Source organism: Dromaius novaehollandiae, chromosome 1 (genome assembly GCF_036370855.1).
Source record: "Dromaius novaehollandiae isolate bDroNov1 chromosome 1, bDroNov1.hap1, whole genome shotgun sequence".
Classification (NCBI taxonomy): domain Eukaryota; kingdom Metazoa; phylum Chordata; class Aves; order Casuariiformes; family Dromaiidae; genus Dromaius; species Dromaius novaehollandiae.
Window position 1 is genome coordinate 210,496,589 of NC_088098.1, and position 234,123 is coordinate 210,730,711.

A 234,123-nucleotide genomic window follows, 5' to 3' on the forward strand; every position below is an offset into this window, starting at 1 on the left:
TGTTAGGAGGTGCTGGAGATGTTTTTTTGCTGATCATTTTAAACTCACTGTAATTTTTCTACTGCTTCTGCAAGCACATCTTCCTGCTTTCTGACACAGTCCAGATTTTGTCATCCTATTCACCTGAGAATGTTGTCGTTTCCATCATTCACAGACAACAAAGAGTACCATCCCAGTTGGCCACTCCTTAGTCTTCCCTACCTGATAAGATAAACTGCAAAGTAGCCTTTGCAATTTGAAATGCACTGTTTATTATTTTGTATGATAGCAATGCTCTATCGCACCAGAAATTGCCAGAAGTTCCAAAGTTATATTGACAGTATGGTATTTTGTTCATCCTCTCCCTAAAGGTTTGTTTGCCACAAAATAATTTTATTCATTGAAAGTTTGGTTTAACGATACTCACATGCCCTCTTCATCTTTGCGCTAGAGATTACATTTCAAAGATATTTAGGAACTTAAAAAGGCAGATAGGACACACAAACCTTCTTCTAAGGTGCTTTAAAAAAAAACCAAAAAAAAACCAAAAAAAAACCACCAGGCAGCTCCACATTTCTTTAGCCTTGCAGATACCTTGGAAAACCTAGTCTGAGCCTTTAGAGAGATAGGCTCATGGCAAGCTGAGCTGATTAAAGTGTACTGTTAGATATCTACTGTAATCCACAGAGGCCAGAAAGGACTGGTCTCAACCATCTACTGGCTGGAATGTCTAATAGATTGCTTTCAGGTGACAAAAATTTGGAGATTTTCCTGCTTCCTTTGGGAGCCTGAGTCTAAACTACTTCAGTGGAATTAATTGTTTTTTCCTGTAATTCATCCTAAAGTTTCCTTTGCGTAGCTTCATTATTACTCATAACCTTACCTCATGGTCTATCCTCCCTTTGAAATTTAAACTTATGTGTACTTGTATGGTAGCTACTTTCAAGGTCCCCTAGCACTGTCATCAAGTTATACTTGGCTAGATTTTCTAAAACTTTCTACATACTCATTGTTTCCAGGCATGTAATTGTCTTTTTACTCTAAATTTCTTACAGTTCATTAATGTCTTTCTGTTGCTCAATTGCCACCCACTATTGTACAGTGTATTAACTTGTACTGCACATTTGTTGCAACAACGCTACAATATAAACCCATACAGCCCTAAACAAACAGACATTTAATTAGTCTGATATTGTATTTAAGAGGGACAAACCAATGCATACCTCTTCCTAGTCTCCACTCGCCTTAGTCTTCTAGCAGGAGGTTATCTTTCCTTTTCCATGTCATTCCCTCCCTTCCCAGATGTATAAAATGTGCTCTTTAATGAGAAACAGAAGTGGAGTCTTCAACAAAGAAGAGTAAAGAGCCTCCTCAGTATTTTACATTCGCAAGGAAATGGAAAAATGGCAGAAGCCAGATCGAGGTGAGGCTGAGCGGCCTGTAGTTCCCTGGGTCCTCCTCCTTGCCCTTTTTGAAGACTAGAGTGACACTTGCTTTCTGTGAGTCCTCAGGCACCTCTGCTGATCACCATGACCTTTCAAAGATGATGGAGAGTGGCCTCGCAAGGTGTTTGAGAGTGGCCTTGCAAGTTACATTTGGCTTGTGCAAAACTTTACAAGTTTATCTGTGCATGTGGCTGGCACGCTTGATACCACAGAGCAGGCCTAATTCAGGTACTTCTGGAGCTCTTTTAAGCCATTAGACTCCCAAAGCTAGAGCACAGCATCTCCTCACTTTTTCATCTCAAAGTGTCTTGCCCAGCAGGTGACATCTCTGTAATGGCAGGAAGATGGAGACCACTGCTCCGTCTTTCCCTTCCTCAGGCTCCAAGTGTCTCCCCAGGATCACAGTCAGCATGAAACAACTTGCGCCGCTCATGCAGTGGGACGGCAATGTGGTACCAGTGCGTGCGCTGGAGGGGAGCTGTCACGGAGGTGGCTGCCTGCATGCTGTGGGACAAAGCCGCCACGTTGCCCACCTCACACGTGCAGCATTCTGGAGAATGCTTAAAAAATCATAAGAACCTTTTTTGCAGGTAAGCAGTTACATCTTTAAATTTGCCACCTGGTTTCTGCACCTTTCTCTGCTCTTACTTCGCATTTCCAAGCCATTTTGCACAAGCAGAAGCAGCAGCAGTTTACACCTAAAGCTGTGAAACTTGCCATGAAGTTCCAGAAGTGCCAACATCAGTGTGGAGAAGAGCAGCCTACAAACTGGCACAGCAGAACAGCCAGGAAAAGTGGTCTGTTGATTTTGGTAGTATAAATCTCAGGATTATAGCCAGTGTCAAGAGCCAAAGGCTGTGTTTGCCAACTGCCACCAGCTGGCTGTTAATTATTACTTTATTAATTCATTAGTCAAAAGTTCCCGTATAGTGTATCAGGCATTCAAAGCCCAGAGTGGGACAGAACATTTGTAACTGAGATTTTTCTGAGATTAAAAAAATCTCATTTCTGATTGGGGTTTTTTGCTAAATAGAAGAATATCTCTTATTAACTAAGGTTTTCTTTCATAAAAATACAAATATAAAGTCTATTAATTTTGAACTTACAAGATATTTGTCATACTACTGTCCTCATTTTTCATTTGGAGCTGGGTTGGGCATCTCAAAGAACTGATATCTCTAACCACTTGTCTCACCTCACATAGACTGTTACAAAAAACCTAATTAAAGCCCTCTGGTATTACGTACCCCTCGATGTTAGAGCAGAGCTGCAGTATCATCAGCGCTATATGGATCCAATTTATGCACCATATCTGGTACTTCAGCATAATAAAAATAACCAATCTGCCACCTAAGCTAGCAGCAAAACCTTTAAAGGGAAATAAAAAGAAATCGATGTGTATAGGAAAAGAAGAAATCTCCCTACAAACATCCACTTTCCAAACGAATTTCTAAGAGGCAAATGGAAGTGCTTTTTATGACAGTGAGCACTGATAATATTTAGGGTTGCTGTTTGTCCTAAGCCATTTTCTGGGTTAACTTTGCAGTTAAAACAGCAATAGTCTCTGTTCTGTGGTCCCTGGGGGGCTGTTAGCAGTGTTAGCGCTTGGGACTTTGGCGATGGCTCTCCTTTCAGGTGAGTACAGGCAGAGTTGTGTCTTGGTGCACAGATGCTCGTGGTGATGAGGTTTTGCCTGCCGGTCAGTGTTCTGACTGCTCTGCATGCTCGGGCGGTCGCGTTTCCTCTTGATCCGGGGTGAAGTCTTTGTCAGTGGCTTGGAGGAACGAGCACTGCTACCGATTTACAACACGGGATAACAATGGAGATGAGACATCAGGGGGAATTACCGTGTTTATTGGGGCCATTGGAAGCTGCATGCATTTTTTAATCAAAAACTTTCTGTTCCAGTGGACTGCAATGCTCGTTAATCAGGGAAAATAAGCCAACAGTAAACTTCTAAGGAACTGGCAACCACAAGGGACATCCCTAAGATAAAATTTCTCATTTTGAAATATGTTTTCTTATCTGTGTTTTTAATAACTTGGATGACTAAAACACAAAAAAATGTAAAGAGCCAAACTTATTTTGAAAGTTCATAATCCAGCCAATAAAATGCATTTATATGGTGGGAATCTCAGGAGATAAGTTTTATGAGGGACAGCAATCATTCTGAACAGCACTTATCTTGCAATATTAGATAATCTGTTATCATTTCTACACTTTTGCAGGACAAATGTACTGGATTCAGAGCACAGTCTTCTGATGATTTTGAATCTGACCCAGATCCAAAGCTCTAGGGGAGGTCTGAATCCTTGCATAAAACAAGATTTCACTCTAGGTCCAAGCCTCATAACACAGGCAAATTGAAGACAGAAGCAAGTCCTTAGAGAGTATGAGAAGGCAAGTCAGTATTAAATTCACACTCCAGTATGCTCATTTTAAGTCACGAGTATCTGATAAGGCAGGTATTTAAAATAAAGATGTAAAAAATGAAGCTTATCTGATACATAGCTAGCTTAACAGCTTGGACAGACAGTTCAGTAGGGTTTCTGCTCATATCAGAAACACAGGAAAACTATGCAAAAGGTGGCGAAATATCTGCTCTGCTCCAGAGTGGAGGATGCAACAGATGTGTAGCCTAGGACGGGGTCAGTAAATGTGGTTTCTCAGAAGACTGTAGTTTCAGATCAGGAAACACATCTCAATATTAAAGAGTTCCCTGAGCAGGTTAGAGAGGCTGGAAAAGGATATAGGACTCAGTGAAACAGGGACAAACTGCTACAGTGACCAAGAAATATTTCTGAACTTTTTTCTCTTTGCTTCTCTCCAGGCAAATTATTATTACAAACAAAACAAAAATAAAATTCTGGTAACCAACAAAAGCAATTGAAAGAGCCTTGATCTCTATCTTCTTTAAGTAGCAGGGGTAGTTGCTGCATCCTTTTTACTCACTGCAAGCTGATTCATTGCTGCTCCTCCTCTGTTTAGTACAAAGCAGCAAACAAAAAATTTTGTCCAAAGGTTACTCATGGTACAAATATATTTAATCAAGAATACAGGGCTGGATCTACTCAATGGCATCAATAATCAATTTTGGTATGTGGAGACACTAAAAATAAAAACAGATTTTGAAATATATTTAGCAGAAACATGGTTGAATACATAATTTTTAGATCCACAGTTTAATTAGGAATGCTTATCATCATGTACTGGACAGACGAGGTATATGCAATCAATCCAGCGCTGCCAGTCAGAACATGCAAGATAGTCTTTTCTCTTTGCCTCTTTCATGGTCATCCATGAATGATGTACTTCTGCATTCACTCTTTCATCGTCTGCTATTGCTTTGGTTAAATTTTTTTGAATTAAGAGCATGTCCTTTAACTCTCATACATTTACCAGATTGCAATTTCTCTTTTTATTGCCATTAAAAAACACTTTTAAACTCTTATATATCCATATTAATAAGGGTGGGATTAGTCTCATTTAACTTCAGATGTCTACTCTGTAGATGTCTACTTCTGAGCTAGTCATCTAGACTCACCTTGTAGCAGTTGCGTTTGCTCTGTTTTAAATGTCCATCTTAGGATAGGATGACTCCCACCCTGCAAGGCACATATTTCCCACTGCCTGCCACAGGGGTAACCTAGCTGACGCATTCAGATCTGTATCTGATGTTACGGAAGTCTAACCTGGGAGAGAAAGCCTGCCTCAGAAGTCTGTGCATTTTGTTGGTTTCTGTTGCTGTCTTAATAAAAGCTGGAAGTCCAAAGTCACTGATTTTCTCCAGCTAAATGAATTATGTGCAGTGCTGGAGGCTGAGGACACCTGCACCAGCTCTTTAGGAAGGCTGAGTTCCACATGAGCTCACCTCTATGCCCATTTCTTGTGCTTGCAAATGTCTCTGTGCTCACATTTCCCATCACGCATGATGGCTTCCTAATACCACAACAGCTCTTTGTCTGCGTTGTGCAGCGCAGTCTGCAGTTCATCAGCTGGATCAGGACGATGTGACCTTTTTACAGCAGGGAGGGCGACAAAAGGAATGCACATAGATCTACTTGTGTCCTCCTTGAGGACCGAGCACAGCCATCCCTCTGCCTAGCCATGACAGCTTGTATTCGCCTTTTCACAGTTCATTGGAGCACACAGGCAAGCCGCTGCACACCGCTGTGACCATTCTCTTTTCATAGCAAGAATTAGTGGAGCCTGCAACAGCATCCCCCCTTTTCATCATATTTGCATCCAACAGACTGGATGAAGAGACCCCACCCACATTTCACTGATGAATATTTCTACTGGAGTTCAAAAATATTTTTTGGTATTGAAACATTTTCATATGCCATAAGATTCTGCATTTAAAATGCTGTTTTCTTGGTCTTGACTCTCCATTGCCTTGTACCTTGTGTTATTATTTTCATTAACATATTTCTGATCTGATTTGATTTTAAAGCTTTCTTTATCATGAGTGTAAGTGATAGGACGGGATGCAAAGAGAAGCAAGTATTTCCCTTTCATACTCTTCAAAGAGCTGTGGGTTTTGGTAAAGCCATAAGAGTGCAGGAATGCTGAAAAGGAATATGTGGTCCAGGCTTCCTGATGTAGCAAGTATATCTCGGTCAGCTCTAAGGCTCTGGACCACAGCCCTGAAGCAGAGGGAGCTTGTAAGCCTGTAGATCTAGAAATATGAATTACATTTACAAATTTGGGGTGCACAACTCAATTGAGGGCTTAACTCTCCTAGGAGCCTAGGAGGCACTTGTAATGCCATTGCTAGGTAACCCTTTGATTTACCTTTTAAAAAACGGTCCTTAAGGGCCTTTAAAAAAAGTCCTTAAGTATTTCTCTCATCTGAATGTAGCCATCTAAAAATTATGTGCTAGTCTAAGCTGCTCAGGACAAGATGAATTGCCTTTCTGAGATGTAGAGCTCTTTTCACTAACTGCTGAGGGTACCTAGATGACTAGCACTCTTTTTAGTTGCTAAAATTAGGGAAATAAGTCAGTCCCACCCAGATGCTGTGGAGAATGCATTTCCCATGCACAGAAGCAGTGTATGAGACATGCTGAACAGAAGGTCACCTTTAGGGAAGCACAGTGTCCCCAGGACTGGGGGAGAGCAAGTTTGTGCACATCTCTTGTTGACCATGGCCAGCTAGCTGTTTCATAATGTTTGGACTATACCTACTCACCCATATGTTAACCTCAGTGTCCTGCAGCCTTGTGCTCAAGCTTAGAAATAAAAGGACTTTAGCTGCTCTCTGCTGCACCATGCGTGGTCTGGAGTAGGGTGGTCCCCACTTTCAGGAGAGATGCTGGGACACCACCAACTGCCAATATGTCATTTGCTCTTAGTCTGTGTGGGTCTGAGTTCACACACGGTGGGTCTGGCTTGGCTTACACTGAACTTAAAGGAGGCATTCTTGGTTTATATTACTGACAGGGAAAGGAAAAATGCAACACAAAGGGAATTTCTTGATTGCCGGTATTGGATGTTTCAGGATGTACATTTAACAAGCTCTCAGAATCGTAGATCAAAAAAATATGGAACTTTACAATGAACTACTTTCCACGCCAGGCTAAGCAGAACGATTATTATACAGACTGGATAATGGAAAAGGTTTGACAATTTAGAACTAGACTAAACAGCTGAACTGCACAATCTTAGGCTTCATGTCGTTATGCCATTGTGCTGTTGTATGTTAGATATGTCCTGGAGCACATAACATGGGGGCTACTGACATCTTTGTATTTCTGTGGTAGTAATGAAAGTCTAAGGACAGAAAAGTGTATCTTTGCTGTGTTGTTTTTAATTTCTCTTTCCTGGCAATTTTTGGAGAAAATAAAGGAATGCAAAGGCAGGCTTTAGGAAGGCATGCAGCTAGTGTTTGCTTTGCTCACGTTCTTTTTGCTTGACTTTTAATAAGAGAGGTGACTATACATCTTTTAACAGAAAACTCATATAACAATGATTGACTTTGTGAGTCCTTTCTTTCTTTCTTTCTTTCTTTTCTTAGGGGTGAAAAGAGCAGGACTCTAAGGAAATAACTTCTGTCAAGAACAGGCTGCAAAGTGCTGTTGTTCATTTAAATTCTGGGAACGTAGACTTCAGCATGAACCCAGTTCTGTCACCTCTGCTCAGATTAAATACTTACATGGAAATTAGTGTTATCTGCTCATTTTTCAGTACACAGTGTGTGGTTCTCTGAAAACAATAGTAATTCGTCAATAGCATCAGAAAAGAAACAAAGGCAAAGCTTGTAAAATAGCTATGGGAGGCTTATGCCATGCAAAAACTGGTTTTCAAAGCAATTCTTCATTTCTGGAAAAACGGGTCAAAACTGGACATCATGGTGTTAAAAGCAAAATAATGCCAATCCTGTTAATCTGTGGAATGCCTTCTGGTTATCATCCTCATTTGGCGAGCCCTACCATACATCAGCCTGCCACGTCTGTACATCTACTATAGATTGTATCATTTGACAGTTCATGAAGAAACGGGCAGATTGGCCCGTAGTACATAGACTGTACGTAGACACTGTACCTTTCTGCTGTAGGTGTGGCTAACTCCCCTGAGAAAAGTGCCCCATGGATAAGACACTGAAATGTATAAGGTGAAATTGCTTCTTTATACCACCTTTGGAAAAATATATATATTTGATTAATCAACATTGGTATTAACATGCTGAATTACAGCATGGACTGAATATTCAAAAAACATTATCACTAGAGATCTTAGCAATTTAAATGCTAGGATTTGAGCTGTTTAAATAACCTTACTTCAAAAAACGTAAACCTATCAGTATTTTCTGCTCACATGGCAGCTCACAAGAAACACATTTCTTGAGGCACTTTGTGTTTGTTTTGGTAGCAAAATATAAAAATGTAAGGCAAGAGTCAGAGAACGATAGCATTCAGATTTGCTCCAAGTATCTTGTGAAATACGGTACCTTTTTTGAGTCCCAGATGCTGGAATGGTATGACTACATGACAATCTGAGCTTTCTTGTTAAGAATATTTCGGGTCCTGGGGCTTGAGAAGAAAAGCTTGAAAATGTTGAATCTTCAGTTTTATGGACAAGTAAAAGTTAAATTAAAAAAAAACTTTAAATGTATTTTTTTGCTTTTAAAGCCTCAAAATATTTTGGTCTGAAGCCATGGATTTAGAACATTTCCAATTAGCAATGTTTTAATAATGCTTGAATCCAGTTGTCTGCACAGCTATGTAAGGAATAATATTTAGTGTTTAAATTGCACCGGCAGTTGACTACAAAGAAATGGTCTAACAATTCACTATTGTTTCTCACTTACGTAGTCATGTCTTTTGCTGTCCTCTTACCGCAGGAAGAAGTAAGGTGCTGCCAGAGTCTTGGATGTGGTTCTCCTCCATGCTGTTAGTCGTAGTGTCGGGGCATGAAAGCAGGAAAACTGGTTCTGACTCTTTCTCATTTCTGCAGGTTTCTGCTCACTGGCCCATGAGTGGCCCTGAGAACTTGCACCCCTCTCTAGTGCTGCTTGGTCTTTCGACCTACCTCTAGCCTACCCTGATACCTCTGAATGGTTACTCTACAATTGCAGACTGTCTGAGCCTCAGTAGTCCTATGACTATTTAAATATGGCCTTAAAACTGAAGCGGGAGCTGAATGACAAAAAGCAGCTGAATTGTACTCCTCGGAGACAACTGATCTGCTCCAACAACCTTTTACATCAAATTCGCATTAATTTATAGGAACTTGCGTCTCTTCTTGCATCCTTAGCCCACCACCTTGAGTAAACAAGATCAGGGACATTCCAACACAAGAACCAGATTTTCCTTTTTTTTATATCCAGTTCTTCCTGGGAAAGAGATTTCTCTGGCTTCAAAGAATGCAGATTCATTCCTTTGGTTAGTAATATGGAGTTTAAAGAGGTATTTCATCAAAGTCAGTGTTGCTTTGAAAAGACATCGAGCTATTTCCTCCAATTGCTGGCAGCCATCACTTATGGCAGGAAATGTATGGAGGTTAACTTAAAAGCATAGCCACCTCCTGAGACTTTCCACCTTTTCCTTGGTTCACATTTGAAAAATAAAATGTTAAGCTATATTTCTGAGTTTCTGAATGTCCTGGACTGGCTGCACAGGAATGAGAGCTATTGTAGAACAGGTGGCAGCACACGGAAGGGCAGGGAAATGGCTATTGTTGCCTGCTGTTTGTGCTGGCATCTTTGCTGTTTGGCTAGCAGTCATTAAAATGCAATGGTGCTTTTCAAGAGTATCAAGCTGTGGCAAACTATTTGGAATTCTGGTTAAACTCCACTAAGGATAAATACACAGAGGGCTTCTATTTTTCCTATTATTTCTTTAACAGCTGTGGAACATGATTCTTATACAATATTTTCTGCAAAGCAACATGGTATCAGACTCCAGCATAAAACACTTCCTAGCTCTTCCAAAACAATACAAGCACTAAGAGAAATAAGCCATTGGGCTTTTTAGCTTCTTTTTAACTTTAGCTTTTACTTTCTCAAGTAGAAGGCCAACCATTTGTAAAAGGCAAGCCAGGCTGAGGGGTCTGCATTTGCATTTCAGTGCTAATCAGAGTAATGAACCTGTCCCCTGTTTCTGCAGTAACATGCTTAGACACATGCCACTAAATGCAACATAGTGCAACAAAAACAGATTCCTTTGTATTTCCTTGCTATTAGCAGCATCAGCCTGAGGATACATGAGGCACATGAGTTTACATCTGTGCTATACATAAAGCTCTTGACACTTCTTATTCCTCAACCATCTCCAGACTTTTCTTTTCCCTTCCTTGTTTCCACTCTCACTGATGAAATCTCCTGCTCTCCGACTCACTATGTTCATTCCCCAAGATGATGCTGATCTACATCTGGGACAGAAACAGTTTCTGTCTTTGTTTCTGCGTAACACCTGGCACACAATGGAGACATATATAGACCCCTCTTCTGCTATCCAGATGAGATGAAGAAGTTTGGGTGATCTGCTACTGAACTTACTGGGTTTTGCCTCTCTAGCACCTCCTCACACATCAGAGACATTGTGAAATTATTATTAAAAATTGGAAGTGGAAGAGAGAGAGTGACTTGCTGAGGACAGTCGTCTCCAGAGGACAACTGTTGGTTTCACGCTGTGATGCAGGATTTGATGGACAGGTGGCTGAGTTTGGCTCCAAGTAGCTGCAGGTATATTATGGGGCTGAAGACAGAAAAGGACAGGTGGAGATCTTTCAGAACAGCTAGACACTTTTCTGCTAATCACCTCATCTAGTTGTGCTAATAGTGTTCTTGTCATGTGTCTTTGTGACAGAAGAAATTGCAGTGTCTTTACTGGCCAGAAATACCTGAGCATCAAATCCACCTTGTGCGAGGAGATGGCGTAATTGCAGTCCCTCTGGGTGGGAAAAGAATCAGAAGGCATGCAGAAATGTTTGCAAGGAAGGACCTCATTTCAGTATGCACTCTCCAGGGCCATATACTTTTGGTACATTCAAGGGGGAGACAATTCCTGGTCTTCACATCGTCACACCTGAACAAAGAACTTGTTGTAGCCTGTGTGTTTTCCCTTAGCACCAGAGGAATTTTGAAAGGACTTTGTGCATCCTTGAAAGTCACTGAAGCTAAGATCTCATATCGCTCTCCAAAACAAGCTGGTGAAAAAACCTTCACATCTAGTTCTTGATGGCACCACAAAATGAGAATTTTTTGAAAAATTATATAATTTGGGGTAAAATGTGGTTGTCAGTCTTCACTTGACAGACATCTCATTAGCTTGGGTGTGCAAGCCTGCTGGTTCAGTCCTGCTCTACAGCAAGATCTTCCACACATTCACCATCTCCCAGGACTTCCTTTCTTCTCACCCTCCCAGTTTCAGGAAGAGCAGAGAGTTACAAACCCCACCTCCTTGATTAGGAGGACAGATTAGAACACAGTTTACTGTTAATGGTAAGATTTGGGAAGGTGGAGGTCAAAGTCCAGAGACATCTGCCTGTGCTCAAAGACTGACCCTAGACCCTAGCACAATATGCACTTGGGTAACGTACATTAGTTGGCACCCATCCAGCTCCAGAGCTCCAGGACGTGCCACCATCATATGAGTATCAGCACGAGGAAGGGGTTGGCGTGAACAAGACTTCCGTTTTGGCATCTGCTGTGTAGACCTGCAGTCCCAAAGGAAAAAGAGGGTAGAGAGGAAGGGACCAACAATGAACACGACCTTAGCATGCAGCTGAAAGCCAGACTTCTTATGGGCTGAGACTTCTCATTGCCTTTAATTGTCTTTAATCTGAACAATTGTCAATAGTCTTTATTTCTATTTGTGCAGTGAAGTAGGACAGAAACAGAAAGATCTGTGCACAGAAAGGTTTCCAGACAAGAAAATATCCAACACATATCCTACATTTGTCCTCAAACAAAAAAAAGCTGGAAAGTCTACAGTCCTGGGCTAACCACTCAGAACAAAATATATACAAATACGGCAGTATATTTGTTCACATAGATTCAGCTAATCCAACTTCCTGAGTTGTCTCAAAATGTGAAATAATTCGTGTCTGAAAGAAAGACATACACCTCCAAAATGAGTCTGGTATGTTTTCCAGAACCATACTTTCTTAGTGTTTAGCCCCATTTCTGCTTGTCTTGCCTCCTTGCATCTTCACAATTTAAAGAACTATGGAAATTATTGAATGAGTGAAACTCTGAACTAATACAACTCACTGAATGATCTGACAAACTGTGGTAGGAACTTGCAAAGACGGAATCTACATCTCATTTTATCTAAAAAATAAGGGGCAGCTGGCATTTCTGCCACATAGGGCAGATACTGTATTTTACAATGCAGAATGAATTTACACAATCATCTTTTGCTGGCTTCCACCTCCTCTCCCCACTGTCTGGCCTCTACAGAGGGTGAAATTACCTGGAGTGATAAATTTCGGACCATGTGTTCTGCTCTTTATGATTACTGAATGTTATTTCATGCAAGCCCACCAATATTTTCTGTACCCCAGAGAAAGCATATGTTGATTGAGTCAGTGACTCAGAACTTAAGCAATGATTCACCACTAGTTTCTTTTTGAGACAACATCCCAAAGACTTTTCCCTCGTGCTGGGGTAGGAACTCTGAGTGCATTTGTCACCACTTGGCTATTTCACCAAGGTCCCCACTCTAAGATCCAGCAGTGGTTCTCACAAAACGGCACGCAGGCTTTCACTTCATGACAGGTTTGTGTTCAGGAAGCACCAAACATCAGGTCTCACTGATACTTAGGCTCCCAGAAAAGAGGTAAATCCTTAGGTTCCCAAATCCTTGGCATGCTCTCTAGCTTTGCTCCACAAACATGCCTGTGCTGGGGGAAGGCAGAATTAGTCTTTTCCACTCCGCTAAATGCAAAACTTCTCTGGACTCAGGTCATTCAGGAAAATTTGTCCTAACAGGAAGAGATATCTTTTTAGAGGACAATCATTTAACTTCAATCTGAGTTAGATTCCACTGTACCCAGATTTGGAAATGACATTTTGATCCCACTTACTGTGGATAGTACTCAAAAGGAAGGAAGGAGTTGTTAAAAATACCTTCAGATGCTGATCTGAACCTCTGTTCAAATCATCCTACATACTCAGAGTGAAGGTCACATTTTAGTCCATTTGCTTCTATAAAAGAAAAAAAAGAATGAAACATCCTTTAAGCAATTCTGCATAAATGTGATCTTCCATGACCAAAACCTTTATTTATATTTTGATAACATCTCAAATCTTTTAAGGCATTTTCATCTTGAAATTTTTTACAGCATAAAAAGGTAAACAGCAAAATTTGAGTAGAAAAGGAATAGACATTCAAAATGCACGTAATTCTACATACATGAACAGTCTTGTTTTCAATGGGCTGAGAGAGTTTTATTCAGCCATAGTGAAAGGTCTGGAAATCGGGACATTTATGGAATCTTTGCAGTATTTAATACTCAAAAAAAAAAAAAAAAAAAAAAAAAAAAAAAAAGACTGCCCTCCACCCCATCCAGGCTGTCCTGAATGATTTCTTGCAAAAGATATGGGAATTAGGTCTTCAAGAGGAATTTCAGAGGGAAAAAGTTAGTAACATTAAAGCTGAGTTCAGAATGAGATGTAAACTGTAAGCAGGATCATGGAAAACATAAACAAAAATGGGATAAAGTTGGTTTTCATAGCAGAGAGCCAGGAGCAATTTGATGAGGGACCAGAGCTGACTAGACAGAGTAGAGCTATGAAGGTCCTTGAGTGTGAGGGACAAGTAGTTTGAACTTGATGAAACAGAGAAGTGAAATCTGAGGTGCTGAGGTGTCACCCGCTGTATCTCACCACTCATCCCTGTCTGTAATGGTGAACCTGCCACTTGCTCTTCCTTGGTGCCTCAGCTGGCTGACAGAGAGCAGCAGGAGCAGCACCGTGGGTAGCCGAACTGGCAACCCCTCCACCACCAAACCTGGAGGTAGCGTAACTTAATAGGAAAAGCCAATACTGCAGAGAAAGAGCAAACCTGAACACCTCTGTGCTCTCCCTTTGCGGAGGGCCTGGCCCCGGCCACTTCTTGCATCTGTGCAGGGCGGGTTAGCATGCTATTAGCATATCATTTACTCAGTGAAAGCGAGGACTTGTATGCCAGCAGCAGCTCAGACGGACGTGATCCCAGGGCAGCTGCGTTCCCTCCCTCTGCTGCGTTGCTATGCATACGTTTCTACAGGCTCTGAGATGCAGCAGCAAACAGATGGGTTAGGTCAAAAGCAAACTCATACTTGGAGCAGCTGAAAACAGTACGAAGGAAAGCGAAGCCCTCTCTGTGGCTTTCGCAGATGCCACTCGCCCTTGTGTGATCGTCTGAATTCTTTGACGGGGCTTTGAATTTCACCTCAGCTTTGCTTTTTTGGTGCTTACAGACCCACCTTTTCTGAGGCAATGGGCACCCATTTAATGAGTCCTGGTGCCACAGAGTTTACAATGCAAGACAAAAGGCAGGAAAAAACAAAATAGGTGAAGAGGACAAAGCAACAATGAAATGATCATAAACTTAGCCAGTTACAACTGCACTAAATGCAGCAAGAATCAAGCCTGGCATTCTTGCAGCCTGGCTCTGCTGGGGAGTGTTTTGCCTGGCATCATAGCAGAGGTGAGCTTTTAATTAGAAAGATCTTGAAATCAGTGGGATATCAGCACAGTAGGAGCAGTGGCTGCACTTCAAGACCTCCCATTTAAAAATAGACTAAGTGTTGGAGAAAGAAACCTTTAAGGAGAAACACCAATAAAAGCCACAGTATATTGCAGACTTCTAAAAACTTTAATTGCAGTCATTGTTCTATTCACAAGATAAAGAACGGAAAAATCTGGCCTCTACTGAAGAAAAGTCCCTACATAAAATGGTGATTTTAATACAGTTTTCAAAGAAAAATCCTATTTAAAGCTTCTGTTTCCTCATTTTGATGGATTCCCCTGGGAAATGTACATAACAGATAACTTATCTTGAAAACACGGCATGCTACACTTCAAACTTGGATGAAATTCCACATTAAAAATAGGACAACTTAGTACTCCCTTTGCTAACAGAGTCAGCAGAGAGATCAGGTAGGCAGAAGGCAAACAGGTTTGCACAATACCAAAAAAAAAAAAGAATCGCCTGTGCCGAAGGAGGGGAAATAAGCTTGGGGTTAAAGAAGATAACCAGGAAAAAGGGACTGTGAGCTTTGTTTCTGCTCTCCATCTGGGAACAGGATTCTGCCCTGTCAGGTCTGCAGGATCATCCTACCTGTGCTAAGAGACTGTGCAAAAATGAGATGTATCGCCTGGTGTGCAGAGGGCTAAACACACTAAGTTAGGGATCGAATCATCAAGCATCAGCTCTCTCTGCGACAGTGACCAAATTTTTTAAAAATAGTATCAGTGGGAGATACTGTCTGTAAAGTAGGGGTGAGCTACACAGGGTTGCTGGTAAGTCAGGAATTGGGAAGGTAAAGACAAAATAGGCTTGGACAGAGGTTTTAGAGCAATTCTTAACCCAAGCACGGGATTTTATGATGACATATGTGCTTAACATGCTCACTACATTCCTGCCCTGGAGGTACCTGGCACTGATCTGGGCATCGAATAGCAGCTAGACAGCCAAGAGTGACATGGTCTGTGCTGGCAGACAGGTGCATCATTTTTGTAGCAGTATTTTGGAGAGAAACTCATATATTCATCAGCAAGAAAAAAAATGTAACTAAATAACACCACTTGCTGAACAGTGCTGGTCAATACCAAACCCCCAACCTGATCAGCTGTGGGCAGTGGATTTGGCACTGAACAGATGTTGGATGTCCTTAATTCTATATTGGATGTCCTTAATTCCATATTGGATGTCCTTAATTCTAGGGAGTTTTGCCTGCAGGTAGCAAATATCTAACCCCAGGTTAAAGGTAAAGGTCAGTGCTCAGGAGAGCCTAAATGAACTGATTAGGCCAAATCAAGGTCAAAATGTGTCAAACAACACTTTACCTCTCAATAACAGGAGTTAATACAAAAACATTTTCAGGGGCCTCATGGTTCAGGGGCTACTGCAGTCTGTCCACATATTTATGGCAGTGGTTTTGTTTTGTGCCACCCATAAGGATGTTTCCACTGAGCCAGGTTCAATAGCTGTTTTTTTAAATTTTCTTTTTCCAAGAATGAAAAACATCACGTGTGGGATTCATTTGACCAAATATAGCCATCTGTTTCCAAGCTCATCACCCTCTGACTTCCTTTAGGATCTCTGAGGAGGAGAAGTACTTTGAGGGAGAGGTTTGTCATATGTTAAAAACAGCTAAAATAAGGCAGATGATTAATTATGCCCTCAAAAAGCATCTTTTTGCCTTTCATTGTAAGGAAGCTGAGAGACTCTAGCTCAGACATACGCATGTACACTGCAAATGTCTATACTTGTGAGATGAGTACCAGGTTCCCTATTTTGCACTTTTTTTTCCTTTTTCAGTATCCCCAGGGTCACAGACTTTCGCACAGCTCTTAATGTGGTTTCTGATTTATGACTGCTCTGTCATTACTAGGTGGGAACACAGAGCTGCCGCCCTTCTCTGCAGCAGGAGGACATCACTCTGGTCTGGAGGACATGGTGCCACCGGCTCTTAGTGCCACAGTCATTGTCATTGTGACTGTTACCATATCTGGCAGCGCTTACTTGTGTTTCCCGAAATGCATCTGCTCTGGATGTTGCAAAGCTACCCAAGCAGTGCCAGCCAGAAGACTTGATCCTAGCAGCTCTGATGGACAAGTCTAATCTCACCTCACCATTTTATCAGCTTATTTTCTGGGCTGTGGCAAGAAGTATCTATACCTGGAAATAAGACGAAATACCAGAAGGCAGAGGAGACATGACATTCAGTGAATAATACCAACAAACAGACCCTTGCTTAATATCAGAGATTGGCCATGCTCTCCTCTTTGTTTCTTTGGTTGATTCCTCCTAGTGAAACTTCTTCAGAAATTTTCTGATAAAATGCTACTGCAGATCACCCATTTCCAGTACTGTTTGTCTCTCTTTGACAATGTCTTTCATCCTCCCTGATGACATCTGGTTTACTGAAGTTCACCTGTTGGCTTCTGTCCTGCACTTTTGGTGATACTTCTCTGTTTTCCTATTTGATAATGGATCCTGAGTTCCAGAGATCTGCCTTTGCTACCAGATAGTGTATTTCAGAGGGAGACGGAGAGAAGGAGAGAGGGGGAGAGAGAGAGCACAAGCACAGCGCTGGCTATCTTGGGAAGTGTCTGAATTTGCCATCTTTTGAAACTGTCAAGACAAACTGGATGCATTTCTGGAACACCAAAGACCACGCTTTGGTCTCCACGCACAGGTATGTGTGTGATACACTGCAGCTTGGACTATATTGTACGAGGGGTCAAATAGATGATCTAATGATCTTCCAGCCTGAAACTCTATGCCAACAAGTACTCATATTTCTATTAGTAGCAGACCTTTGAAGTCCATATGTTACTTTTTCTTTGCTGTTGAAATACTTTATATTTGCCATATAACCAAGCTGCTATCAGGAATCTGTTGGAACCAAAACTATATTGTTATTTTTGTAAAAGTCTCAGCCAGTAATGCTCTCTGGCCATGCAAGTGCTGTTCCCGCATTTACATGTCCTTCCCAATGAGTGAGACATGATGGAAGTGTGTTGGCTATGGAGAAAACATCTGGATAAAATAAAAACTGAATCTTTCTGATATTCAGCAGCTATTTTTTCCCTTTCCTGGGATTAGCTGAGAAGATGAAGTTCAGAAAAAAATGCCAGTGGAAAGGCACTTGTTGGGGCATTTTGGCTTATTAGAACACGGAAGTAATTAAAAGCTTTTTTTTGGTAGATCTAATTGTAGGGCTTTTTGTTCAGCTCCCAAAGCAAAAGAGGTATATAAAGATAAATAAATAAATGGCAGATAAGTATCCAGAGATGGCCTGTTTGAAGCCTATCTATATCAAGCCTTTCAAATGTGTGTTGGTTATGACTAGTGCTCATGTTCACTGAGGCAAACTACAGCCATATTTGCTCTCTAACAAAGGTACCTCTCCAGGAGACATTGATTTAATGTCAGCCTCTGCCCTTCCCCTTTAAAACAAACCTCAAGCATTTCTGACCATTTTTTGATACTAACATGCTTGAAAAGGTGATATTTGAAATGCCCATGCGAAAATTTTGAAAGAGAAACCAGCTCTTATTCTTAGAAATCTGATGCTGTGGGAAGAGCCAGTTCACATTTTTCTGAAGAGCTGGATTGACAGTACTGTGTGCCAGGCGGGTTTTGGACCAGATCTGTGTCCCCTGGGCATCCAGTTAAGATGAAGATGAAATGCAAGAGCCAGGCCCACTGTTATTTTGGGAGGAGACCAAGCAAAACTAAAATCATAAGCAATACAAATCTCAATTCAGACCTGCGTGTGGATAAAACCCATTATTTTTATTCGGATTTCAACTGCAGATCAGCAATATTTATATTCAGAACTGAAATGTTTATCTCGCCAAGTCAAAACTGAACACCGTGTTTTGCCTCTTAAATCTCCACATATCTCAGTAGCTCTGTGTATCTATGTGCCACCAACAAGCAAACTGAAGAACTGTTTTTTTTCAGATGAAAGACCGACCTTGAGATATCTACTTTACAGCTGTGCACATTAGCGAAGAAAACAAAATAAATCTTGGTTTCTTTTTCTTTGTATAAACTGATGCTCATATTTATATCTGCAAAAGCTTCCATGACTCTTCATTTTATACCAGAGAACTATTTGTGGATATCATCTAGCAAGTTGCCGCAGTCCAAACTAAGCCCATGAACACGGTTGACAGTTGTCAGTAGTTGCCAATATTTTGACAACTGTATTTACCACACAATATTTTGTGTTTTGACTGGGCTGTTTTCATTAAACCTTTTCTCACATCTTAACTGTTTCTGACTGATACCTGTAAATAAAGCCATCAGATGCATAACTGATTCTTCTTGATTATTAATGTGTTTGGGTTGGTTACTTCCTCCCTAGGTACCCGTGTGATCCTGTTTTTACGTAAACAAATTCAGGTTCATTTTGACATGCAGTCAGCCTGCTGCCAGGGCACTTCTGGTTGGGAAAGAAGATGCCCTCCTGCACAGGCTGCACTCACGATGCCTGGATTTCTGGCTCTTCCACAGCTTTTCTAGATGAATAGTGAGAAAACACATAGCCTTGAGCCTGAATGCTCTAGCAAGCGGACTGGAGTCACCTCTAGAGGATTTCTGCACATTTTGGCTAAATCTTGATGATCTTCCTGTATAACAGTTGAACCACCAAGACTCGGTCAGCTCAGTGTCACTGCAGCTTGGGGCCCCCACCCCAGTGCTTCCCACCTTACCCCTGACCACCAAGCCACAGGTCTGGCTGCAATTCCCTCCCATTCCTCCAGCTGAACCTGGTCCTCTGGGCAAGTAATTTAGTACAAATTAACCAAAGAAAAAACCTTAACAGCTTAGTGGTTAGGGTACTGCCCTGGGAGACAGGCGGTATGGGTACTGCTCCCTTTCCAGAGGTTTATTTCTCTATTTCCAGCATCAGAAAAGAATACATAACTAGTCCTGGGAGCAGACCAGAAACCACTGTTCTCCCAAGTCAGCTGTCAGCTGGGCCGGAAAGGTATAATCCTTTTTTGCAAGGTGGGACAACAAGGTTGGCCGTCACGAAGGTTAAACGAGACTGGGGGAAGCGAGCAGAAGAGATTTGGGGATCAGCTCTGACAAGTCTCTGTGCCTGGGGCTCGCAGGGGAAGCTAGCGCCTTAAATCTTCCTGTCTTAGGTCCATTTAGCAAAGTGCTACTCTTCCTCCTTTGCCATGCCCTTGCAGAAAAGCCTGAGCAAGGGGGCTACATCAACGAGAAATCACGGTGCTGTGGCCGCCAGAGGGAGTTGCACGAATGCAGCGGACGAGCTGGCGGTGGGCAGAAGCACAAGTGGTTAAAGCCCAGCCTGGGAAGAGCCGCCTGCGTGATCCTCCGGACACCGCGGACGGTGTTGCGCCTGCCAGGCAACCTTGCTACGCAGCCCGGGCCAAATTCAGCCAAGTACTTCCAAAATCTGCATAATCTCAAGTGAATACTCAGTGAACTCGAAGGAATTGCTCGGTGCATTACATTGAGCGAGTGTTTTATTAGAGAGCGGGGTCAAAATGCTCAGCGCTTTGCAAGAGCAGATGAGGAAAAGAAAGGGCCCTGTTTACGCCCCTGCTTTTATTTTTCCCTCACTGGTTCACTTGTTCGAAAGAAAGCTGGACAAGGGCTAGCCTCGTTTCGGGGGGCCCAGGGAGGAAGCCTTGGAAGGCAACCCGATTGCTTCCACTCAGGAAGAGCTTTTGACGAGGCTCCCTTCTGACATACAGTAGCAACCGCTGCAGAAACGGCTGTTCCCGTAGGATCCCAGGTCAATCGCACAAAGGCAAAAACAGTGAAATCACGACACCTGCCACAGGATGAAGTCTCCGTCCAGCATGAAGTCTTCCTCTGAAGCTCATGCGTTTTGAGCCAAAGCACCCTTTCTGTCCAACTCCTGCTGTTTTCAGCACACGGGAACAGTGAGTACTGTCCTTTACCAGAAAAACCAGCCAGCCCCTCCTGCTTTTCTCTCCCGCACAAAACAGGCAAAGGATCACGGTGCTAGCAAACCACGATGGGAATATCCCAAATTAAAAACACCGTATTAGCACTTGGGCTTTTTCTTTTTTTTTTTTTTTTTTTTTAAAGGAATCTCCTGGGTATCCCAGGGTCTTGAATAGGTACTAAAAGAAATTTAAGAAAAAGCATAAATGTTCTTACTCTGCCCTGCTGGAGATGTCAGTCCCAATAAAGGAACACAAGGAGTTAATCCCATTTATGGGCTTTGACGCAACTCCCGGCTCAAGGCTGGCAGAGCTGAGGCTGTGAGAAGATGTTAAATAAAGGTGATTCCTGCCTTGATGAGATTATTTTCTAATAAGAAAAAAGGCACCACGATATTAGAAAATGAGCAGACTGCTATTTCTGTGAGTGCAAGAACTGTCAGAGGGATGAAACGAGCTGCAGAGATGGTTTTGCATTAGGACATTCCTGAGTCTGAACTCCAGCCCCGAAACCAGCCAGCCCTGAGAGCCTGGGCATGGCCCCTTGTCACCTCTCCTCCTCTGTAAACCAGGCATCTCAATACTTTCCCCCTCCCGCCCCTTTCTGCAGGAATGCTAAATAAAATGCCTTGAAGATGAAGTGCCTATATAGTTGTCACACTGCCAGTTCTCCTGCTCTCTGGAGATTCATATGGTAACAGGAGCCAAGGTCAGGGAAGCATTAGTCAGCCTGAATTTAGCAAACAAGGGTGTCGGTGTCTGATATCCCTTGCTTGCAGATTAGATTAGTGTGAAATGCCCTGCCTGGGCTATCCTTGAGACCCACTTGAGCTACTGCAGAAGATGACTCTTCATTTCACTACAGTTGAGAGCAGGACTGTTCCTTTCAATATACCTTTGTTTCAGCAGTTCTGGCTTTCTGGGGTATTGGCATTGATTTAGGCCTATATCATTGAAATGTGAGTATCCCCAGACTCTTTTATTCGAGGTTACCAGTCTGTTCAGGTTTAAGCTAATGCTCCTTTTCCCTCTTCCAGGGCACAAGTTTTGTACAGGGCCATACTGCACGGAGACCGTGATTTAATACCCATCACCCTGCACATTCATGGGGTGCAGAGCAGCGCAGAATACTAGCTCAGCTTGGCAAAGCAGGGCTTCCACATCAGCGTAAGCTAATTTCTTAGCTAATAAGCCCTACCATAAGCTGTGCTGATGAGCTCATGTGCAATGCGCTGTGCCTGTTGCACTTCCAGTTTGGGGGCCGGCTAGCTGGGCACCGGCCGTCACGCACCATGTTCTGGTGCTCCGTGCGATGAGACAGCCGGCAAGCTCGGCCTTCTCTAGCAGACTGGAGAAAACATCTGGGATGATGGCAGGTGACTTTGCTCCTGTGACGGGGTCTCTGGCACTTGGTTTGGTCATATCAAGAATGTTCATGAGCCCCTTGCAAATCTAGCATATTTCTTTTTAAAATATTTTCTTGATAGAAAGGCAAACATTGGGAATGAAAAGGAGCATGCCAAGTGGGTTCTCAATGCACTGTTTGCCAGTCACCTCCAGCTGCTGTCTCTTACGGTCTAGGGGAATGGCAAGTCTTTTGAAGCACTGCTGATATTATTACAAGTCTAAATATTTGCACTGCCTCTCTGTGTCTCCATGAGTTTCATGTAAGACCCTAGCTTTTCTGTTAGTAACTGTGGAGATTAAAGCCCCAAGGCCAGCCAGGCTGTGCTTACCATGAGACTGGGACACGAAGAGGTGGGGAGTGAGTGGGGATCTAAGGCATCGCTCTCCTTTCCTCCCCTCTTGCATAAAATATTGCAGCTAAAAGGATACTCTGAGCTATGGTGGCTAAAACAGGGTCCACTCTGACTCTGGTTGGCAAAGAGAGATGCAGCTCTGTTGTCTTCATGTCTTTTCTGCCCTGTTCCCAATACACCCACCTACTCTCTTAAGCAAGTTTTCATCCCCTTTGCAAGAGTGGAAAAGCATAAAGCAAAATATCAAGCCCTGAGTCTGTGTCAGTATTAATAGTGCACTTGGGGCAAATACCAATAAACCTGGTCTAGAGCATTTCTCAATTAATTCTGTGGGACTCTGGCAATAAATGTATGTTCTTATCGGCATTCCTTCTCTTCTACATACACTGTCCCTCATTCAGCAAATTAAATATGGTGAAAGAGTGTGAAAGAACCATCCTGAAAAGGAGACATCTCCCAGCTCCCCAGTCACTCTGATGGAGGTCTGTTCTGCCTTATTCAAGCAAATCAGCTACCAAAAAGCAAAATGTTTTTGGAGGAACGATAGTAACAAAATCAAAATGCTTGTAAGGAAGATCCAAGGTCAGGCCAGGAAGGTATTCAGCGGTTAATAAACACTGCCTCCCCTTTATCCTCTCCTGCTCCTTTGCCCTCCTTTTCTCTTGCACAGGGAAAACATTCCTGATGAAAACACAAATGACACAGCGCATATTTAAATTTTGCAGTGAAACCAGAGTGACATAGCATCAGGCCAAATTAAACCCATGCTAGCTGGTAATAAAACCAAGCGGTTTCTTGTAGAAGCATCCCAGGACACTCATGACATAGCTGGAGACTGCTATGGAAGCAGGGCCAAGAGTCACATGCAGATGAGTCCTTGCAAAGAGTAATCTCTAATATCATCAAAGTCAAAATACAATCCAAAGTGAGATTGCTGTAAATAAAAGGAATCTTTATGAGTTCTAGATGGCACCATAACATGGCAATTCAGACAAATCAAAGCCAAAATGCTGAAGAAAAAAAACACCCCTTTTGGCCTGTCTTGCAGAATGAGCTTTTGGCATAATACAGCCTGCCTGGATATGGAGATGGATCTTCACACACACATTCCTTGCACAAAAGAAAAAAAAAAAGGACCTTATTCTCCCTGTTTCTGCTACAGCCTGGTGTCTGCAAATTTCACTGCATGAGACCGTGCAAATCTATTCCTTTTTTCTGCTTGATGATTTTTGATTGTTTCAAATCTGTGTGAGTCGCAAATCTCAGCCTGAAAAGTGAGTTGTACTGTGCACTGCTACTGGCAGGGAATAGAAGTCAGGGTTATCTGTGCCTTGATTATCTTTGAAGCAAGAGTGCCAAGTTGATGAGAAAATCAAGGGTGGCTCCACTGGACCCAGTGGCATAACTTCTGTCAGCTACAGGGAGGTCAGGACTTCACCCCAAGCATTTCCCCTGCAGTCTATAAACTAAACCTGAACCTAAAAGTCAGGTTTGGCTCTCTCTCACTTTTCCATCACCAATAATCTGTGTTTGGAGTTTAGTAAACAATTGTGTTTAGAATCCGTAAGCCAGAAATCCACTTTAATGCTGTGAGCTGTGTTGTCTTGGCAGTGCTCACAAGGCAAAAAAGCACTGCAAGATTTTTTTAGTCGATCAGGTCAGTTGGTAAGGTCCTGTGTATACGCAGGAATTCACTCTGCTGCATAAGCAAGGGCCAGACATGTTTATATGTTTCCATAATCACTTAATAGCCCCCACATAGAAAATCCCAAAGTTTTGCATGCTTCTGGCGATTCAGAATTTCACCAGTGGACTTCACCCTGCTCCTGCAAAGGCTTTCCTAGCCTTGGCTGACATTTCAACAGAACAGTGGGTACATTTAACTTGCCCAGATTTGCTTGATTCTGGCTGAAGAGTTTCTATTTTCTATTTTTACCTCCAATTCTCATACACATTGTAAGACAGTCCATTCGTATTTTCAAAGAAGTGGTGGGTTCCTGCTTGCCTTGCCTTGATCTGTGTGTGGCAAATTTCTGTTTATGCTCCACCACGTGGCTTTTTGCTGGCGCTTTTTTCTCTCTGTAGCTGAGACCACCGTGCTTCTTCCAGGACTGGAAAAAAAAGATCTTTTAAAACATCTTCAAAAACTGTACTGCTAGATGCAGCTTCTAGTGTTATTGATTCCTTTGCTACGTGTGGTAGCTGTTTACTTCTCCACAGAGAATGATATTGGTAAAACTGACTGAAAACGTGCAATACTTCACGAACACTTCAGGAAGCCCATGCTCAGCTCAGAAGATCTCTCTCCAGGCTCCACCTCAGCTTGTAATTTCTTAGACCTTAAAACCCAGAAATCACTAAACTCCAAAATGATGCCAGGTTTCCACAATCACCTTCGCTATGGGAGGAGCACAGGGACTGCTCTAATGGCACGGACGAGTGACCCTTGTACAGCCGCGGCCTCGCCAGGACTTGTCCTCGCTGATGGGGCTCTGCTGTCCGGACACCCCAGGGCACGACACCACAGCAGTGCCCTAGCAGGTAGCCCACCTCTGCAGTGTCTTCAGCCTCTTCTCCCCAGCACGGCAGGGACATCTAAAGTAGTGGTTTTCACCTAGTGTGTCAGGGAAATATTCGTGCTTGTTCCACATCTCCTGTGACGGTGTGACACCGGTGTCCGAGATTGTAAACCATAAATGCCACTCGGCTACTGCCTCCAGCATCACTGCGAGGCACCTCGTGGGTGACAATGTCTCAGATGACCCCGAGCAGGACCAAAGTGATGCTGGGGAGAACGGCAAAAGGCTTTAAAGAACTAGCTCAGGCGCTGACCTCCCGTCGCTCCATAGCACACATCTCCCCACCGTCCACGTGCTGAAGAAGTGTGGAGCCTTTTTCAGACCTCATTAAGTTTGGATTGGCCACAGGACAGCACTGTCTAAAAGCATCGTCTTTCATCTCTGTCCAGCTAAGAACTGCCCTTATTTCCTTCTGAATGAGGCCTTTGTGACCCATGCCTTCGTTACCTCCCGTCTGAACTGCTGTGATTCTCTGCTTGAATCTGAGCGTGAGGATGATATGAGTCCAACTCTTACAAATTGAAGCAGCTTACTTTCTCCATGCTTTACGTTTCCATGAATACAGGTCTCTCCGCTGGCTCCCAGATAGCTTCTGGTACCGGTGGGGAAGCCCATTTTAGTTTAGGAACCATTGTGCTGTCTTGGGAATAATGAAAACCTAAGATGAAACTCAAGGTAAAGCACAAAAGATTATTTTTTTTTCTCACTGGAATTTGGCTACTAGAGATCAGACAAATTCAGTCCCTGAGCATCTCTAGGAAATTAGGTAAACCCTTCCTGCCAGGACCAGCTCTGTCAAAGTGTTACTCAGTCTCTGTCACTGCAAGCAACTGTTGTTTTTGTCTCAGCTGCAAGGTCATTTCTGGATGAAAATATTTGCAGTTTACTTTTGATGAATATTCACTGTCTGAAGGCAAATGACAAGGGCATTTCGTTTTCCTCCAAAACACTTCATCATTTATACAGATCTAACCAGCCCTTCCTCTGGGACAGTGTGACTTACATAAAACTGGACTTCCTAAATAAAGCTAAAAGCAGCTACTAGGAACAAATTGAATTTCCATAACCATTGGGTGACTAGGGAAATGCCATTAAACACGAGCATGAAGGACATTGAAGTTATTATTTTTTCCAAAGCTTTCTCTTGTAATTGTCACTCTTATGATAGCACCTATATAGAGCAATTCAGGTAACAACCCACCGTGATAAACGTTGTGCAAAGTATGAGGCAATTGCCATAATAGGAAGGAGATTAATATTTAAGAAACTGCAGTATTTCATAACTGAATGTCCTGTCTGTAAAGCCGGATAATAAGCCTTCTTTTCATACACCATTTGCCTTTGATGAAGGAGGATGAATTAACCCGCACAGTGCACCACACTAATGACTTTCGGTATTTCAGCTAGATCATCAGATAAATCTACCCGGGAGACCACAGGCAGACGTGAACTCCCCTCCTGGCATTCAGAGCAGGTGGGATGTGCTGGGGGCAGCCAGCTTTGCCCCAAAGGCTGCGTGACCATGTTGGCGTGGTGTTGAGGTTGCCTCCCTCTGCCTTGCTGATGTAACCGAGGGCAGAAAGCAGAGAGTAAGGGGAAAAGGATTTTTCTGCAGATGGATAGAATTGAAAATAAGAGTGTTTAAGTGACTTTCCTAAGGTCACCCAGAGACTGTGAGGCAGTAGCTAGGATTACAACAGAGCAAACTAGTGCAGAGCAACAAGGCAAACCTCTCTGAACCATGACCAACACAGCATTGTCCTACCTGGGTTTGGAAAATATTTTGTGCAGACAAAGTATTAATCTCCTTATCTTTCTTTCTGTGCTTCTCATAACTTTACCAAGTTCATATTTTTCTTTGTGAATTTCTTTATGTTTTTCTGTATTTTAACACTGGAGCCCAAGGTGAAGTGTTAGATACCAATGGGGAAGTTGAGTGCACGTAGAAAGAACGTAAGTGTTGGAGGAAGCAAGGCTGCCAGAGCCTGTGACTGCTGCTGAAGCCTACGTTGGTGCTGACACACTGGGTTATTTCTGCTGTGATATTACCCAAGTGTCTAATTAAAGACAAGGTTAAAGAACACAACCTGAGATTTAAAGTCAGGAATACTTATGAGTGGAGATTTCAGATTTTGCTTTAGTGGTTAAAGGATCAGTAGCTTTATCATTCCTGCTAATCTCCACTGAGATGCATTGCGAACCACCCTCTCAGGTAGCACGGACAGCTATCTTAAGGACTCTGGGACAGCAGAGAGTATTCCTCTGCCGAGGCTAATGCAAGGCCCTCCAAAATCAGAAAAGGTTGCACTAATGAGAAAGTTACTCTGATTTGTTTGACTCAAAAAGGTTGGTAAATTATTGGGTTTTTTTAATATAGGGAACAACATTTTTATAGTGACAGTCAGTGTGCTGTGTAAAGTCAGTGTAATGCATAAAGTTAGGAGATAAATAATATTTTTCCATTACACTTTATTTGGAAATCAAAAGAAGTACAAAACCATATTTTAAATCTAGCTACTTATCCATGCCAAAGAGCATGAGTCATGGGTGATGGTATTCATGGAGAAGCCAGCAGAGCTTGGAGAAATAGTTTGGTGTTAGATTTCTGTTCCATATCCAGAACGAGACAAACTGAAATGTCTGGAGAGTGAAATCTGAGAATAACAACAGTGGTCAAAATTTTCAAACCCAGGTGCCTAAATGTAACTTGATAAAGCCATTTTTGGCAGTTTAATAAAAGATAATTGCTTGAGATTCCTCCTGCCTCCAATATCCAAAAAGTTAACAGGAACTGAAGGTGTACATGCCAAAAGAAACTGGGGTGGGATTTGGGTGCCTACTTGTAGGCATCTGCATGCAAATGAGGGTCTAAGCCCCTGTTACAGTAATTAGGATGTAGTCTTCAAAAAAATTATGGTCAACGGAGTCTGGAGACAACTCAGTTAGTCTCCCTACCAGGAGAATCCTTTAGGGTGAGCCAAATTACGGTAAAGGCTCCATGATCTATGTTGGCTAGATCTCCATTGACTATAATGGGAGCAGAGGCACTTAGCCCACATGTAGACACCTGCACTAATGTGTTCTAATGTCTGAGTCCCATACCAGATGTCTTAGTAGATGTTAAAATAAGGATATTTGTGAAATTGTAGTCAGGCTGTCTCAAGCTATGTCTAAACTGGTTGCGCGTCCCAGGCACATCCATGTAGAAGCTAATGCTTTGCATGCATAATTGTCTTCCCCATGCACATCTATTTTTCACAGCAAGGAAACTGGGGTTCATAGGTTAGAAATGAGCTCTGGAGTATGAAGTACCATGAACCAAACCCTAGAAGTGAACACCATGGTTCAAAGCAAAATGCTAGAATACTTTCTAGTTGTGTCCTCATGAACAGCACAACCCACTCTCAAATTCAAAGAATTACCTTATCATGCCTTGCATCTACAGATAAAAGTATCTCCTTGCTTAAAACCTAAGACTGGAGTTTGGGTCCTGGACATGGGGAAGCAGAGTCAGCACTAACACTGGAAGCCCTGGCTATCTATCTACTTTGCACTGCATCGACATGAGCAGTGTTGAGGTTTCTGACCAAAACCATATACTATCATGCTGTTTCCATGAAAGTCAGTCTTGGAAACGAAACATGCACAAATCCACTGTGCTACTAGCCCTTGTAACCTACCTGAACACATCTCAGAACTGACACAAGCTTCCAAATATTTTTAAGAGCTCTTCAGGTTTGTTTGGTTTTGTTTTTTTTTTTTTTTTTTTTTTGGTTTATCCATTTTCAAACCTTCTTTCCATAGGCAAATTGTAACAGAAGTCTGATCACAGGCTCTTGTTACATTGAGGAACAAAACTCTGGAGAGTGACACTGGAAATCAAGGGTTTGTCATGTTCATAAAGCTCCCTGCAATATCTGATGTATATAACAAAGGACAGGAAGGGAGGGAACATCAGCCCCAAAGTCCTGAGAGTTAAATGCCTAAAAGGGTGAGGAATGCTGGTGGAGGGGGAAGCATGTGCGTGCAGCCCAACGAGCTGAGATGCAACCAAGTTGTTCTGCCCACCAAAAACATCCAAGCACTGGACCTTACTCTCGCTGTAAAAAACATCAAAGAGAAGTATGTAGAAATGACAAGTGGGTTCAACAGAGAATACCCAGATAAAGTGATCAAAAGGGAAAGGAAGAAGGGGCTGGGCAAGTGACTGGCAGTCAGAGCTTCTTGGCTCTCTTTTTAGCTCTGCCATTGCTGGGAGCCAACTGAAGAGCCAGAGCTGGAGAACTGCTGAGCACCAGCTGAAGGGGACCCCGGGTGCAAACCCAGCTCATGTGCAAGGAGCCGCTGCTGCGGCAAGAGTAAATCTGTGTCATTCTACTGGCTTCATGGGATTAAGTCCATTTCCTAGACGATATGTGCCACATTATACAGCCACACAGAGCTTGCATGATCCCTGAGAGACGACACGCGAATGCACAGATTAAAGCTTGCCAATGTTTCCATCCATTTTTATAACCCTGCCCCCAGACCAAGATTAAGAAAACAAACAAACCAGCCACCAAGGGTTGCATTGCCAAGTAAGGCAATTGAAGCTAATGATATAAATACATTTTGAACAAGCCATCTTTATCAAGAGAGGAAGTATTAAGAGCTATAGTGACCAAGCAACACAGGAGAAAGGAGGATAAAGAGGGACTGAGATAAGGCTAATGAAGAATGACAAATAGAGCCAAGTGGCTTTTTCCTGTTAAAAAAATTCCTCCTGTCCTTATCTAACTTGAGGGCAGAGGGGAGTTTCCTCAGCCAAAGAAACTGCACTAAGTGGGCTCCAGCAGCGAGAGGGAATAGCAAGGAGGAAGAGAGTGGATCGGCGACACAGAAACCCAAACCTGCTCGCAGGGGAAGGTCTGGCCTGGCTGTGGGTCCGCGTGCTTTGGATGCACTGCAGAGGATAACCCCGGCCTGTCCACCCTGCACGCTCAGCCCAGGGTGTAGGCAGCGCACCGAGGGCACTGCTCCTTCTGCTCTCTTGAGGCCAGCAAACACCAAACACCATCAGATGCAGGTTCAGCCCCGAGAAAACACATTTCATGGGCCAGCGCTGCTGCTTTGTTATTGCAGGAAAGTTCCAAGGAGAATAATAAACTGAAAAGATTAATCAAAGAGCAAGAATTAATCCAAAACAGGATGGTATCTTCTGGCTAACATCCCCTATTACGCTTGCAGCAAGAATTGTCTTTTAATTTCTCAGTGGTGTGTTTTAAATTTCCAATAATTAAACTCACTACAGCCATTTGCTAGCAATATATCCCTGGCTGTCACCCGACCTGAACTTCTTCACAGATGACTGACTTTCTCATGGCTGGAAAACGTCGAACACTCAGCAGCACTGCTGGGATACCAGGAAGAGCCCGGCCCCCTAACTGGCTTGCTCAACAGAGCTGAAGCCAGTGGAAAGAATCCAAATTACTTTCGAGGACGCTGGCTCAGGACTTGTTGGGATTTCAAGCCACGAGGACAGGGCTAGAAGGCATAAGGACAGAGCAGGTGTGAGGGTCAGGGAAGGATTTATGTGATTGTACCCACCGCCTGTTGCAAAGTCATCCTGTGCAGTGGCACCTGCCTACCTCCCCGCTGGCTTGCAAACAAGTGAGCTTTCGCAAGGTGGTATCACTAATAGCCCATATTTGCCCTGACCAATATCACCACCCTGGACCCATGTTGGAAGTGGCCTTGTCTCCAGTCCTGTCCCAGCCCCATCTCCTGGCTGGGCTCCCTGGATGGACCTTGCCTTGTGCAGTGGCCACAACACCGTGGATGGGGCCAGTTGCTACCTGGTGCTGCGGGACTGCACCTTGCCAGGATGGCACTGCCTCCTGGCTCGTCCTCCCCTGTGGAGCTCCTGCTGCTCCTGGACAGGGAGCTAAATGCCATATTTTCCACCATATTTTCCATCAATCCAAATGTGGGACACCAGAGTAGCTAATGACACTCTTGCAAGCCTCCCAAGTGCTTTCCACGTACAGCTGCATCGAACCGCCCAGCTCTGGGCAGTGCTGCAGCCCTCCTGCGAGAGAAGCGGCCAGGGCACAGCTCTCCCTGCTGCCGCTCGAATCGAGACACCTGGCCTTCATGGGGACCTCGAAGGTATACGGTGTTCTCTAGATGAAGAGAGATTAAGTTTCTAGGCGAGCCAACTCAATACTTTGTGCAATGTGACATTTTGAAGAAAGTGGTTAAGTGAAAGCTTGACTTTGCATTTAGATAAGGTTAGTTTAAAGATCTAGTGGTATGTCATGGAAAGTTGTATGTAGTATGCAAACTTAAAAAAGAACCAAACAGCTGCAAATGCGCATATCGCTACACTCTCACGGCTTCCTCTAGCTCAGGTCTGAGGCAAAAGGACCTGGGCATTCTTATGATTCAGCCTTAAAATCAAATTTGGGAACTTTGGAAGTGCTATCTGTAGCCTAATTTATCCAGCCATAAGGTAAGATTGTAATAGCCCTTATTATTTCTCAGAATTGCTGTCAGTCTTAACAAATTAGTGTTTATAAAGTATGTGAACAACACAGACCGATGTTCTCTTTATACGACACACAGAAAGATCATCATCCAAAAAGCACAGCTGAATAGCAAAGCATTATTAATGATAACTACTGTATTTTGATAAGGCTGAAAAATGTTGTGAGAAAGAGATAGTGGCAGTTAAAATAATAGGTAAGAAACTCCTAGTAGCTGTTCTCCATGACTGAGAGATTTATAACCTTTCATAGAAAATGGAGAGGGATTTCCTAGCTCTTACCTTCAGGCAATGAAATGCATTGCGCTGAAAAGTGATAGTTGCTGAGAACTTCTGAAATGAAATATTCTACGTGGCATCTTTTGTGTTCCCACACAGAGCCTCTGTTGGCCTGTAAAAGCTAGTCCTTCTCATAGCTTTTACGGCATGCAGATACAAATGTTCACCACAACTTAATTTCATCAGCATATATGTGTGTGTGTGAGTTGACACAGTTTGAAAGCAGCCCATTCCTTACAAGCTACGATGGGCAGCGCAGGCAGGCCTGTGAACCACAACATCACTCGGGAAAACTGCTGATATTTTGTTCCAACAACTTTTTAAGTATTCTTTTTAACAGTAATTTAATTTTGTGCTTTAATAAAAAAGGCAGATGCAGACTGCTGTGGAACAATTCCCTGTATGAAATATACTCTGAACTCCAGACAAGCATCTTTTAATAGACTTTCCTCATGTATCATTTAAGAGGAAAATTTTCAGATGCACAGATGCTATCCCACTACCCCCACTCTACCGGCAGCTGCTTCACAGACCCTTTCTGCACTGAAAATAAACTATTAAAAATGACAGCACAAGAGAAATATGGCCAAAGTGATAGCATTCGGTAAAAATACCATCTGCTCATTTAAAAGCCACAAGCCCTTAATAACCTGTAGTAACTCCTGTTTTTCAAGCTTTTTACTATTCTGAAATATTTACAGGAGCCAAAGGTCCCAGAAGTCCCAGGCAAGATGAGCGAGCCAGTGCTGCAAAGGAGTCCAAGAACTAAGTGGCTGATGGACAAGATCAGCAAAGAAATGTCCCTCACTCCATCGTGTCACATGCGATCCTCATTCAGAGCTGCCCTCTTGCTCAGGACAGCCTTCCTACCCGTCCTCCACAGAGAGAAGAAGGGGAAGTAGCTTAAATTCCATGCAAAGAGTTTGGAAAATACTAACTCGCCTCACTCCGCGCTATGCGAGGTTTTCAACATAAAGACAGCGTAGGGACCCAACAGATCTGAATATGTGGAAGTGCTTCTTTGTAGATGTGAATGTTTTATGGAAGCTAAACCAAGCTTATTATTGAATTTCTTTTTGTATGCTGTAAATTACTAAAGAGAGGTCCCAGATTTGAAAATCTGGCCTGGATTTCAACCTCCCAGAGTGCTGGGCTGATTGATTTCATGGTTATAGTTCAACTGCTGTCAAGGAGCCAGTTGCAAAACTGGCATGTGGCTCCAGCTTCAGATTTTGATTATTTTTGGACCAAGATCTGGGTGTGTCTGGAGCTGGGATTTTACATTATGTCTCTATTAAGTAACAGTTTGCAAAAACTCAGCCCAGAAGGAGTTAGTACATTCCAAGGGACACAGACTGTTTTCAAACAAAATCGTTTTTTACATCTCAGGTTCCCGTCTTCTGCACGGCCAGGACCTAAGCAACACTGAGAGCTGCTTGCAGCAGGGTAGGAGGTGATGTTGCACACAACAGTGTGTTTACGAGGTGTGTTTACAACCTGAAAACCAAACCCAGCCCTTGCACAGTCAGTACAGCAAAGGGTAGTAGTGTCTGGATCCAGTACGAGAGTCCTGGAGCCCTGGGCATGGATGCTTGGCTTGGCTTGTGGTGGAGCAGTCACCGTGCTCACAAGGAGGTGACAGCTGCTGTTCCCATCCCTTCCAGTCTCCCTCCTGCCAGCAGCAAATCTAAACTGCATCCTATTCCCAACCCTTTCCCTACACATCCTGAATGGAAAGAAACATTAGCTCTTTTCCCGGCCTCTTCCCCCAGCTGTCCTCATCCAGCTGCGTGGAGGAGAGTTACTGTGTGGCTGGGTGACGGGAGAAGGCCAGCGGGGACATGCAGCATCTGCAGGCAGGCTGGGGGACAGGAAACAGCCCAGGCACACAGCTCCCCCCACCAGCTTTCCCAGCCCCTTAACGCCCCATTGATTTTTTGCAGTCCCTGGACCCCCTCCAAGCCCTCTTCTTCCCTGGCCACCTTGCAAAACCGGAGCCATCACCAGCAGTTTCAGCCTGGGCACCCCAAGAATGCGTATAGGCTTCTGGCTGTCCACTTCACATGCCTCTATCGGCAAGAAGGACTGTGGGATCATGAACCTCTCCATATAATCCTGCATAGCCTGGCAGGGATGTGAAAGAAGACTCGTTGCCTAATTCTTCCAATCTTGGTACAAATGTCCAAACATTGAAGCGCAAATGTGATTAAGAAAAAGCTACCTATCCCAGAGCCAGTAGAGAAATCTGCACAGATGCCCACACGTCCCGAGATGGCAACGATGCTCAGAGGCACGCAGCGACACTGGGGTAGCAGCTCAAATGGGGAGGGAGAACTCAGAAAGGACTGCAAAGCTGTCACTTCACTGGAGAAGTCTGGCTCCAAAAGCCATTGCTCCTTGCCTTAACATGGGATCTCCCACTTTAACACCTCAGCCAAACAAATCCATAGCTACGAGCTCTGATGGAGACTGGAACAGGGGATATGGGAAATCTGGTGGCCTTCCAGACTCAGTGCTTCTTCAGCTGAGCAACAGGTAGGTGAGGGGAATAACAGAACCACGGGCCTTAGCTGAGAAAGAAAACTGTTCTGTGATCAAAGCAATGAGAAACCCCCCACATGGCATTTATTTATCTGTAGGTTTATCTATCTTAAGGTTTTGTTAGAAGTGTTGCACTTGTGGTCATTCTTCTTGACTGGCCGTATGAGTTTCTGCCACTTCCCATATCCAGAGTTCTTGAAAATACATTCACTAAACGTGGACTAATCCTCACACTAGCCCAGTTAGTGAGTGTGGATGAGTACGCCGTAAAACAGCTCGTGACCACATTGAGGGTAATTGCTAGACACTACTCCAAGCACAGTGCAAGTGGCTGTTTTGTGCATTGTCTGAATATTCAATAAAATGAATATTTGGAGTTTGTCTATGTCCCTGTGGCTTCTTCATATCATGTGTGCCATTTAAAAAACGAAAGACACAAATTAGTAAATGGTAGTTCCCCAGAGAAGGGTCACAGAGGCACAGACTAGCCAGCAACTTCTCCCATCATAACTCAAGAGCAGAGATCTGAACCTCCTGTATTACAAAGCTATGTGTTAATCACCTGTCCCTGCACCCTCTTACCATTAATGAAGTCAGTGTGTCTAATCAAGCTTGATTTGAAAGAATTATGATGCATTTCTTACCCAAAGTGACTGTCAGAATTAAGTAGCCTTTCAGAAATGGAGTTCCTTGAAATACTAATACCTACAAATGTTACTCAATAAAGAGCACTCTTTTAAAATCATTAACGCTACTAATAACTATGATTTTCTTATCTTCCCCTCCTGGGTGCCAACAGAGCTATAGGAAAGTGAATTGCTTTTTAAGTCTGGATTGCAAACCATCAACACAGCTGCAAATTCATTTCCAGTTGCAGATTCTTTCTGGTTAATGAAGTTAGAGCCAGGAGAAATCTAGTCTGGCTTTGATGTTTTAAACAGTTTATGCGCTTCACTGTTGGAAGGGGAAAAAATAATCTTTTATTTGTACTTTGGGCAAATTAATTTTTGAAATGGCTGAAAGGCAGACAATGAGCCTTGCACTATCATGCTTGCAGAGCTGCTTTTGAGATTGAAGCTAAACATACAAAGCTTCTTGGATGGAAGCCTGAAGTGCTCCCCAGGGAATAATTGTGCAACAGCAGAGAGATGAACTAGATGATGAAATAAATCTTTTTTGCCATTACTGTCTGTGATTCTAAAGTTGTTAGAGTGCTGCTAAGGACATGATAGCAGAACAGACTTGTAAGAAAAAAAAAGCAAAAAAGCAGCTTAAACAGCCAAATCAACTGCCAGGCCTGCTGATATACTGTGCAGTTCAAGCAATATAATAATTCTGTGAATTTTTAGAATTCCCCCAAACCACTGGAAAAAGGACAGAACAACCAAATGACAGACCACAAAGAGAGAAAGGCCTTAGGCACTGTCATCAAGTGAATGTGAAGGTAGGAACCAGGAGCAACCGTGATGATGGAAACCAAATCTCCTGCCCAGAGGACAAAATCGTGTTTGTGAAGAACAGGACCTGTCTCGTTTGCTTGTTCCAGTTCGTGTGGTATTTCAGTGACCACACCAGGTGAACCCCTTCAAAGGGATGGAAGTTACCACTCCCCAGAAGGAAATGAGTATCTCCAAACCCAAGAGAAAGTGTCACAACTCAGTGCTGGGGTCCTGCAGCTCCTGCCGGGAAAACTGAGATAACTGAGAGGAGCAGGAGCAAAGCACCAGGCCTCAGAAAGGAGGGAAGGAAAACACTGATCACAGGGCTCTGTGCAGTTTCCTACAGCTCAGAAAGTCCCTGGATTAGCTGAAACCTTGCTTCCAGACCCAGAACCTTGCTTCTGCTGGGACCCAGAAGAGATGAAACGACTTTTTTTAACTGTCTGATGTTCATGCTCTAATAAAACTTTCATTCAAAGGCCCTTTTGGTGAACTTCTTGCAGGGAAACAGTTTTGGCTGGCTCTGAAGCCCAACACACTGGCTCTGGCTGCCTCAAAATCCTTCCCGCCTCAGCCTCCCACAACAGTACCCTGGTGTCATCTTCCTTCCTCATGATAGGCAAGGTAATCAGCAAGAGTGGTGACGTCTCAGTGAGATAAGGAGATAAGAAGAGGTGAATTCCAGGCAATAGTGGAGAATGAATGAGAAGGAAATTCTCAGCGATGAGAGTCATGGCAAAGGCAGATGCAGAGACAAGTGGAGAAAATTTGTGGAAGAGAAGGAGGGACCAAGAGAGCATGTGGAGGTTGTGCTCAGAGCTCAAGAGGAGAAAACCTATAGAAAGGAATGAAAAATAGGTAAGTCACCTTTGAGGGTCTTGAATGGGAAGGTGGCAACTGTGGAACTGAATAGCGTCATACTGCCCCAGTTCCTGGAAGAAGAGTTAGCCAGATCTTGCAGGCTTTCTCATGCTGAGAGCTGAAATAAAATTGCTCCATATTTCCCCCAACCCTATGAAGAACAACCATGAGCAACCTTGCACATGATTTGGGTTTTTTGAAGGTGTGTGGGGAAATTTTTCACTCACAATACAGCATCAAATCTTGCTCAGCTACTGTTCTACCCTGCAAAACATCCTCAATGTGGGGTCTTCAGAGCATTTTAAAACAGTATAGTTTGCATGTTTTCATGTCTGGAAGGTCTGTATGGCACTCTGACAACATGTGCACAAATTTTGTAAGGATGAGAAGAAACAGAGGGAAAACTCAAGCTGTGAGGTTCCCAGTCAAAGCAGAATATACTCTGGCTTTGAGATTTATGTTATAATGTCTTACATGGATTTGGAAAGATCACATACGAAGAGAGAAAACAGTAGCTAAATGCTGCAGAATGCAGCTGAGAGGAAGCAATTAGGCAGGAGTGACGGAGGCCTTTAATGCAAAGTTCCCAGGTATCTGGGATAGAGACACACACCTAAAAATCACACCAGAAAAACAGGAAATCCTCTTTGAAGGTCATAGCCATTTTCCTGTTCCTGAACCAATACAAAGAGATTTGGTGGAAATAGGTAGGCCTTCTGGTGAATATGGACATTTCTGTTTGATGTGGTCAAAACATCGGAGCAACACAAAATGTGGAATTAGATATGAAGCAGTTTTCCTAACTCCAAGGTGTTTTTCAGAGAGAAGGCAGGGGCGTGTGTCAGCCAGCACGAAGCAAACACTCCTTGCAGAGAGAGGAAGGGAAGGGTTTGAAAGTGGGAATGAAAAGTGAACTTACCAAATATAATGGAAAGACACAAAGCCCTGTAAATATCAGTCAGGGACAATTTCAATTTCAATTTTTTTTCAGTACTGCATTTAGCTATAGTTTCCTTAATGTATTGTGCCTGAGGCACATAAGTGGGTTAAGGAAGAGGAGTGACTGTCCTCGGACCCATCCCAGGGCTGTCTGGTAATTCGAAGAGTGTGCTGTGAGGGAAAGGCTGGCTTGCATTTTCCTTTGAGGACTTCCCAATCAAATGTCAATGGCTTTCATTGGATCCCAGAAAATAAGAAGAATTCACAAAGATGGGCAGGATCACTCAAGATGTGCCACAGAGCACACATCTGACTCAAATCCCTTTGAATTTTAAAAGGAAAGGATGTATGTTCCAGGCTGACCTTGCTAACCTCTCTATAGTACTTTGATGTCGCTGTAACAGTGTCTGAGTATCTTCCAGACTTAACAGTTTTAGCTGTTGGCTACCTTTCCAAGACAGGAAAGTTCTGTTCTCCTTTATTTCCACAGTGTAACTGGGCTCAGCTCCTTCTGGAGACAATAGAGAGAAACAAATATTATTGAGTGATTCATCTGACCTATTTTAAACACCGACATTTAGGGTAGCTTGAATATGACCTATAACGTGGCTTCTTCTCTCCATTGACAGTAAAGAAGTGTTTATCACGTCTTAGACATCTTCATTTACTCACTCAGAGAGACTAAAGCCCAGGGTCTAATTGCCTTTATTTTACTGGAGTAAATATTTAAACATCTTCCAAATCTGTGCATGGTTACATAGACCGGGGAAGTAAATCCAGGCCTAGCTTCCAGGCTAACCTCTGACTGCTGGATAACTCTTCCTTCTGGATCTAGTACAAAATCAGCAATGGTTTATTTTCAGCCTCCCCTTCAGTTACAACAAAATTCTCTGAGGAGGCCGATATGGTTTGAGATCTCTGTTCAGCAGAGCATAAACGTCACCAGAAATTCAAATCTCAATATTTCTTCCATGTTAAAATTCTTGCTCAGCATCAGATTGCTTGTTTCATCATTTGAAACTTAATCCTAACCCTAATTTGTCTCCAATTTGCACACCACACCAAGTCTATCTAAACTGACATCTTCCTGGATAACTTTGCTTCGGAGTATTTACATCTGAATCGTGGCAGCTCCTCTCATCATTGCTTTCCCTTTGAGCTGTTCTAGGGCTGTTGCCCTCTCCTGTTTCAGGTCCTCTGTTCCCTAATTCCCACCAGCCCTCAACTACAAGTCTCCGAACTCACTGATTCTTCCAGTTATTGAGGTTACCTGACACTTTGCTTTATAAAATCATGCCTGAAGGTCCTGAGATCTTTGCAAATACAAACCGCACAGCCTAACATTCACACTTCGGCTGACATGTTAGGGGAAACTTCACTCACAGTTGCCTGACTACTCCTGGGATGAACCAAGGAGAGTAAAAAATTGTTTCACAGGTTTCAAAAAAAAAAAATAGTGACATTTTGGGTAAAAAGGAGGTGCTCTAGTCCTATCATATTTGGAAGAGGAGCTTATCTTTTATCAGGCCAAGTGTTTTTGCAGCAGTTGTATTTCTCTTCTTGTTTTCTAAAAATCTGCTCAAATTTGACCAGTCTCTAAGATCTCAAAAAAAATGCTCTACAGAGACTTCTTCAGTGCAAACAGCTACAGTCTTTGAAGAGTCCATCCTTACTGCGCATGCTCACACCTTTCACTTTTTTCTTAGATGTGCTCGAACCATTCACACTCATGAGAGTGAGGCACTAACCAGGGCCTGGTACTAAGCAGACTGCAAAGGCATTGAATCCACCAGACAGTCGAGACTGCTCCAGCTGAAGATAATGGGACAAACACGGACTTTCGCACGGATGAGGAGCTGTGCCTGGTGCTGGGACCAGGGGTTGGCACTCTGTATCTTCTCTGCTCAGGGTGACCACTTCTTGCAGATGCTCCCAGGAGCACCAAGAAAGAAGCATTCTGATTTCGACATGGAAATGATTAAATAGGAATGGGCAGAGAGGAAGGATTAGGGGGCAACTAGAAATCTGGGATTAGGAAAGAGTGGAAGAAAAGACAGGGAAGTTGAGGAAGATGTAAAATTTTCTGTGACTCTGTAACTTGCAGGGCTTGGTTTGGGACAGGCAGTCAAAGATATTGACTTGGAATCAATCTGGAGGTGACATAGGCTGAAGACGGGAATCCATGGCTAGAATAAAGCCTCCTCTCCTCTTCTTCTGTCTCTGCGAGATAAGAAGGCAGCTCACACTGCCGGTGATAGGAACCAGCCAGTGGTGATGGGGCGAGGTTAAAAGGCGAGAGGAAAGCCAGAAAAGAGGTGATGAGCTGTGGAAGGAGTTGGGGACTGGGCCGAGAAGCCTGGTGGCTGAGATTGTAAGCAAAAAGGTTTTGTATTCATTGTGCTCTCAAAGGAACTTGGAGCTTGAATTAATTGCTTCACAAAGACGGGGGAGGAATATCTCCCACTGAAATAGAGCAGGCATGGAAAAGGGTTCCAGGGTAGCTTGGCTCATTCGCAGAAACTCTGTGTACCGTGACCTCATCATTTGCAGCTTTAATGCTGTCTTTTTCTGTCTGGATAGGCTTTTCACAGGTTTATAGGTCAGCCCCCACTATGGGAGCCAGGCATCTCCAGACAGAGGTCCACTCTTCCCATCCTCCTGGTCTAGGATTTTTATAGATACCTCTTGATTTAGACCTTCCTGGAAAAAGCTCTTGACGGCTGGACAGTCATAGGTCAAGGGAAAGGGCTGAATCTCACGCATCACTCTGTGGGTAGACATGGTCTTGCAGTTGGACCCCAGAAGACACAAATCCCATATAGTTTAAGAGACATGATTCGTGTTTTCAGCCTGCTGGTACCCAGACCTCACAGCAGCTGGTGGATATTGCCATTTTTGGTATAAAGGCAGTTGTTGGGCTTGACACTGTGTTTGACATGAAATTATGATTTTGTTTATGAAAAGATTGCTTCTTCATCACTTCCTTCTGCATGAGAATGGATTGAATCCAAACATATTCTTATCTTCCTTCCCTTCTCAGGCTGGGCTGGCTCATGCCCGTCTGTATTTGAAGAGTTGTTCAACACTCCAAAAGAAGTGGCGCCAGCTTTGTTTCCAAGCTCCCATTACTCATCTTCTTTATCGCTTAGCTAAAACTTTAACAGATCTGTTTTGCTAGACCATTTGAGGTTGGAGGCTATGAAGAACTTCAAAGGTTTTTAATAGCAGCTTTGCACTGATCTTTTAAAAGGACCATCTAGTTTGATTAAAAGTAAACCCCACTCACAATACTTCATGAAACTTTACTGATCTATTTTTAGTGCATCACAATTAGACTTGCGGAGAGGGGGAAATCCCACCGACTAAACAGGACGCAAGGGAAGGATGGAGCACGTCTCCATCCTGTATTACCTAGGTACTCATTAACTCTCTGATAACCAGTTTAGACAACACAAGGTGAAAAGTCTCCAGCACCAGATGGTACTGATGAGGAAGAAAGAGGAGTGGAGCAGACGAAAAACTTGGCAGGAAAATATGCAGAGGAATTTCTGCTCGCTAAGGCAGAGATTGGAATCTGAGAGCCCTAAGTTTAACCACTCCTTCATTGACAGGAAATTTCTGAGAAACATAAGGACAAAGATAACTTATCCCTGGTTAGAGTGCTGGCCCACCCTAAAAAACCCAGCTAACTAGCAATAACAGTTGCTGACTTAGCTCAAGTGATGGAGTGTCTGTGGTGTAAAACACAAGCGTGTTTTACACAATCCAAGTGTGCCGCTGACCTACGTGGGTACCAGCTGGGTCGCTGTAGAATAATTTAAGGTTGCAAAATTCAAACTATTCTGAAGATCAGAAATGTGAGTATTCTCTTTGCCCACACAGTTTTGATTCAAGATCAATATATGGAGAATAAAACTTCTTAATCACACAGTTGCATATACTTTCTTGAATGTGTCCCAAAGCATTACAACATAGCCTCATCCTTTGCCAAAAAGAATATTCCTCTTATAATTTTTTTAATAAACAAAAGTCAAAATAAGGCAGTGACAGTGTGAAAGGTTTTCTTTAGAAATGATCAGTTACTTCAGTGATATCTTTCCAGTTGCATGAAAGTGAGTCATCATGATGAGGACAGCATTTTTACAAGCTTAATGAAAAGTTTATCTCTGACTAATGGAGAAGAATTTTATTGATGAGGATCCTACATAGACTTTCATATACTCATTGTGTAGATAGACAGATATTTTTGGAATGCATCTCCTGATGAGTTATGAGGGCTCTTATTAATCCTGTCTGTCATTTTTATTGAAAGCCAAACAGATTGCGTATAGTACATAAAGATCTCCGATGGCAAGTAGCACAAGAATCCCAAAGAGCAAAGCAAGTCATGCTTTCTCTTTTATATGCATTATAACATACCATGTTCTGCCTTGGTGGGAACACTTAGCAGACACATATGCAACACCCAGATTTGCATCAAAAATATGTGCAGTGCCTGGATTTTGTAGCCCCTCTCAGGGGCAGTTTGCCAACACATTGCATAGGGATTGTTAACTATGCAAGTGCAGAGGACACGCTCAACCCTGTATGGGACACAGAGCTTGTAGCCAGAGAAGGAAAGCGTATGGACTGCAGTCCAGGAAACTTGCTGAACCCCTCGAGGGCACAACATGGTGAGCTGTGAAGGGGACACGTTTCCTACCTGACCACTGACAACAGAGAGATGTTGCTCTCTCTACCACTGAGCAGCTTAGCTAGAATTTTATACTGCTAAAATGTCACCCATCTCTAGGGAACCTGCTTATAACCACTCCGAAAAAATCCTGTTATGTCAACCATTTTCCCAGGCGTTCTCTGTCAGCGGTGCCACAGTGCCTTCCCTTCTCTCTGGAGACAGACAAGGTCCATCTGTCCGTCCCACCCCACCAGAACATCCTCTCAGAGTACTTCTGGATTGTCATCTTCACCGCAGCTACAGCAAGGGTAACGTTAATGGCACATTTCCCTTAGGACAACATTAATAGGATGTGATAGCTTAAAAATGACCCAGACAGCAAGAGCAGACATAAGTTAAGTGAATAACACTAGGTTGTGGCAGTTGAGAAGCACACAGAAGTTGCAGGCTTTAATTTAAAGGATATAGTAGCAATGGTACTTGGTCTCCCATGAAGTGCAGCCCTCAAATGTATTAAATATATTAAATTCAGAAAGATCGTAAGAGTCTTTTATAAGAGTTCATTAAATCTTGCAGCCTGTTCCCATTGCACTCTCAGCCTTCAGACCTGTCACAGAAACAAGTCCACATTGCTGGGCATGCAGGTCCCTGTGGCTTCCTCCTTCAGAGCCAGCATCAGGGTTTTTGGAAAAACAACGCAGTAGGAAGCAACCCACTACAGCGATGGAGCCAGCGTTTGGTACAAACATAAGGAAAAGTCTCGCTATGCCTCAGCACGGAGACTGCAGTGTTCCCTACATCACAACTCTCTACACGAGGGAAGATGTTACAGAAATTTGGGAGCAGTTCATGACAGAGATGAGCAAAACAAAACCCAAATGAGCCAGTGAAGAGATATGGCAGCACCTTAGTCAAATCTAAACTTAGCATTCCCCATGGGACTTGTTGCAGCAAGGATGCAGGGATGCTCCTGCTCTGGGCGGTGGGGAAGTGGAGACCCCGGCCGCCCCCACTTGCGCTGGCCATCTGCACGCGCAGGCGGTGGCCCATGCAGAAGGGACAAGGTGATGGGCCGGGCTTTGCTGTGTGCACTCGCAGCAGCCAGCCAGGTCCCTACCACTAAGGTGGATGTGCCATGGCCCTGGGAACACCAAGGCCATGGCAGAGAAGAGCAATTCGGAGGGCAGCACAGCTCATGTCGGCAGCATCTCCGAAAGAGCTGGGGAAGTAGGATGGTGTGACCCAGCGCCGGCATTTGCCACTTGGATTAGTGATTTCACTCATGTTCAAATATGCGAAATATTTCATATCCCAAACAGAGGATTTCTACTAAAGCCCTCCATAAACTGACTTCACAAACTGTTACTGTAATCTTTCCAGACTGCAAGAGCCAAAGCTGGGAGGAAAGAGAGGGCAACACTGCTTTTTATGGGGAAAAAGAAGAATTCTTGTATTTCCAGATGTCTCACAAACCTTTCAAATGTAGGGGAAGATGCTGTGACAGCAGATTTTATATTCCTTAGCTTCAGAATCACTTCAGAATTGTGTTTTATCTGAGATCAAAAGAATGAGCTGTTTTATCATCATGATGATGCTAAAGATCTTTTATCTGCTCAAATTAATAACAATGCAAATCAGGCAGCTACAGAGCACAAAAATCACTGTTCTGTCTTTAGGTTTTATCTGTGGTTTATTAGCTTCTAAGCTAGCAGCTATACGAAGGAACAGAACCCATACGGTGTTTATATTCTGGATTTCAGCTTAATAAAAATGAATGCGTACAACTTTTTGTTACGTTTGAACTCAAGATAATTTTGAGGTTTTGTCTCATAAGACTCAAAATTATTTTGGTAATATTACTCTAAAAACTCTGCCATAAAACTGAAATCTTAATTGGAGTATTTATTTCTCATGAACATTAAAATGAAGATGGAACTGAGAGTGAAGAAATAAGCCAACTATTTCGCACACAATTTATTGCAGATTCTTAGCATTGCTGAAGCAATGATTTCACTATTAATAATTGTTTTTGGCGAACCTCATCTAACTGGATTTCAGCAAAGCAATTGAGATGGTGCCATATAGCGAATTATTAGTAAAAGGGTCTGGCTGAAGCAGAGACAAAAGGTGCTGAAAGAGGAAGCATCAAGGTAGGAGGAGTTTATAAGTATAGTCCCTCAAGCATCATTCTTAGTCTTAATCAAATACATCTACCAGTAACATTTGCACAAGAAGAAGGAGCACATTAATAAAATTTGCTGATGACACAAAGCTGGGAGGCATCTTGGCTATGAAGGAGGAAGAGAATATCTTACAGGAAGAACGGAGGGAGCCAGCTACTGAAGAAAAACCTTAAAGATAGTTCATTATACAAACCACAGGATCATCTCCTTAAAAGGAGAGTGTATTTCCTGAGTGGGCTCTGGTGGAAAGGAGAGCCAGGAGATCTGTTGTTATGAGGAGGATTGGCAAATGTGAATTGCTGATGTGGGTGTCTGGCCAGGCCCTCCAGTGTCTCTGCAATACCTACAATGTTGGGTCCAGCTAAGGCATTTAAGTTCAATTTGCATAACCTTTATTTCAGGGAAAATATGTTCCAAAGCTATCCACATATCCGACACATTCCCACTGGCCCAAATGGCTATTTTTCCCCCACCCACACATTCTGGGAAAGTCGTCCCTGCCCTTTCACTGCCCACAGTGCTCCCTCCAAAGGGCTGGCTGGAGAAGTGCTCCCACGCGGCTGCTGACATTTCAACTGTGCGGCAGAGCCCTTTGCACACCCCAAAAACAATAGTGGGCTTGGTTGGGTGTAGGATTATGCCCAGCATGACATTTTCTTCCACCCCACGCCTTCTTTGCTGACTGAAGGTTTTATAACACCATGCAGGCCAGAGAGCCCCCGTCGTTCCACCTTCCTCTCGGAGGCATGCATCTGCTGGGTTTTGGTAACACCTTTTAGCAGAGAAGTCAGCAACCGGCATTTACAGAAAAACTGCAACTGGACTTGGAGAGCCATCCTCAGGACAGAGACCTCGTGCCTGTGTGTCTCTCTGGAAAGCATAAAAAATAGAAGCGTGCCGCTCACTTGCAGGAGCCATTGCAAAGGCAGCCCATGTGCTCCACTCAGAAAGAAAAAGACCACAGTAAAGTTGGACTCCCAGCAAGCCTCTGTAACTCAGACAAAATATGAGTTTATAAGCAAGAGAATTTTGTTGAACAGCATTTATGAGGTACACTATCAACTTCCAAGCAGGGCAAGCATCATGCTCACCGTGGGGACCAGAGCAATGCCACAGGAAAAATCAACTGAAGTGGGGGCTAGTCAGGAGTCCATTAAGAAATAGCCTTTTATAGTGATTCACAGAAATTGAAGCTTTGTTGAAACATCCTGATTTCAAGCAAGTTTTTATCAGAAAAGTTTCTTTCATCCAGGAGGAAATTTTTAGTCAAAACCAGAACAAGTGCCACCTGCCTGCCCCAGAATGATCAGAACAGCTAGTCGCTATTTCATGAACACACTCCTCGTACTGGAGTTGGCCAGACTTGTCAGAAGAATACTATCTCCCCATCAAATCAGCAAGAACAATGATTTCCAAAACTGAAATGAGTGAAAATGAGCAAAAACAAGCACATGTCAGTTAACATATATCAGATATTTTCATTATATGGACTATTTAAATGGAATACTTTATATCATGGCCATTTGCTTGGTGAAGTAATAAAAGCATCTAATTTCTTGTATATCTTTATTGACCTGTACTCATCTTTTAAATAGAATTTGTCCAAAAAAAAAAAAAAACCCACCATCCATAAAATGTTTATAGAAGAATACTGATCATCTCTCTTTGAGCCACGATCACTTGATTACAGTTAGAGATTGAGATAAAGATAAAGAACAGTATGACCCTGCTTCATGACTCAGCCAGTTCCTGTTTAGTTCAATGGCAAGTTATGCGGATACACAAAGCATCACTGATAGTTTTATCCTGGGAATAATCAGTGTAGATGATATTCGGGTATGCTGTTTCTATTCTAATTCAATCATTTACCTAAATGAGCCCACACTACCTTTAAGAGCAGACACAAAACACATGCAACTTAATAGTCATCACATGAGACAGGAAAAGATCATCTTCTGGATAAAACAAGCAATTTAGATGGAAAAGATCAGGTCCCTAATTCTCCTCTCTTTCACACCTACGATTTTCCTGTGTAGCTATAGACAAGTCACAATCTAAACTTTTCATATGCAGGTGCCTAAAACAGGCCTCAGAGCTGGCATTTAAGCCCTCATTTTAAGAGGCTTAATCTACTTCAGTTCATAACTTGTTCTTTTGTTCCTAGTGGAACAGGGAATGGCAATGAACAGTAGTATTCATAAGAACACTGCACACATGCATATCCATATATGTGCATACATACATAGCGACCAATTAGCTACTTAAAACCTTCCTTTTGCAGTACATCATATTGCTCTTCTTCGTTGCTCTGCTCTGTCCACCCTTCCTTTTCATTCCAGGAAAGCAGAAAAGTTTTTACCCACCCATCATACTTTAGCCATTCTTTGAAAGCTTCTTTTCTAAAGGACTTTGCGTATTGCATTGGCACTCTACCAAAACTGGCTAACAAATGGCAGATTAAGCGGCAACACGGAAAAGAATTTCAAGCATGTATTATACTTGCTTGGAGTTCAGCATGCAACTTTAAGATGAGAGCTGCTCTCTAAACGGCCAGGCCTGGGAATTCAATTGCAAAGCGATTACAGATGCAAGGAAAATACCTTTCCTCTGAGAAAGAGACTTGCTGATACTCTGCAGCCTTCAGTGAATTAAGTTCACTGTGTGTTCTGCAAGAGCTCACGATGTCTTGTGCTTTCTCGATACTTCAGCTTCCATTTCCAGTGCTGCACTCTGTAGCTATATCAGATTAACTAGGATTTATCTCATGTCAGCCTTTTAAAGATGCAGTAACAGAAGATTATTATCCATTTACAAGCAAAACAGTCTCTCTATATCCATCCTCTGCTCTGCATTAAGATACAAGAATAATGATGCGCTTGATTAAATTCTGCAGGTTATCAGGAGCCATGATCAGTTGGACAATGAAATTTCTAGCCTGTAAAGAATCTAGTTACTCATGTTTTCTTGAGGACCTCATTTTGCTGCGTGGCTCGCTCTCTCGTGCTTTAAAGGCCTGGTTTTAATAGAGCCATTTTTACAGCATCAAAACAAGCATACTCAGGAGAGTATAATTTCTAGAACTGCTCAGCAGTGGCCTAACCCTGCTCCCCATGAATACACCAGCAACATTCCCACCAACTTAGATGGGCACATGTGGAACGATGCTGAGCTTTAGCAAAAATCCTACCCAGGTTGTCTGAGATTTTCTTTTCTTTCTAATAACAGTCTGAAATGTTTGCATATTATAGATATATATATATAAGCAATATAATAGGAATATATATACACAATGTACTATATGTAGTATACATAATGTATATATATAGTATACAATATAGTATATAGCAGAAAAAGAGAGAGATTCTCTGATTCCATATTATTGTAAACTTCCTGCATAATTTTTTTTTAAACCAGCTCACATTATGCCAGCTCATTTGCCTTCTGCTCAACTCCACTCTGCCAGTCTTAACGGTCTCTCTCAATGTCATCTTGAGAGAAGGACAGAGCTCAGCCTATAGTCCGACTAAGTACTTGAACTTATATGCCAGCGGATGGGAAATACATCCAGCAAACCAGGACTGATGTTCTTAAGCCCACATGAAGTAGGGTGCACATCCTGAGATGAGGAAAGGTGTACAGGTAGCAATCCCCAAGTCAAAGAGTAGAACATTTCTGCACTCCAATGTCCCTCTGAAATCTCTGGCTCTCAATGTTGGCTTCAGAGGAACTGCATCAATTGAAAGAGAAGGAAGATGGACCTGATTATACTGACTGATTCAATCTCCTCCATAGTTTAGCCATCCTAAAGCTAACAACAGCAACAACAAAAAAAGGTCACTGAAGTCTAATAGGCTATTTTCAGCTTTAATCTGAGCCCATGACTGGTTTTGGAATGGCAACAATCATACAAAAGCTAAGAGTGATGACTACTGACCAAGGACACACAGTACAGACAAAAAGATTACCTATATAATGGATGAGGACACAAGAAAGAGGAAGCAAAATACATAGGGAAACAGTATTAAGAATGTTGATACATCTGTGCTGTATTTGAATGTCTTTACAAATAAGTAATTGTGAAATGCAATTAAAAGTACAACCCAAGTATAGCACAAATACAAGAATGTCTGCATTGGAATTCCATAACTTTTCTTTATTCACTGTGATACATTCAAACAAAAGTGCTCCAGATAACAGCCATAAAAGTAAAGGAAATCTAAAATAAAAAGGCAGAAGACGACCATCAGATACATACGGTGATTATTCATATTTCAAAGCATTAGTAACTGCTTGTATCCGAGTGCACCAAAAATCCACGTGGAAACCCACATGGAACATGGAAACATGGGCCCACACAGGGTCCATGTTTTTGTATGCTGCGCCTATAAAAATAATAATCATAGGCAGCTCTAGCAAAAATGCCCTTCAGAACTAGAGCTGAAGCCATCACAAAGATAAAGCACCATCAGGCATATGTTTACAAATGCCACAGTAATTAGTAAAGTGAAAGAAAGGCTTAACTGAACTAACATTTTCCTCATATAGCACAGGGCAACTGCCTAGCCTCATTCCTTCCCAGCTCTGCCATTTCACACGAGGGGCTTGTGTTTGCCCCACAACACCAGTGCCAGGTGCAATGTGGTGAGCTTCAGGAGACAGTGAGAGACAGAAGGAAGAGAAACTGGAACTGGAGCCAGTGTCTATCCTCCTATTCAAAAAGTGTCGTTGTGGCAGCATGTACTTAACCATGTTACTGCAATACAGTGGCAAAATCCACCTGAGAAACACTGTACAGACCACACTGACTTCCCAGTGCTCTTTGCTGAGCTACAAATATTTGGCTGGGCTGATTTTTTACTGTGGTTCTTGTTTTAAACTACAATTCTGCTACAGTAAAATAAGTCACTTGTGTTGATAAGAGACAGCAGGGCATCACTTCATCGCTAACTGGGAGTACATCCTACAATCTGGCTCTATTCCAGCTGCAGAATTACTGAACTGTGCATATGACAAGAACTGCTGGTGACTCGAAAATCTGATGGGGACAGGAGGAATCCTGCCCCAAACAACACAAGAAACAGAAGTGAAGATGCTGTAAAAATTATCTTTGAAAGGGACATGATGGAGAGACACTCATAAATCTAGAGTTACTCTGCCTTATGTATTTGTGGGTAGAACAGCACAGATCTTCAACAAAAAGGGAAAAAAAAAAAAAAAATCGATAAAACCTTTGTCCTCCTCTCCCCTTGACCTGCTTTTCAACCAGCAACTCAGATGGCGAGCAAGACCAGACAGGCCTCCCCTGCAAAGAGTCTGAGTTGCTGACAAGAGATTTTCCTTAAAAGATCACAGATCACAACAGAAGACAAGCCTCTGTCCCCACAGGCTTTCTATAATAGTATATTCATAGGGATGCTGCTAGGTGTAAGGCTATGCCCCAGCTGCTGTAAAGGATTTAAGTCAATGTATTTGTGTTTATCAAAGCAGGATGCAATAGCATTGTTCATATGACCAACATCACCTTCACAGTTAAGTCCTTGCAAGATCAAGGTCCGTTTGCTCAAAAAGCATTTTTCTTAACTATGTTACTAATAAAGTCTCAAATCACACAGGCTGAAAGAAGTTTAGAAATCTTATGTAGTTATTTACCCTTCACGCTATTTGTGTGGCATTTATCTCCCACAGTGCATGCCTTGCCCTTTTCACACTCCCCTTCTCATGCAGGAACACAAACCTGTAATGTTTGTGTTGCAAACACCATTAAATGCCCTTCTGCAGCGCCCAACAGCATAGAAATATTTTCTTTTAAAAGTTCAGATCAAAGCATTTCTACTAATCCTAGGATTTATTAAAACAAACATTGTAGGCATGAGATAGTCAACAGCGTCCCTTTTATAAGATTCTTTGGAGACGGTTCCGATTTTGTACTGTTTACTGACCCGCCCCTAATTAATCTTCAGTTGCTCAGCTGCAAAGTCAGCAAGTCCACCTGCTCCTTCCCCATCCTGAAGACGTTCCTCTCTCCCCAGTTTCTAGCTGTAATGGCTGCACCACACAACCACTGTCCTGAGAACAAGGTGGCTTGCTTGCAAAGCTATAGATCACATCCTGGTGTTGCAAAAATCGTATCACACACATTTGCAGCAGAAGTCTAGCCTTTCCTCAGAGGAGTAATTAAAACCAGTCACTAAGTGCTTTCAAGGAGTTTCATCGTCTTTATCCTTCCCTGCAGTCAAGGTAGTTGCCTTTGATCCAGTAACATATCTGTGCATATTTGAGGGGTGTGATGCGAACAGCTACATTGAAATCCTGTGGTGTGCCATTCATGTCCACCCACTGATGGCCTGAAAATATTCCAATAATTTTACGCTCCCATTTGTGATTCTGCCTCTTCCACATCCTCACATACACCCCCGATCCACTCGCACCTGGCTGGGCATCACACTGCTGGTACAACAGGTCGTATGTTTCATCTTTGACATCACAGAAACGGTAAACCAGGTTTCCCGGCCGATCATTGTCATAGCCAGAGAAGTGAATCCTCCCTCCAGGTAGGTGCCTTGCCGGTGGGCTCACACCTATCTTCATAAACTTTCTTTTATGAGGCTTCTTGAGCTCCAGCAGGGCATAGTCATAATCCATGCCAATATCATTGGCATTTCCTTTGATCCATCCTTTGGGAACATGGGTTCGTTTCACTCTGATCCACTGGAATTTCATTTTCTCAGGCATTGTCGAGCTGGTAATATTGGCCCCTCTGCTGCCATCTTTCAGTTTGGGCTTCAGGAACCCCACCCGCAGTTTCTGAGCTCCTTTGACATAACTTTTGCCATCATGGATACAGTGAGCAGCAGTAAGAACATGCTTTTCAGCCACTAGTGTCCCCGTGCAACCCGTAGACAGCTTCACTGATGTGGAGAATGGGTAATTCAACAAGAAGTCCTTCCCAAAAATGCTAAACCTGCTGTCATATCCATAGATCTGCCTCTTAGTTCGAGATTTGCCTTGAGACCCCTCACCACTGTTGCTCAGAATATATATGCCCACTTCAGTTTCAGTGAGGCTACCGTTAGCATACAAGGTTTCATAGGACAGGTAGTTCTTCACTTCTTCATACGTTGGCAGCGGGGAACTTTTGTGGCACGCTGGGCCACAAGGAGATACCACTTCCAGTTTGGTCTCTGCATCAAACCGTGGTTTGTCCAAGTTAAGGGTAGACTGTGGCAGGATGACTGGAACTCTGTAAGATGGCCAAGTTGGCTTCCAGTGGGAACTGGAGGGCAGCACATCTTTAGCAGCACACAGAAGGAGGATTAAAGTAGACAAGCCTGCCATTCTGAGTGCCAGTCTGCGGAAAGCAAAAGAAAGTTCAGTTACTCATCCAAATATGTTGCAAGATTACTCTAGACCGCTACGCAATAGTTTGCCAACCAAGCATAGTTTTTAGTATTGCTTTTAAGTGTCTTACTGAAATTAGAGACTGCAAAGTTTGGTGTCCATGGAAGGAGGAAACCTGTATAATGCATCATAATTACATAAAAACATGCTGGCCCTTGGAGATACTTACGTTATAGGTCTGTTATTAGGTTACATCACGGCGTTGGTTTCTTCTTTTTAGAAGACTTCACTCTATGAACTTACTTACATTGTATATTCAAGAGCTTCCAGGTTATGTGGCACATTGCATCACAAAACTGGTCCTGCTCTACAAGTCCCATAATAAGGGTCAAGCAATTTAAATGGAGTCAAATATTGTAAGTTCCTCAGGCTCCTCAACATTAAACTACTGCCTTAATCTGTATCTTGAAACAAGCATCCCAGATTAAGACTCGAAACACAGGGACATTTAACCCTTACTGTGTGAAGCACCAACTCCCTATTAACATAATGGGAAGTTATGGCATTTTCTTTATATAACATAAAGAAAATTTATTCTGTACATAAATTCCTGCATTCAGAAGCCATAACTCCTGCGAAAAATTAATGTCTTTTATTTTAGCTAGATTACAGCATTCCCTGGAAGCTCCCACTTACTTTCTGACTCCATTGAGTAAGATCTTCAAAAAAGGTCCTTAAATCACTTTACAGTTTGCCATCTTAGCCAGACACATCAAGCTGATGATAGGAACAGGCAGCTGGAAAAAGAAGGTAACCTGAACATGAACAGGTTTCTAAAACATTACTGCATGGGAGACTCACTTCCCCTTGCAGCTCATACCAGAGGGAGGTTTCTGTTCCATGTAACATTTGCTCTCCCCTAGGCTTACATGGGAAAGAGTGATATGATTGCACAAGAGCAGCTAATGAAATAAGTTTACAGTTCTTGAGGGAATTTTCAGTTAACATACTGACTTATTCCTTCATAAACTCAATTAATTAGAAATGCAAACCAACCCCCCTCTGAGCATGAGGAGGCAAATGGGACTGTAAATGTGTTTATGAACCGCAGGCAGAGTGCCTCAGTCTGCAGAGAACAGCGTGCACTAGTATGGTGTCAAGAAAATGTGTAACTTTAGTTTACTTGAAAATTAGCCATACAGCTGAATCGCTGCAGGAGGCATTGCGCTCTGGGCAAGAAGGCAGGATGCCTCATGCAAAGATTATTCAAACAAAACTTCACAATTATGTTGAGCTTACACATATTTAAACCCTGCTGAGGTTACATTGATCCCAACTGCAGGATCATTCCTGAAATACCTCAAACGAGTAAACGAAAGCAAATCACACAGGAGATGACCACAGCTATCTAAGAATAAAAAGAAAAATCCATTTTGTAGGAATGCTTCATCCCTAAGCTGCATTGAAAAAGACTTCAGAAGCTACAGCCTGCAAAGCCCAAAGATGTCCAACGCAAATATTAGGCCTGGATTCTTTCATAGTTGGTAGCATCATCTTTGGGAATGGATGCTATAACTAAAGCACACACAGCTCAATGTTCAAGATATCAACTGACTCACACAGGAAATCAAAATATTTTGATTCCAAAAAAACTGATGTAGATGAACAGAGTTGATGCTACTTATGCCCACAGAGGCAGGTACTAACTCCTCCAGAAGTCACCATATCAGTTGATAATGTTTTCATTATCAGACAGAATATCACCCTTAAAAGGGCTGTATTTTTTTCTAGAAGGGCTAAACGCTATAGAATGTGTTATTTTATACCTAACAGGCAAGTCATGCTGGAAAACACAGGCCATTCTAAACAGGAATCAGAATTGCATAATCTTGGATGTCACAAAACTGGAAAATAGTTGCTTATTCATTCAAGAGAAACTATCAGCTCCTCTGGCTCCTTCCTGAATAAGGGTATACTCAGAAAACTATGGCACAGATACTGGATGCTGTCTGGGTTTTGCAAGCAATCAAATTGCTGGTTGGTATCAGGATGGCCCAAGAAACACCTGCTGTATAAACAATGATTAGGAAAGTATAGAAAAAGAAGATAACAGGGATAAATGTTACCACTCTATCTCCACAGAGAAAACATACATTAGCATAAGTCCACTGATAACTGTCCTAATTGGTGACAGCGAGGACTGTACATGGTACACGTACAATGTTTACTGGTCTCATAGTTGGGAGCTGAGAACAGACTAAATCACAGTTATGCTGTCCATCACATAACATATCCCATTATTAAAGAGCACATATTTACATGCACAATCTGCTCCCTTCCAGGTCACAGTGAAGTTACTCCAAAAATGACATCTGAAGCTTTTTCGATAGCTGGAATCCCTATTGAAATCGTATCACTAGTGCCACTAGTTGGATGTAAAAATCATTCATGCTAATTGAGTCAATGCTGGCCCTTGGCTTGTTAATTTAGCTGGCAGGGGAAAACTGAAAGCATCTTGTCAGCTGTTATTTGCACGAACAGCCAGATTGCCCTGTGCTCGTCAGCGCAGCGACCTGAGGAAGGGACTGTGTGCCCAGCAGCTTCCCTGCATCCTCCGAGAGCATCAACAGGGCTGAGACGAGGGATTACCTGTCCCTGCAACCTGCCTCCCCTTTTCTCCTTACCATCACCATTACACCAACACCAACACTGGAAAAGCGGTTTTAGTCAGCAGAGGGCAGCCGCCCAATGAGGAGAACAAGACAGAAGCCCAAACTCCAGCTGGTCCCCAAAAGAGGCTTCAGAGGAGCACACCGTATCTCTGTTCTGTGCTCTGTTAAAGTCGCATTTACTCCGCTTCGTATCTCCGAGCACCCACATCCCCTGCCTCCTCTGTGCTATGATCACATTGCAGATGTATGGGATAAAAAAGGCTTTTCATCAGCTACAGAACTTTTCTGTTATCTCAGATGTTATTAGAACTAACCACCATAAAATACAATTGTGAGTCTATGTCTGACCATAGATGCTAAACAGTGCTCACAGACAAGGGCATTTAGTGAAGTCTTCATGATTAATTATGTCTCCAGATGATACATTATTATTGTCCCATTTGTAATAAACTAGCCCTGGGCTGCAGTAAACAGAATAAAGATATCTTATTTATAACAGGGTGCCAAATTATTGCATGATATCTCTTTCTATATAGATCTTTCCTCTTTAAAAAAAATGGCTATGCAGAAAAACAAAGGAATTTAAAAAATTCCATCTGAATTTAAAGAGACCTACCAGTTAACCCCTTCTTTCCCTTTTTCTTTACAGCAAAGAAAAAAAAACAGTTGAAAAAATCTATGTTAAAACACTCTATGTTCGACTACTTACGCGTGGGTGACCACGAAAGCTGTCCTCAAGCACAGCAAACCGGTAAGCAGCAGCGGGCTATCCCGACCGGCTATCACAAAACGGCAGCGAATGAATTACGACGCGCCGCTCCGCCGTAGCACGGTTCTTCTGTTCCTATTTAAACTGTGTCACAAACTCAATCCACCCTTTGACTCTGCACAAAGCCCTGCTCTGACACCCAGCACAGGAACCCCCTAGAAAGCGGTTTGTACACAATCACACTCGCTAAGGGAATTAAAATTGTTTCGAGAATGGACACAGTGACAGCCACCCCGGGGCTCACCGCACTGCCACGACGCTTTGCAGTCACGCTTCCCTGCCGGCGGCGGGCATTCGTGCCTCGGCGCAGATGCTGGCGAAAGGGCCGCCTTGTTTGAACGGGCATGGATCATTTTCTAATAAGCAAGCAATTTTTCTGGAAGAGCTCGCCACTTCGAGGGTGGTTCCTGTGATAGATGGCTAAGCGACGATAAGTCTGGAGCGTACCGCAGGAAAGCCTGCGAACGCAGCAGCCTCCGCCACGTCCAAAATGAAGAAAGTTTTTCCACAGTGCTGCAAGCCAGGACCATTAACACGGCAAAAAAAAGCTAGAGAAAGAGAGCGAGAGAAGGGGAGAGAGAAAAACCTGCCTCACACCGAGCTGTAGAGGTGAACCAAATTACTGCTACTGCTGTGCCAAAATACCTCAGCTGCTTTTCTTCGTCACAGAACTTGTTAAAACACAGCAGAAATAAGTGAGTCGTGCTGTAAGGATTGCAGAAGCCTTGCCCCCATTTAAATGGGACACACACGGCTCTGCCCGGGATGCCGAGGCGGGGGCTGAGGTTTCCCTGCCTCGCTGAGGGTTACGAGCTGCACCAGAAAACCCGAAAGCGACCCTGACGCCGGCAGGCCGAGGGCGGCTGCCAACGGGCTCGGCGGGTATTTTGACACGTGCATCAGAGCGGCGCAAAACGGGGAAAGGGATCGCGCCGCACGTTACCAGTTAGTCCAGGTTTTACGGGCAATTCCTCCGTCTCCTTCCACCGCTCCCCTCCTGCCCCTCACCTCTGCTCGCGGGCAGCGCGGCCCTGGCGTCGCGGGGCGCTGCGGAGCCCACGGGGCGACGGCTCGGCGGCTCTCCCGAAACCAAACCCTGGCGCTCGGGCGAGGAGCGGAGCGGAGCGGAGCGTGACGCCGCGGCTGCTCCTAACTCCTCCCGCGCATCCTCAAGTGCGAAAAGTGGCAAATACGGGGTTTGGCTTTTTTTTCTTCTTTTTTTTTTCTTTTTAACCAGCTGGGACGCTCCGCCGGGCCGAGAGGCGCAGCCTGCCCAGCGTCACCCCCCGGGAGGGCTGGGTCTTCCCCTCCCTCCTTCAGCGGTGATGGCTGCGGGTGGCCCCGGGCGAAGACAGGGGCGCCCGCTCCGCTCCGCTCCACCCTTTTGTCCGCCGGTCCCCGCCGGCTGCCCCCGCGCCGCGACGGCCCCGGCCGCCGGCAGGTGAGGCTGCCCCGCCGCCCGCCCGCCCGCTACCTACCCGCTGCCCGCGGCGGAGTGCCTCCGCGAGCGGCTGAGGCAGGTGGCGGGGCCGGTGCCACCCCTCCCGCCGCCTGCGCGGGGCCGGGGGCGCCTCCCCCTCCCGCGGGGCGGAGCGGCGCGGGGCGGAGCGGCGCCTCCCGCAGGTGCCTCCCCGCCGCCGCCACCGCCACCGCCGAGCCCCGCGCCGCAGCGCGCCCGCCGGCGCAGGCGCCCTCCGCGCCCGCGGGAGGCCGCGCTGTGCCCGCTGCGCCGGGCGAGGCCGCGCCCGGAGCCGCCGCCCCCCCCCCCCCCCCGGGGTGTCACCCCCCTTTTTGCGCTTTCACTCTCATTTTTGGTTTTTTTCCTGAGGAAAACACGCCTTTTTTTCTCCTCCCGCCCCTGTTTCTGCCGTCGCTCGCCCCCCACGTCCCGCCGCTGCCGGGACCCTCAGCCTCGCCCCCGGGGGTGACCGGGCAGCCGGGGCCTGGCGCGGGGGCTCCTCGGGGCCCTGCCGCGGCCTCCGGGGCGTCGCTCGCCGTCCCCAGCTTGGCGGGTCCCGGCGGCGGCCGCCTCTCGCCGGGTGCCGGGCGGCGATGCCCGGGGTCCCCCCGCCGCCACCGGGCAGCAGGGCCGGGGAGCAGAGGCTGGGGGAGCTCTGCGGTCTCTCCCATCTGTTGCCTCATCAGGCAGATATTTGACTTTAATTGTCAGGCACGTTCTTTGTGCGGGCTTTAATTACTCATCCGTCTTGAACCCTCGTAATGATATCTGGCAAGAAGAAGAGGGGGCCGGAGCCAAGAAGGCAAAAAATCCTGCAATGTGTTTTAACTCCCAGAGAAAAATCCACAAAGGGTTTTGCCAAAACTCCCAGCTGATCACTATTACCCCAGAAAGGAAATATAAATTTCGCAGGCATCGATTTATGTGCTGCCTTCCGCTGACCTCTCGGCTGCTACAAAGGAGCAGCAGAGCTGGGGGCGTGGAAGGGTCCACCCTGCTCATGGACCCTGTGTGAGGAGTTGAGGCGCTACAGGAACTTAAATTCATAGATGCGATTTTTAAACTTGCATTTATTTGGATCTAGCACCAACCCCGTTTCGGTCTGCAAAGGGATTGTGGCAGAAGGTTGGAAAAAGCGAGCAGTACAAAAAAATGTGAAAAACTAAGAAGTCCGTGCTGGCAGACAACCTTTTCTCAGCTAACATGGATGATTAGAGAAGAGTTGCAACATCGGGAGCGGTCCCCAGGGATACAGGCCAAACATTTCAGCAGAGATGGAGCTAGAGAAGGCAACTGGTGTTAGCGGGAAGCAGGGGCTGGTAATACCAGGTTAAGTCACCAGGAATGGATCATGAAACAGCGAGGAAGATAACTGGAAAATCAGTATTCAGCTAACAACTGGCCCCGAGCTAACAAGTAGCACTGCATCGGAGTGATATTAATAATATACTAAACCTTAATGATTATAATACTGCTATACTAAATGACACACTGATAGTATCCCTCCCTTGTGGAGCATCTCCTCTCTGCATCTGCTTGCCTCCTGATCAGAGATACGCAGCCCCGCTGCTCAGGATGCTTGGCCCTATATACTTTAGCAGTTTTGCATGGATAGAGGAGTTGGTCCACATCTTGTAGGGAGGGAGCTTCTCGAGATTTGATCACGTAGTGGAAGTCAGAGCTGCAGCAGTGGTCCAAGCAGGCTCTTGGTTTCCATGTGCATACAGCCGCTTCTGTCACAACTGCCAGGTTTCTTTCTGGACCTTCCTGACTTTCCTCTCACAGGTATTCCTGGCTGTAGTAGGTCACCACACTGAATCAGGCCTCTCGATCACTCTTCTGAAAAAGTGCAGATTGCCCAGTAATCACTTCTAGGTGACCCAAGACCTTCCACCGAAAGCTGTCTATATATCCCTCCTCAGTTTTAGCTCAGATGTATCCACCTTTCTTTATCACACAGTTTTTCAAGAGTCTTAGCAGGAAGAAGGAAAAAATATTAGCATAACTGTTTTGTGTGTTTTCCCCTAATTCTTATTTACAGTGACTGTGAATAATTTCTGACTACAGAACGATTTTAATCTCCAGACACAAATTCAAATAGACACCATCCTAGAAGATACAACACTGATAGAACTGTTTACAGCAGGCAGAGAGACAGAGAAAGAAGATACTGCTGACATGTATAGTGGGATCCAACCCTCATAACTGGAGGGCACTGGGATTTCCTGGGCTATCCATGATACAGTATAGACTGCAGACCTTCCCCTTCTGGAGCAGCAGCTCAAAGTCAGGCAGGATGCCCTAGGGCATCTCAAATGAGACTAGAAACCTGTGTTTAGGCAAATCACTCAAACCATAAACAGTTACATATAGAGGTCTACATCAGAGGTGTTCCCTTTGTGCTTCCTAATCGCCAGTAGAGAGAAAGAGGCACTGTAGGGTGTACTTTATCTGACCTATTTTAGACATATACAAAATGAAAAATGAAGGACTCCCCCCCTCCAAAAAATGTGTATGTAAATGTCCATATTTAGTCAGAAAAACCTCACCATACATTTCGTTGTTTCCCAGTGTGTCTCTGTCCTTGGGTGACTGCTGTCTCCTTACTTCTGATTAGGGGAAAAGGATCATCATCTTCTTGTATTGTGTTTGTACAGCACCTACCGAAACGGGGAGCTGGTCCATAGCTAGCAATCCACAGTATTTCAGTTACATAGATTATGAGACATGTACATCTATGTGCAAAGCAGACAGACGAATAAGAACCACAAGACTTGGTTTCTACAGGACTTCTGAGAATGAAACCTTAAAGAAAGTGTTGGGCAAAACTTTCACACCAAAAGCAGTGAAAAAAGCCTGTAGCTTTAAATGAAGTTATGAGTCAATTGATTACCTTAAATACTCCTAGATTTTTAATTATTTTTGAATCATAAGCTCAGAAAGGACAGATTATCTGGCCTATCTTAGTGCCTACCTTAAGAAAGAATAAACCACTACCCAGTTCTCTCCACCAGCTATAAGGATAGTCTAATGTGTTTAACTTTTAATAAAAAGGAGGGAAAAAAGCAATTACAGATTTTTTAATGTGTGTAATTCCTAAGAAACAAGAGACCTGGTGAAACTGGACTGTACAAGCATTTTTTAAAAAGAGTAAATTCCAAGATCTGTGTGTTACTGTGAGCCATTGTTAAGGCAAAGAGCAATAAGTGACAACATACGTAAGGGTGAGGAGGTATTAGCTGTTCTATATTGTCAAGTGATAACACACATGCTGACTTTTCACCACCTTGCGAGTAAGCTGAAAATGAAACAGTCTACAGGTGGGAGCCCTAATGAATGGCACTGTCAGGAGATAATTTCTTATGGTTGAAGAAATCTTTTATTCTGTGGGGAAGTGAAGTAACCTGGCATTATGGGCCAGAGCCAGATTCCGCCACAGACAATGGAGTGATTTCAGAGGCCACTGAGTCTGGAAGGAAGAATGACAACCCACAATTGGCTCAAATGAGTCCTCCCATTGCTCACTGCTGATGTAATGCAACAGAAAAGGTCTGGAGCTTCCCAATGCAATGGCACCTATCCAGCAGGCTCTTTTTTCATTGCATGGGTTAGAGACCCCTGTGCACAGATACCCTATTTCCCAAAACTGTTTCTAACTGCAGGAGGAAGAAGTTCAAGGAGAAGACACTGTCTGTATTCTTTTGAGAACAGCATATTTTGAAGGCAAGGATGATGCATTAATTAGGGCACGAGACCGGGATGTTAGAGAAGCCAGTCCTCTTCCCATCTCTGCCCCATCTCTGCTGCACGACTTCAGCAAGTCTCTCTGCTCTTCAGTACCTCAGTTCCTGGTCTGTGCAATGAGTGTGAGAGTATGCTTTATCTCACTGCAATGTTATGAGGATAAATAGGGTGGCAAGTGTTCCGTGATCTGGTGCTGTGCTGATGGAAAGGGGAAGGGCACAGATTTGCTTCAAATATGTTGCACTGTAAGATGATAATGAACTCTTTTTTTTTTTTTTTCAGTTTTCCAAGACTGTAGAGTCAGTGTAGTGGGAGAGGCACTTACTCTTCATTCACAGAACTAAGATGCTTTTTGTGTATCAGCTCTTAAGGAAAAATATGAGGATTGAGATTCTTAGTTGTTTGGTTTATGAAAAAGGTTGTTGAATGGGAGAATTCATAGGCTGAGTATTAAAACATCATATATACATATCTATCTATCTATCTCCTTCCTCTCATGATAAAAATCTTGTCATCAGCAAGTGTGATGCAATGGAGCAGGGTGAAGGACTCTGTAGCCACAAACAGGATTACTCTGCCCAAACAAAGACAACTAAAAGCTAGACATGATCACCGTAGCCTAGGCTCCCTTTGCAGGCCATGGCCTTCATGGGCTTCCTCACAGAGTGGTTCATTATCTCCTAAAATGACATTTAAGATATGCCAGACAGTCATCCTTTAAGGTGCCCATTTCCTTCCACTGTCTAGAAGGAGAGCTTAAATCTAACTTTGAGATGCTTACAGTTAGGTGAGATGCATCCCACCCAATGTGTCCATCTTCTTCCTGGGTGGATGAGAAAATCTGAGCATCTAAGTTGCAGTTTACACTAATATGGTAAAGTTTAGATTACACAATTTCATCTGCAAACATAACTGCAAATAAACATCTTTGCCTGCCAATTCAGGCTTTGCAGAAAGCTGCTAAAATTATTGGGAAAGTTAACCTACTACTACATAGGAAACACCTACTACACAGGTAACATTGGACTGAAAATACAGTGAAGGCCAGTCAGGGCATTTAGGAGTAATTTCACAGATTTTTTCCACAGCCTTCAGTTGAAAGGCTTATCATGATTATCTGTACCTGTCAGATAGGAAGTGGGATTCTCTAAATACTTGTTTGAAAGTTTGATCAAAATATGAGATACATAAAATAAACTAACTGAAAAAAATGAGGAACAATATTTTAATTCGGCTTGGTTCAAAAGTCGCAACAATATATATTTTATATATGCTGTAAACCGCAGAGATCTTGGGACTTACTGGTAATCATAGTACTGAAAGCATTTCTTACAACTGATATTTAAACTAACAGTGCCCCTTTAATTTTGTGATAGTGAAAACATGTTGAAATAAAACAGACACCTGGATTTGTTCCAGCAAGACTGAGATTCTTGCAAGACACTGCATCTTCACCATTTGGATAAACAGCATATCAATACAGTGAAGTAATCCCAAAATAACACCTTAAAAATAAAACATTCACTGCAACTGCACTCACTGAGAATACTCTGGGACTTTCCAGAAAAAGGGAACCTTCAATATTATGCAGAGCTGGTTCACTTTCATCACTACCATTTTTGTTTTCATGCTGGTCTGTGTCTACCTGCTTGGTTTAGATTCTGCTGTAGGTTTCAGCACTCTGTCTGGTGGTTATGAATCCACGATGCACTCATCTAACCATAGTGAACTATAACATTTTATAAGTGCTGTATGTGACAATGAAGTTACTGTATACTGAGAAACCAAAGGGCATTGAGGGGGTTACTAGACTGCCTTTGAGCTCCAGTTTGAGATCAAACTCACCTTGTGCCCAGCTTGTTTAAAGAGCAGCCTGTGTTCAGTGACCACAGGGAAGGAGAAGATTAGACCTTACGTTACCCCACCCATGCCTGTGGTGCAGATGAGCTAGGCCCAGCGTTTGGACCAAACCTTTCACCATGCGCCCATCAGCCTTTGCAGTGATGTCACATGGCTAATGCTGGGCAGGATCTCTCCTAGTCCTAGTCCTCTCCTAGTTGCAGCAAAAGTTGGTGGGGTTTATAAAATGCTTGAGCTGAGGCTTAGTTCAACGTCTGGTCACACTGCATCCGACACAAAGGCGTGCTGAAGCTAGCAGTGTGGATTGCAAGTGAGAGACCACATCACTTTTCAGACCATGTTCTAGCTTCAGTCTGTCAGGCAGCACAGACAGAGCCTATGTACTTAAAACTCCCCTCAGGGAGAGGAAGGGTTGTGGTTTTGTTCTTGGCAAGAACATCCTGTGGGGGATCTAGGCCCAATAGGGTTGCCTAAAGCAGGTGCATCTCCCTGACTTCCACAATGACAAGCAAAAGGAAAAAACAGGCAGGGACTGGGACTATTCTAATGAGCTGTTTTGTCTTCATTTCTCAGTCAAATTAGCCTTTGCTGATAGAAATACAGCGAGCACATATCCATGAATTGGTGCTCCCAAGGGGAATAGACCTACAGGCCCAGAGTGTAAAGGAAGCAGGTTCAGCCATCACAGCCAGCGTATGAGACTGTGTGGTAGAGGACTCTGCTCTGAGAGTTGGAAAGGAGTTGTATCAGCACCAGGAGAGATCAGTTAGGATTAGCTTGGGAAGAAGTAAACAAGATTAACCTCAGCTAATTTTAGCCACCTAAAAATTAGGCTAGTAGCCGCAGTGAGGCCATCTTCAAGTCAGTGGAGAAGAGGAATCTCTGGAGGGCAATCCATCCCACTCATGTTAAGTGCTGCACTTATTACTGAGTGAACCATACCCTGGAATGATTTTCTCTTGGATGTGAGCAGAGGCAGCCTTGAAAGCTCATGTGGAGAGAACCTTTGGCTTTTAAAGTTAGATGGCAATACAGCATTCATATTTAAGTCCTCCTCACCAGAGAATTGCTCTTGGGCAGCTCTTCTTCACATCTTGTCAAAATGAGCTTGGCTTGTTTTCCAAATCACATGTATCCAGCTATGAAAACAGCAAAGAAGATTTTTCTCCCGAACAGGCAACCTGTTTCACTAACCTTTGGTCCTTTTCCTTCCCCTGTGGCAGATGACATCTTGCATTTGCAAGGTAACAATTGCTATTTTATGCATCTCAGCTGTGACTGCAGCTGCAAATTCCATGTGAGGCATAGATAAACTGGAGGTAGTTAAGAAAAAATAAACAAAAGTGATTAAGGGTAAATACTTGTGTAGTTTAGCAAAGGAGGAATGTAACAGTCTATGCTTGCAGCGTACAGTATATAGGACCCTAAGGAGGAATTATTTTATATGGGACAAAAGAGTATAATGTCAAGAGTATAATGTGATGAAATAAGAAAAGACATATTTGGACTAAATGTCACCAGAAAAATTTCTGACTATGCAAGCTGGTTGTGAAATAGTTTTCCAGGGGAATTTTTTTTCCCAAGGATATATAAATTAGGTGAGGCAAAACATTAGGAAGGGGAACAGTCCTGAATTCCATGTAGCAGTTTAGATGATCCAACAGGTCTTTCCCAGCACTAATTACTGCAGTCTACAGTTCAAAGCCTAGAAGATAAGAAAATCATTTGATGATACGCCTTACAGAGACATCCCTCAAGCAATATTTATAGCTAGTCTGAATTTCTTATAACTTATTTCCTGCACAGAGGGTCTTGTAATGCATTTCAAAACTCAGAGATGAGTGTCTAAAAATAGCTCTGTGGTGTTCCATACTATTGACCATATATTTACTGGTGGTCTGTAAATATTTTCTCTCTCAAATGTACTCCGCAAAAAAGACTGTTTTCTAGGTGCCAAATCTACACTCAGTCTGCACTCAGTCTGCCCTCTTCCACTTAAGTTGGGTTCTCTTCTGTACCGAGGAGAGAGGTTTAAGTGGCCAAGTTTAATTTTTAATGATGTTTATACAGCCTCACAGAAGCTGAATCAGATAAAGACATGGATGTTACAGGCCTGAGTCTCGGGCTTCAGCACAAGGAGCTGGGTGATATATCAAACCTGTAGATATCATTTAGAATTTAACATAACTTTCTCATCCTCATCCTCATTGAAAACATGAACAAAGGACAAGCAGGGTATAGATATCTGCCTACATTTAGCAACAATAACTCTGAGAGGCATCCCATATAACTTATCGCACTGTTCCGCTGCCACCTTAGCAGAGGACTTCATGGGCAGGAAGGAACCCAACCCTGACATCCACACAGATACTCCCCAAATGGTAGTTCAGCCACACTTGGTAGAAGTAAATGTCCTGACACTGCCTTCATCCTAGCGTGTGAGTAAAAGAATCCCTTATAATTGCTGTTTGGAGTAGTGGACCTGGGCCATGGGGAAAGAACCCCTGAGGAACATTTGCTGCTCCTCAGGTGCCACAAAACATTATAGTCTATCTTCATTTTGTGGTTATGTTATCCGCAATAGGAGGGTTTTATAGCTACAGAGAACCACTGTGATCTAGCCTGACATCCTGCACAACCTGTTGGATTTCTTTTCCCCAGGTCACTAGCCGCACTTCAGCTACAAAAATATTTTAAAGAACAGTCAGTCTTGAGCTAAAAATTATTACAGGAGAGTGGTATATTACAGGCTTTGGTTCGTTATTGTCTGATGAAGAATTATCTCTATTTGTATCTCAGCTGTTTATCAAGATGTGTTATGGTCCAAGGTGTTCAAAGTCCAAGTATACTATATCAGTACCATTGCCGTTATTCTAAAACTCATAATTTCGTGGAAGGTAGTACTGTTTGACAAAATCTGTTTCCATAAATCTTAACTACATTACTTTAATCTTTTATTAAATATATCATCATTATTTAATCTAAGACTGGTATCAGGTAGACAAGCCCACAGTCATCTGGGTAATTCCATCTAGCCTATTCAAATATGCATATCACCTTAGTTTCTTCCAGACCTTTACAATTTTCCTTCCGTTTTAGGACTAATTTAAAATTGACAGTTATGATCCAGAGACCTTCTTGAATAGCTCTTTAAAATACTTGATTTTAAAATGTCTAATTTTAGTAACTGCTGTAAGCACTAGTATTTAACTCTTTGAATAATATCTCTATTAGCTAGCAAGTCTAATATATATTTTCAGTGTTGGTTTTCAATATAGGAAACTGTTGCATGTAAGTTTTAGAAAGTCCCACTGTCACCATGGGATATCCAGAATACATTGTTCAGACTAAGTCACCCAATAATAATTCATCACTTTCTCCATACATTGTGGAGAGGTGTTTTAAGAGATATTCATCTTGTGGTTCATAAACTTTTGAGATCATTGGCTTCCCTTATCAGTGACAGCAAGAGGCACTGCTATTTGTGACACACAATACCATTCTGCTATTTCATGGTAACTCTTTGCTGGCTTAGCTATAACAAGTGATTTCAACTGTCTGATCACAGAAATCCTCCCACTAAATTCAGTAATACCAGCTAGGTCAAATTTATTCATGAAAAAGGCAAATTTCTCTTGCTTATTATGCAGACTCTCAGTATTTGCCCAGAGAAAATGACATATTCTCTTCTTTGTAAGTCTTCCTTTGTTCATTTCTCTGCTGCTGTTTTAATTTTGTGCTAATAAGTGTGCTTTTGGTCTACCTTTTCACCCTGCTCTTGCTATCAGCTTAATGCCACAGCCCGATCCCAGAGAAGACTATGTATCCCTTTCTCCTGACTTGCAGGCCATCTAAACTGTCCCCTTTTCCTCAGAAAAGTGGGCCAACATTTCTCAAAGCTTGTAATTTGAACTATTTAGACCGCTCCTACCCAGCTTCTCTGCCTAGCGTTTACCAGTTCTTCCAGATTATCTGAACATTCTTCTTAGCTGTTCCTGGCTGAGAGCTTTGCTCTCAGTAGTACATGAGATATCCTCTCATTAGTATTCCTGTGGACCATCACTAATCATGAAGTCTATTTAGAGAATCATGGACTAATTTAGGTTGACTCTGCAGGTCATCTAGTCTAACCTCCTACTCAAAGCAGGGCCAACTCAAAAGTTCACCTTAGAGTTACTTCTTAGTGCCTGGTAAAGGCCCCCCCTCTTGCAGAGTATCCAGCAGGGATCACCTGCTGCCTTTGAACTGGTTGGCAGTTCTCTGTGGGGACACGTACAGCCTTGCAGGTTGAGACGTCCCTGGCTAGCTACCCCGTGTAGCCCACTATTCTTTCCTAAAGTTCTTGTGCGTATGTTGCTGAAGGAAACAACAAATAGCAAGCTTGGTGATTATGTACAAGGATGGCTTTGATTCTGTTCTCAAAGGCAAGTGAGAAACAATAAAAACAAGCAAGCAGTTTTTCTTGTTTTCCTCAAGTGTCTTATAACAAAATTATTTTTCTGTAAATTTTCATCTGTTATTTACCATGCAGATTGTTTCTTGTGTTGAAGCTGGGTTGGCGGACCTGTAGCATACAACATCTTCATTTCTTGAGAACTTAAGTCACTTAATCTAGCTAAAGACCTGGGTTTGATAAAGTAAAATATGATAAAACTTACAGGTTTGTGCTATACAAGAGATCAACTTGGATAATCCTGTGCATCTTCTACTGTATCAGTCTGAAATTATGAAATGAATGGATTAAAATGGACATGCCATCCTGACTCAAAAGGTACAAGATGTATGCATGACTCAAAGTATACTAACTTCACCAATTTGGAGGCTTACATCATTAACATATTTTAAAATAAATACTTAACAAGGAGCTGTTAAATATTTCCTGCATTGCCAGCATGAAGGAATAAGGGTACAATTCTCCATTGTACTGTAACAGGCATAGTTATAAATGGAAAGACAGTTCTAAAATAATAAATTACCTATTATGTTTCATTAAAAGCCAGCTGTTTTCAACTAGTAGTGAACACGGAATGATCAGTGACAGCAATGCTCCAAGTTATGCTTCATCGAAGTGTACATTGCTTATCAGTATTATGCTGGTAGCTGCTGACCTATTTCATTATATGACTTTCAAACAAACCCTTTTTTACCCTTGCTGTAAAGATAAGCACATTCTTTCAAAGTTCTTAGTAAATAATAGTCATATCTCCATTTACGAAAATAGACTGCAGCAGAAATTCCTAAATGAGCCTGTGTAGCTGGACATGGACAAACTATTATAAATGTTTAAATATTTGATTGGAAAAAAGCCAAGTTTTGAATGTCACAGACAGTGGCCAGTGCCAAGCATCTGATTCTTCCTCAGGATCTGCATGTTTGAGCTGGAGCTAATTGTTTACCCAGTCTGTCGGCCCAGGCAAACAAGTTCCTCAAAGCTCACTGCTGCGCGTCTGCCCGGATCCCCATTCCTTGGCCTTTATGCACTTATTAGGCTTACAATAAAGAACGGCACCGAAGCAAGCACAGATGTTAACAAAGCCAGGGAATGCCAGGCCTGGTCAGGATTAAATCAGTGCATCGTGAATGCTCTTGTTCTGAATGTGAATTTAGGGCTTCTGTTGTGAGGGTAGGCAAGTGGCAGGAGGAGGGTGAGGTAAAGTTGAGTCCCCTGTACTGAACTCAGCAGGAAAAGCTGACAGCTGACTGAATCTTAATTAAGGCCTGACAAACTGATCCTGTGGACAGTATTCTCAACGAAATAAGTGGGAGCTCTGCCTGACTGAGGACAGTATTGTATTATATTACTGCATATGCTGTTTGTATTGGTCCAGAGTCCACAAGCTCTTACTTGGTTTGGGACTGCACTGTGCTACGCATTATGAAAAAGAAATAAAAGATGGTTTCTTGCCCTACAGAGTTTGCAATCAAAGTAGAAAAAACAGAGTTTATCTGCCTATGTTTGCATACCATATTACTGGCACAACTTGGAAAAAAGCCAAGGTCCCTGAACCCCAGTCCAACACTACTGTAATTTAATTAGGTTTCCCAGCTACATCAGTTGGATGTAGATGTAGGTATCAGTTAGATATTTTAGTATGGCATTCCCCTTTGAGTTTTTTATTCCTTTTCTCTCTATATCAGCTTCAGGAGACTGCTAGACATCCCATAATAAAACCCCTTGTGGAATTCTGTGAAGAAGAAAACTTAGTTTGTCTCCAGTGTGCTTGAGGAGATAGCAATAAATTCGAAGAGCTGATTTCCTTTCCCCCAGGAAATGTTTGCAGGACAGAAAGCAAAAGAAATACGGAGTGGGAAAACAGTAGCTTTTGAGGATAGTTTGAGTCTCCTTTCAAAAGTTACCTGAGAAGGTGTTTGTTTTCTCACAGTGGTTAATTCATTTTACAACTTGACCAGAGACCATCCCAGATGATAAAACTTTATAGAAATAGAAAGATATTCTTAGTTTAAGTAACAAACACTGATTGCCTTCTAGGATTAGTGGTGTGCCTTAGGAGCAGAGGTACCTCACATGCACCAGCAACTGCTCCCTCAGTAAACTGAGTGTGCACCAGGATAAGGGGACCATCTGATCTCCATCACTCACTCAGTCTCTGCCCTTTCTGCTGAGACTGCTGATAAATATGTCAAAAAGTGGTGCTGTTGGAAAACTGGATTTAGATTACCAACCCGTGTCTCCCAGTTGCCTCCTGACAATGGCTTTGGTTGCTGCTGTCTTGGACCAGATTCGAATGCCTGGCAAAAAGGAAAACCTCCTTGTGTCACTATCAGTCCTCTCTCAAAACACTTCCCTAGCCACCTTTTCTAACCTGCTGGGAAAGGCTATACACTAGGTTCATCTGTGGATGGAGACCAAAGCCCGCAGCCTGGGGAAAGTAGGGGATACATGGTCAGCCGGCAGGAGACAGAGCGATGGGAGAGGTGCTTACACTCACCCTGAGGCAGCGGGGACCATGTGGAGTTCCTGCACACTAATACTCGCTGCATGGGAAACTAACAGGAGGATCCGGAGGTCATGCACCGCTGCAGAGCTATGCCCTCACTGGAATTACAGAGAAGTGGTGGGATGTTTGTATGGCCGGAGTGCTGCAATAGATACATACTAGCTTTTTAGAAAAGGCAGCGAAGATGGGGAGAAGGCTGTACTCACTGCAGAGAGATCTCCAATCTGTAGGGGATGGGACCAGATGATCTCAGAGGTCCCTTCCAAACTGAATTTCTCTATGATTCTCTACAGCACGTTTCCCATGGAGGATTATTGTTCAGTCTCACAGATCTCTGACCAGGAGGCCAGCTTACATTCTCCATTCTCCATTGTTAGAGTTTATTCCCTCTGCATTCTGCCAGATAAACTTTTCCCTCCTGGCCACTTGCCGAAATCAGTGATAAAACTGGAGTTACAAAGACACTGCCAAGAAGACAAGTTCCTGATGTCCTGTGTTGAAAAATCACTTGCATCTTGGAATATCAGAATACTTCTACCTGTTAAATATTTAGTTCTTGTTTTGGTAGACCCACATACAATTGCTTCTTGCAAGTACTGCATCTATAGAGGATAACAGGGCAACCTAACACTGTAATTAATTAAATGATAGTGTAGAAGCAGGGCAGGTTTTTCTGCACTGGAAGTAAACATTTTACTACTGCTGTGTACTAGGAGAAGCCAAAGAGCCTTTTAAGGAGCAGTCACAACAATAATTTAAAGCTGTAGATCCCATGAAGGGATGGGCTAGGAAACAAAGTCGTAAGCTAAAGGGATGGGGTAAATGGAGGGAATCCTGGGAAAAGATATTGTATGGAGAGAGTGTCCCCTATCCTGATGTCAGATCCAGTTTGGGGACAATGCAGGGTAGTTCCTGCAGCCTTACCACTCTTTGGATCCCGGTGCTGCTGGAGTCCATCAGAAATGGCCTTCTGGAGTTCGTAGCAAAAGACTATGGTGAGAAGTAGTTGCCACCTTAATTGTGTAGTCACTGTTTCCAGCAGTTTCAAAAAAGAGATCCTTTGAGCCTAAACTGGGAAAGACTGTGAATTGGCAAGGTCTTTTTCATTTAGGGGTCTCTCTGTGGCCAAGTAGATAGAAGTTTTGTCCAAAATAAGAGATTTTTCCAAATAGCTGAATGCAGCCAACTTTAAATACCCAATGGAATTGCAGAGTCAGGCAGTTCTCCTATCTGCCAGCAGAAGAAAGAGAATGGAAATCAGCAAATAATTAAACAAGATATATGTAGGTAAACATTCTGACCCTTTATTTCTGCCATCTTGGGGCTTCTCACCATAGGATCCAGACCTTCTTATGGAGAAAAGAGGCCATGAAAAATCAGAAGGATGCACAACAGTGCTGTAAAGGAATTAGGACCAAGACACCTACAGCTGAGAGATGCAATTTGACTGAGTTCATAGGAGTGCAGTGCAGTGCGGGGAGCAGCCAATATGCTGGGAGGCAAGAAAGGAGTTGCTGGGATACAGCAGGCAAATCAAAATCACAGGTGAACTTGAAGTGCTGTCTCAAGGACAAGGAGCCAGTGGCCAGGCATGGGCTTGTGCCAACTGTTTGAAAATGTCAGCATTTATCTTGCTCTGTGGCTAAGGGATATGTTATTTTTTCCTGGGTCAGGCAGAATGAAAATACCCCTCTAGTGAAGCAGGTGATTCAAAACCCAGCCAGTCAGCTGTTTGCTTGCCCTATATATACACCTCTGCAAACCTGCTACAACACAAGGCAAGGGTGGTGGTAGCTGCAACGCTAGCAGCTAGTGAGGAAGCAGATACACAGCTTGTCTCATCCAGAGGTGAGGGTGAGCTCTGGACAGTGCTGATGAGGAAGGCAACTGCCTCTATGGTCACCTCCAGGTAAATCCTTACTGGCAAAAGACAGTTTATTCCTCCATCTATAGATATTCATGCTGATATCTTCTAAAAGCTGGAGACTTTCCTGCTGAAAGTCTTAGCACACTGTTCCTGGAAATTTATTACTGTAGAAAGTTTCTATCCACCTATTTGCTGGATTGCACCAAGCACCTCTGGTATAAGTAGCTACATTCCTCGCCAAACTCTGTTGACCCTGCGTAAGATCAAACCAAAGGACATTCTGACTTAGTATCTGGATTTCACCAGAGACAAAGAGCCACACATTTATTTAATCTTTGCCAACCTATATGATAATGCAACTATAATTAAAGCCTCACTAACATCTACAACTGCCTGAAAATATTCGAACAGCATATTTTTCCTTTCTGCTTCATCTATTTTGAGAAGTCTCTCTATGACAGTGCTCACTTTGATGCTATTTTGGTTTGACTCTTTTAACTAATTCTTCATTTCACAATGGCTTGTTGTCTCCAAACATATTTTGTTCTATATTACATTATATTAATACTCCAAAAAGCTAAAGTCAGAATAGCATTCTTTGTTTTTACCATAATAGAACTGGAATTAAAATGTTGGCATTTCTTGTGGAATGGAAACTTGAGGTTTCAGCTAGATCTAATAGCATCTGTTTCACAGAAAGGGAGAAAAGTTTCCTTTATATCTATTCCCTTTATTATTTTAATATAGACTAAAACTTTTAAAGCATAAACACACCTGTTTTTTAGAATCCAGCTGTATTCTCGTAAAAGCAGGGAGACATGGTTGTTTCATAAAATGATCTTAACCTCCATAAAAAATTTGGTGGAAATCAGAAAATGTCCTTCCAGCCAAAATCAGTCAATAGAGATTCTGTCTCTCTGTTGCCACTCTGATTAATTTAAACTTCACATGTCATGGGAGGAAAATGGAATACATTATCATTGATGAGAGAGGTTGCCAAGCTATCTCAGTAAGTTGAATGGAGCCAGGAACAATGTGCACAGCTCTGCTTACCACCCCTTTGCTTCACTGAGCGAACTTCCTCCTCATCTTATTTTCTGACTGTGTTGGAGGAATGGTTCTGCTGATTCATTTTATTTATAGGCATGATAAAGCCAAAGTTTTTGAGTTTTTCTATCTAATAAGATACAAATCACAATAAGAAACGCAGGCCTTCAGCACCTTTTAGCAGATAATCACTTACACAGACTTTGCCAGTCGTGAGCTGGAAAGAGGAGACAGTTTTTCCATGCCAAATAAAGGTGAGAGGCCAGGAGTTTAGCTTGCATTGCATATCAATTTTCCACAGTCCCAAGCCAAGCCACTGCTATAGATTTCCCCACTCCCACCCATTGGACTTTCTAATGTGAGAAATATCTTCCCATGGAAAGCAGTGGTTACACTGTCACATGGGATCCTGCCTTACTCATACCACTGGCTTTTGGCTCTGCTTTGTGAAACCAAGAAGAGATGCCAGTTACCCTCAGGCTGTGATCTTCTCCACTAAGCAGCAACAGAGTAAGTCAGGAGGGAGAAGACAGGCCTCAGACAAAACCCCCAGTCATTGTAGAAAGTGCCTTTTGTTTGACTAATCAGCAGGCAAATAACCAGTTGTATATTAGGGCACATGCACTGCCCAGAAGAGCAGGGGATATAAAGCTGAAGATCAAACCATTCATGGTTCCTGAAGACCTTGTAATCTTTTTGCAAAACATAGCTGCTAAATTCTGAGTCTCAGAAAAATTCCAGTTTAAACACAATCTTCTTATCTGCACTGCCTTGACAACAGTAGTTGGATACATACCCTTCACTTCTGCCTTTAACAGTTCCAGTGCTGTGTGCATAGTTAGACCTCTGTCATGCAGCAGCCTGCATAAGAGTATTTCAATGCCAAGCAGTGTGTGCTTTAAGCATTAGATTTTATAAAATGCCTTGGGAATGTTACACTTACTTATACATTGAAAGCTTATTGATAAACATAAGCAGATCCACCCACAACCTGAACAGTGAGGAAGAGGGCTTTGTGCACATACACAGCCTCGGTTGCATCATGTTGCTGGCAGGTTGCATGCTCACTGGAGAGTGCCAGGAAAGGAAGCACCGCTCTGGGCCCTTTGACCTCCCTCTGCTTCAGCTGAACAAGGTGGACGTTAGGCACCTGCACCGTGTTTCTGCTCCAGAAGGTGGTGAGCAGCCTCAGCTGCCTATGACTTAAAATGCTTGATCTGCTCTGTATGCAGTATCTAAAATTATGCTATGGATGTGGATGGGCAGCCTGAGCAAACTCAATTGGGCCAGCTAGAAAGGTTTGGAAAGCCCCATGATAGCAAAGCTTTCTGCTAGGGCTGTAATGGGAGAGACAGAAATGCAAGATAATACCTCCAGACTAACAGCAGAGCAGGCAGGGGAGGTAGGAGCCCAGAGCCTGGTGACATAGCCACGTCCCAGTCCTGTAATGTGTGGAGCTCCTCTCCTCACGAGCTGCTTTGCTTTGCCTGTCCCTTGCTCAGCACAATGACATTTCCTTCACAAAGCGTCACACTGGAGACAGCAGGAGACTAAGTTGAAGCAATGTGAGTTGATGGCACCTCCACCTGCAGGAACAAAGGCAGGGGACAGTCAGGCTCAATATTTGTCCCATGATCTTAGTCATCTTCTTCTGCTGGGACTTTACACACAGTGTGAGTAGGAGAGTTTTAACATGGGACCTAAAACTACCAGACAGAAAGAAGACTGTTGACATTAGATTTTATTTGGTTGTTTGCTGATGGGTGTGTTTGTAGATAAAGATTAAATCAGAGTAATTCCTTCTCTAAAAGCCTTCTCCATAAAAAATATGGATGGGAGCATGTCTATAGCCACTTGAGGAGGCCTTAGTCCCTACTTCTGCTGTCCTGCCATGGCTCTAGACCTGCCTAAGGAGTAAGAGACAAGGAGAAGGCCAAAGTCCATGTAATTGGGCTACTAAACGTGCATGATGGAAGGTGGGAGTTAAGAGTCAGCATGCTCTGTAAGGTGTCCACAGACAATCTCTACAAAGAGGGACTAGAGAGATCGTGGAGAGCTTGTACCAGGTGGAGGATGGCAGTCTGAACCTTCTGGAGGTATGGAGGGGGCAGTCACAACTCAGTGTGGGTCTAAACTCTGTTGCCATTGAGGCTGGCAGAATTTTTAATCAATGTCCGTTGTCTGATAACTGCAACTATTTCCATTCTCAGTGATTAGGGAGAGCCACCAGGGCCTTGAAAAGATGCCTTTTGACAGGGCAAAGTATAAGACTCCATTATATATTAATATTCTGCATAGTGTGGTACAGACACAGGGAGGATAGGGGACAAAGAAGCATCAGAAAAGGAAAGTTGTGGGCCCATCTTATTCAGTATATTAAGCCTTTAGAAGCCCCTCTTTGAGATCTCAACAGCAACTTAGGGCAGTAAGGACAGCAGCAACTCTATCAGCATGTTCCCTGGAAAGTTTGCACAAAGTAGTTACCACCATGGAAGGTGAAGTTACTCTTTGTAGTACTAACTGTCCTGATAGATCTATATCTGTTTTGTTCTCCCATTCCCAATGACAGTATCAGCATTTAATGTCCAGACCATGATTCGTGAGTTGTAAAGCAGTGTATGACAACTGTTAAGAGACATTTTCCTTCCCCACAGATCCTCCAGATCCATCAGCAAGTCCCCAGCCCCTAACACACTCTGTGGAGACAGGATAGATCAGATATTCTGCGAAACAAATGAGTGTCAGGCTTCTGCCCCAACCGTTGGACTGCTCTGACTCACAGGAGGCCACAATATTGCCTACAGTACCACACTGGTTTTGTTTTCCGCTGCATTAAAGCAACAGTAATAACAGACTGTCATGAGACCAGCACCCAACAGGAGAAGAAATCCTGGCAAGTGAAGCTGTACTCATGTACGGCTCAAAACCAGCAAGGAAATGAACTGTCCAGAGACTAAAAGATTTCCCTGACAGACTTATGATTTAAAACTTGTTTAAGTTAAATATTAATATGGCTAAAGCAACTTTCAAAACAGCCAGTGCAGGGTTCATCCAAAAATCAATAGAACAAAAGAGTCTGGGAGCAAAAATTTGAGCCAGACCACTGAAGCTGATAATGTCTGGCAAGAAAATTCACCTCAGAGAAGAGCTTGAGGACAACAAAAATTCAGTAAAAAACATAATCAGACCTCACCCTTTGCTGACCGTCCCTCTGACTTTATTCTGGCCAGATGAAAAAGACTTGGAGGTCTTGGAGGCCAGAGATCTCTTTTATAACCAGGCTGCAGGATCAGGATTGCTTCTGCATTTGCAGATCCAACTTCCAGGCTCAGCTGCAGCTGACCCTGCTGGCTGGAGATACAAGGACAGAAACTTTTAAGTGACTCTGCTTGGCCCAAAGTGTATTTACTATGGACAGAGAGCTGATCTTGAGCTTGCCAGCTACTAATTGTACTTCAGCAAATTACAAAGACTTCCTGTCATCCATTCGGGTCTCCACTTTCCATTATTCTGGACTAACAGTCTGGAAAATGAAATGGCAAACAGAACTTCATTAAAATAAAGTCAGACACTTTCTCAGCTGGCAGGTTTGGAGAGTAGGAATTGAGCTCCTGGGGTTGCACTTCCAGCTTTGTCTCTGACTAACTATATGGGCAAAAGAAAAAAAAGTCCTTTGAGCTCTCTGTACCTCAGTTTACACATTCATCAAGCAGGGATGCTAATTCTCGGTTGCCTCTTGAGAACATTATAGAAATGATTTACATTTTGTAAAGCATGGATGAATGCAAGGTGTTAGATCCTTTCTCTAAAAACATCCAGATTAGCTGTCAAAACCTTTAATGTTCTTACAGTGACTGAGGACCCAGGACACAAGTATTAAAAACAATAACAATTATTTAATTAATTTCTCATCCTGTGGAGTGCAAGGAAAAGACATTCCTCCAGTCTAATCCCATACACTTTGGAGTTAGACCTACACCCATATATGTTTACTTGAAGAGGCCAGATTCATCTGACCTGACTTTAGGCCTGCAGCTGAGGCAGCTGTGTTGGAAGATAACACTTCGGTCTCCCTATAGAGTCAGTGGAGACAGACAGACATCCCCAGGAATGATTCAGATCCTGGGTGGGCTGACTCAGTCTCTTGAAGTGTCCTTATCTTTCTAGATCTTAGGCTTTGTCTGTATATTAGTAACCTAAGCATGTCCAAGCTCTGGCCCTGAGGCCAGATGGCACAATGCAGCCCCATCCCGGTGAGTAAATTTTGCTGCCCTCCAAAACAAGGTGTCTTTGTGCCGATGCCACCTGGGAGCAGTCCCAGCCTGTGTGGACTCCCAGGTCATGACCAAGAATTGTTTGGGACGGGCTAGTACCCTCAGCTAAACCAATGTCTGGGACCATTCTGACAGCAGAGCTGCTCAAGTCCCTGTGCCCAATAACATTCCTTGGCCTGTTTAATTTCTTAGTAGAGGCGTAGCCTTAGATGCCTGAGATAAGTGCTCAAAGTTAGTTGAGATGTGCTGTGTGAGAGTTAAGGTTAACTCTTTCCATCCTGTAGCCATGTGACAATTCTCCTCATCAGAAAGGAGGGACAGACCAAAATCTAAGTTGGTAAGGTAAATCTATAAGGTGTAAATGCTTCAAAGAAACTCAAGAGAACCTCCTTTTACTTCTCAGTGCTCTTGGAAAGCAGCTGTTTATTTATGCATTTAAGCCCAGTGATTAAGCCCATATTGTACTCGCAGCCCCATTCTCAGGAGCATATTCTCAGCAGTCACCAGTCACCTGGGTTGGGGTTCCTCATCATGCTCTTCTGGAATATTTGGCTAGTTCCTGGCTGTATCCACCCTGCCTGCCGGATCATGATATCTGTAGATTTGCTCAGTAAAATGTCTCCCCTTCATCACCCACATGCCAGCGTCTTTGCATTTAGAGTGCTTCTCACTGAAGCGTCTCACAACCTCTGTGTACAACTGGAGAGCGCTGTGTGTATCAAGAATACAGGTAATAGGAACCTGGCACAATAATAGAAATAATAGAAATCTAGCCTGCCAGTGAGTCAATGTGACAAACCCAGGAATGCGAGTCAGGATGTCTGACTCCCAGCCCCCAGTCTGAATCAGGAGACCACAGTGCCTCACAACTATAATCTGGGCTCTTCTGGTCCCACTACCACAATCACCTCCTAATCAGTACCAGATACATCCACCTCCACAAGGAGATGTGGTAAATGAGGAAGGATTACCCCCACAATGCTGTAGAGAAGAGTAGTTCTCGGAATATTTACCAAGCCACTGAACCAAAGCTTTGTTTTTACATTCCAGCTGACAGTTTTTCAGTGCTTTTCAGCTCTTTTTTTTACGTGACAGCCATTTTACAGCCCAGATACTTGAGTCTGTCACTAGAAACCCACTGTGCAAAGGCAACATGGCCAGCACATGTTGTCCTAGCATCCAAACTGCAGCTGCTATTCACGGCTGAGTAGAAGCAAAAGGAAACCTGTGTATGCAGTCCAAAGTGAAGACACATATAGTATTGTAAACAGACATGTACTAACATATAATAATGCTTCTATCATGAACCATATTTGATACAGCTATTACAGCTTCCAAGGATTAGGTACCATCTTGGGGGACGTGTGGTTACAGTTAATCAGAGCTCAGGTACATCATATAAAGTAGGAGGTGTGGGAGTATTTGCACATCTGAGTCTACTGTGCTTAATCCTCAGCATTGAGAATACTGCTTCTAACTTGCCTTAAAATATTAATTAAAGGAATAAAATTTTACATGCCAATTAATACAACTGTTCTTGATTTGGTTCTTGAAGTGCTTTCATTTGATTTGAATGTAACTATTTGGGTTGCATAGACAGCAAAAGACAAATGAATCAGAGGGGCAGCTTTTATTCCTTTAGGACAAGTAGCATCCCCTCAATGCAAAGGATTAAATCAAAAAGAAATTAAGAGACATACTACAGAGAAGGCTGGCTGTGTACTTTTGAATATAGACAAAGCAACCCTTCTCCCTACTGGTAAAAATTCACACTAGTGCAGAGACCCAGTACAAAGCCTAGACGCCACTTAAACTGCCTGCTGAGGGGCTTAAGTGTTGGCTAGGCTTTGTGCTAAGCCTCAGTAATGCGTAGAATATCATCCACAGGAAAGAACTTGAACAAACTGCATTCGGATTTTGCCTGGGTCTGATTCTATATTTCCACATCCCATTACTGTATTTGATGAGAACTTGGAGTCAGCATGAGATAGTGGTTGTGGCTTCTCGTTTCACTTTGTACGTGCAACCTGCCTGTGTAAAGGAAGAGATATATGGATATATTATCCATGATATTATTTCTTTGATGTAAATGCACACTGCACATAAAATATTCCCAGACCAATTACCACCCATCAAAGGTAGTGCCACTCATCTGAAGGAAATGGTGTGACATGAGTCATTTTGGCTTAAGTTCTCCCATAGAGATTTTACAATTCGTGTCTCCATTCCCACACTAAGATACTGAGATGCATTGTGTCTGTAGCGTACTGCAAGCTGGGGGCCTGACCATCCAAACAGACCTGCAGTCTGCCAGGATCCTGCTACAGACATCACGGGAACTCCATGTGAGAATAAGACTTTGTATGTAGATTGTTTCCTAAGGTTGGTCCTCACTCAAGCATCACTGTATTTTTTTCATATAATTGCTACATTTGTTTCCCAGGATTTGACCTCAGGAAAGAAGGTGCAGACATTGTTCATGCATATTCTAAACTTCCCATAATCTTTTGCCACTTCCAGCCAGGGGAGCTGTCTGGGCTGGCTGCTGACTGGGTCTGCTTTTCTGGCTGGGTCTGCACACAGTGCCATTTCTACACAGCTGTTGCCTGTACTTTCTTCTTTGGCTGCTCCTTTTCATAGGCTTTCACGAAAGGAGGCTCAAATAGCAGTTGTTAAAACTCTCCAACTCACCACACCACAGGCATGTTTGGAAAAAGATCCGGAGTTTTGTCCTGCTGATATGAGAAGGGACCCAGGAGACAAGACATGTTGTGTATGAGTGTGAGGGACAAAATGTCTTTGTTTATTTGGATTTAAATATGAAAACATAGGAAAAGGCCTGAGCTGTCTCATGGCCAGCTCTGAAGAATTCAGTTCAAAAATCATGACAGACACAACTTAGCAGTGTAGTCCCCACACGTGTAAAAAATGTCAAGCAGTAAAATTACATTACAAACCTAATCAACGGTTTTCCTGTCCCTCAGATTCTCCAAAGGCTCCTCATTCTCAGCCACACCAGCCCTTTCCAAAGGCATATGTAAAAAGCATAGTTCTACTGCACATTCAGGATAGTTCAGACCAAGGAAGGGAGTAGATTCCCAAGGGGTTGAATAGCGTTTCTTGATATTTGAACATACCACAAGTTGCCATGCAGGAAATTCCAACTAGATATTAGAAGAAACTTTGTCACTGTGAGAGTAGTCAAACACTGGAACCGGTTACCCAGAGAGGATGTGGAACCTCCATCCATGGAGAAACTCAAAACTCAACAAGTTCCTGGACGTGTTAGCCTTGCTTTGAGCAAGGGATAGGACTAGATGACCTCCAGAGGACCCTTCCAACCTGAATTATTCCACGTTTCTATGGTTCTTCCGTATTGTTTCAATAGCCATGTGGCACATGGAAGGAGAAAGTCACTCATATAAAAAGGCCTGCTCTTCCAGAGAGTATTGCCACCTTGCCAAACCCAAACCCATTCTTGGCAGCAGCCAGTTTTATTTTCCAGGCCTCCAACTTGGGAGCCCGCAGCCTGCTACTCCAGATATCTGTGCCAGTCTGGAGCAGATGCTGGACTACACTTTTCAGGCTGAACAAGACAGAATTACAAAGCCACAAACAGTGAGAATACTTGAGCCCACACCTTTAATGTATCTCCTATCTGCCTTGCTTCCACAGCATTTTGGCATGATGCTCTGAGGAAGAAGAGCTATGAGCTATAACTCCCTCTGGGGGTTGTCTCTAAGTAATAAATTAATCTAAGGAGAAAACTTTCTCTAGGAAACTTGAATGTGTCAGCTTCATCTCACCGCCCAAGAGGGACAGGTGGGTGTCAGAGAGGATGACGTCTTATGGGCAGTTGGGGAGATGCACACCACAGACTGGAGCATGAGGTGGACTCCCCAAAGACAAGTCTGGATGAAACAGTAAGTCTTCAGTGTGCAGTGCAGCACCATGCAGATGTACTAGCCCAGGTATGGAAGCAGTATAGCTTCACTGAGCAGCTCTGTGTTCAGTGCACCCAGGCCTGCTAATCTGCAGCTCTGGGCAAAAAACAGCTGTCAGCTTCCACCTCCAAGCTTTGCCCTCCTCAGGGGACAAGTGAGGAAATCTGAGGTCCTGAAAGGTGTCTTCACAATCTCTCCATACCTTTTACCCAAACTGTAACATTGCATGGCAGTTAACACCAGGACTACCATCATGGAGCAGGCAGAGGGCCATCAAGTCCAGCATCCTCTTCCTGAGAACCGTTGGTGCTGCTGGGGAGCGTACCATAAACGCTGCAAGAAGCATTTCTGTGTAATCTGTTCCCAGAGGAACCTGGCACTTATACCACTTCCAAAACTCTTGATCTGGTTTGGTTTTTCACTTTTGAAATATTTTTCCTCTTACTCTGGATATTCTTATTCATATAAATGCATTGTCCCTTTCAGAGTCCTGCTAAACTCTTGATACCAATCAAGATACTAATGGCTATGTCTAGACTAGTAAACTAAATAGGGCCATGACACTAGCTCTTGCTGGTGCATAAGCATCTATATTGTTTAATGGTCCCTTGCATGGTTTAGTATCAACTAGCAGACAATACCTGGGTATGATTTGGAGAACAGCATGTTCCTGGGACCATGCCCAATAGGCAGCATGGGTGTGGCCACCTTGCTTTTAGGGGGGAAAGAGTTTAGTCATGTGGATATGAGTCATAGCATGCCCTTGGCTTCCTGCCAGGCCATAGTCACTGGTCTGTTGCATTTAGTATTATAGAGGTAGTCTGGAACAAGCTCCATGGACCAATTAGGCAATCTGGGTATCTTTTGAGGAATGCTCATAATCATGCAGATAGTATCCTGACCCCCTTCAATGGAAGAACTGAACATTTCCACAAAGGACTTAGTGCTGTGTCAAAGCACAGGCTGTCACAAAGCCACACTTCCCAAACTGTATCATCAACCTGAGATTAAACATGTGCAAAGAAGCTTTAGCACTGTCCCTCCCAAATACCTTTCCGTGCCTGTGGGCACGTTCAAGGCTTGTTCAAGACAGGTTGGCTTGAACCTGATCCGTTGTTATCTTCAAGGTAAACACAAATATCTTCTTACCTGAGGCGCTCTTACATGAATAACCAAATGGAAGGATTTGGATTGCCTAGGTCAGCCACCACTCTAAATGGCTCTTTAGATTGACAGTTTATAGTTACTTCCACAGAGATAACGAATACCTCTCTGCTCCTTCGTGCAGCTTGTGTAAAGCGTTTGGATGCTGGAAAGGGTCGATCTGAGGATTCTGTTTCCTCCAGCATTCTTTATTCCCTCTTGTTTTGCCTGTTGGAGGCCACTGAACCAGGAAATCTGTGGTGCAGACTGGGCATATGGGCACCCAGGGTGGACAGGGGATTCATAGTAAAAGGCAAACCAACATCACTATTAAAAAAAAAATGTTGAGATAAAAACATGCCTGGCTAGTTTTAGTAGAAAAGTCATACTTAATACACAGGAAAACGAGTTCATAAACAGACAATTCTGTAATATTTCTGTTTTGTTTCAATATTGTATCTTTGCCATGTAAGTGTCAGTTATAGACAAGGGACAGACAGAAGTAGTACACAAGTACAAAGTACAAAGTATGGGCATGACCTTTCACAATGAGGAATTCTGGTCATGCTAAATCATTTGGGGAGGTGATGACTGGCAGAACGCTGACCAAGCCATCAATTCTTATGCCAGCCCATGCAGAGATTCTTAGTCTCTAGTTAATGAGTGGAGAAGGGGATCCTTGTTGGGGAAGGGTTAAAAAACACAGAAAAGCATCACAGTTCAGCTTCATGTGCAAGCTAGGAATATACAAAAAAATGTTTTCTGGACTACAGATGTTAAAGTCTAGGTTCATAATGGAATTTAAGCACCAAAATCCTTATTTAAGTCCAATATTGAAGTGCCACTGGCAGTCTTGGAGCCATGTCAGCTGCTGGCTAGCACCACAGGAAAAGTCCTCATTAATGCTTAAGAAGAAATATTTTGGTGGATGAATAAAGCCTCCTACATCCTGCAGCTGCCTTATCGCTAAAAGTCTTTAGTAAAGATGCAGTTCTGGTGGGATCCTCAAGATGAGCATTCCTCTCTTCTTCCCAGGGCGCAGAGCATATCTACCTGCTTCGTCTGGTACAAAACCAGCCAGGACAGGACACCAGGGAAGTGTCTCTGTTTCACGCATGTCCCCCTTACATCTAACACCTCAGTGTCACACACCCGGGGCAGGAAGGAAGACCTTATTTATACTCTTGCTTTGCCTGAATTCATCCAAATTCCAGGTGAATGATGTTCTCACCAGAAGCCACTTTCAATCACTCCAGCCCTTTCTAACTACTCTGTTTTGTACAAACTATGATACATATGTCAGAGTGGACACTCAAAGCTGGTACACATTTCTGTCTGAGCTAAAAAAAATATTTCTTTCTTTAATACAACATGGGAAGTAAGAGAGCTCAAGGAAGATCATTTTCATAATATCAAATAAGATGATGCATGGAGCAGTCACCAAAGGTGGTAGTGGCTAGAGAGCAAGTCCCTGCCCAGTTGGCCCCTGAGTACAGGCATCCTATGTGTCAAGGGCGTCCCCTAACCACAAGGCTGTGGAAACTCCCCGTTCAGCATACTACTTCCTTCCTTTTCACTCTCTCCAAATGCTCCCCATTCAGCAAATGGGAAGTCTGGATACCTATCTTTTGGCTACAGAGAGCATGAAGGGTAGATTCTTCAATGCAGAGCCATGTCTATATACTGGTTTGAATCTAATCTCACATTTTCACCTATCTATCTGAGGCCCATGGTTCTCCCCTAGTTTCTCCCCTTCATTCTCTGTCCCTTCCTCATATGAAAAGCCAAGAGGTTTTAAGGTACCATGGCGCTGGTCTTCCTTTTAGTGGTACTCAGTAAATGTGTTTTGGTGAGGGAGGGGTGACCTTGGTCATTCATTCCATAACTTCTTATGGACATATTTCTGCGTTCAGTCACTCTGGGTTATAGGTTAATACTCGTGACCTGATCCTGCAGTTCAATCTCAGCCCAGTTTGAAATGTCTGAATCCTAAGCACTCTTGCATGTACTTTTCTAAGAACAGGAGGAAATTGTTCACAAGAGACATTGGTCTCTGTTGACCTTTGTAACATAAATATGAAAATATTTGCAGTCAAGTTAAGTAGGAGAAAATGAATCCAAGCAGTATTGAGTAACTCTGCTTGAGCAGAAAAGCATCTATAGAGTCAGTGGGAATTGATACTGATGTCCCAAAGGACATGGGAATAAATCACCAAGGCAAGCCAAAAAAGGCATAAGTAAATATTTAACTGAAGACTGAAAGTACTTTCCCTTTTAGGTAAATCACTCTTCATATGTGAGTTCATTCCAAGGTGAAAAGGACAAAAGGCAGTTAAGTGGGCATCACCTGCGTAATTCCAGAAGCAAATAGCGTTGTTCCTGGGAAAATCATTAACAAAGAGTGAAACATAAACAGAAAAATAATTAGATAACTGATGACACTGTCTTATGTATAGATGAGAGCTTGATGTTCTGTTACCACGTCAGACCTGAAACAGTCTGCTCCTTCTGGCAGATCCCTCTGCAAGCAGTCTGCACAAGGAGGTGGAGATAGGTACATTTGGGGAAAAAAAGCCATAGGAGATGCATCCAAATCCCCTTCCTAGTGAGTTGAAAGTGAATTTTGCCTCCTGAAGTTAGGAGGTCTTAAATACCGGCATACATTTCCGTACATACATGCAATTCCACTGGATTCTCTGTTGTCCACACCGAGGCCCTCACAAAGTATTTGGATGCTCACAGGAGAAGAAATATGAAGTTGGATGTGTAGGTCCATGTCTTGTCATGATCTAGCAATGGTCAGAAGCAGGTGTGCTGTGTGTTGTGTGATCCTCATGAAAAATCAGTGCTTAGTTTCATATATTTATTAGGATAATACCGGAAAAAGCATGTCTAATTCTCTTATTAATTTACCTTCCAGGATATTTTGGTTGATGTACAGCACGTAGTCCTCCTCAAAACAGATACTGGTAGGATGCTACTAATTCAAGACTCCAGAGAGTCAAAAGGTGAAAAAATTAAAAGTCAAATCTCTGTGTAAAATCCAGGCACCACTGAAATAACCTGAAAGAATCCTGTTGCCTTTGATAGGAACAGGAGTTCACCTCCTAGAGACCTAGTTCCTTTTAAAGCATCACAGATGGCAAAAATCTTAATTCACTACTGCTCGTTTTAAAGCTTCACAAGTGACACTTTTATAAAGAGTTTTCTCCGCTACAATGAAAAACTGTTTTACTTCACTTTAATATTAAACATTGTGTAAACTCTTCTGGCTGAAAGGCTGCTTATTTTTTATGGTGGGTAATTCTTATGACAAACAACTAAAATATGCATCTTGAGCTCTTGGGCTTATGAGACTTAAATCATTAAAAATATTTTTATGAGAAAAAATTATGAGCACAAATAAAAAAACCCTGCAGTGTGCTCTAAGGGAAAGTTCATTCCAGGGTACAATATTCAGGGCACATAAAAACACTGTTTAAACATACATATGCCTCAGATGCACTATTTAAATATACATATGGCACACATTCTCTGTGTGTGAGTGTGTATATAAAATTTACTTGTATTCTGTTGTATTTGACCACTTGTGTATCCAACAGCCCGGTCTGAATCAGGGCCCACTGTTTTTTGCGTAGATATGGATCAAAGCTTCTTAAACCATAGTGTCTCAGAAAGAATGACAGAGCCTCTTTCACACCAGATGATGCGGTACAGACACAAGCCTCGATTCAGCCATGAGAAGGATGAGGAGTGGGGCAACTGGGTATCATGCATACTTCTGCAAAATAATCTGAACAAACATGTTTAAAAAGGCAATTTCAACTGGTTTTGAAAACAGCTGGACTGCCGACACCCAGGGCTCTGCAGGATAGTGTGGATACTGTGCCATGGCCAAGGTGTCTATCAGTGAAGCTTCCTCTGGCTGCAGAGCATGCCGAGAGGTACCTCTGCCTTTCCAGGACAGATAGGTGCTATCTAAGCACTGTTTGAATTCAGCATCGCTCTAATAGGAAAGGCCCCATACTTAAGGCATTAACATGTGTCTCCTGCTCCATTGCGTTTCCTTTTGACCAGTGGCTGTGCCTCGTTTTCCCACCTGTAAGGGAGAAATAGTAGCACCTTCCTGCCTCAAAGACATGCTGTGAAATGCAACTTAGAAAGACCGTGATGCTCTCAGATGCTATAGCAATGGTGGAGTGTGGCATAAAAGTATCACGGGGCAGAGTGGTAGGCAGTTTGGTAAAACTGGGGTGGAACACTGAGTCTAATAATCTTTCCAAGTGCGTGTCGAAAAGGGTTTGACACCCTCCGTGTTCATAGTCAAAATCTCTCTTGCTAGCTAACTGGCAAAGGGGTGCATTTTGAACAAAACCTCATCCAGACACAGGTAATGTAGAGACAGTCTCATAAAGGACTGTTCTGACTCACTGGGGCCCCACATGCTTCATCTAGCACCTTACGAACAGAGCAAGTGGTCTCACAGTACACCCAGTCTCCCAGTGGTCCCTTGCTTGGTCACGCTGGGATGGTCACGCACAGGGATGTGAATGCCAGGGGACATCCACTGGCATGGCTTAGCTGAACTCAAGTCTCTGCCTGAAGCGCAAAAGAGCGGGGACAATGTTTCTAAGCTACTCAGAGCACAAACCATAAAGGGAACAGTTAACAGTCCCTAACTCCTCCATTTAAGGGGCTTATGATTTATTTACATGGTGTGTTTTATAGTATGCAAGGGATTACTTGTGATCTGGGTTTGGTTTGAACAAAAAAGTGTAGCCATAGGTATGAAACTTAGCCCTTTCTCTTGCTCTCAAGGCAGTTTTATAATATTCATATTTCTTATTAATGCAGGTTCTGAAGAAGAAGGAATGAAAAATGACTTCGGGGAGTGACTGAACTTGTTCACTGTATGTTATGAGGAAAGTGCTCAGATCATTGAGTATATGGACAAATAGCTGACAACAGAATATCAGCGCCAATACCTGGACCTGTAACGGTTTACATAGGTATATGAATAAAAGCAACATGGTTGCTGTGACTTTGCCATCTGTCAGCTAAGATGGAGTAACCTTCTCAGGTTTGCTGTAAGCCTGTTTGAATAGCTGAGTAAAACACATTTGCTAAAACTCCCCTCACAGAGCCTTGGAAAGGATCCACCTTCATGTTAGGTGAGATTAACACATTTTGACTTGCAGGTGTGACAGGTTCAGCAGTCGCACATGGGCAGTTAGGAAGCTCAGCTGATGGGCAGTGATTCATTAAGCTGTAGTAACTCGGTCCATTTTTTGCATTCCTGCGCTCAGTGAGAGGCCTGAAATGGCAGCCCCCCTGCCAGCCCCCACAGCACAAAGCCGCAGTTCTGCTCTACAACACGAAACCACATACTTCAGCATCCAAGCACAGATGCCCACATGATGGAGGCCTTAGTAATACCATTAATCTTCATTTATCCTCCCCTTTCCCTGCCTTGTCCCTGGCATTAGGATGAAGGTACTCGATTTATCTCAACTGATTGGTCTTTGTGCAGCCACTTTTCTGTATCGAGTCTCTCCAACTCCTACTCTTCCCCCCTTTTAGGTGTTTGTACTGCATTCATCAGGGCAACACATAGAAACTTATTTTCTGTTTCCTCATCCCTCTCTCTTTTCTCTCCATGACTCCTTCCTGGCATCTTTCGCCTTCCCCTTGCTGTTGTATCCTTTCTCAATAGGAATCGCGAGCATTTCTCTAGGAAATAGGCTCAGAGTCAGTGTGCTTGTTGTTTCACAGTGCGCTCGGATAGTCCTGTGGGAGCCAGGAAACAGTGGGAAGGGGCAAGGCACAGAGAAAAGTAGAGGCAAGCAAAACAACCCATGACTTTCAATGGCTCTGCCAAAAGATAGTCTTTGCACTTAAAGATGAAAAAGGCACTTAAAAGACAGTCTCTGCACTTAGCTGTTTGCCTCTGCGTAAATCACATCTTAGGGTTTAAACCATGTAACATATAACTAAACCTTGTTACGTGTAACTAAGTGGCGTACTAACCCAGGAAACCAGCTGTTAAAATGCAATCTTAACACCTGCTTGTCCCTTAACTCTGAAATTTCTTAGAAGTTCACATCCTGGAACAGATGTTATTTTCCAGTTGTAGTTACTTAACGTTTCACACAGGAACAAGCATATGACTCAGAGCTCTTTTACAGAAAAAGAAGACATTTGAACTAAAGGAAATCTCTGATAGCTGTTAGCAGCATGGGATTTTATGACTCAGAGTTCAGAATCCATCTGGTAGAAATCGATGGCCTGGATATATGAATATAGGTACAAGAGATTAATTATGGGCCTGTTTTTACAGTGAGTTCTAGTGTTTGAAAGCAGTGGAGCAAGCACTGTTAGATTAGAGATTTTTTTTCTTCAGTAAGATAAAAAAGATCTTTTCTTAATTCTATTTATCTAACATAAGAAAAGCTTCATGGAAATAAAAAAGGAAGTCCACTTTTGACAAGTTATCTTACCAAGTTAAAAACTAAGCCATTTGTATGTGTATTTCATGTAATACAGCAGACTCTTCTACAGTCTCATATTCACCTGGAGAGGTAAAACTGATCCAGATAATATGATTCATCAGCCTCCTAGGACTATTCCTGCTGGGTATGTCAAGAACTGGATGGCTTTGTCCAGTCTAGTTTAAACTCTGACAAGCAATGGATTTTCCTCTGGTTCCTGTAGGTAACAATTTCACAGCCTAGTAGCGCTTCTTGCAAAAGTGTTGTTTGTTCTATTTTATATTCATATATTATGGAATTATTATTATTATTATTATTCATTATTCCTCTATTCATTCATCCCCATGCTGTTTTTTATCTTCCAGTAATACATTACGCAATGTATATAACATCTAGCATTTGGTATTTTTTCTTTCATCCTTCACCTATTGGCATAGGTGAACACACTGCAGTTTTCCTAAGGGGTGTTAGTGCTTTTTAGAAGTTTTGTCTGGTTGCATGATTTGGAGGAGCTGGAACTCAATGTACTCAGGATTTGGGGGTTAGTTTTGTTTTCTTTTAAATGTTCATGATATTGTGGATTTGTACGAGAGAAGTTTGCACTTCCTTTTATTTCATTACATGAGATAATGCCAGTTTAGTGTACTTGCCCTTCAGACATTTGTGGAATTCAGACTTTTTCCAGTTAATAAGAAACGCGTATCATCTGCAGCTAGTAAACAAGATCAGCTGGGGGTTAGACTACTGAGGCTCCAGTGACCCATCTGCAGAGTCCAGGTCTACTACAGCTTCCTACATGATCATGGGCTAATCACAGTGTAACACAGAGGAATGAACAGCATCCTTCTCCTGCCTACTGCCCATCTCACTATACCACACCAGCTTTCAGAGCTTACAGCCCCTTACTGCACTTCTTTATAGGACCAAGCCTGCACACCAGTCTGAGCTCAGGCATTTGAGTTAGGTTATCCTTAAAACAGAACAGTAGCAAGACTTTTTGGCAGCTGAGATTCACATCAACTCTTTCAAACTACTTGGTACTGCCTGCCCTCCTGTCAGCAGACATAGCCTCCGGTTATTGCTCCTGATCCACAGCACTTCTTCCTGCCTATGCCTTCCCAACCCTCCTCCCTTCCCTATCAGAGCCCCTGTTAAGAGGATGTGGCACTGCTTTAAGGAAATATTCCCATGTGAATTTTGTTTCAGAGTCTCGCAGGAATCTTACAACTCCCCAAATGACACACGCCCATATAACATGTTCTGGAGCAAAGTGTGTTGAGTACAAGCTGAGCTCACAGATGCAAAACTGGGTTACCTAAACTGCCACCACAGTTTTACTTCCAAATAGCTGAGATCAGAATCTGCCTCGATCACTAAGTGAACCAGACAAAAGGGTGGCGAGGACAGGACAGCACCCAGCTACTTGTCAAACAGCAGCATGAGGTGGATAAAAATGCCTTCCTCCATCTTGGTTGTTTCCCACTGTTGGTCTTTTTAAATGTATAAAAGGTGTAACCTATCTTGCTGTATCTCTGCCAAGATAGCAGGAAACACACAGCCACCATCCACTGTTGTCTTGCTGGATATAGTCCGTCAGAATGGAAGGAATGAGTCAGTGTCCTTCAGACTAAGAACAATATGATTAACACCTAGTTCATGTGTGTTCCTGTCTCCTTATTTTGCAGATTAGGGATTTGAATCATTGGGGTTTTCAGCACAAAAGCCTCCCAGGTGTCCTAAATGCTGTCTAATCAGTATATTAGTACTGATAGGATCAGTACATGCACACTCAGAGGTGCAGACTTGCCCATGTTTTAGGGCTATTAGGAAAGTTCTCCTTGTTGGCACCTCTTCAAAGGCTGCTTCTTCGAGCCAGCTTCAGAAGAATGCTAAAGCTGATCATCAGTCTAGGAGGGAGCCTTTAGCACAGCACCACTGTGCTTACAGGTTTGTTTTCAGCTCCCTGAACTGTTGTACCCTGCCAAGGTTGATAACCGGTGCTGGGAACGCATGTATGACCATGCCCAAGTGGTGACCATGCACTACAAACTGCTTCCTATAGGTGGAGCGATTTGTTTAATGCTTTGTGGCTGCTCTTCATAGCTGCCGGTTAATTTGGTATGTGCAGCAGCACTCATGGCAATCTGACAAATCCATTTCAAACCAGGTTTTTGAGGTAAGAAGAAGAACAAAAAAATCAGCTTCAGCATTCAGACAGTGGACAGAAAATTTCCTGTTAAAGGAAATAAGGAAGATGGTGGAAGACATGACTTATCACTAATTAATAGTGACTTAAAGAAATATTTCAGCTCTTTCTAATCAGTCATCCTCCCCCTACATATCCCAGGGACTCAGGATGGGGAGATTCTGTGCCATATCTTTCTTATTTAGAGAAAAATATACCACCACTTCAGGATTTCTGCACTCCAGGAATACACCCTTCTCTTCCATCAAAGCTCTCCTCAAAACTTCTCCCACCCACCGTTAATGTCCAAAATCTTTTGCTCAGGGCTATTGCGCAGTGTATCATTTCTTTAAACGGGTCTGTGAAGCCTGAAGAATCCTTCAAGAGCAGTTGCAGGCTACAGGGCAAACTCTGGTCTTTGCATGTCTGACTGAGCTTCAGTTTTCCACACCATGTAGTAGTAGCAGTCTCTGTCCAGTGCAAAAGGGTCCTTGTTATCCTGCTGCTGAAGTGTCTCTGGCCTAGGCACATGAACAAGTTGTGGAGGGATTAGTTAAGATATGCATTCACAGAGCATCAGCCACATCCTGGTAACCGCCTGAGTGCTCATACTCCATGGCAAATGCGAATTGATTTCAGATAGCTTGCTCCTCAGCCGCTGCGGATAGAGCATGCACAACAGCTGTTACCACAAAACAGCTGAAGTGTTGCAAGTTTGCTGTTAGCAAAACTCAGGTGTTGCAAGTTCACCATTTAGTGAAACTCCCAGTAAGTTGTTGATGTGACTATATCCTGTTATTATGCTCTTCAGCATAAATCTCAAATATTCAAACAAGACTTTTACCAGGCAAAGGAAAATAACTTCAAAGAACTGATAAAACAAAAATCCCAAAGCATTTAATCCTCTAGCATAAGCCTTAAAAGGGAATAAATAATCCATTGTAACCAAGACTGGATTTGGAAACTAACTTTTTACACAGAGAAACGACACTGATGTAATTGTTCTGTTCCTGGGTGTGGACATAAAATGCTGAATCTGGCTTTGGTCCCTCCAACCCATTGGGTGTCCACACTTCCCACACGGTGTCTTTTGTGATGTGTGATTCATGACAATCTAAAAAAATAGTTCATGTGCTGGTAATTGCAGATACTTATTGGCATAAGGAAAGAGTAGCCTAAAGGACTATTAAACTAAATCATAATAAACTATTCCTGCTGGTCAGGTCTTGTTAAATTTTTTATTAGTCTTGCTTGTGATTTTCTGTACGTAGGCTTTGCAGATGATCTTCAAGCTAAGCCAAAATATGTATTGTGAATTGTTCTGACCTTGCTCAGAGCAGTTTTATATGATTGCATGCATGCCTTTAAAAAATGCTTTTTCATAACCCATATCTGAACATTGCCAGATGCACTTGCCACATTGTAAAATGCAGAACGTCATTCACCTTGAGGGATTAAAGGCAACACTATTTAATGACAGGGACTGAATGCATTGCCCTTGCTCACAGTGGGCCATGGCCCAAGCAATCTGCTTAACGGATGTTCATACCGCCAACAGGGGCACTAGATTAATCCAGACAGAGCAGGCAACAAGAAAAGAAGATGCAACATTACAAGCTTTCACACAAACCAAAGTCTAAACCCTGTCCACAGCTGGGGACACACTTTCTTACTGCAATCCCTAAAGCAGTCTCTCTGCCAAGATAGCAGGAAACACACAGCCACCATCCACTGTACATTAGTTTAGAGTCAGCTTCCCGTTAATGCGTACAGCTTCCTCAGCTTTTTGTACAGTACCATGGCGATTATTTCTACTCAGATGTACTGCACTTGCCATCAGAAGCCCTATTATACCCACTGTTGTAACAGTCCATAACAGAAAAGATGATTTTCACCCAAGAACCTACAGAAAATCTAAATGGGAAAAATGGTCCTGGGTTTAGGGCACTAGGTTGGACGGGTGTAACTCCTCTGTTTTGACATGGACTTCCCATGTGATCCTAAAAAAGTCATTGCTTAGTTGCAATGCAGGCCCCTCCTGGAAAAAGCGTTGCACAGGGGACTGCAGCAAGAATTACTGGGTTGAAGACTGGGAAGTGTTTTGACACCAGGGTAAGAGCGGGCTCCTCAGAAGGAATACACAGCTATTGCAAGTAGGATCATTTCATGCTTCAAGTTGTTCAATTACAAACCCTGGAAGAGATACTATGAAAAAGGGCCAAATTCAATGCCTATTTATTATTTCACTGCTGTTTTCTTGGCAGCTGCTTTGGTGATCAATATACTGTAGAGCAGGATTGTCACTCCCCCTCAAAGTCATTAGAGTAATGCATGACTCTGCAGTCTTTCCAATATATTGTGTGCTGCTTAGCTTATCAGCAGTAACGTATATTCCTTACTGTTGCCCCTCCAGAGTTAAAGTTGGAATACTTCTTTGCCGTTTGAAGGTCAGGGAGCTAGCTTATATGCAAACTTAGACATTGCAGTCTGTGGGGGATTTCAGCAGTGTGTAGTGAGAAGTTTGGATTTATTTGTTTGGAGGCAAACAGACTGAAATACTAACACTCTTTTGTCTTAGTTATGTCATAAAGCAGAAAACACTGGTAGTTAATACCTGCATTGGAGGTGAGACCACGAGAGAAGCAGATGTGGCTGTGTATGGGATTGTCCTTGACCACTGAAATATGATCGTTGAACTTGCTGGAGAAAGCATACACAGATAGGGAATGGGAGATGGGTCTTAACCCCCTCCTTCCATGTTTCTCTCCACACTACCACAACGGTAGCCTACCCTGTTCGTCAGGTGGCTGGTACACGTGTACGTGTGAGACAAACACCTTTGCCCTCCTGAATCACTTCATAAAGTCAAGTGAAGTGGCACGCCAAGGTTTACACACCTTGTCTTTCATTTCATCCTCAAGTCAAGTTAGAATACAACAGCAAAAGTCCTTCCTCAATAGAAATTCTTACCGACTTGAGTGGAGTAGAGTCTGCGCTTCATTTTCCCCAAGGCCGCACATTCCCAGCCCAGGTTACTGACACTTGGCAACAAGGGTGTTTAGCCCTGGCAGTAGAGTTGTAAAGCCTAGCTAAAAAACAAGGTGGGTTTACCTGGTGGCTGAGGCAGCTGTAGTTAAGTTACAACTGCACCAAGGGATGTTTGGTGGTGAGGGCCAGGTAGAGTATGATCTATGTTACCCATATGGCTGTGCACCAGCGCACCCCTTATGACTACTTACATGGCCCACTTTCCCCCCGTGACCATCTGAGGGTCACTCAATGTACAAAAATGTTTTCTGTCCAAATTGGTTTATTTTTGCGAATTCCAGGACTCAGGACATCATTAGGATCTTAAAACCCCAGCTTCAGCTCTTCCACTGATCTGTTAGCTTTTCCCATACCTGCCACTACCTTTTATGCCATGCTATTCCATGGTGCTTACAAGGAAATGCTAACTGCTCACAGCTGGGCAGATGGTCAGCAGAGGCACCTCATCTCTCTTTGATTTTATGACTACTTCATATCATTTAATTTTTTTAATTATGTCTTGAAATGACTTGATTTTGCATTCATTAGAGCTGTGTAATCTTGTGTTTTGCTATAGGACATCCTTTTCTTCCCTCAGTTCCTTCTGATTGTTTGTTACACCCACCTTTCCATAAGTCAGATGGCAAGTCCGCAAGGGGGAAGGGATCAGTTCTGACTTGGCCCTTTATAGATCAGTCTGAGTATGCACAGGCTTAAGCCAAATTTGCCACCATGCAGAGTGGGATTGGGTAAGCCTCCCTGCCATGCTGCAAAGCATCTTAGCAGCTGTTCTACCAGAGCAAAATGAGCAAGCACAAAAAATATTGAGACTTTTGCACTCAGTTCTTTTTTCCCTAAAAATAAGATTTTCACCTGTGGTTTGGCTGCATGTCATAAACCTACAAGTTCTCACAGAGAAGGCTTGCTCTGAGCAGTGGTGTGGGAGATCGATGAGCAAGACCTAAATGCTGCAAAGGGTGCTGAAATGATATCAAGGACAGGGTTGAAGGGGTGATATTTGGGCACTGAAGACTCCATCACAACTTTTGCAAAACATCAGAGAGAGATGTGCATCCAGACTGTCTAATGGAAACATCCAAGCTGAACCCTGAATTTTACCCATCTATGAAGCAATCTTTCAGAAGCAGAACCCACATGGCCTGCGTGGTCAATGGAAAGAGGCAAGTGCCTTTGGAAACCTCCAGAGGGAGAGCCTGTCCACCTAAATTAGGTGTCTAAACAGTCAGACAGGCTTTCCTGCTGGAGGCCTTCAACAGCACCTAGCTCTCTCCATCGACTCTGCAGGAAACTCAGCCTATAACTGGGAAGATCTGTTTTCCTAGATAGCTAAAATTTAGCGTGCAAGTTAGGTGCCTAAATTAACCAGACTAAGTCCCATCCAGACTCTCAATAATCACAATACAGAGCGCAAATTCTGCCACAGGCAACTACAATTTACAGTTGCTCTTCCCATCTGCATTTTCTGTTTTAAACTCTGCTGCAGTGCAGGTGAAGTGCACCGTTAATATTTCATGCTTGCCACCCCTAAGACGGCTGCAAATCAGCAGTGGGTGACTCTCACCATTTCATTAATGAGGTTTTTTACATTCATTCAGGATGATTTTATACACCATGAGATCTTTTTTGTTGTTATCTCATATTATAAAGCTGCATCTAGCTACACAGTAAATTTCTAAGTTATATAATTTGTTTCAATTTTTTTTTCACCCTATGAAAAATAAAAAGAGCTATCTTTAAACAAGACATGGAAATAAGGATGGATTCAAATCATTAACAGAACTAATGAACAGAACTCTAGGTTTCTGATATTCTCTCTGTCATATCCCTGGGCAAAATGTGGTCGTGATATTTGATCCTGAATGCCTCAGTTACTCTTTGAAAAAATGCTTGTCTCTCTCATGACGTTGTGAATCTTAACTGACCAATTTTTTCAAAGCACTTTGAGCTGCTCAGATGAAAGACTGCCTAAATGCAAAGTACTATTACATGTTAAGTTCACGTCTGGAGCAATTTTTTAAAACAAACCATATGAAAAATAGAGTTAAGAGTGGAAATGCTGATCCAGCCATTAATTGCTTCACATCAGAGAGTGGGCAGAGGGTCTCCTTTTATGTTGTTTATTTCAAACAAACAACTCTGGGAATCTCCTGTGGAAATGAAATGCAAAAACCAGAGCCCTTTCATGGGTATTTTTGGTTTATCTCCACATGAATCTTAAGTTCATCATGTGGAGAGAATGTGGAACACATTTTTTTCCCTGTGTAATGCTCGCTTTCCCACAATGAATAAAATCCATTTTCTTACACAGTTTGTTCATTCACCCCAGGGTAACAAAATAACCCAGAAAGCAGGAACACCCTGTCCCTGAACACTGTCAAAATAAATAAAGAAAAGAAAAAAAGAATGAGGGTTCCCAGGAAAACCTGCCATATTTAACATAGTGTATACAGTGACCACCTACACATGAGCCCCAGAGCTCCTAATTCCTTAGCTATTGCTCAGTGGTGAGTAATGAACTCTGGCTTCATGACTCACACAGCTCCAAAATGCAGCTGAGCTTATGTCAGTAAGCGTCCAGGTTTTAGAAAATCTGAGTGGGAGGGAGAAGTCAATCTTCGTATCTGAGTGTCTGTGTTTGAACGGAGGAGACCTTTGGCAAGCTGTAAGAGTATTTGTACACTTTAGTTACAGCTGTTGGTATGCAGACCATCATACCAGAGTTTACCAGCACATTCAGTACTCCAAAGGAATTTCTCTCATATGTTTTGTCTCTTCTTCCATCCTCCTGCCAGCACAAGTATGTATACCTTGCCCCTTTCCAAATTTAATTCTTAGCTAAAAGATTTCACTACTAGAACTATAACATCTAAATGGGAGTTAGCTATCAACTGAAGCCTGAAACACTTCTCTTGCTGCATGAAAAACTTAACTTTTCACAAGGAATATTGATTTGAATATGCAGTGAAGGAAGCAAGCAGCTTCAAGAAGAGGTAATTAATTTTTGCTGTAACTCAGTTTCTAAACTATAATGAAAGAGGCGCTCACACCAGACTTGTCACAAGTGGTCTCAGAGGGCAGGATTAATCCTCATCAATTTTGCCTGCTGCAATATCAGACATCAGCTCTATGCCATGCCTTCAGGCTTTAGGATCACAGGAGCCAGGCCCCTCCAGCTGGCGATTTGTGGCCCCTTAAACTCCAAGTTTAGGCTGGGAGAAAGTGCCCTCTGGAGACATCTTCCTCTGTCAGCTCAAGAGGTTCTCTAGGTAAGTAGCTTAGACTAGTCATCCAGTTTTCAGTGGTTTAGCAACAGCTAATGTCTTAGGAACATTTTATGTGGTTCTTGGCCTCAAAAGATCATTCATTCATTTTCTGCAATTTTCATTACACTACTCTGGCCATTTGACATTTGAACAAGTGATAGTATGACTTGTGCTAAAGAGATGATACCACTACTATGAGCAAATATTCCACCCACATGTTGCTTTTAGATGCATGATTTATCCTGTGGAAACATTTTGATCTTAGCAGATCCCTAGATTTTAGATTTTAGAGATCATTACATATACACATCATTGTGTATATACTTTGAACTTTGCATGTCTCTCTTTCTTCCTAGCTCTTCCTTACAATGATGGTTGTAGTGATGCTGGGATACAGATATACAGTTTTGTATCTACTTTGACGTGAATTTTTGACATGAAGATATTTTGACATAAGGCTGCTTTTTAAGACTCTAAGGCAGTGTTTCCTTGCCAAAGAATGGCTTACCTCAGTCTTTGCTTTTTCCAGATTTCTCCGTACTGGTGATGAATTGCCTCCACTCACTCAGCACTGCAGACTGAGCTTATTCATCAGCACATGCCGATAGGTGTCCTTGGCATTTGTCTGAGCTTCCTAGTGATGGACCTTTGGCCTGCTGCATCTTCCCCTCTTATTTGTTAAGTAACACAAGTTCATCTTTTAAGATTCACAATAGCATAAGTCAGCTGTTTTGCACAGTTTGGCATTATAATGATCTATGGTTTCCCCAGACAGTAGGTGACAACTGATAAAAAGTTAACTTTGACATACTGACATTTTCCATGGGTTGAAAATGTTTTTGGAGCCCTCCTAGACTCCCGCATGGATCCCCTGGCCAGCAGCGGATGTGCTGGTAGCCTTTGCACATTACAGCCACAAGTAATAGCTGTTCTTATTTTGCCTGCTAATTTATTCATCCTCTTCGCAATGTCAAGATTCCCCACTGTGATCTAAACAACATCTGTTTGCCAAAAACACCCTCTTTTGTGTCTGGTACACTGCTATGATGGCTGTTTTCTCTCCATCCTTAAAAAACAAAAAAACCCACCTCTCTGTCATCTGACACACTGAGCTCTGGCAAATGTGCTGCAGAAGTCTATAACAGTACCAAACCCAGCTGTTCCCCCCTTTGCCAGAAGTTAAATTCCTAGAGCAGTCAGCAGGAGCAAACGTACGCCCATTCCCCAGCAGCTTCAGTGCAAAGTCTAGCTTCGGCTGGAACTTGTCAGGCCACTATTTCTAATGATAAGCAATACTTCTGATTATAAAACAAATGCATTGATTACGATTCCTTGACCCGAGTCCTACAGCTGGATCACGCATGCAGAGTCCATGACATATATATTATCTGCATTGTATTATTCGCATCCTCTCAGCACAACGTCAGAATAGCTGAGATATCTCTCAGCAGAATATCTAGATGAATTAGCTTTTATCAATATAAGCTTTCCTGCTTTTCTCATTAACAGCCTTTTTAAGTGTTAATTTCCTCTTTTCTTGTTCTGTTGTTTCTGTAATAAATATGAGTTTATAACTACAAGCACTCATGAAAAATGCTCTTTCGAATGAACTGATCATGTCAGCACTGTGGTTAGGTCTGTTTAGAAAAACTTCTGCTAATGTAAATAAGAGTAATACTGATGTCAATAGAGCAACAGTGATTTATATCAGTCGGAAATATAGGCCTACTGACTTCAAAAATGTTAGTTCAGATTTATTTTAATGGGCATAAGAGACTTAAAGTCTCCCAAAATCAGAACCAAAGGCTTTTTGGACGATTATCTTGGTTGTTATAGAACTGACTGAAGACTCAACTGATTAAATTTATGCGAATTTTTGTATTGCCGAAAGACAGTGCTTAATGAGAAAACCAGCAAATATTTCTGGTTTATTTACGTAAATAGTATGCTTTTATGCAGCATGATAAACAAAGCTTGTCACTTTTTCTTTCATCATTCCTTATGTCGCTGTAAAACATTTATGCTGACATTACACAGCTTTTAAATGGCAGAAACACGGCAGGGAGGTTGAGAGCTCTGCCCCAGGTACAACTGCATGCCAGCAGCTAAGTACCTCCGCACCTATTCAAGAGCCCAGCTGACCTTTCCAGCCACTTCTCACTTTCAGTCTGTTTGCTGTCGTTATCAGTTCTGTATCTTGTCAATACGCCTCTAAAGGGATCAGTAACATGTCGCTGGATGCAAAGTTAAATAGAAGGCTGCTGTCCTCTGTGTTATCTCTTGGAAATTTCTTGCAGTCATTTTTCCCTTGCAAAAGAGAGAAAAGCAAGCATGCTTTATGATACGATGCTAATGGTGTGATTTTATGAGCAGGTGGCGGGTGCAATTTCACTTGATAGATATTGATTGTTGATTATAGAGCTAAGATAATTATACAGAAATTAAATTAGTTAAAGTGGATTTCTAAAATAGCTGTTTACCATAATGATATCCGTTAATCTAAAAACCTGAGAAATCTAACCCCATGGGTTTTTTCCAGTCCTTATTCTTACTAAAGTTCATATTGGAGACTTGTCTGTAAAGGAAGACATTCTTTGAGATAGGGATAAGTATAATGAATAATACATAATTACAGCATTTGGAAAATGCCTCCCCTGACATCGAGAAGGCCTGTCTCCTAGGAATGAGTCATGATGAGAAGAGTGAAGAACTGCTTTCTGCACAGGTGTACAGTTTTCTTCATGATATTATTTTCTCCTTCATGGTGTTCAGTTTTACTTGGCTTTGCAGGTTTTTTTTCATAGTGTTCACTATGCAACCAGTATTTTTTTTCCTTTTGTTGTATTCAAATATAACAATTTTTAAAATTCACTTTCTTGCTCATATAACTAAAATCCTTTAAATCACTTTGGCCAAGAAGCCAATGAATAAAACTTCTTTGAAGTATAAATTTTCATCATCCCTCATTAAAAGTTTGTTAAGCTATTCTGGCCTTTCATCATACAGACTCTTGCTGTCCTAGAAGATTCAGGAACATTAGAACAAGACCTACAATAACTGAACTGATAAAGTCAAGTGCTAATTGCAACTTTGTACAATCAAAAAGGAGAGGACAAAAACATGTTATGTTTACTTGTGTGGCAGCAAGCCATTGTTAAAACCTCCTTTGGCCAAACTCTTCTAGAAATACTGGCATGAGGATAAACATTTCATGGTTTAAAACCAGAGGGGACTGTTAAAAAATTGGGTTACCGTGAATTATTAAACTTACTGCATCTCGGTTGATCCACAGTGGCTTGTGCATGTTCATGGTCCCGTGCCACGACAAACGTGAGGTATTTAGAAGTAGCTTAACCCAGCTGTCTGTCTGCGTACCTCAGTCAGGCACAAGGAAATACAGATCACTAATTTATTTTCATTTGTAATTAAGCTACCTCAGAGTGCTTCCACTGCAGGGAGTGCAAATGCATGTGTCCTTTCAATCACCTGCTTGACTCCTTTTATATCACAAGGCATTATCGGGACATCTTATAATTTTGTGGGTTGCAAAGTCTCACTCAGCATCATTTTAATTCATATGTTAATGCAATGTTTCAGTTGAGCAAAGTTTGCTAATAAAAATAAGGCTTCAGGCCAGATTTCTGGCACATTAATAGATGGAATCGATGGAATAGATGAGTTGTGCTTCTTCAAATAGCAAACTGACTGCTAAGACAAAAGATTATTCACCTGCTTTTAGTGTTCAAAGACTTCTGTTTAGAAATATATGGTGTTACTCAGGAAGTAGTATCATCATGCCAGATGTAAAGATGTACTCTTGCATTGTATGGAGAACTCTTTTCAAATAAAAAATAACTAAAATTTGTAGCTGGACTATGGACCCCGTACTATAGCCCTGTTGAAGGCAATTGTAAAACTTACGTCACCTTCTATAGGAGGAAGTTCAAAACCTAGGCCTATGAAAAAAATAATTTGATTTTAAAATAAATTAAAATTATCTGTTTATGTTTCATTATACATTGATTCTGTTTATTAGGAACTAAGACAATGTTAAATACTGTATTGTCTTTGCTATTCTGCCCATTTCTGTTCAGATATTTAGATACTTGTTTTTCCCAATACGAGGCACAAAAAGGGGCAGTTGCTCATTTTGTCTAACAAACTGATAGCTGGATCTCTCTGGATTGGGAAGGCATGAGCATTCAGATAACTAACAGCTTACATCGTGTAAGAGGGACCCAAGCAAACTATATGGGCTGAAACAAAAAGTATTGATCTTTTTATTAACACCTACCAGAGGTCAGCCTGAATGGCTGTTTCACTGGCCTGAATGAAAGCTTCAGCAGTACTACATAGTTCTGGTAAATTATGCAAATAAAGAATCTAAAGATATAAAAGGTATGAAAAGAAAAAACTAGAGATGCGTGAGAATATGTCACATATAAATAATGCTGAGGATCATCCAGATGCACCACGGGGTTAATGTACTGCTTAGGACATCTGTAATAAGATGGCAGGAAAACAGGAAAAAAAAATTATATGAAAGAAGACGGGAGAATTTATTAACTGAAGTGTATGTATCCCCATAGTTATTTTTCACTTTAAGAGGTGTAAGTGTAAACCATCATCATTATCATTTAAAATTTACCAAAGCCAGGAAAAAGTCTAAAGGTCTGATGAAGGCTCGGTTGCACAACTACAGATGGTTTTTCTCTGAATGATAGCAAAGTCTCCCACTGCCAAAAAATAACATCATGAGAGCATATGTCAGTGAAGCAAACTGTGACACAGGAAGCCTAGTGATGGATGACAATGTAAGCGAGGGAGTGACAGCAGGATGTGTGGATGTTGTCCCCAGCTCCATCGTGATCTGCGTATGTGACCAGGAACAAGTATCCTCCACAGGTCCCTACATCTGTAATGTGGACGTGACAATACAGAGTTATCCCAATGACATTTAGCATGTTTATATCCCCCCGCAAGAGACTTTGAGCTTCGCTGCATGGGACAGGCTGCAGCAATAAATTTTTTTAAGACTGGAGAGGATTGCTTTCCCATTGCAGGGATCTATTTTATTGTGGCATGCTATCACCTGTGGCTTTTTGTCTCTAACCTTAGGTCTTACATTTGTCAAAGGTGAGCAGAAGCCTTCGGTGGCTGCTGGCATGTACAGCAAACTTTTGTGAATGCTTGTGAATTAAACACGGAGTTCAATACAATTGCTTGCAAGTGTGAAAGGTCGGCCTGATGACCCCGTGGTGCCGACAGGTCCCATGTTCTGACCCAGTCTGATACCCTGTATATGCTGTATAAATTGAGCCCATAGCTTCTAGCTGAGCTAAAGTATATCTTTATATGAATATCTAAATTCTACTATATATACATAGACTCTGTAGATGTTCTCTCTCTCTCCATATGTATATGCATGTATAGATAGACACTTTATATATCAGTAGGACCAAGAAGCGCAGTCTAAACACTGCAGCAGATGAAGATATTACCACCTTTTATACAGGGACTTCACCGTAGCTACTTGTGATTCGGGTGACTCCAGACTGTTTTATTGCATTTATAGTTATTCTCACCACTGTTGGTTGTTCAGAGAGGCCTTGATCAAAATTCATAGCTCCAGTGTGTTAAGTCCTTTTGTGTTATGATGAACTTCTTAAATTATCAGTCTACATGAATAGATAGCATATAGTCTCTGTAAAATCTAATAAACCAGAAGACACACTGCTGCACAATGCCATGAATTCCCAGGGTATCTAGTTTGAAAAACACTACAGTGTAAGTTTATAATTGCAGCTTAATTCATTTCCTGAGAAGAAAGATAATGCTGTAGAAGAATAGATGCTATAACATACCCCTTTATATGTCAGAGATTCATTCTCTAGTAAGTCTGAGAGTATTTCACTGGCATAGTCTTAGATGCCACAACACAAAGAGGTTTGTTAAATTACTGGAGGAATAAATTAGCTCTTACAACATGCCCTGAAACTTCAGTTGCATTCTGTAGCAACCAGCAAATCCCCAAGTGTATACAATATCCTATTACAAAAGCCATTGCTTCCTTCCTGCTGCTGAAAAATATCTCCAATAAAAATCCTAAGAGTTCAATGCTGGATATATTGTCCATTTCATTGCTTTTATAGGGTTTTTTTGTAAATCTTTCTGTTTTTTAAACAAAAATTTAACCCTTACATCAGTGAAATTTGCTTTCTTTGGAGGCTTTGCATATTATCTAAAGCACATTCATGTGCATCTGACAGCAAGCATCTGTGGAGAATCTAAATCAGACTCAAACTTTATTTTGCAGTGCCAGGTAAATTTGGGAAATCCAAGATTTACAGTTTGTTTCTCTGGAAGATGCAAAAATCAGTTTGAAGGTTATTGTCAACCAGTAAGAGGTAAAAGGTGAGGCACTATTCAGTGTCTGAGACAATTCACAGCTGCGGAGAAAACCCTTATTTTTACTTTCATAAATACATAATACATCCCTGCTCCAAGCAACACAAGCTAGAATTTTAAAAAAGAGGAAACAAAAAAGTATGTGAGAGAGTCAACACAATAACAATAAAGTCAAAAGCATATATATGTATCTTTCCTGTGGCAGTAACCTTACAAAATGCTGCCTTTAGCCTTGAAGCTAGCAGAGGGAAGTCTTTTAACATTCCCATCCCTGGGACACAGTTTAGTGCTGTGAAGTGAATTAGCTAAAAATAACCCTTCAGAAAACCCTTTCCTATATGCTCAGTGGTCAAGAGCGGGAGGCCCTACATGCAGCCATTTCTGTAGCCCATTTTGAAACCAGGTACCGCACTTCCCTCACTCCCTGGGTCATGCCTTGGCCCTCTTGCACACGTAGCCCATCAACATCTTTGTGTGGGTACCGTGCAAGACCTCCAACATATCTCCAGGCACTCCTGATACTAAGATAATATTTCTTTCAATTCAGGACCAAGAAAAGAAAGCAGATGTCTTTTCTGACAGTTCACGCACAGCTTTATCGTTTTGTCATGACCTTAGATACAGCGCTGATGGGTAGCAGAAAGACATACAAAGTCAAGATCTATACGGCAGCGCTTTCCCAGGGATGTAGTAGAAGCTGTGCCCCTAGCCAGAGGCTGAACAAACTGCTCAGTGACGTTTCTTAAGTTCAGATTGCTGCTTCAAAGCCAGCTAGGAAGCCTCTCTATTTTGTTGTGCTTTGGAGCAGTACTAGGCAGGAGAAGCTGATTTATTTTTGAGAAAGCTGTGTGAAACCCTTCTGCTGATAATGAGCTAATTCAATTAACTCGCTGGGTGCTAGTTTATGGGTATTCCTGGCAAAAAAGGGGTTCTGCTTGTGTTCATGCAGGAAGGGGTTGCACTTCACTAATACCAAGACAGAGACAGCAAGAAGCAGAATAAAATGTCTCTAGTGACTGGAAAATTGGAGCGTAATCCTGAGAGCTGCCACATTTACCTTTACTCATTCAGGACCAATGTCAGGAAATGACAATTCCCTGCATCATTCAGGGACAGGCCAAAGCTGTCGGACTGGCCAGCAGTCCCATGATGTGGGAAAGGCCTTTTAAAGTTTAATTCCTCCTCCTACAGCTTCCTTGTCTTTTATCATGCAAGCGTGGAACATAAATTTGTTTTTTGCTTTGGTGTCTGTCTTCTGTGGTAGCTGTGCTGATGTCTGTGCTTTTGCATCTTGCCTTTAATGGTTCTTGGTTGTCTGATTCTCCTCCGCTGCAAAATTAAGCAAAGTCTGCAAGAAGGTTTAGAGAACTAGGAGGCTGCAGGCCACACAGTTTGCAGATATAGAAACCAAAAATGTCCTGCCCCTTTCCCAGACAGGGAAACATTTCCTACAGATGAGCAATTTAAGCAGTCAGTTCCGGAAAACATCCAATAAAAGTTGTTCCTGTTTGGTTTGATCATGACAGTAAAATATTTTCTGAAAATCAAATAAAAATTTAATCAAACTTGATTAGTTTGGGTTTCAACTTCTTCACTGAAAAACTGGAATACTTCATGTGTAAATGAAGATATTGGTTGATAACACTCATTTTGCTTAATAAAACATCTTTATTGTAAAAAAAGTGTTGTCAAAAATTTCCACCAAATCATATTCTCATTTAATATTTTACACTTTCATAGCCCTTTCTATTCAAGACATTAGACGATTTAGAAATTTAGTCCATTGCAGGTCTAACATCCTTTCCAATTATTTGCTCCACTTAGTTACAGTATGGGATTTTTTCCAGCCCTGTCATTCCTCTTCCCTCCCTCTTCAGCCTCTTGAGGCTTGTGTATGTGTTGAGGTGTCTGTCACTAGGCATAGAAAACACAATATTCAACATGCAATGAAGCCCCTTCTGCCTGCAGATACTGGGTTGAAAACATAAAAATAGCTTCTGAAAAACTTGCATTGAATATTTCTCAGATTGCAGTGCAGATTGTTTGCAAATCTGGTCTCTATATCATTCAGAATGAACTTTCTCATATATGAAAGAGGTGGTAATTAAGTCCAGGCATCATCTCCCCAGTATTTTCATGATGCCATTGTGCAGGATGATTTTGACTCCCAATAACCCCAGATGCAAAATTTACTAGTTAATGAAATGGTTCACACGAAACTAATTGGCACTCTTGCTGGCATTCATGGAGCTACTGGAGAGTCCAGCGTAGGGCTACGAAGATGATTAGGGGACTGGAGCATCTCCTCGATGAGGAAAGGCTGAGACAGCTGGGCCTGTTACGCCCGGAGAAGAGAAGACTGAGAGAGGATCTTATCAATGTATACAAATATCTTAAGGGAGGGTGCGAAGAGGATGGGGCCAGACTATTTTCAGTGGTGCCCCATGAGAGGACAAGAGGCAACAGGCACAAACTGAAATGCAGGAAGCTCCATCTGAATATGAGGAAAAACTCCTTTACTGTGAGGGTGACAGAGCACCGGAACAGGTTCCCCAGAGAGATTGTGGAGTCTCCTTCTCTGGAGATATTCAAAACCCGCCTGGATGCGATCCTGTGCAATGTGCTCTAGGTGACCTTGCTTAAGCAGGGAGGTTGGACTAGATGATCTCCTGAGGTCCCTTCCAAACGCAACCATTCTGCGATTCTGTGATATGTAGGCTTGTACCTGCTCGTCAGTAAAAACTTTAACTTAACTCTTAGACATACACAGTCAAATTATATCGAAACTAGGTTCTGTCCTTCTCTTAGAGCATATTCAACACAAAATTGTGAGCTGCTTTTTCCAGGAAGAAGCCACACAGCATTTTACACAACAGGCAGAGTGAACATTTTTTTTTTCTGAGTTTTGTTGGTGGTGAATTTTTCCCCTAGAGAGCACTAGATGGTGGACTTAGTCCCAGCAGGTAGGAAGATTTTGTCTAGATTCCCCAAGGCACAATTCATTTTCTCTGAGCCTGATGGGTAGGAAAGCTAGCACTACTGCCTGAGATAGGTCTGAACCATGCAAAGCAGCTTCACTGTTCAGGCTCTCAGTTTGGAACTTTTTCCTCTGTCACATAAATCTCTTAACTTAATGGTGCACTTTTGCACAGCAGTCAGGAGGTTGCCCCTCTTTTTTGTCTTTTCTCACTATGAGTGTCTCAAGAATCCAGAGATTTACTGTTATGGACTTCCCTACAAACAGCAGAGTCAAATGTCCTGTTTTCTACACACATGTCCAAACAAAGACATTGCAAAATTTACAGCTAATCTATAGTGGGATGGAGAACAACTCATTCAAAGTTAGGCTGGCTAAGACCAGTCTAGTGCTGGCTGGCGGAAATAGGAAAGTTTTGAAGAACCAGGCAGATACTGAATTAATTTTTATCAAGGTTGACTCTCACAATCCCAGATTCTCAAGGTAATGTAAAGTCTCATGATTATATCCAATTTATAGCTATGCAAAAAAGCAACAATACTGGCAAGCTCCTTTCTGTACTTTCCATGCACAAAGAGCCACAGTGATGCACCGCGGCCACTGTCTGGGTCTCTCCAGTATTGTGCCTCTATGGCTGATTTTTGATATTTGAAAGGAAGGGGGGAAAAAAACAAAGACTAGACAAACAATCTCACTCTCAGAATGTACCTGACTGATTGTGTATTGGAAAATGAGTAAGAAATGACCACCATGTCTATCAAATCAACATCTTTCATTTCACAGCTCATTCTTTTCTGCACAAGCTCTATCATTTCTTCCCCAAAACATATTTAAGCATATTAAAAAACGTGTCTGCACACAGTGACACAATTAGAGGAAGAAGCTGGAGAGTGTTTCCCACCCAAAGCAGGCCTGAGCTTCCTGAGTGGGGCACTGCTGTTGATTTGAAGCGGGAATTGAACCCGAATCTTCCACTCTCTCAGTGAGTGATCCAGCTACTGCGTTCTTATATAAAAAGTGGTAGTAGTGATGATGACATCACCGATTTGAAAGATAGCTTTTTTTGAAGAAATGGATGCAGACAGGTACCTGCCTTCCAGAGTGATCATAGATTCTAAGTACATTGAAATGCCTAACTGGTGCTCACGCTGCAGAAAGAGGCAAGATGTAAATGGCTTTTTCCAGTGTTTCCTACAGAAAAATGATAACTGTTCTGAGTAGCTTTACTCTCCTGCACACTGTCCAAAGCCCTATGCTTTTTCAAGGGGTGAGGGCATCAAAACCAAGTGCTGCAGCACCTACCTTGCCAGGGCCAAAGTCTTATGACAGCTAATTCCCTGCCAGGTAAATGAAACTAGAAGGACCCGACTACATCCCCAGAAGTGCAAGGAAAACTATATAAAGCTTTTAAGTGTGTAGACGCTGTTGCCATAAGGTTATATACAATCACACGTAGAGCCAGAAAGCCACGCTGCCTCACTGCTGCCCGTTAGCTAGTAGGATTCATTTTCATCACATAAGCTTTCTCTTTCCAGGTATTTTGATGCCTCTGCCACCATGATGGTGAGCTCCTAATGTGCTCCAGCCTGACAAGGCACTGTCATAATGCAGGTAAGTTTTTAATACCTCAGCTCCGGTGATAATACGAGGCTTAAAAGGGAGCTCGTTCCTCACGCCACGGGCCTAGCTTTTTCTTACCACGCGCTTTTTAAGACTAACGGGGAAAATAAAAATCCAAAAGCAAGGATAACTTCATGGTTATTTCAGCAAGGCCGAGCGGTCTGTGCCCAAACACCTCCGAGACCGCTGTTTTTACGGTTTCACCAATCTCCCAAGCAGAGGAGAAACGCCACAGCCGCTGACACCTGAGAGCGAGCTCCTGTTTTGTTTAATATCACATTACAATACCTGAGAGTAACTGCAAAAAATAACCCATGGGGGCTTAAGGCTCTACTTTCTTTCCATAGGCGGTTTTTATTTATTTATTTTTTGGCTTGGTTTGGGTTCCAGGCCGCAAATCGCGCCGGGGGCCCAGCCCGGGGGAGAGGGGCGCGCAAAGATGGCCGCCGCCGCGGGGCAAAGCTGGGGGCTGCGGCGGGGGGCAGCGGGCTCCTCCACAGCCGTCCTGCCGCCGTGCTGCGGCGGGGCAGAGGGCCCGCCCCGACCCGGCCGCGGGGCCGCCGCAGAGCCCCCCCCGGCCGCGGAGCACCAGGAGGAGGAGGAAGAGGAAGAGCCGCGGCGGGCGCGGCGCTGCCCCCCCGGCAGCGGCTGAGCCGCAGCAGGTAGCAGCGGCGCGGCGCAGGGGGGCGGATCTGCTTCCTGCGTCTCCCTTCGCTCCGGCGGGCGGAGCGGCGGCGGCGGGCGGCGCACGGGGCCAGGCCGGGCCCGCCCCGCCGCGCCCCGCGCACCTGCCCCCGCCGAGGCTGCTCGCTGCCGGCTCGGCGGCCGCGGGGCAAGATGGCGCCGCTGTGCGGCCGCCTGCTGCGGGCGGTGGGGTGCGGCCGGAGGCTGCTGCCGCTGCTGCTCGGCGCCGTCCGCGGCTGCCACGGCGGCGCGGCGCCCCTCGCCCGGGCGCTGGCCGTCAAGAAGCGGGGCTACGACATCACCAGGAACCCGCACCTCAACAAGGTGGGTGCCGCCGCGGCCCGGGCGCCAGGCCGGCGGCCCGGAGGTGAGAAGGCGCGGCGGCCTCCCGACGGGGCGGCCATCGCGTCTCGGTGCGCGCGGGGAAGCGGGGTCGGGGCTCGGCGGCGTTTCGGCCTGGCCGGGCCCGTTGGCGAGGCGCGAGGCGGGCTGGAGGAGCACGGCGCGGCGGGGTTGTGCCAACGCCGGGTGTTTTGGTTTGTCATTGCCTCCTTCACAGCTGGCCGCGCTGCTGCCCTGGCGTCGCGCTGCTGCGGTGGCGCCTGGAGATCCGGCGCGGGTCGCGAACGCCCTCGGCTGCAGTCAGGAGCTGCTCGTGTGGAAATCGTCATTGACGAAGGGGGCAGCAGAATGGGTGATCGCTCCTAAAAATCCAGTGCCAAAGCCTAGGATTTTTCAGTATACTTCCTATTGCTTGTTTAGCAGTGGAATCAATCACTTACATCTTCATATCAAAACAAGTATGTTTGATTGTTCTTAAGCTTCCTTTTTGTGGATCCGTAGCACTGTGCTTTCCACACCCAACCCCTGCATTTTATAGGGATGAGGAAGCCTTAATTCTCAGTACTGCTGAAATGTCAACATTAAAAAAAAAAAAAAAAAAAAAACTTAAGGAGAAAGAGGTTTTCAGCAAAGCCTGCAACGAGGTGTAAAATGAGGTCCCATAATTTAGCCCACCCATAGTCTAGCACTACATTTCCATGCTTTTCATACATTGGAGGAAAAAATAAAATCTAAATGCAAATTTTAGGATAACATAAATGTGTCAGGTTCAAGAATGTTGGGTTCCAATTTGTTGCATTTATATTGCTAGAAATAATAGCAAATATTTTAGATATAGTATTGATGGCTGATGGGGCTGTAACTACTTATCATCTACTCGTTATGTAGTTATCCAGTGTATCAGACTGCTATGTCTGTTCCTGGACTGTAGACTCTTTGGATGGTAACTTTTACCCGTGTAGTGCACAATATACCGGGTTTCCATCTCCTGGTGCTGCTTCAACTTCCGTAGAGATACACCCCTAAGAACGAAGGAATACGGTGACACAGGATATTACTGCATATGCAGGAGCTTTGTAAGCGATCTGTTTTGAATCATTGTACAGTGAATGTCTTTAAGACCGAAGACATGAGAGATTGCCGACTGTCTCCTAATGCTGATGAATTACTGTTGGTTATGTGGTTTGGGTAGATCATTCTTCTGTGTCCTGCTTGTTCTCTTGAGTGTTCAGTAATAGTTATAAAAAAAAGTAGCTAATGTTTCTAGGAACCTTACATATATCAGCTGTAACTGAAAAATGAGTACTTAGACCTTTGTTCAGTGTAATGCAATAGTAACTCATAACATGCTGAATCTACCACATTTCTTAAAATTTGATCTGACTACTGCAGAGGTAAACTTTTAATGTCCCATTTGGCAATTTTCAGAACTGAGGCTTTTCTCAAGTGTTTGGATTTTCTTCCCTTTCAGCAAATGAAAGTGTCTAAGTCTTAATGGAATTTGGGTGTATGTGGAGAAAAGGGAAGAAAACTTTTTATGTTAGTATGTTAGAGGTAAAATATGCTCCAGTATGCCGTGTTTAAATGGCCATTAAAAACCTCCCGACTGGTCTCCAGCCTGGATGTTTGCTGTTTATGTTATGTTCCTCCATCAGTACAGGCCTTACAGTCGTCAATACAGTCATCTTCAGAACATCCGAATGAGGAAAGAAATGGCTGGTTTCTGTGGTAAGAGGTAAAGACTGCCCATTTATGCAGCCAGATAATTAGTAATTAGTCATTAGTAAACTGTTCTGGCTTTCTTTGTAAGCTTTTCTAAAAAGACTTCTCTTTGGCTGTTCCTCTTAGTAGATCATTATAGTATCTAAGGAATAAACCATGTTCAGCTGAAATGGGATGTTTCAGACAGCTTCTGTATGGTCAAGGTATGCTTTCTGGCACTTCAGTCTGCCTTGCTGCAGCAGTATGAGTCAGAATTGGGGAGGTCAGTAGGTTTCCAGCTGTTGTAATCTCATCGCATAGCAACTACTCTTTGCCCCATTTATTTATTTATTTATTTATTTTGGTAGCTAATTATGGGCATGGGGTCACTGTCTTTTTCTGAAGTGGATCTTAATTTAAGCGCTCATCTGCTCAAAGGCTGCTCCAGTCTTTTCATCTCTACAGGAACCTCTGAAAAAGTGGAAATGAGGTTTTGGGCACCAAAAGTTTTGCTGCTTTATTCAATGCCCTGGCAGTTTTTTAGCTTTTGGGTGAAGTTTAAAGTATCAGTTTATAGCTATGAAGTCGGGTGATTTAGTCAGCAAGAAAGACTACTTCTGTCCAGCAGGATCACAGACAGATTTGTGGTCTGAGACTATTGATCTCAGTCTTTGCTTGCTTGCTTGGTGGAAGCCTCTCAAACTTGGAAATTCCTGCTGTCAGCTTCTCTATAATACCTAAGTATCAGTAAAGGCAGGCTATCTTCTGAGAAGCTCATCTGTTTTCCAGATCTGCCTGAGAAGAAAAAAAAGTAGTAAAACTAGTGGTGGACTTAAGAAATTTAAAGTGGCTTCGTTCCTTTGGTTGTTGTTTGCTACGTGAAGTTGGCTGGATTTTCTGAGGTAATAGGATTGAATTCCTAAATACTGATCAAGGGTGCCAACACTATTGTGTGTTCTCCAGTTCTCAAATTATTTGACCAGTCTATGAATTGTGTATAGAGCTTGCTTGACTATGACAATTTGGGGAAAATTTTGAGGAAAAGACTGTCTTACAGTGAAACCATTTTGTAGAGATTTGAGCGCAAGCTGGATTCCAAGAGGATTTATTAGAAGGTTGGACCATATGTGAGTAAGTGACCTGCTGAAAGGGCAGCAGCACTGCTGGACTTGCTGAGAGTCAAGTCTGTTCTTTTGTAGGATCTCAGCCTTGGAAAAGGTTGTTTAAACACTCAGATGCTGCAGAGGAAGGTGAGGTACATCTTACCCACTACCTTTGTTGCCTGAGTTGCCGCTGGGCATTGGTATGGTCAGGGCCATATTATGTCCTCTCTCTGGCAGTGTTTTCTGTCATTTCTTAAGATCTGTGCAATTCCCTTGATCTCAGATGTGTTCTGCGTGTGACTCCCCTGTTTTTCCAGGGACTCTGTCAGATCCATATGCTCTCTCCATGTTTTAACAGAAATGTGGAGCTGAGGTTTAAGCTCACCAGCCGGATAATTCCAAGTTTGACCACACACCTGTGGGGACTCAGAAATATCCTGTCCAGAATCAACTATAATTTTGTTCTTGACATCAAACTGCCTCTAATTCTGCATTGTTCAATTGGAAGGTTCGGGGCACTTCATCCATTTTACTGGAAGGCCTGGTTTTGAGACAAAGCATGTCTGTCTGGAGATCTGCCATCACAAACAGATGTAGATCTGGAGGTCACTGTTTGTTTTTAGAGTGGCAGGACATTGCCAGTATTGGAAAGGTTTATGAGTATAACAGATAATGTGCTGATTCTTTCCGTAAGCTGCAGTGCAGAGTTAAGAGTTTGGGACCTTGTGAAAACGTCTGAATAACACCCGGTGCTTTTTTGGTATGCATGCCTACAGTCCTTCTGTTTTCATGGAGGGTGTCACAAATGATTGTCAAAAAAGACAATGCAAAATTGCCAGTCTGGATCTATAAGAAAGAAACTCATTCGCCTCTGCAGCTGAAAAAGAGTGTTACAGTTTTGTACATGGCTGTACTGTGCTGAAACAGGCCTAAAATTAGCTGGATTAGTATAATGATTGTATTTAAGCACAATTAGCAATGAACACAGAAACAGAGCATCTGAAGTGGCAGTTGGTAAGATCAAATCAAGGTAGGATTCTGCTTTCACATTATTAAATCTCTTACCTAAACCCACGTGATTGTATTCTTATACCTAGAGTTTCCCGTTGGCTAGCTGTAGGTCCCTATGCACATTTAGCCGTTGGAATAGGCACAGGGCTCTAAGAGGAACTGTAGGCTGTGTGGCTCCCAAGCATTTGTTACCTTGACATCTGTTCAGGTTTTGCAGCCTAGGATTGGCAGAGTTTGGAGGCTGTGCTCTTACTTTTCAGGAGTCTCTAGCTATCTGAACAAGTTCTAGGAGAGACTGGACAAGTTCATTTAAAAAAAAAAACAAAAACCTGTGACATCCACTAAGGCTAACTAAATACATGAAACCACACCTGGTGCAGAAAAGGGGACCCAATGGAGGTAATTAGAGTATCATGGATACATTAGAGTATCAATAGAGTGCATCATGGAAAAGTATCATATTTATTTGCCCCAGCTCTTGGGCAAATTATACTCTAATTCTTCTCTGTTCTAGGATGGATATGTGAGTGGGCTGGAGCACCCGTCAGTGTGATGAGTCTTTGATTAAGTCCAAGGCAGAGAGGCTGTTTTCACATTTTTTTCCTTGCTCTTTAGTTCCACAGTCAAGTTCTTCTAGCTTTTTCACCATTGACTTCAACGGGAGTAAACCCCAGCAAGATGAGTTTGCCCCAGTGTTTTGTCAGCTCTGTTACTGTTCTGGAAATGTGATTGCTCAGTCGGTATTCGTTTTGGCCCTCATCTTGGGGTGTGGGGTTTTGTTTTGTTTGTTTGTTGTTCGTGTCAAGTGTATGTAGTGAGAAACTCTTTTTTTAAGTCCAAAGTGTCTTTTGGCAATGACATTTCATAATGTTTTGATACTAAAGAAAACTTATTATTGTGGCCTGGTCAACAAACTAGCACAAAGTAAGTCTATCTTGAAGGGCTTCCACAAACGGTTGTCTTGTAGACATGGATATCCCAGGATCTTACAGGGCTGTCAGTGCTGCTAGTGTTAGCAGCATCCAGCAAAAGTCCCTTTGCTTCCCCAGCTCTGTATCCAGCCCCTGTTCCAAGAGGTCATCTGCCTTCCTGACCTGGCGCACGGTCTCTTGCCGACCTCTCATTCTCCCCTCTGGGATACCATTAATGCTTTTTTGGGTAGAGTCATTATGGAAAATTTCGAATGCAGAAATCAGTGTTGCTGCCAAGGTGAGAGAGGCACTCACTGTCCTGGATGCAGATCCTGCCGCTGTCCGTGTTGTGCAAACCCTGTAATCAAATTGGTGCTTGTTTTCCTTTAGCCCTTGCATTGCGCATTGGTTGGGCAGCTTCTACAAGTGCCGAGTTTATGCTCACAGACACTCGTAAGATATTAATAAAAATAAATTTTAACTTGGGCCAAAATGTTTAGTGTTTCTGTTTTCTGAGCAGGTTATGTTATAAAAATACCTTTAAAATTGCATTTAAGTTATGGAAACTCATGAATTTGGCCGCTGCCTATGTTGCTTTCTTTGTATCACGTCCTTTATTTAAGGGAGGCCTTAATGCCTCCAACCAGGCTTGTTTTGGTGTACAGGTAGAGCCAAGACTTAACATAGCCCTTGTCTCGTAGTGTGGACCAATCTTTTTTGGTATTTTAATAGCATTGTGTTTAAATAACACAAGCTGTTTGATAAATATTATGAAAGTTGTTGCAGTTAAAATGGATCTAGGGCTGAATGTTACAGCTTCTTCAGCATCCCCATTTCTTATATCCAGTGAAAGGAGTGGCGAACAACCAGTTGATTACACTGGGAGCGCCCGGGACCTAAGGTGCTGGAGGGAAGACTGAGCACATTACACGTGGAGCTGGTCCTGTAGACACTCTGCTTTCCACTTCCACTGACCTCAGCAGGGTTCAAGCGTTGCCCCACACAAGTAACGTGACATATAATGTCATTGACTTTAGGAATTGTTTACTGCAATACATAGAGATGAATCATTGGTATTTGCTAGTGCTCGCCAGAATTAGTGATGGTCTAACTGCAGCTGCTGAAAGATGGTGCTAATTCACAACACAAAGTGAAGAGCAAAATTCTGTGGCTCGGTTTCCATTTCAGATGGATTTGCCATGCGCTGCGTTCCCTACAAGAGATTGGTCCCAGTGGCTTTGTAGTGCTTCGTGGCAGAGTTTGACGTCTCAATTTTTGCTTTTTGTGTGCTGTAGATCTGGCACTTATGGAGCAAAAAATTCAATTTGACTTGATTTTGGATAAAAGGGAACGTAAGCTGAATTTCTCTGCAGCTTCTGTGGCTGCCAGATGTAGAGTGACACTCTAATTGCTATTGCTGACATTAATTCAGAGCTGAGAAAGGAAAAATGGGTCTTTAAAAAAACAAAACTAGCAGTTTCTTGGGCAGAAGAGATGGAAAACCTGTTCAGTCATTCTCCTGATCTGTTTTAAAGTCTGATGGTATACGAAACTGAGTGCCGGGGATCCTGAGGGCTGGGCCCAGCATACATGATCCCTGTTTTAGGGGGAAATGCCACCCAGCTGATAGGACCTTGTGACTTCTATTCCTGAAGACCCATACACTAACACTAATTCTTTATTAGAGTTTTACTTTAATAGGAGTAACATTTCTTTTTTTAATTCCTCTATTGCAAGGTATTAAAGTTTTGTATAGAAAAATTGCTGCTTTGGCCCTTTTTTTTCTTTCTCCCCACATTTCAATTTTACTGGGATTGTTGAGTATCAGTGGTAGGTTTTGTTAGACTTGCAGTGGATTTAGATAAGCAAGATCATTTTATAAATTTTCAGGATGACTTCAGCTGTCTAGTCTGACTATTACTCTGGTATCTCTAATCACCATATACCCAGTTTCTGTTCTGCTTTTTTCATCTGCTGACAACAGTCAAATGAAGTATGCATATTTTTATAAATCAGCATAGTTTGCATATGTCATGGAACAGAACATAATAATTATAAACTGTATTGTATTTTTGAAATTTAGAGAGCAATAAATGGAATTCAACACAATAAAAGGGAATTTTTGAGTAGGAATCTTCTTCCCTTCTTCATACCCTCTTTCTCCCCTCACATCTCCCTCTCCTGCAGATAATTCTCAGTTCTCATGGCATCTGCAAAACACTGAAGATAGTTAATTTTTTTCATTTAATAAGAAAGCATAGGGGCAAATAAGTCATCTTTCTATTCACTGCAGCTCTAACGTGTTCTGCTGTTGGGTGTGCATCAGCCTGAGTCTGCAATTGTGGTTAAGGCGGACATGGATGTGCATTATGCTCAAAAAGAAAGAATCGGGCTCCTTGGATTTGTTTGTCTCGGAGATCCAGTCTGGTCCCCAATGGCTAGCTCCTCTGGGTTGCGGGAGAACCAGGATTTAGTCCGTGAGCTGTTAACAAACCATTGCACTCCGTTCAAGATTTTGGTGCTAAAGGGGAAAATTTTGACTAAATGTTCGTAACACTTAGGATCCTCCAGAGCTTTGGGGTAGGTTTTATCTTTTTCAGGCTTCCTGCAAGTGATGCTCACCTGCCTTCCTGAACCCTGGTGCGTTAGGACTTGCCTGGCTGATGGAAGGTACTGTGCAAACCTCTGCAGTTGGCACCTCTCCAGTGGTTTTAGTGTTTTGCTCATTCTTCAGTTCCAGGGGTACCACCTGCAGCATGTGCTCAAGCGCAGACAGCACATAGGCGTTTCCAGCACCAAGCCCTGTGCAGATTTGGTGCCCGGAGCTTGCTGTCGGAGGTGACAAGGCTTGTGCCTGGCTGAGTGCTGGGTCCTGCCCTGCCCAGGAGAGGCCTTGCCTGCCGATGTCCGGATGAAGAGATGTGCAGGAGTACAGGTTCTCCTGCTTTTGGTCAGTGTCATGGGAGGAGCGAGCTAAAAGACAGATGGATGCTTTAACTCTCCTGGGGTCTCCGGATCCTGGAATATGGTAATACAGCCAAAAGCTGGGAGATAAGTCAGGCTGAAAAAGCTTTTTTCTTTTGTCTTTTGTTTTCCCTCCAACTGCTACTTATTTGCCTGCCTTCTCATGACGCATTATCAGACCTGTTACCGAATCTTGAATGTCCTATTGCATCTTTTGCTCAAATAAATTATTTTAGGACAGACTTAACTTCAGAGCTGCTGTGAATAGGGCAGGCAGGCTTTGAGGCTTGGGGAGAATAAACACTGTCCCGTAATATTCTCTGTCTCTCCCTGTCTCTCAATAGAGGACTTAGTTAGCACAACAGCAGACTGGGCTACTTTCAGCTTATAATGTGCTCCAGTAGAGAAGATGAGCATGTTTTTCATTTTTCATGTCGTCTTTGGGGCCCAGGGGTGACACTTTCTATCTTTCTCTGTCTCCCCAAACAACGTGACATTTTGATAGATGGCTTATGCATTGTCAGCCTAATACAATATCTTCCTTTTAAAATTGTTTTAAATGGCAAAGCTTTTTATAGTTCTGCAGCTGCCAAACACAAAACTCAGACATAAACTAAGCAGACTATGGTTCTGACAAAGAAAATAAGCCAACACAAAAGTTTTGTGCGTATCAAAATTTTCTGCTTCACTTCAGTTTGCAGCTTTCTGTTTTACTTACATATTTTTTTTTCAACATGTGCCATGGAACCAAAACAGATTTTCAATAAATTTCTGTTTTGTATATAAAAGATCAGCTTCACATCTCAGCAATATTTTTTCTGTGTCTAGCTTATGAATTGACAAGTCTGTTTTGTAATGTGTCCATATGGATTAACTCTGCTCAGCCTCATAAAACATATACATAAGGCATCTTGGATTTTAACTCTTTGGCTTGGCTAAAGGATTTGTCACTTCCCCTAGTGATTAAACTCATTATGGAAACTATTAAGCTCTGTTTAATCTTCAGTTTAGGGTTTGATGTTGAACCCACAGGTAATTTAAGTGGTGATTGGTTGCAGATGAGAGAATGTATTATATGTGCTAAATCCTGTCATTTTTGGAAGTGTCAGGCTTATTAGAGTTCATGTTGTCAGGGCAGTTTAAGCATAGAAGCAAGGCAGGAAACCTCTCCCTGTAAGCTATTTCCTACCTTACAGGTAATTAGAAGTCTTCATGCAGTCATTTGTATCTATAGCTAATTGCTGGCACAAAACTACTCCTTCTGTAAATCAAATCCCCTGATTGCAGTTATTAAAAGGATAAGACCCTAGTCTCTCCTTATACTATGTAAAGGTTTCTAAATCTAGCCATAAAGTAAGCCAAAAACAACAAGAAAAAAGTCTTGAAGTGCTAAGTCTGATTACTGTGGAAAAACTAAATAAATAGCATGTAAAAATGAACCATATCTCCCATTAATTTGCATTTTTTTTAAACAGACCCTGTAAAAATACACAGCTGAGAGAGCAAACCATTTTTGCTAGTGCAATGTACACCAGATTGGACTTCCAGCAGACCGTCCTGTAGGGAAGACATGAGTTGTGAAATGGTTGTAGCAGCATGAAAGACATTCATGGTTGTACCGGAGAAAAAACAGTGGATGAGGGGGGACTGTGCAAGAAGATCTGAACGTGTTCGAAATGAGAAGGGTGTGTGGAAGAATAATTGAAGATTCTCCTCTCTTCCCCCTACCCCAGGACTAGCAGATGGCTTGGCTCGATAGGTGAAAGCAATGGAAACCAACTATAAATCAGATCACGTGCTCAGGGTTGGTGCGTCTGCAGAAAATTTTCCAAGCATAAATTCATGCTGATCCAGATGCAGAATGGCTTGCGTTCTGCAGCGTCTGCTACTTTCTACTCGCTAATGAATTTGCTCACTTTGGCGTCTTAAAAGCCTGTTAAGTAAATAATGTTCAAACACGAACTCAGTTGCTCAAAGGTTATAGAAGAATTTTTTTTTCCATTAGCATTTAGAGGACTTTCAGCACGCGTACCAGTGGGACTTGTTTCTCAGTGCACACATGCAACAGATTCCCCTTAGGTTTGGTGAATTGCCTAGCGTGTGATGTGCTATGATCCATTTGCAGCGGTATTTGTTAGAAGGAGACGTGTGTGACATGCCTTTCACTTCGTGTGCTGATGCCAGCAGCTTTTACTGGCTGATGTCTGGGGAAAAAAGTCACTTGCTACAGCACAGAGGTCTCCCTGAGCATTATTTTTTGGCTTCTAAAAGGCAGCACAGGCTTAAGCGACTGGGAGGCTTTCCACTGATTTCAATAGACTTTGAATCAGGCCTTATCTGAATCTGGGAACAACCGACTGCACCATTCAAGATAGGAGATTATTTGGTCACAAAAGGCTAAGGTTAAAAATAGTATAGTGTGAAATTTCACTGTCCTGCTCAGTCCATTAAAATGGAAACACGTGAAAATTTGTGCTCATTAATTTTTTATGCCAAAGTCTCAAAGCTAAAATGAAGTTTGTCATTATCATCAATTTTTACTCATATTGGATCATATGAAGGCTCCAGCCACTTCCATAGTTGAATGCCCCAAAAATCAAAAATACTGTGTGACACTATATCTTAACCTCATCTCTCCAAGCTCATTCGTCTTCCTTATGAACTTTGAGGCAACCAGCTTTAAGTGATGCCTTTTTCAATGCTGAAAGCAGTCCTCTGGCATGCAGGTAAGAAGAGCCGGACCTTTTCACAAGAGTCGCTGGAGGTAAAACCAGGGCACTGTGATACCACAGAGAGCTTGAGACTGCCCTGGAAAGTTCTTGGAGTAGCTTAATAGACCTTACAAAAGTGCCTTTGAATTAAGACCTTCCAAATGTCCACCCGTCAAGGGGGGCAACTAGGACTGTGAAACCAGAATGAATGCATGACTGATGCTTGCTGAAACTGGGCCGCTCTCCCTAAAGGCAAGTTGTTGTTGTGGATTTAACATGTTATCTCATAACTTCAAATACAGTTAATTAAATCATTTCTCAGATAAATAGAAGTGATGCAAAAGTGTTGGAAAGCAACAGTAAGACTGCAGCTGCTGCTTTAAAATACACTTGGTGTTAGCCACTTATTAAAAGTTAATTGCATTTTAAAGATAAGCTTTAATGGGTTTGGCAGTGAGAATGCAACCGTAACGAGATCTTGTTGTTTTGTACAAGTGCCTTTCAGGTTTCTGTGCAAGGTCAAACGTTCTGTTGACTGGCAGCTGGACGGCTTTGCTTGTAGGAATGTAACTGATACTCGGTGGAGTTGCAAAATGAGTTTCCCACTGAAGCCAAAAGTAAAAGTATATGGGAGTCCAGCAGTTCGACTTCCTGCAAAGCTGAAAACCCTTGTAGCATTTACTAGGATTTCCTGGAGGGGAGAAGGGATATTAATCTTGTTTGACTTAGAGAATCATAATATTTGCATTACAATTTGTAACATATAGCAAGAAGTTTTCAATTAGTATTTCCTGAGGAACAGCGAGTTCAGTTAAGTGGGTGCTTTTAATTTTTTATTTTTGTCAGGGGATTAATAAAGCAGTCGCAGGACTTGAAATGTTGCACAGTGTTGAAGCAGGGAAACAGAGGGCAGTGAATGTTGCTACAGCTCTGATAGAAGCAACAAACAGCTGAAGCCTTTTCTCATGTCTTTCTCAATGTCTTTGGCATCATCATAATTTAATTTGTGAACTGTAGTGCTGGATCAAATGAGATTGTGGAAGGCATATCTCAGTCTCGTTGATAAAACAGTCATTTGGTCAGTTCACTACTGGTTTTAATTTCCCTTAATGTTACAAAACTGTTCTCAAAGTCTGAGCTGATTGTAGTGAACCCTGATTGGGGACCCACAACAAGTCTCGCGGAAGTCCTGGGAGTCTCTCCACTCGATCAGCTTCTTAGTAATTGTGGGCAGTGCTTTATACCTCTTAAAGAGAGGCTTAAAACTGAATCTTGGGCAGCATAACTTTTTCATATTCAGGCAGGAGAACGTAGCTAGGAGAGGTGAGGCAGCTGGTTTGAGGGACGTTCTGTACACGAGAGTTTCCAGACTGCAGTGTGCATGTACGCCTGTGCCCACTGCGGTGGGGTCATCTGGACAAAGGTTGCGTTGTGCGTTGGAGATGCTCCTCACCTCCGATTTCAGAAAGATGACTCACCCTTCTATTCTGCGCCTATAAGGAGATCCCAGGGTGAGAAGTTCACACAGAGACATCTACACTGTAAATGTCTAAATTAGCTCGGATGAGGGGAGGAAGGCTTTGGTTAGCGTAGTTGGACTGAATTCCATTGCTTCACCCAATGTCTTACTCTGAAATTTAATCAATTTATCTCAGAGATTGAAGAATCATCCCTGCCCTGCACATTATATAAAGAAAGACAGAGACTTTAAGCGTCGTTATTCTTTTGCAGAGCATTAGTGTACAGAAAATCCTGGCAGCTTGTGGCTCTGCGCAGGAGATCTTGAGTCTAGCTTAGATACTGAGCCTTTCCAGCTGCTTCATATCTCCTGAGGTTTGGTCCAGCAAATAGTGAATATTTAATCTAAGTTGGTTTTAGGCCTGAACTAACTATTGTCCAAAGGTACAACAAAAATCCCTCTCACTGGCATTCTCTAAAATCTGAAAAGCCTGTTACAGCTCCCCTTTCTGTTGTGGTGTAAATATGTTTTGTTTTGTTTTTAAATAGACATTATAACTGTTAAAACGGGTTTTAAAGTCCTTGTTTACAAGTACATATTTGAAGTCCTGCATGTATTCCTCTATCTAATGTGTATTAAAGTCTCTGAATTTGTCAGCGTTCTGGCAGGTTGGGAATTTGGTATCAGTTTCAGGTAAATGAAAATTCTTTATGGTTTGGTGTCAAATGATGCTGTTGGTTGCCCCTGTTGAACTGAACTGATTTCATGTTTGCTAACTCATTACTCTATCACAGTGGTTGGGTGATAGAGGGAGATGGGGCGGAGGATCAGGGAACTAACCTGGGCCCTTTTGGGTTTTGAATGGAGCAAGCGTGTTTTCTGAAAACAGGATTTATGAATCTGAAACTGTTTCAGATTTCAGTTGAACCATTAATATGGGATGTGTAGGACAAATTGTACCTTCTAGAACTTTTGTCTTCCTGAATTTGCGAACATTTCAAAACCAGTGTTGCTAACAAATCCCTGAAAATAGGATCAGAGTGCAAAATGAGAAGAAATGTAGAAATAATTTATTAAAAAAGCTTGGCTTATAAAACAAGGGAGGGCGTGACAGAACAAATTCTGCTAGTTTGAAATGTAGGACATCAAGATAAGTATCTTCCTGTGTATGAATTTCACCTCTTCATATGTGATGGATGCTCATGTACCTTTGATAGCCTCGGTTACATACATCCAGCTGCTCTCATGGTCCCCAGTCTCTGACTGCTGATGAGCTACAGTCTGACTTATTAGAACAAACTGCCTCAAAAATTATTCTTCTCGTTTCGTTTTTTTGCCCATGCTCCCTCTTGCGTCTGAAGTTGTTGAGCTCAAGACCTACAGTCACTCAGGCTCCGTCTGTCACCACCAGTAGTTATTCTTACAGTAACTTACTTTTTTTACTACAGTGACAGTGAGAGTTTGTGCCTGAGAATATTGCTTAAATCTCTCTTCTTGCATTCATGCAGGTTACGTATGGAGAGCTTTATCACACTGAGAGGAAAAGACAGGACTCTAGTTCCTCAATGCAAGCCAGTCCTGGAAGAGCTGAAGAAAATGAAGAGTGATCTGTTGAAAAGCTATCAATACTGCTTTTTTTGTATAGCCTTTTCCTGAGGCAAGTGGGCTTCTTAGGTCAAAACTTATTTTTAGAATTCCACCAACTTAGTGACGCCACCTTGATGCAGACTGTATTAGCACTTAACAATGTACCGGACTTCATATTCAGAAGGGATTAAAAATGCCGTCTATTTGCATGGCATTAATTTCTCAGAGTGCCAGTGTGCATCCTAGTAGTAGATACTGTGCAAGCAGAAAAGAGAGACACCAGACACTTTTATAGGATACTTTTAACTTTACTGATTAAACCAGGAAACAAAGTGTATGCATAATTTAAGGTTTAAAAGTAGCATCTGGAAAGCTGTTACCTCTGAGAGAGCAGATAAATACTCCAGTAAAGTATTCTATAAGCCAAAAGCTTACATTCTCCTGTCAAGAATATATGTTTATTTGCAGGGTTCTTGCATTTGTAGCCAGGATTTTCCTGAGAAGAAGTACAAAGCACTTCCATGGTGGAACTGATGTGCCAAGGATATGCTGGGTTTACTGTACCTTTGCATATTTACACTTAATGCTGTTTCTGGGCAGTGCATTTCCATAGGTCTGACATATTCAGATCCTGAGACTAATTTGTGGCAGGGAACTATGAAGCTGATTCGCACTTACACTATGGTGATATGTCTGGGTGTTCTGGACATCCAGCCTCTGCTTTGCACATAATCTGTACATATCTAAAAGATGATCAGTTTTTTCCAGCATTTCTGTATGCGTTGAATTTACTGTGCACTTGCAGATTAACTTTATCACATAAGACTGTAGCTCTGACCAGCTTCTGGACTTTTGGAAATCTAGGGGAATGGCCAAAGTCCTCAGATTTTTCATGAATAAAATAGCCAAATGGAGAGCATACCTTGAGACACCACTGTGTGGGAGGTTAGATCCCAAAGTTCATTCTTTAGAGAGGAAACTTATAGATATATTTGGTAATTTACCTGACAAATACAAAGTGAAACAGAAATGATATTAGAAGTTTTAAAGATATTTATTTACTGCTTCACAAATTAAAACTAACACCTTCCTCATTTAGAGTGCACCACCTATGAGCTGAAGTAGAGAGGCAAAGTACTTGTACACTCCAGCGAGATTGTGGTTAGACACATCATCCCCTGGCTGTAGTTGCCAGATTGTGGCAAAATATAGGAACTATTGAGTTTGGATATGAAAACTAGGGGAAAAAAATGAAAGCAATGCGAATGGGAGAAATGCTTGTGGTATATTATTTCTAATTCCCAATTCTTGGAGTCATTCAGTGCATAATATGGCTTTCAAGGCATGTATCATTGAGCTTCTGTTTCTCTCTAATGCGATTCATTCAGGCATTAAATTTTAAGCTACTGAAGGCCTAGCAGATCAGCTGCGTTAAATATGCTGCTTTTTATCTCTGCTATGTTTCTTATCAAATAGTTATGAAGGGCAGTTTCTGAATTAGTCTGGTATGCATATGATAAAGCGATCGAGCAGCCATGGGCAGCATGCATCATGTTGGCATAAACCTTATATTTCACATTTTAGTTTTGGAGCACCCTTCTAACATGGGGATATGCAGTTATTCCCACTGAAGTGGGGAGCTCAGTTTAACTTGCCCAAGGCAACAAAGGAAGTTTGTGGCAGACCAAATAAATGAATACATGTCTCTCAGAATTAATTCCTTAATCACTCAGCCATCTTTCCTGTTTGTTCAGTTGTCTTAGCATAGTGTCTTTTATCTCTACCAGTAATGATTATGACTGCAGCCTGTTAGAAAGACATGCAGCGCATTAGCTACTGTTTTCCATACCTGCCATCAAATGCGCATCATTCTGTAAAGTGAAAAGCATTTTGTGAAATACTGCCCAAAAGTTACGTGCAAAGGAAGCAAGCACTGAAAAACAGCTGTTCTAGGAAGACTTTTTTGTTCTGATTACTACAACTTACTTCATTTTTTTTTCCATTAATATATTTAGTTAATCACTTAAAATTTCTGTCTTTATTCTGTCGTGGTGCCAAGCTTCCTGTCACACTGTGTATAGATTACAGATGCCCCTGTGTACAGATTACAGATTCTATAAACTTCAAGCAATTACCTTGTCTACGTTATTAAAGGAATAATTCAAAGTGAGAAGCAAAGTTAGGTAAAAGCTTACCTTTAAAGCTCACGGGACAGAGATCTGGGTGTGATTTGTGGTCTCCCCATTGCTGCTATTTAAGTATCTGATTAGCCAGGTGCTACAGCCAGTGGTTTCTTAAAAATCAAGAGATTGTTGGCCAGATTTTCCTCTCATTTTATTTAGTGACACCTTCCAGCAAACATCTAGGACTGGATCCAGAGCAGATTTAATCTGTTGGGAAACAAATGACTAATACAGCGCTTTGCAGTGAAGTATTCAAGGCTATGGCCTTATTGGCTTCATATCATTTAAACAAGTACTTTCTTGAATTGGGCCATAGGCCTTTGATTTACTATCCCACTGCTGTAAGACTATGTATTTGAGTGTCTTCCAGCCAAAGCCTAGCAGAGGAGTGGCTTTATAGGAGCACAGCTGGATTGTAAACATTTTGATGCACTGCTTTCAGAGGGAACAGATACAAAAATAAAAAAAAAAAAGTTGTGTATTATTGAGTAGCAAACAGAAGAAAAACAACGGCAAAACCAAAATGAACTTGCAGAATTAACTTCAGACAGCTTATAATGTCTGCAGTTGGCATTTGCTTTATTAAATAAATAAAAGGGAAAATAAGTCATGAGTGCCCTAAAAAGTGACACAATCACGTCAGGTGTTAAAACTTTTGAATGATATAAATTTTTCTCGGCTTCCCACTGTTAATTTGACACTTAAACCTTTTCTCCTCCTATAGGAGTGCAATAAGCCACAAATAGTTAGATGTTAAATTTTAATTTAGCTTTTTTTAGTGCAAAAGTTAATATTCAGTGGTAGAGAGATCTGTGAATAATGTGAATGTGGATGACTTGAACAGTGTAAAAATACTCAAAGGCATGGATTTTCGGTAAAGACAAAACAAACCCAGAACGTTTGCTTCATGCTGAGTCTTAGCAGTGCTGTTCCAAGACAAACGTAGTTTAAAAGTTGGTGGCTTTTGGAAAAAAAACTAATTTTTCAGGACTTTAAGATATTTTGTCCAAGTGACCTCAAGTGCTGCAGAACTGCTTTCTTTTGGTGGGAAAAAAAGCCTGGAGAAACATCAGGACAGCTTTTATGCAAGAATTTTGATTGAGGCCAGCATGATGAATAAATAGGGAGGTGCCTGATTCTATAATCTATTGTATAATAGAAAGCTAATTTAAGATATGTAACGCAGTGGCACTCCTGCACTTATGACATTTTAATCTGCTGTAAGTTTTTTGATAGGTACAAAATGTATGTCTCCAACAGCACAGGATTTGAGCAATTTTAGTATAATTTGGATAATCATCAAAGTAAAACTTTAAAAGAAACTTATCTGAAACTGGTTTCTTCCATAAGCAAGCACATACATGTGTCTAGACTATGATTTTTGACAGAATCTGGCCTCTTTATCCTGAGTCCTAATACAAACCCCTGCTGTTCCCTGAAATTGAAACCTTCTGATTCTGCTGCAGGAAGAGGCGTTACTACTGCCATCTGCAAAACATCAACATCTTTTATATGATGCTAAAATCACTGGGGCCTCTCAGTGTATGATGACCTTTAAAGAATGTTCAAAGACGTATCCTTATCTTTTGTTACACAGTGAAATTAAGAGGCTGAATATCTCTCTTCATAAACCAATTTGTTCAGCGGTGTTTCTGATCAGCCATTAATCTATGCATCAGTTCTTGTAATCTGGTGGGAAGATGACATGTTTATCTACTTTTTTGTTAACCCATTACTTTGTTCACCTCTGTATTTTGCAATTAAAAACATCTCTGTGAAGCTTTCAAATGCTGAATTTTGAATAGTATATTCTGGATGTGTTTTCACAGGCCATCTTTTTTATAGAGCTCTCCTTTTATTAATGTTGGATGTAGATCATCAGTGGAAAAGCTTGAGAAACGCATTTGTAGTTTCAGGCCTGCAGCTACTTTCTGTGGCTAATCCGCAGTGTTTTTGAGAAGTGTGAAACATTCCATGCTAGTATTATAACCTTATTTTGAATACAAGATGCCTGTCAAAAAGGGATTTCGAGACATCAGTAGGAGTTTGTTACCATCAGGACAATTCCAGAATCTCCATCACGTGGGAGATTTGATACAGGATGACTCTGGAGGGGATTGGGGTGGTAGTGAATTGGTGTTAAGAACTGAAATTTCAAATGAGAGCCTCATCTCTCTGAGATGCTGGCAATAATGGCTCTTATCAGGCTGTTCTTGCCCTTTGGTAGCTTAAAATGTGGAAAATTTACAGTCAAGTTTAAGATTTCCTAAATTTTCCGTTCATCTAACAACCAGTTCAGCTACCAAACGAAGAAGAAAGAAACCATTTTTTAATCCAAATATTCATCCACCCAAATTAACTTCCTTTAAGCAGTATGAATTAACCATTTGAATTACTCATAGCTTCCTGAACTTTCTGATGATTCATTTACAAAGGCTTGGAGAAAACTGCTGATTTGAATTGAGGATTTTCCCTTAGAAACACTTCTCTGTCTTCACTGTTGGTTCATCAGGCATTCAGTTTTGGTGGCATGATTGTATTAAAAGATCTGTTTGTAACCTTTTAAAAATCGTAAAGGGTAGACATTGTACCTAATAACATGCAAGCTCTTGGAGAAATGGTGGCCATAAGCTTTTTGAAGGCAGCTAGAGGTTTATGTGTGTGTGATATTCAGGAAGGTTGTAGTTTGGCCTTTAGAATCAAAATCAAATATGGTGTATTACTCATTTCAACATACAGTTAAGAACTGTTCAGATCTGAACTGTTTTGTGATCACCAGCAGCCCTCCTTGAAAATTAATTGACAAGTGCACCCTGACACTCATAAAAGCCACTGCTGATGAGCTGATTTGCTGTGTGAACGAGCCTCAATGACATAATTAAATGTTTGTATTAGAATCTAGTTACAGTCTCTTAATACAGGCTTTATAGCACAAGTTCATTCCTGTCCCGTGATAACACTTTAGTCAACACGCTGTGTTAATGGGGCTGCTTTGAATCTTGTATTGCACTGGATTCCTGCCTATGTAAAACGTCAAGAAACTCTAAAGGAAATGCATCAGACATGCAGGCAAGAATCTGGAGTAACAAATTAAATAAATCCAAGACCATTCTTTGCCACTGAGTGCAGCTGGCAGGGTCTGCATACGTATTACTAAACTCTTACCAAAATAGTGTGTCTGCTTACTGGGTATTGTCCGTGATCCATGGTAACTTCCAAATTGTGCCCAGGAATTGCCAAATAAATAAATAGGATTCACTTCTGCAGAATATTGATTGTTGCTCTTACTGGGAGAGATCATGGGCTTGTTGTTAAAATATTGCATTGGTAACTACAGCTTTTGATAATCAGCAGCTGTTCTGTATGTATTTAGTTATTTCCCTACTGTTTCCTTTAATATCAATTAGTAAGAAAACTGCAGTTTTACATGCATTATTAATAAAAGCGCAGTTCAGTTCTCATTAACAAAGTTTTCTATAAATCCCAAGATGCAGGCTAGATTTTTGGTTCTGCTACTAGTTTACTGCTTGCCTGTAGTCTTTCACTTTGCCTACTGTTTCCATTTTTCAGTGAGGAAACTTTTTATTCCCTTCATAAGGCTGTCTTAGATCCTTCTTTGTGCTCTGTATTTTTTAAGATTTTTTTAAGGTCCTTGGTTTTAGCCCCTTGACATTATTTGTGTCTGACACATGTTTACAGCCTGCCTTTTTTTGAACATGATGAATAATTTTATGAGAAACAATTGATTATGAGTTTGCAGAAACAGGGATTTCCCACCCTCATACTTTTAAGGAATTCTTTAAAGATTGTATTTCTTGTGGGCTACCTCAACATTGGTGAATCATGAGGAACTAAACCCACAGATTACAGCTTGGTTAAATGGTCTAAAGAAAACAAAAATTTCCAGTATTTGAAGAAGGATTTGTGTGCCTGAAAGCTTGTCCATTTTTTTTTTCTGGCTGTATCAATTGGCCTAGCACAGTTACTAGTTTTCTTTGCTATCTTCATCATTCAAAACTTGAAATGTGGTTTCTTTTTGGAAATTGACTTTGCCCCTAGGGAAGGATCAGTTTAAGCAAAAAAACAAGGTAACTAACCCTTGTAAACAGTGTGCCAGTTCAGGACTTTCAGTGGGATTGGGTGGTCATTGCTGCTCCCACTATTCTGATGGCCTTGCAAAGCCTGTGGGTAATGACTGAAGAAACACATTTTCAGGAAATACTCATGAGTCTTCTTTCTCGCCTGTGCATTTTATGCTTCCTGAGGAAACAGACTTCTAGAAGAAGTTACAGAGTAATGGTGTTCTTTAACTTGACTTCTAGAAAATTTCAGTCAGAATGACTGGCATGTATCAGGAGCTGTTATTTCGGATGCTGAGAACTGGCAACACAAGTGGTTAATCCAGAAATTGCGTTCTGCTGATCATTGCCACATGGAACGTTGTTCATCATCACAGAGTGATACTTCTCCTGTGGACTGGTCTTCCTCAATGCTTATTAGGATGAAAGCTAGGAAAGTAATTACAGATAACTTTATTCAATTATATTAATCTTTTTAGTTTTCAAATTTTATTACTTTATTTCATTCCCTAATTATGTCTTTTAATTCTTGGGCTCATAATTCATTTACTCTAACAAGTTACAGTTTACGGTACGTTGCTTGCTTCTGCTCATCTGAAGTGTGCAGCTCTTTCAGAAGGGAAAAAAGAGCTAAAGCCGATCAGCGAGGTCCCTTTTCTGCGGCAGAGTTGCTCAGAACTCCAGGACTTTTAGTGATTTATGATTGAAAGGTACCTGCAAAAGGTGTCCTCAGAGACCTGTGTGTGGAAGAGATCCCAGGTACAGGACTCGTAGTCTTGGTGGACCTCCGAAAAATACTGCTTTGTCAGCTCTGTAAGAAGTAATGACTTCATTAGTGATTTAATCATGTTGGTTTGCAGTCTGTGTGGACACTCTGGACTCTTGCTAACCTGCAGAGGCAATAAACTTTAGCAAGGCTGGAAGATCGGATTAGGCCATCAGGGACTGTAACATCTTAAATAACAGCAGCTAAACCCACCAGCATTTATCTTCAGGGCCTTGTGGCACACATTCTGCCCTAAAGCAAATGCTTACGCTTGAACATAAAACTTTACCACAGTGTCAGTTGACAGACTCTGACATGGCCCTTTTCTGAGTTGCGGTACAACCTCCTCTTTGTGGGTGTTTGCGTTTTGGAAGAGTTTGCTACGTCTCTGAAGGAGCTTGACTTTTGTCAGCTCTCCTTTCTACAAATACAGGATATGTCTGTGTACAGAAAGAGAAAATGTTTGCGGGTAGGGATTTCGTTTGTTTGTTTGTTTTGAGGCAGGTCTCCCATTCATTAGATCACCAAGAAAAGCCTGGTGCTTTATGCTCAGCAAGACCCAGTTGAGAAGCATCATTGGTGTTTGTGTAGCGTTGCTCACAGATCTGCCGTGGGGGTGGGTACCTAATTGCGTGATGCACACTTTAACACTTGTAACCGTATACAGCACTTGTACTGTGCTGTAATTTAACACCTCAGAAGGGCACTGGATTCTTCTTAGATGTATTAAGTGTTTTTCAAGAGGCACTGCATTTTAATTTCTAGCTTCCTGGGTTTATAAGACACCAGTTTTGTCTTGATGTTCACCTGAGGGAAACAGGTACGTAAATCCTCTTAAGTGTTGTTAGGTGGCTGCATGTAGATATGAGAGTAGAGTAGGGTGTTTGATGGGCTTTATGCTGTTTTTTAAAGCATGGACTCTATTGCCAATTTTGATTAAATGATGATTGCGTCTTGCTAGTCTTTTCAGTGACTTTTCAGACAGTCAGCCTCTTTTCTGTAAATCCTTCTGTGGCCACAGAGTTTCTCCACTAGCTGACGTTTGCAAGATGTCCTGATACATTTAGGTGTTTTCTGTGTGTTTGTGTGTGCTTATAGGATAAACCTGTGGAAGATGCAGATGCTTTCTAATCTTGCTTTCTATGCAGTAAAAGTTCTTTCTGATTATCTTTGCATTAACAGTGTTCTTGTATCCAGCAGTTCAAATTGCAAAACCACTCTTTCACGTATTACATTATGGCCTGTGCAGCTAAAGCCCATCATACACATCTCACTGTTAGTGGTGCTGTTTCCATAGCATTACCGGTACCATTTCAAAGCTTGTTTCAGCATTTTGCCTAGCTGTTGTGGCTGGAACTGCATCATCTCTCATTTACAGAACACGCTATAGTTAGCGTAGGGGTTTTCAGCCAAAACTCATGCTAAATGTCATTTGGCTCTTTCAGCAGGGTTTGGCTGGTCAAGCTGACTCTATTATGTCCTCCCTCCACCCACCCTCTGATTTGTTTTCCCGTGTTCCACAGCTTGGACAAGAAAAATCTGAAAGTGAAGAAATCTCAGAAATTCCACTACTTCGTTCCCAGTTCTCTGTCATTAGGAAATCCAATTCCCCCTGGATAATAACCACCTCAGCGCAAAGTTTATATTGTAGAGAAAGTGCAACGTGGTGTTGGTGTTAAAATCAAGTCCGTGATGTACAGCTGCTTGTCACATTCTGGATGCTATTTCAGTGCTTTATGAACTACTAGAACATACTTCTGCCTTTTTAGAGGATCTTGTTACAAGCCACTGCTTGGTAATTGGAGAATTGCCGTTTCTGTACAAGCTGTGTGGTAAGACCCCTGGCACATGTCCCAGGTCTGCAATGAATTGGCGGGGGAGAGTCTATGCAGAAGATGCCTGTGGAGAACCGCACAGCAAAACACAGTATGAAAAAGAAAAAAGGAGACATTCAAACTGATTTGGGGTGTGTTTATATTCTGCCAAACAAATGGCTCTTCATATTCTACCTTCTCTTGTCCCTCAGGTAGCTTGATAATTTTACTCCTTGGATATGTCTTCGTGGCTTGAATTAGACCAGACCTTTTATTCTACTATCGTAGTCTTACAGATGCTTATGTAGCAGATGCTATACCAGAGGCTTAGGGGGAAATGGGAATAGGCAAGCAAGCAATGGCACTTCCAAACAATGCTTCCTGCCTCCAGCGGTTTGTGGCTCAGGGACCTCCTAGCTTAAAGGTGGTATCACTGTATTTAATAGCCACTGAAAGATTTTTTTCCCCCCTTTGTTAAATGTTTTTTAACTCCATATTAATGAAGTAGCATACAAGGCAAGGAGTTCTTTAAGAAGATTGAATGTTATATAAAGAAAAATCTCTTTTTAGTTTGAACCTGCAGTTTGATGGTATTGTTTGATGCCTCCTGGTTCTTGTATTAGCAAAGACTGTGAATAACCACAGATTTCTCTGTCGCTCCAGGAGAAACAAGATTTCTAGCAATGGCTGAAAAGAGACTGTTAGAGAACCTCAGCACCTGGAACTGTTGGATAGGCCCTCAGGACTCTTATGGTGGTGGGATGAAGGCTCTGCGGTAGGACCAGGTGTGCTAACGTAATTTAGTTTCTCACACTTAGGAAACAATTATTAGGGCTAACTAGATAGGATGGAGATCCTTTATTATCAGGTTTTCTGCTTTCTGTAATGAGTGATGCTCATACGTTCACAAACATCTCAAAACTCAAGATGTTCCTGCATCTCAAAAAACATTTTTTCCAGTGTGTGATGCAAGAGAACAGGACTTAGATTCAGGAGATACGAATTCTCTTTCAAGCAGATTAGTTTTGAGTTATCCTGAGGTTAAAAAAAAAAAAGGGGGGGGGGTCGTGAGGGGTGATCACCAAAAATGGCTACACCTAAAATTAATGAATTTTAAAAGGAATTGGTTCTCATCTAGTTGCTTAAATTCTTGCAGGAAATTAGTGGAAAAGTTGGAAATAGGGAGAATGGAGACTTGATGGTGAAAAGCCTTGATGTGGTGGAGTAGAGCTAGAAAATGAATTTGAAAAGTGCAGTTATGTAAAGTCAATTTTCCTATTTCATAATAGAGTAGGAATTCAAAAGTAATGTCCTTAACACAACTCTGCAGTGAAAATTACATTATAGAAACTGAAGCCGTAATTCCAAGGGAATCATATAAGCACGTATTCTATAGCTTCCAAAGACACTTAGTAACAAATTGAAATGATTGAATTTCAATACAAATAGTTGTCTGTTTAGGAGAGTAAATAATACCATGGTAGCAAAGCTATAGAGATAAACCTTAAGGGTCTTTACAGCAGTTTTTATAGGTTTTTATTAAAAAAAAAGTGTAAAACACATTCTTTCCTAAAAAGAGAGTCCCTGTCTATTTTCTGTAATAATGTACTCTGAGCCTGGTTTTAATTTAAAATAAATAAATAGCTGTGCCACTTTGCCACTTTGGGCTTGAAGTTTGCACACATTTTGAAGTCATCTACTTCACAGCGAGCTCAGAGGATTCGTTATTAGCTGGTAAGGCAACGAATGCAAAACCAGCAGGTTCATCCCAGCAGCCTCGGCTGACGCTCCCCTCGGACGTTACACCTGCGGATCTGCAGGAGCAGACCCGAAAGCTCATTTATGCTCCCAGTCCACGTACTTTATCTTACTGGGCACTCCTTTCCTGCCTGTGTCGGTTCATTGAGCCCTGCTACATTGGGCACCAGCTTCAGTTCTGCAGAGCATGTGAAAGAAAATAAAACTGAAAATTAGAACTGAGGAAAAAATTCTGACATTCAGAGAAATATGGAGAAGGAAAGCCCTGATCCTTCAATCAAAAGGGGAGCTTTCTTGCACTCAAATGCTGGAATTTAAATATAGAGATGAGCTGAGGGCAGGAGGGGAGACTGGATGACTTTCAGTACTGTCCTGGCAGTGACACTGTGTCTATGAAGACACCTGTGAAGGAAGGTGTGACCAGCAGCACTCATCTGCTGCCCAAAGATGCAGCCCTGGTACTTTTGAATCTAAAATGCATTTCTGTCATGAATTCTTTGCTGCAGACTTTTACACCCCAGAGGCCTAAGCAGTCCTCCTGGAGCATGCTTCCAAGCCTCTTCCTCCAGGAAAACCTCTAGCTCCATGATGTTTCATCTGTCTTGGCTAGTTGCCACCAAGGTTGGCTTTTGTCTTATTTTGTCTTTCAGACTGTAATTATTGCCTGTGTTATAGTTGTCATTATTCACCACACTTGCACTTAGGGAATATGACCTGCAATTCTTTTTGTAGGTCTCTCTTGATTTGTGTCCAAGCGCGAGGAATTGAGTCGTTTTGTCCTGAAGCCTACTTTAAAGTTGGAAATACACTGAGAATTATTAGTCATCTTTTCTAGTAGGGTTGAAAGTGCTAGACAAGCAATCAACCCAGTGTCTTTGTGAACAGAAATAGCTAGAGATACCCAATCAGTTCTAAGCTGAGAATTTAATTTGGGGTTTCATTTATTTATTTACTTTTATTGTTTAAAATATTTTTCTTTACAAAAATCTCTTTCAGAAATTTTCAGTGGAACGCTTTTGTTCTAAGTTCAGCTTTTGGTTAAAGTGAGATATTCGACTTGTCTTGGTCTTATTTTACTTACTCTTTTTTTAAAAAAAGGTTTTGATTTTGGTCACTAAATACGATAAAAGGATACCTGCTGCTTTTTGCTCCTCTTCCCTTTGCCACATTTCAGGGTTTTTTTTAAGTTGCTCAGACTTAAGGTAGAATAATGAAAAGGGAGATTAAAATGTGGGAGGATGAGGGAACTGACAAATATATTTCTTTTCACAAAGGGGAATAGGAGAGGAGGGAATAAAGTTTAAATAAGAAATCCAACCTCCCGCAGGGGTCCTACAGGCAAAGATAAACTCACTGAACACAACCAGCTGGGTTTTTTTGTGTGTGTGATCTGTCTGAGGCAAAAGGAGAATATGGAAAAGGAGAATTTCTTAAAAATAAATGTACTTTGTAATTATATTATCTAGAGCTGTACTGCCTACATGACCTGGGGTCCCATGGTGCTAATTATTGTTAATTCATGTATTGGAAGACACCATGCCTACTTTCTACCACTGCCAGGGGAGAGAAGCAGGAGATAGGAAAGGGAAAGATGCAGATGATGGACCCAAGATCATGAGGTGCTTGGCCTTGGTTCCTTCAGGCAGAGGAACAACGACGCAGAGCCTCAGTCCATCAGCGTCGGTGCAGAACTTCAGCAGGATCGGAAAATCTGGCTTGCCTGGCTCAGGTCAGCTTGCACAGCCTGCCACATCTAGGCAACAACAGCTATTTTATTTGTGTATCTTCTTGGTCATTTTGTTATAAAAATCTTGGTTTGCTAGAGGTTTCTATAAAGTATGTTCACCTTACTTAGATAATTCATCCCTTTCATTCTGTAAAGTGAGCCTATCTAAATGATGAGATAACAGGTTGCATTTCAATCACGTTATTCTCTTTGCTCTGTCAAACCTGCCTGTCTTTCGTTAGCTGCTGAGAAGGCAGGGTCATGAGCAAGCTGACATAATTAGACCTGCTTTGAGCAGGGATTTGGACTAGATGAGCTCCGGAGGTCCGTTCCAAAACCTAAATTAGTCTATTATTCTATGACTTACTCATTTAACTGAAGGAGAATCTACTTCAGTAAACCGTATTGCAGTATTTGAGGTTTTACCTCCGCCTAGTAGAGCAGCTCTGTCCTTGTGCTTGAAGCCATGAGCTCAAGGGTCTAAAGACTGTTTTAAATCTGGCTATTAAAAACAAATTGGTTTGTTTCTTTTTATTTAGCTCAGCATTAGTTGATACTTTGTTGACACTTAAGGGATATAAAATTTAGGAATTTAACGTTCTGTAATGTTTATTTTTCAAGTGAGACCAAATTAAACTACAACTTTTGGCAGAAAGCATATTTTTTTTATCTGTGCCAAGCAGAACTGTTGTTTCATTTTTCCTTCCCTGTTCCAGCACAGGGCTCTCAAAATTAAAAAACTCTGAGTCTGCAGAGCATCTCTGAAGCCATGAGAAGCAAGGACATCACTCTTTTTGGCTAGGTCTTCACAGATAACTTAACCCATTCTTGGACTCCAAGAAATACTTTAACAGTTTGTTTTCACACACACAGGTCTCTGATTCATTTAAAACTTGAAGCCAGTGCTTAACCTGTTTTCCACTACAAATATTTGGGCCATTGCTTAAGATCAGAGTCTGTGTTCTTGATATAGCGCTATAGGGATGTAAAAAAATGAATTCCGAGAATAGCATCTCTTGAGAGTGCTTTGTTTATGTTAAAGCCAGGTGGACAGATAGCAGCTACCATTTCACTTCTCAGAGGTGCCGAGTTAAGATCCTTACAGATAGCACTTCTGCACCAAATTTCATCCGTTTTTTGCAACAATTTTTCAGACTCATTTTTTATTTTAAAATTATTTGTATGTAGGTGATTTCCTTGTTTCTCTAAAAGGCCATTAGGAAGGTCTCTCAGCATATTTTAGAGATAGGAGAGAGCAGAGCAACTGGGCTTCCAATATTTAGATATCACCTGCCATCTAGAAAGGCTTAATTCACAGTAAGGTGCAAGTCTGGACCTGAATTTGTGGTGCCTGAGCTGACTCAAACCTCCCCCCACTCAATAGCTTAGAGATCAGGTTAGGTAGCTGGAGTTGTGATGGACTCTGTACAATCTGGATTGGAATTTCAAGTCTAAATAGGAAGAATATAATACTGGGTCCTTAAAATTGGCGCCTCTACCAGGACAGTGACTCTGACTACATAAAATGAGATCAGAGGGGCAGAAAATACAATTGTACATGGAGAACCCAGTTACCACCATATTGGTTCTTTCGTGTCTTGTGAAACGTTTGCCTTCAGATGAAACTTGGATACTCCATCAGTGGTTGTTTCATTCAGCAGCTGACCAATGTGCTGCACAAATGAAAATGCAATCCTTGACTAGGTACTAAGTAACGGGGCAGATCTGACTGAAAACTTTGCAGTTTTAAGTTCCACTGAGTGACTACAAAGTATTTTAGATTCAGCAGCCTATACATATAGCAAAGGCCAAACATGCACCACAGTTGGGCTCAGCTTCTAAAAAGTTAACTATGTAAAAATGAGGAACTTGGATAAAAGTCAAAAGGGACTTTTAAGAGGATTAACTCCTTACAGGAGATATGGAGACTCTCAACACTACCTCACTAGAAGCACTGATATGTATCACCTTTCAGGAAAGGTTTGGAAAACAGTCAAAGGGAGCAGGTGTCAGTAAACAGCAAAGTAAATCAGGTCATTAAAAGCTGGGAAGGCAGTCTTCAAAAAGCTGAAATTGCATTCAGAAGATGAAAATGGGAAGAGTCCTAATCCTTGGTAGATGAAATATAAAATATAATTAATCAGATCAAAAAGCAGGAGCAACTAGCTGAAAGACTCAAAACTAAGTCTTTCAAATACATCAAGCCAGCCAGAGAGTCTGTAGGATCAGTTGATCATCACAGTTTAGAAAGAGCAGTCAGAGATTACAGGCACCTCATTGCAGAGAAGCCAAATTAATTATTTGCATTGGTAAGCACTGTGGAAGAAACTCGTGAGACTGCCAAAAAGCTTTTTGGGGTGAACTCAGGACAGAATCTGTCTAAAGTTGAAGTAACTGTGGAAAAGGTTATGATCCAGATAAACACAATAAATGTTCACGGACCAGTGACCTGATGGTGTGCACCTAAGAGCTCTAGGGGAACTCAGGGATGAAGTAGTTGTATTACAGCAGTACGTATCTCCACTTAAAGCTTTGTCAGTAGCTGAAGACTAGAAGATAGGCAATGGAGGCCAGCCTTAAGTTAAAGAAGATTCCAAGGGAATGTGAGGAACTACAGGCCTGCAACATCTGCACTGGCAAATTAGCAGAGACTATATAATCAAGGATGGAATGAGTAGATGTTTCGATAAATACAATCTGTTCAGGAAGAATCTGTGTGGGTTCTGTAAAAGCTTCCATAAACCCCTTGGTTTATTAATCTCTGAAGGGATCAGCAAATATGTGGGTAACGTGGTTTGGTTGGTATAGTCTGTTCAGATTTTGAAAAGCTTTTGATGCAGCCCTCCCCAAAGGGTTTTTAGGAAACAAAGCAGCAGTGATACAAGAGGGAAAATCCTGGCATGGGTATATCCTTAATTAAAATATAGGAAACAAAGAGTTGGAGTGAGTGGAGGAAAGTTGCCAGTGAAGTTCCAGAGAAGTCTGTTCTGAGATCCGTCCTGTTCAGCTTGTTCATAAGAGACCTGAAAAAAGGGATGCCCTGGAAAAGGTCCAGAGAAGGGCAGCAAGGATGATCAAAAGTGAAGAATCGCTTCCATATAAGGAATATTTGACCGTATTAGGACTCTTCAATTTCAAAAATCATTAGCGGCATAGAGAAGAAAGATGAAGATGACTTTTATTTTCCCAGACTTTATGAAATGTAGAATATCATTTTCCTGGATTATGTCCTGGAAAAAAAAAAGTAAAACAAGGAGATTGGTATGTCGCAAGTTTCCTCTTAAACTTGTTCATTCTTTATCAAATTCCTTATTACCTTAATTTTTAGGACCTGAACTTGAGATGTGATAGGTTTATTTGCTTGGTTTTGGTGTTTTTGTTTTCATTTTGTTGTTTAAGTCCTGGCCATCTGCAACTCCAGCTGAAGTCATGTTTGCTCCAAGTATCTGAAAATCAGACACAAAGCATTTAAAAATGAGCACTCAAAATTAGTGACAGTTTTCAAAATATTTGGTCTAAGTGTGTGGTAAGGAATTTGATGTCATAGCTAGCAAACTGAACTCAGACGTCCTGTGTACAGGATTGCTGCTCCAACAACAGGATGGCACACTGGAGTATATCAAAAGCCTGATGGAAGAGTTAAGGTATGTTCCCGAGCAGTGACAAAAGGCTTACCTGGTTGCTGCCACTGGTAATGTTCAGGAAGGCTTTGCTCTCCAGAGCTTCTGATTCAGTGCTTTCACCAAGTGAACATCTGGATATCAGTTCTTTTTACTCACATTGTATCTAAACAGGCAGGTCCAGGGGGACTTGAGCTTTCCCTCCTGTGCTAGAAAACTGGCGAGAAATAACGTAGCTCTGCTTTGGAAGTCTGAAGCCATATTAGTCACTTATTAAGTGACCCACTGCTTAGTTTCCAGAGCAGAGCAGACTTGGGTTCATGTAGCCTGGAACATGGGAGGAGCAGATTTGTGCTCTTTCAGGTAGACACACAGTACAGCCTACAGATCACTGATAGTCTTCAAAAGGATATACATAATAAATCTGCCAGAAGGAAATGCTTAAGTGAGGGAAGGCATTTTCAAGTTTATTTGTATTGGTGGAAAAAATAATATTTGAAGTGGTTTGCATTCAGTGGGTAAATAAGCGATCAAAAGATTAGAAGCAGCCAAAAATATTTCAATATGCACTCTCTTTCAAGTTTACACTGTTCCCCTCCTGCATTGTACATACTTGTTTTCTGTGAATGCACATGAGAGTTAGATCAGCGAGGCCAATGTGGATCTGATATAAAGATACAAAATCTTTAATGTGTCTGATCCTGAGTTCTTATTTTCACTTAGCCTTATTTTACCCTGTTGTTATGTTACTGATTTCAGTGGAGTTGCCCCAGGTATCACTGATAAGTGATACAAGAATGAGACCGGATAATGAGAACTAGGCCCTCTATCAAGGGAAGACTGTTCCCTTAACTGTTGCCAGAAGGAGAGCAGCACTCATTTCCAACCCAACCCAACTGTTGCTGACATTTATTTGCAAGGAGAGTTGTTGCAGAAATATTGGGGTTTATGCTGATCAAAGGGATTCCTGTAAGTCGTATGAGCCAAAGTATTGGGGCTGTTAACTTCTTCTCTGTGGATCATGTAAAGGACTTCATTAAAGGGGAGTGGGCATTAAATCACTGTCACAAACATAAAATCTTATTGTGTTCATGTGTGATAAAATTAAAGATTTCAGACATTCAAATAAGGATCAGCCCATACTCATGTGAATCACTGAACAGGAAATGCTGTTAGGCAAGATCCTGAACTTAACTAATGAATTTTGATATATATATTAAAATGTTGAGCTACATAGTGCTATGATTGCAAATGGTTGTGTTCAAGGACCATGAAAACTGTCTAAAAACAAAATTTTGCAACGAGCAGAATGTGAAGGTTGCTCATATTTGGCAAAAAAATGTTTGTCTTCACTTGGGGCAATGTGTTTGTAATTAAGACACAAGTAAAGACTCTTGGATAGACTTGGGTCTCCGAAGCACATACCATACTTTCAGACTGAATAATGCACTAACCCTGTTGCATGTGCAGTCGCAGGAAAGGATATTTTCACAAGATGCTCAGCAAATAGGTCAAAAACCAGCCCACAGTTCTGAATGCCCAAACCTTGTTAAAATCTGTCCTTTGAATGATTGACTTCTTCCCAGGACATTTAGTTAATTGATATTAATTTTTGAATGATGGAATGTGACAGTGTTTCCAGGGTCAGTGACTGGTTTACACTCCTGCTCTTTGCCTTCAGGCAATGGTTTATCATCAGCTAAAGAAACCTGAAGATGTTTGTCTGTTGTCCCATCAGTCCCCAAGCCAGGAAGGAAGGTTTGCAGGAAGCTATAAAGCTCCACTGCAACTTCAGAGAACTACTCAGCTTATGTTTGAGAATATTTGTCACCTCACTCTGGTTAATGAATTGCTCTTCCCAAAAGCTGCCCTGCAACTATCAAATCACTGGGAAATTGCTTTATTACCAGGCAAAATTTAAGGGTAAGAATTAGGTTTGGCCATTTTCTTGGTGGAATGAATTTATGATTGTAATGCTTCGAACACCAAAATAAGAAAATCATAAGAAAATGCAATTTAGACAGTATTTAACAAACATCCTTCTTTTTCTGCATCAGTGTCTTGGCTCACAGCAGCTGACTTCTCTGTCCAGCTCACCCAAGGCTGGTTTGCCAAAGAGTGGTCTCTCTTCTTTCTGTTGTCCGAGATAGCTGCTGTACCCCACAGTCTCTCTGAGTAACACTTTGCCTTCTTTAGATGGAGCAAGGTTTCCTCCTTTCTCTCTCCATCTTTTAGGCTTCTTGTTTTGGTTTGTTTTTTTTTTCAATATGATTTCTACCTTAGGATTTACATTAAATGCATCTCCAAAATATCTCTCTTTTGCTCCCTTTGCATCTAGGCTTTGGGCTCTAATTATACAAATCTGGGGCACCGTTCCTGCACACGGCTTCTAGACCGGGCTTCTCCCACCCTTGCTAACCTTTTGTAACTGACTGTGTTCCCCACTGTGTTCCCCACAGTTAACGTATCTTTTCTGGCTTTAAGCTGATTTTTCCTGTTTACAGCTTTCATAAGACCCAGGATGTTTAAATGCACACGGGTCTCTGGGTTTATCATCTGGAGGCTGCTGCAAACGTTTCATACTTTGCACACAGTGTAGTAACGTAGATGACAGATTTGGCATCGACTGCTTTCCTAAAATACTCTCCCCATCTACGTACCCTCTCTTCTTGTTTGTGGATTTAGCTATTACAGCAACCATGGATTGCTTTATTGCATCTGAGTGTGCTCTCCTTAAGGCATAAGAAGATTGTGTTCTACCAACTCCGCAGTGCTTTTTCCTTTGAGGATGAAAATAGAGAATTTCAATATGCAGTATGAATGTTATTTTTATATTACAGTGACACTCAAAATCTCTAGGAAGGCAGTGCTTCTAGGAACTTTAAAATCGAGCCATTTCACACTGTCACTAATATCTGTACTATGTCTCATTTGTGATTTATTGTCACTTTACTTTTCATCCACTCTGGCAATGTACATTTGATATGAAAATGTTGCTTTTTCCTAATGTATAGGAGAGAAGGGATTTCTTATGTTAAAACTTTCTTTTCCATTCACCACCATATCACACAGAAAATTTAAATCCCTTAACAACAAAAGATTTAAAGGCAGTGTATCTCTACAGTCTCTACATTGTGTTTGTCATCCAGAGCCTGGGTATGTGTCTTACTTAGATATCTGTTGCCATTGAATGAAAAATTGCTATTAGCTAGCCCCTTTTTCTAACTCTTTAATAGTTTCTCAGTTAAGGCATTTCCTACCTACAAGCATTTATTTTGCCAGCTGTTTCTGTGCCTGTATGCATTTATGGACGAAAAACTGCTTGCAAAAGTTAGAACCAGACTGAGAACTAAACTATATCCCCATGTCAGCATGATTTCAGCTCTATTGAAGTTAACGGGAAGTTAGTGCAGGCATTTACACAAAAGTTTTCTGACTTCTGGGCCATCCTGCAGATAAATAGTTATTGCGTCATCTGTGATCCTAATGTAACCAGGGAAACTGAACAGAGGGTTGTGGAAGAGAGGATAGAAAGAGAGCAGAAAAGGAATTGGTGCAGCATGTCATAAACATGGACAGTGCTGCCCAGAGATTTAAAATGTGTTTGTCATCTCCTTTCGTCAACTTTTCTCTGAGACTGTTTACTTAAGAGCTCCTCAGCTATTGCCAGGAATGCAGTTACACTATTTTAGGCTGTATGTACTGGATAAAGCCCAAAGCCATTCCCACAGTGGGTGAGGGAGGCTTTGGGCTAGTGTTTCGATGCTGCAGTGCTGTGGTCCACCAAACTCTGCAGGTATTTAGAAGGAAACCTCTTTGCTCTGAGGTGGTCTCTGAGATAATGAGCAAACATTTAAATGTAGCTTTGTTGTCTGGTCATGTTTCTCACTTGTATAAACTGCACCTCTTAAAAGAAAACCCCCACCAAATCAGATGTAAAGATGAGGAGAGAGGAGAAATTTTGAAGTAGAGGGAGAAGGCAGTAGACATCAGAGGCTGTAGGGCAGATAGAGGGGTGGAGCGGATATAAATTTAGCTTCTTTTCGTCTGTGTTGCATGTCACTATTGCTTCTGCTGAATCATTGGGTCTTGCTTTTTTAACTAATTACCCACTGGTTATATGTGTGAAGATAGAGCAGATACAGAGAAAATACAGGAAAGAAAGATTTTATATAAGCTTCTGCAAAAAAGTACTTCTTTATTCAACCTGGTAAGCTATGGGGACCATAATGCTTTCCCTGCTATATCTGTGAATGCTTTCTGTATACTTCATGGCCTCTACTCTCAATCTAAACAAATCAACTTAAACTTAAACAGCCTTGTGAGTGAACTCTTTTCAACCTTCCTGTCCAGAAGGCAAAGCCCCTCTCATTAGTAATTGCAGATGGAACAACTACGGTTTGTCTGGCCTACGTTCTTTGTACCAGGTCTTTGGTTTTTTGTTATTGGACTAAAGGATGAAAAAATAGTAGTAGCTTTCTAGGGGGGCGAAGAACCAAGACAACCTTCTTTAGAACCACCTGGGTCGGATTCCACCAGGACAGAATTTGGCGCAAGTGGACACAGCTCCGCTGCTGATGGGGCTGGTTTTGTCCTGCCTGGAATTTGAGAAACGGGCTGCTTCTTGTGCTTTCTTCACTCTGCTGCTTATTAAGAATTTGACCTTTTGAGAGGTCAGTGTCTTCCTGCACCCCAGAGTCTCATAGGTGAATGGATATTCTACTAAATCTTCAAATACAGATTAGCCCTGGAGCTGTTTTAAGGAGCAGCATCTTCTCTTCTGCTTGTGGCTGACTTGCTGCCACTCCTCTGTGGCTTTCCATGTTGCACTGTCTTTCATTTCTGTAAGCACTTTTTGTTGAGACTCCAACATTTATGTCTGCTTTCAGCTGTTAGGCATCCAGCTTGTGTTGAAATCCTTGTGCTAGTTAGCCTCATTTCATTCAGGTGTTCTTCTGACAGTTACTTAATTTTTCCCATTGCTCTCTACTAGGTGAAACAGGGTCATTTGTTCATAGTTAGGAGCTTTCCAACTAGTACAGTAGTTTAAAGCAAACGTATTTTTTCCTTAGAGCTTGCTCATGACCTGATGTCAATGTGAAAGGTTTCAGAAAGACTGTTTTGGCTGCATGGCAGGCTGCCGGTCAGCGCACATGCCTAACCTGATCACCCGCTGGGTCGGAAGGGGAATTCTTCTGTCAGGAGCTGTGCGCAGAGCTAGGAGCGTTTCGGAAGGAGGGGAGCATTCCCATTCCTCAGGGGCATCAGCTACCTGTGGCTGCAGTGACGGACACGCAACACCGGCCGTGCCAGCAGCAGTTTAATCGGGGACCGGTTTGGCTGTGGCTTGTAGGCATGCCTCTCTTTGACTCCCTGTTCACCACACTTGTGAAACATTCCCCAGGAAGAAACCCCGACGTTCAATTCTAACCTGCGGATTTAAAGCCCCTTCGTTTTCTTTCTGGCTGGGTGAGTCGAGGGCACTGTGGTCTGTAGCTCCCCACAGTGGGAGATCTTTGGTAATGCTTTAGGCTTGAGTGGGTTTGCAGGACTGGGGGGGAGCTGGGCTTTTTGTTTTTTTAACCATCTCTGCACTTGGCCTGTTTCACCCTTTGCAGGAGGTAAAATATGTCCCAAGTAATGAGATTTTTTGTCAATTTGTCTGTGAGGTTCAAAGCAGCTGAAACGCTTGGTAGCTTTTGTCTCCTGTTTGGGAAAGAAAAATGCAGCTCCCAAATTCCTGCTGTGCTGCTGGTGAGTGAAATCTGTCTTGAATTCCAGGAGTACCTCGATGAGGGCAAGGAGGGGAATGGCTCTCATCTACACAGGGGACAAGCGCACAGGCGTCTGCAACCCAAATAAAATCCTGAGTCATAGGTGAGGGGGGAAGAACTTAAAAACAGATTTTGACTTTCTTTGGGCCAGTACCCTAGGTTTAAGTTAAGGGTCAGCTCAAGTGAGACGGTCAACATTATTCTGGGGTTTGGGTTGGCCTTTCTGGTGAGCAGTGTGTGCTGATGAGGGCACCCAGAGGGACCTTCCAACTCTGCTAGTCCCTCTTAGGTAGACACTAGGCAGGTCCTTTGGGGTTTCCCCTCATACTGTCCAAGCTGACTTCTCAGACAGGCATGGGATTTGTTGGTGACCACAGGAGAGAATGAGGTGGAGAAAATGGGAAGGAGAGTTCAATCCCACCTCCAGTTGACAGAGCAAGGCATAATATGCTGTGTCCTCCTTGAGACTGGTCATGAGCATGCTTAGTCCATGTGGGGAGGGAGTTCCCTGCGCGGGAAAGCCTGCTGCTGCTTTTTGTTTCTCTGCTGCAACAAACCAACCTTCTTTAGGACAATCTCATCCTCTGAAATTAAAACTCAACAAGGTCCTCGGGACTTGTTCCAAAATATACTGATCATGGGTAGGACATTGGTGAGCAATGGGCTGTCTTTCCAACCCGGTGCTCTTGACAGGGTGCATTGAGCTGGGGGGTCAGTTGTTTCAGTAAACTACAACCTCAGTCTAGCATCTTATAGGCCAAAGTCATATAAACTAAGTACTTTCATGGTCCATGGACACATTATGAGTGGGTGTTACATAAAAGAAGACAATCCTATGTCCATATTCCAGTCTTGCGTTGCCTCTTGAGGGTGAGATAGCCGTGAGGACTATCAGAGGATAGTCTTCCTGATCTTCACCCCATTATGTTACTGTGGCTTATGTATTTATTTTTTCATGTCTGTATGTGTGGATAATGCTTTGAAATGGGACTGTTTCTTTAAAAGTCTGATGTATTTCTTACATTTGGTGCTAATGAGCTTAGTTTTTGCATGTGTGTGTATTTATTCGCTGTCACTTGGCATATTTGCATTTTACTCAGCTGAAATAACAAGCAGCTACAGTAGTCAATCCTTTGTTCATTGTCTGTTTGTATTCCAGTTCAGTGTCTTGCTCGCGTGCCCCAGCACTGGGATTACAGCCCTCAATCCCTTCCTGTGCCGTGCGAATAACAGGGATCTTCTAGCCAGGAGGGCAGGAGACAGCCAGGAGAGGTCTCTGCGAGGAAAAAGAGATCTCTGTATGGAAAATGTGAGAACCAGTCCACTACTAGTTGAACACTGAAGCCTTTGAACTGCACGAGCAACAAGAAAATTGGAATAGTGTGAAAACACTCAGACTTCTTTTTTCCACTAGAACTTTCAGGAGTGGACAAATTTCTGTAGGTTCTTAGGTTTTATAAAATTCTCTAGATCTTGTACTCTACATATTTAAAAAAAAAAAATCAAGTGAGACTGGTTTGGTTTTGTTTTCACTTTGTTGTCCAAACTTGTTGTTTGTGTCCATGTCTGGTATAACAGAAGAGTGATTTAAGGCATGTTCTGCCACGAACACCTACCATGCGCTGGCTCGTCGTGGGAAGATAACAGCTTTCAGTATTGAGATAAATGGAGCAGACCATTCCTATCAGGCTGTTGTTTCAGGTCTGTTGCAACCATAGACAGCTACTGTGTACCTGAAGTCATGATTTCTTTTCTTTTTTTTTTTTTTTTTTTGGTCCTAGCACCCATAGATGTATGGGGTACAAGGCAGAGGACAGTCTTTCATAGGGTTCGTCATTGTGGCCCTAGGAATAACCCTGTAGTATCTCCCCTTCAGGTCAGTCCTGGCCTGGAATGGCCTAAGTATTTTTTTTGATAACATTTCAGAGTGTTCAATTCAGCTTTGATTTCTGTCCATGTTCTTTCCACAAAAGCCATAAATTGAAGGAAACAGTACGACACATCCTTATTTTCTGATTACATAAAATGTATTATACCCAGCTATAGATATTGCTGTTTTAAACAATGTGACAACTTCTGAAAAAAAGATAAAAAGCTCTAGATGGTTTGGAAAATGTATTTAAAGGAATGCTATTCAAACTGTTTTGCTATAATCATATTCAAGTAGCATAACCAGGAGTAGCTGATCAGCCTCATGGTGATTAGAATTCACACTTAAGATTTTCTACCTTCAGTATTTCATGGAAGGATTTCAAGAAGCAATATGATTTATAACCATAAAAAGAGTGTAAAGATTTATTTTTTAAATCTACCATCATTGCTTCTGTGCAATTCGACAGTGCCCCCTTTCACTGCGGCTGAGAAGTGGCCCACAGGCACTGACAAAATGATCCTTTCCTGGCAGGTTGTGACACAGGTCTGTATTACAGCTCTGGTTCTTGCCACCATTTTCTGGGTTGTAAAAGCCAAAAGCCAGCACACTGGAAGCTGCTGGTTTGCTGCGGATGCAGGTTGGTAAGGGCTTTTCTTTTAAAGAGGGTTCACGCAGCGCTGAGTGTCCAACCATTCTTGTCTTGTGAACTCACTGTTGTAACGGAGAGCTGCAATAATGTCTTTGCAAGCAGATTTACACAGATACACCCAGAACAAACATTTCCTGTCATTTTTTATCTTCTTTGTTAGATACAAACACAAACGTCTCCAAGGACAATCAAATGGGAACACTTTGAAAAAAACCCAAGCAGTGATCAAGTGCATTAACATGCAGGATCCCATTCTATTTTCCTAATTAAACTCAGTTGTATCCTCCAACCTGCGTTTTAAATGCTGAATATTTAGTGAGATTCATACTTATTCCCCCCTACCCTGGCTGCTTTCAGGCTTTGTACAGCATGTGAAAGGCTCCATTAGGGAAATGTGAAAGCACTGGGCTATGCATTGACTTGCTGCTTTGACGTTCCAGGGGGAGATGCTACTAAGCTGTAAATTACAGGATTGGACATCATTGATTTGAATTCAGATCAGTTTGGCCAGAAAAGCTAGGTTTAGCTGTTTGACCTGCCCTGACCCCTTTCTGTCCTTTGTTTAGTAAGGTACCTGATTTGTTTGCAAGTTTTTTCCAACTCTGCTGTGTGCAGAAATCTAACTATTCGAACTTTGTAGCCCTTATCTCACTCTGGTTAATTAAAAATCTTCTTGTGCCTCTTCATAATAAGAGGTTTCTAAAAGGTTTTTGTTGCTGCCTTTTTTTCCCCAGTGCATCACAGTTTCAGAAGTGTGGTTGCAAAACATACCGTTGGATTATAAAACCCATGATATTGCTGGATATTGAAGCCAACATTTAATACAGTGGTTAAAAACAATATTTACAGTTACCTGAGATGTGATTGGAAAGCTCAAGGGTTACAAACCTGCATTCTAGAAGGAAGTATAATACTCTGCTTGAATCATGGTCTATCCCAGGGCTTTCCTCGCTGTGCCTGAGGCATGAGCACTTTAGAGGGACGGAGCTAAGGGGAGCAAGGCCACCTCTGATGTGTCTCTGCTGTGCTACAGCCAGCCACTGAGGAGGCAGCAGCAGCAGTCCTGGGACAGAGGGAGAGGTGGAAGGAGGCAGGGAGGTGAGGAACATCACCCATTTTCTCAAGTGAGATCTGGTTGCAGAAAGAGTGGGAACAGCTGGCAGGGCATTGCGGTGGTTTGGGGATTTAAGAGACGTGGGTTAGTTCCCTCGATTTTCCTGTTATCTATTGAGTAACTTAGAAGAAGCCATTAGGGCATTGCTGAATAACAATAGACGGAGATCCTTCTTTTCCATTTCTAAAGGGATTTATGCTGAGTACATTAAAGCCTCAGCTAGTACATATGTAGATGCAGATAAACCCTTCAGGCACCAACTCCTGCCCTTTAGAAGAAAACTCTCTGGATGCAAAGGGTGTTTTGGACTTGCCCATTTTTTCAAACAGCTGGTGCTGGCCGTTGCCAGAGCCAGGAAGCCAGGTTGGATGGGTCCCTGGTGTGACACTGTCCTTGTCCCTGCTGTGCTGCTGCGCCTGCCCAGCTGCCGGCTCATCTCCTTCCTGCCCACACTACCTGTTTTTCCTTCAGCTCCTATAGGAGACATCCCCGTCTACTCCCTTGCTTCAGTGCTTAGCTCTTCAAAAATGGGAGGAGGGCATAGTCCTGGTGTTTTTTAGGGCCAAACTTGCTTTTATTGAAGCCCCTCAAAGTTTTGCCACTAGCTTCAGTAAGGTCAAATGTCATCTGCTGGAAATGATCCTTTATATGAATAGAAATAGACTGAGGTTTTGTAAGGGTGGATGGAGTTTGTGTCTACTTTCTGTGAATTTTCCAGGTTAGCTTTGGGAGTTAAGTTATGCAAATAAATTAAAAGAAATGGGAAAAAATATGCATGTATGTGCCTGCATGTGGTTTTAGAAAAACATATTGAATATATTAACACTGGATGAGAGTGGAGGGAATTCATAAAACGTTTTACATTCTATTAATTCCTGAGCTACGCAACAGGTATAGCAATAAACCAAGCGGCACTGGTAGGAAAAGCTCTTTGCAGAGTTCAGTGCACATCTGGCTGTAGTTAAGGCATACTTTTTTTAATACAGGATGAATACCCTTTTAAAATATGCAGTCCTCCAGGTTCCGAATTGGGAAGGGTCTACATTAGTCAAGGGATCTATGAACAAAGATGTGCGCTATTGGGAAAAGTGTTCAATAACTTGCGTGTTATGAACTTTCCTATTGTTTTGGCCCTGGATCTAAGAAGTCACGGTGATGAGCTCATCAGGATTCAGAAGGAATCAAAAGAGAAAAAAAAAAGGAGAGAGAGAGACCTAGAAGCTCAGGCAATCTCTTCCCTTGATGGCTGTCTACTGCCATGACATTAGCTCAGTGAGGCTGGTGGCACAACTTACGACCTCAGTGCAGTTCCCATTGGAGCATCACAGTTCTGCTGCTAATATAGATGTTGTTTTGTAGGCTCTATGTGGAGACCAGTGCAGAGAGCTATAGTTTTTGGGCAGGGCAGACCACTGGGGAGAGGGGAGAGGCACGTTAGCAGGATGGAGTGACCTAGCTTGTATTATTGCAGCTCTCGCTGTATCTGTCCTGAGGGCCATTCACTAGCAGTAAGTAGGACCAGGGTGAACCAAATCCTTTCACACCACCTGAGTCAGTTGCCACCTGCATAAATCCTCAGCTTCAGAGATGGAGAGCTTTCTCAGTTCACAGAAAGGGAGGCTGAGCCTAACCCTGATGTCTCCCTCTCAAGCAGGGCAGTGTTCCCTCATCATCGGCTTTACTGTATGTGTGCAGGGAGTGTCATAAGGTTGATGTCTCCCAGCTTGTTTTCTACTGCTTCCCCAGCCACAGCTCCCTGCCCATGCTGGATGAATGGGTGCTGCCCTGGGGCAAACTGGCCACATTCTTCCATGGGCAGGTAGATGCCAAGGAAATGCTTGAGGAATAAAACAAGCATCTGGTCTTTGATCATATGGGTTAGAAGCATCAGCTAGTAATTTGAAGTTCTTCAGCCTCCAGGCACCCACTGGCAACTCCTCAGCAGGGTTTTTGAAAGCTAGGAATCTTATTTATTTATTTTTAAGGAGTAGAAAAACTTTAGAAAAAAAGCAAGTGAGCAAGACTTTGTACCTTATGGCTGTTTTAAGGCTAGTACAAGCTCTTCACATAAAAATGTTCAGCCTGATTCAATAGGACAGGAGCTGGGCGCTCCCAGGGTGTTTTCATTCCATTGGCTCTACTTCACCCTTTCTGTGGTTTTGCTGTTTTTTGTAAATGTGTTTCTCCCTTTCTCCCATTTGCAGCTGAACTTTGCCCTTTAAAAAAGCCATAAATTCTTTGCATCACAGGTTTTTTGCAAAGGATATGGCTGTGACATCAGAAGTTTAAGTTAGTGGACTAGATACTGGTGATGTGAGAGTTTCTTCTTCAATAATTGAAGTTCAAATGCAACATTTCTCTTTGCTCTAAGTAACTGTGGGACACATGCTGTTTACTCCTACTGGAAGCAACATTTCTGGTGACCTCTCCTTAGGAAAAGCTCAAAGCTAGTATTTTATACGCTTCCTCCTATCCTATTGTCAGTCATTTCAGCAGTTAATGACATCTCTCTTCTTGAAATCCTGACATCCTTTGTCTTCTGCGGCTATTCCTTTCTACTCCTGCTTTTCTCATCACTTTTTTCATCACTTTTTTCTTTTTTTGGCTGGAGGACCTTCTTGATGAAAGATCTTTCATCATTTGTCCCCTTCTCTTCTTCCTTTCCTTTAATCTTTGAGAGATCTTAACTGTAACTACAAATACAACTACTACCTCTCTATATATATCCTAGAGTTATATTTCTCCACACCCAGATGTCTCCCTTTTTCTCCAGACTACAATCTTAGCTTAATTCAGATACAATCTTATCTTACCTCTCCTCAGGGATGTGTAGCTATTAGCTCGATCTGTGTGCAGCTGGGATGGAGAACTTGACCTTTCATTCCCCCATGTCTTTTCTGGACCACTGTAGGCATCAGCAGCCTTCTTCCTAGTGCTTAACCCATAACCTAGGTCTCTCTAAAGACTGCAGTCAGTACCATTGCTTGTCAGTTGGTGTTTTGTGTGACATCTCTAATGTATGGCTTTTCTTTGTATCTACACAGCTAAAGTTTCATCTAGGCTTTTGTTATTCTGTATCTGAATTACTTTTCTCTGGCTTAATCTGAAGCAATTCTGCCTTCTCACTAGCCTCTCCTACTGCTGCTTTTCTTTCTGCCCTCTTTTGTAGTGAATCAAACCTAAACTCTTTGTGCTGTAAGAGCCATGCACAGGCAATCCTAGCTGCGTGGCTTCTTTTAGTTATTGTCAAGTTGTTGACTCCCACTTCAAAGCAGCCTGCAACATGACCCTCCATCATTCTCTTGATACCTATTCTGTTTTCTCCCCGATTCCTCCCCATATTGGAAAGAACTTCTTTCAAGTATCTCCAAATCTACTACAGTATCAACTTTTCAGAAATAACTGTCTTACCAGGTTAGACTACTAATACATCAGAATCATCACTTGTCTTGCAGCAACATATTTATGCTGCCTTGCCTGCCTGTACCAGCTGGCACTTCTTAGGCTTTATAAGCTATTTAGGGCAGGTGCTTGCTCTGTTAATATCACCTACAGGACAGTGGCTCTGGGACTCAGCAGGTGAGACCTTCCAGGGTGCTATTCTTACTCAAAAAAAAGGAAGTTTGCAGAGTATTTGGTAGGCCCCATCTACTTACCCCTGAGCCCTGGCCTTTCAGAATCTTTCTTTAACCTTTTGTCCAAGATGGAAGCAATGAATTAATTCCTTCTCATTTTTAGGGAAAATGCTGTAAAACTGTAGTCTATGATTTCCCGAAAGAACTATGCTGGCAGGAGTGTGTTTAGCGTGTGCTTCTTAGCTCTTCCTGCGGTGCTGAAACTAAACATCCATGTTTGGCTGTAGTTCTTCTGCAGTCTGGAAAAACTTCCCTTTGGTACAGTAAAATGGAAAACCCATTGCATGCTTCAGCCGCAGACCAAGAAATTGAACTTGTGAACTTTGCATGGCAGTTGTGTTGGAAAGCGGAAATGTCTTAGTGTTCGCAGTAAAATGTGTGTGGAAAGTGAGCTATTGGGGGACTTGAGATCATATTTAACTTACCATTTACATGGATTTATGACATCTTCGATTCATAGGATTGGTATGTATTCACAGAATTTATGAATGAATATAATAGGACTGAAGTGCAACCTCCCTGAAGATGGAATATCAGTTTAAGCCATTTACACTCTTTGGTGTAGTGCCATCCCCAAACATCTTACACTTTTCTGAACCATGTTATCCTCAGTCTCTCTTTGACACGTAGAGTATTTCAGCCAGTGCAGCTACATCAGGTCAAGGGGAAAGGGAAGCAGGACACAATGCGATAACAGTGCTGGCGGACATCTCAGCTGGAGTTGCTCTGCAGTGGAGACATTACACCAGAGGTAGTTCTCTAGCCTTCCCTTATAATCACTGGGAATAAATAAGCACCTATAGGGTACAACCATCCGAGCTAATTAGGAAATCTGCCTGAAGATGAGGTACAGGAGTATTGCCTCTGTTAGCCTTTTTTTCAGTTTTGAGAAATGGTGTTGCTCTTCCCAAACCTTAGCTTTGCTTAGATACCTGTGCCCAATTAGGAGCTCTCTGGTGACACAGGAGTCTTAACCCTGATGAAGCATCTTGTGTGTGGGGAGATGTGAGACATTAATGCAGGCCGAGCCTTAGCCACTAGACAAAAAGAATATGGGGAAAGACTCTACATCTTATGAAGAGTGCCTGTGATTAAATAATGCTTTACACAAATTATACAGGACAGGAAGAGTTTAGGTTTTTTTTCCAAGGTTGCCTAAGAAGAATCACCACATAGCAATGCACAGGTTGACCACATTGTTTACTTTAGAGGTATATAAGTGATAAAAGTAATGTCTTTAGGGACTCAGATATCTAGTTTCTAAGGATTTAAGTATGCCATGCTTGGAACATTAACTATCTTGTAAAGTTTGCTTACATTGTTGGTTTTTAATGTCTTTATTTATTTCTATTACCTTCTAGTATAAATAGGTAGGTGATTTATAGCATCGTGATTTAAGCTGTCTGGACAGGGTCCTCAGCAACCTGCTCTAGGTCACCCTGCTTGAGCAAGGGGTTTGGACTAGGCCTCTAAAGGTCCCTTCCAACCTCAACCATTCTGTGAGCTGTAGTGTTATAACTAGGTAGACCTTGTCGGCAAAAACATATATAACAACATTCTGTGGAAATAGGCCCATTCCAGGTAAATGCCATGGAATTGCTTTCTAAGCACATAATCATGTCTCTATTAAAGAAACACAAGCTGTTTCTAGCCCCAGAGTTTCCCCCTGACAATCTTCCCCTAATAACACCAGTGGTGTAATTCTGTTCTTAGGATCTGAGCATGCAAAGTCATTGGCATTACACCATTATTTTTTTGTAACCTTTTTCCTTCAGAATGTTCCTATGAAAAGTTTGATTAAAATATTGGGGAACAGTTAAGGCTGGTCTGCTGCTGCTGCCATTAGGTGAGTAATATGAAAAGGAAAAATCTAATACCGTGTCACTTTTAACTCTCTGTTTTGCCGTTCCTGGTTCACCCGATTAATTCTGAGGGCAACTGTTGCATATTAGGTAGTTAATGATCAAGTAAATTATGCTGATTAGGTACCTCCTGTGGCTAGTAATGCAGCCCAGCTATGTGAAACAAGGCAGAAGTTGGAGCATCTCTTAGTCGGTGATTCTTGTTTTTACAAAGAACAACAGGCTCTTTTCCTCTCTACTGTGCAGATCCATAGTGTCTGTTCAGTAGACATACACTCCCTCTGAGGAGACATTCCTTGGCTCTCTGTTATGTTACAGCATGATTTTCCTGCTTAGCCATCTCTTTCCCAGCAGGCCCAGTTGTTGCCAAAGCTGGCAGTGTGAACTTCTCTAATTTGCACCGCGTGCTCAGCTGGGCGTTATGCAGCCTGTTAGGAGCAGCAGTGATCTTCTGTACAGACGTTTCAGTGGAGCAGTGCGCAATAAATCAGTGTCCTATGGCGAGGGGGGTTTCTCCATGTCACTTACAGTAACACTTCAGCCAAAGATCCTCTGTGTTTTACGTCTGAGAAGCATGTCACCCTCGAAAAAAAACTGCTTTCACAGAAGTATTACTTTAACATAACAATATTTTGGAGCTGGCTTACTGACTGGACTGCTGGCACGCTGCAAGCACTGCGAGGCTTGTGCTGAGGACACAGCTCGTTGTGCTAATCAATACTGCTTCTCTGATTTCTTCTGTTTCTTTTTACCAGTTGGCTCTTTGGGACAGAGCCTGTCTTTTGTTGGTTCGTTTTGATCTTTTTCAACAGTGTGTTTTGGGCCCTGGAGCTGTGGTGCATCACAGGAGCTCTTTTAATACAGTTATTTTTGAGGGTTTGTTCATAGCCCAGAACAAAACTTTAGTATTTATTGAGAAGGAATATGCGCCCGTTCTTTCATTCTATCCGTAATGGACAATCCTCTCCTAATACCTGGAATGCATCAGGCATATTCTTCTGTGCTGCTATTAAGGGCTACTCATAAGTGTAGTCTTGTATCTAAAATGTGGTGAAGCTGTTTTTATGAAGGACTACATCACACCATTGATTCTTTTCAGAAGCAGAAATTATGTTGATTCATTGTTTAAAACAAGCAAAATGTTCAGAATGTTTTAGACCATAGTGTTTCCTTATTTTCAAAGCAGATTTAAATAATCTGATTTGATCATTAAAACAAAGGGAGAGATAAGTTAAAAGGTACAAAAAAAGCTGAGGATTCTCATTCTCTAAAGACTTATGTGTACAATAACATTATATCTCTAATTAAAGAAAAGCATGACAAAAATCAGAAGGCCTTCATTTCCGGTGTTTGGAAAAGAATGAAGTTGGAAGAGGCAACGTGTAGAGGAGTTTTCCATATGAGAGAGACAAAGTGGCCGCAAAGGAGAAGACTCAAGTGCAATGATGAAGACGGTGGAAGAAGCCTTTCCTGCCACTTAGAAAAGAAAAACAAAGAGTCTGGATTAGAAATGGAGTTTGAAACAGCAGTAGAGAGACACTAAGGTTACCTGGGTACCCAGCTCCCAAGGACTGTCAGACTCATCCAATTATACCCTTGCAAAAACTTTCCCCATAACTTTCCCAGTCTTCATGCTACAGTGCTCAACAAGCTTTAAATCAGAATGTATTTCTCCTGTGTATATGTAATGCCTAACATGGGAGGGCCCAGTCTTTGCTGCAGGCTCTGGGTGCAACCAGCATCCAAGCTGGAAATACACTACTTCAGACAAGGAGTGTGGGACAGAAGAGGGAACTGAATCCATATCTCACAAGCCCCCATCTGATGAATTACCTGTGTCTTTTCTTCCCATTGTGTAGCTAGTTGGGAGTGTGCAGCTCTGATTTCAGTTGGAATTCATTCTTTTCCCCACAAATTTAATATTACAGGACATACTACAGAGGTAACGTGTCAGGAACAGAACTGTGCTTTGTGGAAGGAAGGACCGTGAGTGACAGCCTTTAGGGAAAGCCCGCTTGGCACTAAAGCCTACTGAGCTCCCTGCCGCGTGTGATGAAAGGAATCGGATGTTGTACATCCCAGGGCTCGCTTGGAGGTGGTGGCTCAGTATTACGACCGTCTGTGAAGTTCCCTTTCTCTGTTCACCTGGAGAATTTCTCCTCCTGGAGTTGGCTCTGGTGTCAAGGAAGAGCGTGACAAGAAGTGAAATAGTGAAAAGGGCCGTTCACACTGCTGTGTGTCCCCAGCTGCAGGCACGTCCAAATGAGCTCCCTACTTTGACTTGAAGACTTTTTTTTTGTAACCAGCATTAGGGAATTCCTCACCAGCTTGGCTTTGCAGTAGCCAGGCCAACAATGGCAAGAATGTGGAAAGCAACTAAGCAATTATATTCACAGTGGTGGTTAACAGCATCCCTTCATCTGAAACAAATCAGTTACAGTCCAGTGAAACCTGCTCTACCTCGTGCGGGTACATAATAGAGCCCTTGCGCATATTTAGAGTGTGCCGGATCACTTAAACAGGAATGATGAGAGGGAGGAGGAGAGAAATATATGTTTTATTAACAAGAGATGCAGAAACCTGGATATCATCCTATTTACTCCAATCCACACAGAGTAATCTGCCATTGTATTTGAAAAGGTATTTCTCCAGGTGCTGCAAAATGTTTTAGGTATGAAGTCCATGAGTATAACTTAGCATTAGCTATGAATGAGAGCTAGGAGCTATTGCCAAGGTTGGAAAAGTCAGCTAACAGACTGAATGTGAGGGGAGTTACTGTGGCCTTGATTGCCTCTGAAAATCTCTTGCGTTGTCTATACCGCTGGTGTTTAACCTGGGAACTGGCAGTCTGTGAATCACGTCTCGGTGGAGCTGTGAAGGATGGTTAAGCTCATGTAAGCTGAACAGCAAACCATGTATGCGACATTTCTGTAACCATCTGCATCTCCCTGGAAAATTTTCAGAGATCTGCAAATGAAACACGATTAGAAACCAGTGACTGTAGAGATACATCTGATTATGAATGCAACACATTATCAAAGCTTCATGAAGTCAGCCAAGATGTGCAAGTGGCAATTGAGAAGGCCTGCCCTAAGGTGCACTCCCAGCAGTGCGTGCCCCTGTGGATATCAAGACCGGAATTTAATCCTTAATATTCCTTCACCTAAAGAATCAGCTTCTGCTCTTGAAAGTGAAAGGCCTTCATGGTCCTAGACTGCGCAGTGTAGAAACTTCTTGTTTATGGACTTTTTGCTTTCTTTTTGTTGAAATAAGTGGGGAGACACTTTTTTCTTCGATGTTCTCATTGTCTTAGCAACTGTTAGCAGGTTTGGGGGTATTGTGGAGCTGGGTTTGGCAGTCTTCATCCAGCAGTCCAATAGTTAATGCCATTATTGCCTGCTTTTGATGTGGTTGGTGTTTGAATTCCTCTATAGTCTATGCAGTTCTCTTTAAAATGAAAACAAACTGGTTTGGAGTGAATTGAACAACACGGTCCTAAATGGAGGTGCAGCGTGAACTACAGTAGCAAATTTTTGTGGATTAATGGCCAAATTGTTGTCTCATAGAAGTCTGAGGGTGAAATTCCCATAGGTTACAATAGGGACAGGATTTGACTCTGAGAAAGGGTTTCATTTGAAGCATCAACTGTTTGAGTGTCTCCTAAAAAGCAAGTATTGAGCCAGAGGCGCCATAATAAGTGAGCTCAAATTTATGTGAGGGCAAGGAGATGCAGTTGGGAGGTCAATAAATGCTTGTTGTGTAATTTCTATGGTGCCTTCATTACAGACCTCAGCACCAGCCTGTGTACAGGACTGACAATAAGTCCGAGGTGAGAAAGAGCCTGAAAGAATTGCATTGTAACTGATGAAAAGAAGCTGTTTTCATCAGCCACATCTCCAAGTAACTTGGCAAAGTGGAAGCAGAAAGGTTTCTTCTAGTGACTGACCTGCAGTGCATTTCTCTGCTTTCAGTGCCATCAATAGGCACCACCTGGCTCTGCTCCAGGCTCCAATAAAGCTCCAAGTAATCAAATACTTGGGGACAAAACCGCGCTAACAGAATTTGTCTGTCTCCACGGTTACAGTTTAATACCTGCACGTTATTGTTTCCTGTTCCTCTAAACCAAAAAAAAAGAAAAAATCAACAGCAAATACACATTTACGTGGCTCCATGTGAAAGGGCTGCTATATATTTGCTTTCAATTTTTTTTTTTTCTGTTCGTGCTTAAATGGGTGGAACTAACTGGTGGAGGCTTTCCCAGAATGCCATTTTATCTCAAGTGCTCCTGCTAGGGGCACTAACTCCCTAATTAGTGATTCTGGACGCTCTCATTAGCAAAACAATAAATGCCAAGCACATGCACATCCTCTTAATATGCTGGCGTGCTTTAAGCCTTGGAGATTGCAGAGGAGGTCTCAGATTTGGAAGGTGAGGAGCTTGGTGTGCCTGACAAACCGCACATCTGCGAGGCTCACCTAGCCCACGCTGAGTGAGATGAAGCCACCTTGTAGCGAGAGCAACCAACTGCTCGTGACCCAGCGGTGCACAAACAGCTTGCAGCTGGAGCAGATTATCTGGAGGGAAATGCTGGCTCGCTGGGGTGGGATGGGCTGGCCTAAATTAAGAAGCAGGAAGCCCTAATTTTGGACGTGTTCTTTGTTTTCTTAACAGTTCTTTCTCCTTGGCTGGCAATCCTTATGTGTGTGTTTGTCCGTAAGCGAGTTCTTGTTATCGGGAGGAAGCCCCACAGCTTTGCTTTTACTTGCAAGTCATATAACTTGCCTAGATTAATTTGTGCACATTCCCCTTTTTTCCATTTCCAGATGCCTTTAATCTGATTTTATATTAGGGGTATTTGGCAAGAAATTAGAGCTCCCTTGAAAACAGTTTTAAATGGCTTTTTTTTGTGCAGCCAGGCCCCTTAGAATAATCTTATTTTATTCAGAAGTGCAAATGTATATAATAACTAAACTATTAACATCCGCTAGAGAATCTGTAGTTTCTGGTAACCTTTGTGATCAGAGTTGTGAAGATATTTAGGCACTGCTAGTGTAAATCTATGGAATCTGAACACAATGCAAATTAGACACCCATCCTGTTAATATTTCCTTGATAATCACATTAGATATCTGTCTGCATCTACAATTATCTATATAGCTCTGGAAATACAAAAGCTGAAAGTAATACTTTATTTCTTCAATACAGTACCTGATACTGAAATTTGACTCTGTAATAATGAAATGTGCATTATTATTTGCATTTAATTTTTTGCCGAACAAACAAATCCTATCATATCTGATCTGTTTTGGAATCAGCAGGAGTTTTGCCATTTAATTCACTGGAGCCATGGTTTTACCATTGGAATCCAATTTGTCTTAAGATGGAAAGAAGAGCTAGATGGATTGCTAAGCCAAATCCTCCAGCCAAGTAACCAAGAAAATTTAGTCCACTTTGCTTTTCCTTTCAGTACATGCACGGTATGGTTTTGCATGGCCTGCATGCCAAATTCATAATTTTCACCCTAGCCCATTGCTAAACAAAGGCCTGCATCAAGCTCAAAATGAAACCACCAGTCTTGGGAGGAAGGGTTAGTTTTTGGATAAACTTAAAAAGATGACCTTCAAGTTTTCACGTTGGAAATTTATTCCAGCAGAAGATTTAGCTCATCCCTTTGGACTGTAGACCCTCCTACTTGCTCATCTTTAGGCTTTTTATCACTGATTGTCATCCCAGGACTCAGCCACTGAGACACTGCCCTGCTTCCTTCAGGGAGTCCCCACTCCACTTGCGGACAGGCTCTCTTTCATTGTGCTCTGTGTTTTGGAAAGGTTGAGCTGGTAGAGCTTTAGGAATAAAAGGTTGTTTTGAATTGTGATGGGTAGAGTGGAAGAGCGTTGCTGAAGAGAAGGCTTTTGGTCATTTCCAGAAGGTCAAACTCTGGATCCACTTGATTTTCTCCTGAAAGTTTCTTTCAGAGCTAGATGTCCTTGACAGCTTGTACCTGGCTTGCGCACTCTTTGCTCTGCTATGAGGTATCCACCTTGTCTCAGAAGACCAGTTACTGCAGTGGCTCAGAGACCACAATATATATCAGAATACAGTCTGTGTAGCCAAGGGCTCAATCTATTGATTTCTTTAAAAAAGTAAACCCCCAAATTGAACGTTGCATCAGAAACTATATGGAAACCAGTGGACAAACTTGAACACAAGGCTGATGGACTGACAACAGCCTCCATCAGTAGAAAGTAGATGGCCATACTGTGCCAAATGGAGCGTTTTTGTGATCTTCAGATATGTGCTGTGTGCAGTGAATTGCCTAACATAGCCTAGAGCAGCAAATGCATGGGAGCTGTCGTTGGGTATATGTCTGAAGGATTCCCGTGTGTTTATTAGCGGCATTGTTAGCATACCAAAAGTTTTTGGGGAAATAATCAAGCTACAGTATCCGTGGAAATAACCAAATTGTTGTGGCAAGTTTCATTTACTTTGTGACAAAGTTGTAGTAAGGTTCATCTTGCAGATTTGACACTAATAGTATTTGTTTCCTTTAGTTGTGACACGCACGCACCTAATACTTGCTAGAAAACCCCAAAACTTCCCTTCAGGAAATCATCAGAGGAAGTCTGATGACACTATGTGACTGCTACCCCCCATACAAAATGTTCACTGGTCTTCCTGAAAGCTCCAAATGTTAGTTCCAGAGCCAGTACATCCTTAAAACAGTAACTTTGACAAAATAATCTGACACTAATTATCAGCTCTGCCACTGGACTTCTTTGCACTTTCTGTGAAAGAAGATGAAAAGATAAAGATGTATGGGAGTGAATGAGCAAGCTACAGCTTTCATAGAATAAAATAATAGACGTTGCTTTAGGAATGAAATTCCAAGTGAATCTGTGAGTGCCGGTGCCTAGGAGACTTTATCTGAATCCCCTTGGGTCCTGGAGAAATAGTGTCTGCTCTCAAGGCAGAGTATGGCACTGCCATTGGGGTTGGATTATCCTAATGGCTTCTTCCTGCCCATTTCATGGTATTGTAGATCTATACAGTTTATAAACCATAAACTTACTCATTTTTGCTTTACCCATCCATTCTGCTTTCTTCGTCACATGGTTTCTGACAAAAAGGTCTCGGAAGTCTGTCAAGCTGGTTTCTTAACCAGCTTGCTGGCCACACTTGGTTAATATGATATTTCTGTTGTTGTTACAGCCTTCAGAGCTACCAGATTTGGCCCTGTATGTAAGACACAATGGTATTAAAAACTGCAAAAGACCTGAAATTCAGGCGCTTGCCTTGCTGCTCTGATCAGTGCTTCCCATCCGGAAACATTTTCCTCAAACAGACTCCCATGCTGTCAGCTCCCAAACCAATCTGTTCAGCTCAGTGCAGGGAAAGCCCCGCTGCCTCACTCCTCCTTAATCTTGTACTGGAGTCCTGGGTCCTGAGGGACTGGCCTAGCACCCTGGTCTTGGGATTACCATTTCCTTGGGTACAGATCATCTGGGCTTCATCAGCTACTACAAATTTCTCATAGGCAAGTTTTCAGACACAAGAATACAGCATCACTGAGATATTACTGAAACGATTATAGTGGCATGAAGGCACAAACGAAAAACTATGCCAGTCTTTTTAAATTGCTGGTTTAAATTTTCTCTTCCAACCAACTAAAAAAGCTACACAGGATTGTAGCTTACACAGGATCCTGTTTCTAGAAATCCCAGACCTTTGTCCAGGGCATGGTTTTCACTGAAGGGGTTGTTGATGCAGTTCTACGAGCATCCTTCAATAGCTGCTTTCTCCCCGGTGTGCCATCCAGCTTCAAGCCTTCCCTGTAAGAAGATCCTGTAGTTTATCAAGATCAGTATTGGATCAGTCTGTCAAAACCACTGACCTCTTCTCCTTGGTTGGGAAAGGGTCCTGTCATGTAGCAGGAAGGCAGAAACATGGCCAGAAAGTAAATGACGTTGGTTAAAGACAGACCTGAGAAGGTCAGTACTTCCTACAGATCAATGGAACAGGAAGCAAAGCTTTTCCATGCACACCAAAGACATGCCGTATATATACTCTGACAACCATGCTTTAGTTGGATGTGTAAAAGTTGATAAAGCAGAGTGTTCATTTCGAACTTCTGTTCAATACCAGACATAAGGGTAACCAAACAACTCCAGGAGTGAGTGCTCCTTCTCCCAGATGTTGCGGATGTTGTGATAACTGCTTATATTTGAGTTTCAACCCCAAGGATAAGGGCTATTGTGTCTAGTAATACATCAGATAGCTATTGGGAACTGACAGAATCATATTAGTGCCAAAGTGTAGCATTGTTTTTGTTTTTCCCAGTATATACTGGGAAATATATATATATTCCAGTATATATATCCCAGTATTTATCTTTTGGGTTGTGAATATCCAGGACCTAATTCTTCAATCCCTTCAATTATTTCAAATACTAATCATGTTCAAAGTCGTTTTAAATTTGCTTTATTTTGTTGACGCTGCACGACTTTCAGCAAGGCGGAGGAGAATCAAAACCCTGGATTAAAGTCTGACTTTTAGGAGTCTGTTCCCAAGGATGTGCTCAGCCTCAGCAGCTGCTTTTGAAGGAATCAAAGCTGATGGCCATGCTGCCATCCTACATACAACTCTTTCAGAGCAGGTCGTAAGTGAAAATCTCTTCAATGTTCCCAGTCTTTCCAGGCTGTAGTGGATCTGCCTGCAGTGTTCCTCGTGCTGTACCATGCTCTTTGAGCACGGCAGGACTTACTCAGTTGAAACCCAGCTCTGAGTGGTGGGTTTTCAGGTTGGATGCATCAGCTAGTGTCTCCTAACAGACACAAGTTGAATGAGTCAAACTGATACTTTGGTCATTGCCTTTTCCTGATCACCCAGATAGCAGTCCAGTTACTTTGGGATCAGAGTGTATATTCAAGGAGTGAGGACTATGTTTGTTACCCTTACCACAGTCACACTTCATCTTTGCGTCAGTCAGCCTAATTGTTTCGGTTACAGAAGAATAGATATTCTGCTGGAGGAAGGAAGCTGCTGCGTTGGCCTCGGCCAAAATTTGTCTGAGCTAGGAGATGCTGGAGTAATTGTGCTGAGGTGGACAGGCAGCAGCCTTGCCAAGAGCAATATTATTTGCATTTTAAGTTGTAGTATCTAATGGAATCAAGAACTGAAACTTTTTTTTTCTAAACTCATTTGAAGGTTTGCCAAAGGGAAGATTTACTGTTTCCTAGTTGAAATAAGCAGTTCTGCTGTCTTGACCAACATGTGGTCACGCATGTTGCAAATTGATATAAATATTTTATAATATCTTGCTACAGTTCCTGTTCCATAGAAATGTTTGTCAAACAGCTCATGGAATCAAAAGGCTTTTAATCTTCAGTTTCATCTCAAAGTAATTTTTTTCCCCATTCTGAACTTAGAAAACTTATTATTTCATACTCTCCTTGATTAAAAACAGTTGGAAGAGGAAGATGGGAGTTTACATTTTTTAACTTTTTTGGAAAATTATCAGGGACTTTATTAGTTATTTGATTTATAGTCTACTGTAAATACCTTTCTATGCTATGGGTGCTTTTGAAACTGGAAATGGTTAAGCTCAGTCTCAAAAAAAATGATAAAAGTGAAAGCACTTGTATGAAATTAGTGGTATTTTTCTCACCTGGAATATTTGGACATAGTTCTGCTCACACCATATGGAAAAAATAGAGCTAAAATTTTGAAAAGCAAAGAAAGTGGGAAATAAAAGTTGCAAGGTTTTGAAACTACATCACTGGAAGAATATTTAGAGGTCCTGGGGGGAAGTTTGATAGAAAGGATGTATCATTTTGTACTTGTATTGTATTATTGTACAAATTGCTCTCCAGATGCTCTGGTAACAGGGCCAAACATGCTGAGTGCTGTGCATTCGACTGCATATTATTTAAAGACACATTTAATTAGGCTGACAATATACCAAGATAGCAGGGAGAGTGCACGCAAAGGTGACAAGAGCTGTAGGCACAAAAGGTCAGATTACACATATGGGAGCGTTTCATGCATTTTCCTTTTTCCTCTCTGTATTAGAAAAGAAGAAAAAGTTCCAAGTAATATATTCAAACAAGGACCAGGATGAGGGGCCAGGTCAGAGGGTAGTCATGGTAGGCTAGCTACTCTCCATAGTGATGCCAAAAGTCATTTGGACAGTTGGATAACTGATCTCAGCATTTAAGCAAAACATGTTCTTGGCAAAACAGCACCCCGTGAGGTCAGTACGGAGATCATCGCAGAGCTGACTGGAGGCTGGACTGGAAAAGATCATGCATGCGTGCATTTGTGTTACGTGTATGTATATAATATATGCATAGAGATAGTTTAGCTGTCCATCAATGTTAAAAATGACTTTTGTGAAATGCAGTTATAGAAATGCTGGACTAAGGACAGAGGGAGGGAGGCAAGATGATTAATGCCTTGAGAGAAAAAAAAAATACCATCAGAAGGCTGAGTCTATGGAAGACTGAGGAAGCCTGAGAAGTGAGGAGGAGGGAGCTGTCAAGAAAGGACAGCACAGATTTCCTGCAGGATGATCTACGTTTGCCTTCATATCTAGTTGTCTTCAAGTGGTGGTTAAATAATTGGAGGATAGCTCAGTGGTGTTTTTTCCACGGCATTTGTTGTACTGAGATGACAGATTTCTTATTTAGAACCTTTTTTATTTCTAATTTGTAGATTATCTGCCTTTCTCTAGAATCTTTCCTCTGAGGGGTACAAGAATGTGCGATAAATATCTTGTTTGGCCCATAGTGCTCTGTAATGCAGCCATATATTACATCCCATTAAACAACTACCAAAGTTGAGGTTCAGAAGCCCAGCCACTTGTCCTGGATTAGATGGGAATGAGCAGAGACCATCCAGTACTGCTGGACAAGCCACTGCCAAGGGGTCCTTTCTCCAAACCTTAGGACTTTGGTGGAGGGAGTATATAAAGACATGGGAATGGTTCAGCAGAGAGATCAGCACTGGTAACATCAGTAAGAAAACTACTCTTGACATCATTCAGATTAAGCTCCCGTCCAAGTGATCTGCTCATGATAACAGCTAGCTGTACGGCTTAGGTCATGGTTGTCAGTGGTGTTCGATTGAGGTCAGCCACCAGCAGTCATCCGTGAGCCGTAACCTAGTTGCTGCAACCTCCTAGGCCTGGAGTTGTAATAGCAAATGAGATGCAAATTGTAGATAGAGAGATTCCCGTCCTCCAAACCCACGGCATATTACAGTTTGCGTGCGAGCCGTAAGTGTATAATTCTCGTTTTGTGTAACTTGCTGGAACCTCAAAAGGAAACCAATGTTCTCTCTAGCACTGAACCCATATTATACGCAACGACTACTCACACGAGCAGCTGTCTGTGCAATGCAAGAAGTTTCCAGACACTGTAAAATTGGCTTTTAAAACTGTATTCTCCTAATGTTTTGGATCACATTTAAGCTTTGAAATTGCCTTGATCTTTGTTCGCAGACACGTTTGTTTGTCTGAATTGAAGATGAGGACTGTTTTTCATATACTTAGGAATGCAAGTGCTGTAATTTATGTAGAATTCTTCCTGTCTAGGGGAAACACATCATATTTGGGAGAAACGTGTGTCTGCAACATCACAAAAACTGCCATACCCTAATAGAAATACTGGTCTATCTGCTTGGAGAAACTCTTAAAGAAACTCGTTTTACCTTGCTCCTTCTCCCCATGAGGTGAAGGAATAGCACCCCCGAGACAGTTGTATGGCTTACGAGCTTTTCTGGAACGAGGTCATTTCGCTAGCTAATAGGCACAAAAAGGTGTGACAGTGGTGTGTGTAAAACAAATGGGGAATTATACAGGGAGTCTGGGAATCACGTAGTCCTTACCGGAGTGTTTTCACTTTCATGGGAGTTGAGAAGGCCAGGATACAGGGATCTATGTGCCAAGATCGTTTGGGACTTTTTTGGTATGCAGTTGGGTATTTTGCTTTTGCCTCAGGAATCTGCCTGTGTACCTGGCTATAGCACAAAAGCTGATGTCCTTGTTACTACTCACTCCGTCATTCCTCTCTCTCATTAATTTTATCATAAAAGAAGAGGTGACCACTGAGCGCTTCGTATTTTAGGCTCAGCTGGGTGGGAACTGTCTTTGACACCGTTGTTTGTGTGCAGGTATGAAACATATGTCCCACTCTCTTTTGGCACGCAGTGCTGTTCTATTACTTTTAATAACTTCCCAGGATTCCTCTGGGAATAACTTCTTTAAGTTCCCTACATAAATTTTTTTGCAGCATAGTGTTCCTGAAGTGTATGCAGCGATTTTACTCTTCTTTACCAAAAGACAATGAGGCTTATTCACTTAATGCCTGTAAAGACATTTGTGAATCTGCTAACTACAACAACAAAAAGCCTAATTTAATTCTCACAAAAGCCAAAAATGTATTCCCACTGATCTGAAAAGCACTCTGTAGGGATATTAAATGTTGGCTTTGTGGGAGGAAACAAGACATTGAATTTAGCCCCAAATCTGAGTTTCATAAATAACAACAGCTGTACCCTGTCACCTGTTACTTGGCATTAATTGTCTATCTCCACCTTTTCCATTAATTGAGAAATTGAGGGTGTTTTTAACTGCCTGTGAAATCGATAGATCCTGCACAAAACCATTCTGCCAAACCAGCTATTCTTTGAGCAGTTTGGCCTGGCTCAGTTTTTAAATGTTTTTCTCAATGTAATATAATCTTGTTTGCAGACAAAACACTTATAATTTCTAACATAAGGATTTCTTCTGTTTTCTTTGCAAGAAAGATTAGTGCCCTGGAGGCTGGCAAACTGTGGGAAACGGTAATGAGTTCTTTGCTAGTTTTGGTATTCAGTTCTACCCCTGCAGTCTGCAATATAGAGAAGGCTTGAGGAGCTTAGCAATGAAGTTGTTCCTATGGATTAATAAATAAAACCCTGAAAACACTTGCCTTGTGAAGTTTATTTATTGAGGCAAACCTCCAGTAACATATGGGAACACTATGGCTTTGCTGCTTCTTGCCTGTCACGTCTTGCCTATCGTGGGGGTGTCTTGATATGAAAGCACTTACTTTTGTGAGATGAACAGTGCAGGATCAGACCCTTGGTCAGTCAGTATTGTGGCACAGGGATATTGTTATATTCCAGTTCTGCTCACTCTTACCTTGGTGTAAATCGGAAGCCTCTTTTGCAAGACAAGGTATAAAGGAGAATGGCGATGGAAATATTTCCCACTAATCCAATGAAAGCAAGTGACTCACACAAAGCAAATCAATTACTGGTAAAACCCTGTTAATAGCTAGGACAATTTATGTTGTAATTGAGCTAGTGGACCTCATTAAAGATGGTTCCCCAGGCTCCAATACTGTATGCGGAAGCAAACATGAAATTGAGTTACTTAATTATCCTTGTGTTGGATTTTTTCTTAGCTCTCCAAGTCTCTGTGGGAGAGGAAGGAACAACTGTATGAAAGGATTAGGAATCAATGAATATACCACTTTGAAACAAAAGGGATGGCCAAGAGTGTGGGATTTTAAACTAGTGACTTTGAACCCTGAGAGACGCACAGACACAGTAAGAAGAGTTTGTAAATCATGGTCAACAAAAGGTTTGCTCGGCAATAACTGCTGAGAAGCACAGTGAGGGTTTTTTCCAGGTTTCAGAGGAGACATGCTGAATTATGTCTCTTGAATACCCTAAAGCACCATGGTTTTTTTTTTTTTTCCAAACTTAAATACACACACATACAACAAGTCAAAGATAATAAGATGCTAAAAGACATTTAAAATGATAAAATAAAGGATTATCTCTCCCGTGTGCCTCCTTACATCTTTTCATGGAAGTAATACTTTCAGTACAGCTTTTCCAGGGTGGGGATGCTGTGCAGGCCAGGACCTGCAGCAGCCTCGCCGTGCCAGCAAGGCTTTGCAGGAGGAGGAGCAGTGCTGGGTTTGGCTCTGTACTGCTCCTTCGGGCCGTTGTGAAGTGGGTTTCGAAGTCCCTTGGTGCAGAGCAGGCCACAGTAGGATCTGACCTTTGTAGAAAAATCCTGTACAGTGTAGAAAATTTTTGTTTTCTACTGTTGCCCTCTGCTCCCCAGCTACTGATTGAATGCAGTCTCAGTGGGTATTAACTTACCCTCTGGCATGGACCTCTTGTGGGAGGAACTTTTTCCAGCAGATAGTCAAAGTACGTCCCTGCAATAAAATAATACAGGTGCAAATATTTGTGGAGATGTTACAGGAAAAATCTGTAGAGAATAACATATGAAGAAGCTTATTAAATTCCCTGTTTATGAGTATTAGGACTTCTCTATCAGCATGGCTGTTAATTTACTCATCCTAAAGGAGATGCGGAGTAGCCCTGCCTGCTCTTGCAGCTTGCCTTCTGCAGCAGTGCTCTGGATCTGCATTTCAGCCCTTGATTAAGCCTCCACTGCCTTAACTAGAGTTACCTGACCCCCCCCTAATAGCTACCATTTTGTATCTTTGTTCCCTGGTTAAGGGCTGGAAGCATGAAGTATGACAAATTAGGAGGCTAAGCCATGCTTGGCTCCCTCCTACCTGTACTCATCTCTGAGTGAAACACTGCTTTCTCATGGCTGGGGATTGCAAACAGTGATAAAAGTAATCTTCATCTGTGAAGTGGTTTCCCTATTCATGTCCTGAAATAGGTGGCTTTTATAGGCTTCAGCTGCAAACAGAGGGCTGCCACAGAAAGACTTGGTACTGTCACAGATAAGAAAATGTAAGAATTTGGGATACATTGCAGCACGAGTTTCTCAGCACAAAACCTTAGCTTCTACATAGCATCAAGCCTCATGGGCAGCTGATATTTTCGCCTTTGTTTTTGGTCAGTGACATAACATCTGCCCTCTCCATGACAACTCATTTCCCACACATTTAAAAATGAATTGGAGCACCTGGCTTTCACTCTGCAGGGCTGGGGCTAACCATCTAATCATTAGACCTTACAAGACCTGAAAAGGGAATGGTACAATATGGCTTTCAGGCAGCCTTAAAAAAAAATCCGACCCCAAATGCTTTAATGTTAAACATAGCAATACCTCAGTGAATACCAGCTTTTGATCTAAGGCAGAATGTGTTTCCAAATTCATTTCACGCTGTGCTGTTTCAGTGAATATAACCACTTCGCCCAGGGATCGTACTCCTAGACCTTCCGCTAGACTTCAGAAAGCAACCGCTTAAAGTTCGGACAGGCGATTTCTGCTCTACCCCCTGCTCTGAGCCACGGTATGATGGGCCAGCTCCGGATTCAAGTCTTCGGGAGATTCTACTGCTAGTGAAGGCAGCAACTCCCGCATCACACGTGGTTGCGATTGCTCCAGGATGAAGATGCGTGTGCTGGTATAGCTCATGCTGATTCAGCCAAGCGGAGTAAGCCGGAGTTGTGTGCTGTTAGTATGACTGTGCTTGTCCTTGAACTGTTAACAGCACAACTGTGGTTGTTTTTAAACCAACAGTTTACTTGGCTCTCATAATCCAGAAAGTGCCTTCAAACAGCTTGCATCCATATGCATAGCTCTCCTACTTACTCAGAATTAAAGTTCAGTGACTGAGTTGTCCCTGTCTGTGAAATAGTGGGTCAGCAGTGAAGACCAGAGTCTTGGCTGGAGACAGACATAGAAACTAGCCAGAATTCAAGTGCTGAGCACAGTTGTGTGCTAGGTTTGCGTGAATGTCCTGCCGAAGCTGTGTAGACAAACTGTTCCAGCACCCCCTTTGGCCCCTATTTAATATTATTATTATATTAATCCCCAACTGCACTTAAAGAGCTTTTGCAGCACTCTGCTGATGCTTTCCAGCCCGTTTGTCTCTAGAAGAAAGCTATAAATCAGGGAGGTGGTGGGATCACAGCAATCAAATCTTGAAGCAGAGCAGCAACGTGGTGAATTCCCCACCAAAAAAGAAAACAAAACCCAGCAGGACTGAAGAGCGAGTGCCCGATGCAAATGCTTCAGCTCCTTGGCAGCTGTAATTCTTTTTACAGCTCTCACCCTGCCTCTGGGTAGAGGGAAGCTGGATGCTTCTGGCTGCACTCAGTTGTAAAAGTCAGTCAGGTAGAGCCCAACCAACTGCAAAAACAAGGGTACTAGGAGGCACGCGAACTGCAGTTTCTGTAAGGCATCACAGCATTCCTTTGAATAGAAAAGTGCTGGACTTAACCAGAAAATTTTCTTTTTTTGTGGGTGTGATCATTTGATGAAATACTGAAACTTTTTACTAACTGTTTTAGTGGGTGGAGAATAATGGAAACACATTTTTTTCCTACTGAAAAAAAACCACAAGCAGACTTTTAGCAGTCGGGGACAGCAATAGGATGCTCTGTTTCTGCTTTTTCTATCCCTTTCTGTTTCAGAAGAGTAACAGCCACTGGTTTACTATTTTACTGAGCTTCACTTCTGTTCCAGGGGATGAGCCAGGGTCAGGTCTGTGACCCTGAGCAGCCAACATGTGATGTGAGTGTCTCTAGAAAGCAAGCGGATCCTTTAGTGCCAAATATTTCTGTCTGCTGTTATCTACCCTCCGTGTTCAAAGGTTGCAGGAAGTAAATGGTTTGAAATTGTGATTGTATCTTTTTCTTTGCTCTTCATTGCAGATAAACTTTGACATTTGCAGTAGCTGTATTTTCCGTGCCATGATACAATATTGTCACTGCAAAGCCAAGTACTGATTTAGAGCTGATGTCCGATGTTGATTTTAGTCTAGTATTTTAGAAGTCTCCAGTGTGGAGAATACAGATGACTGCAGCTTTTCTGATGAGAATGTTTTCTTTTTTTTAAGTTAGAAAATGATGACTCACAAAAACTCAAACTTTGTTTTGTGGGAATGTACCGGTTCTTCTGGGAAACTTTTTTGGGGAAAGCCTTCTCAGGTCCAGGAAGGAATTTTGGGTCAAAATGTCAGGCACTTTAGGGGAACCGTTCATGTCATAGGTACAACATTCACCAGGGACAACAGAGACCTTGATGCAGTTTCTGGATTTAGTAGCAGAATCTGGACCTCCTACCTCACAGGCAACTGCTGACTACTGGCCTGCTGGCTGGAAGAGGAATGATTTCTCTCTGCCATGTCCTTGCAATAAGATTTGGGAAGTATTTGTTTTTTCCTGAGACACAGGAGAAGAAATGAGAAAATGCTTGTGGGATAAGAATCTTTTTCCTCTCAGATGTCCTGGAGGCTGAATGTCTTTCCTGAACCATATGAAGGTTTTTTCTTTTGCGTAAATGCGCAGTTTAGTACTAAAAAAAGTATCACGCTGTGAGTAAGGCATGGACCTGGAAAACAGGAGAATCAGCTTCAGTCCTCTGTCACTGTGTGATCTTTTACAGGTCACTTGACGTTTCTGTGTCTCTGGCTATAGTATGACAAACAGTTTTACCAGCACTTACAACTGAATGGCCCTCCCAGCCATTCTTTCCCACTGCTGTGTATCCCCTTTGGATGTGTCCATGCTTGCCAGTGCCTGTAAACGCATCCGTGATGTGTCAGCCTGAGGATCTGCTCTGAGCTCAAATGACCTGGTTGTTTTTAATCCAGGTACTTCCACTCTCTGATTAACCATGTGACTGCACAAATGCTTGTGCTGGCACCACTGACAAGATGGCACGGGGACAGGAACAAGCAACAGGAGGGGATGGAGGGCTGCCAAAAGCAAGTTCATTGAGATATGTCCTCAGTTTTCCTTGTGCAACATTAACAATTGTTATTTGTCATTGTGTAACACTAGATCCGTGGAATAAAATGCCGATTTAACAGCAAGGTAGTCATAAAGCTGCTCATTAAGATTTTTTCAAGCATTTGTCTGTTTGCTTGAGTAAATATAGTCCAATAATTACTGAGTTTGAATATTTTACTGCCAGCTGTTCATCAAGGTATGAATCAGCTGGTTAGTTATGGGTGAAGTTTTTCTTAGGATTTAAGCTCCTTAGTCACTTCTCAAAATGTTTCCTTCTATCCTTCTGTCTAATCTGGTATCAGCATAGCAGAAATCTCATTAATTAAGGACCTTTTATAATCTGCTCCCCAGCCTGCGGAATGCATTTACCATTGCTGCTCACAGGGCTGAGTCCAAAGCAGGATGTTTTGGGTCATCTGGAACATCAGCCATGACACCCACGGGGACATGCTCAGACTTCTGCCTGTGGTGGGTCAAATTGTCCTGTAAGAGCAGGAATATCCCATGCAGTCTAACATCGAAGCTTCAGCTGTGGGCCAGTATCGGTATCGACCACAAAAGGTGGATGGGTGGGCAGTGAGCTTGGTGCTGAGAAAGCATCCTGCATGTCAAGTCTGTCTCCTGTGCTATTAATATGCCATTAGTATGCCATTAATATGCATTAAGAGAAGACCTAGAGGCCTAGATACCAACTGAAGTTGATGGGTTTGTGAAGACGTCTATTCAATATCTAAATCTAAACCTGATGATATGTGATTTATAAAGGATTGTGACAGACTTCAGGAAGGCCACTGAAAGTAGCAGGCATTAGCTAATTAAGTAATATCATAAGAGTGTGAACTGAGAGAAACCTTAAGGAGAGTCCTCTTATACATTGTTATGTATATCCTTATACCTCCTTATGTATACCCTTATACATCCTTACGTATATCCTGATACTTCCTGTATACAGACCAAATTCAGAAGGCCAAAGTGAGCACCATCGTAGCCTCGCTGGCATCGCATTTGTTCATCCAGAAGTTGCGTGTCCCTGGGCAGCATACTTGAGGGGAGTGCGTGGTCCGAGCCCACCTCTCCCACAGATGAGGACGGCCTCAAGGGCCTTGGGGACAGCTGGGGATGGAGCCGGTGCAGCAGGAATTTGTGGCTGCTGATTGCTTTCCTCCCAGATAGCCTGTTCCTGGCATTATAATCATGGATTTAGCGGAATACATTTGTAACGTTCATTTTTTAGCTGGTCTGATGTAGAGAGTAACTCAATGAGGCTGATAAAAAACCCAGCACATCTCCTTCAAGAAAAATGAACCTGGCATAGGCAGCCCCTTGGGGATGTACCTGTGGCTAGAAACGAGGCCGTGAAACTCAAGGGTAGGCTGTGCTCCTGCCAAGCTCCTGGGTCACTGCGAGAGCTGCTTTTGCCAAGCACCGGCCTGCAAAATGTGCTTAGTATTACTGGGAAATGGCAAGGAGCAGTTGGCAAATACAGCTCCCCGTATCCCCCAAATTATCACGACCTGCCCAATTCACTGCTGTCTAATTATATTTATGTTATTGGCCATAACACATGTGCGAATGGCAGAATACTCGATATTTGCTCATAGGCTTTTTTGTAGTATTAGATAGGGCACAACTGGCTGATCCTTGTAGGTTTTTGAAGGCAGGGGCAGTGGTAGTGCATATTTTGCCGTTTGAACGTGCCTTCCTCTTTTCTTCCTAGGGAATGGCTTTTACGCTTGAAGAGCGGCTGCAGCTGGGAATTCACGGCCTACTTCCTCCTTGCTTCTTGAGCCAAGACGTCCAGGTTCTCCGTGTCATGAAGAACTACGAGAACAAATCTAATGATCTGGACAAGTATGTCAAAAAAGTCTTACCCCCACCCTTTTTTTTCAGCTCTTTAAAGCCTCCAGGAAGATTTGAGGATCCTGTTTCAAGACCCACAGGTTTCCTTCAAAGTCACTTTTTTCGCCTGTCAATATTCTGCAGCACCAAAAGTGTCTATACTGGACAGTCCTCTGTCACCTCAGTTACATGCCATCCCAGTGCCAAAATAGTGGTATTGCTATTTTGTACTACCATGTTGCTGGAGAGCTCTCCTATTAGTGTGGCAATTCACTCTACCCTGTTTGCATGTTCATCATGACATCTACACAGATTTCTCAGGCAAAAAATCATTCCTGGTCTTTCATAACCTGTTGATTTGTTTAGTTTTCTGGCTGCAATTTGACCAAGAGAAGGAAAACCCTCTGTGCAAATGTGACATATTCTAAATTACTAAGTGATCATATAAAGCTAGTGCTGCACATGTAAGTCTGGACAACACTAAGAATGCAAAGTTGATTTAATGTTTTCATTCTCTAAAATAATGTTTTTAATATTCCTCTTTCAAATACGGTATTTAACTGTCTTGATGTGTTTGGTGATTAATTGAGAATGCGGGATAAATGAGAGAGAGGTTTTGTAGAAATATCTTAGGAAAGACAGTGCTTTGAAAATTGCATGTTAATATTTGCATATATGTATATATAACCTTATAGATTGCTTAATAGATTTAGGTATTACAGATTATGTCCTATTCTGTACCAGATGGCCCTGAAGCCTACGTTTGACCTTTTCCATTGCATTTGTTTCTGATGCAAATTCAGAAAGACTGAGGATATTTAATGGGTCTGATTTTCAGCTCTACTGAGTCTTTGTAAGCTGTCATTGAGGATGGTGGAGCTGGACGTTCAGGTCCTCTGGGAAATCTTGCTCGAAATGTCTATTCACAGCCTGGCACTTTGCAGCATTAGGGATTGGGAGTATATAGTAAGCAGAGTGAATTGAGTACTGCTTTTAATGAAATTGCCAACATGCAAAAATACAGATATGTATCTATTTCATTTTATTTTTAAGGTACATTGTCCTTATGACATTACAAGACAGGAATGAGAAGCTTTTTTACCGAGTGCTGACCTCTGACATTGAGAGATTCATGCCCATCGTTTACACCCCAACAGTCGGCCTGGCTTGTCAGCAGTATGGTTTGACTTTCAGGAGGCCACGGTGAGTGAAGTGAATGATCTTGCCCCTTTTCTTCATTTGATGTGGATGTTTCTTTTGTATTGAAATTCTCTCTTTCTAGAAATGGGGTGCCGCAAAACATCTAAAACTTGATTCTTGATCAAAAAATGGTCTATCATCAAGCAGCTTGATATGCATACATTTAATGATGAGTTGGGGAGAACTCTGCCTTCTTCCTATAAACAGTGAACTGAGTGGTTTTGTTTTTAAACGGTACTGCACAGTCTGCAACTTAGCTCCCAGCTTCTCTCTGAACTTACGGTTGCACCACTCCCCATCGGCTGTCTCCAGAGCGCTCAGGTTCTTTCTGCTGTGCTGGCCTTTGAGTAATCTTTGGATTTGGGATACGCTGTACTAATTTGAAACTTTTGTATGCATTTCCACAAACTGCCCTGCAAGAAGCATTTTCTTTGGAGACGATGCTCTGCATCAGTGCCTTCCTCTCTGCTCGAAACACTGAGTAAATTGATGCAACATTAAGTCCTGTGTACCATTTTGGAAAGCCCTATTGTGCATGATTCCTTTTAATGAGTAATGTTTAAATATGCTACCCATTAGCATTCTGAAGTAGGATTTTTAAGCCTATCCTGAAAATTCAGTAGTAAGTCTTAGTTTTCTAAGCAAGCTTTTTATTTTTTTGTCCTCAAAATGTACTAGTAGGCAGATAAACACATTAGCATTTGCTATACAAATATGCATACTGAAGGAGTGGAATAATACTGTGTTTGAAAAGTATTTCACAAGCATGAGGCTTAACTGCAGTTCAGCTGAGAGAAATAATATGAGAGATGGGGAAACTGAGGCAAGTTCCAGCAAGTGAGTCAAGATCACAGTGGGGACTGTGAGTCAGACCTTGAAGATGTAAGGCCTGCTTATACGGATAATGACAAATGACAAATTATGGATAAGATTATCTTGTGCAAACACACTCGCACCCTACTTGCCATCAAAATTTCTAGTAAAGCCCCTGTATTCCTTCGTATTGCTGAATAGCTGCTCTCTCATAGAGCTGGTCCTCGGGGTTGTTTTTCTATATGTCTCTATCCCAAATCATTGTGTTCTGCTCCCTGACACCCAAATTTTTGAGCTGCTGCGCTGAGAAGATGGTCATCTAGTCAAGCCTTGATCATATCCCCTCCTCCTCAGTGCATATGGGGGAACCAGAGGGGAGAATTTTACAGGGGGGAATGCTTTCTTCCTCTGGGTGGAAGGAAAAAGTAGCAAGGATAAGATTCCTGGCTGTCTCCGTGTGTCGAGCTGTGAGCAGTATAGAGCAGGGAAGAGCATGCTGCTAGTTCTGTGCTCATCAGGAGTCGTAACTGGCAGCTCCTGGCACATAGGCCCGTACACAGCCACTGTGTCTCTGCCTCGGGTCTGCCTTTACCTTATGACAACAAGTTCAAATAATTTTGGAGAGTTTTGCTTCATTTAGTTTCCAGTCATGTTGTTATCTTGGGGAGAGCAGTGGTGTCTTTCCTGGTGTTGGACTCTTTCTGCAGTTGTTTCTGTTGGAGAGGTCATCTTCCTATAATTCATTTCATTCTTGTTTTTGAAACCTGGATTATGATGTTCTCATAGTCTGGCAGTTTTGCTGCTGAACCTGGACTTGGAGCTGTTCTGGATTCCAGCCTGTGGCTTCTTCAGAAAAAGGCAAAATATCATGCCCGTTAGTACACTGAATTTCCTTTGTCAGGAAGTTTGTGTCTATGAAGATGTATAGTGAATTTTGGCCTAGCCTCAGATTTGATTTTAATCAAAGTTGTTTTAGAAAAATAGCTTTTTTGTTCCAAAAAATGGGGAGCTATTATATCATTTATAGTGATGAGATTAAAATGAGAAGCATTCATACTTGTCTTTTTTTTTAGATCTGACTCTTATTGTCTTTCAGTAAATATTTTCTCTCCTGGAGCATAATATGTACTTCAGGAGCTGGCTTGCAAGATGCTTAGTTCAGGGTAGGATGCCAATACTTTCTGCTAAAAACATTGGGACCTGCAGATCTGGAGAGCTCTGGAATTAAGACTTAGCTTTAAAATTCTAGCTCTTGCCATGTTTGTTATTCTAAGCTGCACTGACAGTCAGAAAAGGTGATTCTTCTAAACTATTTTTTTTTTGTATCAGAAGAGTTTTAAAACATAATAATGACCAGGTAAAAGTTATATTCTGAAATATTTCATTGTTGTTTTAAGGAGAACATAACACCTATGGTTGGAGTGGATTTCCAAGCCATTCAGTTATGCTTTACTGATACAAGACACCATATCATATAATCCTGTTCATTAACTGATTACCTTATTTTAAATCTACAGTAAAGCTGCACTATGTAGCCCGTTCCCATACTTAACTATCATATAAGTAGAAACTGTTTTCCCCTAATATGTAGCCTAAATGGTTTTTTGCAGATTTAGTCCTCTCTACAATAGCCTTTTCACAGTAGAAGGCAGTTATCGTGTTCAGCCTTGTGGTTTTCTTGCCTATAATTGGTGCTATTCTGTTCTCCTTGTTCCACTCTGGATTCTCCTGTTTGGCCACATTTCTCTTGAAATACAGCATGGAAAAGTGGGCAGCGTTTTCCGCATGGAGCACCTGGCAATGCTTTTGCTAACATGTCCCAGCGTGCCATCATCTTTCGCAGCATTATCACACTGCTGAGTTCACGCACATGGTTGCTACAACTTGCATTGTCTTCTTCTCCCCTTGAGTTTTCTCTTTGAAGACAATTTCTTCTCTTTGATACAATTACCCCACCAGATTTATCCCTCTTCATAACTGTGCTTATCATTTCTCCTTGCTGTGTGTCCTACTTGGAATTTTGTCTTATCTGGAGCAAAGCAAATCCTGTACAAGAACATCTGAAATTACTCCTATGAGGTCTTGCAGGGCTTCTCACATGAGAATATGTATATCAGTGTTTGCACAGCCGCAGATTTTGTTTGTCAGATGCTGCAGTCATAACTGTGGGGCTCAATGCCTCTTTTACCTTTCCTGGTGCATGCAAACTCTTAAGGGTAGACGTTGCAGGCAGACGTCTCATCCTGTTTTGTTCATGTGCTAGGCAAAGCTCCTGTCTTCAGATGCCCCAGCTAGTTGCTGTCTCTGTCTGCCCTCCCCAAGCTCCTATTGCCTTTCTCTTCAGAAGGAGTCACTTTAAATTTCCCAAGCAGGCTTTTGTTTTTCTGTGGCCTCAGGCTTCTTCCTACGTGATGAAAACTCAGGTTTTTAGAATGGTTGGAGCAGAGGTAGAACCATCAAAATACTAAAAACAACATCCTGGCACTGTCCACTCAGAGCTCTGAAGTTTTTGCTGGAAGGTGTCTATCCTGAGTCACATTTTTCCTATCTAGTTTTCCAGACAGCTGCCTGCTGACTTACCAATATTCATTTATTCTAAGTCATGCAATAAGCATTAAAATCCTCACGCCAACCTACAGTGTATTTTTATAATTTATTTTATATATTTTTAATAAAAATATAAACTATTAATAATCTAAAAGTGCAGGGTGAAGTACCGAGCGATAGCACCTATGTCACAGTTATGGTAAGGACCCTGTCAAAACCTCTCTTCAGTGCCAAATGAGACCATGCTAAACAAGCCCATGAGAAGAGCAACTAGGTCAAAAACAGAAGTGCTCTCAGCCGCTGATCCTGTCTGCCACAGTGGCCAGTAATGGGTGCCTCAGGAAGAGTGTAAAATAGGGTAGGCAAATATGCTCGCTTCCTTGGGTGCTTCTGAGATTACGCTCCTCGTCAGTTTGTGTCTCCAGCTCCTGCAGTTTTGTTGTAGAGCGCTGCTCACTCTTTTTTCTTCACAAGGCCGTAGTTTGATTCTGGAGTGGTTGAGATGGCTCCCAGGTGTGTTTACATTTTCAAGGCCGAAGCATATTGTTGTAAGTAGTGTCCCAAGGTGACAACATTTGTATCAGATATAGGAGTAATTCCAGATGTTCAGGGTGACGCAGACTTAAGGGAGATATTCTTGCTGAGCTGTTTAGGTTCAGATGCCACAGCTGCACATACACGGCCTTTGAGAGGGGGCTGCAAGAGCAGCTGTGCAGTCTGTCTTCTGCAGTCCTCCCATGCTTTGTGCACGTGGCAGCCTTGCCAACTTTCCCCAGACCGCCAGCATGGGGGGGCCCAGTGGGGCCTGTTGCTGCCCACTGACATGCCAGCCCTGTCACTGCACAACCTCATGAAGCTGTCACAGGCCCTGAAAGCAGCCGTCCCACCTAATCTGTCCCAGGTTATTCACTCCTCCCTTCTGCCACCCTTGTGCCTGCCCATGTGTCCATGCAGCTGTGCAGTGATCTAGTTCAGAGATAAACCTGGGTCAAGCCAAGCTTTTTTCAGGCCAGGCTGGTGGTAATCCAGATCACCATCAGCTGCAAGGAAAATTTTGCTGGCATGAGGAAAGGCATGCACAGAAGCAGGATCAAGCTGCTGAAGACGGTGCTGCCTTTCTGCGGCTCAAGCGTTCATAAACCCATGCCATACAACTGGCATCCTGCACGCTTTGGGGTAACCTCCAGCTGCTCTGTGACCACACTTGAAGGTTTGCTAGCCGCAGCGATGGTGAATTGGCCTCTGTCAGATCTGCAGAATGCAAGGGAGGGATTGTAGTAGGCGCTAAGGAAGGTGGGCCTTTGAGGTCTGTGATTTTCAAAGCCAGGGGTTCCTTTCTACTCATCAGAAGTTGGAGGAGTGGGAGCTGAAACGTAACAAAGCAGGGCTAGCATCTTTCTGAGACACTGAAAAAGGAAAGGAAGCAGGGATCTTAGTTCTTTGATCTCATTAACAGAAAGAGTCACTGTTATTCTAGAAAATGCTTCCACAATCCCTAGAAGCTTTGAAATGGCGATTGAGAGTCTTTTTTGCTTTGAAGTGAAGATAGAAAATCTCCTGTGATTACAAAGGAAAGAAGTCCATAGTAGTATTAGGAACTTTTTTCCTCTTTTGCTTTTTCTTTCTTTTTAGTGTAAAATTTATTTCAGAATTTATTATGAGAGTCTTAATGCAACACAGGATTGAGCATGCACAATGCAGATCGAAAGGTATCTTTTAAGCTGGAGGATCTCTTTAAGTTGTGACTCTATCTCTGAAAATATATAGTGACTCCATAGCTTTTTACAAAGAGAAAGCAGAGAAGGGAACTGCTCCCAGGGCACAGGACCAGGATTATATCTCTTACATAACAGTAAGCGATAGTTTATTATAGTGGCATATTCTGACAAATTCTTGGGACACTGGATAATTCATGAGCATGCTGAACTTTGAAGATATAAAGTAGTCAACTGCTCTGCAAAAGCCTTTGGCATCCTCTGAGAGACTGAGAGTAGGACTGGAAGAGGCTGGTGTTGCCATCAGAGGAAAGCTGTAGGGACAGACGAAAAGCTTTGCTCAAGTTCACTCTCCTTTTCTTGAGATATAAACATTCTTGAGGGCTGGCTGCAGAACAGTGAGAAACATGTTGGGCTGAAGCTGAATCCAGAGAATGAAAGCTAACAGGATGCAGATGGTGCTGAAATTAAGTCTGACAGAGTAATGATCTTTGTCTCTGATGAAAAATGAGCAAGTGAAACATCAGTCAGTCCACAGAATTGTCTTGTCAACAGATCCAGCTCTGCTGGGTTTTTTTAATTGTGTTACACAGTCTGAGCAGCAGGAGAGAAAATGACCTGCCATTTCTAGACACTTCAAAGTCAAACCCAGTGGAAGTTAGAACAGAGGTGTAAATGCCACGGACCTGTCCCTAACCACTGAATTGTCTGTGCTCACTCTTCTATAAGACTGTGAAGAGCAAAAATGAGTAATCAGTGGGAAGACTGGGGTTTGAATAGTTATGCTGAAACTGGTGTGTTGAACCCCAAGGTCATTTTTAAGTGATCTTTACTTCTTGCAAAAACACTCGTCGTCATAACATCTCATTTCCACCAGCAAAATTCAGACTTCTCCCAGAAATAGCTGACGTCTTTGTAACAGAAAATGAATGTACTGAATCATCCATGTTTAGCTAACATCACCGTGAGCAGGCTGGTCTTATTACAGGCTGAAGGCAGGGATCTGTGGAAAGTCTTATAGGGACAGTGAGTAGTCAGGAAGCCCTGAGAGGCTGGTAGGGGATATAGCTGGGAAACAGTCCCAGCTATAGGGCCAGGTTATGGAGCAACAATGAGAAGACCCTAGAGCTAGAGGAGGTGAGGAGGAAGCAGGTCCTCCTGTGAACTGCTCAGCCTGTCTAGAAACCTCTACTGAGAGATGGCAGAGTGGATCAGGGGTTTCCACAGCTCCTTCTCCCTCTGTGCTGACCCCACTTTTTCTAGGCATAGTCTTTTCAACGTGCTACCTTGTTCCTACTGTGTTCACCATTCAGTTAAGGGGAAGGGAGTACTGTGAAGTGTGGGTGGTAGGATGGACGTTGTTGGGATCATGAGGATGTACCACGGTTATTACGCTGGGTTGGGGGTGAAAAAGGACTAAAATCCATTTTTTCATTAGAGAAATAGTCTGTGCTTCTCTTTGCGTATCTCCAGTCTTCTCTCTCTTTCTCCCTTGTTTTTCTTGAGCAAAATGTATGTTCAATGGCTCTTAAACACAAGAGAAACTTCCATAGACAAGAAATAAAATCCCAGGCCCGTTGAAGGTAACAGCAAAGTCTCGTGTTAGTTTATGTAGGTCAGACTTTCGTCTGCTGTCAGAGGTGGTTTGAACTTACATCTTTTGAAATTCTCTGATTTACAAAGAGAAGCTCAAAGGAAGAGGTGGAGCTGGCCAAAAGAAAGAGGTTGATCTGGAGTAGGAAATTCAAGGGGACATGTTAACATTTAATCTGGCATGAATCTATGCTGCTGCCACAAGGAACAACCCCACCTTAAACAACAAATGCCAAAGGCAGGGAAGAGGGAGGAGAATTATTTGGAAGAATGAATACCAGGATGTAAACTGGAGGGGAAGTAACACTGGCTATCATGTAAACCTTGGACAGCAGTATCCATTGGGCTATGGAACAGTGTCCCATAAACTATGCATCATGATTTGGGGACTTTTTTAAGAGGAGCTGTCCTCTTTTCAACTATTGACTTTACTGAATATTTACATTGCAAAGTAAATGATAAAATTTATAATGACCTTTTATTTTTTGTGGTGCTGCAAGGTAACTGTGAGACGCTGTCTCATGTAGCTGCAGAAGGGCAGTACTAGAAGTAACACCCTCAGCCTCTAATAACAGCACATCCATTTCTGAAAGAGAAGAGAAATTAATAGGTAGCATAAAGAGCAGTTTTGCACTTGCCAATGACTTTCCCAGCAGCTCTTTGCAAAGTGTGAGGTTCTGTGTTTTGATACTGCAGTTCTTACCCTTCTGGGTAAGAACCCCAAAGAAGTACCCTTCTTTGCCGTGTGTTCAGAAGTGCCTTTTTGCTTACACCAAAGGGGAAACTTGGTGTGCAGATATACCCTTAAAACACTTTGAGAACAGGGCAAGTCGCACACATCTTCACCATGTGACTGTGAAGACCTACCCTGAAAGTTGCTGGTGTGTTCTGTACCTGCTGCAATTTACGGCAAAAGTAAAATTGTTTTATGAGGTCAATTCCCCAAGATAGAATATGCCAGTTTAGATTAATTTATCTGAAAACAGATTGCTCTGGTATAGTCAAAATAATGTTTCTTTTCTATGTCAAACTTTGTCCTAATTCTGTGTTCATTCTCAGGGCTCCCTGCAGTGCACTTTAAAAGTGAAGGTGTGGGTCTTGGAGGAATTTTCTCAACACAGGAAGGAAATATAATCAGGCTAGGATTTAATTTAACTTCCTAGGGAGTCTTTATCCCACCATGACCTCTGTACTGTCAAGTGAAATAAAGTACAATATGTGCTTACCAGTTAAAGCAGACGGGGGCTCTTTGGTCAGCATCACTGGGCAACAGCACTGATTGCTCATCTTGACATGTTTCTCCTTGCAACTCTGTAGTTTTCCAATTACTGAAATACTACCAGGCTTCCATTACACAGGCTGAGTTAGGACTCAGCCTCCAGAAAGGCAGAAAAAAAGAAGAGATGAGCTCAATTTTCCTATGCTTGAAGCTATTCTTGAACTGGGGACTTCAAGCTGCTTGAGTGTGATGGGCTCAAATGCAGCAAACAACACTGATTTTGAGAAGTGCCAACACTCGCTGGTTAATGGGATCCCTGAGTAGTGGGATCCTGTGTCTCATTTCAAAGCCTGGTCTTTATCCATGTGCATCTATAAATTTATGTATGGATAGCAGATGAACAGCCTGATTTCTCCCTCTCCCTGCTCTCCTCCTGCAAGAAGGGAGCTCTGGGTGCTGAGGGTGAGTAAGAATCAGATCCCACGCTGCAGAACTGCTTGGCTGTTTCCCAGCCATTGACTCCAGTGGGAGCTCAGTGACTAAATCTTTATGTAGACATCCTCAGAGCTCTTCATAAACACCACTGTTGAAACACCGCTGCTGAAAATGAACAGTGGAAAGAAATTGTTTTCCAAAGTTTTGAAATACAGGTACAATTTAACTGTTGAATTATGCTATGACATGGCAGTTGTCTGGTTAAACCCTTCTGAGTTACTCTAGAAATGCTTAAAAACAGCCTGTCCTGAGAGTCCAGTAGGTACAAGCAGCTCATGACAAGCCAAAAGCAATGTGTATGCTCTCCTGTGTTGGTCGTTCTCCTTCAGTGCCCCTGATGAGGAGGAGAGGGCCATGTGTTTTTCAGACTGCCCCTGACTGGAAGAACTAATGAATCCAGGATTCCTGCTGATTTCTGTCCACTTTTCCCTAACACCTGCTCTCTGCAAAACCTGCTGTTACCTCCCACGTCCCTCTCACTCCTTTTCAGTATCCACCAGCATCCACCATAGCCACCCACAGCAGCTCCTGCCTCTCCCCTTCCCTCTTCCTTGGGGAGCAGCAGGCTCAGCTTTGGGTGCTCTGCTCACTGTCTTCTCCAGTTTCCTATCTGGACTTTTCATCCTGAGACCCTCATACTATTTCCCTTTGTTCATTTGATTTCCCCTACAATTAGCCTTTTTTCTCCTTTTCTCTGTTTAGCCCTATAACATTTTGCTAGGGCTGGGCAAGAGAGGGCTCAGTAGGGATGAGGTATGAAGCAGCACATGCTGCAGCTGGCTGGAAGCTATTTTTTTGGCTAGCTGTCAGGCTAATTGTCAGAGGAGGGTCTGTGTGCCCCTCTCCAAAGTTGTGGGGACATGAACTTTGGTCTTTTCCCTTTATCCAAACAGTGAGTTTCAAAAAAAAGATATAGAAGCAAACGTCTTTGAGACCTTTGCCTTTCTGATAAATTTGATAGGAATCGTCTAGCAGGTGAGAGGAGAAACAGAGACAGAATGATGGAATGATCTCTCCTTTCTTGCAAAAACAGCTAAAAATAGTCCTGAGTGTTAATAATATTGCGGACTAGGACATGGGTCTGAAAGCTTTGCTTTAGGCTCTGATCTGGACTTTCCTACTGTGGCAGGGTCTGGAATATGCTGAAGACTTTGGAGAGCTGCAGCCTCCCCTGCGATCTGCACACGTTCTCCGAGTTTGGGAGCAATCGTTCATACGCACTCATTCAGATCACTCTGTTCCTGATCTTTGGCAGTTTCCTACAGCTTAGCTGTGCTGAGTCCCTTAGGGTCATGGAGATTTGACTGTGTGGGTCTGTGCGTTTGTTAGGTGTGGTGAATGTTTCGTTATCGTGCCTTGGAACCTGCGTCTTCTGGCTTCCACGTTGAATTTTGGTTTTCCTGCCTAAAATATATGATGACAGTCTTGAGAACATTTGTGATACTAAAGCAATTATTCATCTTGCAGATTATTTTAAATTAAATCTCATAGTATACTGAAATTATAGGATTCTAATAATGTATAGGATTACAAATCTTTGTATAGATTTCATTAATTGGCGATTGTGCTCGGTTTCTGTTATTTTTCATAAGTACCTCAGAGAACTGTTCAGTATCCTATAATTTTTTTTATAACAACAAAAAGTTCTTGGCTTTTATTATAAACAAATCTGTAAATACAGCTGATGAATCAACACAGTGATCTTGTCCAATATGATGATTAATTGTACTGTATTTAGACAAATCAATGCATGCTAGGACATACTTTCTCTCCAAAGGCTGTAGCCCACAGGCACTTAGAAGCTCAAGCTCCCTAAAAGAGCCAAACAATTTTCAAAGTTTGTTTTGTTATTTCGAAGCCTCTTATCCTGTTCTGGCAGAGATCAGAACCCAAAAAATCAGCAATAGGGGTGCAGCTGGTGGAAATGTCTCTAAAGGCTCATGTTGCTCAACCTGTCAGTTTTGCGTATGCATCTTGAAAGTGAAAATAAATAAAAACCAAATGTGGGGCTTTACTGAAACCACTTTTTACTGCATCTGTAGCACAAACTGGCCTTGCATCCACAGAGTGGGTCCTCCAGCACATTTTCTGGCAAAACGGTGATAATTTTCCGTGCTTAGCACATAACAAAAGCCAGGGCCGTCAGCTGATCCCTAGCTAGTGGACATCCCCTTTGCAGCCATGGGCAGCCTAGAGGTCAGCTGAACTTGGGGCATAGCTTTGCCAGACTCAAAAGAGCACAGCGTGGCTGGCATCAGCAGTCAGCATCCTTTCACAGTGACAAGCCAACTTGTCTTTTTCATTCTGAGTGTGAAGATAATTTTACCAGGTCAACTTTGATATTACTTCGAGAAAGTCTTGCTGAAAGCTTTTCAGCAATACCAAGCCTTTAGGTAAGGCAATGGTTATGATCACTGCAGAAGGTCAGCTTGCGCCATGCCAGTCAAAGCCCTGCCCTTTGCTGCATATGGTATCTCGGTGTAGGTTTCTGACCGCTGTCTCACAATTTTTTCAGAGTGCTCCTCAGCAGCCCTGTGCGGGCTCAGATGTTGGCAAAGATCTGACTCATCACTTTGGTTTGTTGGGGTTTTTTTAAGTAATGGCTTCCCATGGATTTCCTACACATTCTGAGCAAAGTCCTGGCCCTACTAAGTCCAAAGAGCTAAGGACTTAAATGTGGCCAGGATTTCATCATCCTGAGGTTGTGAGTTGAGATGCTTAACCTTTACTCCTGAACATTTTTGTCATGAGAATGAGCCTTTCCCATTTGGACAGAAGCACTGAATTATGATGCCCGCCAATCTGATCTAAGTCACAGCAGTGTAAGTACATCCATTTTCCTTAATGCTAACACACCTGGTACTCTATCCTTTCCTCACTTGTGGAGCAAGTTCTCCTCATAGCACCCAGACTAGAAGGAATGAGAAGAAAATGAAAAAAAGTCTGATTTTTTTGCCATATTCCTGATTTAGTCTTGCAAGTCATTGCACACTGGTAAGGCAGCAGACACACGTGGACCCAGGCTGGTTGCAAGGGCCCCTGTCCTGTCCTGCGTGGCAAGCAAAGAGCAAGTATTTAGAGCATCAGGGACCTTAGCTACCATTCTCATCTACTTCCTTTTTCCCTCTACACAGGAACAAGTTGCTATATAAAATGAAGGCTAGTAGGCAATTAAACAAAATATTTTTGGTGTCTCTTTCTTGAGATGCTGTAACCCAGGCTGATGGACTGATTTCTGCACAGAAAACACTTCGAATTTTCAGCTGAATTTTTGTGTTCTTCCTGCTAGATACCAAAGCCTGAGCAAGCCTGACTGTTATAATATGTGTAAATATCAGATAATACCATACAAATACCTCCTTCCCTCACTGAACAAGCGTCTTTGTCTTCTGAGAATAGTTCTTTCAGAGGAGTGAGGGAGTGAGGGAGGGGAAGAAAGGTGAAACTGGGTTGGATGAGTGTTTGTTGTGCTTTTCAGTGCCTGTCAACTGGGAATCTTTTGAGATCCTTGTAGCAGTTCCTCTTTTCCTCTGCAAGGGTGTATCATACAGATATGGTCCTGTCTGATCCACTGAGGGAAATTCATGTGAAGCAAGGACTAGGGTCCTTTTTCTTCATGCTAGAAATCACTGGACCAATGGATCGTCTGTTCTGCTCTTCTGTGGCTGTCAGCCAGGTTGGTAAAACTGGTGGATGTACTTGCTGCCTGTCATTCACACCTGGTGAGTGTAAAGAGGCCATTAAGCGTCTGGATGTAACCAGGCAACTGAAGTTTGGGGTTTGCTACCCCAAACCACAGCACAAGGCAAGACTGTAAGAAGACCACAGCACTGTGGTCAAAGAAGTTTTCTTGGAGCCTGATAAAGCAAACATGGAGGATGAGACATCGCTTGCGTTGGATTCCTGTTTGGTTGCATGCCGGAGGAAACAGCAGGCTGGAAAAGTGGGTAGAGACAGCACCCAGGAGGGTTGCAAACACAGCCACAGTATTGGTAATCGTGACACCACGGAAAAGCTGTTAGGGAGAGTGAGACTTTTGGGTAGGAAGGAAGTGACAAGGAATTTGGGGCTGTGAAGAGTGAAATTGCATAATCTTTCCTTGTTCCCCTGTGTGTTTGGGGAAATGAGGTTTTGCACATTCTCGGTACATAAACACTAGTGCTTTAGAGATACCTGTCTCCATCATACACTGCTTCTTCTAAATGGAAATAGCTCACAAGGCAGCGTTGCTAACTGGAGATCGGAAAGGGGAACACTGCTTTCCCTTTTTGGAGAAGCAGCCTGTCACTGAATGAAAGCATACAAGAATATTTTTGTTCCCTAATACCTGAGACATGTTAAAACTTGCTCCTTCCCAAATGCCTGCAAGAAATGAACATTATTCCTAAAAGCCATTACCATCATCTGTCATTTCTTCCTCTGAGCATCTGCTCTTCAGTCTCCCTTGTCTCTGAATTCTTTCTAATGTGAGCATTGCAGTTCTGGGATTGTCTTCATTTTCGGTCTTTTATAATGCCATCACCATGGCCAAGATTTAACGGGTACTGCGCACAAGCACAGGGTTTTTCCAGTGGCTCACATGATAAGCTGTGCAGCTTGGTAACTTATTCCTGGAACACTTCCATGAGTTTAGCTGGAAAAAAACCAGAAAGAAAAAGAAAATGGCCCTGGCTTAGGGATGGGAAATGGTCTCGTGGGGTCTAGGTGAACATATCCAACCCCTTTGGCATATTCTGCAGTCATGATCTGCAGTCTGCCCGATCCTGCAGTCCATTTCAGACAGACCGACTGAGTTACTGAAACCCACACGGAAATACTGGGCCAGTGACAAGCTAAGAAGCTGTAACACTCCCTGAAATTCCCTGGTTCCTTATAGACGTGCTAACTGGCACATTAAAATCTAGTCTAACTTCCACCCTAACTAAAGAAGTCTGTAGTGAAACCAGTGATTTTAAAGGAATGGATAGGAGGCCGAAGCTCTGAAACCCTGATGCGTGCAGGTTGGAGCACTCCCCCCTCCATATTACCCCCTGCAAAGGTAACGGCTCTCTCAAGGTTATTGTTTAGCCAGAAGTGGTGGTACAGTTTGTACATCCTGGCTTGACATTGGTAGGGTAGTTAATTTTTACTAAGCTCTATTTCTTGTGAGTATTTTTACCCCTTTGCTTGTGTGTTTGGCACAGCTAACTGTGAACATAGCTTCTTCTCTGTGGGGAGTAAAGATACACAACGGCCAAATCAGTGTTTCCCTTCCAAAGCTGGTAGTGCCATTAGTGCGTTACTTGTTCGTCTGAATTAAGCCATCTGATTTTGCCTGGAGTAAAGCAGGGAACCATTTTTCGTCCAAATTCCTCCATACGTGCAACAGCAGAGATAAGGTGCTAGGACTGGGGACCTCATCCATGGCATGGCCTGATCGGAGCGCGAACGTGTATCCATAGCCATTCTCTTTTCAGAAAAGGATCCACAGAATTATTCAATGGGAGATAAGCATCAAGTAAAAATAATATCAAATTAATATCAACTAAAAATAATGTTAAAGGGACCACAAATTCTGAGAGGGGTGTTTCTTTTTGCTTATTTATCAGCTGCCAACTTGGAATTGTCTATTTTAAGCCAAGCAAGTCTGTTCTCAGGCAAAACATGTTATAGTGGTAGTAGTAACTGTCCTTCTCCCAAGCAACATAATGAGAGCTGTCATCAGATTTTGGAGGACCCAGACTGATATCTCTCTTCTCACAGATCTGGAGCAGGGGTTGGAAAGCAGCCCACTGCCCTCCCGAGACATCACGCAGAGCCAGGAGTTCTTTTGAGGGAGTGGGTATTCGTCTTTTCTGCTTTGTATGAAACTAGACGTTCACCAAGCAGCAAGACAGGTGATGGGCAGAGAGCTGGGTTTCAACTTCTGCTGCAAGCACTGGCTATCTTTCAGAGGTTAAATAGCTCATGGGTTCCTCTCAGCACTAAAGACATGTGAATAGAGGAAGCATATATCTAGACACTTGAGTAATAGGCATCTTTATTATATTCAGAATATACCACATTAAAGCAGTAGCATCCTTTTTAAAAACATTGTAACTTGAAATAACTGCAGTGATGTTGCTAATTTGTGCTTTTAATCCCTGGTTATTGAGTTCTTTCTGAATGTAGAAGGCGGCAGTACAGTACCTCCTTTCTATGGAGACTAACCTCTGAGAATAATGCCTTTGAGGTAGGCCATGTGTATGTGATTAATTTGTTGGTTACTGGGCACAGTTTTAAAGAATTATGCTGAATAAAGGGACCAGTACTTCCCTTTTCTCGCAGTTCTGATCTTTCCGTGTGATTGAGACTTGATTAGTGTAAAAGGCATCACTGTTTTATTTTTCTTGTTTTCCAAGTTGAGCTTTTTCATTAAGATCCCACAGTTTGCTGTGGGAAGATCTAGGAGGGACGAAGCCCTCCTAGAAGAGTCATATGAGGGAAGTCCTCGCCAGAGAGAGAAGTCCGATTTTGTTTGCTTATTCATTACTAGTATGGACTTACAATGGAAGTTGTTTTCAGGCTCCTTTAAAAATGAGCTTTTTTCTAGCTGATATTTCACATTACAACCTAGACCATGACCTGATCTGAACTTACTGGGGCTGAGCAACAGTAGGGACATGTAAGCATCAAACACTCATTTCTCCGGTGTTCCAGCTGCTTTCCAGCACAATAGTAGTCACTGGCATAACTCCTGCATTTCTGATCAGATAATAAGGCAAGGAAAATGGGAGCCTCAGCCTTCCAGGTGAAGTCATCAAGTCAGAGCCCTTGATTTATGCTCATTAGAGGATTCTATGAGCAACATAAGCAGTTTACCGTGAGAGGCATATGGAGGAGGCTGCTGCTTTGGGGTCACCCCTGCTAAAATGGAGCTTAAAATGCCAAAATAGCTGAGCAGAGATTAGTCAATGTGAATAATATTATCCTGGGATTGGAAGTATCCATGGTAAGGATACTATTTTTTATTATAACAGCAAACAGGAGAAAAATAAGCTGCTGATCTAAAACACATTCCAAGTGTGCTGTCTTCCAGGTCCTGGTTTTATTAAAAAGATGGCATTTTCTTTAAACAGTGATGACCTTTGTTTTGAGAAGAGTTTAACCTTAATGCCATCAGGTATTGTTACTGCAATACCTCATACTGAAGTTTCATCCAAACATTTAATTTTCTGTTTCACTTCTCATAATTTTCGGTGTTTTTCATTAGGCAAATGCAGGTGTCGAAAAAATGGAGTCAGATAATCAGGTAAAAAAAGAGTGTTATAAAGGCAAGTTTGGACTGGTCAAGGCAAAGGCCATGGCAAATATTGATCGAAATGCCCTTATTACAAGGGGTACACATGGGGAATGCTTTGCACTAGTCAACACTGATTTTACTGACAAGGTATGGTATGGAGTTACTGAATGAAGTTGTATATGCATATCAAACCTATATGGTGGACAGCCAGTGTCTCAATATCTTACGTCCTTGTAAGGGTAACTGCAGTTCTAGCCCCAAGGCCACAGCTACTTGTAGAGCCGAGGCTAGATGAACAGAGTGAGACAAGCTTCCCTTGAAATGTTAATAGTCCCTGGAGACAAAGAGCAAGAGGGCAGACAGTTTTAAGGAGCTAAACAGTATTCTCTGAGATCATCTGGCATAGCATGGCAAAGGCTTGACAAGAACCCAGCCCTCCTCAATCCCAGAGTGGTGTCCTGCTCCTGAGACTACTCCACCTCATCAGGAACCTGCTCAGCTTGGATCTAACTGTAGCTCTCTACAGTATAGTTGTTAATATCAAAAGAAGTTGTCTAGACCCCCTATATAATCTGTTGAAACAGGTGTTTCTGGAACATGATTCAGCTCATTCTGGGTAGATCTCTAAAACAGGTCAGATTATCAAACTCTGGAAGGGCTTAGAAGTGTTCAGAGTTCTTCTGACTAGAGAGGGATGAGTAGCTCTGAAGTAGCCATCCTCATGGTTAACATCCTTACTTGGATGAGAAAAATCATACTTTCATTGTTTGAACTGCCAGCAATAAGGTTCTCGTGACAGAGTTTCTAAGAAGGCTTTAAGTAAAATCATCAGCCTCCCCTACATTTAGCAGAATTATTTTAACAAGAAAGTTCTTTTGGGATAAGTCTAAGTTTGCTCCCCAAAACAAATTTCACAAAGGTGGGATGACTTGTCAACCTGACTGTTGAATTAAGTTGCCATTAAGGATCTTGAGCTTTGGTGTTCTGAAATGAAAACTGAACTTGGTATTAGTTATCCCCAGAGGTCTCATTTACATGCCAGTGAATAGCCTGTGTTTGTGCTCTGTAGCTTATTTCCCTGCATTTTCAAGTTTTACTTGTTTTATTTTATCTTAGAGTTACTGATTTTTTTACAAGGTTTCCTTTTCTTTTTCCTTTTCTTTCCTAGGGGGTTGTTTATCACCATTCATGACAAAGGACATATTGCGACAATGCTAAACTCTTGGCCTGAAGAAAATATTAAGGTATGTGTCATGTCCTCTGTGGATGGGGAAACTATAGGGAATTGAGTGCAAAATGTGATATTGAATGGAACTGCTTGGCATTATTACAGAATTGCTGTTTAAAAGGACAAGATAAGAAATATTCCCTCCCTCAAAGAGCTTCCAGGCCAGCAATTGCACCTCAGAGACTCTAACATGTATGAGCTCAAAACCATCTTTATCAAAGGTAGCAGGACCTTGGTCAATAAAAAGTATGCACTGTAATAAATTTTTGCAGGATGGGGCCCTGGCCAAGACCTAAGATATGGATATTGAAGCTAACCTGCAACTTTTTTAGATATACCAAGGCTCTTAAGATATATGTGTAGCTAACTTGCTTGTAGGACTCATTCCCAAATCCAGTGAGTCATGCAGCCTCCAGAACACTGCCAACTTTCCAGATAATGTTTGATATCCAGCAGCTGAAAAAGCTACTTACATCCCACCCAAAAAGTGATCTTTTGAAGTGTTTTTCACTAAAGCTTAGGGGCAGGCAAGTCCCTGGCATGAAATAAAGTCAACACTAAAGACAGGTCATGCCAATCACCTCCTTCATCATTTTGAAAATATGTGTGCCTGGGAATTCCCCTGGCTGTGGACAGAACTTCAGTCTCATATCATTCAGCTGTTTCTCCCAGGAACAAAGCTGAGAAAACCTTGCAAACATTTTCCATTTCTAAGAAGAAGAAACAGTATTTAACATGTTTCCAGAAGAAGTAATCATATTCCTGTAACCTTGCCTTTGGAACCAGGGAGAAAAATGCAGACTAGATATTTTGTCCTTGCTCTGTCCAAAGATCTCAGTATTTCCAGTTCTTTCTGACTCAGGATTGTTAGCAGAACTCCCTATGGCCAAGAGAGATGTTTTTGCAGTTGGGGAACCTGGCACAGAAAGGTTGAACACTGTTGTTGAAACAGCCCCCTCTGGCACCCAAAACAGACCGTAGGAAGTGCAGTGATCCGTGGAAGAGATTCAGACTATCTACTTTCCCAATCTGCCAGACCATAGAGGCAATTAATTTCATCAGTATTTCTGTTTTGGACTGCAGGTTTCCATATATGTTTGTACACAGAATTCTCCATGCCTGAACTGGTAGGCACTTGAGCATTATTGTGATTTTGAGATAAGTAGGGAGGCACCTGAACTGCACCTAAGTCCCTGGAGGAACTTCATTTTTTAGACAAGCTCAGAACACACTGAATACTGGCAGCAGTAAGTCCCATTAAAGACAGTGAAGAAATAGCTGGAGACACTGCCCCACATTTTGCTTCAGGGTTCCTTAGAGCCTTATGGCAACAGCACTTGCCACGGAAATGGGAAACCTGGGTCATAGGCCTGGTTCCCCTGCCTGGAAGGGCTGGAAGAGTGCTCTGCCGAGGTTAGCAAAGCCTCAGCCAAGCTCTGATGTGACCGCTCTGGAAGAATCACAGTGCCAGAAGTAGAACAAGCAAGGAGGAGGCCATTTCTGAGCATATTCATGTGGCAGCCTGTTTTTGTGTGTCTGTTCCAGGGTTGCTAATGAATCCTGCCAGGAAGAGACATTGGATAAAACGCACGCAGTTCTCATCAGTGCCTCCCTCTTGCTAAGTTTCTCTCTCATTCCTTAATCTTGTTTTCTGTTTTCTGTTTTCTGCACTGTGGCCCAGCTACAGCAGGAGAGATGCAGAGGTTCATGCAAGATAGCACTGTGGTAAGGCTGTCCTGGGGAATGGGAGCTGTGGGTTCAAACCACCTCAAGCGGACAAGAGTTTAGAAGTTGTATCTCCTGTTCATAGACAAGTGTGCCACCCTGCAGGCTATGGGATTGGCCTGCCTGCCCTCCCTCCCTCAACAGGATGCTTATCCTGAGAAGTACACTCAGTATTTTGAATCTCAGGCAGATAGAGCCATTCAGACTAGTCCCTGAACATACTGTTTTCTGTTGGTGGGCTAAAGGCAGAGCATCAATTCTTCCTAGAAAGCTTGAGCTTGTGTGATCAATATAGAGAGGTGGGAATGATAACAAAGGCACTTACCTCTCTTCATTGCCCAGGGAGCTTGTAGGTGAGCTTAGTGCTCTGGATCACTCTGCTGGGCTAGATCACTCCTCCTTAGGCGTTGCAGTACTGAGCTACTCGCCTACAGCGCGTGACTGAGTACAGCCTATGGTCCAGATTCATCTCAGTTAATGTCAGCTGTCTAAAGACTCAATGCCTAATCTCAACTTGTTAATACTACTTCAGTGATCAATGAAGAGGAAGATGAGCATCTTCAAAGAGAGATAACATCTTTCATCCCTTACCAAAACAGGTGTTGGATGGAGAAGACACTGTGGAGATTTCTGTCCCTCCACATCAGCTATCAAAGCAGCTTAGAAATTGGCTAGGTGATTGGCTTAAACTGCACACCTAACTTATAGGCAAAGACTTGACCAGAGTCATCAAGTTTGTAGCACAGAAAAAGGTAGAAAACAGGTTTCTAATTGTTGATTTAGTTAGCATTGGTGGTTCAGTTAGGAGTGGTTTCTCCTCCTGGTGGTTCAGCTAGAAGAGTTTCTCCTCGTCAGCCAGAGATTAATGTCCTGTTTATTGAGTGTTGACCGTGTGGTGGTGATTGATTAAAAACATAATTTTAATGTGCTTGTCAGGTATCCACTGCAACTTTGCTTTTTATTTTTTGAATCCAAAGAACTATAAACAAATATGAATCCAAGTTCCTCCCTCCAATATACACAGCAGCAAATGTCTTTCATGCTGTATTTTCTACTTTCCTGTATTTTTTAAGTGTTCTGTACCTTCGAGAGCTTTGGTACCTATACAGCACACCACTTCTAAGACTGAAGAAAGGTACTCTCTCTGATGGGTGTACAAGTGCTATCGAGAAGTTTTCAGGCTATGCTTAACTCTTTTTCAAAAAATATTCTCTACATAGTTAGAATTTTGAATTTTTTTCCATCAGTTTCAGGATAAACCAGTCCCAGTGTATGCAGTCGCTGTTTTCCATATTCCAATTACTGCCTTCCAGTCCCAATTGCATCCTCTGGGTGTGGAGAAGAAGTGAGTGCACACCCAGAAACAGATGGAGCCCACCCAAAAAAGAGACTTTCCCATCACTGGCTAACACTTCTCATTGACTCAGAGGGAAAAACAAATATGAAAATATCCCAAAATGGAGGAGAATACGGGTATTACTGTCATGGTTATGAGTCTACCCCAGAAGGGCATGTTCAACCTCTAGCCTAAGAACAGGTATATAGTCCTTTTAGTTTAAATAGGTTTTTCATTGAAGGTTCGCTGTAAGGGAATTCTAACTCCTAGTGACAAGAAACTGGCAACAGCACAACAGCAAATATTCTGAGTATAGCAGGACTGTTTCAAAATAATCCCCGTTACATATAGATTGTCACTATTATTATGTGCATTACAACCCTGGAATATATCGCGCACATTACCACTCTAAAACTACTAGAGGTTTGGGTTGTTTTTTTTTTTTGGCTAAAAAGCAAAATGGATGTAAAAGGCAAAATAGATGCATATGTGCACTGTGTATCTTTGATTTCTCCTCAGGCTTAGTCCTGAACTATGCAATGTAATTTAGTGTAATTCTTTTCTCCCATTACAAGCAGTAGGTTAAGTTAAGGCAGAAAATATCCTTGGGAGACGTATATACTTTATGTTGAATAAAAGCATCTGACTTTTCATCATGAAGCCATAGTGCAAAAGTTTAAGTCCTTTCAAGTTTCTCCCTTTAATCATCTGAAATAGGCAGGAGAGGACACTGAAACAGGAAAATGGAGAAAGAGGTTTATTCCACTCTTAAACAAGGAAATGCTTCTGCATCCTAGCATATCTTTATTATACCCCCAAAAACAAAGTACATCTGGTGAAATGTATCGGTGAGCTTCTAATCTGTCATTCTCTTTATTTCTTGCTGAAGCACATGCATGTGTGTGTCCTAAGTTTGGCGTTAACTTTGCAGATCAGCAAATAAAGAACTTCTCCACAGTCTTCTCCTTTGAAATCCAAGCTAGATTGTGCTTTTGAGTCACCCGCAGTCCAGTAATCTATTTGATGTGAGCGCTCTGTTCTCCGAAGTGCTGTGACAGCATTGAAAGTTGAGGTTTGTTATTGTATTTACAGCTTTTCTCCCACAGTGGGAATGGACTCCAGTATCTTCCTGTTCTTACTGGGTTTCAGAGCTGCCCACAAGAGTGCCTGACCCTGGGGACAAAACTAACATACATAGTAGTTGACCTAAAATATGTGAACCTTTGTCAGAGCTTCTTGTTCCTTTGCCTCCTGAAGTCTGGATGATGTAAAGTGTGGGTTGCATAGCTCAGCTTTGGACTTCTAATTTGAACAGTGTTAAGCAGGCTTTTATTTCCTGTCACAAGGAAAAGATACAGTAAAGAGAAAAGCAGGAAGTCACAGAACAGAGATTTGGGTGAGGTAGCACATCACAGTATTGCTGAAATGCAGAAGGCCAATTGCACAAAGAGTTAAATGGCAATTGTTTAACTCCCAGTTAGGTGGGAAAAAGGTTTAATATTAAATACATGGTGTAGAGACCTCTCCACTAAGTGGAGGTATCTATGGCCCCTGCATGTGAACAAGGTTCCCTCAGCCCCCTTTATAGTCAACAGAGTGAAACAGATACTTCCGAGGCAGAGTGAATCTAGTCTATTTTAGGTGTCAACACAGAGATGAGTGCAGTTGTGCCTTAATGGTTTCTGCTTCTTTACTGACTATGAAGGGAGCACAGGATGACTTGCTCTGGTGAAGACACTTGCAGCGTAAATGACTGCATCTGGTGAGAAGAGCCCTGACCAAAGGCTTTAGATGAACTTGTCTAGATGAGAGGGGAGTGCATGGACTGACATCCTGGTGCATATGCCTCCAGTGGGTTTGCACGGCTCCTCTGCAGCCCATGCTGCTAACAGTGCAAACGACTTCTGTCTGCCTGCCTTGCAGTCAACAGTCTGCTGCAGTGTAGACATCTCCTAAGTAACCATTGACCAATTCCCCCTCTACTCTTTTTGCTTCTATTCCTTTCTTCTACCCTTCTGAATGTCTGTGTGCTTTCCTTATTCCCCTCCCCATTTTGGGTCATATCTGTTGCAAACTCAGTGCTATCTCACTACTGCTGTCAGAGACACCAGGGGCAAGAGGAGCAAGTTATAATGAGTTTTGCTTTGATTTTCTGTTGGCCACTCTACAGCTACTCTACAGGAGTGTGAAGACATGAGCTGGTTACTTCCACAAAAGCTGTTCATGAGCAAAGGTGTTTTTGCACAGAGCTCTTTTTCTAGTAGTGCAGTGACGAAAGAGAGGAAAAATCAGAGCCAGATCTCTTTTATGCAGCTTCTGACTGTACAGCTGGGAGTGCACAAAGAGCCATGCTTACTGGGGTCTGCTACCACACAACTGCAATGTTGGCAAGCAGAACTGCTGTACTCCCACACTGAGTGCAGCATACCCATCGGTCACATTATCTCCTCCCCCAAAATGAACAGCCCTGTATCATCAATAGCTAATTAAAATGGCATCACGTAGAAGGAACAGATATCCATTGCACAATGCAACTGCAAAATGGCACTGGTATGAAGACAGTGGAGCTGGTTTTGCTACTAGAGCCTTGGCAACAGTGGTCTCTTTTGATCCTCCTAGGCTATCGTGGTGACAGATGGAGAGAGGATTCTCGGATTAGGAGATCTAGGAAGTTATGGCATGGGTATCCCAGTGGGGAAGCTCGCTTTGTACACGGCTTGTGGTGGAGTTCACCCACAACAGTGTCTCCCTGTCCTGCTGGATGTTGGCACAGACAATGAGGTAAGACTTAGAGTTTTTCATGAATCTGACAGGGGGAGGAATTGTTGAGATTGATGCTTAACTCTGAGGCCAGGTCCTTAAATGTGGAAGCAAAGCCAGAGACATGCAAGATCAAACGATGGCTAGACCAGCACTGCAGGGAAGTGGCCAGGTTGCATTGCTGTTTAATGGTCAAGAAGCTTTTGTTTCTGTGGGAAACTGAAATAAACACTGAATAACCTTCTGGCCCCATGATTAGAAGACTCAGAGCATTGCCAGTTGGAAGCCTTGCCATCTTTCAGCATGGCAAGGTGAATTAAAAGATTTCAGCCAGGAAGATACAGATTTATTCTTCCTGTGGTAATTGTGAGGAAACAGACAGATGCCCGTGTCTGCGTGGAGGTGACTGTATTCCAGCAAATGGAGAATCCCTGGTGGGTAGTTTGTGGATGATTAATTTCAGTGTTTTGTCAGATTGCACACTTTACTGCACATGGTAACCAGACAGGAGGACTCCGTCTATTTGCAGAATTTTGCCGTATGACTCTGGCTCTGAAAGGCTGAAGTGCAGCGTTTTAGCAATGCCAGAATGGACATCTGTGAGGGTGTCTTTTTTTTTTTTTAATGAATATCCTATGGTTATTTGTGATGGCCAGGGCTTATCCATGGCTGTAAAATGTACTTGTGTCTCACTTGACCCTGAGTGAACCGAACATGTTTCTTGAGAGAAATAACAAATCTGGGGTATAAAAGCTTTGAGCTTGTGTATGAAGAGGTACTTCCATGGGTGCCTGACATTCTCAGACACTCATTGGAAAGCTAGATTTTCAGGACCTCTTTGGCTCAAGCCCCAGGTCTCTCATACTGGACACTTGAAAAGAAAGCAAACAAAATCAGTGGCCACAGATGACATCTAGCATGAGGTTCCCAATCATCTCTTCTGTCTCTGGTCCCAGAATTCTTGTATCTCTTTGGTGCAGTGGCCAGTCCATGAGGGGCCTGGGTGCAGGTGCTTCCCCACTCACTGCTGAACGTGCATGACCATCTGTTTCCACCTCAGTATGCAAAGGGACACTACAATCCAGAGCAGCACACTGGGTGATTTTTAGGTGTCTTCAAGAGTAGCTGGTATCAGAGAAAGGACTTCCAAGATCAGTCTCCGAGGTTTGGATAGTTTCATCCTGTCCAAGTTGCCATGTAGTTTATGTGTCCAGGAGCTTCTCTGTGGAAGCAATTTCCAGAGCTGGGATTAAGGTGTAGGAGTAGCACAGTTTCCAGACCTGTGTTTTGACCATAAGCCTCCCTCACAATACAATTAATTAGTTAATTTAATGGCTTTCTCATGTGCAGAAATCCAGCCTCACCCAAACCTAAGCACACCCCAGAAGCATCCTGCACCAGGTGTGAACTCATTCTATCATCACCATTTTGTCAGTGCTGAGCTCACCTGTGAGAGAATTTTATACTCTGCAAACAGGCCCTAGAGCTGTATGAACAACCAGTGAATTAATACAAATGAGTCTGCTTTCTGTTTCATGCCCCTGAAGAGTTAGTGTATCAAACTCAAACAAAAACCTCTTTTATCTTTCCTGTTAAAGGAAAATAGCTGTGGCTAGAAAAACAGATCTAATTTTAGTTCCACCAACATTTCAAGCCCATTTGGCTACAGGACAATAGACTGGTGATGGGTTGTCCTCTTCTTACTTTGATGATTCAGTTCCTGGAATCAGGAGGGAGCTCTAGTTGCTTTGTAGTGACTCACTGAGGTGTTGGCCCACCTGTCTCCTGCCACTGTCTGTCCTGTGATTTTCCCCAAGTTACTGCTGTTTCCTTGCTGAGCCAGCCCTTTGACATATGGATCCTAACTTAACACCCTGACATACGGATCCTAACTTAACACCTGGTGGATTGGCTGGAGGAATGGCCCTTTTTTATATTCACAGCAGGAGCTAGAAAATAAACTGATCTGTGTTAAGAAAATATTCTGCCGTGACAACTGCAGATAACTAGAGCTAAGTGCTAGCTAAAGGGCACGGGAACCTTCTAGCAGCTGATTACTGGTTCTGGTCAGCTCTGGGCTAGCTCCTGAAGGCCTCAATGACGGGTCATTTCAGGTTACTGCAGGCGAGCTTCATTGCTCAAAGCACTGTTTGGTCAACACCCTTCCTTCAGTGAGAAATCAAGAACTGATTGAGCAGTAAACGCTCCCTGCACAAGGTCATCTTTAATCACTACTAGTGAGAGACACACCTTGGTAGAGTGTTTTGGTAGACTGTTTCTGTTCTGGGGATGCAGAGCTTCATTTCCTGTTGTAGTCCAACAAACACTAAGTTCCTCCAACTGTATCTCCACAAAAAGATAGTCTGTAGCACAAGTTACCTTGTCATGGATCTGCCTTATGATCTGGAAGAGCTGTGTAAAGTGGTTTTCAGTACATAATGAAACTAATATGACTAAAACAGACAAACGTTTTGGGAGGCTAGGGCATAAATCTCCCTCCGGCCATGGAAGAGACACTGTCAACAGAATTCCTTTGTGTCCTAGGCTCTCCTGAATGATCCACTCTATATTGGACTGAAACACAAGAGGGTTCGTGGGAAACAATACGACGAACTGATTGATGAGTTTATGCAGGCAGTTACCAACAAGTAAGTGGGATTATATACATGCCTCCTCTGAGCTGCTTCTATTTAAGAACAAATGTTGCAACTCTTGAAATAAACATTAGTCTAATTGATTGTCCAAGCAAAGAAAGGTCATTTAAATGCAAGTCTCCTGGGTGGTCTACAAATGACTCTTTGTGCTTGAGCACTCTATGTCAAGATTATTTATATCTTCAGGGGACCAAAATGGGGCTAACTATTTATATCAATTTCCTGTCCATACAGGCTGGAGGTGTCAAGCATATGCCCTGTAGGCTGTATCTGGCCTCCATCATGCATTTATGGGACTCATTCAGCATAGGCAAAATCTAAACTTTAAGTTGTTTACATTTTGTAAAGGAAGTTTCTATCATTTACCATTGTGAAGAAAATCTTCTAGATGGAAATAGCATGATGTTGTCTGCCTAAGTCTGCAGAAAGCTTATCTGTCACTTACTCTGTAAAAATACAAGCTTCCCTGCTGGCGTTGAAGCCTATGGAGTGAGAAGGCCAGGCTACAACCATCATCTTTTTAATCGTGGGACAGACTGCGTGCAAATTCCCGTTCGCACTGACTGGCTGAGACAGATGATCTCTGATGTACCAGGGAGTCTTGCCATGGACAGAGCTGGGAATTGCATCTCAGTGCTGTCTGTGCACTTCTTGCAGTGCATTTATTTCCTCTGTATGGGAAAAAACAGCATTTTCTGCCTTTCAAAAAGCAACAGATGATGTGGATCAGGAATGGCAGAGAGCTGCAGTCTGTGCCTGATTTATGGGTGCTGCATGTCTGTATGTTGCAGGGTCTGTTCTTTGCAGCTGAAGGAGCTGTGTTGGATCATTTCTCTTTTTTTCTGTCTCCAGTAGGCTCTGTGCATGCGTGTGTCTGTGTGTGTTTATGCAGAAATGGGAGGGAATGGGTGGTACATGCGTCATCAGCCATCAGTTCATTATGTCTCCCTTGAAGTAGGAGACATAATGTCCAGTGGTTAATGGCAACACCTACCCTTCTACTGAGAAGCTTGTCTGTATGTTTGGCCTGACTACCCAGTTGGCTATGGGTGGAGGGATGTGGGAAGTAAGGGTTGAAATGCTGAGGGCCATTCGATCACAACTGATGAACCAAGTTTTGAGAGAGATGAGGGCGTCATGGAGAACTTCAGCATCTATTGATGAGGTGTCTCTTCAGCTTTGTACAGCAGGTACAATGCTGCTTGTAGGACAGGAGTCTCTCTTATGCTGTTCAGCAGCATGATGTAGATATGTTCCATATGATGTAGGTCAGTACATGACCCCTCCAAGGTGCAGTTTCCCACCTACTGTTCAAAGGTACATGTTTTCAGTCAGTTATAACTCTTGTATCTATAAACATGAACACAGTAACACTGCCCTGCCTGAAGGATCAAAAATACCTAAAGGTGACTGCAGAGGAGAGAATTTTGTGTTTGTGTGCCAGTTTGTGCCTCTCTGTATTGGATAAGAAAGCTTGACCCAAATGTTAGTTCACTGCAGTGTAGTTTTACATTAGAAACTTGTGGGTTATTTAAGGGGTGAAATCTCTTAGGGACTAGAAAGCTAGTAAAACACAGCTAAGAAATCAGAAGAGAATCTACAAATTGTACAAATGATTTAAGAGTTGTCAGGGTTGATTTGTGTTTGTTTTTTTGTTTTGACTGTAATCACTAATTAATTCTTCAAGAAAACTGTCCTGTTTCCTTTTGGCCAGGAGACCACAGGGGTATTCCAGTGTCAATATTGATGATAGATATGGAATGAGAACCTGGATCGTGGTCTCAGCTATCATAAATTTGGCTGTGGGATATATGTTTGTGGTGTTAAATGCAGAGCCCGTTGCGCCCACTACTCCCGTGATGTCAGTGACACCGAGGAAGACAATTTGCCTTTTCTGTGGCTGCTGCTGGAGGGAAAGGGTTGGCTGTTATTTTCCTATGTTTAGTTTATGTGAGCTAATCTCCACAGTGAAGGGGGAAGATACTCAGCCACCAAACATTGAGCTCCTATCTTGTGAGGAGGTGATGTCATGTCTAATGCTTTAATGCAAGTACTGGGAATCAAGTTCCCAGGGGTCTCTGTCCGAGTTTTTGTATTTCTCTCAGCCGGGATGAATTGCTCGAATACAGTAAGGCCCAGAAAATTCTCTACAAAGTGGGGCTGGAAAATTCCACTTTGTAGTTCTCCATTCACATCTGTAAAGTGTTTGGAGATCCTTGAGTGAAAGGAGCCATTACCCTGTATTATTATCATGACCACCAGCATCCTTTTAAAAGTCGTTGGAGTGTGATCCTGTAGGAGCTCTGGACTGGGGACTATTTCTGCTATCAGCCTGGGTTTGGCAAACTTACATGGAGCAGATTCATCTGGTCTCAAACTTCCAGTGGAATAACTGGATGCAACCCAGTAGAAATTCTCACTTCTGTTACAAAAGGAAGCAGTGATGGTTCAGAAGGGCAAGAACATGCAACTTTATTGTAGCCTGCTTCCTTGTTTGAGGAAACCTGTGAGTATTAAATGGTGCGATCTTCAGTCTGCTGTGATTTCTTGTGCAAGTGTATAACATCCCATGGAAATTCACGTATCTGTGGAGGAAGCTTTTGGAGTGTCACAAATCTCTTGGAATTTGAAGGGTTCTTTTTCAGCTCGATGTTCATGCAGAAATTCCACCAACTTCCTGAAGGTACTTCAATTTCTCATGGAAACCATTTGTCAGTTCCTTTGCAGGAGCACCTCCCAGCCTGTGAAATAACTGCTGGCTCAAGGGACCTTTGTCACTAAATTGGAATGTGTCAGAGCCCACAGGAAAGCCAGTAGAGTGAAGATATACAGTTCTAATGGAATAATAATATCAAGCAGATGTCAAATTTCTATAGCGGGAGACCCCTGCAGTCAATGGAAAGGGCTCCTAGTCCCATAATAGCCACCTCATAATGGAACTAGGAGTGCGTCAGAGGCTGCAGAGTTAACACTTAAAGTATTTAGAAATAAAGTGTTACTTCTGGGCATTTTTAGGTTAAATAATTAAAGAAAGCCCTTCCTCGAACATCTGGATAAAATATCTGCATTTTCATGGTACTTAAACCTCCATTCATTACCCTTTCACCTAAAATACATAAAATGACTTCCTAACAGGAGTTCCAGATCCTGCACTTCTCTCCTCTTGGGAGGGAACCACATTCAAAATTTGGCCTGTTGAGCTTAGCTTATGACCAAATGAAGAAGCCTAGCAAATTGCTGTTTTCTTACAATGAGTAATACACTTTGTGATGGGAAAATGTAATTATCGTATTTTCCCTCTCCCCATTTAAAAGGCTAAAGGGCAAATCAGCCAATTTTATTCTTGAATTGGTATATTTTTCTAGGCTGGAATACTCACCGAAAGTGTCCAAGAATCATATTAGAATAACCCACAGAATTTCTGGGGCCTGCATATAGGAGCAAATTAATTTTGAAATCAAAAGAGCTGCAGGAGATGCTGTTGTACTGGCATATATTCTCAGTGCACTGCAGAGCATCTAGTCCTCTGACAATATGATGAGGCCTAGTCTATACAGTAACAATATTCTTTACTCCTCCCACTCTATTTCAAAGCAAACTACCACTGCAGGTTTCTTTCTTCCTTCTCGCTTTCTCCTAAACTGATATTGGAGTTATATCATATATAGCTTTATAAACAACTGGACCAGTTATTTATATAAGACCCTCGGTCTCACCCCATGCACTTCTTCTGTGGCTTCGTCATACAGTAACAGTGCGGCTCAGTGGCTCCGAAGGGCCAGAGGTGTTGACGGATGGCCTGTCCCAGAGCTCCAGTCTCCGTTTTGAACGCCGGCCTCGCTTGCTTGCTGAGAGACGCTGAGCATACAGCCTGAGACGCTGGGAGAGGCCCTTCCACACTTCAGCAAACCGCATCGCAGAAGCCTCATCGAGCTGTCATAATTTCACCCCTATTTCCTCTCCCATCACTGCTTATTAACAGGGTGACTGGGGAAACAGAAGTTTTTTCTTTTATCAGCTTGTGCCATATGTCAGAGCACAGAAGACAACGGGAGATCAGCGCTTGATTTTTCAAAAGGGTAGAAGAGGGAAAGTAGCCCTGCTGAGTTTTTTTCTTGTGTTTATTTTATACCTGATTTCTGTTTGCCTAATCCCTTCCCAGTGATTTACGCACGAACAAGGAGCTGCAGATCAGGGCAGAACAAGCAGAGCCTGTCCCCCAACAAGCCATCTCTGTTTCAGCAGTTCTCCAGTGGCGTGGCTCACAAATTCAGCAGCACCTTCCTGAAACAAAATCACCAGTACAGTTGCCCCCTGTATTATTTATTCAGATGTGATTCTTGTTAGCTGGTAAATTGATCCAGAAGGTCTAGAGTTAAGTGTCTAGGCGTCACCGGCATCCACAAAGCCCTTGCATAATCCTGCTAACATCTAAAGTCGCTCAGCATCTGCGTGAGTAGGCCTGCACACTGTCGCTAGTGCCCTGGCAGGGCTGAACTGCTGGTGTTTTAGACCCACATCAGTCTTCATGGGAATACAAGGTAGATACTCTCCTTGCCCACCTCTGCTAATCACCACATCCAGAGGAACTCTGACACCATCCAGAAGGGAGAAGTGATGGGGATGGGGAGAGCCACCACTTCTGTCCAGTATTCCAGTTTGCTGCTCTCTCAGCTTCTCTCTCAGCTCCAGTCAGTTGTCTCTGAATCGCTCTGGGGAGATGCTCTCCCTCTTCCACCTTGTTGAAGACTGCTCTGGTTTCATACAAGAACACTCTTCTGGAGCAAGAACCTCGGTTTCCCCAACCCTGTTGAGTCTCTCCCCACTAAGCCACAATACTGGGGGAAACAGCAGCATCTCTTCCTTCTCCTTCATCTTCTCACAATCTTTAAAAATAAGGTCTTTTTTTTTTCCTGTCTTTTAATTTATAGGCTTCAGGTGCCTAACTCTAGGAGACAGATGTCTCCTCCTGATCCTGAGAAAGATGGATGTGTCTCTACCTTTCCACCAACATAAGGCTAAATAGCCATCTCCAAGTGTTTTGCCACTTGGCACAGAGCAAGAAGTCACAAGTGTCAATGGTAGTGGCTGTTGGCATGGTTCCACTGATGGGTTGTAGTACCCACCACTACCCATGCTGTTACGACATTCAGTTGACGAAGACATTTGTGACCATCACATGAGACCTTGTGTAGTAATTAAGTCCACATTTGGTGTTGGCAGTAAGACCCCAAACAGAGTTTGGCTTCACTTAATTTCCATTTCTTTTAACAAAGTTTACCAAGAGAACTAGTTATTTATTCTCCATTTCTCTTTCCATGGGGCTGAGAACTAGAAGTTCCTCTCGCCAATCTCAAGCAGAGGTGAAGAGGTCTAAACCTGCAAACCTGTGCTGTCGAAAATGATGCATTGTAGTTAATGACTGAGAGCAGGAAAAGATGTGGTGGTGTCTGAAGCAGAAGAGCATCTGTCAGCTTCCCAGTGACCTTCTTTGTGTGATTTCTGTGATACAGTGAAAGATCTTGAGCTCATCAGCCAGCTCCTGGGATCTGCTTTCAGTCAACAGATGATATTTAATGTTAAAGGCCAGTATTTAGGTTTTATTAGATTTTATTAGATTTTTTATTAGATTTTCTGCTACTGACAAATGACTGAGCTCCAGATGTGCTGCTTCAGGATCCCTGTGATAATGGACTTTCATATCTTCCCTGTAAATGCCACTCCTTTGGGATACAGCCATGTTACAGATGCTGAGAAGCCCTCTGCCCCAGGCTTTCTGTCTGTGGTTTCCACCTAAGCCAGATTTACCACAGTTGGCCTAGGAAGATGTAGCTGGAGAAGATCTGCTTGGATGGAAGGCAGGTGGTAGGCTCCATTCCTTGTCTGTCAGAGGGTAGCTCAAGGCTACATCTGAGGATTAGCACTAACACGGTTGCATCCCCTGCTTGTGCCCTGCTCCCGGGAAGCCTGGTACATCCAACTAGAGCCTTTCTCAGACACAGTGCAAGGAGGATGAAATCACTCTGCATGAAAACACAAGAATAGCCATATTAGCAATTAGTGCTAGGCTTAGTGCTCAGAACTCATGACATACGTTGTGCAAGAGGGCTTTTTCTTTGCTAAGAACTATAATGAAGGCTGACTATGATTATTCAACATTTTTTTTCCCAAGAACTTTGTGCTTAATCTTGGCTCAATCTTGTATTCTCTCCCTAACAGTAGCTGGTAGCAGGTGCCCAGGGATACAACTAAGAACAGGCGTGCATACAATAATACTTCCTTGGCATACACCCCAGCTTCCAGTAATCTGAGATTCAGGGATTTCCTGCTATCTTTGTGCTTCAGGGATCACTTTCATTGATTTAGCTCGCACTGAATCTGTAGCAGACTTTATGCCTCAGAGCATGATGGCTGTGTTTGTGTTGGCATGAACCTAGCCAGACTCCTACCCAGTGTTAGAAATATTCTGCAGAGTAAGAAGATGGGGAGGCAGACAGCAGTTCCTGTTGGGTTCATGACGCAGCTCCCTGGCGTGTGATTTCTAAACCTAGGACTTAGAGCAATAAATTTTAGATTGGCTGCAACTGATATTCTGGTTGTAGAAAGCTCCCTTCTGTTGGATCACAGTCTCACATTCTAGCACGAACAACTGCATTTTTGTCTCACTGATGACCACTGTCACGACTGCTACATCTGCTACAACAGTCATGACTTCTCACATGGATCCTCGGGTCCAGCTTTCACTATGCTATGATTAACCTGGCAGTCCATGACCCTGACGCATGTCATCGCTGTTCATCTCTCCTTTTAACACTATTAAACTATTTAATCAGTGATATAAATAGTGCTGTTTAATCACATCTTTATATTGAGTTTACCAATATTTTGTATCGAAATGAAATTGAAATTTAAATGAAATATTTTGTATTGAATTTACCAAAATTTTGGTTCTAATTGTCAGTTTTTAAGGGAACACCTGCCTGCCTCTCAGCTGTGTGGAAGTCATAACAACGAAAGGCTTTTTCTGATGTTAAGTATAACATCTGTCTGCAGCCTATAAGCAAAAAAATGTTGCAAGCTCTCTCTGTAAACAATAGTCCACTTGCCTGGCCCCATGCCCTCTAGGTAGTAAACTTATCTCTCTGTTGACTCTTTACATATCTTGGTTTCCTCTTGTTGGCCAGAAACACATACAAATATGCAGACAGTGCGATCCTCCAGTGATATTTCCCAGACACGAATGAGAGTAGGAAACTCTTGGCCTCCTGGGAAATACTTATGCTTTTGGCTGATCCTCTCTATGTAACCCTGCCTATTACAAAGAGCCCAAGAACCACATGAGAGCTGCCACTTAAGGGACGTTCAACAGAATTAGAGGTGAGAAGGAACTGGATCTCCAATAGCAAAAATGAGCTTGGGCATTGTGTCCTGTTTACATGGGATGAACAGTGCTATTTTTTACCTCTAAGCCTCTTCTGAGCTTGGCCCCAGTGTTTGTTTATTTTGGATTGTTGTCTCTGGCTCTGTTTCTAATGTAGATAAAAGAATATCTTGTTTTGTGCCTTGAGTCAACCTTGGCATGAGATGGGCCAGTATTCTAGTTTCATTCACCTTTGTTTGTGAAGACTCAGCTTGCAAAGACCTTGTGGAAATGACTTGCCTTTTTCTCTCTCAGAATGCCCCAGCTGGACCTGGTCCCCTTTTCTGCCAGCCTGGGACATACCTGGGCATGCCTCTATAACGCTGCCGAGGTGCAGAGGCACTTCCCCTTTCATACACAAAGAAAATACAGATTTTTAAGTCACTGCCTTCATCTCCAGTAACAAAGCTAGAGCCTGGCTATAGCTGAATGAGGAGTCACGTGGGAAGTGCTTTGCTCACTTCCAAGTTATTTCTTTTCTAGCTACATCTGTCCTGGTAACCAAGAAAGGCCAGAGCCTGTTTTCTGGTCCTAAGGTCAAATGGCATAGTTGTTGCTGCTCATGCCCATACTGCTTAGCTCTCTTACGACTCTAAAGCCGCAGGCTTTTTTGGTAAGAATGGTCTCAGGACAGTGCCCAGACTCAGGTGCTGGTATTGTTTAATTTGCTACAGTGGACAGAGTCTGTGGTTTTCCAGCCCTGAACGCTGATCACTTGCCAAGCATTATTTTTTTCTGATGACGGGCTCCTTTACTGTAATACTGGGAATCAGAACTTTGGTTACCAGTGTATGAAGCAGCAATAAGAAAATGTCGAGAACAAAGACAAAGATGTTTTTGCTCTTTGCCTGGTTTTATCAAAGACTGAGTAGGAGTAGCAGTGCATCAAAGCAGATTCCTTACATTGTGAATGGGTGGAAGCAGTGCTATTAAATTGTAAATTCATAGAGGGATTGGAACCCCCATCCTGTGACTCTTTCCTTAAAGAAAAAGAAGTCCATTGGACTTTCTTCCAAAAATAATTTTTTTCTTACACATAGGAATGCTTTATAGTCCCTAGTCACAGTGAACAAAAATGCCCTTTTAGTATTGGTCAGCAAGGGCTCTGCACAGGTCCCCAGGCCACCCTTGAAGTCCTGACTTGTGCTATTCAGTCAGATGCTTCTCAGATTTTAACTGCTGCCTCATGAATTTTTTCCTCTGTGACCTCATGACTTATAATGAAGCTGGATGAACTTGAAGAGGTACATACAAATGAGAATGAAAGAAACGTTGCATAATCAGATCATTTGGGCAATTAAGAAGTGTCTTGAATGCTGAGTGTAAAAGCAATGTCATCAGGAGAACATCTGCCTCCCACTTCTGGGATTCAGGCGTCTTTTATTCCTCACTTTGTGCTCATCCGAGAGAGATGTATCCTCTGCAGAGGATACAGACTTTACTAACAGCATCTTTCTTGTTAGCTTAGTGCAGAGATTCAGTGTAGCTCTAGGTTAATTATAGCAGTAACAAGACAACAGTACTGTGATAAACAAAGCGTGAATCCTTGCTTGTTTGTTTTCCAAGAAAGAGAATAATCTCCTGATAAAGATTTTTAGTTAGTAATTTTTACAACAGACTTGTACTATTGTACGTGTTTAGCTCCTAGATTCGTCCTTTATTAGCGTGACAGTCTTACACTATTATTCTGCTGAATAGCATATTATTTCATAAAAAATCTTGTTTATGCAAAATTTACTTAGTGAGGTTCAGAGATTATACACTAAAATGAGTGTATGGAACCATTCTATAAACCATGGTATCCTTGAAGGCTATTTTTGCCGGAAGGTCATTGCAAGGTATGAGAAAAAATGTCAGAACTTGGGTCATAGTTATTTATGGCACAGAACTCAGAAAGGTGCCGATGCAGAGTAACAAGACAGCAACATAATCCCTACCTTGAAAGACTTGTGATTTTTTTCATGAGGAAGAATAACTGAGACAGTATATTTGAAATGTTTGTTTCCAATTCTAAGAAAATAGCTAAACAAATTCAGAGGTGGTAAAGAAGAGCGGTCCCCAGATTGTGGTCCGGCAGCCAACAGTGAACCAGGAGATATGGTGACCGTATTAAATCATGACCCTTGTCGTATCACCAGTTACAAGTTTCAGTATTAATGCTAGTGTAGCTGTGATGGAGTGAGGACAAAAGCGAGGTACTGTTTTTAGAGAAATTAGACTGAATGTTATAGCTGAAAAAAACACACAGAACCTAGAGCAAAGGCTCAGCAGCAGGTACAGCAGAGTTTAGCTTGTAACTCCAAAAGGTCTCACTTTTGCTGAAAAGTGTGTGTGTGTGTGTAGTGGAGGGGAGTTAAGACATTAACTTGGATAATATTTAGTGTCTGTAAAACATTTTGCTGTTATATAATCTCTCCATTTCTGTCCAGCGTGGGTGAATTCCTTCAAAACCACCTCTGTCTGACAGGTGCAGGAATTAACTGTCCAAGCTTCCTTTTCCACAGCTAGCAAACATAAGAATTAGTCATGCTAACTGGAAATATCAATTACCACGAGAAGACATAGGTCTGCAGCGATCCCAAGAAATGCACACTTCAGTGTGCCCAAGAGAAAGGGGAACACATCAGAATCCAGAATCAGGAGGTCAAAAAACAAAGCTTCCTTTTTTGAAAGGGGGAAATAGAAGTGGGAGGTGAGAGAAAGCGAAGTGGAGGCTGGCCTTTGCTCTCTTTCAAGCTACCTTGTCGTTCTAAAATCCCGGTAGTCTATATTGGAGCTTTGCTTTCAGATAAAGCTAGAGTATTTAGCTGTTTGTGTCCTGGATGCCAAGGAAAGGAAAGTATGCTCTAAAGATGAGTCACAGAATCAGGATGAGATTACTGGAAGGAGCCAATCCTAGCTGGCCATGCCTTTCCTGGACTGGAAAACTCAGTCCTGATGTGACTTGCTGCTGTTGGCTTCAGAGCTGGAAGCCAGGAGATGAGTCACGTGGACTGGTAGAAGCATGGAAGAGCTCATGAGAACTGGCAGCATGCCAAGTAGACTGGCCTTAGGAGGCTTCCTGCCAGAGAAGTTTGCAAGATCTCTGCATGGCCACCCTCCATGCTTGCTACAAATTTAAAGATACTGAAACATGGTGGAGTGGATCTTCAGAAATCTGTATTTAAATATTACTTTGCAGTCACTTTTTCTATAAAGAGGCATCTCGCACCTATAAACAGTAAGCATGTTGTAAATGCTGAGGTAGGTACCAGCTGGGGCTGCATTCGTATCAGATCTCACAAGTTAAACAGAGCAAAATTTCTTAGCTGGTTAGACAAAGGCACACCTTACTAAAAATAATTCCTCCAACAAAAAAAAATCATTATTTATGGTTTCTTAATAGAAACACCATTTTTTCCAATGAAACCTGATAATTTTCAAAATTAATTTCATCAAAATCTAGTTATTATTTTTGAAAAGTGATGATGGGAGGAAACTGGTCAATATATTTCACTCCATTCTGGAATATCTCCAGGTACCCTCATTGGGAAGCACTTAGATAACTTACACATGGGATGGAGCAGGGCAAATTCTGTAGAGAATATCAAAAAAGAAATCTAGATATTGAAGGAAAGCATAACATTGCAGTTGAAAGGGTGATAAGCCAGTGCCTTAGGGCACATGTCACATACACATAAGATCTTCCTGGATAGCTGTGGTAATCAGATAATGTGGGAGGTGGGGATTTTTTCTCCTAAATTAGTTGTCTAAAGTTAGACGTCTAAATCAAAGTTAGTCATCTTAGGCTGTTTTCACAGCAACTGTGGAGAAAGAGGCACCTCCAGGGATGTTACCTCCTTCCATTTTCCATGTAGACTGGTTCAAAGGACTTGCCACTGGACATGCCTCTTTCTCTCCAGTGTCTGAGAAGGCAGGCAGAGCTGTGTAATTCAGCATCAGACAGACAATTTTGAGGTGTGTAAAGGTAGTGAAAGGAATCCCATTCCATGATGCTTTTTGTTGGCTGAATTCCAAGTAGAGGCACTCTGACCGCTCCTTCCCTTTGCATTAATAAATATTCTCCACTTTCTGTCCTAAGCTGGATTTTTTTAGCATTGTTGCATATTAAAGCACTTCTGTGTTCAAGTCCCAAGTTGGCTACATTTTCCTTTTGGATGCTACTCAAATACTCTTTGTAGAGTGCTCTGAATTCCTCTGGGATGAAACAGGTTACACAAATCTTGAGTTACTGTGTTGTGGACAAAGGATAGCAGAACTGACTCATCATGTTAATACTCACAAGGATGTTATTGCAAATGGCCCCAACAGTCGTTTTGTTCATACTCCTTGCTAAGTTCATCCTGAGGCTGACCAGGTCATACTACGATAGACTGATTGCGCACAACCACCACCCTACTGTTAGGAAAGAGCAGTAAGAAATAATGGGTGGGTTTCCAAGACAGGGCTCAGTAAGTCAGCTGCCTAATTCATGTTTAGTTTCCATGAGTTTGAGCTACACAAGTTCTTTAAAATCTTCGCAGAACCCCAGTAAAGTGGGTAGTCCTCGAGGACTAGAATCTTGAGCATGATCCCAAGATTCCCACCTGCAATTTTAGGCAGATCTTAGGCTTTTGTCATGACCAACTTGGAATCTTTATTAACAAAACTTTAGTTCTCACATTGCAAAGTAAGGCTCAGAAATGTGACTTGCTCATACTTTAACAGGCTCAGAGGCCATATGGCAGAGTAAAAGAAAATAATCTTTGAAAAATAGCTCAGTGAAAAGATTTTTCATTCCATCACTGTCCTGTCATGCTGAGGAGCACAAAGAGAAGAGAAGTGCTTATGGGCTGCCATACTTTCCTTGTGCTCTGCTCAATACCAAATGGTCAAGGATAAAAATAGAAGTAGCTGTGCACTGTCTCATGCTGAAGATCAGGTGTGTACAATGAGGAGAGAATTCTCTGCTTAAAACAGAAAAAAATTGTTCAGGTTAATTAATACTCCTGCAAATTTTACCCTGTAGTCAGGGAAATCCACCCACCTTTATGCTCTTTTAAATGCTCGTCTCACACACATTAATATTGGCTGAGATCATTGATTTTATTAAGCAAGTCAGTAATTTTACTTCCTCAGTGATACAAATAAATAGTAAGACTGGTGTTAGAGAAACAGTTTCTATAGCAACTAAAGTTGCTTAAAGTTTTGCTAATTCTTTTCTGTGAGATGTTAGCAGATGTTATGAATGGTGTATCATCTCCCAGTTAGTCATGTTTTCCTTGCACATTCAAAATCATAAGAGGATGGTCCATTAGAAAACTGATTTTCCCAGATACTTTTTGTATTCTTTCTTTGCACGTATTCCTTGGAAACCCAAAGTGTTCCTTTTGAGTTCCAAGACTTTACAAAGAGAAGGAGGCCTAGGAATCTTCATAAATTGCTTTTCAGAATGTTCCTCTGCATTTCAGAAGCGATTTTGATACTGGATGTCTCCTTAATAGGTGCCAAGATCTGCAGTGGGGAGGGTTAAGGTGCATAAACGATCTTTCCCTGAAAGACTCTGTGTAACTTGTAAATAGTTAGCAGCAGGCTGATGACAATTTAAGAACATCTTATGAAAAGCAGTGAGAAATTTCAATAGAAGCCACTTGCTGTTTAGCCTTGTACATGTCCTGCCATATAGGGTGAAGGAAATAATTTGTCCTCTTTCTAAATGAAATGGAGCCTAGTTTTTTCCCTTTAAAGTATGGCAAGCTGGTATTTCCCCATTTGAGCATCCAGAACCCGCTGAATTATAAAGCCTGTTGGTGCCCTGGAAAATCCATGCCTAAACCTCCATGTCCACAGTGTGAGTGGTAGTGTAACCGCGACAGGGTTATTGCACAGTGCTCTGTTGTTGCTCCTTACAGCACACTAAACGAAACAAGAAGTTGCTGCCTTGCTGGCCAGCATGCCCGCTCACACTTGCATCTGTGTGCCTAGAGAGGGCTTGCTGAAATCTGATACTGCAAAGCATGAGGTAAGTGTACTGCATAAAGTAGGAGCTAGCACGTGGCATACAATAAAAATAGCCTAATGTTGAAAGCAATTTTTAAACACCCCCTTCACACCCCTTATTCTCCGTCAGGAGAGAGGGAAGAGCCCCGTATTGTGGGGACCGGGCATGGTGGTCCATCTCTGATGTTACCCAGGTAGCAGAAATGATACTCAGACTGGCATTAGGGAGCTTAGTGAGTAATCACCTGAACTTGAGGTCCCAGGGGAATGTTGCAGAGCTGAATAGATAAGCAGGTGATGAGGAGGAAGAGGGGCATCATTTTTATCTCTGTGCTTCTACTGTGCTGGTGAAACCAATACTGTGTGTTTTTCAGACATCTGCATTTCTGAGATGTTAAAAAATCAGACCAGTTGCCTAAAACTTAAGGCTAAAAAATGCCTCTTACACAAAAAAACTTATCTTAGTCTCTTGTATCATCTCCAGAAGAAAGTTGAGAAGCAACTTGATTGCAGCACATAAATACCATCATGGACAGAATTATCTGGTATGTAAGCACCAGTAAAGCAGAAAAGTAGAACAAGAAAACAGTTGCTGGTGGTTACAGGTATATGCTCTTTGCAAGTGAGACACAGACCTTGAGCAGTGAGGCAGAGTAACTACTGGAAGAAAGTACCACAGAAGGTGGTAGATTCTTTGTCTCTTCACGTCTTTGGGTCAAACCTGAGAAGCCTCCCAGAAGTTGTGAATTAGCAGGCACAAACTGTTCCAGCACTTGGTTAACAAAGGGAAACATTATGGCTTGTGATACTAAAAAGGTCAGATTAGATGGTTTAAAATTCTGCCTGAGTTTAAAATCTGTGGGAAGGGAGTGACTGGTGGGCCTGACGAAAAAAAGCACCGTCTACATGCGATAAGGTCCCCCCGCACACACATGCCTTAGCATGAACCAGGAGGTGGCAGTTATATACGTATGAAAGGGAGGAGGCTTTTTGGGGACATCATGACTGCCCATGAGATGAGAGAAGTTGTCTTCAGTCATTGGACCTGCCATGTCGGGTTCTCCCATGTGGATATGCCACCAAGTCACCAAAGTCACCAGAGGAGAAGCTGAAGAGATCCAAAAGGTCCTCAGGAGCAAGGATGGATACAGCACCACATTCTTGCTCAACCAAATTGATAAATTACAAATAACAGGGCAGGGAGGGGGGGTTATAGGGCAAACCCACATCACTTCCTACAGCTGCCGAGTTCCCCCTCCCAGCCTCCTGGGAACATCAAGCTTTGTCCCTGTGCTGAGAATAAGTATGGAAACTGCAGCTGTGTAGTAAGTGGGGAAATATGTGGCCCTCTCTGCAGTCATAGTCATTACTCGGTTGAATCTGAGCTTTTTGCATCTAAATCACTTTTGGAGTCAGACACAGCTCTAAAATCATTGTGGCATTTTTCCAAGAGGCAAACACAGGGAACATGAAGACAGTATAAAAGCCAACCCTTTTCCCTTTTTGAGGCCAGACCGTTTATAAAACATGAGTTTCTCATGACAGATGAATAAAGGAGCACAACTGATGTGCTTATCATTGTCTCCTTGCTGACAGATGTGCCTGAAATGAAAAATAATAAGAAAAAAATTTTGGGCCTTGCCAGGAGAGCTGACTGCCCACATTACAAATGCCATGAAAAGAGCTTTTCATGACTGGAACCACAGTTCTTAAATGGAGCATGTTTTATCTAGTATCAGTTTCTAGTTTTAAGCATGGGTGTCCCCTACCTCAAATTTCAGTGGCAAAGGAGAGAGGTCTGAATGGGAGGTGTGTAAGGCCTTTGCACTGCGTACAGTCCCAGAGAGCCTCATGTCTCCATCACAGTGCCGCTATTTAGAGGTTGCTAATAGTTGCATTACTCATTCGCTGTGCTTCTCCCAGTGTTCATCATGTTAATGTAAAAGAGTATTCATGGCTTTCAGATTTTATTAGCAAAACCCTAATGCAGCCTCAAGTCAGACAAGTGCTGAAAGTGGGCAGATATGAATCAATCTGTAAATTACCCAGTTTTGGGAAAACTGCATACTTGCCCTGACTATTACTGGATAATTAGGGAAAGTTTACAATTATTTCCTGCCTTTCCTTGGTACTCATTACTAGCAGTCATTGTGTGCTCATCTCCTGCAAAGCAACTTGGTGGAGAGAAGCGTGTTACCAAAGCACAGAAATGTAGCTGTGAAATCACATATGGCAGCAGTCAAATCCGTGTGATCATACAAGCAGTTTTTTACTCATCTTTCAGTCACCTGAAGCTGAAAGGGACACTTGATGGTATCCCTTTAGCTGAGGTTTCCTTTGCAGTCAGATCTGCTATACTGTGACATGACAGTTGCGATATTGATTGCAAAACATCTGCTTCAGTTTAAATACACCTCCGAAATTTCTGTTATCATTAGTCCAAAAATGTATACCTGTATGTAGGTACATAGGTGTATATATTCATATCCCTTTGTGCCCCTTGAATAGATGAATTGTGAATACAATTTATTCTTATTTAGAAATTCCACATTTCTGAGTATATAAACCTTGAGAAGTGCATGTTCTTGTTTGGTGCTACCGTGATGCAATTCTGTTTACAATACCGTTATGTTAGTAATAAGGTCTCTAGCCTCGTTGTCCTGGTAAAATATGTATGTATTATCTTATGCTGTGGAAATATTTTCATCCATTTTTAATTACCCTTTGACTTGCAGGTACGGCATGAATTGCCTAATCCAGTTTGAAGATTTTGCCAATGCTAATGCTTTTCGTCTCCTCAATAAATACCGCAACAAATACTGTACATTTAATGATGATATTCAGGGTGAGTATATTTAGGAAAATGCAAACTTAACCTTCACCGTCTCATGAGGAAAGGTGCTTAAGATCACAAGACTGTTTATTATACAATACTCAGATGTGTGATGAACTTTAGAGTTTACACATAAGCATTTAAAAATATAAACAAAAGCACAGCAGTCTTAAGTGGAAAAGTCAGTCTCTATTGTTTCCAGTAATTTAACTGTTCACTGCAGCAGTGTTGTTCAAGAGAGAAAATGGATCATGTCCTTTAGATTATTAAGGTAATTTAGAGAGTTCCGTTAATTTTCTGTAATCTAGCTCAGACGATGCTGAACAATGCTGACTTTTAACAGTTGTACAAGGTTTTCATGACCCATGTGGTCATTAACTGGTCCTGGCAATGCCCCTCTGTTGTTATCCCCTCTATCACATGGACAAATGATAAGATAAACCAGATTTTTCCTCGCTATGGGTGCAAGCTCCAGGGTAATCTGAGAACCCCCAAGAGTGATTAACATAACTCCTCCAGGGCCAAAAAATAATGACACAGGCAAAGTTGGGGTTAGAACCCAGCATGTCTCCCAGGCCCTGTGAGATTTGGTTGTCAGCAGGCTTGCTTAAATGCACAGAGGGAAGCAAGCCTTATATTGATGGCACCCTGGACTTGCACTGACTTTGCCTTAAACCATTGGAAGCAAAGTTTGCCCATCCATTAGGGACAGGATCTTCCCAACTCTTTAAAAATAACCCATGCTTCTCCTACTAGTTCTTTCACCTTTTCTTCTTTCTTCTAGTCCTGCTTGGCATGTGCAGGAATATCAGAGGTTTGTTGATTTAATTATATGCAGTCAGTTGGTCTCATCCTCACTTGTATTTGAAAGAGGCTGAAAGAAATGCCAATGTCATTTTTCACACAGTGCTGGCTCTTTTGTGAGCAGTCTTTCCAGCAGTATTTCTGTAGCTATTACCCATCTAGCAATGTTTGGCAGTGTTGTGTAACAGATTATTCATATCTGTCATGGCCCAAAACAAGTAAGACCCTAGCTTGTGGGAATACAGTTGGTGTGATGAGATGCATGACCCTACTTGAAGACACTTTCCTGAAGATGTTTTAGAAGCAGAGGAGCTTAAGGCATTTCAGAGAAGGTGAGATACATGTTCCTGTAAAAGAAATCTTTTTAGGTGTTCTTTCCACCCACAAAACCTTTGGTGAAGAGAGGAGCACAGGGGCTAGGTTTTGCAGTCTTGAGTGCAAGAACCGAGAACTCAAACTTCCTTGGTGATGGAGATATGAAGCCCATGAAGGATAAGAAGTAGCTGATTTCTTTTGGATTGGTTGCTCTCTCTGCAAATAGAAGAGGATTCAGTAGCCCAAAGGGAAAGAGACCAGGCGATATGGCAGAAGATCTGTGGGCCTGAATGAAGGTTTTCTTGAGGGAATTAGTGTAAATAGGAAGGGTTTCTTAGATTCACAAAGAGAAGAGTAAGATAACATTAAACCAAAACTAGCTAGCACTGATTGCATGGTAGCAGATAAGGAAAGAAATCCTGCTAATCTTTTGAGCAGGCATGTGATGAGTCAAGAGAAACAAGCCACTTTTTGAGGCTTTTTTATATAACTATCAGAAAGAAAAGGAGATTCGAAGTCAGGTTCTAGTCAGGAATGAGGCTGGGGGATATGTGGGGGCAGATGTAACTTGGATCTGCTTAGTTAACTCTGTCTTAGAATCATGTCAGAGTTTAATGGAGTCTAAACTGGGATGAGTAATCTAATTTACACACCCTGATATATCCCTCTGTATCCTTAGATTATATGAGAAAGGTAGGAAGTGCCATTCTCTAACTTCTTACACCCTCCTGTTCTTTGTTTTTCCTGTACGCTCTCTCTTTCCTAACGTGCTGCTTGTTCATGACTTGCCTATTTAAAAAGTGGGAGAGTTTAATGCAAGCTGTGTTTTAAATCATTAGCGGAAATTATACAAAACCCTGTGTAAACACTCCTTATGCATTTTACTCAAGTCAAGCAGGAACAGACCTCCAGAAGCCTGAATGATCTAAGCTTCAGAGCTGGCATTGATTTAAGAATATTGATTTAAAACACATCCTAGGCACAAACAGTGCAAGTTAGGTCAGGCCTGAGCTGTAACCATTTAAACTTACTGCCCATTGCTTAGTGGGACTATGAATGCAAGAGAGCCCACTTTGGCCTAACACGCGTGCACACACACACACACACGCACAGAGGAGGTGTGGGAAGAAAGTATAAAGTGCTCCACTTAATCTCCCTTAGGTCTCCCTCTTGCTGCCCTAGTGCCTACACAAACCAAAAGCACTTTTAAATATTAATGCCTCCTTTCTTTTCTCCCACAAATTACTGTATTGCCAAATCCATCCTACCCCAACGGAGTTAAAATGACTCAGACCCCTTCTGGCTGCAGCCAGCCTGCTGATGCTGAGCGGGACGCCTGCCAGGTACCACGAACTGGGGTGAGGCGATTGCTCTTATTATGAAGCTCGTTAGCCTGGGAGCTAGCAGGAACCGGCTCCCAGCGCCCGCCGTGTGGGAGTTCCCCATTAAGGGAGCACTTCTCCTTCCTCTATGGGGTGATGACATCACTCCTTTCCCAGCTCTGTCTGGGTTCATACAACGGGCAAGAGCTTCAGTTTCAGCTATAAGGGAGAAAACTGATTGTCATTTCTCCCTGTTTCCCAGTAAAGTACCAGGGCAGTGCAGCAAATGTGAAATTGGAGGGATATGAGAATGCCTTCGATCCTGCTTTTTCTACTATAACTTTGCTCAACTTAACTGTACAGGGTGATGATAAGACAGTAGACAACTGAGAAGTATTACAAAGGTGTAAACTCTTGTGAACCCCTGACACAAACATCCTTGGATTCCTGTTTCATGCAAGAAGATTCATACAAGCAGAGAGAAGTTATGTTGGAAGGGACCTCTGGACCACCTGGTCCAACCCCCTCACTCAGTAGAGCTAGTTTCAAGCTTAGATTCAACTTTAACCTTAAATCAGGTTCCTTGGGACCTTTTTCCAGACAAGCAATTTTGAATATCTCCAAAGATGGAGAATCACAACCTCTTTTGGCTACCTGTTTCAGTGTTTGCTCATCTTCCTTGTGATTGTTTTTCCTAATACCTAATTGGAATTTGCCTACATGCAGCTTATGTTCATTGCCCTTCATCCTTTCACTGTACACTTCTGAGAAGTCTGGCACTGTCTTCTCTGAAACCATCAGAATCAAGTCTTAAGTCGAAAAGTGAATCTCCATTGGTTCCAGTAGCTGTTGACAGCAGTTAGATGCCCTCTTACCCTTCTCTAGCCTAATCAAACCCAGGTCCCTCAACCCACCACATACACCATGTATCCCACCACCCTAATTATGTTGATGGCCCTCATCTGAACTCACTCCAGTTTGTCAATGCATTCGGAGCCCCAAACTGGATATGGTACTCTAGATATGATCTCAAAAGTGCTGAAATAGAAATAATCACTTCCACTGACCTGCTGCCTACACTTCTGCTGATGCAGCCCATGATGTTGTTGGCTACCTGTACTGCTGGCTTATCTTCAACTTGTCCAGCAGGACTGCTGGGTCCTCTTCTGCAAAGCTGCTTTCCATCAGTCATCCCCGAGTCTGTGCTACTGCATGGGATTATTCCTTCCCAGGTACAGAACTTTGCATTTGCCTTTGCTGACCTTCATGAGATTCCTGTGAGCCCATTTCTCCAGGCTGTTGAGGTCCTTCTGAGTGACAGCCATTTCAGTCATTATCGCCAATTTGTTACCATCCATGAGCTTGCTTGGGTGCACTCTGTTTTATCATCCAGGTTGTTAATAGACAAATAGTATTGGCCTCAGTATAGACCTCTGAGGAACTCTGGTAACCAGCTGCCATTTGCACTTTATACCACTCACCACAACCCATTAAGCCAAACAGCTTAGCCAGTTTTTCATCCGCCTTGCAGTCCACTTAGTTTGTGTCTCTTCAATTTGGCAGCAAGTTTGCTATGGAAGATCACTTCAAAGATCTTGCGCAGGTCAAGGTAAGCAACGCTTCCCACCTTCCCCTTGTCCGCATAGCCAGTTATCTCACCATAGAAGGCAGTCACATAGGTTAGTCATGATTTGCCTTAGGAAATCCATGCTGTTCTCAATCATTGCCTTGTCCTTCATGTGCTGAGACCGTCCAGGAGGATTTGCTTCATAATCTTCCCAGGGACTGAGATTAGGCTGACGGATCTGTAATTCCCTAGATCCTCCTTCTGGCCCTTTTTGAAGTTGGATGTAACATTTTTCTTTTTCCAGTCATCAGGAACTTCCTGTGATCACCACAGCTTCTCAAAGAACAACCTTGTAATGACACTGGCCAGATCCTTCAGCATCATCAGATGCATCTGATCAGGTCCTGTGGAATTTTATCTGTTGAATAATTCCTGCTGAATTAGGCGGGAGTCCATAGGCTTGTATATTTACAGGTCTCTAAAGTTCTCAGCATGGCACTAGGGCTCTACATACACATGCCTCACTGTCTTTGTGGTAAAGATCCTGTCTAATTCTAGCTCAGCCTTCCAAGATGCGTAAGGGATACTCGCAAAAATCAGTAGGAGTCTTAGGAGTCTATGCCTGGGCTGAGCAGAAGTGAGATCAAGCCTGTGTTTGAGACTGGACTACTTGGCTTGCTGAACTTATATCTTTATGCTTCAACAGAGATCCTTCAGTATTACAGACTAAGTTATCTGAGTGGACATAACAAAAAAGTTGTTCGTAATGAAAGGCATTGAACACTGGGACAAGTTGCCCAGAGAGGCTCTGGGATCTCTATCCTTGGACAAGGCCCTAAGCAACTTAATCTAACTTTTAGGCTGGCCCTGCTTTAAGCAGTTCTGGACTAGATGACCTCCAGACATCTTTACCAGCCTTTATTTTTCTATGAAAGGTTCGTGCTCCTGATTCATCGATGTGTTACCCTCTATATTCACTCACATATCAGGCATGAATTCCTCAGGCTCAGATGTCTGCCTAATACTGAACAGCAGAAGTTGTTCTGCAAGTTTAGTCAGAATTGCAGGAAAATGAAGAAAAGAAATCTCTTATGTGTTATTTAATTAATTGTATCTGATCATATCATTCAAAAGTCTTTGACATACATGGGCAGGGCAGAAAGAATAGTACACAGAAGCATAAACCCTGGTATCTCCTGATTCTGGGCATCTTTTGCAGTCTCTTAGAACTAGATCTGATGCATTGATAGCTTTGACCACTGATTTTGAGTGTTTTAGATTTCTCCATATCCAGCTTGAGATACAGATACAGCTTGTGAATAGACTTGATTTCTAAAATAGGCTGAACACCTGCATCCTGCAAATGAGACTTCTTCAGGGCACCTCGAGATGGGAAACCTTAATCACTAGCTACTTTAAAAAAGCTCAGACTTTTGTATTTCCATAATTTCTCCACAACTAAAGTGGGCTATGAACTATGCACAGGGATGATTCCTTTCCACAGAATCCCTCTGAGTCTTTTCACAGTCCTTAGAGCAATGGTTCCTCTTTTTTGTTGGTTTCTTGACAGAGTCTCAAAATGCCTCTTGAACCACCAAGCACCCTTATCATTATCCTAACAGATAACCTTTCCATAACCCTTCCAGGACACTTTAGGAAGCAGTGTCTTAGCCTGGAAGAGTATTGCTTCCAGGCCTTAGTGGGGGTTAAGAACAGCCAGACTCCAGAACCACAAATCCAAATGGCTGCAAACATTCGGGTGGTTGGAAAGCAATTTGTGCAAACATGGCCCATTTTGCAGACAAATTTCCATGTGCTTTGAGGAGCAGGCCTAGTTTTTGGCAACACATTGAGTAATTTCAGCGGATTAAAATGGTACAGTATCTTATTTTGTTGTTTCAGCTGGCGGGGAAAATGCATCAGTAATTATCACAGGAAACTAAGGGGGGGCAGGAGGGGGAGAGGAGCACAATAGGAAGGGAGCACTGGAAGATACCGTGCTGCAGAACAAAGCAGGCTATGTCCTGCCAGGCAGCTCCTGAACAGCATGCTTTCCCTGTGGGGATTTACCCTGGCTGAAGATAGATGTTCTCAGTCCTGTAGGGATTCACCATTACAAGACCCTTTTGGACCTGTTGTGCCCAGCAGCAGAAGAGGCTTCTGCATTTTCCCTTGATAGTATTACAGTTAACTGTTTAAGGGCCAGTTCCTAGACTCATATCTAAATCACTCGTTGACTGCTAAACAAGCCGTATCAGAACGGCCCAGCCTCACTTTCTTGAGTTTATTGGTGCAGTGCCGGAAGGATCTGGTCCATGTGTTCTGTCAGTTCAGGGCTGTTCCATTTGGTCCTCTTTCCTCTCCTGCTTTTCTTCTTCACTGTTCTTCTTGTTCGCTAAATGCCATTGCAAACTTCTTTGCAGTAAAGAGCATAAAATACCTCTGTATAAAGATTTCTGTGATCTTCAGGCAAAGTCTGGGATAAGGAGGCAAAATGAACGTAATAAGGCTGTGCTCTGAGCTTCTGGATTACCTTGTTGCTATAAAGCACTAACAGAGCCTCCACTGCTGTCATGGGGTAGGGGATGCTTTCTCGAGAAGTGCTGGAAGCTGCCTGCTGTCGTCTGCCTTTATGAACATGTGGATTCAGTCTGTTGGCACAGCACAGTGTGTTGCAAACCCACAGTCACCGTATGTGCTCTCTGGCAGTCTATGCAGAATGGCCCTGTTTCAGCTGTACTTCCATTTGAAGGCAATAATACTGGTCAAGGTTGTGACATAATTTTAAGGCAGTGCAGTTTACAGTCCAAGCACTGTACTGTCTGAAGAGAAAAACAGGCACCTAGAGATGACTTGCATTTGATATTCACTAGGCATCTACTTTAGCTTGAGATCTGCATCTCCGCTGTCAGAGAGCTTTTCATCACACCACCACCTCCAGAGAACATCTTCCAGGTCACCAGTGTTCCTAAACTTGTTACTGGAAAAAGTGAGTTCCTTCCCCGAGCATTGATGCCTTGCTTGTCACTGCTGTTTTCCTTCACATGGTCCACACCATTTCTAGGTTTACTTTCTTAATGTCTTACTGAGGCCCCTTGGGGGAAGGATAACAATAGCCCACAGTCCTGGAGGTGAAGACCTTGATCTGCAAACACTTTAGCAGCTCTTTGCTTCAGCTTTGTTATATTTGACTTTTGATGATGCATTTGGAGTGCATCTGGACAAGGTCCACTTTGCTTTCCAGTAACAAGCTGAATGGCAACTGCTGCAGGGAGTTAATGATGTGAACCAGGATTTGGAAAAGCTGTATGCTCTGCATCCATAAATTTAGATCTATTTTCTTGGCTGCCCTTTACCGGAACTGTTAAGCTGGTGTTTGCTGTTCCCTGGGCCCTAACTCTGGCATGATTTTGATGGGGTAAAATAAGGAGGAGGGGCGAGGGTAAACATTAGAAGGTGGGATTGAATTTGGCCATCCCTTCCTCCAGTGTGCTGTGTTGAAGGAGGAATCACCTGCATGGGCCCTGTATAAAGAAAGGGGCGTCTGTGTGGGTGCATGCTCCCATCGCTGCTGCTGTCAGAAAGAATGGACTCAGCCCAGATGCTGGTTCTGGGCCCTGAACAATTCATGGCTGTTGGAAAGTTCTGCTCCTCTCGCTCTGCCATGCCACACAGCTCTCTCCCCACCATGCTGTGGCAGATGCTCTGCTCCACTGAGCCACGACGTGGGCTGGCAGGGAAAGGGCAGCACCAGCACTCACCATGGCGGGGAAATCCTGCTCGCAAACATGCCCAGTGTCCCTGTTTCCACCATGTCCCCTTAGCCACTGGGTGCTTTCATACGTGGTACAACTTTGATGTCGGCACTGGGCCGGACTTTCCCTGTAGCGCTCGTGCCAGGGCTGCCTCTGACTCGATATGCGAGGCTCTTCGTCTCTGCGCGTCTGCTCTCCCCACGCTGAAAGTAGGATAGCGGTCCTCAGATATGGGTGCAGCTGGGCTGGAGCCTTTACTGCTTGTGCTGTGTCTTGAAGTTGTGAAGCAGATCCTTTCTCCTTGGTTTTGCTCCAGTGTAACTCCACTGACATCTGTGGGGCTTCTTCTGACTTACACTAGTGTAAGTGGAAAAATCAATCTCAAGGTTTTTTTCTTAATATTCACAATATTCCGAATGTGCCTGAGTCTTACAGATTAATTCTTGCTGGGGTTGCCATTTTTCCTGAAGGTACCTTAATTTTAAATGCACCTTTTCTTTGTTAGTCCTATTTCTCTGGACTCTCTGGAGACGATCCTGAGACCTGCTTGTTATTTTGTGATATTATCTTGAGCATTCACTTTAAGTCTTGAAAGAAAGAGACAATTTGTGAGCATTTTCCTTTCTTCTCTCTGTGCCCCTGCATATCTCTTCCCCACCTCAGATACAGACCAGCCAAGCTGGCTCTTGCTAATTACTTAAGGAAGTAGTTATCTGCAATAATGGCATTCAATCTCTTTGGAAAACAGAGAGATTAACTTGTCGAAGGGTGGTTGTTCTTTTCTTGCCACAACTCGTGGTGACGGCTTTTTTTTCCCCATCTCATTTTGTGGTCTTTTTAGAATTGAAGCACACTGATTAGCCAATTCCTTATACAAACCAGCTGTGAAATCTCCTCCATAGAGATGCTCTGTTGTTCCATGCTCTGAAATTGTAATTATCAAAGAAAAATATTGAGCTGAGGCCAAGGTACAGTAACTTTGTTACTTGAGTAATGGGGGTGAGATGCAGTTTGGGAGACATGGAAGGATTAGAAACACATTGGTGAGAGAGAGGAGTGTTATTAGGAATGGCAGAGCTGAACAGAGTCCTGCTGTTACGTCGGCAGATCGGTAATGCAAGCGCAGGGAGATGAGCAGCGGCACACCCTGTCCCACAGGCTTCCACGCAGCTAAGCGCGTATCGCGCTGCAGACTTCAGTCCACGCACCCTTTCCTCCTGTACAACCCGCTCCTCAAGTGCTTGCTCGTAACGTGTTTAAAAGGACTGAGAGTCCCGCTGCAGAATGTGCCACAGACGTTTTCCACTTGTTTCAGTGGATTTGCAGACCCAGACAGAAACCAGCATTTGTCCCGTCAGACTCCTCAACACTCACAGGGTATAAAGCAATTTTGCCTGGGAGAGAACCAAGAGAAAAAAGATGTTTCTCCAGTTACATTTCTTCTTTTAAATACTTTCTAAGCATCTATTGCCACTAATGCTGTGATCTGTCTCAAGACTAACACTGTCCTGCTGTAGTTGTTCCTCTTTTTTTCCTCTGACCAGTCACCCAGTCCCAGCTATGCAGGGATGTGGACACAGCCGCAGTAAGCATGGGGAGATAGTGCCCCGCTGCGCATGTGCATATGTGTAGGTGTTCGCAGTCTTTCTACTGCATGTCACAAGCGTGGCATCACTGACTAGGACCTTGATCTCTCCCCACTTCTTTGCAGTTCAGCCTGCTAGGGTGGGATCCCTCTCTCCAAACTTTAGATGCCTGCAGTGTAAGTGGCTACATGTCAGCCAGTTTTCTTGGCGCCCTTAAAGAATGGTGATGGTAGAGAGACACTTGCAGGGCGCATTGCACTTGACCTAATTCAGATGTCTGCTTTAGGATGAGCAGAATCATACATGTTTATTCAGAGGAGTCCTATCTTTAGCAAACCAAGCAGTCCTCCCTCAGTTATCTGAGTTAACAAATATTAATGTTAATAATATTAATATTCAAGCCTTAGAGCACTCAGCAGCTGGTTCCCCCCCGCCCCGCCCAAACTCCCCTTTAAACTGACTGAGCCCAGATGTTCTGTATCTGGTAATAAACCAATACAAACTGTTTTCTGAGCCAGTGAAGGGAATTCGTCCTCAGTACTAAAGCGTGCCTCTCAAGTGATTCCTTGCAAGAAAGAGGCTTAAGAAATCACAGTCTGTGATATTAAATTGTTAGTCTAGTCCATTTTATACCTAAGACCCAGATGCTTGCAGTGCCATCACAAGTATTAAATGACACTGTTGTGTCACTGCGGCACCAACATTTGCTTCAGGAATGTGGCCATTGCCACTTCTGCTAAACCAGAATCTCTGTTAGGTGGCACTAGGTATTCATTTTAGGAGTTAGACCAGAACTAAACGAATTCTGAATTACAAAAGCAAAACTTTGGTGACATGATGGTACTGACAATCATTTTTGGTTTGAACAATAAAGATTCTCTTTGTCAGAATAGCTTATATCAGTTCCCTAAGCAAAATAAGCCATCTCAGTAACAGTATTTCTCTGCTAGAATAACTGCTCATACTAGGTTTTCTGTTCCGCGAGAGACAAAATCATTCCCTGATGCCATGATACACCCAGAGGTTCCTAGTTTAGCCGTGGCTTTTGCACTAAAGAAGAGGCGCAGGTAAAGCTCAATTTATTTTCCACATCCTTGACATATGTAGCAGCACCATCTGCTGGTTTCACTGTTCGTGGTCATGCTCTGGCCATGAACTGCTCACATTTAGCTCACTCCTGTGTTTGCTGACGCCTGGCAGCACCCTGGGCTGTGGTGCACTGGCTGATTAAAACCCTGCTCATCTGGACAGACAAGAAAGGAGGAAATGTTGGAGGCTTCTTAACCTAAAAGGGTTTAGGTTATCTTCTGAGGATAAATATTTCAAAGTGGAGAAGGCACTCAGATTCTGTAGTGACAGGGCCTAAGAGAAAGGTTCCCACCACAAGCTTTCTAACCAGTAGTGTAGAATATCTCTTTGCCAGGATGACCATCTCACAGTGTTTCTCTCTTTTCAGGCACTGCGTCCGTTGCAGTAGCTGGCATCTTTGCAGCCTTAAGGATCACGAAGAACAAGCTCTCTGACCATAAGTTTGTTTTCCAGGGAGCTGGAGAGGTAGGAATGTTCTTGAGTTTGTTCCTAAATATCACCTAAATTCAAATTTAGAGAAAAATTAACCATGAAACTTTCTGTAAGGCTTAGCTTCACGAAGACAAACCACAGAAGCAGGTCACTTGTCACCGGGCAGGAGTGGGTCCCACAGGTGGATCTTGTTGCTGCAATCTCTCGGTGATGTCTTGGCCTGTGAGTCCTGGGCAGGCCTCCTGGATGCTATGAGGCTGCCCATATGTCAGTGGGGCTTTAATGTGACTTGAGGAAAGTCCCTTATGAGGCAGGGTGCTGCATTAGCTTCAAGGACACTGGTTTGGGTCCTCAGGGATGGTATTTAGGGGAAACTAGATCCTCTTTAGCAACAGAGTCAAAATGATTTGGACTCAAAGGAGTCTAAGCCTGTCCAGGACTGCCTGTTCCCTCAGGCAGGAGTGGGAGAAAAGGGGATTCTTCCCTTGGAAGTCCTTCTGATGCAGCACTCCCACTTCTGCTTTGAGTTCCTCCGTGCTGGCATCATCACCAATGTCTTCCTGTTCGGCGTATGCCCCTTCCCCTCCCCTTCAGCGGCCAGGTGAATGATAGAGACAGCCTTTCCCTGTCAAGGTACCAGCTCCACTGCTCCAGCCTCAGCCTCTTGGAGAAGCCCACAACATTTGAGGAAGTCAGCCCTGACTCTTCAGGCTGGCCCAGTCTCATTCAAACAGGCAGCCTGCCCTGCTGGACAATTATTTTTTGATTTATGGTAGCACCTGCAATGCTAAAACTTGCCTCATGCCAAGACACTGTACAACCACAGAGCAAAAAGCTCCCTGCTTTCTGCAGGGCAGAGTGGCCCAACGCATCCCTTATTTAAAAACTTTCTCCAAAAGACATTGCTACCCCCATGAGGTGTATGTTTACTGCATCTGTGTTCCAGGCTGCGATGGGCATAGCTCATCTCATCATCATGGCCATGGAAAAGGAAGGAATTTCACGAGAAGATGCCATCAGAAAAATCTGGATGGTGGACTCAAAGGGTCTGATTGTCAAGGTAAATCCTTCTTCAAGGGTCTGAGTGTCAAGGTGAATCTGTCTCTCATGCTTAGCTCCACTCCCCCTGCACCTCCCACAGGCTTGAGTGAGGCCAGAGCAGGCAGATGCCTCAGACCCTGCTCAGCCCTGCAGTAAGGGCTGCAGTTCTACCAGGGTCAACAGGGCTGTTCCTGCTCTCAGCAGGGCAGGGTCTCATGGGTACGACAGTGTGCCACCGACTGTCCTAAAGGCAACGCTTTGGGCCAGGCCTCTTAGTAAAGCAGTAGGATGCTCTGCTGTCTCAGTAGTTTTGTAATGCTAGGTGGCCCTGGCGCCAGAAGTATTAGGTGCCATACGGGGTATTAAAACAGCAATGTTGTGCCCTGCTTTGTCTTCCAGCCTGGCTGAACTCTACTCTGCACTCCCTGAGTCCTCAGGGCCTCTGCCCTTGTCCTCCCCAGACTCGAGGAGACTTGTGTTACTTGCCCACCTTCTCTGCCTTGCCAGCCAAATCCTTCCTCTACACAAGCAATGTATTTTGGTGGGGGGCAGAGAAGCAGAGGCCAGCCCCACATGACATCATATCAGCTACTCAGTGCCTGGCTGGTTGGTGCTGAGAGGCTCCTCTGAGGAGCCTGGCTGAAGACCAGGGCTGGGAGAAGGAATGAGCTGATGAGTTACTAGTTGTGTCTCCAGCTTTTGTCAACAGCCCTAAATTTGACTCCTTCTTTTCCCTCACAGGGGAGGAGCCACCTGAACCATGAGAAAGAGATGTTTGCCCAGGACCACCCCAGTGTGAACACGCTGGAGGAGGTTGTGCAGAAAGTGAAGCCTACAGCAATTATAGGTGGAGTTCCCGTAATGTGACCTTTCTACGACTGTTCAGCTCTTAGGAAAATTTCTGTCTTTCTTGCAGGGCCTCCTTTTGTTCTCCCCGTCAACACACATTGAGCTTTTTTTGCCCCCATTTTGTCAGCTGAATTCTCCACGTCCTTTTCCCTTAGACTGTGAGGCACAGGCTGCCTCTCTGTTGGACCTGTAGAAATGCTCACAGCCAGGGCTGCAGAGGGAGTTCTCAGAGCAGGGCAGGATCTGGGGCTCTCAGCACTGAGCACGGTGCAGGCAGCCCAGGCACGACGGCGCTTACGGCAAGTACCACAGGCAGGTCTTTGGGAGGGCAAGTGCTGAACGCTGCAGCCAGGCCATCGCAAACACTGATCTCCATCCTGCCTGGCAGAGCAGAGGGCTTTATTTTGAGACAGGGCTTTTGATCTCACCATAACATGACAATGAAACATTCCTACCTGTATCTTCAGAGATGAAGCCTTTTCCCTCCTGCAGTTGTGTTGTTAGCATTCAAGAGAGATCAGTCCAGTGCAGTGAAGTCAGAGAGTCAGAAAGCACCTGCTCACTCTGCTGTTATTGTTTCAGGTGTTGCAGCCATTGCAGGTGCTTTCACTGAGAAGATTTTAAAGGACATGGCAGCATTCAATGAGCGGCCCATCATTTTTGCCCTGAGCAACCCCACAAGTAAAGCAGAGTGCACAGCGGAGCAGTGCTATCGCGTCACCGAGGTACTTGATCTCAGCAGAGTGAAGCCGGGAGCTTGTGGCATGCTATGGCCCTGACCATACCAGACTGCACAGCGGTGCATGGTGGGAGGACAAGAGACAAGGGGCATAATTTGAAATGAGGGATCCACGCTGGTTATAAAGAAAAAGGTTTACACTCTGAGGACAGTCTGGCAGTGAAACAGAGGCCCAGAGAGGTTATGCAGTCCCTGTCCTGGAGGTCTTTCAGTACCCCACTGGATAAAGCCCTGAGCAACCTGGTCTGACCTCAGAGCTGACCCTGCTTTGTGCAAGAGTTTGGATTAGAGACCTCCTGAGGGTCCCTTCCAACCTGAATTATCTGGTGATCCTAGGAAGAAAGCAGTTGCTTCCCTTGTCTGCTGCTGTCTGCTTGAGATACGGCACCCTCCCAAGTTACTCCCCTGTGTTTTGCCGCCCTAGTAATTTATGTAAGTTTTGTCACCCAGCTCAGACCCAGTGTCAGTCAAGAATTATTGTCATATGCATTGACCTGGAGGAGTGAGGAGGCCTTGGCTCACCCTCCACTTTGCCCCCACCTCCTGCTTCCCTGTCATAGTGCTGCTGGCTGGGACAGTTACACAGCCCCCAGGCCTTTACCCCACCCTTTAGGAGCCTCTCTGCACTCCAAGGACAGTCGATAGGGAGGAACAGAGATGACTTCTTAGCAGGTTCAGAGCACCTGCAGTTGGGCAGTGCAAACACTCAGTGCTTGGCAGCCCTGTTCTGCATGGCTCTGGTGACCAGGCCCTCAAGGAATATCAGCTAGTGCTTGGTCTGATGGAGATGCTTCTTGCTGCCTGGCTGGACAATTGGCCACGTGGTCCCCTGAGAACAGATTGTGGAGAGCAGCAGGAGTGTAAAACATCTCTTCCACATTTGGGTGCCTCTTTCTGTCTCTTTGATCAGGGCCGGGGAATATTTGCAAGCGGGAGTCCGTTCTCGAAGGTAACCCTGCCCAACGGACAGACCTTCTTCCCTGGCCAGGGAAACAATGCCTACGTCTTCCCGGGAGTGGCGCTGGGAGTCATTGCTTGCGGGGTCCGGCACATCTCTGACGATATCTTCCTCACCACAGCAGAGGTTTCCAAGTGGCATTTAACTATATTTTCTAAAGAAATGATAAGGTGCACATGCATTTTCTAGAACCTGTTGAGTGGAAATTGCACAGTCTCAGCAAAAGGCTGTAGCTTTTTCCAGTGTCAGGGAAGGCTTATGTTTCCATTGTGGCTACAAAGGTGCTTGCAGGAGCCGCGACAGGGCTCCCTTTATTCTCCGTGACTGCCATCCTTTATACCTGTATTCAGGACCTGCCTAAGCAGAGCACTGCCATTGTCCTGGCTCCAGTTCTGAGTGTGGAATGAAATCCTACACACACGCATTCTGAATAATTCAGCAGTTTGCATTGAGAGTTACTCCTAACTCCATCATTACTGAGGTTTTAGTGTTTAATCCTAGTGAATGTGGTACGTGCTTAAAACGATCACTGTAACTACGTTCCTCTTCTTCTAGTCTATTGCAGCTGAGGTCACAGAGCAGAACCTGGCAGAAGGAAGACTATATCCCCCCTTGGATAGTATCAGAGAGGTGTCTTTCAAAATCGCTGTGAAAGTAAGAACTCATTTACTTCCACTTTCTGTGGCAGAGAGGACAGGAATTGCCCATTTCATTTTATGATTTTTATTTCCTCTTATACTGTAGCCTAAAGCAGTGATTCTCAGGAATCCTTCTGTGTTCATGCCAGAATTGCTGCTTCCATTTCTCCTATAATTAAACGCCAGATTTGAAAAATACCTCCTGATTCTGGGTGTCTCACAAAGCTCTGCTTTATCACTTGGAACTGTGATTCATCAGGACCTCCAGAAATCAGGTTTAGGGTTAACATCAAATATGGAGCAAGTTGCCAGAAGGTTTTAGGCTCCAAATTCCTTGTGAAACTTCTCCTCCTTTTGAATTTGATAGGTATCTAAGCACCTAAATAAAATTTTGGATCTGGGCTTGCTTGTCTAATTTGGGCATTTCTGTCCTGTGTACACCTAATTCATAATTCCTATTCAGGTCTCCAAAAAAGTAACATGCTTCCAAGGGGGTGGAGCATCCACTGAGAATCGCATTGGCCTGGTGGGAGTTGCTGAGGAGCTAAGGCTGTGAGTGGTGGTGGTTAAAGGGCTCTTTACCTCCTTTAATTGTGCACTGCAACCATTTCACTAGGGCAGGGGAGTGCATTTTTAAGCAGCTACTAACTACAGGCAGTTTTTATTCCTTCACTGGATGAAGCACAGCTGACTCAGGGGATTGCACAAAGAGAAATGAGCAAAACAGGTCCCAATTTTGAAGGAAAAAAAGGGGGGAAATATGACTAGGGCTGAACTGCGGTTGTTTTCAACTGGATATGAGAATAAATGTGTCAAGATTATTTCCTCAGCTTATCTTACTTATCTTTTTGCAGGTTGTTGACTGGGCCTACAAGCATGATCTTGCTTCTTGGTACCCCGAGCCAGCAGACAAGGAAGCCTTTGTGAGACGACTCATTTACAGTCCTGATTACGATTCGTTTGTCATTGATGATTATAAGTGGCCCGCCACAGCCATGCAAACGCAAGATGTATAAGTTTTTGTGAGAACTGTTTTCTTTTTTTCCATCAGTTCCCATGGCTCATAGCATTGCTGACATAAATGCACCTCCAAGGTTGCAGAATGATAAATGTAACTGAATCCAAGTCCTTTTTTTACTTTCTGCTGCCTTTTCTCTGTCGGAGCACATCAACAAGGAATAAAACAGAGCCAACACTGGGCACTCAGTACTTTAAGGAGAGAGAGAGACTGTAACTGCAGCCTGGCACAGTCAGTCTGCACTGCAGGTTTTGCCATCATATAAAGCGCTGTCGCCTCCACGAACATTGTTGTCCCCTTCGCAGTCTCCCTCCTTCATTTGAAAACATGACCTCTAGGCTGTAGAGTAGCAGGCAGAGAGGGAGGCAGAGAGCCCTCACAAGTGACAGGAGTCCTCCAAAGATGGGCACCTAGCTGAAAATATTCATAGGGTTCATTTTCTCAAAAAAAGAGGCTCAGTGACTTCTTATCAAAACCATGAGTCTAATATGGTCTTGTCGTATTTTCTAGCCCTCCAGTCCCCAGCCAGTAACACTCATATAAGCCAGGAGTAGCTGCTGCTCCGGAAGCTACTGGCATCTTACAGGACATCCTCTCAAAAACCTGCCACGCTGATAGTAGCCTCCCCACAGTTATAGTTACTGCTGAGTTATCTCTCCCCTCACACTTCCAGAGCTCTACGAAAATCCTTCAATAAGTAACATGAACACAGCTGGAATTCAAACAGAAACTTCTTTTAGAAAAACCCCTGGAGGTTGTGACAGCGATCTGTAACTGTAAGGCTCGTTCTTGTAACTATCACGCTCGAATGACAGGCCCAGGATATGCGGGCATATTCCAACAGCCCTTCCTTACCTGGTACCAATACGCCTTGAATGTTCTCAGGGAATATCAGTAGGGTTTCCACTTGTAGGTTTTTTGGGGGATTTTTTTTTCCCCACTGATCAGAAAAACACTCCTCGAAGTATTGCAATCATTAAATGAAACTGGAAAATTTATTCTGCTCTTTAAATGCAAGTTTTAAATTGACAAGGCTCGGCTTACCAAATCTGGCAGTTATGGCATGGGATGAGCCTCTGGCTATTGTCAAGCTAATCGTTAAGGCACTGAAAGGGAACACAGAAGTTGGTCTCTTGTGAAGTGTTAAAAAATATTTGCCACCAAAACAGCCACAAACGTGTGCAGCTGCAGAGAGACAGGACACAAGATATTCTGAACCACACAGATGCACAGAGCTGTGATGAGAAGGGAGTGGAGGGGAAAGATGGGCAGTGTGGGTGTAGCAACCAAGAGCTCGCCTTGCACCCCTGCTACACTGAACTGACAGCCCACAAAAATGCTTCTTTGCCAGAGGCTTGAACCACACTGCTCAAAGCCTTTTGTTTCCTTTTCCAGTAACTATTAGAATTAAACCAACGTGCTACATTTCCACAGTTTGAATCCTAATGGAGGGAGGTCCCCAGTTTGCTGAAAGACCCCAGTCCTGTCTGGGCTGGCTTGGAGGCCTGGCTGTCAGCCCAAGCTGTACATGAAGCTGCATGCTGGATGCAATGGGGGTGTCAGTCAAGCACTGCAAGTGGTTGTCCTTCAGGCCCAGGCTGCCACCTGAGCAGCCTTTGGGCTCCTCATGGATCCATTCTGCATAGAAGCCCCTGTGTGGTCCACAGACAGCTCCAAAGGGCAGTTCAGCCCAGCTCGAGAGGTGCCTGCTTAACCTCACTTCCTCACTCTCAGCTCAGCTGTCCTCAGCTGCCTCAAGAGAAGCCACCTGGGGCTGGCCCAGAAGCCAAGTGTCCCGTTCCCAGGGGAGTGCATGTGCAGGGAGCTCAGAGCCCCACCTCTTCGGTGGCAGCGATGTGCATCTGACAATCCCTTGCACACGCTTACCATTCTTTGCCTATGGACACTGTGAGAAGTGCAGTCCCAGGAGAGCTGGACACATTGGAAGCCCTGCCTGTGGCCTGCTTGGCACGTCCCTCACAGTCAAGGAGTTACCATCCCACCCCAAGCAACTTGACAGTGCTCACAAGCTGCCCCTTGAGCTCTGCTACTGAAGAAGGCCAGGGGAGAAGCCAACTCCTCCTGCCAACCTACACAGGCCTTCTGGACCCCTGCAGGCCTCATCCACCCCTCTTCCCCTCTCCACAGCACAGGCACCACAGGGACCAGCTGAGCTCCAAGGTGGTGGCTCTTCCCTGCGCAGGCCCACAGCTCCCACTTCACATGCACCATCTGCAGCTGTGCTGCCTTGAGGCTTAGGAACGCTTCACGCAGCTTCTGGTCCAGCTGAATGGTCTGAGCATTTCATTACCAAGCATTCGTGTAAGGCGGTAGAGCCACTACCTGCCTGCACGAGCTGTTTTCATACCGCAACAATGGCCTTACACAGGGTATACTTCAGCTGTAGAAGCCAATAAAGCTTTGTTTTATAATTCATCTCCAGCTCATTCTTCCAGTGTGCCAAAAAGAATGAAAAATCCCTGCACTACATGTCCTAGGTAATGGGATTTCACCCAAGCGGCCCCTCAAATCTTGGCAGCTGGAGCCGCAATGCCTGCACTGCCTGCCGAGGGGCATTGGGGTGCCTTAGCCCCCGCAAAGGCCACCCCGCCAGGCCCTAGGCACCCCTCCTACAGCCACTGGCAAAAGTGCTCAGCCTAGTTAGGCCAGTACCCAGGCAAAAGGCCCTGTGGAAGCACAGGGGCCAGGCAGGGAGCCAGGCACTTTGCCATTACCCCAAATTGAAAATAAACCGATGAAACCTCCTTTCTCCACATGGGAACAAAAATTCTCCAGCTGTTCTGTTGCCCAAACCGCCCTCAGAGGACACTGGAGCAGCAGTAGGTGCAGGCCCATGGGTGAAAGCTCAGGACACTCCAGCACCCACCATGTACGGACACCCCACACGCACGCTCCATGCCACCGTTGCAGTGTCTGCTGGGCACTGCCAAGCAAGTGCTGCACCCAGCC

General features: G+C 42.8%; 2 protein-coding genes and 2 long non-coding RNA genes across 13 annotated transcripts; 2 read left to right on the forward strand and 2 right to left on the reverse strand.

Moving 5' to 3' along the window:
* Positions 1–48,445: 48,445 nt before the first annotated feature.
* Positions 48,446–56,706, reverse strand: PRSS23 (serine protease 23). 8 transcript variants are annotated; one of them, XM_064505158.1, is made up of 3 exons: positions 56,575–56,706; positions 52,352–52,452; positions 48,446–51,665 (listed from the first exon to the last, which is right to left on the reverse strand). In XM_064505158.1, exon 3 carries the CDS (start codon positions 51,650–51,652, stop codon positions 50,534–50,536), a length of 1,119 nt encoding a protein of 372 aa, XP_064361228.1. In that variant the 5' UTR covers positions 51,653–51,665; positions 52,352–52,452; positions 56,575–56,706; the 3' UTR covers positions 48,446–50,533. The 8 variants fall into 8 exon arrangements, with proteins under 8 accessions (XP_064361228.1, XP_064361229.1, XP_025961865.2 ...); XM_064505159.1 differs by lacking the exon at positions 56,575–56,706 and adding an exon at positions 56,105–56,539; XM_026106080.2 differs by lacking the exon at positions 56,575–56,706 and adding an exon at positions 56,040–56,071.
* Positions 56,707–107,958: 51,252 nt separating this feature from the next.
* ME3 (malic enzyme 3) lies at positions 107,959–233,589 on the forward strand. 3 transcript variants are annotated; one of them, XM_064505160.1, is made up of 14 exons: positions 107,959–108,390; positions 172,141–172,274; positions 173,316–173,465; positions 190,274–190,349; positions 196,014–196,175; positions 198,699–198,802; positions 214,943–215,052; positions 225,846–225,943; positions 226,857–226,970; positions 227,693–227,798; positions 228,383–228,525; positions 229,450–229,667; positions 230,053–230,151; positions 230,990–231,185. In XM_064505160.1, the coding sequence occupies exons 1-13, from the start codon at positions 108,220–108,222 to the stop codon at positions 230,147–230,149; spliced, it is 1,683 nt and encodes a 560-aa protein (XP_064361230.1). In that variant the 5' UTR covers positions 107,959–108,219; the 3' UTR covers positions 230,150–230,151; positions 230,990–231,185. The 3 variants fall into 3 exon arrangements, with proteins under 3 accessions (XP_064361230.1, XP_025961854.2, XP_025961853.2); XM_026106068.2 differs by having other exon boundaries at positions 107,961–108,390; positions 229,450–229,623; positions 230,990–233,589; XM_026106069.2 differs by lacking the exon at positions 229,450–229,667 and having other exon boundaries at positions 107,960–108,390; positions 230,990–233,589.
* On the reverse strand, positions 137,335–138,054 carry LOC112986679 (uncharacterized). Its single transcript, XR_003260096.2, has 3 exons — positions 137,857–138,054; positions 137,498–137,627; positions 137,335–137,411 (listed from the first exon to the last, which is right to left on the reverse strand). It is a non-coding gene; the product is annotated as an uncharacterized LOC112986679 (long non-coding RNA).
* Positions 140,831–146,802, forward strand: LOC135327176 (uncharacterized). The gene is made up of 2 exons (XR_010387330.1): positions 140,831–143,270; positions 144,735–146,802. It is a non-coding gene; the product is annotated as an uncharacterized LOC135327176 (long non-coding RNA).
* Positions 233,590–234,123: the final 534 nt, after the last annotated feature.

Excerpts from the sequence above, each read along its gene's own strand:
- PRSS23 (XM_026106081.2), bottom strand. The coding sequence starts at position 51,652 with ATGGCAGGCTTGTCTACTTTAATCCTCCTTCTGTGTGCTGCTAAAGAT.
- ME3 (XM_026106068.2), top strand. The coding sequence starts at position 108,220 with ATGGCGCCGCTGTGCGGCCGCCTGCTGCGGGCGGTGGGGTGCGGCCGG. Across the intron at positions 225,944-226,856 it reads TTTTCCAGGGAGCTGGAGAG|GCTGCGATGGGCATAGCTCA; the intron begins GTAGGAATGTTC and ends TCTGTGTTCCAG. Across the intron at positions 230,152-230,989 it reads CTTTCAAAATCGCTGTGAAA|GTTGTTGACTGGGCCTACAA; the intron begins GTAAGAACTCAT and ends ATCTTTTTGCAG.